Source organism: Hoplias malabaricus, chromosome 2 (genome assembly GCF_029633855.1).
Source record: "Hoplias malabaricus isolate fHopMal1 chromosome 2, fHopMal1.hap1, whole genome shotgun sequence".
Lineage (NCBI taxonomy): Eukaryota > Metazoa > Chordata > Actinopteri > Characiformes > Erythrinidae > Hoplias > Hoplias malabaricus.
This window is the reverse complement of record NC_089801.1, coordinates 33219399-33507756: the sequence shown is the minus strand read 5'-3', so window position 1 is coordinate 33507756 and position 288358 is coordinate 33219399. Positions and strand designations below refer to the sequence as shown.

Sequence of the window (288358 nt, the reverse complement as noted above, 5' to 3'; positions counted from 1 at the left end):
AAGCTCTTGAGTTGATCTGAAGGCCACATGTTTGGAGGCCTGTAGTGATTGACTCTGCAGAAAGATGGCCACGTCTGCGCACTATGCGCCTCAGCATTCGCTGATCCAACTCTGTCATTTTATGTGGCCTACCACTTTGTGGCTGAGTTTCTGTTGTTCTCAAGAGTTTCCACTTTGTTATAATAGTACTGACAGTTGACTGTGGAATATTTAGTAGTGAGGAGATGCATAAGTGGCATCCTATCACAGTAAAATGCTGGAATTCACTGAAATCCTTAGTGAACCTTTCTTTCACAAATATTTCTAGAAGCAGACTCTATGCTTAGATGTTTGGTTTTACACACCTGTGTCTATCGAAGTGATTGGAACACCTGAATGAAATGATTTAGATCAGGGGTGTCAAACTAGATCCACAGAGGGCCGTGTGGGTGTAGGTTTTCTTTCCAACCACGCAGAAACCACACCTCATTCCACCTGTTTTTTAATCATTGGATCTAATCAGTAGATCTTGACTTTCAGCAGTGTGGGGCTTTTGCGTGGTTGGAAAGAAAACCTGCACCCACACCGCCCTCCGTGGATCTAGTTTGACACCCCTGATTTAGATGGATGAGTGAATACTTTTGGCAATATAGTGTACTCCAGAGCATCATGTTTTATGCCAAATGTTTTAGAACAAAACATGGCTCCAACATATCCCAAAGGTCGAACATTGCAGAGAACACAGTTCTGACGCTCCACAGCTCAGTGCTGGTGGGCTTAAATCTATGTGGCTTATGACTGACATTAGGCAAGAAGAACTAAGGCTCATGTGCAGCTGTTCCAGAGATTAGTCAAACCAAATGAAGTTTCCTACGCAATCAGCTGTTATCTTCTAATTAACATCCAGCGTCAGGTTAATAGCTGGATACTACATTTCACTTTTTATTAGCCGTGTTAACATTTTATTTTAATTATTCCTTGAACACGGTGATTAGCAGAACCACAGTGAGGGGAATTTTGATGAAGTTGTGTCATCCGGAGGGGAGGTGGGATTGCAGGGGGGAATGAGCTGGACAGTCATGTGAGAAGTCACTCCATTCTGATAGAGGCATTTCACTGTGGCTGGGTAGTTACATTATTTCCAGTGCGATGATCTGCTTGTAAATTACTGTGCAAAAGTCAGAGACCACCTTCCACTTCCTGTTCTAGTTATAAGTACAGGGTATTATTTTATCCACAATAAGATGAAAAAACAAATCGGAAAACATAAGCTTATCATTCATTCATTCATCTTCTGTAACCGCTTCAATCTGTTCAGGCTTGTGGTGGTTATCAGGAGCTGACCCATAATCACTGGGCACCCAGTCACTCACACATTCACACAATTTCACACACTCACCCATCACTCCCACAATTGTGGCAAGCTTGAATGTACCTTTTTTGTTTGAACCTGTGAATACATAGGGCTACAATTTTCACTGGACTTGTGTGTATAGCTCTACGTTGTTTGAGTGGCCTTGTTTCACAGTGTGTGAGATGGTGGGCTCCAGATTCAAAGAAAAGTGCACAAGCACTGAATAAGTGACTTGAGGATATCCTCGAGGACTTTATCCTCAAGGATATTGAAGCTAATGTAACAGTTAGAATCCTCAGTTAGACCGTAAGGCTATTGCTGTACATTTAAGGGTATGTTTACATGGTCTATACCCACTGTTCTGACAGTGTATCCACATCAATCACTGTGTACCATACGTCCACAGGGGTCCAAGGGTATGAATTCACTCCAGGGCCTGAAACAAACTGTACTCTGTCTATCTTTGAGATCTTTCGGCTACCATTCCATGATGAAGTCCTCCCTGCGGTAATGCTTCTGTCCCAAAGATGTACGACATGTGCTTTATCTCTGCTCCATCTTGTTTGGTTCCTTCGCTTTAGAGCATCCAGAGAATACGTGCTGGTAAATTTGCGACTCAGCTGCTGGACTGGACTTTATTAGAAATATGGAGAAAATGCCATGGAGGCATCCACGCTTCCGGCAGCGATGAGGGTGCATAATGTGGAAAATGCAAATCCCCCCAGAGCAATAACGCAACATTATTGCAAAACTGAACACAGCTGGATTTGAATTCCAGCTTTGGAACATGGTATATCCCATTGTTTATCTCTCTCCTGTATCCAAACAGGATGAGCTCTGGGAGGAAAGTGTGTCAAGGACGCTGCCAAATCAGCCGTGCCACCATTAATCATTCTCTGTTTTGAAACGCTCTCGATTAATTAGGTAAACATAAAATACCAGATACGTCCCAATGCGCTCTGGTGGAAGTGATGATGTATTATCTCCCCCTCCTCAGGTGGTCTTCCTGACACTCTTTATTACACAAATATTATAAAAAGTGACAGAAATTTACACTTATTAGCCACAGAAAGTTAGTATTGTTATTACAATACCACCATATTAAAAAAGCATTTTACATATATCAAGGCCATATACACATTCCTCTGCTGTGTTTGAACTGCAGATTCATTCATTCATTCATTAATCCATCCATTGGCTGTGTGAAATTGCCCTCAGATGTGACTGTGTGTAAGTGATGGAACGTGTGAAACATGTCCACGTGTGAGTGTTTGCGTGACTGGGTGAGTGTGTGAAATCTTTCCAAATATTATTATTAATATATTATTCATTCATTCATTATCTGTAACTGCTTATCCAGTTCAGCGTCACGGTGGGTCCAGAGCCTACCTGGAATCATTGGACGCAAGGCGGGAATACACCCTGGAGGGGGCACCAGTCCTTCACAGAAACCGGAGCACCCGGAGGAAACCCACGTGGACACGGGGAGAACACACCAACTCCTCACAGACAGTCACCTGAAGCGGGAATCGAACCCACAACCTCCAGGCCCCTGGAGCTGTGTGACTGCGACGCTACCTGCTGCACCACCGTGCCACCCATTAATATATTATATTACATGTAATAGTATATTATACATATATATATATATATATATATATATATATATATATATATTGTCTGGAGGGGCATGAATAATTCTGATTTCCTTTCACTTATGTTATTTGTGCGGATTTATTTACCACACAATTATTACTAATATATGTTTTAATAAGTGCCTTTAATAAACTGCCTGTACCTTTGAGAAAGATATACACAGTGTGTGGAAACTGAAGTTTCATGTCAATGCTTGATTCCTGAAGATCTCATTCCATAGTCATTGGGTGTTTTACAACATTTACATAGTCTAGAATGTTTTATTAAAGTAAGGATAATACGGTTTTCCATCACGTGAAACCCCCGCATGATTGATTGATCAGTATAGCAGTGTGTAAATCTCTACTGTTAAATCAGGTATCTAATTCTCAGTAGCTGGATGCCAGCCATATTCCATCGGCCTACATTAGCAGCACATGACTGAATGGTAAATGGAGATTGCTCATGTTGAACTGTTCTGCGTGAGCATAGGTTCTATCCCCATCATCAACCTGGAAGAGTGCAGTTGGCAGGCAGCCAAAAAATCCTGGACTCTGACAGCTGGAGCAAGTCAATGAGCTCTGGCTAATGACCTCTGAATGGAATTCCTCTGCTGAATACAATGGTGGCAGATTTGAATTAAGGCCTTTTCCAAGGAGAGCTGGGGGCTTACCCTACAATTTGTATTCTTTTGAATCAATGAGTAGCTGGCTGAGTAGTAATATTAAATTTTCAGTAGAAATTATATATGCCTTCTGATGCTCTGAAGATGAGGATGAACAAGGGAGTGTGGTGGCACTGCAGCTCCAGGGTCTCAGAGTCTTGGTCTTGGGATAAAACATTACCTTAGGCCACTGTCTGTGAGAAGTTTGGTGTGTGCTCCCTGTGTCTGCATGGGATTCCTCCAGGTGCTCCAGTTTCCACCCTCTGTCAAAAAACACACTTGTTTGTAGGTGGATTGGCTGTGAGCTAACGTCCACAGGTTTAGATGTGTGAGTGACTGAGTAAATGTGTTAAAATGTTCCCAGGTGTGAGCATATGGGTGAATGTGTAAGTGTGTGAAATTGACCCTCTGTATGAATGACTGGGTGAATGTGTGAAATTGTGATTATGTGATTGACCGGGTGAGTGTGTGAAATAACCCACAGGTGTTAGTGTGTGAGTGACTGTGTGAGTGTGTGAAGATGTCCACAGTTGCAAGTGTGTAAGTGACTGTGTGAGTGTGTGAAAGTGTGATTATGAGAGTGTATGAGTGTATGCACAGTGATGGACTGGTGCTTTGTGTGTTTCTGACCTGTGCCCAGTGATTCTATGTAGGCTCCACATTCCTATACTGGAGCATTTCTATCTGAGACCCCATTCAGTGTGTGGTAACATCTCTCCTCTACAGAGAGATGGCTAAGTGACGCTGGAACTGTTGCCCCCCCTGAGATTTTTCTGCACTTTTTGTCCTGTGTTTTTCTCAGCCGTCCATTTGTCAGGATGAAATGTCGGTGGCCAGAGCGAGGAAAGAAGTGTTGGTGTGAAATGTGAGCTTTATAAGAGCAGTCTCGTCTATTCTCCAGAGAAGGATGAGGAATGGGAAAGTAACGACTGAAGCATTAGGCTGTACATTATAAGGACCAGAGGGCAGCAAAGAAAGATTATCTTCTTCTCTTTTTGGACAGTCCCCAGGGCTCCCAACATGCTACCAATTTAATAACTTATGTTTCACCCCTCTTTCCCATAAAGTACACAGCCTGGTTCCTGAGTGGTGTAAAGTGTTGACTCTATAATCTGGAAATCATGAGTCGAGCCCCTGGTGATACATCAGCCTTCCAAGTCCAGGAGACTGTGAGTGGGTAGGATAGCACTCCTGATCCCCCAATCACTCAGACTGATGTGATATATTAGCTGTTGCATGGTGTCTGTTAGCTGACATAAAAAACAGGCATTTAGTGCTCTCCTCCAAGCATAATGAGCTACCTAATAATATTATGTTAGCATCTGTTCAGGAAGAACTAATGATAGCATCTTGTGACGGGAAGACACTTACATAAAGGGTGCAATAGGCTAATTAGCTTTGCTTGCAAAGCCTAGTGTGTTCCTTGCCTAGTCTGTGGAAAGTCTGTGAAGAAACAGAATCTTAACATGAAAATCTTGATCCTGTCTCACTTAAAAACCATGATGCACACTGGCAGGGTTGTTAACCTTCAGAGAATTGGGTTTTACAGAGGCACTGCCATGTTTTGGAGCCACAGGGATATGTCTTTCACCTCCTTTGGAAAGTTGCAATAGATTTCATTTCTTTCTGTATTAGTCTCCTTTTTCAATGGATACAGCCCTCTGTCACTGCAGCAATGGCAAGGAATACTTCAACTTATGAGCCTCTACATCCTCAAAGATGTCAGCCATTTTACACCCTGCCAATGATTTTTCGTTCAACTTCTTTTTATACTCGCTGGGCTGGGGGTTGCTTCCTACTGCATTTAATAATTAAAGATGTTCTATATAGAAGGCCTTACAGACCACTATTTATTGGCAGTGGGGTTTACACATAATACATTTTTATTTTCACATATGGCATTTTACTTACAAAAAAGAAGTTTATACAAGTGGTTTTAGTTTAGTTTTTCTTTTTAGAATAAAAATAAGTGAGTATGTTTTCAGTTTAATTTTTTAAGTATTCTGTGATATACTAAACATTGTACATAATTGTGTTTCCTCCGGGTGCTCCGGTTTCCTCCCACAGTCCAAAAACACACGTTGCAGGTGGATTGGCGACTCGAAAGTGTCCGTAGGTGTGAGTGTGTGAGTGAATGTGTGTGTGTCTGTGTTGCCCTGTGAAGGACTGGCGTCCCCTCCAGGGTGTATTCCCGCCTTGCGCCTGATGATTCCAGGTAGGCTCTGGACCCCCTGCGACCCTAAATTGGATAAGCGGTTACAGATAATGGATGGATGTACATAATTGTACTTTACAGTATGCTTAATTTAAGCTGATAAGTATACATAAATGTCTAAGTATATTTGGAGTATACTTGTGTAACGTGCTTAGTTTTGTGTTCTGTTCTGTATTGTTTCTTGTTTGAGCTCCCCTTGTCATGTGACTGTTCCCCCTTGTCTTGTGTCTGCTTCCTGTTTGTTCCCTGGTCATGTGATACCCTTCCCTTGTGTTTCTAGTGTCACATCTTAATTAGTGCCCAGGTGTTTCTTGTTTGTGTTGTCTTGATGTAGTCCTTGTCAGTGGTTCTTGGTGGTGGATCATTGTATGTATGTTTGCTGTCTGTGTGTGTCATGTTGCTGTGTTATAGCTGGTTCTATGTTTAAAGCCTTGTGTTTAGTCTTCTCATTTAGCTTTCTGTGTTTAATCTTGCTCTGTGTTTAGCCCATTTGTTCTGTATGATCCCTGTTTAATGTTTAGAAGCCTTGTTTAGGGTTTAGCCTTGTTTAGCGTTTAGTGTTAGCCCCTTCTTTCTATTTGGTTCTTGTTTAGCCATCTAGTCCTTGTGTTTAGCTTCCCTCTGTCTAGTTTCCTTTTGGTTTTTGTTAATAAAGTCTCCTGCACTTACCTCCTTCCCTTGCTCTTTGAAGTATGTATATTTACTTAATAAAATGCAAAATAGTATAGTTATTTATTTAAATTTTTTTGTAAGAATTGGCAGGCTATGCCTCTATATGTAGGGGCAGGTTACAGCTCTGGTTGTTTTAAAGTGTTTTATAACCTTTGTCTGATTTATGAAAGTCCACACATATTTCTCGACCAACCTGTGGAATGAGTAAGGGAATTTGCCTCTGTGTCACCTCATATTTATACTCCACTGAATCAGGAATGAATAAATCCAATTAAGAGGTCCCTTACAAATGGGACAAGCAATGTTATTGCTCCTATGGTTGATAAGATTTACAATCACAAATGTTAATCTTTTGTTGATTCTACAGAGGGATAAATATTATTCATAACTTTCCCTTCCTACTCAGCTCATCTCTTTCCTTCTGACTCAGCATGGATATGCTTTGCATCAAATCAACCAAAGCCCCTGTAGCATAGACAACAAGATTTATGAAAGTGTTTTCCTCTCAAATATGCTCTGTTTGAGTAATGAATTCCACTGTGTAACTCGAGAGCAGTAACAGATAGACAGGCCCATTGTGTTTATCTTGTCCCTGAACTGCTCTGCTAGTGTCCTGCGTTTGCTGAAAAACTTTCACGACACTTTTGAAACAAGCTTGCAGTGACGATCGATGACGAGAGGTGTGATAAGAAACCAAGGCACTATCTGGATTCTTATTCCTGTGCTGGAGAATGAGGGCATGTCCCTGAGTGGCTCCATGTGGCGTAGCCATAATATTTTGATAGTGTGACAGAATGATGAATGACTTGCATAATACATTTACTGTTCTCCCCTGTAACTACTCTGCCAGCTGAATCTAGCTCCTTAAAACAGGCCAAAGCCAGTGTGTTTCCAGCACAGATCAATCATCAGGGACAGGTTTGAGTTCAGAAGAAAGCAATCAAACCTTGTGTGGGTCTTGGAATGACTAAAACAACTGCATTGCTGCTCCTGGTCTGGCTGTGGTTCAGAACAGCCCAATGGTGCAGTAAAATCCCAAACGCTGGAAGGTTATAAAGCTTTGTTTAATTAGGTTGAGCTACAAAAGAGAATGCATTTTCAAAGCTGGGAACCATAGAGAAAACTGATGACAATGTCACAGAAAGTACTCTATGAAATTGATGAGGCTGAGGTGTACAGAGCTGCACTAAACAATATCTACGCCTACTAAATGCCTCTGTATAAAAGATTTGAAGATGTCAAAGAAATGGAACCTCTGTCAATTTTCTGAACTTTCAAACAAACAGCCATGAGGTGGAAGATTAATTTCAGAGACCTGGGCTTGAGAAGAAAAAGTATGGCCTTTGTCTGTGCAAACAAAGTGGATTTAAAAAGGCTTACACAAATAGATGCTAAATGTTCTCAACTCCCTGCTTGGGTGCCTCTGTGAGCTTTCTCATTTCTGCATGAAGGTCAAACTTCTGTGCCCACCTTTAGCATAAATTATTGATTCAGTGAGGAAATACTGTGACAACAGGGCTATGCAACAGACAAGACATTGGGATAAGAGCAACACCGTGTCTTTAATGTCAAATGAGCATATTAACCACGTCCAGTTCACTTTATCAAAGTCCTTATGGGAAAAGTCTGTTTGCTTGGCGGCCATTTTGTTAATGCTGCTTGGTCATTATTTTCAATCATACAAGACTAGGATGCTATCGCTTTAAACAGTTAACTGCTTTGGTCAAAATATCACAGGGCAGGGATCAAACCCTGCAGCAGCAGCACCTATCCCCCCCACCCCCCTGGCTAAACAGCTCTGGTGTTAACACCTGTTCCTTTAAATGATAATGAGCCATTCACTGTTCACCCAAAACCATGTGCACAGTGAAGAGTAAGGAGCAGAAGCTCTAATTTTTAGCCATTTTTGCTCAGTTCTCTTTTTTCTCTGTTCTTTTTTTCTCTATTTTTACTCAGTGCTGGTTTTGTCTGTCCACCTCATCCAGTGCTGTGACTCAGAAGAGGAAGCATAAGAAACAACACAGAATCAGAACAACTCTTGATTTCTGACTTTCTACAGCCTACAAGGACTGACTGGGCGCTCTTTTTTCACAGTGTGTGGGTTGGTAGGCTGGAAGGTGAAAGGCATTAACTCATCTGTTAATTACTAAAAGTGAGAACTGTTAACCATTTTACTTCTCAAGGTAACGGAAACTTAGTAGTCTTTACAATACATAGTGCATTGATATCTTCAAGGACTGTAAGCTCAAGGATTAGCAATATACGCAATCAGTGATGCCCTCAACAAGCAGCTGGACACAAGAAGGCGGATGTCTTGCCAAGGTGACTGAGAAACGACATAAACAGTAAAAAGACAATTCTGTCCATTTTTTTCTACTCAGTTGATGAAGTGATTGAATGTGGTTTTTCTCTAATATATAATCCATTCAAATTCAGGGTGCATGCCTGGGCCCGATTGATCGGAGATAGTGTGCAAAAAGCGTTCCTTTGATCCCTGTTCTCCGGCTGGGCCTAGAACACCTGGTCTGCAGCACATTATCAGCTGTCTCTGGAGCGCTCTGTAATGAAAGGCATTATCGCTTGATCACAGTGCACTCAGTTCACAGCTCACCCTGCCTGCTCATGGCCGGTCTCAGAAGGGTGTCTTAGCAACCGACACAGCAACCAGGACACATGACTCTTTTTTTTGTTGTTGTTGTTGTTGTTAAAATAAGGGCCAAAAAATGAAAGCATTCTTAATCAAGGAAGGTGTCATCCATTCATCCACTTCAACAACAATCACACTCTCATTCAATCACTCACACAGTAACACGTGGACAATTTCACACACTCACCTTGTCACTCACACACTCAAAACTGTGGACAATTTCACACACTCACCCAGTCACTCACACACTCACAACTGTGGACAATTTCACACACTCTCCCAGTCACTCACACACTCACAACTGTGGACAATTTCACACATTCACCCTGTCACTCACACACTCACAACTGTGGACAATTTCACACATTCACCCTGTCACTCACACACTCACAACTGTGGACAATTTCACACACTCACCCTGTCACTCACACACTCACAACTGTGGACAATTTCACACAGCCAATCAATCTGTGAACATCTGTTGGAATATGGGAAAAAACAGAGCATTGTATATGAGTTTCTATGCTATTAAACCATAAACATATAAATAATGATATTCAGACTTCCATACTACTCCAGTGTACCTGTGCAGACATTAACACTGGGCCTCTCTTTATCTTCAAGACTTTGTCGTCTGGACAGATTTTACATCAGTGGACACTTTGTAGCTTCGCAGTGGCGCAGTATGGGTCATTTCACATTTCACCTGCTCTGCGGAGACAACAGACTTATTATCCACAGATTGTATTGCAGCTTATTATTCACAATGGTTATACACCCCCAGACAATTACACGCCACTGATCCCTCCATATGCGTGAGTGCAAGATTAGCAATATCTAGGAAAGAAATTCATTTAGATGTGCTTTTATGACTCAGCGATATCTGAAAAAACCATTTCCCAGCATGCATTGGTACAATAGAATTCATTACAGCTGGGTCACACCTTGAGTGGATTTAAAGTCCCTATCAGGAATTAAAGTGAGGAACGACAATGCAGAACTTGCTAAAAAGGTACAGCGCATTTTCCATGCTTTCTGCAGGAGTCGTCTGGAAGTTTAAGACCCAATCTGAAAACTCTTAATTGGAGTTTTATGTTGAGTTAAGGAACTGTAGGTATGTGAGGCCTGTTCCAGTCAGAGGTCAGACATCATACGCAGGTGGTAGACAAGACACATCAATCATAGTCAACAAAGTGAGTAAGCATCCAAGGTCGAGTATCATGTGATCATGAATATGGGAGAAAGTGCTTTAGTGAAGGTAATGCAGGAACTGGACAGAGGTAAACATGTAATTATTTACTCCAGTATATAAATATATTGTGGGGAAATGTAGTTCTAAGATTTGCATCTTTTAAACTGGACTGGTGTGGTAGAGGGAAAATAATAATTGTTTACACATGGCTGCAGTTCAACTTGTCTGTAAATTATCACAGAAACTCATTTGTAACTCTTTTAAAACTTAAAACTTGCTTAGTTTTCTAGCACTTTTAGTAATGCAGTTCGCTGTCAGTTTTTTGCAATAACTGCTATGGTGACTTGTTCAATGGACAAATTAAGAGCTAGACATCTAGACAATCTGGAATCTAACTTGACAGTGTCAACTAACGTTGAAGAGTTTTATTTCTGTGGTCACCTCATGTAGAAATACCACAAGTAACCACTAAATTCATAAAGCTTTCTCTTTATCTACATACATCGTGCCCAACATGGGTGGCACGGTGGCGCAGCAGGTAGTGTCGCAGTCCCACAGCTTTGATCCAGCCTTACACCCAATGATTCCAGTTAGGCTCCGGACCCACCGCGACCCTGAACTGGATAAGCGGTTACAGATAATGAATGAATGATTGAATTGTTCCCAAAATTAATCAGTGCCCTTTTCATTATATACTTCACTACATAGTAAATAAAGAAGGGTAAAGACTAGGGGACAGTTTAGAACACGCCTCACCTTGTATATGACGAAAGTACATTGAGGTAAGCCCCCCTGGAACCCACTGAGAATGTACTGAAGTCCCTGCAGCTCAAAAAAGAAAAAGAGTCTTTACATGTGAGTTTATGAAAGGAGTCTGGGACAATTGTCCAATTGTCCACTATCTTGAAATTGTCCAAAAAGAGGCGGGACTGTACAAAACGGGACTGTGATACTTAGAGACAAACCCTTTCTTTTCATAGATAAATTTGTTTAAGTGTGTTAAGCTTGTTTAAAGGAAACATCTATGATTGTGGGGAAACACAGGTCTAAGCTGAGCGTCTTTTAAGGTGGAACAATACGTTTGAGAGAAAATATCATCTTTTGTTTGTACTTGGCTGAAGCTGAACTTGTCTGTGTTTTTATTCACTGCTTTAATTACCACAGACACTCATTTGTAACTTGAGATACACAGTTAGTTTTGGAACACTTTTAGTAATGCAGTTAATCTTCCAAGTTTGAAGACATTTCCAACTTTTGTGATCTGAAACAGCAAAAATAAGTCAATTTTACCCACCTATGGACCAGTAGTAGAGCAATCCTCATTTCAGTTCGTGCTTTTCAGTGTAACCAACTCCAGATGCCTCTGCCAAAAGCAGACAGTTAGAGGGAAAGCCTAGCATACCTGACCGAACCAGTATTAGAACATTTTGAGCATGCAAACAAACAGGAGAGTTAACAAATGGTGAGGAAAAGTCTTCTGAATTTTATAAAGTGTGTTTTGGTTACAGTCATGAAATACGCCTTTAAGTGTGTTAAGATGTTTACTCATCAATCGTAGACACAATATGAGAGTGCACACAGAAAATGGGAAATATATATTAGATCAATAACACCCATAATTACAGCAGTCTAGCAATTAGAACTTAAATATTCTAACAAGCTTTTTGTTTACGGTTAATTGAATGATAATCAGATCATATACAAAATAGCAAGGATTTTACTTACATCACAATTATGGACATGCTTCTGTGAAAGATATGCTGCATTTTACTAGCTGCAGTTTTGTAATTTCCTGTTTTTATTTTGCCTCAGGCAACATTAAACAGGGGGCATAAGGTGGCTATGAGGATGGGAATTGGTAATAACATTCAAGAATCAATCTTGAGTAGGGTTTTCTGTTGTCACCCGTGAAAACCAGGCCATTTGGAAAGTTCCTTCTCAAACTTTTTTTCATTTTCATCAGCTCAGAATTATTTCACAGTAAACACCATGGGCTCATTCTGGGCTTCTTCTGAATTGAAGAGTGTTAATAGGACTTTGCTTCAGTGATTGCCTCTTATTTTATAGGAAGGCTTTACACCAGATGTCAGCACATTGCAGCTACATCTGCAATGGTGATGTGGCAGCTACATCAACATTAGTGAGGTCAGACCCTGACACCATTTTAATCATTCCAAAGGTATTGGATATAGCTCCATCACTTCAGTTTCACTGCTGCACTGCCCAGTGCTGGGGGTTTTAGACATTTGCGGTAGAGCATGCAGAGTTCTGGCTTGTGTGTTGTGGTTCTGGAGCATGCCATCCTTGGTAATGTTTTTCAATGGTGATTTCCCTAAAGTATCAGAAAAGAGGTTAAACATTTGGACTGACCAGAAGGATGATGAGCTATGGGAAATGAAAACAAGACCTACTCATAGTTCCTGCATCACCTCTAATAGCTTTTACCATGTTTTCCTTTATTACAAGGCTTCCCCAGGCACAGCTCAAACTAATGGACAATATTGTCTTCTAAATGCTGTTAAAATCATCAACCAAGCCTCAATATAATTCACACTGAAAGGTTAAGTATAAGAAAATGAGCACTTACATGCTGCAGATGAGAGAGAAAACGTGGGGCAAATATTAATATTCCATTCACAGGCACTCAGCTGTCATTCACAATAAAAAAAAAAGCCTTTCGGAAATTGAGATGCAATTACTAAAAATTGTCAGTCGAAAATGACCACTCACTATGGAGGATGGACAGCATTTTTAGGAGAGATGAAGGTCTCTGTCTGCTACTTTTTGATCCCTCTGCCACTTTTCCCACCACTTAGGGAGCTAAGTTTCAGTGGCCTGTTTTAGTTGGCTAATGGAAGGTCAGGGTTAAGTACATAATGACCGTCATCTCATGGAATCTCATCATGATGGTGTCTTGCAGAAGGACAAACTTAAAATAGGTGTGCTTGCGTCCTTTTTTATCAAAGTATGTACACAGGGGATGCCACAAAATATGAATACATTATTCCTAATAAACAGAGCAGCTAATGCTAATGAATTCTAAATAGAAGCAGAGAATGTGTGGCATGCTTTTATTGTTGTTGTTGCAGAAATTCCACATCTGTAGTTTTGTTTACCTCATTCATGTGCAGCTATATGGCCAAAGATGGTTACCATGGTTACCAGCCTCCAGGCAAGGTAAAACATAGTATGCTCACGTGTACAGAACCGAACTCTTTTTGGGGCGAGGAGATATCCTACATTATTACCACACTGATTGCCCAAATTAGACAATAATGTTCTATAACTTATGGCTGTTGAGCTGAACTGGTTGAATAAACCTTTGGTCTGTACACCTGTGCCAGGCTGATGTTATGTCTATTTAAAAACAGTTTTGATTATGGTGTTTTGGAACATTCTAAGACCACACTACCACATTTCAGACATCAGGCAAAATAGTTTTGGGGTTTGAGAAAAAACTTTGCTATTTAAGGCACTCAAGCTAGTCCTTCTCTCGTGGCCAAATTAGTGTTAAGGACAATGAAAGTTCTCTCGAGTGGTGAAGTGGTCTAAATGTTGTCCCTACCTTCAGGAAGGTGCACTCTCCAGGTCAGCACTCTCTTAGAATCTCTCTGCTCATAATACTAGCTTGCATAGATGTCTAACAGTGGATGTGACAGATCTGGGAAGTTTGTATACCCCTCCAGCACTTTAAGCTGTTCAATGCAGTTGCATTAGCGACAGTTCGAAAAGAAGCACTGGGTTGACCTCATGTGTCTTGAAGGAAACATTTGATTGCCCCTACCCTTTCATGTGATTGGTGGAGATTCACTGAAATTGTGACCTTAGCAACAAGTAATAGCTGGGGAGAATATTTGGCAAAAAATTAAGGATTAACCAAAATGAAAGGAATAAGGCAGAGTGGCGCTGCAGGTAGTGTCACTGCCACACAGCTCCAAAGTCCTGCGGTTGTAGGTTCAATCTCAGTCTTGGGTCACGAAGTTTGACGAGTGTGGTGTGTACTCCCTGTGTTTGTGTGGGTTTCCTCTGCGTGCTCCTGTTTCCTCCCAAAGTATGTTTTTATTTGTTATTGTCTACAGAGTGAATATGTGATTTGCGTTGATGGACTGGTGCCCTGTACTCAATGTGTTCCTGCCTTGTGCCCGGTGATTCCATGTAGACTCCAGACCCACCATAACCCTGATCAGAAAGTGGTTACAGAATTTGGATGAATGAGTGAATTTAAGTACAATTAGTAATGTAACTGCATTTTTTATGCCAAAGCCATGATGAGTCTGAATTAATGTCTCATGATTAATACATTAACATTCTGTTCATTGGGCAGCAGGGTTAACCACTACACTAACCAACCACCAGCCTTCAAATTTCCTCCATCCTGGAAAATTACGACACACTGTAAACACTGTTTTTGGGCAGGGCAAATCAGGATTACAACTGGGATATAAATCGTCAGGTTGGGGCCCAGCTTAATACAGTTGGTCTACAAACAAGTACATAACTGTAAAAAAATCGATATTTTTAATACTGTAAAGTAGAGGAACAATAATGGGGAATCATGTAGTGGTGGAACTGTCCCAGTTTTACTTCCTCTCCAGAGTTTGCCTGGTTTATTCTCCTCAGAACATGGCATCTTTAATTAATTACTCAGACACTTTTGTGTTTGGGTTCTGCCAAAACAGCAGCGACAGCTCCGCCACCTGCGGAGGAGGTCTGTGATGCGGCTTTGTGGAGTTCTGGGGTGGCGGCAACACAGCCTGTAATTGATTCATTCTTTTGCATTTGTTTGGCTGCGTCTGAAAGATGTCGAGAGCTAATCTGCTTTGCTTTGAAAACAAATGATACAATTTGGCTGAGCAGTTATAGCTGTCACACGGCTATGCCACTGGAGTACAAGATCAGGACCCAGCTCCTCCTGTTACTGGAGCTATTCAACTGCATCATCATGCTGTGCTTTTTCAGCTGTTGTTGCTGAACTCACGGCCTCAGCACGCTTGAATTTGCCAGAGAATTATTACCATTTCACAATATTTATCATGATTTTTATTATGATTTGGAATTGATTGTGAGATCTCAAAGCTGAATGCCATTAAATCCTTACAGAAATGTTCCAGCATCTATGTTAAAGCCTTCCCTGAAGGGTAGATCTGTTACTGCTGCAAAAAAGGGACAAAGTCCTGATGGGATTGCCTTCATTTTAAAAGAAAGAAAGCTTGGATGACCTGATGTCCATAAACTTTTAGCCATAGATTGTAGCTTATATTTTATATGCTGCACATGAATAAGCTTTCATTTCATTTTCATGTCCACACTTGACCTTAAGATCTCCAGCTTTTCTAACACTTCACTTAAGGCACTCACTGCTGAATCAATACTCTCTCTCTCTCTCTCTCTGTGTGTGTGTGTGTGTGTGTGTATTTTTGTATGTGTGTGTGTGTTTGTAAGATCAGATCAAGCTCATTTAAGTGTAAAATCCTCAGTAACGCTTTAAAGCCAGTCAGGGTGAAATACAGGATTGTCTAGGAGCTCACTATCTTTCCTTAGAGATGAGATAATTTAACCCTTTAAGACCATGTCATTTACATTCATTCATTTTCGGTAATTGCTTTATTCTGTTCAGGGTCTTAGTTGGCCCAGAGTGTCAGGTTATCTGTCTAATCATTCATTCATTGTCTGTAACCGCTTATTCTGTTCAGGGTCTTAGTTGGCCCAGAGTGTCAGGTTATCTGTCTAATCATTCATTCATTGTCTGTAACCGCTTATTCAGTTCAGGGTCAGAACCACTGGGCACAAGGTAGGAACACACCCTGGAGGCGGCGCCAGTCCTTCGCAGTGTGACACACACGCACCCACACACTCACACCTACGGACACTTTTGAGTCACTAATACACCTACCAATGTGTATTTTTGAAGCAGGACTTGAACCCACAACCTCCAGGTCTCTGGAGCTGTGTGACTGTGACACTACCTGCTGCACCATCGTGCTGCCCTCTGTCTAATCAAAAAACAATAAAACTTCTTTAAAAGATTCTACAGAGACAGGTTTCAGGTTAAAAGAGAACAGGTTCCATTCTTTATTTGATGCAGGTTAAGGTATAGGCACATGAACCTGGGTAGGTCTTTAGGAAGACATACAAAAAGCATTCGTGAAGCTCTCATTTTTGTATTGTATTCAGGGCTGATATGAATATCACTCCTTCTTTTTCAGACATTTCATAGACCAAGTTGGATCCCATTACAACCAAAAAGCACCTTATTTCCCAATGTACATATAAAGGCTTCTGCTTCCATTTAGCTGTTCAAACATTGTTTATATATATATATATACAATGCTCCACAGACCATGACATGGAGACTAGAGCCTTTATCATTGGTACTCCAGGCTCAGCACTGCAGAAATGTCACTATGTAACGTTTGGCAGCGGGTAGGCAGGATATATATATATATATATATATATATATATATATATATCCTGCCTGAAATAAAGAGGGAAGGGGTGGTGGTGGCCTACCCGCTGCCAAACGTTACATAGTGACATTTCTGCAGTGCTGAGCCTGGAGTACCAATGATAAAGGCTCTAGTCTCCATGTCATGGTCTGTGGAGCATCACAATGATTTTGAATATTTAAATTTAAGGTATAAATACAACCCAGGGCTCTTTTAAACTCAAAACACTTCCTAATGATTTACAATGTGAACACATTTCAAACTCAATGTTGAACTAGACAATCTGATGCTGTGATCTTTGTAGATCCCCATAACATTACAGTCTGGAGGCATTTAGTCCATGAGTGATAACCAAAAAACTACCTATGAATGCCCTTGATTTCCAAAGAAAGTTTGTCTGAGCATGTGTCCACAAAAATTTTGCCATAGTGTATTGATTCTTACTAACTACTCACTTTCCTTTTTACAAAGATCTGTAAATCTTTGTGGAAGATCAAAAAGGTGAAGGACTATTACTAATTCAGGCCCTTAATCCAAATGTGTGATGCTCAACTTTTTTAGAATTCTGTCTTTATTTAAAGGTTGCGAACTATAATCTCTGCTTAATCTAAAGCGAGCTGGGGTTTCCTTTTAAAGGGTTAACGGCTGCAGTTACTGCCAGCCAACAGAAGCAGAGGGCAGATGAGATGTGTCGAGCAGTATGACAGGTCTTTAAGCTTATTGCAGTGGATTCAGCAGAGCTGTCTAGTTTGCGGTGTTGACGTGAATGTGATTAAGTGACTCGGGCCGGGCTGAGACGGCTCTTTCTGCTGCCTCACTGAGACTGTAACTTTATCTTCATTGATTTCTAACTAACTCTGGGGTACAGCTGCCACAACTCTGTGTTTGATACACCCTTCAGCAGGGGCATGTTGGCATGTTTTCCATCATATTGCAGTAAATAAACTGTAAAACAAATAATTTTGACATATCTTACTGAACGGTTCAAAGTATCATCGCTGTCCAATTAAAAACATGCATCTCACTGGATTTTTAGTTTACTACAGAAGGACTGGCGCCTGCTCCAGGGTGTGTTCCTGCCTTGTGCCCAGAGATTCCAGGTAGGCGCAAGACCCACCGCGACCCTGAATTGAATAAGCGGTTACAGACAATGAACACTGCTGTCTTTCAAACTGTGTGAAAATGTCATGATGAATGAACCAATAAAAATGCTCCAAAATGACTTAGAATAAAATCTTTTTACATTCACCTCCACTGAAAATTAAGAAGTTTTTTTTCCCCTACTCCTGTAAAGTTACTTATTTGGGAGATGTATGTTTTTAATAGGACAGTGATGATATGTGTAGAAAACTAAACAAGTGTCAGTCATAATTCTACTTCAAAATTTAAATTCATTCATGCATTTGTTTCACTGAAATTTACTGAAAGTTTCACTGAAAAATAACTGCTTATCCACTTCATGGTCACTGTCACGCCTCCTTGCCGTTCCTCCACTCAAAGATCAGCTTCTCCAGAATTCTAGAAATGACACCTCCCAAAGACACACGCCTGGACCTCATCCTCACATTATCAAATCTTTATAAACCGGACCCTTATAAATCTCTACATTTGCCCCTTTCTCTTGTGTGCCTGAGTGTTACAGTCACAGTGGGTCTGGAGCCTACCCAGAATCACTGGGTGCAAGACAGGAACACATCCTTTTTAATTCATTGATTCATTCATTGTCTGTAACCGCTCATCCAGGTCAGTGCGCAAAGCAGGAATACACCCTGGAGGGGGCGCCATACACTTGCACACAGGGCGACACACACAAACATGTGCCACTGTGCCGCCCATGTTGTTTAAATTAATAAATTAATTACTATAATGAATAATTTAAATTATTTATGAGAAAGGGGTGGGCGGCATTGTGGCACAGCAGGTAGTGTCGCAGTCAGACCGCTCCAGGGATCTGTAGGTTGTGGGTTTGAACCCCGCTCCGGGTGACTGTCTCTGAGGAGTTTTGTGTGTTCTCCCTGTGTCCGCATGGGTTTCCTCTGGGTTCTCCGGTTTCCTCCCACAGTCCAAAAGCACAAGTTGGTAGGTGGATTGGTGACTAAAATTGTCTGTAGGTGTGAGCGTGTGTTGCCCTGTGAAGGATTTGCACTTGCTCCAGAGTGCATTCCTGCCTGGCTCCCAGTGATTCCGGGTAGGCTCCCTGAACTGTATAAGCGCTTACAGATAATGAATGAATGAATGAATTAATTAATTAATTAATTTAAGCAAAATTTAAATGAATAACCTCGGATGAACAAGCCGAAACCGACAGTAGCTGGAAAAAGCCCCTCAAACCTAGAGGAAGAAACCTTGGAAGGAACTAAGACTCACAATGGGGGCCTGTCCTTCTCTGGTCAAACAAATTATGAATAGAGTTTTAATTTAAAACTGCAGGTAGAACCAGCATTAGAATCTGTATAGTAAGTGGAAGTCCTTAGTAAGGGTCTGCTGAATCAGTTCCATCAAATATCCAGGAGATGTTGCATTGGGACGACAGGGGCCACAGATGTGGAGTGAAGGTAGCACATGCTGGGAATAGAGGGCTGATAACTGATCTCAAGACAGCAGTCCTAGTGCAACCTGAAGAAGTTGTTAAGTGGGACAGTACCTCACCACATAATCATAATCACACAATCACATGCTCCATTAAATCCACTCAGGGCGGCACGGTGGTGCAGCAGGTAGTGTTGCAGTCACACAGCTCCAGGGACCTGGAGGGTGTGGGTTCGAGTCCCGCTCCGGGTGACTGTCTGTGAGGAGTTTGGTGTGTTCTCCCTGTAGATTTCCTCCCACAGTCCAAAAACAAGTGTTGTTCAAAAGTGTGCTTAGATGTGAGTGAATATGTGAAGAACTGGGCCTTGTGCCCAGTTATTCTGGGTGAGCTCCGGACCCACCATGACCCTCAATTGGATAAGCAGTACAAACAATGAATGAATAATAATGAACACTCAATGTGTATATTTTCTGTCAGAAAATGCTAAGTCACTTTATCCTACAGAGTAAATACATAGCAAATGTAATGTTAGGAGTCTTGCCCAAGGATACCTATTGGAATATTGGCTTATGAGGCAGCTGTGGATCCATCTTGGGAGGTCCTGAACCAGCAGGATAAAATAATAAGGTCAAGCAAAAGGACAGCACCTTCTCCTCCCTCAACATCCATGGCTGAACTGCCCTCAAGCAAGGCACCTAAATTCTAAAAACAATGTGGCTTCCCCACTGCTCAGTGTGTGTGTGTTTACAGCCAAAGACGTGTTAATTGCAGTGTCCAGTTTGATTGAAATTGTGCGCAATGACAATAAAACCAGACATTTGTTGATTGGATGTAAAAATGTTGCCCCTCCGTATTTTCAGACAGCCCACTCCTCATTTAGTTCTGCTCTTTGACCTAGCTTCAAAGCCAATGTTGCTTACTAGTAATCACACCCAAACCAATACTTAAGCCCCTAGAGAAGCTGTTTCTGAGTTAATTAAGTGAGCCAAACATAATTAAGGACTGTTTCCAGGGGTGTGTCTACTTGGAAGTGTATTATAGTGCTATTGCAGCAAGTTTGATTAATATTCATTGTTGGCATTGCATGGGGCTGTTTGGTCTGCATGCTTTGTTTATATTTGTTGCTAATGAAGATGTTTCTCTGAGGAATAAAAGGCGAGAAAAAGTTCTGTATAGTCTCCACAGATCAATTACATGGATTAATTATGGTCTACAGAAGTGAATGGATGTTTTTGGTACAGATCTAATTAAATGCGTTAAAGTTAACTGCAATTGGGCTTATCATTTGACCGTTTTTTTTTTTAAGAGGACACTGGAGACATGCAGATGTCTGTCCTGTTTAGGATCTGTGTGAGAGAGAGCGAGAGAGAGCGAGAGAGAGCAAGAGAGAGAGAGAGAGAGAGAGAGAGAGAGAGAGCGAGAGCGAGAGAGAGAGAGAGAAGAGATTTAAATCTCTCTAAAATCATGCAACTATGTTAATGAACTTTAATACACAAACTTATTTACTCATTTACCAAAACTAATCAATAGCGTTAATATTCTATATTTCTCAATCATTTCTTTTCATTTAAACATATTAGAATATAAGGAAAAATAAAAATTTACTTCAATCAACTCTCATATATAACTTCTTATTTTCATGCCAATGTAATAAAAAATAATAAATACATCAATTAAATAATTAGACAAATAAAGCCTAATTGTTTTGTGTTTATTTCCATTTGCACTGGTAAATCACTTATGGAGGGAAACAGTGTGACCAGTGGCTGATGGAGATGCTTAAACAGACTTATTTAAAGCTAAATCTGCCCATGGAATGTATTTAGACTGTAGAAGCAAACCCTAATGTGAAATTAGTGTGAAATCCTGAACATTTTATACAATCTATAAATACCTACTGGATGCATATTTAACATTTCATTCATTCATTCTCAGGAACACACCCTGGAGGGGGCGCCAGTCCTCTGCAGGGCGACACACTCACACCTATGGACACTTTTGAATTACTAATCAACCTACCATCTATGTTTTTGACCATTGGAGGAAACCAGAGCACCCAGAGGAAACACACATGTACACAGGGAGAACACACTGGAGCGGGACATGAACCCACAACCTCCAGGTCCTTGGAGCTGTGTGACTGTGACACTACCTGCTGCACCACTGTGCCGCCCCATATTTAACATCCCACAAAGAATTCAGACATATGGAAAATAGGACATATGGTCACCCAATTGGATGAGACATTAGATTAAAGCAGGACTATGATCTGAGACAAAAACTGGGACGCTTGCTCAAATCCTTGACGGTGAATCTTTCGCTGAAGACAAGATTTCAAGTTGGCAACAAGGTCAAGAAACTGAAGAGGGCAGCATTAGAGGTCATGCCCAATAACCCCAGGAAACCCTAGACTGGTCTAAACACCTTGAAATGCTGTTTTTGGGTGGGATTCACACCCCAATTCCACATGAATCCAACCGACATTATAGCACACTTGAAGGAGAGAACTAAATGCCAGTTCTGTTATATCTGCTAACAGATAAGCCCAAATTTTCGAGTATCACACTAAGTGATTGTGGAGATGGAGGAAATCCTGACTGAGAGAGATTGACTGTTGATCATTTTTGCAGCATTTTTGAAACATATGTTGGAAAACTCCCAAAATCCCATTTCAATGCAGGAGCACTCCTCTACTGTGATGTCTTCGTACGCTGACAGAGTTATTGCACACACACTAATGGCACTGTTCTCCAAGCCGGTCTCTGAGGGTCCAGTCATACAATGGCTTTACTATAAACTTTCCTATGTAGTAAAGAAACAGGTCCCCATGGGGGAACCTTCAATTCTATTTCCATGCTAATGTTGCCCCTGGATTCATACTCCAAGCATCCAGCGTGATGCATCCTCCCAGAGACGCAGAGCTGCAGAGCAACTGAGGCGGAAAAGAAGCACGAGCCCAAGGCAATGGCAGCCACCTTACCACACCATTCACAACACAGCGCAGGCAATGGAGCGTTCATAGTGAAATTACCACACCAGAAATTAGAGCACGACTCTTCTGTTAGTCAAGTGTGAAATTGGTCATTGGAAAATTTCTAAATTTCTAGGATGATTTATACAGTGAAACGTATCCTAGAAAGATCTAAATGCATGCAGTGAAACAGATAAGTGAGAAATAAAAGCTATTATATTTGTTTACATGTATCTGCAACAACTAAAGCAACTGCAGGGCGTTGTAACATGTAGTGCCTCAGGTCACTATCTTTAAGGAGTGTGGTGTGTTCTCCCAGTGTCTGTGTGGGTTTCCTCTAGGTGCATTTCCTGCCTTGCACCCAATGACCCAATAATAGGTAGACTATGGCCCCAGCCACAACCCTGAACAGGATGAAGCTTTTACAGAAAATGAATGGCTACAACAGATAAAGGAGGAGATTAGGTATGAGATTAGATTCCCTGTCATAATGAATGCATTAATGCACATGGGAATTTAATGTGTTAATATTTTTACAATATTTAATCATAATGAATTATAATTCACCCTTGAAGACAGTGGCCATCTTAATCATGAAAGACCTGTCATCAAAGCTGCCAGCATCCGTTTAACAGTGCTTAAACAGTATAAAATACAGCTTGTATTATCTCTATAGAAAAGCACTTCTGGTCAGGGCACTCTGAGGTCACAGTGCTTGATGTTCAGTGTGGGCTAAAGGGTATAAAACCATCCATCAAAGGGAGACCACCATGGAGCAGTGGAACTGAAACACCATCTAAAACATTTGAGATTTGTTGGAGTTGTGCACCAAAACTAATCATTCCACATCAACACCAGAGCTCACACATGTATATTTGACTGCTGTCAAATCCTCACAGCAATGTTCCAATAACAATCCTGTGCAAAAGTGCAAAGCCCTCCTTGAAGAGTAGAAGTGGCATTTGCCAGAAAGAGGGAACTATCTTCTGATTAATAACTTTAATTTCAGAAGAGACGCTGAACGAGTGGGTGTCTGCGGTGTAGAAAGAGACGTAAGTTAAAATGTAAATGGCCATACAACAGCGTAGGAAAGCATCGGGATTGTGTGTGGGGTGTGTGGTGGTGTTTACCAGATGGTGATGAGTTACAGAATGGGTTAAAGTGACAAGAGCTTCATACGCATTCCCTAATGTCGTTATCCATTACATATGGAAATCCTTCTGCATGCATAAGCAATGAAGTGGACTTGTTTATGAACCCACATTGGCTCTGCCTATAAGCTACATACTGCCCCCTCAACCAATTTCAATTCTAGAAGGATCCACTGCAGTATAGTGTTCGTTTTCTCTTTCTCTGACAGCTGATGTGCTGTGTTCTTTCATTATACTCCATAAAAATCCAAGGTCAATGTGACCCAGAAGGCCACTGGCTGTGTTTTGGATCGTGAGTGGAGTTGGGGGCAGTGAATACAGCAGAGGAGCAAGTTCTATCTCTGTAGTATCGGTCTCATGTGAATTAGAGCATTGAAAAAGCATGGGATGTCATTGTTTTAAAGTTTTATTTATTGCTGGAGTTGTGTCAGCAGTGTTATTGTAATGTCATTCACACTGTACAATGGCACTATACATTCACACTAAACAATATCATCCATGCTTTTTGTGTTATGTCATTTCTCACTAGTATTTAGCTGTTCACAAATGTGGCATGCACTACATGGCCAAATGTTTTTGGACACCTGCTCTAGTGCCCACATTTCATCTGGATTCAAATGTATTAACAAGGAACTGGCCATTTTGCTACAGGTTCTGCTCTTGTTGGAACATTGCTGTGAGGATATGGCTGCATTCAATCATGAGAGCATAAGTGAGGTAGTTGGATCAGGTGGTTGGATGTTTTATCATAGATCACTAAATTCACTCCAACTCAGACGAATGAGCCACTGCCTCTATTCCAACATTTATCAGTTATTTTTTTGGATTGACAGTAGTCTAAATCCTACTCATTCTGGACACACCTCACCCCAACATGCAAACACCAGGTGTTAAAATTGGTCAGTGCCATGTTTTTCCCCAACATTTCATCACACCACACTGGAAATCCAAAATCTCAGCATTCAATTTCCACTACTTTTGTGGGTCTCATCATTCCATCTGCCCCTTGCCGTCAACAAGCTAATATCTATTTACTTGGACAGGAGAGAGGCGGTGACTTGTCTGTCAGCAGCAGCTCTGTAATATCTCAATCTCATCAGAGGCTGATTTCCCATGAGCCACCTCCACAGAATGAATAAACACAGGCGTCTTTTAAATGTAAATCTACTTCAGAGGCAGAAACCCGGCCGTTACATCGGCATTAGCGAATTGTAGCCTTTCATGACATTCCTCTGTCTGGAGGAAAAGAAAAGGGCAAAATAGCAGCGGACAATGCAAATCTGACTTTTAGAAGGGGCTCCATAAAAAAAGGCTCCAGCATGAGACCGCTTCGAATTAGAGTCTAGAAGACAGTGACAGATGAGAAGTCTAAGCAATCACAACAAAACAAATAGTTTCCATCCCTCAGTCTGTTGCCACTCTTATGTTTTGTGTTCAAAAGAGAAAATACAAACCACTACATTTACATAATGTAACATACTGTTTGTGAATTGCACTCTTGCTTTTGCAATTATCGCCCTCGCACAAGGAGCACTTACTGTTCTATAACAAGGTTAATATAATAGATTAATTGTGCATTTTAATGCATTCTCTTGGACTGCGTTCCATTATCATAGTTTTATTGATGGCTTTTTACAATCAAAACAGCAGACTCTACCTCCATTTTGTCGGCACCACTGAACATACAGGTGCGATTTGCAATTGCAGATTGTGGTCCACCTGTTTCCCTGCTTCTTTCACCCTGTCCTTCAATGGTCACAATCCCCATAGGACCACCACAGAGCAGGTATGATTTGGGTGGGTGATCAACCTCAGCACTGCTGTGACATGCATGTGGTGATCATATGTTAGCATGTGTTGCGCTGGTACGAGTGGATCAAACACAACAGTGCGCTAGAGTTTTTAAACCTCTCTGTGTCACTGCTGGACCCAGAATAGTTCACCAACCAAAATGTGAAGCTACGTGAAGCCTCCAACCCCTAGAACAGTGCAACACACTGAAGAACACCAACATCCCAGATCAGTCACATCAGCCAACACCGCACTACATATATATGGTTCTTTAAAAAGTCTTTTGTAAAGGTTCTGTATGGCACCAGAAAAGTTTCTCCCATTGTTACATGTTACAGAACCTTGTTGATCAAAATGTACAGCCTTACAAAAATCATTATGTTACTTAGTGAATGTTTTGAAGGACACAGAGAACCTGTTGTACACAGATTCTCAAATAACCTAATTTGAAATGGTTCTATAGAGCACCAAGAAGGATGGGTGCTATCTAGAGCCCTTTTTGTTCAGTGTATTTGACTCACTGTGGGCTATGGAGTAAATACAGCAGGAGATATGTGGTGTATCCAAGTGGTGGGATGTGAGTAGTATATGTGAACTGCCTTGTGAAGTCGATGTGTTCAGGCTAGTGTCCAGGGGCAGGAGGGGGTTTTATAAATGCTTAGCCATCGAGGTCATGAGGTCACTAGTTTCATTATATCAGACCCAGCAGCGTCTGACCTGAAACTCTGGAATCTGCTGTGAGGAACATGCCGCCACCAGAACAAACCTCCTGAGGAGAGATTAAAGCAGCGTGAAAGGAATACACACGGTCAATTACAGTGGACAGTCAATTGAAGCAACTGCCCACTTGCTTCTATTATAAGTGAGCTCTGAATTGAAGGACGTTAATAGGGAGATTGTCCCTTTTCACTGCAGTAACTCTTTTGGGAAGTCTTAACACTGAATGTTTGATGGCATTGTGTCAAAAGAGAACATGAGAGATCAGATACTGCACACAGTTCCACAACCAAACTACTGAGGGGCATTAAACTTGGTATTTGACGTGATGTCCTTTGACTCATATGTAGCTGGTCCAGAGCATTGTTTTGGTGCAGTGGAATAGTAAATATGTACATATTATAGTGCAATGACATTAACAACACTGGACATCTAAGGGTTAATATAAAGCACTTTTTCCCCCTAACAACCCAAGCATGGGAAGTGGTTGCTACTCTGAGGATGTGTTTTAACCATCTCTCTCTCTCTCTCTCTCACTCACTCACTCACTCGCCTGGGGGAGCTGCTGGATTGCAATGCTGCTCACATCAGCGGCATCTTCAAAAAGAATATGTTTTAAAATTACATAGAAACTCATTAACAGAGTGATGTGCCGCCAAGTGAGAGATGAGAAACCCCAGCAAACAGATCCACAACCTTAAATATGTGGATATGAGTCATGGATTTGGATTGACGCTACATTTGCCCCTTTTCGCGGATTGATGAAGACGTCTGATGATAGTTCAAAGATTTATTTTAACATTTGGTTGGCAGATGCTGAAAAGAGACTTGATTTGTAAAATACTAAACTCATCATGTTGTTCTTTATGACCTTTGATGATAGTTTAATTGCCCTTAAATGGCCAAGTCCTTCACAAGTGGTAGCATTTCCATTCCTTTTTCTATGACTTCAGATGTCAGTGAGTGATTTCAAAAGGATAATGGTTCACTTAACAGCAGTTGTATAATTATATAATGTCACATTGAGAATTACAATCAATTACACTGCCTGTTCCCTTTGAATGTGACTGGTTTCATGTGAAGTCAAATGAGGAGATAACTGTAGTCAAAGTATGAGGAATTTCATTAGAAATGTATTTATTTATACCTTTATAAATGTTACCTACAGAGTACATGAACCTAAGGTCACTGTAGCCAATGTGAAGTGCTGGCTAGAGGAGTGTATATCCTCGCAGCACTGAGCTGTGTAGCAGTCGAAGTGAGCTGAAGTGGCGTTTGTGATCCAGAAGCCATCATTCAACTCCAGAACCTGACTTTGGTATTATTTATTTGGATTTGTAATGTGGATGCCTTCAAATCCTCAAAGCAATGTTCCAACATCAGTGCCCTAGAAGAGTAAAAGCTTAAAATTTGCACTAAAGGTTGGACAAACTCTCTATTGATTCCTTTTATTTTGGTAGAACCAGACAAGCTGGAGATCTATATGTGTTTGGACGTATAGTGTATTAGCCTTTGTTTTCTTCCCAATTATCTCCATGCTCCATATGTGAGTGTGAGTTGAGGGAGTTGACTGCTGAGGTGGTCAGCGGTCCAGCGATTCATTGTGACTGGCTTCAAAGGACTGAATGAGTGTGTGTTTGTGTGTGTGTGTGTGTATGCGCTCTTATAGGGGGAGGTGCATCCGGATCCCTGCAGAGAGCAACCCTTTCATTCCACTCACCGCTTTCAAGCCCTCTCTCCTGGAAAGTCTTGTAATTTGCAATTTCACTGATATTACTGAAGACTTTATTCTGAAGACTCCTGGGCGGTGCAGTTATTACCAACGTGGAAGTTGTCACGTGGCAGACCTTTTATCCAGGAGAGAAGGTCATTTGTTGCCACAGGAGGTGACTTTATCATTTCTCACATTCCCTACCGCTCTCTAAATCTGTGGCTTTAAAGCTCAGCCCAAGGCCGGGAAACTTGCTTTTTCAGGCTGAAATGAGACCTATCACAGAGATGGAAATGTCATAAAAGACGCCCTGCCATGGCAGAAGTGCAGAGTTAGGATGATAACCTCCTCCTCACACCTGCCAGATCACACCCCAGATGTAGACAATCCCCCATCTTTTGATTCTCCAACTATCGCAACAAGCATCTTCTGCCTTAACCTGCCACAGAGACACTGGGGGACAAAGCCGCATATCTTTAAAAGCTCAGGCTGAGGACGTGTTGTCCACAAGAAACCCACTGACAGGCTCAAGCCATAAAGCTCTATGCCTTTTACATTTCCGTTTGTTGCAAATCAAAATGTGGTTATCGTTCGTAGCTGATGTCTGGATTCGTCGCTTCCGAGGAAACGTTAAGTTTGCGAAACTATAAAAACGTCCTTACTCACAAACACCTGTAAGCTGGCATAACAGAACTGGCAAATTAGCATTGTCCTGCAAGCATGTGGAGCTGTCCAGTGAATGTTTTTTTTTTATTATTATTGAAAGGTTTTTTTATTTATCTATTTAAACACAACCAAAACACTCTTAGAAATCTTGACCTGCTTGCTTTTGCTTCTGATTTTTCCATATAATAGACATTTCCATATAAAAGACAAATTCTTAACTAGCAGAAAGTAGCAGAAATAGCATGTTTATGGCTGTGAAAAGGGATTATAGTGAAATAATACTATGTCCCAATTAATAGGTTGCACCTTTTAGGAGAAAAAAGCTGGTATTCCAATTTACTGAAGCCAAAAACATGAATTTATATTTACATAAAACAACATCAGAATCTTCATCTTTTTCCTTCTTTTTATTTTTTTTTCACGCTCATTTATGCTTTTTGGGTGCTGATGCAAAGTAAATATGAATAACAAAAGAGCAGTGCAGAATTTCTTATTTATATGTACTGAATATTCATTGGAATTGGAAGAAATCCTTTAATCCAATAAGCCAGCCGGGGGTTCCCAAAGCCTGTGCCTCTTCTCTTGACCATGTCTCAAAACTGGAGGTGTATGCATACAATGGTGAGAATTTGCAAAGAGTAGAATTGAGGGCTTGCATTGAGAAATATAGTCGTACTTTATCATTTTTGAGGATGAGCTTTTCAGTGTTGAAAACCATTCCCAAATTCATAAAACTTGATTTTTCCTGTTTTGTTGGGATGTTTGGATGACCGTCAGCTGGTGTTGGATGATTAGTTAGGGTCATAAACGCCACCAGGACTTATCCCAAACTGCAGGGGCTTTAGTATGTTGACCTTGTGTGTGTGGCTGTTTCAGAGACTCCCATAAGGAGATTTGACTTTGCACACTCTCTGTGCACAACTAATTAAAGGGTGTCAGCATTTGCCAAAGTGATTCAACAAAGAAGCATCTGTTGGAAGGCTTTTTATGTTGGAACCCTTTTTGGAACTGTTATTTTTAAGAATACTCAGGCACTTTCTGCACAAACACCAGAGGCTCGTCGACATGTTTACAGCGCAATGTGTTTGTGTACACTCTATGGTGTACACGCTATGGATGCCTAAGCTCCTTTCAGAATAAGCTTGGGAATGGAGGAGGTAATTGAAGACTCAGTTTTAGTGCTTCCATGGTAACGGACGGTCCTCCTTGTCTCTGATTGGCTGCCGTTCCACCGGGGAGCTCCTGCCATATTTAGTGTCCAGAAATGGCCCCAATAGCAGCCTATTATTAGGCCAGGAAGAAATGGATTTACAGAAAGAGCACTGTAGGCAGAACATGACGCACAAACAACAGTGATCAACAAAGATTAATTCAGCCTCCCGCTGAGATGACTGACGGATAATTTGTGTAGATCATGCAGCATGGATGTTGATGTTGATGTCTTGGTTCCCTAGTTGTCCCATTAAATGTGGCATATCTATTTGGTCCTGAGAGAAAATATAGAGTTTAAACACACTACATGACCTTCAGGGAATGCAGGGACATTAAGGCTTTGGTCTGCGACCATTTTTACTCAACCTCCACATGGTTCTACATGGTTTATATGCATGAACAGACTATTCTTGCATTTCAGATAATATGTTTTCGCTGGAGCAATTCTGTCACAAGTGCAGAATGCAGACTTTTATATCAATGCCTTGTGAAAACAAGCTTTGGATTTGGAGGAAGAACAGAGAGTGCTGACTTGAAACTGTCAATAACGAATGTAAATGAAATTATTGCTTAAGTATGTAATTAGTTTTATCAGTACACAGGCACAAGTAACAGAATGAATGAATGAATGAATGAATGAATGGTCATTGACATTCCCATATAAGAAACCTTAGATCTAAGCTTCTGTTCATTATCTGAAAAATTATAAAGGAATAATGAATAATGAATAATGGTTTTCTTGTTGGGTTTTTTTTTTATTTATTCATTCATCACTAATTCATTGTCTGTATCGACTTATCCAGTTCAGGGTTGCAGTGGACCTAGAGCCTATAGCTGGGCAAAAGGCAGAAACACACCCTGGAGGGGTGCCAGTCCTTCACGGGGCTTTATTTTATTTAATTTTTGCCAAAAATGTTTTATTAGTTTCTTTTTTTCTATAACTGGATCATAGAACACTAAGTGCTTAAACTTTATATATTTATATAGCTATACTGCTTGCAAGGTAACACTGCAATGTATTAAAATGACACCGTAAGACAACTCTCAGTAGCTTGTGTTTTTGTACAGAGTTAGAGTTCTATCCATTTAATTATTTATTTTTTTATGTGTAAGAAAACACTTGTACCCAGTGTTTTCATCGATTTCTACTATAAACTCAAGACTTCATCAAGCTCGAGACCAAAACGTCTATAGGAACACCTAAGAGATGTTTTGCATTCATAAGACTTCACTAGACATTAACAGAGAAAACATTTGAGATGAAACCCTTCTTGTTTATAAACGTGTTGTCAGTTTTGTCTCAGCGTGAAGGAGAGAAAACTGTTCAGAGCATGTTCCCATCGCCCATAGCCCTCTCCACAGGACACAATCATGTGGAGATACTCTCTTGGTCAAACACTCATTCCCACAATTGACGAGCACTTTTCCTTAACCCTTCCTGTTCTGGTAGAGCTGTCATTTATTCCTATAAAATAATCTACTCAAGCCTGTTTTACACAAAGTTCACTCCACATCACATTATGTTGAAGCCAATGTAACGACAGGGTAAAATAACAGTCACCAAGTTTTCATTGGTCAGTTTGGATAAATAACTAATTTCTATCAGTGCATTCATTATGAAATTTCATACAATGTGAAGGAAGACCAGTGAATTTCACATACTCTAAAATTATAGATTTTTTTTTATTATTTTGCCTGAAAGTGACTTTTTTTTGTTGATGTTGCCAGCTACATCTGCGTCTTTTCATCTCGGTCAAGACAATGCAGTGCTTGAGCTCTTCACTAGGGGCAGGACTGAAGGGAGGCCCTGGGGAGAAGGAGGAATTGGAAAACATGTTAATGATATCTGCCAGAACCAAAGATCTAAAGTACCCTGCTGTTCTCTGATGCATTGCTGGGGGATGCCTCCAGTTACTTCCACATCACAAATGTATACAATATGAATTGATTAATTGCATGTTGGTTCATTACAGGCTGAAAACTGGTCAAACTACTTCAGAAGAAATCAGTGGTTGTGTGGGCTTTTATCATAAATATATCCCCATGGCTTTAGCAGGTTCAAACAGATGAGCGGGTCGCTGCAAAACTCCAACACTTTATTAGCCTCTGGCTAATTAATTAAGAAGCATGTAGAACATGGCATCCACAACAACAGCACTGTGATAACGGTGATCTTTACTGGAGGAGAGTGGGTGGACTTTCTGAATATCCCAAAGAATTGCAGCGAGTCAGATTAATGAGTGCAGGAGGAAATCGATCTTCAGGTGTTTACTGAGAAAACACTGTCAACAAATCTGAATCAATATGAACAAGAAGACCAGTGTGAATACTACATATGTCTACAGAGTCACTCTCTATCTCTCTCTCTCTCTCTCTCTCTCTCTCTCTCCCTCATTTTCAACTGACATTTAAATAAATTTGCTAACTTTGCTAAGTTGCTAAACTTCAATTTTTTTTTCCCCAGAATGTTTGCATGAGCTTTTCAGCAGGTGGTGTCGCAGTCACACAGTTCCGTGATTCCAGGTATGCTCCGGCCCCACCGTGACCCTGAACTGGATAAGCGGTTTCAGACAATGAATGAATGAACGAATGAGCATGAATGCTTGGTAAAAAGGTGCTGTATGGAGTTCTGTCTGAATTTAAGGCAGATATAAAATGTTCAGAAAAGGGGAAGAGTTCATGGAAAGGAGGAAGACAGTCACAAAGCTCTTTATATCCAGTGTGACAAAGACACTAAATACAGCACTTGCCTCATTTATACACTTGATATTGTTTGAACCAAAAGTACAATTACTGCTTTACGACTAAACAGCCAAACTTTCAAAACATGACCCTCATCATTAGCGTTATATTTCACTACATCACATTCACTCATTCACTGTGCTCTTTAGTTTAAAAAGTGGAAAAACTGAGATAGAGATCAAGAGGCTTCAGAAGCAGAGTGTGACACGACGATAATTGTGTAGCAGAAACAGTTGCTCTTTACTTTGGAAAGAGCAAGTGCTCATCATTGGAAAATGGGTTCAAAGGAAGGTTGTCCATGATATGGAAAAATACTGTCATTTGAAGCTGGAAAAAATAGAACTTTGATTGTTTTTGTGTGGTACCGTGTTGCATCCTGTCTATTGACACCATCTCATTATACCAGAGCCATGCACCAGAAGAAAGCAATACAATCAACCAAAACATTTACTTCTCTGGTATGGGTTAGTGACAACTTATTACTTGTTCTTGTTCACTTTGGAGTACTTGTTCCTTCAATTGTTCTTGTGAAAGTGTATTTATAGGCAGGTTGTTCCCTCTTCATCTACACTAACTGCAACTAGTGTTTGGACCAATGCTGTGAGGATTTGAAGGCAGCTAATCATTAGTGAGATGATTTTGGATGGCAGGTTCTGGATCATAACCAGCACTGTGATTCATCCTAGACAGAGCCCCATATATAAATATCCACCCCAACTCTAGCTGACCTTAGCACTGGGCCTGATGACCTCAGGCTCTTGTGAGGCTGCTGTAGCGCATCCCATTCTACTGGAGCTTTTGCAAGCTTGAATGTGCCTGAAATGAGTGCATCTTAAAGGAGATGAATCACAAATATACGTTTGGACATATGGCATAACAAGGCTGTAACCTTTGGAATTCAGAGTTAGTCAATTAAAAATAGTGCAATAACCTCTGAGTAGCAGGCAACACTCAAGACATCCTGGGATTCTTCCATACTGATTGCATCATTACAGCATTTGGCAAGCACTGGCCAGTCATTCCTGACCCACAGCCAAGCCCAGCCCTGCCCAAACACATTCAGTCAGTGTGTTTGCCCCAAGGCTCATCAGTCCTCTGTTCTCCACTCAGATGCCTGCTGGCACACACACACACAAACACACACACACACACAAACCACAGGGACAATGTTGTAATCATCCTAGAGACCCCATTCACTGATATCCCTCATGAGCCAGATGTTCAGTAAATAAGGCCTTAAGTACTAAATATATGCCCATTGTTTGCATTGCATTACAGTGCCCATTATGTTTGAGAAGCAGCTCAACACTCTTAGAGGAGAGCACTCACTAACAATTTTTCTACATCAACAAAAATAAAGCATCAGAAGTATGTAGTGATTGTCTAGAGAAACTGCAGAGAAGCCTAAAGTCAACATGCCATATGTCAACAGGGGATAAAGGTCCCCCAGCACTGAACCATGGACCAGTAAAATTGTGTTCCTGGGCTCAACATCCATGGGTTCATAGAGTGAAAAAGACCATCTCTTGAAACACGACATGGCCACTGCCACCCTCATCCTCTACTCCTTCATCTTTCCACTCCTGCTGTTCTATTTTAAAATCCTCTAGATGTGTTCATGCAGGCGTGTGTCTGCTGCAAATGAAGTGTGAATCCTCAAGGATGAGGCACCTGACTCTTCTGCTTGTCATCCGACCCCATAATGGTGCAATTAGATCCTCCTTCAGAAAAGAAGGATCAAGGCCTTTGGGCTGGAATGTAAATATCTCTGATTTCCTGCAGGAGCCATAATGTCTTCTAAAGCATTCTAGTAGATGGGGTCCATAATTAACCAGATCTTTGAGTTTCCATAATGAAGGCATTTGTTTCAGAGGCTAAGAAATGTATCGACAGTAAGGAGCTGGTTCTGATGTTTTATTTTAGAAGCACTTCAAAAGTAAAAGCAGTTGTTTTTTATTGAACAAACTTCAAGTCTTTATCTTTATTAACATGGCATAATTTGGCCATTTAAACCATTTTAGACAACACCAACCCAGCTCCTGATAACTAGAACTCCACCCACCACCATCCTCCAATACCAAGATACCATTACGGCATGGAGTGTCTGGATAAAATTGTTCATTCTTGGGCAGGCCCAGGACCAACTGCGGCCCTGAGCAGGATTTGATGAAGAATGAATAAATATAGTCTGGTGTACAAAAATATAGTTTGGTAATAAAAAATTAATTTTCACTACATACCCAAAATTGCAGATACTCTATGGAAGCCGAAGTGGTCACCATGACAACAGCCTTGCACCAGCATCTAAGAACGTGAGTGACAGCACTAAAATCCTGACTCATGTTTAACAACATTTAATTATATTTGTCCCTCAAACATCTCACCACCTAGATGCTCACCAAAATGTTTGACTTGACAAAACGGAAATTGGCTCAGCTCCAGAAAAAACAAACACTCGCGGAGACCTCTGAATCGCCTGTCATTTCATTATATTCCTAGTGGGTTTGTTTCAAAAAGAGAAGATTGATTCCCATGTGGGAGGACAGTGGGAATCACTCAGAAAATCAGATAACAATGCAACTCAATTACAAAGACATTATGAAGAGCCTGGCTTGGGAAAAAGGAATACATATAGAGGTGTCCGTCATTTCCATGGGAATTAAATCTATTCCTCATGTTAAAGATAAGTTAATGGAGCTGTCAGTCATTTTCAGCAACAAAGTGATTACTTATTCATTCATTCATTCGTCTTGTGTAACCACTTCATTTTGTTCAAGATCCTGGTGGGTACAAAGCCTCCAATGGGAGGCTCAATGGGTGCAAGGCAAGAACACAAAGTGGACAGCGTGCCAGTCCATCACAGGGCATCACTCACTCACCCAGTCACTCACATATCTGTTAATATTTTCACACACTCATGCAGTCACTTACACACTCACATTGGTGGACAATTTCACACGCTTACCCAGTCACTCACATATGTGGACAATTTCACACTCACTCTGTCACTCACAAACCCACTATTTAATGGACTCACCCATTCATTCACAAACAGCTGTGGACATTTTCATACATTCACTCACTTAGACACTCACATTTGTAGACAATTTCACACACTCACCCCATCACTCACACACAGCTGTGGATAGTTTCACACAATCACCCAGTCACTCACACACAGCTGTTGACAGTTTCACATAATCACACAGTCACACACTCTCTCACCCAGTCACTCACATAATCACACCTGTGCACAGGTTCACTCACTCATCCAGTCACTCACATCCCAGTGGACATTTTCAAACACTCAGCCAGTCACTCACACCCCAGTGGACATTTTCAAACACTCAGCCAGTCACTTACACACTCACAGGTGTGCACATTCACTTACACTCAGTCACTCACACACACATACACACCTGTGCAGATTCACCCTGTCACTCACACACTCACACCTGTGGACAATTTCACACACTCACCCAGTCATTCACAAATAGCTGTATACATTTTCACACATTCACTCACACACTCACATCCCTGTGGACATTTTCACACATTCAGCCAGTCACTCACACACACCTGTGCACATTCACCCAGTCACTCACACCTGTGGACATTTTCACACATTCAGCCAGTCACTCACACACACCTGTGCACATTCACCCAGTCACTCACACCTGTGGACATTTTCACACATTCAGCCAGTCACTCACACACACCTGTGCACATTCACCCAGTCACTCACACCTGTGGACATTTTCACCCATTCGGCCAGTCACTCACACACACCTGTGCACATTCACCCAGTCACTCACACCTGTGGACATTTTCACACATTCAGCCAGTCACTCACACACACCTGTGCACATTCACCCAGTCACTCACACCTGTGGACATTTTCACACATTCAGCCAGTCACTCACACACACCTGTGCACATTCACCCAGTCACTCACACCTGTGGACATTTTCACCCATTCGGCCAGTCACTCACACACACCTGTGCATATTCACCCAGTCACTCACACCTGTGCACATTTTCACACATTCGGCCAGTCACTCACACCTGTGCACATTCACCCAGTCACTCACACCTGTGGACAATTTTACACAATCACCCTGTTACTCACACCTGTGGACAATTTCACACACTCACCGTGTCACTCACACCGGTGGACAACTTCACACACTTACCCACTTACACATTCACACTTGTGGACAACATCACACACTCATCCAATCACTCATACACTCACACCTATGCACACCCACCCAGTCACTCACACCTGTGGACAGTTTAACACATTCACCCAGTCACTCACACACTCACAAATATGATCAATTTCACACACTCACCCAGCCACCCCTTCACTTCTCTGCACTCCATCCCCACTAATATTCACTCTATTGTTATTAATTACTACTAATAATTAATATTCACTTTGAGTAAAATGTATGCAGATCAGATGCAAACCATGGCACACGATGTTCTTCACTGACCTTCCCCACATCTACACAGTATCATATGTTACATAATAATTTCTTACACAAGACGTTTCTCAGAGTGGACACATGTCTTTCATACGTCTTGTCTTAGACTTGTGATGGATGTCAAAGTAACTTCCTCAGACGTGATCAGATGAGATTAGAGTCTGTTTCTCTGAAGGCATGCTCACTCAAGGACATGGGATCAGCCTTTGTACCAGCTTTTATATAAACCAATCAGTCATAAGACTAAAGCCACCTACTTGTTTCTACACTCACTGTTTGTTTATTAGCTCCACAGACCACAGAGGGCCTGTATACAGTTCTACAATTACACACTGTTGTCTATGTGTTGCTTTGCATACATTGTTAGCCCTCTCTTATCCTGTTCTTCAGTTGTCATGAACACCACAGGACCACCACAGAGCAGGGTGGTGGACTATTCTCAGCACTGCACTGACACAAACGTGGTGGTTGTGTGTTAATATGTGTTGGGCAGATCAGACAGTGGATCAGACACAGCATTGCTGCTGGAGTTTTTAAAAACCCAAAGTGTCACTACTGGACTAAGAATAGTCCGTGAACATCCTGTAGGTGGCATTCTGTATCCACTTATGAAGGACTAGAGGACAACCAACACAAACAGCAACAGATGAGCTGCTCTCTCTGTCTTTACATCTTGAATATGGACCAACGTGTAACAGAGTGGACAGTGAGTGGACGCTGTGTTTAAAATCTCGGGCAGCAACTGCTGTGTCTGATCACATCGCAAGTATGCATTTCCTTTTATTCTTGCTCTGTGGTGGTCTTGACCAACTGAGAACAGACTCAAGGCAGGCTAACAATGTATGCAGTGTTCCCGCTTGTCTGTGGAGCTGAGAAAATGGAAAATGAGTTGGTTTTATTGGCTGATTGGGGTAAACAAAAATACGCAATGTGGTTTGACCCAAATGATAACTAAATAACTAAATAATTTAAATAATTCTTAGTACTGTTTTAATGCTATTGTTATGTTATTAACTGCTGACTGATTTCATAGGGGTAGCCTATGTCACACCACTCCAGAGACCAGGAGGTTGCAGGTTCCACTCCGGGTGACTGTCTGTGAGGAGTTGGTGTGTTCTCCCTGTGTCCGCGTGTGTTTCCTCCGGGTGCTCCGTTTTTCTCCCACAGTCCAAAAACACATGTTGGTAGATGGATTGGTGACTCAAAAGTGTCCGTAGGTGTGAGTGTTTGAGTGAATGCGTGAGTGTGTGTCACCCTGTGAAGGACTGGTGGCCTCTCCAGGGTGTATTCCTGCCTTGCGACCAGTGATTTCAGGTAGGCTCTGGACCCACAGCGACCCTGAACTGGATAAGCGGTTACAGATAATGAGGGATTTCATAGACACTAACCTCAGTGACCAGAGGCTTGGTCTTGACCTACATAAGCACCTGCTTTTTGGGTCTTTAGAGATGAGCTAGACAGGGAAAGGGAGTTTTTACTGAAGAGCTGACCACATGGTCCGAAGTGTGTTGTCAGGGCTGGACAGCAAAAATTGCTTTCATGTTCAAGTGTGGTGGGACACAGTTAGCTGGACTTGGGTTCAGTCTGAAGAGTTAAAACCAGAAAATATCCAACCTGGAGGACAATCGTACATATGTCTCCCTCTCTCTGAACCACCAGAGCAACAGCAGCTGCATGAGCCACATCTGAAGAGTTTATCATGTGAAGGTGAAGGTGTGTCTCACAGCATAGTGAGACCAACTGTCCAACTGTCACTGAGAGAAAACACCGGAACACTATGGGTCACTTTATTAGACACATGTCCCTCGTTGGTCCACCTTAAAGATGTAAAGTCAGGGACTGTAGCTCATTTCTAGCTGCACAGTTTGTGTTGGTTGTCCTCTAGTCCTTCATCAGCGGAAACGGGGCGCTGTTGGCTAGATATTTTTGGTTGGTGAACTATTCTCAGTCCAGCAGTGACACTTTAGGATTTAAAAACTCAAGCAGTACTGCTGTGTCTGATCCCCTCACTAGTATGACACACATTAACACACATTACTACACACACTACTTTTTCTCAGTCACAGCAGAACTGAAATAAAGATCCACCACTGATAACATCTGTTCTGTGTTAAAGAACAGGGTGAAAGGGGGGAAAACAAAGTATGCAGGGCAACAGATTGACTACAGTCTGTAATAGTATTACCACAAGCGCACCTACATGCTCAATTTAAGTAGTTCATTCAGGCACCACAAAGCAATATTTTATATTTCATAAAAAATGTGTTAAATAATGAATAAAAAAATTTCTTTAAAGCAATTATAACTGTCAGTGAGCCCCTGTTGTTATCTTGCCACCCACCAAGATCTTCTTAAATTTCTCAAATCTCACTCATTCTCCTGCTGGCAGAGTGCTGTCCGAACAAATCTCTGTCTCAGAGCTGCTTTGGGCGACACACACTCCTGACTTGGCGAGCGATAAGTTTAGGATGTGCATGTATCACTTTCCCACCCCTGAGCCACTCCGGGTGTGTGCATTGCCTATACCGTGTGTGGTAATGCTGAGCTGCCTGAGTGTATTCTGAGAACATGATCCCCCTCGGGCCCCTGGCATCCAGCTTCAGCTGCTCAAATCTCCCACGCTGACATTTACTGTATTGTTTGACTTTTACACCACAAGATAATGACGCTGTCCAAGTCGGTTATGCAGCGTCTCTGCAACCAGACAACTCTATAAACATCAGCAATAAAGCAGAGCAGTCAATCTAATGATGACAGTGATTGGTCAGTAATAAATGTCCACTGCTCTTTTGTTCTTTTCTGGTTGGTGAGTTGTAAAATGAGTGGATGGGTCAGGTAGCTGGATTTTCCAGTCACTAAACAACTTGCAGATGTAAAGTCAGTAATTAGGTTCAGTTTACATATGTAATTATATTATAGACACTATATTACGTGTTAATTAAATATTAGTTGCACAATTAACTCCTTTCTCACTGGATTTTGCATCAAAGTTAAAGTCCAAATAACACTTCTCTTCTTTTTTACACCAATGTGGTTTCAGTTGAGAAACTAAAGCTGCAAATGCTCAATGCCAAGCATCAGCTAATGGGATAAAAGCCCTCAGCATTAGACTGTGGAGCTATGGAGTTCCATTTACTAGCTTTGGGATCAATTTGTGTGGCTTCTAAGATCCAGAACTAATCATTCAACACCAGAATCTGACTTCAGATTGGCTATACCATCAAATCCTCAGCAAAATGTTCCACCGTAAATCCTGCCTAGAAAAATAGAGGCTGCTTTTGCAAAGAAGAGGGAAAAGTGATCTATTAAACCCATTGATTTCAGATGGTGGAAGAGCCTACACCCTCTTACTAAACACTCCTGGAGCAGGCGCTAACAACAGCAGCCACGTCACACAACACTCAGAGTTAAACGCTACATTTCCTACACGCAATCCATCCATTCAGCGTCAAAGACTTCACTTTAGGTTTCAATATGTGTGAAGAAGCTTTCAGAAGCTGTCCTTGATGCTTCATTCACATGTCCTGGTAGTGAAGTTGTATAAGGTATTTATTTTCGAATTTGAAATCTTTTAAGACTTACTGGTTGGAGGGTGAAAGAAGCCAATATGGATTTTTATCATTTTATTCAGCAGAGGTTTTTGTACAAAGCTGCTTTTATGCAGTTTATGTCTCACACAGGATGTGGCTTACATAGGCCTTGGGGCTAAGGATCATTCCTTCTGTTTTCTGAGCTCTAACTCAGTTTACATTGTTTCTCGATACAGAAGAAGCTTAGCTCTGGTGGTGTTATTGATGGTTAAGGCAATTTCAAGGCTGAGGAAGAGTGCTGGGTTGGTACAGCGCTAAGCTTATACATCTAACATGAAGGGTAAGATCATTAAATAGCAAGGTTGCTGCATTCCACTGATGCTTTCGCCATTTCAAGGCATTTCAAGGTTGAAGTGAGTCATCTAGATGTTGTATCCTGAAGTTAAGCACTGTGCTTGAAACCTCTGCTAATTCTCCACTATCTTAAGGACCACCCACTATTGACACAAAATCTACAGACAAGCACTAAGCAGTAGAATGGAATCTTCTGGAACTACTGCCCCTAAGCCTAAGCACACCATGCCCAGTAATAAGCATGGAGTGATGCAGCACTCTTCAATAATTTTGGTTTAAGAGAAGATGATCAAATCATCAAATTTTACGTGGCTGCCATGTGGTACAGCCCAGTAGCATGATACTGTTAATCACAAAGCTGTTAGTTACATTGCTACTAACTATAGTCCTTATAACCCATATTGATCATACTGTATAGCCTATAGTTGTTATAAAACAATGCTCTATCTACACTGAGCTAACTTTAATCTTGCTGTAGAGCAGTCTGTTTTAATATTCAAGATGGTGTGTTACTGTCACTAGAGACCCAGCTGAAGAGAAGCTGATAATGACTGAATCAATTACCACAGCGCAACATTTGATGTTTTGTTTTCAAAGGACTATCTAGATTAGCTTGACATGAGAGGAGACAAAAATGTTCCCTAAGGTAAACTAATTGACACAATGTGAAGCTGAAGTCTTGAACCCCTGTTGTCCTTTTTTTCAGAGTGAACGTCAAACAATATTCTCTTGAAAGTCATTGTAAACATCTAAAATCTTGCAAGCATAACTTAGTATGGATAATAGCCTGATATCAAAGGCGAAACTTCAACCTTTACAATCTTATGGACAATCATACTTTAACTGTTTGTCTCTTCTAACTGTGTACTTACTCATTAACTACAATGTAACTACCTTCTTTGCAGTGTATAGGGTGGCACGGTGGTGCAGTCGGTAGTGTCGCAGTTACACAACTCCAGGGAACTAGAGGTCATGGCTTCAAGTCCTACTCCAGGTGACTGTCTGTGAGGAGCTTGGTGTGTTCTCCCTGTGTCCACGGGTGTTTTCTCCGGGTGCTCCAGTTTCCTCCCACGGTCCAAAAACACACATTGGTAGGTTTACTGGCGACTCAAAATTGAGTAGGTGTTAGTGTGTGCCCTACAGGGTGTGTTCCTGCCTTGCACTCAATGATTCCCAGTAGGCTCTGGACCCACTGCGACCCTGAACTGGATAAGTGGGTACAGAAAATGAATGAATGAATGTCATTACACAGTGACTATAAAGATACACCACTAACGTAATTATAGGAGTAAAAAGCAAAGCTTACAGCTGAGTGTTTTTGAACTCTAATTATCTAATATTATTCATGGTTATTATTAATGCATAGTATGTCATTGTCTATTTTAAATGTGTAACTACACAGTTATTAGCAACAAACCCATTTTTAATCATTTTATAACTATTGTAAGAATACACCATCTGTAATTAGATTGTTGTTACATGTAAATACACCGTTTTTACAGCTGCTTATTATAAAGTGGTGCTTCTTATATATGCTGTTGATGTCTAGTACATTTCTATCCCATTTCACCTAAAATAAAGATAACATTTCTTAAGTGAGGCGCAATCTGGCCCTTTTGCCCCACAGGACAGGCATTTTAATGCTGGTTCTTTCAGACAGAGAGAGCTGTCCTAATAGACACTATCATGTTCTAGCAGAAACCCATTTGGAGTGAAGTTTCGCCACCCGCTGTGAAGAGCTCTATTCTCCACAGCTTTCTCAGTCCTCTGGCACATGTGTGTGAAGGCAGAATGCTAATTTCCAAAGCCTCCAATCAATGCATGTAGTGGCCGCAGTGGATTAAGTATGAGGAAGCCGAATGTGTGTCAGTAAAGAGAGTTGGGATCAATTCAGGGTCTTAAAAAGAGGCCCACTCCCCACTGATCAGGGCTGAGGTTTAGCACAAAGTTTTGTCTCAGTTATACTTGGTCTATATAATGGTCCAATGGTTCCCACTGCCCCATTGTATTGGCAATAAATTTCTATTGAGTTTGCACCAGTCTTAACTCATCCACATGGCATGATAATTTGCTGCTGATGGATTAGCCGTAGAACTTGACAGACTGTGGGTGGACAGGTGTGTGCCTAGTCCCTGTGGATATGCAACTCAGGCCCAAATGTGCCAATACACATGAGGATACAGTCTGTTCACCGGCATATTGTGCCTAATGAAACCTACGCGAGAATACTTCCCTATCTCGACCATTAGCAGCCAGCCAAGTGGCAAACTGCACCAAATGAGATTAGATGCATTAGAATCTCGCCGAGGAAGCCATGTGCTCTCACACAAACAACACAATGAGATGCATCTGTAATCATCTGGAGTAAACCCATGCGTTTTCTGGACTAAAGCTGCTTGATGCTTTGGACATTAAATCTGCAATAGGCATAGGGAATGACATCGTTTTATTGATTGAATACTTAGAGCCATTGATGGAGTTAGCTGCCAAATTTATTCGCTATTGGACTCCACACTCTTATCTCCAACTTTGCATGGTCGTTTGATCTGAAATGACTCATCCATCACGGCCTCAGGCGAATGTGTGTGAAATATCTAATTGTATTTGAAGTTGTACTTTGACTGTTGTTCTTTGAAGGCTCTGTTTACCTTGACTCTATTTGAAGCCGCTGTTCAGTCGTCACCAAAACACACTCTGCTCTTTTAACAGAGATTCTTAATTGCTCACCAGAACCACACTCTGGTCTTACACATAAAGGTGTGAAGAAAGGCTTCTTTGAAGCAAGACCTTGAAAGAACCACTTTTTATGAGTGATTACTTTAAAGCTCTTTCAGTTGAAAGGTTTTAAGGAAAGCAAAAGAGGTTCTTCTGGCATCTATAGAGGAGTCATTAAGGGGTCTTTGGCACAACAGTGCAATAAAAGAACCACTTTCAGTTTATAAATACTTTCACCCATATAAAAGCTCTTTAAGGAACCAAAAGTGGCAACTTCCAGTAGGGGTTCTTCTGTGGCATCACAGAGACAGAAAGTGAGCCCCTTTTAACTAATACTGAAAGTGTCATATAACTTAATATAACTTACAGAAAATGTGTTTAATCATATCCCATGTTAGGTAAACCACATTATCATTGAAGTATAAAAATGGTTAAAGGGTTAAACATATTAACAAATGTGAGATAAAGTTGACAGGCTTAATGCTGATTAATGGGGAAACAAATTAAGATCAGTATATGGCAAGATCTGAAGTTTAGCAGTGTAGATGGAAGTGGGTTCACTATTTGGCAAGCATAGGTTGCTGATGCAAGTTTGAAAAAGTTTGAAAAACACATATAATAACCATTAATAAACTAATTTTTTTTATTATTTAGAAACCTTTATAAATTTACGAAACCACTAAAGTGGTACGAAAGAACCTTAAGTGGTTCTGATGGCATTAATGAGGATGCCATAAAAGCTTCTTTGGCGCAAAACCATAATAAAACAGTTAAACAACCTGTCAAATAATGTACAATAGCACCTACCTTTGGTGCAGTTCCTCAATGTGAGTGAGTAGGTGTGATAGAGTGGACCTTGTGGTACTTACTTTGAATGAGTAAGTGAGTGAGGTAGAGATGAATGAGTGCATGAGTATGTGAAAAAGTGACTTGGTGTGTTGGTTGGTGATTTAGAGAGTTGGGCAGTGAGTGAGTGAGTGATCATGTATGTGAACGAGGGAGTAAATTTGTCACTGAATGATTGAGAGAGCCAGTGAATGAGTGATTATGTGTGTAAATGCATGAATGAGTGAGTGTGTGAGTTCCAAGCACCAGTTCAATAAGATCCCATCTTAAAAGAAAACAACCTTCCCATTGTGAAGAACGAGCTGTTAAAAGGTTTTCCCTGAGATTAATTTTGAAGTGTCAAAGCCTCATTCAATCAAATGAAACAATCTGAGATTCATTAACGTATGCTCCTCCGTATCGGCGGGTAATAGGATGGAGATGTGGACGGAGAGCCTGAAGCCCCACAGTGCAGCATTCGCCCACTGAGGACATTAGCCACTGTAAATTAGCCGTATATCGAGCTGCTGTATTCATCAGAGAAAGCAGCTTGATTCCGCATTAGAGCGTCCAGGCACGTTCCTGGACAATTTAAGACTAGCTCTGAGCTGCTCTGGCCTCACCTCTCCATCACATCAGAGTCTGATCTCTGCCCTCTTCACCAAACACCTCTTATTAGCCTTGACATTAGCTAACCATATTGATTTCATTCTGTCGTTCCACCACATACCTTTGAAGGAGGTTTTCCTTGGTCCAAAAAGGAACATTTTTCTGAGGTACCTGTGTCCAGGTTGTGTCCACGTGCTTCCCCTTCAATTACAGTTTCTGCAAACGTTTAGCAAATGTTTTAAGCCTATTAAAATGATTCAGTGGAGTGCAACAAGATTAGACTTGGGTCTATAGCTCACTGGGAGGAAGTTAAATTCTGGGTAAATGTTACAGATCCTCTGTGACATAATTAATCCTCTTAAGTTACAGTCATTAACAGTGTTAAAATATAGGGTCGTTTTATAAGAATGAATTGTCAGTGTTCACTCTCAGAAAAAAGGTACTGTATAGTTACGTTATGGTTCACTAAAAGGCACCGTTCACAATCATAATCAAAAAACACCTCACCATTCGCGAGCTGTCCAGTCTGTTTGAACGCTTTAGATCTGTCTAATGTGCTTAAAAAGCCCCAGTGTCTGTAAATAAGTGAAAAAACAAACTGTCTTTGTATGCTATGCTTTCTCTCTCTGTCTCTCTCTCTCTCTCTCTCTCTCTCTGTTTTTTTAGACAACAGAGAGAACTCCATATGTTAAAAGTACAAACCGAGATGAGGATATTACTCTATTCCTGCTCCATAGATGAGTAAAATGGACTTATTTCGGGTCACTTAAGGTGGAACTGTTTCCAAATTCAAGAGGCAGCTAACTGCATTACTGAAAGTGCTACAAAACTAAACACCTCAAATTATAAATGAGTTTCTGTGGCAATTCAAACAATGAATAACAACTTACAAACTAGTTCAGCTTCAGCCACAAACAAACTACAGTCGTTATTTTCCATCAAACACACCTTCCACCTTAAAAGTCTCTTAGGTATTAAATGTAAACCACCAGAATTGTAAACCTTCCCTTTAAAGTACAAACAATGGAGACAGTCTTGTTCCCTAAACATGTATCATTTTAATTCAGAAAGAAAGGTGAATATTTATACATTTATTATAATGAAATAATAAAAGTGGCTACTTAAACAACAGAGGAATTCAGAAAAAGTTTTTTTTGAGAAGCAGTTTTTTGTATCGAGAAAAGAGAATCAAAATTTAATGGAATCAGAAAAAAAGAACCAGGGAAAAGGGAACAAGAGAAAAAAAGCAGAGTAAGAAAGTAAAGAGCTGCTTTGTTTTGGCTCTCCTTCAAATGGGGGGTGGGGGGATCCTTTGTTTGGGTACATTGGCATCTCCTTTGTTTGCCATTTCCCACGCTTTTCCCATCACCAGCTCCACAGACAGGTCTTTCACTGTTAACACTCAGCAGTGTGTGCCGCAGCGGTGGTGCTCCTGTGCTCAGTGGCTGAGGTTAGGGGTTTCCAAGCTGAGACAAGCACTCACAAACATACACTGACTCTGTTTAGATATGGATATCTACGTTCAGCACATTTCCTCCAAATACTTAACCCACTTTATCTTATCACAAACAGGCCCTCACAACTTTCATTTGGCTCCTCCCACAAACCTCGGACATTGTACAGCAGTAAGAGCTTCAGGATGGGTTTACACATGTTGTTGGAACCTTCCAAGGAACTGATAGGACCACAAGAGCTTGAGGAAGGTCAGATGTGGAGGTTGGGTGATTAGTTCTGTTCACAAATCCAATTTGAACACATCCCAAAGGTATTGGATAGAATGTCATCACTCAAGAGATCACAGTTTCGCTGCTCTCCAGTTCAGTACTTAGTGGGGCTTTATACCCTGCTGACCCACACTTGGCTTCAGGCATCGTGGCCTTAGGCTCATGTGCAGTGTGCGGTCTGATCCTATAAAGCTTGTCTATGGAGATTACACTGGCGGTGTGAATATTGACGATGAACCACACAACGCAATGAGATTAATTTCAAGCCTTTATTTCATAGTTTGAGAGCCATTGGAACCACAGCAGTAAAGTAAGTGACCCTGAGCCTTTCCTCTTCACTTCTCCACATCAGTGTCTGCTTTAATTATAATAACATATCTAATCATATATGAGAAAGGTGACCCAGTTTTAAGCATGACAGGTTTATTTTGAGCTGTGGTTAAGATGGGGCTGTGTGTGGAGCTGACCACAGTGGAGCTGGAACTAGAGCAGATTGCAGATGTGATTTCAGCAGTTTGTGTAAAAAATCCATGTTAATTGCAGAGATCAAACAGATGCTGAGAATTTTTGTTTTGTTTTGGTAACTGTTTTTTTTTCATGACTGGTCTGAAGCTACTGTAGCAATGAATTGTGTAATCACATCAGCAGGAAAAGCTGGTTCCAGCAAATGGGTCCTTTTGACCATAACAGTCTCCTGAAATCTGGAGCAAAAAATACAGAGAGTCAGACAGAGTGAATGATAGAGAGAGTGAGTCTGACAGAGCAAGCAGAGAGAGAGAGAGAGACAGAGAGAGAGGGAGAGAAAGAGAGAGAGAGAGTCTAATAGAGCGAGGGACAGAAAGAGAGCGAGAACGAAAGAGACAAACAGGAAGACACTTGACAGACAGAAGAAAAGAGCAAAACTGAGAAAGAAGAGACAAATAGAAACAAGGACAAAGAGATTCTGACAGAGAGAGAGAGTGACAGAGTGAGAGAGAGTCTGACAGAGAGAGAGAGAGAGAGAGAGAGAGAGAGAGAGAGAGAGAGAGAGAGAGACAGAGAGAGAGATAGCAAACTACCTAATTTTTCTTTATGTCCTACTTTAGTCTGCCGTTTTTAATCCCGTCCTATCTGTCCTGAACAGGAAAATGATGAGGACTTCTGAGACTGAGACATGAGCATTGTTTGACCATTGTTCGATTGTTCGCCATGGTTACCCTAGGGAACAGAGAAGAGGGTCCTCCTCATTAGCCTGAAGGAAAAGCCCACATTTGTTTCTCTCTAGCTCTCTCATTGTCTCTCTCTCTCTCTCTCTCTCTCTCTCTCTCTGTCTTTGTCTCTATCACATATCTTTCTATCTTGGTTCTTACTCTTTCACTCCCCAATCAGAAAAGGGGTCAACCACAAAGTCACTGCTTAGAAAAACAGAGTGAAGGAGAGATATCAATGATTATTTATTGTTTGGATTTGAAAGCGTTAGTATATATTTATGGTGTGTGTGTGTGTGTGTGTGTGTGTGTGTGTGTGTGTGTGTGTGTGTGTGTGTGAGAGTAAAAATAGATGACCGGCACATGACCCTAAGGTGAGCACGCTTAGTGCCAAGGTTTGGCAAGAGGAGTATAAATCTATCTGGAAATTAAATTGGAATTTATATATAAAGCAAGAGCGCTGTTCCCACCTTCTGTCTCCAAAGGTTCATATGCAGTTACGTGACCGTTAATTAAAGCTGCCTCTTCCCTGTTAGTCCCAAGCACAGCTAAACTCTTAGAAACTCCGAACACATGCTGGGAAAGTGGTGTTATGCTTTGTAAATCTCACAGTGATATTATGAGAAGAATAACTTGGCCATGGATATTACCATCGTTATAATATAAAAAAGGCTTTGTTGGAATGGTTTAAAGCTGAAACTGGTTACAATGTCTCAACAATAACATAAATATTAGTTAAATGTTAGCAATACAGTTTAATTAAAGTTAATACATATCTGCCAGAAAAAGCTTCTGGAAGAAAATTTCTTGTTCCAGTCTGATAATGCTAATACATCTGTGTAATTACATGAGAGAGAATAGGCTGTAACAACTATGATGGTCCAACCTGTGTAATTACAAAACGCAAAATTGAAGTTGACACACATATGTAATTACATAAGCTTTGCTACTGTAATTCATCTATAACAGGTACTAAATCATCAGTAGTTGCATTGTTGTTGCATATGTTGTTCATGTGTAACTACACAGTTATTAGCGACACCAGTTATTTGGTCCCAATATAAAGAACGGGATGGTATTCATTTCATCACTATCATGATCCCTTCAAGGCTATGTGAGTATGATTGTACTACATTGTTCCAAGTTACATTGATTCCACACACTCCATCTTGACAGTGAAAGTGTACCCTTTCATTTCATGTGATCTGTTCGCCCTGTCAACTGATTCAGAGGTCAACGACAATCTATCAGCTCATTTATGAGGCTGAAATGTCAAGAGTCTCTAGCTTTAACCAACTGTCCATAAATGCCATTTTTGTTCAAAGTACATTTCCTTCCAGCACAATTTTCTGCAGTTTTTTCAATGGCAACCAATTGCTGAGCTAAGTGTCCTGGAAAGGTACAATTTGGCAGTTTACCATCAGTACAGTGGAATGGATTTGCCCCCACATTGCTGCTGTCAATAAATGGTCAGAGCCTTATCTAGAGTGGCATCTGTTAAGTCCCTATAGAGTTCCAGACCGACAAGTAGTGAGTAATTTGGCTTAAGACATGCAATCAGTTAGCAGCTACTGTGGCTAATAGTGCCATAGGTCTGGTCAGCTTTCCATGCTATGACATATGGCCTTAGTGGAATCGGAAAACCATTCCTAAAATTCAGGCTCCATCATAACTTCAGCTAATCTTCATTGTTGCGAAATGCCAAATTCCCATTTTACAAAAAAAGTTTGACCTCTCTATGGAATTATGGGTGCCATCAGCTATATTTATGCAGACAGGAGAGCTTCCCTTCAGCTGTACAAACTAAAAATACCCCCCCAATAATAGTGTTATGAGGGTAAAACTGGTTTACTTGCAGTAATACAGATCCAGCCTTCTGGACTCTGGAAATCTGAAACTCTAAAATGTCAGAAGGACCCCTCTGGCAAAGGGAAACTCCAACCTGTAGGAGCATGGCAACATTACCCTTAAGCAAGGAAATGCCTCGCACCCTGTGGAACATGAACGGATACTTGAGAGACAGATATCAACTTGCCAGAGGCGGTACGTGAACCAAGTTTGCTCAGTTGGTAGAGCATGAGTCCATCTGGTCAGACTGCGTGCTCAGGTTTCGAAGGGTTTGAGGCATTCCCTTGCTTAAGGGCAAGGCCACCATGTTGCTCCAGGCTGAAGTTTGCTCAAGGGGCCTGGGTCTGAGGTAGTGCATGCAGACCACTAATTACCGTGATTCATAGCTTCAGCATAAACCCATCAATAAACCTTCAAGCACAGATGAATCAATGGAGTCCCTTGACACAGTTAACATGCTTGAGTTAAGGCTTTGATCTGCTGCGGCCTTTTGTGACATGGATTCGTCATCTACATCATAGCCTGACATTTAACATAGTTGAACACAGCCGACCCTATTGATCCACCTGATCATTGACAAACACTGGCTTTCGTTCGAATGATCCTGTTCATATGGCCTTCTCTTTGTTCTCATAAGGTTATGTGTGTGTAAAATTAGTTCATGCTTTTTCTCCAAGGGTTGCCATCATATTGAAGTCCTACTTTAAAATCTAGAGGTTGGTTTAAAGGGATTGTATTATTTGTCGCTATCCCCAAGTGCATAGTTAGCTTTGTAGTTATTGGATCGGAAGAAGGGTCCCTTTCATGCATTTCCATGCTTCATGCGTCTGACCCACATATGCTCCACCCACAAATTTGTTCTTTCATTGCAGCTGTTATGAGGTTATGTAAATATTATGTTACCCTAATGAATTTCATTTACGAAGCTTCCAGTTTGAAATAATGTTTGATGAGAGGAGAATACAGAGCATGAACTCTGAGATCCAACAGCCTGGTTCATTCACACATATTTGACTAAATCACCATTCCCAGGATTCATAAAATGTGCATGTAATAAGCTCACCCTTGTATCGCTTGTCCTACATGGGTGTATACAATCGTTTTAGACAGTGTTTGCGTCCTATATATCATTATCCCACAACAGTTTACAGCATTGTTTGTGTAGGTCTTCTTTGGGTGCAAAATGGATGGTTTGCATGAATTTTGTGCAACAGTGCCACCAGTGGACGGGAGCACACTTATTAATGGTAAAATATCTACAAATCATAACAAACCGCAAACATGAATTTGTACATTTAGGGCATTTAGCAGATGCTTTTATCCAGGGTGACTTACAAAAGTGCTTTTTGTTCAGTCAGAGTTTGTATTCCAGCTGCAAATAAGTTAAAGCCTAAAATAACCTGGAGCTCATACACTGCCAGAACATGGCCACTGCTGATATCTAGAATGAAAAATAGAGAATTGACACGGCATACATGTGATACCAAGCAGTAGTTAGTGCTTAGGCCTGTAAACATACATCTAGAAATAAGGTAAAGAACTCCAGCGGCCCTGCTGTGTCTGATCCACTCATACCAGCACAACACACTCCTCCTGTATGGTCATTAGAGATGATAATAAATATATATTTATATATTATATTTATCCCTTCAGATATGAGCCACCACACTGAAGCTGAAAACAAATGAAATGTAATGAAAAAATGTTGTCACATGCCCCCTCCTCATCCAACACCCCGTGTCCATCCAGTGCTCAATGCCCCTTGTGTGTGTGGGTGGGTGTTTGTGTGTTAAGACTGCTCACTACTGTATGTTGACTGCTCCCTAAGTGGAGTCTCAGATTGTGTGTACTCAGCCATTATGTGTTCAAGGCTTTTTCAGGTTCTATACTGGCATGAAGTGCTCTAGATCTAATTCACCCTGTGGAACACACTACAAACAACCCAAATCTAGAGCAAGTGCTAGTTGGAAAACAACTGTAACTACTCTTATCCAAACCCGTTCATCTTGTGACACTGAGAATGGTCTGTTGCTCCAGGGGAATAATACAGTTGTCAACAGCTGGAGGATTTGTGGGAGGATTTTGCCCTCCAGTGGGGAGGATGATGCACTGCTGTGGAGGTGGAGTGTCAGGTGGCCTAGTGTAATGTATGGAGGGAACTGAGTGAGCGATGGCTCTGTGGTATAGGTCATGGCCACGCTCCGGCATGTGGTGAGTGGGTGGAGGAACGTAGCTGTAGAAAAGCAGTCGGGCGAGCTAATGGTGCCAAAATGACAAGACGTCTGTGATCTGCTGTTCAGCTCTCTGTGGCTAATGATGAGTGTGTGTGCATCTCATTCTGTCTCCATTAGGGTTCAGCTGCAGAGGTGAGGTCTAATGACAGAGTGGAGGAAATTAGACTGAATTCTGCAGCACCACATGCTGCAGCTACAGTGCTCCAGTCTCCCTTCACGCTCCGCTGCAGCTAGACTCTCAACGTTAGGTACACAGAGCAGAGCAGAGGAATGAATGGTAATGTCTCTATCTCTCTCTCTCTCTCTCTCTCTCTCTCTCTCTCATTCTCTCTCTCTTTCTCACTCACTCATTCTCTCAGGTCTCAGGAACACCAAGCTGATGAGGAAAAAGTTAGGGCAACCACATAGAGTGCATTATGCATCATGAAAAAAGAAACAGATCTCTATCCTTGAGATAAGACCATCAAGGTCTTATCTACATCAAGGTCACCCATTTTAAACAAAGGAGTTGCAGCTGTGGACTAATAAAACGAGGAGTGGGCTTGGGCCCAGAAGGGTGCTGATTTGATCACCATGACCAAGAGGAAAATTATGAGTGGATGTAATGAAGGAACAGCAGTGTCTCTTCCCACAACATCCACAGCTGAATTGCCCTTGAGCAGGGCATATCCTAATATAATAATCCTAGTTCCATGTGTGCATGCTCACTGCCCCTCAAGCACGTTTATGTTTTACAAAGTCGTATGTTGATATTATAGTTATGTTTGTACCTGTAGTGTAAATTTTGACAATGTTATTGATAGAAGCAAAAGCTAAAAATCTAAAGGAGACAAGTCCATGGGGCACATAGAGTCAGCTATTTTCCACAAGACCTTGGACAGTACACCTCATAAAACAACCCTGCGATGTAGGCAAATGAGGTCTTGGAGGTCTAATTTACTCCGGCCCAGCAGTTCCATTTATTAAGCAATAACTCAGTGTTATGAATCACATGAATCTTCACAAACCCCAGGCTTTGGGAAACACTGAAATTAAAGCTGTCAGAGTCATTAATGAATGACATTATCTTGCCACTCGTCCCATCCTGGCCATCAGATCAAATCCCAAGCAAAACACTAATGGAATATTTATGAGATTAATTGAATTGGACAGACAATCTTTCCTCACTCTGCCAGTGAAGGTTGCCAGACGTGCATTCACACGAGTGAAACAATATTTTGAGATGAGATTACTTTAAGAGTGATGCTAACAACTTTTTTTTTGACACTGTCATTTCTCTGATCTCTTTCTTTGACCTCTTTGAGGCTCTAATGATTCTTGGGCACCCATGACTCTATGGTCAGATCACCAGTGGTCCTTCTTTGGACCACCTTTGGTAGGTATTAATGACTGAATACAAGGAACACTTCACAGGACCTGCCATTTTGCAGATGCTGTGACCAAAATACTATGAACATCACAATTTGGCCCTTGTCAAAGTAGCTCAGAGCCTTCTGCCTCTGGCATCAACTTCACAAACTGACAGTTCCCTTGCTGCTTAACATATTCCACCTGTTGTACAGGTGAGATTACCATTGTTAATTGCTTTACCACTCAGTAGTTTTTATCTTGTGGCTGTTCACTGTACCTAACCAGAAATTGACACTTGTGAACACCTCAACTCCCAACATTTCTTCTGAAGTGTATCAATGGGGAATTTGGCCAATTATGTGGCAATAAAAAAGTATGCCCTTGTGGAAAGCTTCACAATAGGTGTTGGAGATGTTGGAACATTGCGGTGAGGACTTGTCACACCCTGGCCCTGTCCTGTACTGTCCTGTGTCTGTTTTCCCCACCATGTGCTCATGTAGCACATGGCTCTGTTTGTTGTTGTTTTTGTCTCCACCCTAGTCCCACCTTAGCTCCGCCCTCTCATCAGCGTCTCCATATGTGTCTCATTTGTAGTCCTGCCTTCTTGTTATCAGTCCCAGGTGTTCCTTGTCAGTACTTTGTATTTATACCCCTTTGTTTGCTGTGCTTCCTTGTCGGTCCTTGTGTATGTATATGTGTGTTTCTTGTGTCTCTTGGTTTTCAAATGTCTACCATGATTCACAGCTGTCTGTTGGTTTGAACCTGCTCATGTTTGTTTTGTATTAGTTGTTTTGGTCCTGTAAAATAAAGTGTTTCTTTGCGTGTATGTCCACCACTTCTTCTGCCCAGCCGTGACAGAACTCAAGGACTCACATAAACATTAATGAGGTCAGGTACTGGTGTTGGATGATTAGTTCTGGATCATAAATCCAACTCGTTCCACAGCTACTGCTCAAGACTATCCAGTTCTTTTTGTCAATGCCTTTAAATGGATATTATGGAATTATGGAAAATTATGCTAGCATTTGTGTGAGTAATGAGTGCACATTAAAGTAGATTAATTACTCATTAGAAGAGGTGTCCACATACTTTTAGGCATATAGTGTGTAAGGTCAGTGAAGCATCACTGCAATTTTAAGGTAAAAGAAAATACTACCTAGTGCTCTGTTAAGTGCCACACATAAGTTGTGTTTATGTGCCATTAAATCTCCATGGACAGTTGCCGTGAACTGTGCTCAGTCTTCTGCCAGACGATCAATGGGTAACAGAGTGATGTACAGATCTTTAGCTTTGCCGACCATAATGACTTTTTCCCATTATCTTTCTCTTTGCAAGATGTGTCCAAAGAAAAAGGCCAAGCCTGGGTTTGATTACAAGTTTGATGCGCATGTATTTGTTGTTTGGGTTCTACCCAGCATTCATGGTATCCATGGTCAACGCCATAAATCATGGGAATCGATTTTCTTTCTGTCTAGTTTTTTCACTCTCCAACCTTCAAACCCATATGATGTTACTGAGAAAACAAAGCATTACATAAATCCTCCATGAATTTTCAATGAGAATCTTGGCGCGGCTCATATCAAGGCTATTACAGCAACTTTATACTGCTTTTTAAAAAGCTTTTAAAAGGCCTTGAGTTATTTTGCCTGTGTGTTTTGGGTCCTTGTCTTGTTGAAGCTTCCAACTCCTAGCTTCAGGCTCTTGGTTGTTAAGATGTCTTAGATTAGCCCTAGATCATGATGCTGCCACCACCATGCTTTCCACACACTGTGAGAATAAATAATTATAAGCTGATGTTCTGCAAACAAAATTTTTTGCAGAAAGTTTTAGAGGAAGATATTCTGCCACTGTTATTTGTGTTATTTAACATACTTACCTAGCATATATACACTTCATTTGGAATACAAACAAGAGTATGGATTTGTGTGGTAAACAGTATACAGGTTGTGGGTCCATTACAGTGTCTGTGTGTGTGTCTGTGTATGTGTACACGTGTTTGAACACTGATACAGGCTACAGTTTTGCATAATAGAAACTGAGTCACTGTTTGGATGTCAGCTGCAAGGCCTACTGTGTGCTAGATTTTTGTTGCGGTGTGACTTTCTCTGGCCTTTCGCTTTCTGCAAAGAAGGGGAATGAGCATTTAAACAGAAGCACAAGCCGAAGTGAAATCTCTGTGTGTCAGCAGGGTCTTTCCAGACAAAGAACTGAGACGGACAGAGAATGAGAGGAGAAGGAGATAAAGACGAATGGAGTTAGACACTGTGGCTGTAGAAGAGTCTCTGAATGTTTTATTTATGTATGGGGGGCTGCGGGGGGGGGGGGGGGGGGGCTGTTAAACCTTTCTCAAAAATGTCAAAAGTTGAATGCATTAAGCACTTGCTCATTCTTCAGCTGAGGCAAGAAACCCCCCAGAACAAAACACTCATACTGATCCTCTGGGAGCATGATCCAATGGGAATAACCTAGATCAATTGTCCCATGTTGAAGCAGGTTTTTGAAAGTGAAAGCTAAATTTTGACACTTGGACGAGCCAGACTGGACCAGGCAATTATGGAGAGATGATGGTCCTCCAAAAGATAGTTTAATAAGCTTTTTAGCACAGTGCAACTCCACCAGAATTAATATTTTTCATATTTACATTTTATTTAGCATATATATTAACATAAATATTGCCAGGAATTTCCTGAATATGGCAGGCTTGATGCTGAGAGTAACACTGCTGTGCTCCATTCTACAAGGTAAGTTGTTGCTTATGTTTTAATGATAACATTTAGCAGTTCAGCTTCTTTTACTCAGAACAACATGGTGGTATTTATTTTTCATGATGTCTTTCCCATGAGCTGAAAATGTAATATCCGTTCATATTGATTGTCAAGGATTAGGTACACATTTTATTTCTAATATGTATATATGTATCAATGAATAAAAACAGTTTTTTAATTTCTGAATACTCATGTGATAGCAGGGTTATCGAAAAATCTACAGCCTAAATGTACACATATCTACATGTAATTATGTAATACACACTGAAGTTCTGGACTTATTTTTAAATGACGCTAATTATAAAACAGGCAATCAGAAAATCACAGGTTTATATACCAGTCTTAATGGCTTCAAACAGTTTAATTTCATGGAATAAAGAGAGGTTAGAAAATGATCATGTGATATGGTAGAGATGTCATGATGGTAGAGAAGGTGTTGGAACCATGGCTTATGAAGATGAAGGAAAAGCCATTGTTGTCAACAATTGTCATTGTAATAAAAAGTTGAAATAACAGATATTCTGTTTCTAGCAGAAAAGACTAATGCTATTTTTGGCTAAATTAACAGTTTTTCTGCATTTTTTACATGTTTCAGTCTTTATATTTTAAAGCATGGCAGTCAATGCTGAAACTAATTTAAGCACAAATGAGTACCACTAATAAATATCGCATAGCCAGTTAGATAGTATAAAAAATGATGTTTTGCCCCATTTTAAAGATGGATTCTGTTACTATTTCTTAGCTATCCATCATCATCATGTCATGTGCATGGAAGTGCATCTTGCTAACAGGGACTATGCACTTCTTTAGACTCATAGTACCAGCGGAATCTACCAAAGCCAACTTTAGACACTAACCATATCGGTAAATTTAAGATTTCCACATCTTTGCTTCATGACCCACAGTTACTGCAATTCAGCTGCATGCCACTCCAGGCCAGACCCTCTCTATGCCATGTCAGTACAACTTTGAGGAGGAGGGAAGCATCCCCCAGCTCTCACTGCAGTGGAAGAGCCCTAGCAAACAGCTGCTCTGCCATTTCATCAAACACAAAGCATACAGGAACTGCACCACTGGGTACTCAGTGCTTTATGGGACGGGGAACATTACTCTTGTCATCAGTAACGTGAAGGAAGAGGATTTCGGGGGGCATGTGTGCTCCATCAGCAAGCGCCATGATTTCTTGGACTACGTCATCGAGCTTGTGCAAGAGACAGGTGGGTGTATAAAGGAAAGACAGTGAGCATATATCGGTCCACTGGCATAAAAAGGCTGGCACACCACTGACTGTAGACCTCTGCTGGTCCACAGTTGGACCACTCAGATTACTGTCCTGTACAGGACATAACTAATGTTTAATCTCCTCAAGCAGATTTTATATTCACAGAGACTTTTATTCTGGAAAACAAACTAACACAAATATTACCAACAACTATGAGAGATATAATAATGAGTATGAGCCTGATATAAAATGATTATGCTGAAAATGTTGACACTGTGCTGGATTTAAATTATTTACTAATCTTATTTATAAACAATAACAAAAGAACCTAATGAAGGGAAAAAAATTATAAATTGGACTGTGAATGTAAAAGTGCTAAAGTGTGGCATTTTGTCTAAAATTCTGTTTAATCACCAGCGGTCCGACCAGAAAACATTGTGTAAAACAACAGTGGTCCGCCATCTCCTTGCTATCAGGGCATCTGGTTACATTTTTTGACCATTCATTAGGCAAAACACTCAGGTGAAAACAATTCAGTTTATTTTAAGGTCAAGTAATGACATCATAAATAATCCAATCCACCAATAATTGCATAACTGAAAAATATTTTCTGTACCAGTATAATACTAATGGACATATTATTGCCTAAAGGCCTAATAAATAAAGGCCCAAGTTTTTGGTGTCTAAAATGCACTGGAACTGAAGTGGAGCTGATCAATAATCGAAGCTTACAGACAAAAAAAAAACATAAAAACAGCCAAGTTATATGCCTCAAAACTTAGTACATTCTTAAATAGACTCTAAAAGACTTAGGTGGTTTCTGACTCTATACAACATACTATTAACAACGTACCTACAGTCAAATTCAGGTCACAAAATGGCTGCTACTGTTCCTAACTATACAGCACACTATTTTTAGATTATGGTTTATCTTACCGCGAGCAAAAGTAGCATCAGATTCATGATGTTGTGACTCATTTTGCCATATTATAAACTGTTTATCCTGAGAACACACCCATGTTCCCAGGGCAATGCATTCCCATTATGTCATGGTTAGGGTCTTGAATTATCTGAGGTCATACAGTGAACAACAAGCAGCAAATGTTACTTTAAAATTGTGTTTGTTTTATTGTAAAACAATTTCCAGCACTAGACATTTCAAGTTCTTTTAGGCATACACCGATTGATGTTAACAACCTAATAAAATACAACACCTGTTTAACACCTCTATGTTCTGCATATCTTTTTCATAAATTTAATTCTCCCAGAAAATGTCCACTAAGTGATTTCAGTATAGCATTATTATAATAGTAGTGTACCAGCCCTTGGCTAGGCTAACCTAGCGCATAAGCAACCTTTCTTAAGATGTCAGTTGCTTTGATTAAGGTTTACTAAAAGAACCATTTAGCACTACTCTACTTTTTAGCTGTTGGTTGTGTAGCTCGTAGCTTGCTACATTGATTGAGAAAAGCGAAGAAGACACGACTTGATATGACACACTGCTTGTGTATATATATTTAAATTTTGTATTGTTAAAAAAAAAAACTGTGTTTACATCTGTTCAGAATCTCCAACCTCTCCACCAACAGACAAGGATGAGCACTCAGGTAAGGGTCCATATTTAGACACTTACACTTTATTTTATTTTATTCTTAATCGTTGGAATATGAATATGGGCTATATACAAAAAAAGTGATTTGAAAATTACTACAACACGAATCGTATTCGAATCTTTCACTTGAATGCACACATGCACGTAACCAAGGTAACAACACTTGCAGACAAAAATAAATATGGCCTCTTGTTGCTGATCAGTCTAACAGTGCACCAACAAGTAGCAATGGAAGTTTTTCTAATAACGTGTCCACATGCTGTAAGTACAAGTTTTTCTCTTTTCTGCAAGTGATTCTCATATTTTTTTTCTTCTGTTTTCACTGAGGTTTTGCACAAGACCATCTTTTCATTCTTGGATGCAGTCTGTTTGTGTCTGTCTTTGGCTGCTGAGAAGAAGCTATGTCCATCACTGGAGAAATGACTGACATTACTTGCATTATTTGCATTTTCTTGCATTACTGACATTACTTGCATTATTTGCATTTTCTTTTGGATAGTTTCTTGTTTCTTGTGATAAAAGTCTTCAAATATCATTTTATAATGAAGAGTTTTGACTAAATATTGTATTTCAGAAAGTTGGCCACTAGAGGGCAGCATATCCATTTACATTCACAAGACCTCTGCTTGGACGTTCTTTCCGTAAAGGGTCTATATCTTTATTTTTCTAGCGTTTCATTTTTGGCACATAGCTGTGCAGATTTGATAGCATTCAGGCATTATTGGCGCTCTATCATTAGAGAGAACACAGTTCCACTGCTCCACAGCCGAGTGATGGGATCTTTATATCCCTCTACCCAACTCCTGACATTGGACAGGGTGAACTCTGTTCCATGTCACATTTCATTTAAAGAGTATTATAAGGTGTGTGTGTGTGTGTGTGTGTGTAAAGCTGAACATCTATGTTTATGTTTAGTATAGGGGTTATATTTTGTCACAAAGTTTTAGACATGTAGTGTATCTAGAAAAAAAAACAGTCCGAAAATGAGGTCAGAATGAGTAGTCTGTAATTGTTTTTTTTTATGTTGGGCAAGCAGTTAATTCAAAATAAACCATTTTTAGCTTTTTCCATATATGTACTTGTGAATTAAACCATATGTTAACAGCACACCCTCCATGCCTCTGTGCTCCTGTTTGTGCTTAATGTCTCTCTGTGTATGTGCAGATATATAAATTGCTATTGTAACACTGTAATTTTCTTGGGGATAAATACAGCTTTATCTATCTATATGAATATATACCCCTCTATCTTAACAGCATATAAAATATATTAATTCATATTTATTCTTTTTTAATGGAGAGTTGATAGTTTGTGTTGATATGAAAAATATTTCAATCCCAGCTGCAAAGTGGAAAGAGAGTTTTCCAGAGTGGAAAGCAGTTAAACCCCAATGAGGAAACAGTGGAGGAAGAATATTGTAATCTCACTGGTTCAAAAGCTCCACAGCTGTAACCTTTAACAGAATACAGATGTTATCAGGTTAATCTGTCCAAGTAATATAGGTGTTGTAAAACACAACTGATGCATTAGATCAGATTATGGCATTCATGGCATTTCATGGCATTTTATGTTGTGTTATGTTACAAAACAATATGTATGAGAAACCAGATTTAAAAAATATATACAAAAAGATGGGAAATGCAGTTGGCTACTGTCCCTGTAAAATACAATATTTAAAACACACTTTATTGTCTTGGGAAATCCACCAATTTGGTTTGATATAAAATAGAAACTTACAGAGCCAGAAGTATGCACAGTGAAAGGTCAAACATCTCTCTCAAATCCCAGCTGGGTACCAGTGAATTTTATTTCCTGGTTAAATGCTGGACACATATTCTGGTGTCACTGATGGGAACTGGAAGAGTTAAACATTTAGACAGTAAGGGCTTCCCACCTAAAAGCACAAAGTCTGACTAAACCCAGGTAGGTTCAATCCATATGGGCCCCATTCAAATGTGCTGCCTGGGAATAGATTAAATGCTTAATAATATTTTGTTTTATAAAAGAGCTACTATTTTGCAAAGATTTTGAGATTTTGAAGATTTGGTCTAAATATATTCATTTAAATGAATTAACGGGCAGAGAAATACATGCTCTGCGCTGTAAGGCCAAATAAACCCTCAACAATAAAAGCGTTATTATATGATCCCCGTTGTTTTTTCTCCACCAGTATTTACACTCAAATCCCGCCTCCTGCGTTGCAATTGGCTGTTAACACCCTAACACCTGTATTACGATTGGCTAATCTATCGTCCTCACATATAGACAACCGAATAAACCAATCTCAGTGCAGAAAGCGTGTCCGTTGGAATACGGGTGGGAAACTATGTAGAATCATAACCAACGACAACGCGCACCAAACCGCAATACGGGTACAAAAAGAAACGTAATAGTTTCTGCGTTACTTTTCTTACTGATTCACTGACAAAACAGAAGAAAAGGATTTGCCATCCGTGAGCTGAAAAATGAAATATATTTTAACATTCATTATGGTAAAATAATTGCTGCCTCACCTCAGATATTGCCATTGCCACCATCATATCAGCTCATATCACACTCTTTGTAATATTTTTATAGTAATTATTTTATATTTACTGTTTCTTTAGTTATTGTATAACTTTAATCATTACCGAGACTGGCTTCCGTCAATTTCCCCAAAAAGTTTGAAGATGACAGCCGTAATAACCTGAATATCTAAATTATTCACGAGTTCCGTAACGCCATTGGCTGGTCGCTGGTCCTTTGCTGAATCTGATTGGTCGGTTGGATCTCAGCGCTTTAAAGCGTGGAGGTGGAGAGTGAGGAGAAGAGAGAGATCAGAGCGGAGAGAACGAACGAGATTATTCACTTCTCCCTTTACCTGAGGACAAGTTCTGCCACTTCTGTCTTTAACTTCATCTTCATCTCTTCTCCACGTCACTATGGACTGTCGAAAAGTGAGTCTGTCTTTATTGAAGAGCAAAACATTCACTTGATTCTCTGTACGTTACTGTACTTTTGTCTTTGTTACTCCTTTTTCATTAATTTTTTGACTGTGAATGAACCATATTAACTCTTCATATGTTTACTTTATGTTGTCTTCAAAGGCTGAGTCTATGCACGTCATAGGGAGCATAACATTAGCTCACAATTATAAATATTGCATATAAAAACTGAAAAATGCTACACTGTATATACACCTGCCAGTGGTGAGCTGTTACATAATTATCAGTGGAGAACTGGCTTTGTGTGCAGTGTTAATATGTGGTTCCTTGTGAGTGAGTGGGAACTGTAATCAAGAAGATAATAAGAATCTCAACTTCTTCATATTGCTTCATTTCTTTCTTCATATCTATGATTTGGTTAGTTGAGATCTTACTGGGGACGTGTGTGATATGTGTCCAGGGGTGGGGGGTGGGCGTTTTGGTTACTTTGTACTGTCGTTTGCATTATGTGTTAACAATAAGCCTGAATTATTCAGGAAAAATATGTAATTGTCATATTTTTTCTGATCAGTGTTGTAAATATTTACTATAAATTGGTCGAGAAGCCTGGCATATTTATTTTAATCTTAATACCAGGTCACAGGTTCTGTGGGATTAGGTTAAATGTCTTCCTATCATACACAACAAAGCAGATCATTCAAATTGCTGCTGATTTCAACATAAAAACTATGCATCGATCAACTCTGAGCAGTGTGGATGTTTATGCATTCTCAATAATGATCTGGAAAGTATACCAAAACATGGACCAGCCTTTTTCAAGTTTCAGCACTGAATAAATTAATTGGAAATATGCCAAATTTGTAAACAGGCAACCTCTACTGAATGTACACCATCCAGTTTTATCCAGATAGCACTTTACAGTGGTACCTGTATAAAACAAGGAAAACTTCCTAAAGGAAGAAACATAGAGAGGAACCAGGACTCAAAAGGGGGAAGGTATCATTTTCCGAATGATACTAAATAGCAGAATGTATTCCTCTTTTCTTTGTGATCCTTAAGAGACTGGGCTTCCATTTTCTGTCCTGTACTGCACATGACCTCAAAGGGTATCACTGACAAATGAACCTGTGTTTTCATATGTATGTTCTTCCCTTTTGGATGAGGAAAGAAAAACCAAGATCATTTGCATGTGGATGACCACTGAAGTTTTGCTGTCTGAAAATGACGGTGGATTTGAATCTTAGTAGCTGGAGTATTTTGTTCAATCTGTTTTGGTGACCGGGTGAAGTCTGGGTTGGTGAAGTCCAGTTTGCTAAAAGTGTGACCAGCAGATATCGCATGGTTTGTGGAGGCAAACTGGAAAACTGGATTGCTATGGCTGCCTGGCCTGACAGCGCAGCCACTGCTGCTTAATTGCCTTTGTTCATCTGTCACAATGTTTGGTGTTTAGTAGAAAATGAAAAAAAAAAAAAAAAAAACTCCCCCAATCTGTCAACTGACAGAATCCTCATCCAGGTCCACCAACACAGAGCGTGCGGAGCCTTGAAAGAAGCGTCTTTGTTCTCTTTTGTTCCCTGCTCTCCAGTGGCAGGAGCACAAGCAGTCAGCGATGTTACACAAGGCGTCCTCTGCGTGGGTTATGACTTGAGTGTTTGTAGGAGGGCGCAGAACTTTCCAGAAACAGCAATTATCTGTGTGTAATCTAAAGACCTGGCTTGTGACTGATGAGACAGATGGCCATTTGCATGTTCCAAACTGATGGACCGCCGTTTCTAATGACACACAGTCACAAGTGGAGTTCGTGCAAGATGCTTCTTGATTGGTGATTGGTCTCAGGGCCAGTAGCCCTCTCTGAAGAGACTGGTTGCTATGCACACCTCTTCACCCAATTGGCCAATGTGACGAGAGACCTGGACGAAAAGCGCTAACGCTTAACCCAAGATCAACATCCATAAGACCACCTACGTTTTTAATGATGACTGACATAAACCTATACAAAGTAACCTTTAGAAAGGTTTATTCTGACAGACATCAGCCAAGAAGGCTGCCTTTGTCAATGCAACCATGTCAAGCCAACTTCAGTATGGCAATGATGGCAGTCGTGATGCTCCATGACAACTGCTTAACATAGCAATCCAAGGAAAAATATGTATCTACAATGTTTGTAGAGTTTTACTTTACAACACCATTTGAATGCAACTGCTGTCCATCACATTTCATGACAAATGGACCAATAGATTACCAACATTACTTGGAATAAAATCTTTTTATATTGACTTATATTGACTTATATTGATGATGGAATGGCATTCATAAACCTTTCATGACCACTGATATAAGCCTATATTCACTTTTCAATACTATACTGTAGGTAATTTATTCTACAGCTGCGTCACATCTGCTACATTAACATTTCCTGACAATTGCCATAAACCTGCATAAACTTCAATTCATTAATTCATTCGTTCATTCATTGTCTGTAACCGTTTATCCAGTTCAGGGTCGCTGCGGATCCGGGGCCTACTCTGAATCATTGGGCGCAAGGCAGGAACACACCCTGGAGAGGGTGCCAGTCCTTCACAGGGCGACACACACACACACACACACAGACACACACACACACACACATTCACTCACACACTCACACCTATGGACACTTTTGACTCGCCAATCCACCTTCCAACATGTGGGGGTTTTTTTTGGACCATGGGAGGAAACCGGAGCACCTGGAGTAAACCCACACAGACACGGGGAGAACACACCAAACTCAAAGACAGTCATCTGGAGCAGGACTTGAACCCACATTGTCTAGGTCCCTGGAGCTGTGTGACTGTGACACTACCTGCTGTTCAATTGTGTTTGTACAGTGCTTTTCATAACTGATGCTGTCATAAAGCATCTTTACAGAATTCTGGGTCCTAGCCCCAAGTGAGAGTCACTGAAGAGACAGTGGCAGGAAAAACACCCTCAGCACATGAGGAAGAAGCCTCGAGAGGAACCAAGACTAAAAAAATCAGTTGACACCAGGGAAAAACAAAGAGCAGCTTTGGACCAGCATGACAGTTCTAGTTAAATCCCAGTCTCAGCGGTCAATTAGTGACATGAACATGAGACACTGGCAAGTTTAGAAGGCTCCAATAGAGCTAAGCAGGAGTCAACAACTCCTAAGGTATGTTCTGGGGAACACTAGACAAGATTTGGTATTTTTGCTCCTGGGCTCCTCTTACTTTTCACTTTTACAGCACTGACCTGAAATCAAGCATAAGGGAGAGGTTCCTACCCTCGTCCCAAAGGTACATAGTGCAATTTCTGCAGTGCTGATCCCAGAGTAGCAATGGCACAGGCTCTGTTCTCCCTATTACAGCTCAGTGAAGCATCGCAATGATTTTGAGGCTGTAATTTTAAGGTAAAAATATTACCTAGTGTTTCTTTAAGGGCAATGACAAGCATCAGTTGTTATAACACAGATTAAGGTGGAAAGGGCATTTAGGATAACACTTATTCATTAAGCCTACATAAAAGTAAAAAAAAATGTATGTCACATTTAAAAAGGTCATTTATGTAGGTGTCAAGGAAGGCTGCCCTTTATTTAAGTGTCCGCCAATAAACCATTATATCTGCGTTTTCTATATTGACACCAACCTCTTATTGCAACCTGAAAGGGCTTTGAAAAGAGGGAATTTGGCAGGGGCCCATGAGGCCTTGTTTGTTGTATAATAGATCACTGTTTATCCCTCCATAACAGCAGCAGAGCCTCCGAGGAGTTACGTGCTACCCTCTCGCTTGGCTGGTTCCTCATGAAGTTCGTCTGAGAAGCTCAGGCTACGCACACGCATGGTCCCCAAGCAGATACACACCCCCCGAGACTAAGCCAAATTAGATGAGCTGTTGGAAAGTTGAGGCTTGACAGGGACCAGTGGCAAGACCTACCCCTTTGGGAATGTCGAAGAAGGTTCATAGAAAGCCATAAGGGAGGAAGTGTGATTTTAGCATCCTGCATGGCTCATTAGAGCAGCTAATACGACAGGGATTTCATGGAATTTCATGGTCGGTGGAAAAGTATTGCAGTATTGTTGTGTTTGTTAGAGTTGCTGTAACATCGGGTTAAGAATAAAACTCTGAAGCATAGCTGTCTGTACAGATTATGTTACTTAGTTAATTTTGTATATTGGTATCTATAGATGTTATACAGAAAATTAGTCCATTATCCAGATTAAAGATGGATGATATGGCCAAAATATATATCACAGTATATTTTTTTAATTTTGATCAATAAAATATAATGCAGACAATAAAAAAAGACACAGGAAAAACTGCCAAGAACCGAAAGCAATGTGACATCACCATCAAACAAGAACCTCTTAGCTTTGTCAATATTAATATTTTTAAACTAACTTTAAAATTGATTGCCAGTGCTGTGTAAGGACCAGGTCAGTCAGTAAATGATGCTGGAAACAATTTATAAATGTGTATAAAATGTAATATGTGATATCATTGGTATAATCATTGTTATTGTTAACATTTTATATTGTGATATATGTCGATAGTCAATTATTATCCAGCCCTAATCCAGATGCAAGTTTGACTTTTATTCATGTTTTAATCTTTTATAATTGCTTTATGTTGGTCAAGATCCTGGTGGGTCCAGAGCCTACGCTAAATGCAAGGAAGAAACACACACCGAAAAGGGAACAACACACTCACCCAGTAAACATATATACAGGGTGGCGCAGCAGGTTGTGGGTTCCAGTCCCGCTGTCTGTGAGGAGTTTGGTTTGTTCTCCCTGTGTCTGGGTGGGTTTCCCTACCACAGTCCAAAATCACACGTTGGTAGGTGGATTGGCGACTCAAAAAAGTGTCTGTAGGTGTGTGTTGCCATGTGAAGGACTGGCGCCCCCTCCAGGGTGTGTTCCTGCATTGAATGAATAATATGTACAGTAAAATCTTCTTTCAGAAGATTTACAAGACCACTATTAGTTGAGCTACAGATTATTTGAGAACTACAGAGTATTTTAGAACTTTTGACCAAACCTAGTACATTTTCTATATGTCCTTCATTGTGAAATTATAATACAAGGTCAAACACAGCTGGTGTTTCCAAAGAAGAGATGAAACTGAAAATACATTGAAATACTTCAGCAGAAAGAGATTTACTGCACTCTGTCATGTTGTGAATTTCACTGAACATGTAACGAGATTTCACCCCAAATGTCATCTTCATTTCAGCTGTCGCTGCTCGAGTTTTGACACCAGATGGGTTAGCAGGAGATGACATGCTCTTGTGCCAGAAAGCATGCTTCTGAAAATAATGTGGCACACTTTTCTCCATGCTCTTTCCACATCTTTGCTCATGAGCACTAACCACTATGACCATCTTGACCTCTAGGAGGGTTGCACCCAGCCACAGGATGAGGATATCATGGACATCCCTCTGGATGACCCGGCCGCCAACAAGGCTGCTACTAAGATTCAAGCTGGTTTTCGAGGCCACATGACCAGGAAGAAGATGAAGGACGACAAACCCAGGGAAGAGGTGAGCACCACTGGTGAAGGCCAAACGTTTTTTTTATCATTTGCCCACATTCAACACTTGGTTTTGCAACCCAACGCATTGCCACTTCTACTGTAGCAGTGGAACACTAAAGACTTTCTTGGTTACCCCTCTGGGGTCTAAGGGCAAAGTCACATTTAAAAATGCAGTATGTGATTTGTCTCAGAAACAGTTTTTGTTAAATTCCTTTGAAATGCTCTTTATATGCCAGTAGCAATCAATAAATCAAATGCTCTCACCACAAAAAAAAGTAAAATAACGGCATATGTATGCACTATTAAATTATCGCTGTCCGATTAAAAACACGTATCTAGCTAACTTTTCAGTAACAGGCAAAGATTGTATTTCTCTGATGGTTACAGTAACAAATAAACCACAGATAATGTTATTTATACCCATTATAGCTCTTTCATTCCTTCATTCATTCACCACTTATCCAGTTCAGAGTCATAGTGGGTCTGGAGCCTACTTGGAATCACTGAGCGCAAGGCGGGATGACAACCTGGCGGGGGCGCCAGTCATTCACAGGGCGACACACACACACACACATTCACTCACACCTATGGACACTTTTTGATATTTGATTTTTGTATAGATGTTGAGTGTTTTCTCTATACGTGAATTAGACATGAGATAGGTGAATTGTATTTGAAAGTGACTCTTTGCACACCTCTCTCTTTGCGACTTATGAAGCCGTGGCATTCCTGCATTTAGGAACATTGGCTTTGAATCAAGGGCTGAATGTAGGGGGTTGGAACATTTCTGGTTGGATTTTTTCAAAAACTGGCTTATGCTTACTGCAAAGTCACCTGCTCCAGCTTTAAATGCATTTGATCTCCATCTGTTTCATATCAAACTGTTCAGAACAGTCTAACCTCTCGCTTTAACAGAGCCCAGATTGTCCCAGATCACTGTCAAGATCACAAAGCCCTAATGAAGAAAAGATGACGTGCCATTTTAGAAACTCTTCACATCTCCTGTGAAAACATACCTTTATTCACATTTACTGTACACTGGTCAAATCACCACAAAATGTAGATGGACACATGAATCCACCAGATGCACACGGTAAGAGGCAGATCACAGATGTGTATCTCAACCTCTCACCATAGCCTCATGGGTCTGGATGTAAGTCCCCCCTCCTTGAAATGAGGCGGAATGAAAAAGCAGGCACGGGATATGTCTGAAACATATTTCTGCACTGAATGATAATAATAACATTTGTAGACCATGAATATCATGCACATACACATTCCTAGATTTAAAACTTCAAAAACAGAAAATAGGTTTTCACTGCATTAATCTAAGTGCAGCATGGTGGCGCCACAGCTAGTGTCACAGTCACACAGCTCCAGGGACCTGGAGGTTGTGGGTTGGAGTCCCACTCCGGGTGACTGTCTGTGAGGAGTTTGGTGTGTAGGTGGATTGTCTTCTCAAAAGTGTCTGTAGGTCTGAGTAAATGTGTGTGTGTCGCCCTGCGAAGGACTGCCGCCCCCTCCAGGGTGTGTTCCTGCCTTGTGGCCAGTGACCAGCCGCGACCCTGAACTGGATAAGCGGTTACAGACAATGAGTGAATGTATTAAAACATGTCAGCTGTTAAAAACATGTTATTGATTTCCATGACCCTGAAATGGAGTAAGCAGCAAAGATTATATTATTTATTATCTTTATTGTCTGTAGCTCCTTAAATTCAATATATGTATCGGTAATTAAAGCTTTATATTGGTCAGGCTTTTCCAGATAGTACAATGTCTTCTCAGAAATTGCCTTTACATTTACTGTGCCTCAAGAAAGAAGTTCAAACCTGAGTTTGGTAATTACTTGCTTCACTAAACCTGTTTATTCTGTAGTAATTCTGTGCCGCACGCTTTTAAGAGAACACAACACCTCCGTAGCTTTTGTGCTGGCCTTCATAACAGAACTTTCCATGGCTAATTGGCAAATTATCCAGCATCTTGCTGACTTCCTGAAAACAACATCTATCCTAGAACTGCTTTGGTTTGCTGTTTTCAAACACCTGCTGCCTCGTGGGAGTCAGTGGTCCACTGATTATTGACTCTCACACACCTGTATCCCTCAGTCCCTTGACATTTGTTTTTGACCAGAGAATCAACAGGAAGTTTTCTAACTAGGTGATTAAAATGGATGGATTTAAAGTAAGCAAATATGTTGCAAATAAAATATTAGAATACATTTGTTCATTCTATGGTAGAAATTATATTTAAAGAACAACAAACATTCTCTCCAATGTTTCTTCTTCATGATTGGAAACAACTGTAATAGTGATACCTAGTAGCCTGAATGTTTTAGAGACCCTGTGCTAAACCTGTTTTATACCTCTAAGTAAGTTAACCCCTCTATTAACTGTTTTTTTTTAGGAACTACAAAGCAAATAGTTTCTCCTCCAGTGTGAATTGTGCTTCATAATATATAACCACATTTTGAAAGGGCATTTATTATAGGTGGTAAAATAACTGATCTCTCCCTGACAAATGAAGTAATTGCTAAGGGCACAAGTAAGTAATTCACAATTCTAGCTTTCTTCACATTGTCATGTCTTCTGCTCCTATGGTTTGGCAGTATCTCTGAAATTCTGGAGAAAAAAAATTCACAGAATTGAGATCATATTCTCAAAACAGCTGACTCACTCCCACAACATGTTTTTCATCCAGCAAGGTTTGGCTTCCAACAGAAGTCTAGTCCAGTAGGCACTAGAGGATGCCTGGAGTGCTTTATACAACTTTGAAAAGAAAACAGTGAATTGAGGCAGTGAACTCACAGCTGTAGAAAAGTTCACTGTTCACGGTTTCTTATTATAAATAAATAAATAAATAAATAAATATTTTGCTTTAACAGTTGGAAAGTTGTAGACAAGTGTGACATGTGATCAATAAGCCCAGCTAAGTTTGGACACAGTAAGGGTTAAGACTCTGTCATTATCATAGCTATTAATTTAACATTGTGAGCCATTTCTGGACTTGGATTAAGTCTTGGGCTGTATTAAAATTCCCACACTTCTAGTATAACTTCTCAGAGAATTGTATCACTACGGCTTAAAACTATATACGTTTACTAGTTTTTTTTCTAGTAGAAAAAAATCTAAAAACCTTTTAGATTTTTGATAATATTACATTTCAACATCATCCCATTTATGTATTTATTTATTTCACAGAAATATTAGAAATGTGGAAATTGTGATGTCATTGAGATACATATATAAACAAAAAATATAAACTGCTATTAACTGACTTTAATATTAATACTACATGAATGTGTGATATGGAAATAAATCAGTCTCTGAATGTTTTATTGTAAGTCTCCTGAGCTAAACATCATATCAAAACAATATCACGTTACAAACAGAGATGCAAGGTTTGTTTGTCTAGACACAGTATGGTACAGGTGTGTGTTCCTTAGACTCTAGGATGGTTTTGCCCTTTTTTATATGTGAAGCCCCATGTATGTGGCTATTAACTCACTCACTCATGTTTGGGAACTGCACAAAAAGGGGGTGGAATTCAGCGATTTGTTTCACATACACTTTGTTCTGGCTTACAATTTTATCCCAAATATAATATAGTCCAAGTAAACATAATTCAGTTCAAGTTTATATAGAGGTCAATTAAAATTATGGACAACACTAAGAAAACTACTGTTTATTGCATGTGCAGGCTTTTTCTTTTTGTGTGTGTGTGCTCTGTAGTCCATGTCGACACATTTACCCTTCTGCGTTTTTTTTTTTTCCCTAAGAGCACAAGGAAAAGTTGATGCTTGTGTTTGTTTATTAAGGAAGCACAGTGTTTTTTGATTTGATTGCAGTATTCTGATTTACATTTGTTACCACAGATGAACCACAAAGATTTTCTTATAATTTTCCACTGACTGCATAATTCACAGTGAACTCATACTGGAAAAAAACACATCCACAACATTTCTATCAGAAGGGCATCAGGGATTCTATAGGAAGGTCTTTAATAAAAACTCTGTGGAGGATTCTCAGCCTGGGATCAATATCTCCCCCATAGACCTCACTGTGGCTGAAACGGTTTCCTAGCAATGCCGCCATAATTACTTGTTGCTAGGCGATAATACAGATGGTACCCAGTTAATGTCACGGGAGCAGCATCTCACCCATTTTATTCATGCACTGTAAATACATACAATATGCCTTTGCTTTAGCTTAATGCCATTTACACGGTCCAAACTAACATTGTTTTTACAGAAACACAACTCTCAGTTGTTATATTTATATACCAGAGAAAAGTAACATGCTCCAACATATCATTTGATGCCAAACAGTTTATTAAATATAATTTATTTCAAAATATAAGTTCCCACAATGTAGAGGATTGCCCTTCCTCTCCCCATCGCTTTGCATTGTGCTAGGCAGTGCAGACGTCTGTAAGCTAGCATAACAGAATTGGGCAGAATTAGTGTTCTTCTCCAAGTGTTCTTGAGCTGTCTGATGATGTCATGTTAGCAGCAGTCATGTTGGCTTCTCAAATCTATAAGTAAGCAAAGACAGTGCTATACACTTTCAAATATGTATGTGTTAATAATGTTTTATTAAATGTCTTTGTCTCTGTTGCAGAAACAAAGAGAGCAGAAGTAGCTTGAGAGGACGTCCCACCGCCGCAGCCCTGACGGTTTAACTTTCCCTGAGCATGGCGGAGCACTCACATCACTGCAATAACCAGAGGTCTTTTGTCGAAGAGAAAACTTCAGTGTATGATATTTACAAGTGTAAACTTAGTTTAAAAAAAAAAAAAAAAAATCCAGAAACTAGGTTCAGAGTCTGTCTTCAGACTGATGGCCTTTCACTCAACCTCTGCTTCCGATAGAGTCTGGATGTTAGTCTGTGGCACACAATAGCCTCTCAGCATGTTATATAGCTTCTGTGGAGAGTCCGATTCAGTCTTGTTTTGTTTTTTTTTAGACAATCAAAGGATATGGTGTGAAAGGCATGTTCTCTGTCACTAGCCGAACATGCCAAAACTTGAGGGAATCTCTTGATTTGATTTTGTTTGCTCACTTCCTCAGCTGTATTCTTACAATATGGAAGTATACATTTATTACAAGACAGGCCAATGCCTTTTCTATTGTGACTTTGTTTCTGCCTGTTTAATAAAGCAAAATGGGTTGGATTCAGTGCTTTCAGGTGCTGTTTGTTGAGTTCTTTGGACCACTCTGAGAGTGTGTGCCATTTAAGTAATATCAGCTCCACATTCAGAATTGGTCAGTATTTTCAGATTTTTTTTTGTACTGTCCTTGTCTGTACAGAAAGATACCTGTGTTTTCAACAAACCTTAATAGGGTCATATTATGATAAAATCACCTTTTCAATGCATTTGCACAGTTTGGGAATCTGGAGCTCACAAATCCACATACTGCGACCACCCAAATATGAAGTGATAAAATGAGTTGTTCTGATTTTGCTCCAATTCTTACATCAAATGAGAACATGTTAGAGTTCTCTGGCTTCCTCATTTAAATCTCTCCATTCACAGGGCAGGATTCATGTTTTATGTGAAAGCATTAAGAGAAGGCTAAACAAAGTAAAACCCACACTATGAACACAGATATAAGAGTACAGATTAAATACGGTGAAAACAAGAATACAGAAGAAGAAAGAGAACCGAGCGAAACTGGCTAAAGTCCAGAGATTCTACCCCTCATTCCTGGTCTCTCACGCTCAACAAAACTGTGGCTCATTTTCATTTAGTGGGACAGGCACTGAAACCAGCCATTCTGTACAAGGCTGTTTACACAGGGGGGAGAGCCATGCAGTGGTGTCTGACCCTTGTGGTATTTTGACAAAAGCAGGTCACAGAAATTTCAGTAAGACCCGAAGAAACTGTGTTCATTTGTGGAAAAGGTTTGGAATACATTCTGTTTAATAAAGCCAGGTGTTGTTTTTAGATGCGTTTTGAGCAGTATGCCAAAGCAAAACCAAGAAACACAAATACATCTTAAAGGCAGTCAAGGCAAACATAAAAATAAGTTGGTGAAATATCAGAAGAGAAATTTTAGTCCATGACTTCTCTTTTCAAAATACATCAGTGGCAATTGCTAAATCACACACAGTTTCTCATTAGACTGAATTGGATTCTCTAAAGCTTGTCCCACCTTGCGACAGCAGCTAATAAAGAATGCATTTGTGTTAGAGCCTGGAGGACTCAAGTTTCAGCTACTTATAATAATTAAGGTTTCAATATTGCTTCACGAATGCCAATAAAGGGGCAGCCACAATGTTGCAACGCGAACGGAGAGACGAGAGACGAAGGTGCCTCAGTCTTGAAGTGGCGAGGTATTCCCAGCAAATCAATCTTTCACGAGGAAGTGACTCAGGCTCCCAAATAGAACAGATCTGCATTAAAAATGAATTGGGTAGAATGCACTCATAGCATGCAGCCTCAGAACTACAAATGTCTTTTTGCTCATTCTCTTGGAGCCGATCAAATGTTCCCTGAACACGGATTGTCGATTTAACCCATGTGCTACCCAGTTGTCTCTTCCACTTAGTATAAGAATGAAGGAAAAAGGAATGTAAGTGCAAGGTCAAGATTGCACAGATTCCACATGCATTTGCTACCAGCTTATCTTAAAATCATACTCGATAATATATTAATTATTGACTCCCATCTTCAAAACGGGCATCCCCCTCGAACAAATTGGACAAATCTCCCTCCCCCCAACACTATCCACTCTCTTTTCCTTTTTCTTGTTATCTTCCCCGTTGGCATGTTTTTCTTTTTTCCACCAAACCACTAGAGCTCTACGGCTCATGTTTTAATTACAGTACACAAATCACAATGGACAGGAGAAAGTAGAGCATACAGTAATTATCTCTTCCTGCTTTTTTCCCTACACACTTTTAACGCATCTACTCTTTTTTCCCCTCCTCTTACACATATTTAACAGTGGCTGGTATAAAGGATGCATGCTGGGAAAATGAAAACACTGTAAAACATGGAGTCCACACCCATGCGAGGGATATTTACAACATGAACTCTGCGATGTTACAGTATATTTCCATTTTTTCACCTATCTGTATAGACTCGGCCTTGCATATTTGATTTCTGTTCATCTTCTAGCTACAGCTTTTCTCTTAAGACCACATCAGCTGATGTCTTAACGGGCCTAAAAATACTCTTCAAGAGCTGAGCTCAAAAATAGACTTGTAGCCAGAATGTGAGCGCACAAAATCAAAGTGAATCGCACAACAAGGAATGTCCCAACTCAAAACACAAGGCTTATTGTAAGTATTGTTTGGATCTGGATTATAATTGTTATTACAAAAGAGGATGTTAATTACCAGTGTGTACAGCCTGAAATGTTAATTTAAATTCCAGAGTAAGCTACCACAGATAGCTTGATTTGTGTCTGAATGTTAGCATGTTAGCATTACAACACAAATCCACATTAACAATAACAAAAACACACCAAGTAGACGTTGAATAAATGGGTGAATTTTTCAAGAGGAAGTGCTAGTCTACAGTTCTAGTTTAGCTTAAGGAGATGTACCTTCAAGGAAATAATTATCTTACTAGAAACAAAATCTAAAATGGTTTCTGGGATTCTGCAAAGTCTAACCCAGAGGATAGAAATCAAAATGAGATACCGCAGTAGTTTCTCCTAGACAACAATATGATTAGATGGAGGGATATATGAGACTTTATCGTAAGTCTCCTGCTAATTAAATATGTCTCCTGAGACTAAAATCTAAGTAATCTCATATGTGTATCCCCTTGAGTTTTAGTGGAGATCTCAGTAATATCAAAACTGTGCTCAGGTTTGCCAGATGAATAAATCCTACACTCTCTTTTTTCTCTCTCTCATTATTTTTGTCTCATTTTTGTTTCTTGCAAGGAATTTTAGGAGAATCACTAATCTCTATATGAACGATGTCTCTTGAGCCATTACAGAGCAACCTATTGGCACTAAATTTTAACTCAGGGAAATGAACAAGCTAGGGCATGTTATAAGCTACAGAGAAAGAGGGCTAGTGTTTTGTTATTACATTACCGAAAGGTCTAATAAAGGAGGCCTACTATTACTGGGGATTCTGCAAAATCCAGGAATTAATTCTGGATTAAAATCATGGATCTCATCAGTAATCACTATTATATTAAATGATAATAGCTCCAACCAATCCAGGTCAGACAGGGCTTAATGCAGTTTGATTAGAGCTGAAATGCTATTTTGTGTTGCTGCTTCTTATTTTATTTATTTTTATTTTATATATTTTTTTGTGCTCTAAGCCTAAGAAGGCTGAAAAATGAGGGCCTTGAGTTTCTGTGGAGCCTCAGAGCCCACATTACGCCTCGGTGGTCTCCCACTCTTTTCCTCCCACTCAAACTATAAGAAACCTTGATGAAGTCAGAGTTTGTCAGTGACTTAGTTTAAGGCCAGAGCACTATTCTGCAACAAACAACACCATGTTCACAGTTGCCTTAAAGATTGTTACACACCGTTATACAACATTTTGAAATAACAGCTGAAAATTTAAAACCCCAGAAATTTAAAAAATATATGCAAACAAGTTTTTGTTCGTTTAGCACTAATACAGCAAGTTACTGTACATTTGGGTACTCCCAAATGTTGCTTCCTAGGCTGAACGCCATTTAAGAGAGCACAATTAACCTCACCCTCTCTGGGAACAGAACTAGGTGGGTAGTGTTCTCCTCCAAGTGTGTTGAGTTCCACTTATATTGGTGACTGGATTTTCATGTCTCAGAATACAGAGTAGTAGCATCCGCTAGTCAAAAAAACTATATTTAAAAACAGGGAATACCACCAGTATTTCCAAAATGTATACCCAGTAAAATGTATGTAAATAAAGTCATTCAGAATGGTTGGATGTGAGCTAAACTGAGCTTAGTTAAAGCAGGCTGCGAAATGAGGGCCTTGAGCTGCCGTGGAGCCTTAGAGCCCACTTTTACGCCTCCACGAGCTCCCACTCGTACTGACACGTCCCAGGGACACGAATGGGGGCGGGAGAGAGAGAGAGAGAGAGAGAGAGAGAGAGAGAGAGATGTGAGTTATGAAATATGAATCTCACTCACTCTGTCTCCCCTAGCAACCAGAAAGGCTGCTTGCTACCACTTTCTGCTCTCTCTCTCTCTCTCTCTCTCTCTCTCTCTCTCTCTCTCTGTGTGTGTGTGTGTGTATGTGTGTGTGTGTGTGTGCCTGTGCCTCTCTCTCTCCCGAAGGTGGACAGCTTTAATCTCAGCCTTTTCTGTGCTCTACTACTGTAAAACGTGCTTTAATTGAGAGACGTGTGTGAGGGGGGTCGCCATCAGTGGGCCACCCACTCCCACATTTGCTTTTATGCGGTGGTATGATGAAATTATTATTATATTCACCGACAGTTGGAGTATGCCGCACATGTCTAAGCATCTATCAATCTCTCTCTGTCTCTCTCGCTCTCTGTCTCAGCTGTGCAAAAAAAAAAAAAAAACATTTCACATTGTGCCTTTCATATTAGAAAAAGCAGCCTCAATAAATAATTAAATAAATAAATAAGAGTTAAGAGAAATAATAATAGAGACAATAAATACAATGATGAGCTTCATCAACACAAACAATAAAAGTCCGGCTGTGATAGATGTGGTTGTTGTCTAAAGACACAATGGAAGCTAACTTAAATGAATCATGCCTTATTACAAGGAACAATGAAGCGACACAATACAACAAGTGAGGAGTGTATTAGTCTAACATACACTAGGCTATATGTCCAGAAGTTTGTAAGTAGTGACTTCACCTACTTTAACTTGCACCCATTGTGGACAAACATAGTCAAATGCACACACACACAGCTTATATCATCCCCATATAAAAAGCATGACACACACTGAGAGGTTCCGGAGCACTAGCAAAGGTGCATTAAGTCACTGCGCACCCAATGCCAAGTGCCTGCAAGAAACTAAAGGCCACAAGTATTGATCTGTGAGCTAAGGGAGCATTTTGAATACATTTGAGATGAGGTAGAATTTGTGATCCAGAGCTCCCAGCATCGATACCTGACCTCACTGATGTGGCTGCATCAAATGGGGGCACCCCAGCAACATTTCTGAGGAAGTGTTAGATGTGTACATGTCCCCCAACGTTTGCTCATATAGAGTGTTGTGTGTCCAAATCAAAACAATCCATTACAGTATGCCCTGTGGTCTTTGAAAAATTAAATCACCATAAATCCTCTTATACTCCAGCAGGATTAAATCTGTGAATTGGTAAAGTTATCCCTGATTGATCACTGAACAAGAACAATGACCTTCAATATATTTTGCCATTGCATTAAAGCCATCTTCCACACCACAACCTGTGCAAATTTTTACAAAGTGTACATAGTGTTGGTGTCCCATGAAAACATATGCATATAAATTACCTCCTTGTTTCTACACTGACTGTACATTCTCTCCGCTCCACTGACCATACAGGAGCACTTTGTAGTTATACAGTTACAGACTGTAGTCCATTTGTTGTTCTGCATATTTAGTTTAGCCCTTTCACCCTCTTTTTCTATTTGGGCTGCGCAGTGACACTGATGTGGTGGTGGTAGTGTGTTAAGTGTATTTTATGCTAGTACTGTTGCAGTGGTGATTGTACCGTCATCAGCTTTACATGTGTACTCTTGGTAGACACATATACATTCATTGGTTGTTTGCAATCTCTATATTTTTGGTGACAATTTGGTGGAGTTGCCTTTGAACACAGCATCTAACCCCCAACAGCTGCCCAGTCACTGAGGTGGCATGTGTGTTTTCATTGCTCTTAGAGCTCTGTGTGTGTGTGCATGTGTGTATGTGTGTGTGTGTGTCTCTGTCCCTGTGTCCGCGTGGGTTTCCTCCGGGTGCTCCGGTTTCCTCCCACAGTCCAAAAACATACATTGGTAGGTGGATTGGCCAATGTCTGTATGTGTGTTGCCCTGTGAAGGACTGGACACCCCTCCAGGGTTTGTTCCTGCCTTGTGTTCAGTGATTTCTGGGTATGCTCCGGACATGAGCAGTTAAAGACAAAGAATTAATGAATAAAAAAATAATTCTAAAATTTGGAAAATGGGAGGACGTCCCCTTTAGAGCATGCTAATGTGCTATCCCTGTTGGAGCAATGTCATTTTAACAGAAGAAGGACAAACGTTTATCCTAACACTTAGTGGAAGTGACTGTAAAAAGGGAATTAATTTTTTTTTCAAGTCAGGTGAGCGATATGTCAGGTACGGTTCACCTGCAGTCATTTCATCGTGAATCAGTGCTTAACAAGACCACACAACAAGACAACACCAACTGAAGGGCCATTTGACCACACCGAAGTCCAGGAGGGGGCAGTAAAGTACACATGACCCCGTTGGAATCACAAAACTGTAACACCAATAATCAAAATGCCGGCCTTCCACCTTAAACTGCAGCCAACAACACTCTACCACAGAGTTCAGTTAACCAAACGCTGGCCTTTTCCCCTATCGCTGCATCAATAAATAGATGAAGGCCACAGAAATGGCAGTTCCCTGTTATTCTCCTGAGGCCTGGCCTGTGTTCAGCTGACAGCATCAGTGGACAGATGACAGAAGTTAAAGGGACAGTTCCGTCCCAAGAGTTTTGCCTCAAACAGCAATTTCTCAGCTGCTTTTTATCTCTCTCTCTCTCTCTCTCTCTCTCTCTCTCTCTCTCTCTCTCTCTGTCTCTCTCTCTCGCTTTCTGTGTGTGTGTGTGTGTGTGTGTGCGTGTGTGTGTGTGTGTGTGTGAGTGTGTGTGTATGTATATGTGTAAGGACCTGTTAAAATGACATCATTTTGGAGTTGGAAGGCTGCACATCCCACCGAGGTTTTAGATTTTGTTTGTTCCTCCTATATTTCATATTATCAAAACTGTCATAAATCTATTTTTAGGACAATTTTCAAAAGCGCCATTACATTAAAAGAGTAGAGCATTTGATAGAGACAAATTCATTTGCATTTGGAAGTGGAATGCCAAGGGAAAATAAGCCTTCAAATTAATTAGATATAGATGTAATGGGACTTGTAACAACCATTCAAGACCTGGTGTCACACACAATCTGTCCTTATGAAAGACACTACAGGTGCTGGTCATAAAATTAGAATATCATGAAAAAGTTTATTTATTTCAGAATTCCATTCAAAAAGTGAAACATATATTATACTCATTGATTACACACAGACTGATATATTTCAAGTATTAATGTCTTTTAATTTGATGATTATAACTGACAACTAATGAAAACCCCAAATTCAGTATCTCAGAAAATTAGAATATTATGAACATTAAAGACACCTGGTGCCACACTCTAATCAGCTCATTTACTCAAAACACCTGCAAAGGCCTTTAAATGGTCTCTCAGTCTCACAGCTGTCCAAAATACGACCATTGACACCTTACATAAGCAGGCCAAGACTCAAAGGGTCATTGCTAAAGAGGCTGTCTGTTCACAGAGCTCTGTGTCCAAGCTCATTAATAGAGAGGCGAAGAAGGAAAAGATATGGTAGAAAAAAAAGAGTACAAACAATAGGGATAAACGCACCCTGGAGAGGATTGTGAAAACAAACACATTGAAACATGTGGGGGAGTTTCACAAAGACTGGACTGCAGCTGGAGAGAACCACCACGTACAGACGTGTGCAAGCCACTCTTGAACAGGAGACAGCATCAGCATCAGCATCTCACCTGGGCTAAAGACAAAAAAGACTGGACTGCTGCTGATTGGTCCAAAGTTATGTTCTCTGATGAAAATAAATTTTGCATTTCCTTTGGAAATCAAGATTCCATAGTCTGGAGGAAGAGAGGAGAGGCACAGAATCCATGTTGCTTGAGATCCAGTGTAAAGTTTCACAGTCAGTGATGGTTTGGGGTGCCATGTCATCTGCTGGTGTTGGTCCACTGTGTTTTCTGAGGTTCAAAGTCAACGCAGCCATCTATCAGGAAGTTTTAGAGCACTTCATGCTTCCTGCTGCTCACCAACTTTATGGAGATGCGGATTTCATCTTCCAACAGGACCTGGCTCCTGCACACAGTGCCAAAGCTACCAGTACCTGGTTTAAGGTCCATGGTATCCCTGTTCTTAATTGGCCAGCAAACTTGGCTGACATCTGTTTTTGGACCTCAGGAGGAAACCGAAGCACCCAGAAAAAACATACAGGGACACAGGGAGTACACACCAAACTCCTCACAGACAGTCACCCGGAGCGGGACTTGAACCCACAACCTTCAGGTTCCTGGAGCAGTGTGACTATGACACTACCTGCTGCTCCACCATGCCACCCCTTACATTTACAAAGAGGGAACAAAATCTAGTTCCTCTTTCGTTTGACACAGGTGTTTGTGACCAGCCTTCCACTGCGAGAAGGCAACTCAAAGGATTAGGGTCTGAAAAGATGTGAAGCTGTCAAAAAGGCAGCACTAAGAAAAGAAGAAGAATCTTTTCAAATCAAACTAGCTGCTGAGCCACTCATGGGCCACTGCACATATGTATAGAATTGTTTTTTTGTGAAATTGCCCAAAAAAAATTAACTTGAAAAGGGTAGCTTTTACAGCTTAGTGTCCATATATGGACTGGAGAGGGGATGCTATGTTTTGAAGCAGTGTTTTGGATTGTTTTGGAAGTTCAAGCCCTTTCGTCCTCTTTTGCATGGCTGGGCTTTTGTTCCAGATGAGTTCTGCCATTCAGGCCTTTGTCACAATAATAATCAGAGGAGGAAGTGGTCAAATCTGTTTTCAGACCAGTTTTGGACTTGATTTTGGACTGTTTTGGAGTTGGGAAGGATAAGTGCAGGATGGTCCAGGATCAGGATGAAACTCCAGCATCTAATAAGGCCCCAATTTGGTCTGGACTATAACCTCCTCTTACTGGGGCTGTGAATGGTGGCATAGTAGGGGGTTCTTTAAATGGCAGCATGTAGCCATGGGTCAAGCGCTGTTCATTGGGCTCTGTTCTTTAGACGCCCATTGGGCAACACTTCAACAGCAGCCCTGTTGAGTACAATGGTGTACAGGGGGCGTTCTCTGCCTCAATTGGTCTGTTTACATTGGATCTGTGGGCTGGAAAAGAGCTAGAAGACTCAAAGGAGATAAACACTTCTAATGATATCCGTGGAATGCTATTGAACCTCTTTACAGTTTTTAGAAGGATTTATTTGATGCCTTTACGGTCATGCTAGTAAATAGTCCTATCATTTCTTGAAAACCATAGCCTATCTTCACATTATGCTTGGTTTTGTCCCTTAAGATCCACTAATTTTCCAGCATCTCTTTATCTTTTAGAATTAGGCAGACTATCCATTTAAGCATGACAGTATGCAAATATCTCTGTTCTGATTGGCTGCATCTGGAGAGAACATTTTGTGGATGTAATTCATCACTTCAATATTCCAAATTGGTCTTCTGTCTAATTTCAAGGTTTTCTGTTTGTCACAGATGTCCCTCTCTGGTTTAGTACAGATGAAGTGGTCAGTTTATCCGGTCGACTGCCCCCATCCAAGACAATGAAACTTTCAGTAAAATAACTCACACACATTCTACATGGTTGATTGATATTGTGTGTGAGATTTCAAGGCGCACACACACACAAACACACACACACACAAACATACAATAAGTCACACATTCCACCACTGTGTGTGTGTGTGTGTGTGTGTGTGTGTGATGCCCTGGCACAGCCCAGAATGGGGAGGAATGGCAGCACTCTGTCTTGGGGGACGTGCTCAGAGTGGACAAATGATGCTAATTGTTTGGGGCTGAGTGCGAGTGTTAGACCCAAGATGATGGCAGTGAGGAAGGCTCGCTCCAGGACACCAGCCTCTCCTGCTCTACCGCACCTCTGCTGTCTCCTCTTCCTCATCCAGTCAGGTAAGTGCAACCAAGATCACCTTCCTTCTGCAAGGAACAAGGGATTTCAGTCAGTGGTTTTGGAGCAGGACGATGTAAGTAATTGAACAAAATGTTTGAATGGTTGAAAAATTTGGGGATTTTGGAAATTTGGAGTTAGAGTTTGTCTTTCTCTGCCATGTTATTACAGAGAGGCATTGATGGAAAGTGAAGCAACATGTTAAAGCGAAAGTCTGTGTGACTCCCACGACATTAGTGAAATTCAAACTGGGTCAATTCTTCCTTTTTTCTCAGTTCAGCTGTATAAACAATGACCTGAAAGTGAAATAGCTGAGTCACTGCTTGAGCCAAATTGGGCAGAAATAGAGAGATTTGTCTCATCATGGATTTCTAAGGTTTAGTCTTTCTTCATTTAAGATATTCATACAAGAATAAATGTATGCTATTTTCTTAGTTTGTGTTTAATGATTTTACATGTATGTTTTTTTTATTTCTATAGATAAACTGAAACATTAAACATTAAAACCTTAACCATTAAACATTAAAAGGAGACATTAAACAGTCAGAAAAACAATAATGTCATGGATGTCTCTATTAAAGTCAGCAAGAAATTGTTTTACTTTGCTAACTGTCGCATTTGGCTGCTAAAGGCATACACTCACTGCTGTTATCTGGCATGCATTTCGAATGAGAGAGCCTGCTTTTATCACAATTAATCAGTATTGTTCACCAGCTACCCGCTGTGTTCCACTGGTGCTATCTGCTCTACCTGTTGACCACTGCTAATCAGCATTGGTCTTCAACTAGCTGCTGCTTACTACTGTTATCTGCCTAGTCTCTTCACTAAAGCAACTATCACCTATTAAATCTGGAAAATGTCTGGACCAAAAATTGTCCCTTCACCCATGTAGCTCATTCAGACTTTACCTTAACTTTGGATTAGGCGGCCAGCAGGATAACGTCTGGGTAATGTCCTGTACAACTGTCACGGATGTATGCATTCACACATACAGTCCATTCTGATAAAGTCTGGAGAATTTCTGGGCTACTGTGCATTTTATTTTTAATTACATTTTGTATTTTTGCAACATTAGAAAATATGATGATTCATTGTTTGTAACCGCTTATCCAGTTCACGGTGGGCCTGGAGCCTACCCAGAATCACTGGGCGCAATGCAAGAACACAGCCAGGCAGGGTTACCAGTCCTTCGATGGGTGACACACACTCACAGACACTTTTGAGTCGCCAATCCACCTACCGACATTTGAGCAAATTGGAGCACCCGGAGGAAACCCACACGGACACGGGGAGAACACACCAAACTCCTCACAGACAGTCTCCCAGAGCGGGACTTGAACCCACAACCTCCATGTCCCTGGAGCTGTGTGGCTGCGACACTTCCTGCTGCACCACTGTGCCACTCTAGCCAAATTATATTTATAAAATATTTGTCAAATCACTCTCTCAAATATCTCTCTTAGCATCATGCATATCAAGACTTGGACTGTTTTTTTTTTAATTGATTGCTCCTTTGTAACAGACCATTCAAGGGCACTGAGATGAAGAGATGCTACAAGCCTGAGGAGAAAACAGTTCTCTCCGTTCACTTCACATTTCTGCTTAAGAAGGCAGGGACAGTTAGTGGTGCCCAGCCAGACCCCTGCACCCTGCTGGGCCGCACCCGCTTCCGAAGATGTTTGTGTTGGATTGTTGTCCAGTGTTGTCATTTATGGAATCACTGGAGCCCCTGTGTGCTTCTGTTCCTCTGGCCGCCTCAATTGTGCCTCGCTCTGAGGCGGCTTTTCATTGGTGGCCAGAGAGGAAACCAGGCCAAACAATCCAGGCTTTTGTTTCCTCTTCGCAGATCGTCCTCTCTCGCGCCAAGACTGGTTGCCAGGGAGATGGGCAGCCTCCACACTTGCTCACCAAAAACTTCTTTAGGAGGAAAGCAAAGCGACGTCTGTGACCTTCTCTGTTACATTAAACCCCCTTTGAGGCACTTGTGGTGTCTGGAGATTACCAGCATAAATGTCCTCATTAGTTTCTTGTCTTGCAAGAGTTCTTAAGGTTTACTTGCGTGCCAATTTCAGCACAAGGGGCTGATTCCAAGGCTGTCTTGATGATAGGGGATATGGCTGCCAGGTGGTCAGTGGCCAAATTGACTTGTTTTGAAGCTTTCATCTCATTTCATTGCCTTGTGTTCCATAAAAGCTGGGCTGAGAACATGGGTTTGTACTGAAGGCTGTGCTGCTGTCTCATGTTTACATTCAGTCTGATGAGTGTAATTAAGACATTGTGGTTTTTAACAATTATCAATATGCAGTTCCATACAGAAGTCTGATATATGGCCCTAGATGCAACACTATTATAAAAGATATGGCTTATATTTCAAAATACATGAATATATATTTGTATACACATGAAAATTAATTGGACCTATACCCATAATATTATGGGTATAGCAGATTAATACATATGTACATACTACTACATATGTACATACTACTACATACTAATATACTACATACTAGCAGATTAATACACATGTTTAAATGTAAACATAGAAGTAAATATAAATTATAGTACACTTTACCCTTTAAAATGTATACAGTATGGTTCTGAAGTCTTAGGCACATATGAAAATTAAACATATTTAAACTAATGCCTTCTCAGTAAGTGTGGTGCTTGTATAAAGTTGTATATAATCACAATAAAAAAAAAAATTAGAAATATAAGATTTTTTTTGTATAAAGCAGTAGGTGAGATTGAGTTTGAAGAACAATGTTTTGTTCAGATTCTCTTTGATTGCATGAACTTGTTAAATCAACAGCACACGTTATTTAAAATCATTATTTATTTACCAGTAAAACTAGGTATTGGATGATAACCTCAAATAATATGGACTGCCACGAGAAGAGCTTTGGAAAAATTTAAATCAATACATTCACACACAGAATATCACACTGGAATAATGTTATAATGTTATTTGGTTTTATTCTAATGTTGGGCGTGATTTGATGTTTGTTTGTTTGTTTGTTTGTTTTTGCAAATAAATACTTACTGCTCAGATTAATAGTGTTTTAAATCTCATAATCTCTGGTGCCTAAAACTTTCGCACAGTATTGTACTTATGAAATAAAAGAAAAGAGACTCGTTCCAAAAGCCCCTGCTTTTAACGACTCTTATTATATGGCAAGCTTGTTTTCAAAGGCTGTGTTTCCATTTCATTTCATCGTGGAGGTCTTCACATTATTCAGAATGCACATAGTTTGTGTTGAAGGTAACGTTTGTTGCCCCCTCTCGCAGTTCAAACTGACTAGTGTTGTTGTGGTTTAATAAGTGTGGCAGCACCCAAGGTTGCGGCTGAGCCTGTGCAGAGACAAGGAGAGGCTTTGACAGAGTCAGCAGCATGCTTATTAAAACAGACAAGTTAAGTACTGTCTTCACACAGCGTGGGAGCTAGATGAGAGGGGTAAACAAAAAAGCGGTATGGTAGCACTACCTTCAGCAACAGTTCGTTGCCTTTTTACCACTTTTGTGAATGCAGTCCTTGACACTCAGGCTTGTTCCTTTAAAACCTCATCAAGCATTGGAGGATTAGTTTTTTTATCAAGCAAAAATTTGCTAGGGGGATGAGGTGGCTCACAACATCTTAACTGCCTCATAGGGAGATTGTGAGTTGAATTCCTGGTGATACCTCAGCCAGGCCAGGAGCCCAAGAGGGTAAAGCTGGTTCCACCCTCTCTGGGTGGGTAGGATGGCCCTTCCTCTTTGTTAATTAACAGAGCAGAACTCAGTAGTTAGTGTCCTCCTCCAAGCATGTTGAGCTTCAGTGATGTTATTGGTAACAGTGTCTGATTTCACACTGTGTGATTGGTGGAGTTGTAGCTAGTGGTGGAAGCAGTGGGTCACGCTGAAAATTGGATTTGAAAAAATGCAAAATGCAAATGAGGATGCATTTCAGTTAGACACATTATATCTTATTACAGGGGGTGTAAAAGGGGTAAACATCACCACTCTTGGGACTCTGATCCGAGGAACCGTGGGTGGAGAAGCCCTGCTCTCCGTCCGATACTCTAGCACTAGCCTGGACCCACCGGTCATCAAATGGCAGCTGAAGAGGGACAAGCCAGTCACTGTCGTCCAATCCATTGGGACAGAGATCATCGGAAACCTGCGGCCAGAATACAGAGACCGTATTATGGTGTTTGAGAATGGCACGCTTCTGCTCCATAACCTGAAGCTCTCAGATGAGGGAACTTATGAGGTGGAGATCTCCATCACCGATGATACCTTCACTGGAGAAGGCAGCATTGAGCTCACTGTGGATGGTAGGACTTTTTTGTTTATGTTTTTTTCATAAACCTTGACCTTGGACAAATCTGCTCATATGCAAAAAATTTTTGCATATGCAAAAATTAATTAGTGAAGTTATTGCAGTTGTTTAGCTCAAGATGCTGATATAGGAGTCAGTGAATAAAATACACAAGCTTCCAATCAACATACTCCCATAATGGTCCTTGAAGAGCACAAGATTGATCTGCAGTAATCCTAGAAAAGGTCACTGATCATTCAATATGAGTAGTTTACTTCACCTTAAAGTTCAAAGCCTTAAGTGCAGTATACCAGGTCTTGCACGGTTGTTAGGAGCCTGTTTTTTTCTACTGTACATAATCTAATCATTTAAATTCAGTTTATAATGTTTGTATTTCATGTCTTTCCCTTTCACTTTCCACTTTTTTATGCATGCAGGTTATTTGAAACCCAATCTCCTCTGAAACATCAGTATGATTTATAACAAAATTACATGTATAAAGGTTTAAATAGGTTTAATGGTTTACATTTATTTAGGTTGTAAACACTTTCAAAATAATTGACAATCAGTTACAACACAGAAAAGGCAACAGTGACCTGTTTTTCACATCCATCTGTACTGTTAAACCTCAGATACTGCCAAATATTTACCTTAATTTAGTCCAGGGCTATAACCATTCATTTTCATTCATTCATTGTCTGAAACCGCTTATCCAGTTCAGGGTCGCGGTGGGTCCGGATCCTACCCGGAATCATCGGGCACAAGGCTGAAGGACACACCCTGGAGGGACAGACACTAGCTACCGTCCCATGCTATATCATCTATTCCAATAATTCATCCACTGCAAAATGCTGTGCAATCCAAGACTAGGCTTAGTGTAACAATTTAACCACCAAGATTAGTGAATTAAACACCAACAGAATGTTTTTTTCTATATCTTAATAATAATGTCATACCTTATTACATGAAATGACTAAATTCACATTCTAAATTCTTAGCATATTATTTACATTGACATTTTCAGTAAGTCCTTTGACAATTTCCATTAGGCAAACCACAAGGTCACAATTACCCTAGTCTTCCCTTGAGAGTCTGGCTCCTTTCTCCACTTAATGTGGCCAACTGAAAACCACAGCAGGAAAGGAAATTTGACTGACACACAAAAAAACCATTCACTAGTCTGCTGCTTTGGAATGATGTGTAGAATGAGGCAGATGGCCAATACGAATGCAGCTGGCAGTGAGGCCAGATTAACACACATTCTCTGTCAACTCGTCGAAGCGTCTGTGGCTGAGACTACTGTTATCCCTTCTATCTATGTGTTGCCAATGTTTAATAATGATAATTAATAACCACTTACCATTTATTTAACATATTTCAAACCATTTCTAAATCTTTATAATGATCATCTTCTTTTAAGTTTGTACTGAACTATCTATGGAAGCTGAATCACTTAATCACTAAATGGCAGTTGTAATTGTGATGGTCTCTGACATTTGCACAGTACTGTATGCAACCTCCTAAAGAAAAAGACAGCATGATTTCCGTGGGTAGGATACGATTAATTCTTGACCTCCTGACCCGGACTATGGCGCCTGGTTATAGGTGAATATGACTTATCAGAGTCTCTCTTTCATTTTGTTCAGAGCCAATATCCAGACCCTACGTAGATGGGGTCACCTCTGCTGTTCTGGAACTGACTGAAAACTTCACTCTGAACTGCTCACATGAAGCTGGGACCAAGACCACTTACAGCTGGATGAAAGGAGGAAAACCACTGGCAAATGACACTCGTCTCCTGCTTTCCCCTGACCTAAAGGTCCTGACCTTTACTCGAGTGCTGATGGTGGATGACGAGGTCTACACTTGTCTGGTGGAGAACCCTATTAGCAGCATAAAGAGCCTGCCTTTCAAACTCACAGTGTACAGTAAGTGAAGAAGAAAATCAAGTCTTGGGTTAAACTATCCCTTGTTTTGATTCTAGAAATGAAAAGAAGTCCATGACAAAGTACTCATGTAGAAATCCCTGCCACCATTTTGATTGGCATTACAGTTTTCAAAATGAAGGAAAGAAGCTATTTGATCCTCATTTGATTCAAGAGAGTTGATCAACAAAGATACAGATACACAGAATGATTCTGATTTTTCATCTCTAAGGCAGTAAGTGACATTCAGTTAGAGATATAAACACTAGTTTATTGTTTGGTATTTTTGCTCAAGGGGAAGGGGGAAGTATGTGGAGGTGGTTTCCTAACCTACTCCAAAAGTGACATAGTGCAGTTTCTGCAGTGATGAGCCTGGAGTAGCAATGACAGAGGCTCTATTCTCCTTATTACAGACCGCTGAGTCATAACAATAATTCTGGAGTTGTAATTCAAAGGTAAAACACTGCCTAGTGTTGCTTTAACTATAAACATTCCTTTATTGTTGCTCATGTTGACTAAATCATTTTGGTGCATAAGAAGCAGAACATGTGTTTTGGATTGTGTGCTGGTCAACAAGCAAGACGTTATTGGGAGACCAGCTTAAACAGCAGCAGACCAAATCCACACAAATGCAGATATCTTTGTGTGCTTTGGCCTGCTGTTTTAGGTCACCTCTTTTTTCAGTGTGGTTTTGTGGAAGTGTAAAAAACCACACACATATCTTTATTAATTGTGCATGCTTCAAAACCCAGGCAAGGCACTGGTGCTTATGTTTGTGCTTTTATTCAGGAATTGGTCACATGTTTACAGCTGAGTTTCACATGATTTCTACATAAGTGTCTACTGCAGTGTTGAGGTGGCAGAATTTACTGTTCTCTGTACTTTTAAATCCACCTCCCCAAACTAAAAAACCTAACTGCTACCAGCTATTTTAGAACAGGTCTTGTCAAACCAGCAGCGGGTGAAATAATTTTGAGAAAGCAATTGTTTTTGCTTAAAGAGTTGTGAGATCATTTCAAGTGTCTAGGGCTTTGAGTCTTGTGACATGCGCGCCTTAGCATTTTCCAGGGGTGTTTCTTTTTTTCCATTTTCTTGTGGACTAACAACAAATACAGTAATTCACTCATATTTTAAATGTAATTCATCCAGTTCTAGGTCGTGGTTGGTCCAGAGCAGGGGTGTCCAGATGTTCTCTCCGTTTTCTTTTTCATGATTGGTAATTCACAAAGGATGGGCACAAACTATTTTAGCACAGCAATATATTACTGAAAGTGTAAGTAGTAAACTAGATTGTTATAGTGTTTAGAGGCATCAGGAACAGAGCTGTAAAACATTAGATATAATTTTGGATGATGACTGCTTGCATGCAATTGGGGATTTTGCTGAGAGACTCCTACCCTTTTTCCAGGAAGAAGCTCCCTTTACATCATACTGTCCACAGGGGGTATCTTCCTCCTGATCACCCTGGTGACGGTGTGTGCCTGCTGGAAACCAACAAAAAAGTAAGAGGTCATGGCTTTGTTTCCCTTGCTTAGACAATATTCCAAGAAATTTCTTTTTTATATCTAACATTCAATATGTTCTATATCACAGGCACAAAAGGCAAAGAGCCAAAACAAAGGTCCCAAGATCAGGCCCACAGGGTCATCACATAACACATGACGACAAGTCAGAAGGTAATGGCAAAGCAATGCTAAAGTATACACTGAATGAATTAAAGCAAATTTGCATATGCTAATTTAAAAAGGTTTTTATTTTGCATGTTAGCTTAATTTAAAGTGACAATGCTCAATGCCAAACATTGGCTAGATGGGCAGAATCTGTCTGTGGAACAGTAGAACTGTGTTCTCTAGAGTAATGGCGCACCATTCAATACCTTTAAGAAGTGAAGCTGGGGTTCAGTACTGATTCCTCATTAATGCTTGAGTGCTCTCATGGCTAAATACAATCAAATCCTTACAGCAAGGATCTAAAACCTAGTTTGATGCACAAATGCCCAGTGAATACCCCTGATATCAGAACAAATGTTGGTTCTGCAGATGTTAGCAAACGTTTGGCCCTACAGTATGTACTGTATTAGTGTTATGCTCTTATAATAACTGTGACATGCTGATGTATTTTTCAGATGATGTCATGCCAATAATGACCGACCATGAGCGCAGAAATCCAGTATCACTTTACATCCTGAAAGAGAAGGTGCTGTGACATCACCATCAAACTCATTAAGTCAACACCTCTCGGTTTTACACACTTAAGCCCAGAAATAGCTGCTGGAGTGGATAAGTGGCACATTACCTCAACGCTGTTAGAAACTTATGATTCAACTTGTGATTCAACCAGTAACTGCACCTCTACCGGATGTGTTAAAAATCATTTCACACATAGGAGGTTTCACTTTGCACTTTCCATTTTTCTAAAAACCAGTGTAGCTGTTTCGTGACTACACACTGTAAACTCTACTGTTCAAGCCATGACAACATAAGGCAACATGATAATTAATTTCTTAATTTATGTAATTTGTTAATCAGACATAATAAGCCTTCAGTTCATCTCCTGAAGCCTTAACCAATGAGAGAGCTAGAGCTAGGGAAGGAAAATCCTCATCAAGTAATCTAAATTTAACATTGAAGTATGTGTATTACTACAGTGTATAAATGTGTATAAATTAGTGTTGTCAAAATGAACCCATTAACATGCCTCTCTCTCTCTTTCTCCCTCTATCTAAAGCTAGGTAGGGGATGAATCTGTCAAAGTTAACCCATTAACACACCTCTCTCTCTCTCTCTCTCTCTCTCTCTCTCTCTCAAGCTAGGTAGGGGATGAATTTGAAGTGCTGTGTGTGACATTATATATATGATTCATCCCCAACCTAGCTTGAGAGAGAGAGAGAGAGAGAGAGAGAGGTGTGTTAATGGATTAATTTTGACAGATTCATCCCCTACCTTGCTTTATCCCCCCATGTTTGAGCCATTTTTACTTAAAGCTTCTTTGTCTGATACTAAAGCTCTCTCTTAAAGTTTTACTCAGCAAATTAAAAGATTATAATTCAAAAATCAAACCTACAATGAGATAGTATATCCATTATCCATTATCTGTAACCGCTTATCCAATTCAGGGTCGCGGTGGGTCCAGAGCCTACCTGGAATCATTGGGCACAAGGCGGGAATACACCCTGGAGGGGGCGCCAGTCCTTCACAGGGCAACACAGACACACACACACACATACATACCTACGGACACTTTACTCACACACTCACACCTACGGACACAGGTCCCTGGAGCTGTGTGATTGCGACACTACCTGCTGCGCCACCGTGCCGCCCTGAGAAAGTATAATTAAATACAAAAGAGTGGTTCCCTTTAGTCAATTAGTCTGGAATATCACACAACATATTTATCTGCCTCCCAAAAATACAAGTGCTAGCATTTCAACTTTAATGTTGTGATTAAAAATTTTTTATTGATAGACACTACTTATATAAATGTCATTCCCATGTGTGATCTTGCATTGAGTTGTTTATTTTACATTTCATTAAGTGATTAATTGGAGCAAATTCTGTGATGAATTATATCATTTTTTCAATCAATTGACAGCACTAGTTTAACAAATAGTGTGATTAAATTAAGTGAAAATGATAATTAGGCCATCTCCCAGTGGTTCCAGAGGGTCCTCACAAAGTAATAATCAAACACAGCCAATAAGGTTTGGAATGAAAAGTGTTGCTTAATTTGTTGAAGTGGAAAGCAACAGTGAATATTAAACACTCTTTTTAAATGAAAACACAGTGACTATTGATGGTGTATTTTTCTATGCAAGTGAACAACCTGCAGCCCACAAGTGCTGCCCCTCATAAGCAGCAGTGGCTGAAAATAGCCTGGGGACAGAATATGTTTGCTGTGAAAGTGAGTGTGTTCCTGTCTGCTCTTAGGACCCTCCTGGCGAAGAACCAGTGTCAATATGCAAAACATGCAACTCCAACGGCAGCGGGAGCAATGTCAACCCCCCCAGCTACAGCAGCTCAGTGGCACCCCCTACGTCTCACTCCCCCGACCTTTCCTCTCGTTTTCCGGATCCTACCTCCTGTTCTCCAGACCATCCATCTCGCTCTCCAGACACTTCTTTCAAGTCTCCAGACCCTCCAGCCCGCTCTCCGGACCCCCCGTCCCGTTCTTCAGACCCTCCATCTCGCTCCTCACGTCGCTACCCTCGGACCCCCACCAACTCTCCGCCCGTGCTACACTATCACCGCAGACAGGGCCGTAGTCGTAGCCACAGCCCTAGCACCCCCTCCCCACCTCGTAACCGTGGCAATGGCCGGCCTACCGCTCGGCCCCCTGTTCCCTCACCCCCCAGGCTCAGACGGCCTCACACCCCTGAGTCTCAGCACAGCAGCAACAATAGCTCACCTAAGACCTGAACCACTCTCCACACTCCAACTTCTACAGCCACCTACTCCACCAAGACCTGAACCAATGCCAAGTTCAGTCTGTGCCTATGGGACCAGGATAAAAATGTAAACACTTTCCTCATTCTTCATGCTGTTTTTGTTAACATTCCTCAAAGTCAGATGCATGTTCCACCAAGGCTGTAACATTCCTTATAACTTCAACCTGAATGGGTGGTGAAAAATGTGAAAGTTTATTAGGTGTTGTGATGTCACAGAACCAGTTGATACAAAACAAGGGGTTTGCAACTTAGTTGAAAGGCATTAAACTTGTTGTTCATTATTTATTCATTCATTCATGTTTTGAAACATGGGTTGAAGTGTGTTCTGAGCCCACCTGGAATCACCAGAAGCAAGGCAGGAACGCACCCCAGATGAGACACCAGTCCATCACAGTGCAATAGGCTCTTTTATTTTTAAGAAATTAAGAAAAAAATTTTGTTTCCCTACTTATCCTTTGGTTTTATTGAATTGTTCCTTTAATGTTTTCCACATACTGAAATAATAGGATCCACTTGTTAATATACATATTTATGGGACAGGTGTAAATATGTAAATATACAAAATAGTCATGTATTTTCTTTCCTTCAGTAGATGCCAGGTTTTTATTTGCTTTCAATGCTATCCATGTGATGTTAAAATAATTGTACACATAAGTGTACATAAATGAGCTAATGACACATTCAAAAGTACTTTATAAGCTAGATAATGTGATGTAAATATGTAAATACACAATTTTTGCATTTCCGTGTCTTTATGCTTTTGAATATTTTGCCACATATTGAAATAATAGGAATAGGTTAACTATAGCAAAAAGGTCTTTTGTTTACATTTAATGTACCATATTTTTTACTTTTGTTTGTTACCATGTTGTAAGTGGATATTGCATAGAAATCCCATTGGAGTGAATATACCGTACTATCCAAAAGCCAGATTCACTTGCTTATGTGTCGCAAAATTTTTTTTTTTTTTCACAGAAAATTATACAGATGTTGCAACAAGTATAATATCACATTTTTCAGTATTTAATGTGTCCTTTAGTTTCAGGAAATTCACTTTTTCAAAATGTAAAAAATAAATCTACACGAATAAGCCACACATTCACAGTCCAGCCGTAGTGGTTGGTTGCAGTTTCTATTTCTGCTTTTCCAAGCAATCCTTAGCGTATTCAGTGATGCTGAGATCTGGGCTCTAAGTTGGCCAGACATTTGTTTTTTCGTTGTTTATGTTTTTCATCTTATTTCACCTTTGGACATTTTGGTTGTATCTGATTAATTTCAACTGCCAATTAAATAAATGAAAAATTGTGATTTTGGCACTGCTGTATATTTTAATTGCATTCTTCCTATGATTCATTTTGACATGACCAAGAAAAATTATTTAAAACCTAGGGACTGCATGTTTTGTTCTTTCTTCGTTTTTCCCTTTTTGGGTAAAAATCAGATTTGTTGTCTTTAAAGACTTGTCATTGTGTAGATAATGTAGTGATAGGAAGGAAATAAATGATTTGTTGTTGTGAAGATGCAGCCTTTATTCCTGACGGAAAACAGAGCATTATGTAACTTCGCTGGGAAATACAGTTCAGGCTGTTCTCTGTGCGAGAGAATGCGCTGCTGAATCATACAGAAAGGACAGAAGGCTCTTGTTGTGAGTGGACACAGCGCTGAGAGCGGGGCATTGTGCAGAGAGTGGACGTTCCAGTGTTGATTCATGTCCATATACATTATACATTAATGCATAAACCAGAGACTGTAACACAAATAGCTATGGGAACAGAGATATCACAGGATATCACAGAAGCAAAAGCCATAGTTCTCAGCTCTTTGAGCCATACACCAGACATTCTCAAAACCTAAGTCTTCTTATCAGTATGATGAACTGCAGATAATTGTAAAATGACTGAGATGATGTACAGAATTATGTTTCATGAAAACAAATGCAGTATGTTGGGAGACCCCTGATCAAATGAGACAATTATTTATTTTCTACATGAAAATAAGTAAGGCACAACACAGAATGTACATAAGTCCCACTGTAGCTATTAAATGTCTTAAACTCACCCCTGTTCATCAAAGATTAGCCCCACCCAAAAAATAAAAATAATAATAATAAATAAATAAAATAAAATACAATACAATAAAAATATATCTCCTCCTTTCATCACTAGCCTGCAGCTCACCATTTGACTGGATTGGTCTTTGCATGGGCCTTTGACATAAGAAAGACTGGTTGTCTGAATCTGGCCATTTAAGATTGAGAAATCTCAGCCATGTCACTCACTGTCTAATTTATTCATAATATGTGTTCTAGCAACACACAGATGCATGTTAACTATACTTCATGGGGGGTCTTTGAATACAGCATTCTTTCTGATTTGCAGTGCGTTTTCTATTTAATGTTTAGTTTAAATATTTTCTTAATTAAATGCAGGATGCTAACTTAGTTCCCATTAGAGTTTCTAAAATAAACCTAATTTGACTAGACATGTAATCCACAAACATTGTGTTTTCTGGTTAGCCAGGTAATTTAAAGACAGGTTAGATGATTTGTTTTAAAAATATATTTAACATTTCAACAGCAATCATGTCACAGAGCAAGCCCTGTCCAATCATTGGATGGCTTACCTTCCTGTCTACTCCATCTTGTGCCAACATGCACATGACCTGCATGCGTATTAAACTTGCGCATCATGAGCTTCTAGGCTGGAAGAATGGCAGAGAAATGTATGGAACCTTGCAATGCTAAAAAAAATTAAAGAAACGCAAAGGCATCCAACAAAAAGAGGCTCAATGAAACCAGAGGGCAATTTAATTTAATGTTTGAAAATAATGGGTTGCACCTCTCTCCAACCCACTCGCTGTGTACTTGAAGCCATACACATTAATGTGGAGTGGGTTAAGGAGGGAAGTAAAAAAAAAAAAAAAAAAAGCCTGACATTTACTGGTTTCTACAAAATCACCTACTCCAGCTTTAAGACCAATTTGAGGACTTTTCTGATAGGACTTTCCTACTGACAGATTTGACCATGCTTTGTGGATAACTTGCAATTTTCAGATTAATCTTATTTTTTTTATGTAAAATAACTGTTAAATTAAAAATGTAAGTATAATATTAAATAATATTTTACTTTAAGAGCTTTCTGTGTTTCTGGAGAATTAGACATTAGTCTTATTAATAAGATATTAGCCATGTGGTTGTTTTTGTATTCTTTGTTTACATCGAAAATTAAAATGAGGTAGGAACTAAAGCAGCGGCTGCTGGTTTCGCTCAGGACAGAAACGCAGGACTGTGGGTGTAGTCAGAGGGCGTTCCTCATTTGATTAATATCACAAAGAACCAATCAAATGTCGTAAATTTACAGCCTCAGCCAATAGAATATTTGGGTAGGGACTAATCGTTGCGAGGCTGGTGGCGTCACTGACAACAACATTTCAAATCAGTTGAAGCGGTGTTAACGGAAAAAACATAAGTTTATTTTCTTATGTTTTTTTATATTTTAAATTTAAATCGGACGTTTTAGTGATGGTGGAGTTATGTATTTTGTACAGAAATCAAGGGTAAATAAACGGCCGTATAAGTCAATCTAAAAGTCAGTTAACGATAGCTGAATATTACGCTGGCCGGTTTCAACAAAATGAGTGAGAAAAGAAAGACTGAAAGACGTGTAATGAGCGAGAAGAGAGGAGTGAAAGATGGAGGGAAGACCTCAAGCTTCCGAAAGCCAAGGGAAATTCGAGTTTTAGCGGAGAGGAACCCGCCTGTTGTTGCTGTAGGTGCCTGGGTGGAATCTGGAGCTGAGAGACAGGAACATCCAGCGGTAAGGATTCATACAACACCGTTAAATTAACAATAATTTAAGACTAAACTCCCCTAAAAGTTATCAAATTACTGTTGCAATTAACAAAAAGTCTGATAAACTCACTCTTACTGTAGAAATGGAATGACTGATATATGAAGGAGTGTCGCGTCTCTCTTGTTTATTGCGCCCCCTTCTGGCATTGTCTGTTCCGGGTCCTTGGTTCGATCTTTTCCTCAGGTCACTGTCTATGTGGAGGGTTCTCCCTGTGTCGACATGGGTTTCCTGAGGGTGCTGTGTTTTAGTAGCTAGGTCCATTGGCCATCCAAAAATATGACTAGGGGAGTTTGTGATACCCTGTGATGGACTGGCTCCCTGTCCAGGGTGTGTCCCTTGATTGTGTCATTGATTCTAGAAAGGCCCCAAACCCTCTGTGACCCTGGTCCGGATGAAAAAGCTACAATAAATGAATTAATTGAATTAATTTCTTTGTGGTCATTTTAGAGACAATTTTGGACACTGGTTAAAATTATCATCACTTTGAATGCAATCTGAAAAACTGGCCATTTCATATGTTGTGTAGTGTAGTATATGTTGTATAGTATATGTTCTCCGTTGTCAGTCAGGCAGTTCTGAGTTGTTGTTTGTTTTCCGCAGGTGCGTGCAAGGCTCACTGAGGAGGTTCATGAAGAAGTGCGCAGGGAGAAGGAGGAGAGTTTGCAGCGGTTTCAGGACGCAGTGCGAAGGAGAGTGTCCCAACAGGCCCGGCTTCGCAAACAACAGCAGCTGCAGAGGTCATATGAAATGGTAAATTCTTGAACAGGGCTGAAAAATTAGATTAAAGCTTTTTTGACCGGAAATAAATAGATTGTTCTGATGACTCTAAGTGCTGAAAACATGGTGAAAAACTTTGCTGAACTGTTGGTTTAATTTGAGACAGACTTGTAGCAATTTAATGTGATACTCTTCTGTGCTTTTTCTAGGCTGAGAGGGAGGGCAGAGTGCTCCAGCAAAGCAGTGATGCAGCTCAGCGTCTCACACCTCGGAAGAGTCTCTTCCCTTCATGGCCACAAGGGGAGCAGACCATCTGCAGCTTTAACTCCCACTCAGCTTCATCTCAGGAGTTCCCCTGCACTGATAACTCTAATCAATATACTCATCAGGTGAGGACAGGAATAATAATGATAATCATAAACATAGCCATGTTGTTGTTATAATTGGTTGTGCTAGTATTAGCAGCATTATTAAATAATTTACCCAAAAGAAAATGAAATAGAAGAAGGTTTTGTGTCCATTCCAAAAAGAAAGTACTACACTGTTTGCTTTCCATCACAGTTTTCTGGAGCTCTGTTTATTCTTTTGTTTTGGTTTCACAGCTCAGCAGAGTGATGAAGCAGGTGAGATTGCGACTGGCTGCCTGTCAAATTGTGAGAGACGGGGAGGAGCTCTCAGAGCTGCCAGGGGGAATATGGAAAGTGTCGCCAACGAGACAAGTGAGTGTAATGATACGCCTACACTACCACTCCAAAATCTGAAATCAAACACAGTATAATAATACATATTATTACTTTGTGTACAATAATCAACTGTCCAGTGTGGTGTGGAGTATTGCAAACGCTTAAGGTATTTTAAGTGTTTTATTTAATATTTAAAATGTTCTTTGAATAATATATTGAAAATTATACTTTCTGTATATTTTAATTAAGGTTTCTGCTTTGATATTGGTTTAAAGCTTATAGCTTATACAGTAAATACTGTAAAATAGCCTTAATATATTTAATTGATCAGTAATAAATTAAGGAGATATCTAGAGGTGCATATGTGCAATATTGTTCCTCTACAAGGGTAAAGCAGTTAACATTGTTTTATTATTCATACCAGAAGTCTCTATCACATTTGAGAACAGTAAATGATGAGGAAGATGAAGAACACCACGAAAACTCTGGCAGTCTTAATGAGGAAGAGGAGATTCCATTAACAGGGCATCATGACCGACCGTTTCACAGCAGCAAAACGGTGACTTTTCAGAATGAAATTGTAAGTCTAAGTTTGTGACAGTATCTGTAACCCCAGACAAAGCAACTTAACCCCTGCAGAGGGTCTTTAAACACAGCAAAGACAAAGAATATATGAGAAAAATGATATAACATAATATGTATAATTGGACAGTAATATCTGTGTCCAATTGTTTAGGGACAGTGGGAAGAAACACATCCCTCGAGCACCAGAACTGAATACAGGTCCATGCCAAAGCTGTGGCCAATGGAAGATGAAGAGGAGCTAAAGAGACAGGTACAGAAGGTATACACTACATCGTCGTGGAATTGTGGGCTGATATTTTGAACGTTGATACCAAAACATATAAATAAATAGTCATAAAATGTAAATGTAAATGTGGGTGTAGTCAGAGGTTGCTCCTCATTTGATTTATTTCACAAAGAGCCAATCAGTTGTCGTGAACTTACATGCTACATAATAATAAATTATATTCAATATATGTAATATATATTAAAAATATTAAATGGTTTTATTTATTAAAATGTTTTCTTTTAATACAAATTTAATTTCAATCATTGAGAGCCACTTTCCACCGTACTTCACTGTGCCTAAACGACTCGTAAAGAATGTATGTCATATTATGGCTAATTGCATGATGTCGTTAGGTAAACCTGTTAGAATATCATAATATTGACTTTTTAAAATTGTTTTTAAAATGATGATGATATTATTTGCGAACGATATGATATGGCACAGCCCTATACTTGGGTAGGGACTAATAGTTGCAAGGATGTTGGCGTCACTGACAACAACATTTCAAATCAGTTAAAGTGGTGTTAACAGAAATAACTGGGTTTAGTTTATTACGTTTTTATATTTTAAGTTTAAAACCGACGTTTTAGTGAAATTTGGCCTACGTCCTCCTAGAATAGCTCTAATAGGAAATGTAATGCGGTTTCAAATAATTCTTCTGTTATAGAGTAAAATAAATCAAATTAAGCTTACATATAACCATCAGTCTGCATTATTTTCTTGCATATATTTAATATGTCTCATTGTAGAAGTGTCTCAGTTGCTGAAGCATTATCTATACTTGCAGAGGCAGTCTCAGTTCCTCACGTATCGCCGACTCTTCATGGACATTGAGCGGGAACAGGTGAAAGAAAACCAGAGGCACAGGAAACACCTGAGGAGAATTGCAAGGTCCATACATACACATACACTTACCATATATGGGGGACATGTACACTTAGTGCACCTTACACAACACTGTCCAGTTTCTGACAGTTATAATATGAAATGTCTACATTGTGTGTTTACATCATTGCATTAAGCTTACATCATCTCTATTAATATCTTTGATTTCAGGAAGAACATTAGATGAGCAGATGTCTAAAAACATCTGGACTTATGTTATTTCATACCTACATTATCCTCAAAGCTCCAGTACAAAACTTAAGAAGTATTCTTGCTTTACGCCAAACACATTGTTGGGTCTCTAGTTCAAAAAATCAGTTTCAAACCTTTTGCTTTTGTTTATGCTGCAGTGTGTACGTTCAAATCGTCCTGTTCTAAGAACCGCAGTGTCATTTATTTCTCCCATGCCACATATCATGAGCGATCATATCATGTATGTTTGCTATTTTGAAACCCCTTCCTTTTTTTGTATTCCCACTTCTTCCTTTTTTAATGTCATATAGGAGAGCTTTGATGGGGAAATGATTCACGTGTGTTTCCGATAGCACAGCGCATGGAACAGCCAGCTTTTATGTTCCCTAAAGCATTAAACTAAAAATAAAAAGATTCCACTACTTCTGGGAAAACTGTGAGATTGTTTGAACTAAAGTGGTCAAAGTTATGGTGTTGTATCACGTAAGGTCATTGATCAGAGGCAGTGTGACCATTATTGAAGTCCCTTTTTTTTATCAGCCTTTACAATCAAACATTTCTGTGGCATATTTGCAATGTTTATGTCTGTAATTATTGCAAAACAATAATAAAAATGCATCTTTTAAAAGGTCATGGTGTTACTTCCATCTATTCTTTCTCATTTAGAATTAAAGCCGAGAAAGAAAGACACAGAAGAGAGGAGGAGAGCAGAATGGAGCAGAGGAGGCTGCAGGAGGAGAGCAGGAGGGAGTTGGCCGAAAGAGAGCGCCTCATCCTTGAACAGTTACGGTTGGAGGCGGAGGAGCATGAGGAGGACAAGAAGAGGAGGGAGAGATCAAAGAAGGTCAAAGAGACCACGAGGTAAACTTGTGCAAGGAACTTTCAGAAAGAGACTGATCACACACAGATGTGCACTATACATGTTGTTTATTCATGGTGTTCATGTTGTCTACTGTCAATAACAGATCTTTCATTGGTAATCAGTATTGCGCTGATGAATTTGTGAAAAGTAAGAGTACAGTTTGGGGGTTCTGTTTGTAGGTATATTGAGGCCTTGCGGGCTCAGATGAAAGAGAAACTGGAGCAGGAGAAAGTGGACCTTCCTCCACTTTGCTGCTGTGGTGACAGCTTCTGGGATTCCCATCCTGACACCTGCGCCAACAACTGCGTCTTCTACAACAATCCTAAAGGTGGGCAGCTGGTGACCATAAGGGTAGTGAATCTGTCAATTGATTCCAGTTCAGTGAAGAGGAGGCCTGATTTGGTCAAGGATCCATTTGTTTGTTCTCTTTGTTGAAAAAGGTACTCTTAGGTCAATTGTAGAACAGACAGGTTTTCCCAGTCAGTTATCCAGACACCAATCCCCACTCAATCTGGCCACTTTGCCAGTCTGTTATCGGTTTGCCAGTCAGTTTTGTTGGTCAGTTATCAACAAGTTTCAGAAGTTGCTGATCTCTCTTTTTCCCCCCCCTCCTTCTTCCAGGCTACGCTCAGGCTCTGCACTCTGTCCTGCTGAGCCATGACCTGACTGAAGGCAGTGCTGGACACAGAGGACCCACATGGGGAATCACATCCATGCATGCACTGTCCCCTCGGAAATGAGCACACTCACTGACCATCTAGTGTTTTAAAATCGATGGTGTGCCAGGTTCACAGACTCAGGAACACTGCATCACAAATACCTCAACATTCAGCTTGTCCCGTTTGTGTTTTTTTTTTTTTTATTTATCAGTATATTTCAGGGATGAAGGCAGGTGTTTTAAGTTAGGGTGCAGAAATTTGAAGCAGCATATTTGTGATTTATACAGTGACGTAATTTTAAAATTAGACTTTTATACTGTAACCACTCTAACCAAAGTATCACACCTGTATTCAAACAACACACTGACATTCAGTACTCAGACATTCTTAGATGGTGATAGGATGATAGATAAGTGCAAATAATGTATTTTTAAAAATGATGCATTATTGTATTTGCTGATATTTATGAAGATAAATTCTGAACTTCTGAACCCAGCAATAGCCTCTGGACATTCTTTATCTCAAGCTTCATGCTCTCAAAGCCAGCAGTGGATAAGAAAACAATGTGACTTACTCTAATAATAAAAACAATGTTAGCATGTTCAGCAGTACATGTCTACTGTAAGCCTTGAGAAATATATGCATATAATATAAAATAAAAATCGTTTAGGGTTTTTTGTAGCTACAATCTGGGTGTAGTGTAGCACTCTCAGCACCCCTACTTCCCACCTCCCTGGATTCAGAATACACGTTGGTGCTTGGAAAGTGGAAGTTCCTGACACCCTTTGGTGCTTCCTAGGACATTTTCCTATCACTTTTGGTGTTTCTAGTTTTTATTCTATTATATTTGTCGTTTAACTCAGTCAGTCTTTTTAAAGCTGATTTAATAAAATTTTCTCTGAAAAAAAATGAAATGTGTTTTTTTCCCACGTCAACTATTAGAATTAATTACTACTGATTAATTCCATTACACGATGGACTCTATAAACATTTTCACTGTCATTATCTCGCCACTCATAAAGCAGCCAGTCCTGCCATTCTGAGTACTTATCAGAGTGGCCCAGTGACCTTTGGATACCTGCAAGAACATTGTTCAAGCACATTACAACTGCATGCTCAAACATTCAAACATAGACTATTGCTGAGATAGCCACCTGCAGAATGCCTCCAACTTAGAGGTCAATAAATGTTGGGCAAAAGTCCACCTGGAAAGTCTTTGAGTCTCAACACTGTCGAAATTAGGAAGTTGACTTTTAACCTAGACATCTTTCCAGTCAACTGAGATGAAATAAAAATATCAAGGATTACTCATACATTAATGTTTTATTGTGTACAGCGTGATCATGAATGGTTGGCGGCCCACTTTCCATAAGTAATGGAAAAGCGATTGTTTTCATAGTTTATTACCAAGCTTAGATAACAGATTACAAAGTCTTATTATAAAACTCTTGTGTTAGTGGTACAGTACAGACCATCTAGGTTTTATCATTTATAGATCAGAAGAACCTCTGGAAACTGGTTTGTAATGTTCTCACTCACTCATGTTTAAAAATATGCTTTTTGGTGGCTTGCCTCAATGACAGTATTCAGGTTTGTTTATTTAATCATTTATTCATCGATTTACTTCTTTAACTACTCGGTTCAGAACAGGCTTGCTGTGGGTCTAGAGCCTACATGGAACCATTGGCCAGGAATAAACCCTGGACAGAGCACCAGGACATCACACCTAAGAACAATTCCACACAGCCAGTTCATCTACCAACATGTGTTTCTGAACTGTAAAAGGAAGCCCACACAGACAGGGGAGGGGTGCACCAAACTCCTCACAGACAGTGATCCAAGATCAAACCCAGGACCCCAAAATCCTGGAGCTGTGTGCCTGTGAGACTCCCATTTCACCCTGTAGACTTGTTGATTCATATTTGCTTTTAGGAAGCAGGGGACAGTCCAAATTACTAGCTACTACAGACAGCAGAGCAAAATGTTGCTCGGTGTCAGTGGAGGATAATTGAATTTAAATAAAATTGTTTTCAAAATTTCAGTTTTATATTATTTATTGATTTTTATTATGAAATACATGCTGTGACAAACTGCAAAGCAAGAAATATCTTCCTTTGGCTTTTGAAAATAGAAGTTTAAAATATGCTATAAGAAAACCCAATATACTCTTCTACTAAGTATAAGCATTCCACAAAAGCCATTTCTTTCCACCATATGGCAAGAGCTGATAAAGACAAGAAAGAGCCTCCTGAGACTATTTAACTGCTGCATGCTTATTTTAATTTTGATCACAGTGATGTTCCTCCATGTTTTGTTCTTTCAGGTGGAGGGATACATGTAACTAAAGCCTTGTAAGATGTAACCTTACTATTAGACTAGTAGTTAGTTAAAGGTTAATTTAGGCTACAATTTTTAAGAAATTAGCTCAAAAATGTTAAAGGGTAAATTTCTGCAAATATTACAAAATATATGAGGTAATTTCTGTAAAATGTTTAGGTTAGATTTAACATGTTTTTTAAAGACAACTGCTATAAAAAAAAAAAGTATAGTTTGGGGTGGGCGAAATATATTAGACTTATATATTAAACTAACTGCACTCTCTCAGAGAGGTCTTCTTTGTTTTTCGCATGGCTCATATCACCCTGTCTTAGCCCAAAGACATTTACATAAGAAAAGTGTCTCACTGTTTTCCTGTAGACCTCTATTTTAAGTCTCACCAGTCTTTTGTTGTGAAAGAATGCCACAGACCTTTCAGCACAACTACTTTACAATGAAATGCTAATATTAAAGCCCCCTGCCCAGTTTGAAAATCCCACCGTGCAAGTTGATGGGATTGGTTCCTTGGATTTATGGCTTGAGAACCCGTTCCTGTCTGAATTTACCCATTTGAGAGAGTCTAAGGAACACTGCAAATTCAAATAGGAAGGTTAGCCATGCCATTGACTTATTTCAATCAAGACTGACCACTTTCCAGCACATAAATGATCCCTACTGGTGACATAACTTTAAAATAAATGAATGCAAAGGAAATATTTAATAATGCATAGCAACCTAATATTTAAAATATATGTACTATTAAATATAATTTTTAAAACATCTCAGTGTCCGTGTGGGTTTCCTCTGGGTGTTCCGGTTTCCTCCCACAGTCCAAAAACACACGTTGGTAGGTGGATTGGTGACTCAAAAGTGTCCGTAGGTGTGAGTGAATGTGTGTGTGTCTGTGTTGCCCTGTGAAGGACTGGCGCCCCCTCCAGGGTGTATTCCCGCCTTGTGCCCAATGATTCCAGGTAGGCTCTGGACCCACCATGACCCTGAACTGGATAAGTGGTTACAGATAATGAATGAATGAATTTTTAAAACATAAAATGTGTCCATCTCTTATTAGACTGAACCCATAATACGTTATTCCCACAATATATAAAATCGTGCCCACGTATTTTTAAGTCGTTTGCATGCATTAATATAAATTTAAGGGATGCCAAAAACATGGAGTCGTTTCCTAACCACTCTAAATTACTTTACATCTCTTCAACTGGCTTTGCTTGTGCAAACAAGGGTGTCTCTGCAGGCTATAGCCAGCCCCAAGTGGGCGGTACAGCTCAAAGAGGGAGGTACATATCCAAATGGGCGGTACACCCTAAACCCCAATCAGAACCCTTCATTGGTGACTCTTAGACTTCCTACTTGCTGGTATCCGCCCCTTTGCTTAGTACGTCCCTCCCACTCGCCAGTGTCCTGTCTGGAAATATGTAGTGGGAACAGTTTGAGAACCTGTTTTTCCCGTTTTAAGCTCTGGTAGGCGCTATTGGGATGAACATTCCCGATGACGTCACGAATGGATCGTATTTAGTATTGGGGTCAGAAGCTGGAGAGTAACGCCGGACCTTTTTGGGTCCAGAAGCCTCAAAAAAAAGATTAGCAAAGGGTCGGGAAATGGGACTGAAGTGACAGAGGGGGTTTTAATAGTAATATTAGGCTTCGTATTATTACCGGACACGTTTCTTCATTTTCTTTTAGCTTGACTCACAGCCTATAGCCAAAAACATGGAACAAAACACCGCGTTTACCGGCTTTTCCAGCACTTTGGGAATCAGAGTGAGACTACACAGCACGACGGGTTTAATTTAAACGTTTTATAATTTATTTTTTATAATTGTAGGAAACGACTTTCCTCCAAGAGGCTTTTAAAAGTGAAGGATTTGTATATAACATAGCGATCTTGTGGGACGTTGCCGTTAGAAACCGTCGAGTTGCAGTCGAGCGGTTTTAAGGGGGTTGGGGGCTTTTTGTATTCGCGATTTATTATTATTTTTTAATTTTTTTAAACGTTTTTACGGGTATTTTATCTTGACTACACTAAATTATACATAGGGTTTAGCTGTTATCAGCATAGCAACAAAGCACTAGTTAAATCTATATTTTTTACGTTTTAATCGAACATTTAAACCTTGGCTGTTTGTGAAGATGACCTCGTCGTCGTTGGCCCCCGGCATCAGACTCGTAACCTCTTTCTCCAGAGACAGCTGGTAAGTGTTTTAAATACTACAGTCACCCTCATGTTAACTGTAAGTTTTTTTAGTTCCCAGTATTATCTAGTAACTCACTCGTGCAGTACACTGCAGTTTACAATTATATTAATGGCACTAATATATCAAAATATTTAAAAAACTGTGTTTTTGTAAATGAAATTAGGACTATTTCTCTCTACTTCACAGGTTGACAGGATTGGTTACTTGGGTTTATGATGTCAGAAACCTTGCCTGTGCGTTTTCACTGAGATTGGAACGCTGCAGTTTAAAGCTTACTGCTTATTTCAAACAGGCACAGTTTCTAGCGACCAAAACACTGTAGGCATGTGAAAAAAAAGGTTAAAATGCTTCTTTTTCACTGGAAATAGTCTTTAATATTTGAGTTATTCTGAAACATATTAATTACATATCTATTAATCAGTGAAACTAGCCTTTAAAAAAGAACACGAGCAGAAGTTTCTTTTTCCTTTTGAAATATTAAAATCAAATGCTTCACTTGTTAGTTGTCAGTCTGATTTATGAATGCCGTGACGGACAAGACAGGCCCATTTACTTATGCAGTTTAAGGTTTTGCTCATGACTGCTCCCTTTCAGGAAATGTTTACAGGTTAGTACAGAACCTGGTGTGTGTTTGAGTCTGTGGTTACTGTGCTTTCCTGTAACACCATGTAATGAACTCTCATTCTCCTCACTGCACTTTCACATGCACACTGTTTACACAGCTCCTATGCTTTCTTCTCTTGCTCTCCACACAGCCCCTAACTTAGCGGTTCCACATAAACTTTAGTTTCTAATTAAAATTCACTAATGTTTAAAAAGTTCTACATGATTCAATCATTGGGGTCTAAACAATGTCTTTTTGAGCGGTTAGAATTGAGATGGGACATTGTAAGTGAACTTGTATTGCTCTGTATAGCTCTTCAATATGAATAGATTTTAAATGAGGTTTATGTCTTCTATATCAGGCAATGTGCACATAACTATTTTGTGCCAGTAAGGTTAGCTTTAATTCCTTGTTCCAATTACTGTCAAATTTTAGAAAATTAAAATTCGAAAATATCTGTTACATCTTAAAGTTTTTTCTATGTCCTCCAGGTACAGAGGCTTCATTCTCCTCCTTACTTTTTTCTTCTACACGGCCTACCACCTCTCCCGCAAGCCTATCAGCATTGTCAAGGTAACTAAGATAGCGAGTTAGCTTGTTAAAATGGGCGATCACCTTTATGTTTACTGAGTTTAATGGACATGTTTTCATGCCTTCATCTTTTTCTCCTTAGAGCAGAGCTGATTTGTAGTTTTTCAGGGAGTGGTATTTATTCTCACTAATTTGTTAATGTACTTTTCAATGCTGTTTTCAGAGCCAGCTGCACAGAAACTGTTCCTTTGTCATTAGGCCAGCCGATCTGAATGTCACCGACAATGACACCTGGTGCGACTGGGCTCCTTTTGGTGGGTTTTTATTTTATCAAGAAATTGCTGTTGCATCCCTTTCATGGATGCACCCAGTCACTTGTACATTTCTCTTTCTTTCCATCTTCCTCCTCCACTTTCTGCTTCAAAACAGCCCTTTGGAAATTCTTTAATTTCACATTTCTTTACACTATCGTCAGAATGTGGAATAGAGATAGTTTGAGCTTGTGCAATCATGTACGCATATGAGAATGAGTCTTTTATAAAGATAATAATAATAATAGCCTTTATTTTTAGAGCAATTTTCATACTCTTGGTAGCAGAAAGCACATTACAGACACAAACACAAAAACAAAAGTTAAATGAGGAAATGAAAGAGGATTGTCCATACTTTCTGTATTTTAAGAAAGGTGTTTACAGAAGGCTATATCTACGGCTCTAAAACACACAAATATACAGTAATGTTCTAGAGGTCATCACAAAAGCAGGATTAAATTCTTCTTTTTTCTCTGACTAATCTTTTTTCCCCCCTCCTTTGAGACTGTTTAACCATCCTTTAGTGCCACCCTTCCCAACTAAATGTGAGGTAATAAATGTAACAGACAATATCTCTTTTTCTCCCATCACTTCTCTAGATCAAAACAATTACCAGAACTTGTTTGGATGGCTGGACAACTGCTTTCTTGTGGCCTATGCCATTGGCATGTTTTTCAGGTATGTAAACTGACGCCTGGAGACTGGTAAAACATCTGTTTAAGCTCCTTGCACAGTGACATAAAGTATTAAATCTTGTGCTGTCCCTGACAGTGGCATCTTTGGCGAGAGGCTGCCCCTGCGATATTACCTGACCTCAGGGATGCTTTTGAGTGGCTTATTCACATCGCTCTTCGGCCTGGGCTTTTACTGGAACATTCACTCGTTATGGTACTACTGCTTGATGCAGGTGAGCAAAACATTTTTCTCCAACAAAGTCCAAAAATTGATGCACAGCATTAATGACACATAAGCTAATTTACGAGGGTAATGTAATAAGAAGACCCTGCAACCCCCTTGTTACATTTTACAGCCAGCTGCTAATTTGGCGTGTAAGTATTTCCTGAAAATTTGTCCAATGTCACACTCAGACATTAACATACAATAAAGTTAAAAACATTATTGTCCTACTCTTGAGTTATATGTTAAGGAGCTATGGCTTTTTTATGAGTGATTGTGTAGAGACATTCACTATATCATTGGGCAACTCCTCCTCAAAATGTTGCTTTTCAAGGGTGAAGACATGGAAGTGATACTTGAAGTAATGTTAGTTTCTATTTGGGACTGATGTGAAAATGTAGACACTGGCAAAAGCGTGTCTTGTTTGATGAGCCCCCCCCAGCTTAAAACTGTTTACACTAAGATCAGGAAATCAAGAAATATTCACTTAAGCTTCTTCTGTCCATTGTCTTCTATTATATGGGAATATTTTGGGGCGTGTTTGTAAATACAATGTATGTGAGTGTATTGAAATGATTATTTGTGCTAATCGACTGTATTCCACAGTTTTAGTAGATGGAAATAAAGTAGAAAACCACAGAAGTGTTCCTTTGATGTTTAGCTCCCAGGCTGTGATTAGTAACCTCATGGCTTTTTCCTCTGACATAGGTCCAGTCACATGGCTAGCACATGACTTGAGAATAGGAGATTACTATGCACCTAGTAGTTTGCTCAAGGCTGTCTGTGGCTGCTGCAGTGCAAATGATACATTATTTCCTTTTTTCTCTCTCCTTCCATCTTTTTTTCTCACTCTCTTTTCCTCCCTCTCTCTCTCAGGCTCTGAACGGCCTGGTGCAAACGACTGGCTGGCCAGCTGTAGTGACCTGTGTTGGGAACTGGTTCGGAAAGGGGAAGTGAGTGTGCTATTCACATTCTTGGACACAGACTTAACATTGCACTGCTGACTGTGCACATGCAGGCTGCACCTGTTTCTCAAATCCTCTTTTCTTGTACAATAGCTGAAGTTTTGCCAGAAGTTTCACTAAACGAATGAAAAGGCCAAATGAAATGGGCTTAAACATGCTTTAGATTACATTATTAAGAAACATGGATACGTTTAAAGAATGAGAAAAGACTATGATGTAATACGGATATTGATTTTCTGTGTTTTCAAGTTCAGATCTCTTAGCATTGCACTAATAATTGTTATACATTTGTTATAATTGTTATAAATGCTTAAATTTGAGATGACTGCAGTAAGTCAGTAACATTTTAATGTGGGCTACTTTACAACTACATAAACTCATCAAAACAAACCTCCAAACAGACCTGTATGGAGACTTACCAATCTTAAAGGCTTGTCTTACTTGATATCAAATTGATGTGAAGCCTATTTGTATTTGTGATATTTTGTTCAATGTAAAGGAGATTAGAATTCTCATGTGTTCTTGTCATGTCCTAGGCGGGGGTTCATCATGGGGGTGTGGAATTCACACACCTCAGTGGGGAACATTCTGGGCTCACTTATCGCAGGGGCCTTTGTCTCATCAGCTTGGGGTCTGTCCTTCATTGTTCCTGGTATCATCATTGCCTCCATGGGACTCATCTGCTTCTTCTTCTTAGTCGAGAGTAAGTTTGGCTTAGTTTGTTCTTATTCTGCTCGTAGAATTGTGAAAGTGACACGAGGAAGTGCTAAAATCATTCCACAGGGACCACACTGACAATAATGCCTGCAGATGTGTGTGCAGACTTGTTACTTAACATATAAGCACAGGCATCAGCTGATTGAGTATTTAATCAGCCTGATTAATTAGCCAACCACTACTTCGCATGTGTTTTTATTTTAATCCACAATAATCTTCAAGACAAAACCATTTTTATGGGGCTGTTCTTTTACCAAGTCAATTAAGTTGATTTTACTCTGCTGTCAAACCAGAAAGCTAAAATAGCTAACAAGTTATATATATATTTTATTTTTTTGAGTGTTTCCCAGTCCCCCCCGTTAAGGTGATTTCTTTATCTTTTTCTGTGTAGGGCCTGAAGATGTGAACTGCAGCCTGCCACAGCATCATGTAAGAACTGCAACAGAGTGCAAGAAATAATATATATATATATATATATATATATATGCATAAAATGCTTTGGAGTGAATGCAGTACAATCTCTGTGTTTGTGTGAAGGTGGATGCAGAGAGGGAGCCACTGCTCAGAAACTCAACTAATACTGAGGAAATCTTCAATAATCACACATCTGCAGTGGTGGAAGCAACAGAAGAGCATGCACAAGCTATAAGTTTCTGTGGAGCTCTCAGGATACCGGTCAGTGGAAACTGCTTGTATTCTGCATTTTGACTGCTGACAGAACAGCGTAGTTGACAGCAGTAACGTGCCTTTGGTTTGCTGATGTACATGCAAATGTACGAGGCATGTGATTCACTGTATTTTTGCTAGTTTGCAGTTTGCAAGGTTGTTTTGGTGGTTGTAGTTCTAAGGCTATGTAAACCTAACTGACATATTCATACTCCAATAAAGAACCAAACAATGCTTATTTTATTTAAAAGAACATTTCAGTAAAAAAGCTAACATTGCTAACATTGAAAGAAAACTAATAAATGCCACATTATAATTTGGCAATCAAGTTATTCTTTGTACTTTGCATTCATTGTTAAGAACTGATTATTTATTCCATCAAAACCTTAGACCTTCATTTATCTTTTATTATGTTACTGTTGTAGACAAGTTGACTGGTTCTGCTTCATGAAAACTTGTTTTGTCATGTTGCAGGGTGTGGTGGAGTTCTCCCTTTGCCTGATGTTTGCTAAGCTGGTTAGCTACACCTTCCTTTACTGGCTACCTCTGTACATTGCCAATGTTGGTAAGATCCCTTTTTGGATTTCATTTATTTATTTTAAATGTATTTATCTATTATTATTTTCCAAGTATCTTCATACACTCTCCATGCATCTTCACCCACGTGTTATTCCCATAGCAACTACTTTGCAAGCATTACCTTACATTAACAATATTGCGAACTTTCTTTGTTTATTTGTTTGTTTGTAAGATGTACGTTTTATAGCTGTTCATTTCAAAGGATATTTATTTTGTTTATGTGACGTTTTAGATTAATAACCATTTCATATGTCTTCATATCTGTTTTCCAGCACATTTTGATCCTAAAGGAGCAGGAGACATGTCAACACTTTTCGACGTAGGAGGGATTCTGGGTAAGCCATTGTGCTGTTTATTTTATCTGAGCTGTACTGAAAGGTTGTAATGAAGGTGTAATGAGTAATATAGGCTAACATTTCCCTGTCTTGTGAGAAGATGCCTTCTCTTTGTGTCTAATATGAATGCACTGTGTTATTATGTTCAAGGTGGTATCTTAGCTGGTGTTATATCAGACTACACTGGTGGGAGAGCTACTACCTGCTGCATCATGTTAATAGTTGCTGCTCCTATGGTGAGTGTGGCAGTGATGACCAAATCTCTTTAGTCTCTTTAAATCATTGATTTGTTCAGTGGTAATAAACGTTAAATGTGATCAAACCAGGTTAATCCTTACGTTTCTGACATTTACTGTCAATGTTATTCTGCGTTAAGCTGAATAACATTAGGACTGGCCTCAACTTATTAACAGAAGTTATAAATCAGCAGAGTCAACACATCGTATCTTGTAAATATTATCTTTCGGTCTCAGGCAAAATTTTCCACTTTCACTTTCAACACATGACCTGTGTTTTTCCAACCTGGTTCGCTAATAAATAACCACCTTGACCTCGTTTGTGGGTTGTTATGCTCTGGTTGCAGTTATAGTCTGCTTCATTAAATAGATCTTATTTAATGCCTTCCCCACAAGTTCTGATAAAAAAAAAAATAGCAAACTATAGAAATCTAAAGCTAATGTGGGAGAGAGGTTCCCGTCAATTTGAGTGGGGCTGCATGTACCCCTTTTTAGAAAGAGTAAGGCTGGTTATGCTATCATGGAGACCAGATCATAGTCATCACTGGGAATTCAGCCTCATTGGGATGTCCTGCAGTGGCCTTTTTGTTAACTGACCCTTTTCTTAAGAGCTTTCAGCATTCGGCAAGCAGTTATTAGTGTAGTTGTGTAGCTGTACACAAAGTAGCATTAGGGTTCTTGTTTACTCTTCCTGGTGTAGCATTGCGCTAACCTGAGCCGGGATTTGAACATGCTGCAATGGAGGGTAGTGGTATCATCCAGAGTGCTATCAGCCACTATCTCAATAACGCATGGAAAATTAGTTTTTGCATATGGCACTGAGATAATAGGAGGAAATATGTGGCCTATGTGAGATAACATTCTCATGCTAGTGTTAGTCTCTACGCTGAAACATACACACCCGCATCCGGCAGTTTGTTCACAGATTTTAACACCCAGCTTCAGTCTTATGCCCACGCCACAGCAGAGTGTGTCTGAGTTTACCCGCCAACCACTGAAAACAAACGAACAGATTTCTCTCTCCTGCCAAGACTGCTGCTTATTCCTTTCTTCCCTCCCTCTCTTCCTTTTTCAAGCTGTACCTGTATAACATCTTTGGGCAGAGCGGCGTGTCAACCACTGTCGGTGAGTAGAGCCCTGCCACCTGCTCGCATCTACAAACAAACCAACTGCTTCTCACACAAACTGTTGGATCATGATTATGAACAATGCTAAGTGTTAAACTAAGTGTTACATGTTTGTGAAGAAAAATATGGTACAGCAATCCATTAAAGCAATTTTCTGGACAGTTCTTATGTAATTAAAATATTAAGTAGTTATTTACATTTCATAGTCAAGCATGGCAAAAAAATATGACTTTATTTCCTCCCAAAAAATGCTCACCAACAACAACCTCATCCTATCCTCTACTAAATGCATCTGCATTATTTTCTCTCCCTCTCCCAGGCATGCTGTTGCTCTGTGGTGCTTTGGTAAATGGACCATATGCCCTCATCACTACGGCTGTGTCAGCTGACCTGGTAATATTAATAGTTTAACATGTAATAGTACCAATCTCATTACAAAACATAGCCAACACACCAACCACAATCACCAGCAGCAGCTGTCTGTTTATGAACCTTTACTCTAACCTTTCCCTCACTGCTGCTGTCAAAGCAGGTTAATTTAACATTAGCACACAACCGCCTTATAACCCTGAATTTGTTCTTTTAAACAGGGAACTCACGAGTGTCTGAGAGGAAACGCCAGAGCACTCTCCACTGTTACTGCCATTATTGACGGCACTGGATCAATAGGTATAAAAGGAGTTCACTTCCTGTTTGTATTGTTGTTTTTAATTTTATTTAGCTGTTTTAAAATGTATTCAATGTTCTTTTGTTGCATTACATTTACACCTTTACAAAAAAGCCCTCTTCTGGAACCATTTTAATCGGTCAGAAACCTCACAATAAAAATCATTGTGATTGCATCAAGGCTAATATTCACGTTGCAGCCTTTTATGCTATTTGTATTTTTGAAGATCAATATCAGGATAATTATTAACACTTGTTACATGTTTTAGCCCAGTAGACTAGAGCTCCCTTCTGAATTCTGTTTTTCTGTTTCAGCAGCTAATAGTTACATTCTGTTACAACCGAACAGAAAGCATGTGGGCAATGCAACTGAATCTTCCTATGCTTTTAAGTGACTGTTTACAGTAAACGGTGGCTTGTTATGGAGGAGTATGTCCTCGGAGTAACCTCTTGTGGGTTGCGTGTTTCTGTCCACTAGGTGCCGCTATCGGACCTCTATTAGCTGGACTGATCTCTCCCACTGGTTGGAACAATGTTTTCTACATGCTCATGTCTGCTGATGTCCTGGCCTGTCTGGTAAGGGTTATTATTACTCTATAGCGATTATAAACACACAGTATATAACAATGCATCTGCTGTATTAGGAAAGTGGTATGATTTGATTGTTGTTGCCTACGCAGAATGTATTGTGCACAGGATTGGGCACTACTACTGGTCAATTGACATGTATTTGCTGAGAATATATATATATGAGAAAATCTTCTACAGAGAACAAGCTTCTGCATATGTTAATGCACAATTAGTGTTTATTTGCTCTTTTTGGGGTACAAAAACAAGTGTGCACTGTATGTTTGTAGGATGAGTTGCAGAGGACATGCTTAGAGAATGAATTTTGTCTCAAGGTTCTGTCATTTGACATCATTTTGTTCTGGGTTGTTTAGCTGCTGTCCAGACTGGTCTTCAAAGAAGTCCGTGGTTGGTGTGGTTACACAGCACCACAGAGAGGGTGAGAATATACAACACACATTCACTGAGTATTATTTTAAGCTGTTTTTACTGTCAAAATTTATACAGTATAATATTCATCCTTGAAGAGTCTGTTGGAGGCTTTCTTTTCAGAGAAGTGCTTGTGTTGCCGAGCATGCTCTCCAGAGAGTATTGTATATAATTATCCTCAGGCCTGTACTGTATGGATTTATGCTAAAATAGTTTATCTGCAGAGGTTCTGCAGAATACCGCTAGTCCATTAATTTGTATTGAAAGGAGTACTTTAGTAAAAAACTAATTTTTACACAATTGACATTTTGCCCTGTTGCTATGCCCTGGCATCCTCGATTTGTGGTGAGAGATTTAAAAATTCAACGCAAAATGGCTTAATAAAGGGGCAGAGTTAAGAAAAAATATTTGAATAAATAAACTGGTTGCACAAGGTGCTGTACTGATATTTATTTATCCATTGATTGATTGAAAGGGTTCAATTTACAAACTACAAGAGCTACAATATCACCATAAGCCTACATTATCTTAAATAGTTTGTAGCTATAATAAGTATTACAGGGAGCAAAACATTTAGCTGTGTACACGACAACAAACAATGCAAAGTGAAAACCATCAATCTTTCAGCAATCATAGCTTGATCTTTTCTGTTTCTGTTTTCAATGCAGACTTGGACCATAATTTAAAGTAAGTTATAGTAGTTAATCACAATACCTATATTGGTAAGAAAAAGTGCAATTATGTATTTTCCCCGAATCATTCCTCAGTAGTTTACGGGGGACTGGAACTGGCAATATGAATGAGACCCAGTGTAGATTCTGACATTAAAAATGCTTGTTTTTCTATAAAAGCAATTAACTAGATGTTGGTTAATCACCAACCATGGGGGTTATTAGTTTCGACTGTATTCCCATAAGAATGGGAAATGGTGTGTGTGCAGGCGAGAAAACATTTTGACAGAGCACTGTCATGTTCACTGTGACGTCAGAGTAATTATCAGCCCATTTTAGTTTCAGGAACATGGACTGCTTAGAGGCATGGGGTTTATTTATTTATTTATTATTATTATTATTATTTTTTTTTTTTGGAAGTGTTATCTGACACTAAAAGCAAGTTTACTGGATGTGGATTTTCCTCGGTGATGGACTACGTTAGATTCATCCTCTTTAGTCAAGGCCTAAAGCAATAGTTTTACCAAGAGTCAGTGTTTGACATTTTGAATAATGTGCAGTTATTTGTTGTTGTACTTTGTAAATTGCACATTATCATGTCTTCTGTATTTACAACCATCTTTGGCCATGAACACACACACACACACACACACACCAGTGCACTAGGGGCAGTGAACACACACCCAGAGCGGTGGGCAGCCACCCCCGGTGCCCAGGGTGCAGTTGTGGGTTAGGTGCTTGCTTAAGAGCACCTCAGCCATGGATTCCTTTATTCAAATCAAACCCAGTTTTCCTTGAACCAGTTTAACTTTCAGCAACTTTCAGGTTCTGCCCTCTTCTATAAACATTAGGCCACAGGTTTTCTCCTGTTATCATAAATGTAGTCTTCCAGCCAAGGCAGGTGCACTGACAACACTCCTTAAGCAGGTTTATTTAAGATTACTTTACCATGTTCATTTCTGTGTGAGGAACTGGAGTTTTCTGTGTGCTACTGTGTTTTCTGTCACTGTGGAAAATGTCCTCAAAACTCCTTCCCAAAATAGTCTAATAGAATTCAGATTGTTTAATCAAGTTTATGATGAAGTCAGTCAGAGATTAGAACAGATGCCACACATGTATTTGAGTTCTAAAACCTAAACATTGATACAAACCGAATAAAAATGTGTTTGAGAGAATATGAGTTAATAGCCCGAGCACCTAACTGAAAAGGGGTAAGCACCAAACTCAAAGGCAAACAGACCTGGGTCTATTTAATGTTTCTTATCAAACTGTTATTTCAAGTTACGTTTCACCATATTTTATCAGATGTTATACACATAATGGAACAGCTTCCTGCCTAATTAATCACTCCTGCTTGTTAATGATTTGAATCTGTATTTTGATTCCTGTTGAATCAGAAGAATCTAATGAATAATTGGGAAGCATTTTATTCTTACGTAGCGTGAGCCGCATTGGCTTAATCTGCTGTTTTTTGTATTTCAGGTTCAAAGAGATCTGAGGTGCCTCCTGGATAGTGAATATCACACCTGCAGCGGAAAACACTCGCAACAAAACCCACAGGAAAAGAGAGTGGGACCACGTCCATCACACAAAGCTGCTCTTTAATGCCGGCTGGCTCGGCCATTTTATTTGAATATGGTAACCGGACACTTTCATCTCTTGACACACCAGCAAACGAAACAACCCCACGGTGGGATGAAATGGGACGATGAAGGGATGTTGGCCCTCTGACGGCTGATGCAAAGAGAGAGAGAAAAGAAGAGAAAAGAGAGCGAATCAGAGCTCCTCTATTTGAACCCAGGATATTTTTATCGAGCAATGATGATTTCATTTGTGTCGGGTATCTTTTTTTAATCATTAAAATATGCCAGCGGTGACTACGCTCCTTTTATCTCACCCCTGTCTCTAAGGTTACTCAGTCTCCGAGCATGAAACATGCACACAAACGCGCACACGTGCACAAACATGCCCGCTGATGGATTACACTCTTATTTTTCCTCATTAAGTCAGGTGGGGGTTCTTGGGCACAAAAAGTGCATGGTGTTCTCAGATCTTAAAGAGTTCCAACTGTGTCAAGTAGGTCTGCAGTGCCTTCCACAATTACTGGCACCCTTGGTTTAACAAAAATAAATAAATAAATAAAAATACATCAAAAAAAGATGTAGAAGCGAGAGAATGTAGAGACATAATGCTAAGACGTGATGTAATGATGACATTTAATTTATGTATTTATTTGTACATTTGGAACGCTGCAGAATTGAATGCTGTTCCACTCCAGGTGGATGTAGTCCCGGTTTCTGTATTGTATATATGTATATGTAGTAAGGATTTTTTCAGTAAAATGTACATGTAACATCAGATATTAGCATTGGTGCTAAATCTAAATAAATAAGTAAAATACTGTTTTTTTGATCTTTGTTAAAATTGTTCAAAGTAAACAATTAAATACATATTTTCAAAGAATGTAAAGCAAATTTGAAAAACATCTTTATCTCAACTTTACCAAGGGTGCCAGTGCTTGTACAGAACATAGTCTATACTCCAGAAATATATTTACATATAAGCAGAGCTGTCTGAAGATTTTTGTATGTGTGTTTGTGAGCAAGAGAATGATGGAGAGCAGGCTGTGGTATTGTTTTGGCTCTGGAGCTGTTTTTTCAGGAGTGAATATGACATGGTGCTGGAGCTCAGGGGAAAAGAGCGGAGTGAGCTAAACTGGGTTTGATTAAACTTAGTGAGCTCAGCAACATGACTCATTCGCACCATCAGAGTGATAGCGCACACACACACACACACACACAAATAACATTCAGACAGAATATTCAGAACCAAAAAGAAACGTCTGTACACTTTTAAAAATGGCCTCAAGTCTTGAATAAGCACTTTCAGACTTCACTGTGAAAGCCTGAAATAATGTCACGGTTCATTGTGTTTGTTTTGTTTTATTTACTTGACAATGTTCTTTTATACTGCACACTGATTAATAATGTTGGATCATAATTGTAATTTTTAGTTTACAAACTTACTAAGTATTTATTCACACTGATAAACACGATAATCCAATGGAAATTTTCCCAAGATGCATCAATCAATTACAATATCTTTCAAAGAAACACTTGCCAATAAACTTGAAATTGTGCTTTTCAGGGAAGTGGTGTTGATTGATCTTCATCTTTTAATTTTTTATCTGTATATTATCTGTTTATAAACTTTGTTAGCAATATACCCTTTTTTTTAGTATGTTTTTCTATGTCCCTGGTAATATAAAGCATGACTCATTGCATAATATTTTTTCATTGTTATTTTCATTTGTCATTTTTTCTCACTAATTTTTAAATCTAATTCCAGTTCCTTCAATTAGCGTGGACTTCAACAGTCACAGCCATTTCTGTGACAAATGAAGCCAGCTTCTGCCTCTTAATACAATGTAATTGGACAGCTCAGCACGCTTGGAGGAGAACACTGGTGTATGTCATGTTATGAGGAGAAATTTCTTTATAGTTTCCATAGACTCCTATGTCATACATTTTATTTTTGTCACATAATTCTTACATACACATGCTTTACCCTGAATTAAAAAGAAACTAAATAAATGTGTAGGTTATGAGCATTGTAAGTCAGTAGATAAATCATAAATCAATGAATAGTTGGCATTAATCAGTAGCCCACTGATGGTACTATAGTGATGTGATAAACACCTCTGCTGAAGTGTGTGAGCAGGAGGGGGGTGGGGGGACATTTAATAACAAGATTTAGCTCCTCCCAAACCTGCTGCTGTCAGGTTCTCAGTGTGTCTGATTTAAAACCTGAGGAAGAGCACTTTACCCACATACTCGCACTCACACTTCTTCCTGAAGCTCTAACTGAGGTCAGTGCATTAGAAACAATTTGATATTAGGGCTTTTCAATCTGCAGCTTTTTTTCTGAGTGTTTGGTTTCCAGGAACATTCATCTTGTCTAAACATATGTGACATATTTCAGGTCTTCTCATTGCTTTGGTTCATTTGCATGTTTGTCTGAAGTATATTTAGATCATATTCTCTGTTCTCTGTGGTTATCAGAAGGACCCGTGTTGTTTCAGAAGAGGGTAGCGATGGGTTCGAGCTCCTCTTCCTACGCTCCTAAAACGGTCTACCTGGACGTTGATGGAAAGGTCCAGAGGGTGAGTCTGAAAGAATGTGATCCTGCTGGTACTGAGACCATCTGTCATTACTCATCTCTCTGCTGATGATAAGGCTAAACGATCCACTGTCCATATTCGTAACTGAATTTCCATCCATATACAGTTGTAGACAAAAATTGGGCACCTGGAACTTTTAAAATTACAAAGAGAAAATTTTACACAGTGCATAATTATAGGTTATTAGCAGATTTATAATATTAGGGGAACATATATTCAATAGTATGTTTTAAATTTTAAACATTTCAAACCCAGCAAATCAAAAATAGAAACAGCTATAAAATCACAGATGTCAAGGAGGCCATCACTTCATGTGCCATTTCACCAGAGACAAATAAACCTTTGCACAGAACTGTATTGCCAAGCAAATTTACAGTGGGCTTTAAACCTGAGTCAAATATTGATGTCATCATAATAATAATAATCATTGTGCAGCATCTTGTTGTGGTTCACATGTGTTCTTGTGAACAGGTGTTTAGGGCATTTACAAGCAGCTTCACCACCTCCACGTAGCAGCTTCATCACTGCAGCATTCTACAGCCACTGAGTGGACTTCTTTAAGTCAATAGATTTATGAGCTGCTACCTTTTATCTCTAGTCAAAGTTTGACTATTATTATGCATTGATTTTATGCAGGTTGCATAAAATTTCCAGATTGAAAAATGGTTGTATCTTTTTTCAGAACAGAGTGCCTGTTATATATATAAAAAAATCATGACTGAAAAGTGGGCCGCATTGTGGTGCAGCAGGTAGTGTCACAGTCACACAGCTCCAGGGACCTGGAGGTTATGGGTTTGATTCCTGCTCCAGGTCGAGTTTGGTGTGTTCTCTCTCTGTCCGCGTGGGTTTCCTCTGGGTGCCAAAAACACATGTTGGTAGGTGGATTGGCGACTCAAAAAAAAGTGTTCATAGATGTGAGTGTGTGAGTGAATGTGTGAGCGTGTATGTTGCCTTGTGAAGGACTGGTGGCCACTCCAGGGTGTATTCCCACCTTGTGCCCAATGTTTCCAGGTAGGCTCTGGACCCAACGCGACCCTGAACTGGATAAGCGGTTACAGATAATGAATGAATGAATGAATGAATGAATGAATGACTGAAAAGTCACCCAGTACAAATGAATGAGAGTTCAATAGTTCTCCAAAGATAAAACATCCTGGTGTTTCTGGAGATGATCGTAACTGCGGACCTGTTGTATTCAGGTAATTTTCAGTCAGCACTGCAGTCCTTGTGACATCAGAGAGCTCCTCTGCACATCCTCCAACATCTCCAGGTCAGCCATCTAAATCATTAATGGTTATATAACCCTCTCTACTGTATAGCCATTTTCCATGAACCCTTTCTTAATGTCAGTTTTGGCTCTGTACAGAAATACAGCAATACTTTTGGTGGACACAGAAGGAGCTCTGATATCCATTGACCCCACCATGCCTACAAACACTCCCAAGTAATTCTTCATCATTCACATTTCTGCTATTGATTCCATCATGATGAGTGAAATCTGCTTAAGGTAACTGTAATGTAAATGTTTGTTCCTGTTTACAGTAACTTGTATAAGGTCGTGCCACACTGCAGTCAAGGAGGAGGTGAACAAAACTCTTTACTTGACTCAGTACTGTACCATAACTTGCACAAATACGTATTATTGACTTTTGTCATTCAAATAACAATTTAATTATTCTACATCCATTCCAGAGAAGGAGGACATGTTCCAGAATGTCCTCTCTCAAGTGGCAGAGCAGTTCAGTCGGTGGGTCTTCTGATCATTGACCATGTTTTGGTTATATCCTGATTATTTCTGTGGTACTCTATTGTGTATAACTCAGAGATCACCCTTCATTTATTTGTACATGGTATTATTTGTTCTGCTTCAGGGCTTTCAGGATAAATGAGCTGAAGATTGAGGTGACCAACAGACTGGCCATGCTGGAGAAAAGAGTAGAATGTGAGACTTGTATTCTTTACCCCTTAATGTGGAAGAGTCTTCGAAAAATTAATATTTGCTTTGAGAAACTGTGAGCTCTTTGCTCAGTGACGTCCTCCTGATTTCTGCAGTGGAGGGGCTAAAAGTGGTGGAGATTGAGAAGTGTAAGAATGACCTGAAGAAACTAAGGGATGAGATGACCTCTAGAGGAGGAGCAAGGTAACACAACCCAACTCTTCAGTTTGGTAACTAACTTCAAAGTGGCAAATCCGTCAAAAACTATATATTTATGTAATTAATGTAATTCAGTTCTTCAATCCATTTTAAATGTAATGTTTTATTCCAAACAGGGTGAACTGCAACTGCAAATATAACCTCACAGATGACGGAAAGAAGCTCTCTCCCAGACGGGATGTCCCAAATTATCCAAAAGTAATAAGACCTAGCATTTCTTTAATTTTATGCCATTTATTGACCATGAAATTGACAATTTATTCATTCAAACTTAAACTAAAATTTATTATCATTCTCTTCTTCTCTCTGTCCAGTATACGCTATCTCAGGAGACCATAGAAGCCCTAAAAAAGCCCACGTTTGATGTTTGGCACTGGGAACACAATGAGGTTTGTCACATTATATTGTCTGTGGTTAGAGAACTCTTGTTTATATGAACTGTGTTCTATTGTTTATGTTGGTAACAGGTCTGTATTGCTTTCTGATCTCCAGTTATTATATAGTATATGTTTAAAAGTTTGGAGACACTTCTTTTAGTGAGTTATTTCAGCTGTTTCTGATTTTGAAGGCTGTTGTCTATGTAACTGTATCCATTTTATACAATATAAAACATGCCCAAAACCACAAGTAAGATTAGTGTCTAGTATTAACTTTGAACTCAGCATGTTTTAAGGGCTGTGAGTTGATCATATGGTCATTGTGTATGCTTTATTTGCATTTTAGCAGTGTGTATCTCCAAAGTAAAGAAGCAATACTGAGACACCTGGGTAAAGTTGATTTAACTCTGAACTATCTCTTGAAACATTTCTTTTTGTAGATGTTGAGCTGTTTGGAGTACATGTACCATGATCTTGGACTGGTGAAAGAGTTTAACATGAACCCCATCACGATGAAAAGATGGCTGGTGAGAATATCTGTGAAATGTTTACTATCAGATTAACAACTAAGACGGTGATAAAATCGTATTAATCCTGATTCATTACAGTTGGCCATTCAGGAAAATTACCGTGACAACCCTTTCCACAACTTCCGCCACTGTTTCTGTGTGAGTCAGATGATGTACGGAATGATCCACCTCTGCAACCTCCAGGTGGGTGGATGTGTGTGTGTGTGTGTGTTTACCAGGAATATATCATACTGTGGGAATCAAAACTTGTTTATACACTCAAACTGTGGTTACGTTGAAATTACGTTTATAGTAAAATGTGAGGTTGGGTTAAAATGTTAGTTCCAGCCTGAATTCCTGCTGACTGTATCACCTTTGTTCAAATACAGCTTTTACATAGCACCAGACCCCTGTGTACACACAATAAATGAATAACACAGTTAAAAGCACTCTGCTGTAGCCTAAACCGTTTTGTTCTCCTCAGGAGAAGCTGACTATGACAGACTTGTGTATTCTAATGACTGCAGCTGTGTGCCATGATCTGGACCATCCAGGATACAACAACACGTATGTCTTCAACTCCTCACTATAAAAGCTCTCATCCATATCCAGAAGCACTTGTTTCTGCCTCTGAGTTGTAATTTAACTACTTTGTGGTTTGACTGAAACTCTTCTCACGTTTGGAAAATTGGGCCATTTAACTTGAACATTATTTCTCCTCATATATTTCCCTCTTGTTGATTGTGATCAGGTATCAGATTAATGCTCGAACCGAGCTGGCCGTGCGCTATAACGACATCTCCCCCCTGGAGAATCACCATTGTGCTGTAGCCTTCCAAATCCTATCCATGCCCGAGTGTAACATCTTCGGCAACATTGAGCCCGAGTCCTTCAAACAGATCCGACAGGTAACAAACACTCTGCTGTCACTGGATTTGACTGGAGCGAGAAATGTTAGATTCTGAAAGCCTTAACAAACTAAGCTGTGAACTAGAGTAAGACCCAGCTCTTTATTTATCCATTTATCAGTGAGCATTTCGTCCTGATATGGCTCATGTTGAGTCCGGAGCCTGTCAAAGCTTGAGGCTTCAGTGTTCCTTGTAACATCCAATGAATGTGTGACAAGCTTGTGTTTTCTACAGGCGATCATTACTCTTATTCTAGCCACTGACATGGCCAGGCATGGAGAGATACTAGACTCATTCAGACAGAAGGTGGACAACTTTGACTTCACCAATGAGGAGCATGTCAAATGTGTATGTGTTCTCTCCAGATTTTTTCTGTGTCTGTGTTGATGAAAGAATGCCTCATAATGTACCAGCCACCATTGTGCACAGTACTTTTAGTTAATTTTAATGGCATTAAAAGTTTTTACATATTTTTAAAAGCATCTCTTTAATGTTGGCACAGCTGAAGATGGTCATGATCAAGTGTTGCGACATCTCCAACGAGGTCAGGCCCACAGAGGTGGCCGAGCCGTGGGTGGATTGTCTGCTGGAAGAGTATTTCATGCAGGTAATGGGTCATTTTAAAGCTTAACATGGCTTAATGTGCTTAAGCAATTACATTTTTCATATTTAACTGCACATAAACATTGTTCCATGGTTAAGGATCAAAGCTGTAATTCAAAGACATATCAACCATTTTATAATGAATGCATTTTTTCACATTTCTTTTACTGTTCTCCACTGTTGAGTGAAGCTCACTTCCCAGTCGCAAATGAGAAGGATGCCTCCAATTTGGTTATTCCTCGAAATTCCCAGAAATGCTAATATGGTTGAAGAATGAAAGTTAGTGGAGATCAGTTTGCATGCCATTTCCATCATTCATGATCAGCAATGCTAGCATTTTTTAACGGAGCCTGATTTGGATTGCTAATGTTGTCTGATTCAGAGTGACAGAGAGAAGTCCGAAGGTCTTCCCGTGGCTCCGTTCATGGACCGAGAAAAAGTGACCAAGCCAACGGCACAAATCGGCTTCATCAAGTTTGTCCTCATCCCCATGTTTGAAACAGTCATGAAGGTATGAAATAATAGAACATAATGTAGTCAACATTTCACTAAATGTTACAGCATTATGACAACACCGACTTGAGAGAAAGTTTTGAAAGGTTTATTGATGCTAGTATCAATGTTTACAGCTTTTCCCTCAGGTTGAGGAGATTATGGTGCAGCCCCTGAGAGATTCTCGGGATCACTATGAAGAACTGAAGCAGATCGATGATGCTATGTCAGAGGTGTCTTGTTACTACATACATTATAATACACAATAATGCCCAATGCAAGCCCATGTAGGCAGCTATTGATTATCATTAAATAGTTAGGCAGTTAGTGTTCTCCTCCGAGCGTGTTGAGTGGCCTTCACGTCTTGGAAGAAGCTTGGTTGCAACGTGTGTTTTGATGAGACCTAGCAAGCAGGTGGAAATGAATGAAAGTTGGGGAGATCATTTGAAAAATATGAACATGCCATAACAGCACCAACACTGATCTCATATAGCACTGAAATAGAACAAATGACTAACTTCTGGCTTTAATTTCAGGCCCAGAAGAAGAAAACAGAGAGCATGTCCTTAGGAGCAAAGAAGAAATAGACTTCACCTTCCTGTGTTATCAAAAAGTAAGTCTCAAGACCACATTGACGTTTATGGTGAATCTAGAGCACAACGTGGTGCAAACTGACACGTGCTTGTTTGTTGTATATCTAAAGCCATGGACCTGAAATTGATAAGGTTGTGTGGATCTTTATTTCTTCACACTAAAGGTTTTGTAACTTCTGTCGATTCTTACGTTTCTGATTTGCCTAACTCTAGATGACCTTTGCTCGTAGATATTGAACATTCCTCGTGCACTCTCCATATATATATTTTTTAATCAAATTATTAGGTGTCATCCTTTAACTATTATCATCTTATTACTTTACATAACATAATATTACAACACCTATAGGTTCACAGATGGCTCTGGATAGAAAACAAACTGGCATATTGTGTTTAATTATGCATAATTATATATCAGACCACTCTAAAATAAATATATATTTATATATATAGCAAAATCTTTCTCAGTGCTGTTCAATTTAGCTGAAGTCTGCCCCTCAGATTGTGTTGATTTATGTAACATTACTTAAGTTTACTGTTCTGAGCTCATGACATTTCAACCTTTAACCCCATCCTCATGTGACGCTACCCCTTGTGCTGCAGAAATCCCATGGTTGAGGAGCTGAAGCCTGACCTTGTTCTAGCTTCTCCCACATCATTTTACTGAAGTAGAGAGGAGCTTCTCCAGACCACAGCCCCAAAAATACTCACAGTTCTCTCTGAGGGCACTGATTCCCTCGTGAACAGCTCAGTGAGAAATGTACAAGAAGACTCCAGAAGGGAATGAATACTCATACACTAATTCTTTATTCCAGAGCACACACTTAACTTGAAAATTCACTCATTTTAGTCCTTATATTAACAATGCAGATTTCCTTAACACCAAATATAGTAGTTATTTGATAAGTTATTATTGTTTTCATATGGTTTCTGTATAATTCAGTTCACATGAGCTCTGTAGTTCCTGAATGAATCATTTTGTTCTTCCTGGAGTGGATCCTCACCCATGGGGGTGGCCATGTTTAAAATAGGTTAAGTACTGAATGTCTGACATATCCAGGCCACTGGCTTTCAGCATGAGAGCAACATGAAGAAGAGTCAATCGAAAAATGACAACAAATAAAAGTAAAGTCCCTTTGTTGTTCTAGAAGGCAACATGATCTGGGCTGATATTTTACTGAAACGCTGTTCTGAGCAAACTGAGATACCAAAGGCAGTCTCTGATTCCAAGCTATTTGTTGTATGTGCTTCCCATCAGATATCTGTCCCCACTTTAAATAAAACTAATCCCTAAATAGGCACACTGTGGCAAAAACTCAATTTACAAATTTGATCATTTCCACTTCCTTTGCTTTGAAATACTGTTTTGTACCTTTAAATCATACTAGTAAAAATACACATGGAATATATTTAACATGACATAATAGAAATATAAACATATTTAATGTGCACCAGTGGGTGAGGACAATTAATAATGTTAATCAGTCCTGTTTCACATCACTTTCTTATCTCCCACAGCTATCACAGAGAAGAAAACATTATCTAGGCCCTCACTGATATTCAAATGCTGTCACTCAGAAAAAAAATGTCATGGTTTGGAAGAAAGCTTTGCTGTTGAAAGGTCACTTGACTAAGTATTTGCACATCATGTTGTCTGTTTATTTATTTAAATGTTAATTCAATTGTGAGCTGTTGTTAAAATGAGTTTTTATCTTGTAGTTTTGACTGTGAAAGGATAAATAAAAACAAACACATTTTGGAGCTGGAAACTTGAATTATGTGAGCTGGAAAGGATGTGGTCTCAGTTTATTTGAGGGTAAATCAGTGGCATTTTTTATTCACTGTTTGGGTTTTCGTGCTTCAGAGTTTCTTGTAGAGACTGTATTTGGTGCTGTATTGAAGGTAAAGTTAAAGAATAAATCACACAGAGTCCATGTTGTGTGTTTGTTACACACCAGTCAGAAAAGACCCGTGTGTTTTCAGCCTGAAGAAGACTGTAAACAGGATATTCTGAAAGGGTCAGAGATCATGCGTCTAAAGCAAACAGACCCTTTTAGAAAGTTGTCAAGAGCATGTGTTTAAAGACACAATAGTGAGTGCTTTTCTTTTCCTTCAGGTGACTCTGACACCTGCTGTGTTGTCTGAATGAAGCTGCTTCTGACCTGTTCTTCTGGTCCTCAAAAACCCACATCTCCAGTGAATGTCTCAGACTTCGTTATTTAATGTTTTCCAAACTTGATTAAAAGCAGATTTAGCTGTGATATGCTATAGCTACTTTACACTCTTACACATTGTCACTTTATCTTCATGCTGATCACACCCCACAGCCTGGAGTAATGAGCCTGGAGGGCTGAGAGGTGATTTTCCTAAAAGCCATTAAGACAAATAACACCAGACACATAGGAGACGTTAAAATGTCTGGCCTGGATAAAACTTGTGGTTGTTTACAGCTCTTCTGGAGGAGAAATGGTTAGGTTCCTGTGTCTCCAGTTGCTGACAAACATAACTATTATTGTCTCAGAATGTCTGAGGACAGTGTATGTTTCAAATTTTATAAAATTCAGTGGGATAAAACCTTACATAAAAAGCTGTGTTGATGAGAAATGCACTGCTTTATTGTGTGTACTGACCCCAAGGATGTAGACATCATAAACACCATTGTCTTCACACTTCTGAAGCCTGAGCAGTGTTTACATCCTGTCCTTACAGCTGATGACCAGCAGGTGGACCCACTTTACTCTGTTAACACGGCTCTTTATGACTAAACGGTATGTCCGCAATATTTTAGACCTTCCCTTTAATTAGTGAATTCAGCTACTGTAAGGTAATTTGATCTCCATCAAAGCAGCTGCACATGAGCCTAAGGTCACTGTGCTCAAATCCAAACGTGGGCTAGAGCTCCATTTCTTTGGGGTGCACAGCAATGGAGCTATGTTCCCGGGAGGAATGGAATTCTGTCCAGTTCTTCTGGGATGAGTTAAAGTGGCTTTTGTGAACCAAACCTAATCCAGTATCAGTACCTGACCTCTCCAAAGAACTTGTGAGAAATCAAGAAATTGTTTTGTTTGGCACGCTGAGCTTGCCTGTTGCTACCAGCTAAAAACATTTGCTAAAATCACAGTTTCCAGGGGGATGACAACACAGCCACAAGACATTTACCCACCCTGTGTCCAGTAAAACAAACCAAAGAGATGACCACAAACCCAAGGCCGTTTTTCTCCTGTTACAAAACCCCACAAAATATATTAGCCTCAGCCACATTCTTTGCTTTGAATTTGCATAACAACATATGGGATAGGAATCCTACATTTACATTAGAGCTCTTTTAATCCCCTTTTTGCTAAAGGAATTGTAGCTGCCAAATCCTTTGGTGAAATGTATAAAATATGTGAAACACCATATCCACTATCTCCTGTAAGACAAAGCCATATGCTAATGCTAACTCCTAAACTGTTAAATTGTCTATTGTTAATTATTATTTGCCCTTCAAGTTTTAACTTGAAGTAATGTTTAAACATAAGGGTGATTTTACATTATATTAATATTTAGAAAAAAAAAACACTTATTTTAACCCAAACAACCGTAACCAACTCAATGACATTCTCAGGACTCTCTAATACCTTACACTGGAAAATATATGCAGTGTAGCTTTAAAAAAAACGGTAGCAGTCATATTTAAGAATTATATTCATCTGTATTTTTCAAGCTTTCTGTTTTGGGCTATTTAATCTCAACCCGGTGTGGGCAGGGCACACTACTACACACTGTGGGTATGCTCTGTCCACTGTAGCTAGAGAGGCTGGTTGGCCAGCCCAATTTTCCCTCATTCTCTACATAATCTGGGAGTAGCAATTACAGTGATTCCTAATTGGAATTATAAAGAACAGCACTGACGGTAATATAAAAGCTATTCTTAACAAAGTAAGCAAACAGAAATACAGTCTATGTAAACATACGTTCACAAATCGTTGCTATGTGCTGTTCCTGGATAACATCTCCCAAAGCAGGGAGGGTCTGGAGAAAATTCCAGACAATCAGGCTTCTCCATTTTTGAGTATATGTTTTCTGCCGTGTCAGATGAAGGCAGAGGAGTTTTATGGAAATGAGGAAACCTGCCACCGGGGATACACTGCAAAAGAGGTGCTAGATACAGTTAATCTATATTTGCTGTTCATCTTGCTTTTGTTTTACCCTCTAAGTCTCTGTCGTTCCCTCTCAGTGCTACAAGCTTCAGTCTCAAAATTCTCAGGTCCTGCCTTTCATCTCTTTCAAAGGAAAACATTTACATTGACCCTTCTTCATGGTATGAAAGTGACACCTAGTGTCCTGTTGAATCAGAGATTCTGAACTAAGCCTATTTTAAAACATGGCCATGTTCATGTTAAGTAGCCACTGTATGGAGTATATACTGGGGCAGTCTGGGGCTACAAACCAATTAGATTTTCAAATGAGTAGCACTTAAAAGAAACAATGTATAACTGTTAAATAATCACTTTCCTAATTACTGCTTGCCACTTTGTGACAGCACAGAATGTGTATTGCTCCTTTATTTGCTGTTTCCTCTGCTTTTGTCCCTCAGTCTGGATGTCTGTCTCCCCTGCTAAGCCTAAAAGCTTTTCCTCAAGGAGGGGGGAGGTCTTTTCTGAAGAGTCTCCACTGAGTCTGTAGCATTAAATAGACACATGAGCTCACCACAAGGGAACAGGACCCCCTTAGGGCCATGGCTTTAGATCCTCTGGGGTTACAGTCCCTAAGAGCATGGAGGAAATACTTCACAAGCTGCCGACACTTCCATACCCTGCTCATTCCTTCTTTTTGACGGTCCGTCACATATGTGGGAAGCATGACAAATCTATACCTCAGTATAGCCATGCTTGGGAGAGATGGACCCAGGACCTAGGCCCTTACTAGTAATGCTATAGATTTTCATCCAGTCTCAGTACCAACACTCTGGAGTTGACTCCTATGGACAATACTTTTTAAAGAAAATTGTCATTTCATATATTACACACACACACACACACATACACACACACACCAAAAGGTGCTTCATGTCTCTAAGAGAATGATGTGTTCTTCACAATGGGGGGAAGTGTACTTTCACCTAGGAGAAAAACCTCAAGAAGAATGATGTGTTCTTCCAAAAGCTTCTCTGGGGGAAAGAGTAGGGTCAAACCAATGATTTTTTCACCATCATTGAGAAAGCTAGGGACCCCTAAATATATAAAGTAATATTTTTCAACCTAGGTTGAAAAATATTACTTTATTGTATTAAGCATTTCTCTACATTTTGTACTTTAAATATTTCTTTAATGTTCAGTATATAGTACTGGTTGCTAATGACAGAAAAGACACAGTACGGTCTATAAATTAGAAAAGCAGTGTGTTGTAAATCTTTTTGATAGTCGACTCATTTGGACTGTTCGTGACATTTTCTTGGACTTCTTAGACCAGTTTCTCCTGCAGCACAATGGAATACCAGTCCACAGATGCTACATTTAACAACTAAGCTTTTCCCTGCCAACCGTAAGCACTGTAAATTATTTCCTCAAAGACTTGTAGAGGCCCAGGTTTTCCCAGAGTTAAAAACCAACTGGCTATAACTCCAAGGACATGGAGCTCTTCCAAAATTAAGTATTTAAGTATTATTTTTCTCTTTAATGCAAAAGAAAGAGTGAACAGAATGTTTGTTTGTATTGTAAATGTAAGTTAAAATAAAATGAATAAATTTACTCAAAATAAATTAATGAATGGATCATGACCTCTACCTGTAAATTAATAATATATGAATGTTTTTATTAGTTTATTTCTTCATTCATGTGTTTATATGACGTATACACTAAAACAGGAGAATCCATCCCCATCTTCATGAGCAAAACTATTCATTTCAGTCTTTCCTTTCATGTTTTATTTGATTGATTGATTGATGGGTTGATTTAATTAGTTGATTGATTCTGTGATGAAAAGAAGTCTTCTCTGTTGTAGACCATTCTGTGAATGCTGGGAGTGCTCATTTTCTGCTGGAAGTGTTGTTTTGTGTTGTAGCATTTAAAGTCGCTGTTGTGTGCTGATGTGTTGCTGATGGCCAGTAAACATTTAGCCGTTGATTCAACGTTGAAATAACGTAATGACTGCCGTCTAATCAACGTTCTCTTAAGGTTGAAAATGAAAGCTGAAAAGACGTCCAAACACAGACATTGAAAGACGACTATTTGACGTATTTTGGACGTCCATGGACGTTATTAATTGGTCCCGAAATAAATTACTTGTACAAAACGCGTTTTGGACGTCCACTGACGTTATCGATTGGTCACCACTTAACTAACTAATTAAGATGGATTTTGGACGTCCATTGACGTTTAAAATATGTCCTTGACGGACAGACTACTTTTAGACCTATTTTGAACGTCCAGGGACGTTCTTTGTTTACTGGGTGGGCCCCTCTTGAATCTGGGAACCCAAGTCTGATGTGAGTCTAGTCCCTGCGCTGATTAATCAGACCTGGGAACATACACCAGTCAAACATGACCTCCTCCTTCTTTCTCCACTCACTGTCCATTCTCTCAGCTTCGCTGAATATACAGGCACATTTTGTAGTTCTACAACTACGGAGTGTAATCCCTCTGTTGCTCTGCTGTATGCTGTTTGCCCCATTTCAGCCTGTTCTTCCACAGTCAGGATGCCTGACAAACTTCAGCTCCTCTTGTTTATGTGAAGAATTCTTAGAGTCTGATACGTTTATTTACTCAATGATTTAACTTTTCATGAGCGATTATTTCATTAGTTTTAAAACAGAATATGCTCGGTATTATGTCGTGTCAGATGTACTTTACAGAAGTAGCATAATGTACAATGTCACGAGAAATATTCAGCTTAATTTCCAGCTGAAAAAAAATCATTTCATTTTTATTTAAACCACAAGATTGTACTTTAAATAATATTTGAATATAATTATGTGCAATTTCACAATAATTATAAAATAACTTGCACTCCTTATATTTTAGATCTCGAGAAAATAATTTCTTCTTTTTTTTTAATGATATGATGCTAATTGCCCACGAACAGTGACTGTGAATAAGGTCTCTATTCTGAAGAAAGACTAAACAAATACAAAGACCTGATCATGAAATGTGTTTGTGTCGTTCCATTTTGAATATTTCCGTTGAGTTCCCCCTTCTGTAAAATCCCTGTATACATCTTTGAACGCCTTGGCACTACTGAAGTGGGCGGGGCCTGTCGGGAAACGGGCGGGGCCTGTTTGAAAACGGGTGGGAATAAAAACAAACAACTGAGTGTGGGCTGAGATTGGAAGGAAGTGACGGGGGAGTGTAGCGTTGAGGGGAAAGTTGTAACTCTGAGGAGAAAAGTACGGTCAGAAAGTGAAGGAAAGCGACGGTAAATTTATCCCAAACGCCAGAAGTTCGCCTTCAGACTGAAGCGGAGAGTCGGCAGCGGTGTTTGTGCCTCGGTGGAGGAGCGGAGGGGATGAGTGTGAGCTCTGAAACTCTGTGTGGAGAGGTTTTTGGGGTTCAGTTCCTGAGGAGAAATGTCCCATTGTTGTGTTAAATGAGTGTGGAGCGGGTGTCTCGGTATTTGTAATGAACCCGAGGGAGATTTCTCCTCTCTCTCTCCTCCTCTCCGTGGCTCTGCTGCTGTTGCTGTCGAGTTCTGGTTCAGGTTCTGAGCTGAGGGTTCTGGTCAGGTTAGGGGATGGGCAGATATCTGAAGAGATTATAGAAGCGGACAGTGAGAGGGACATCATCTCTGTGGAGTTAAAACAAGCGGATGGAGCTCTCATCACTTTCCTGGCTGATTTCAAACAGGTGAGTGGACAGAAGCGCTGAGAGTTGCTGTGAATGTCTTGCCGAATATGGGGTTTACTAGAGCAGTAAATAACTGCACTCTTTAATTACACGGTTTACAGTTACCTAGATTAATGAGTGGCTGGATATCGGTAACATTGTGGGTTGTAGACCTGTGTTTGGTGTATTAAAACGAAATACAAAACATTTTCTTTTAAATAAATCAATATATAACTTCTTAAAAGAAGAGTGTAATTATATCCAGTTGTTTAGCTGTAGAATTAACTGAAGCCAGGACATGGATCTTACTTTGTAGCATTAATAATAAAATTGAAATTAAATAATAAATTATAAATGTAATAAATATAATAAATAAATAAAAAACATAATAAAGTCAAAGTGAACAAATCCTAATAATATAACAGTTCAATTGCACTTATTGTATAAAATTCCCATATCTTTAAAATCAGTGTCAGTGGACACAAACAGAGTTTGTATTTACTATTTAGCTCAGTTTCCCCAGCACAGAGCATCTTTTCTTCAGCCCCGAAGCCAGACTTGTGGCATGTGCTTCAAATCAGCTCCCATCAGTGTAGAGAAACCTGAACAGAGTGAGACTGTTAAGATGCCAGAGAGCCGTTACAGTCAGACTGACCACTGCAGCCAAGTCATTCCAGAGAGGAAATGGTTGTAAAGGTATAGCTATTATCTGAGGAGAAAGCTCAACATCCATCAGCGTCCAAAGCAGGGAAAGTGGTAAAGATCTCTACTCTTTACTGGACCTTAGAGCTGTGGACATGAATGTAACCCGCAGGACACAACACACCCAGTGTGATGTTCTGTTTTTTGGAAGCACAGATTGTCTATTTTTACAGGTTTTACAAAGTTGTACAAAGCAGAGAAAAACACAAACAGATACCTGCTGAAGTTTACACCAAAGTAAACTAATTGCAAAGTGGGAAAATTGCAAAGGGCGTAAAAACCTGAAATTCATCAGAAAAATTCCAGTTGTAGTGGGGAAAACCCAGAGCAATGAAGAGAATTACAGGTTAATAACTGTCTAAGAAAACTGGAATAAACGTGGTGAGGGCAAAAAACGCACACACTTGAGTCAAACATGCAGAATCCATCAATTTAATTGATTATCATGATTTTCATCATTGTTTATACAGATAAATTGACAATTGACAGTTTGCTTTAGGTGCCAAAATAAATAAATGTATCTAAAATCTGTTGAACCTGTTTAGCAGAGTGCAGCGTTTAAGTACACATATGTACATGTAATAACTATATAAAATGAATAAGAAACTTATAATGAGCTTTTCCAAACTTCAGCGAGTCAAAACATTTTTTTCCATAGATAATATCGGTAACAGCAGGATTTTTATTTATATATTTATTTATTGCCCACACCTTACCAGCATCTGACTAATGAGTTTCACAGTTTCAAGTGAAGCAGAAGCACTCAAGCTGGTCCAGGAACAGATTTCTACAGCAGTAAGTGACAAGAGTAGGAGTAAAATATACACAGATACACGTATATCTTTTTACATTTTGTTTAATAACTTCTCACCCATAGTTCACTAAAACAAGTGAGCTAAGCACTTTGGAAAGTGTACATTCTAAACTCTTAATCCATGTCCATACATTCATAAACATTGAATAAATTCAGTTGCTTTACAGTGCAACCACAGAAAAGCATGAATAGAAATGGGATACCTAATCATCCCACATCAGTCCGTTTACTCACTATTACTCTCACGGCATTTCAACCATATGGCAGTTTACAGTGCGTAGTGAAAAGAAACAGCTTCCCTCCAGAACTAAGGTGCTACATAAAACAACTCACACAAGATCACATGAAGTTGACAAGTGCAAACCTGTGCAACAATGCAAGATAAGTACTATAACATTAAACAATAAATTCTAGGGAGGGACGACCAATCACAGTTCACACTGAGAGTGATGTTAGTGAAATGAATTGTAGTATACTATTATACTAATTAAAACAGAAATGCAATCATTGTAGACTAGTGTAAACATAATACACTAATTAGCAGCAGATGGACAGCGGTGATTATCATGCTCTCATTCTCATGGTGAATGCCACAGTCTGTAACACAAATGTTCCAACATCTAGTTGAAAACTTTATCTGCTGAGGTGGGGTCTTGTTTATCCTTCGTGTACTGAATGGCGCACTGAATCAGGGTTATGCAGGTTCGATCAGATAGAAAGTTCCTTACACAGTTAAGCGTGTATGTCTCATGTTTAAGAACCCTGAAAGAGTCTGGATAAAGAATTCAGCCAGTTATGTCAGTTATATAACACAGGCCGATTTGGGAACATGTGTTTTTTTTCCCCGTATGTGTCTGCCGTACTCTGTGGTCAGGTTGGAAAGTTGGAGGGGGAACCAATACTCCCACTATTTAATTACTGAAAGGACAGCAAATGTTTAGCCTACTTTAACATACACACATTGTGGACACAGACGTGCACACTGTTTGTATTATTTCTTTAGAAATGTTAAGCTCTGGAGCAGCTACACACGACCCTAAGGTCATCATGTTCAAAGCCAAGTGACACCAGAGGAGTGTAAAGCCCACCAGTATTGGACTGTGGGGCAGTGGACTTTGTTCAGAGCAAAATATTCTGGTCAGTGTAGAAAGACTACACTGGTGGGATTTATCACAAACTGAATTGGAAAAAAAATTCTACTGATTATTTTGTAATGCAAAACTGTTTGTGCTTTAAATATCCAGTGATTTTCAAAGGAACTCTCCTCAGTGTGGAGCTCTAGCCCCGTGACCTTTGATCGCACTAATCCAGAGTAGGTCCTGCTTGAAGATCCCTAGTTTTGGCACCCCACCCCCTTCTCTGAATGTTAAAAGGTCCAACTTTAGCTCTTAGGGTTGGAATGTCACCTTCCGTGTGTCTTAATTACACGCACTCTGGCTTCGGATTGGCTCTGGTTACTGTTTCCTAGCCAGTGCTAACGCTGCTCTGCTTGCTGAATTTTAGCACTCTGGCTTGCCATTTCTGATCCTTTACACTTACAGCCACAGCTTCGATGGCACTAAGCTTCATAGTACACAGTGTTCCTCATGGACTTCATACTGGAGCAGTCAGGCAACAGAAGAGGCATTGTGGTAGTGAAATACTATATTATGCAGTTTCAACATTTATCAGTTTTATATGAGCGCTGTCTTTCTCATGCTGGCTGTGTGTGAAGGTCCTTAGGTCATCTGAGGATCTGGGGTCACGGAAGGAGATCAAGCTTGAGTTTCATGTGTCTTGGTCTGCTGAGCGTCACCGTCTGTTGCTTCATTCCCTGTTTCACTTTCAGTGGAGTTGCAGCGTATATATACAGTCCACATTATCTTTCAGAGATTCCCAAATACTTTCTCTTAAAAAAGATTTACAAAAAAAAACAATAATGAAACCAGTTCAACACAGAGCTTATCATTATTAATAGCACTTAAACTAAATATTCATATAAATATTTAATACAGTTTTAACCGAGTCACCCATAAGCGTCAAGCTAACTGTACTGTTTGTTCACACCCCACTCTGAGTTTAATACAGCTTAAGCTAGATCTACTTTAACATGGATATGTAACAGTTTCTCCTGTTGTTGACTTTGTATGGTTCAGATTGAATCGAATTTTCAGTAAAGCCTCACTGAACAATATTTTAAAGGAGTCTATGAATCCGTGTGTCACTTATTAATTGATTAGCCTAGGCCCAGTGAAGCAGAAGCTTTTATATACAATGGCATTTGTCATTTCAAAAACATTGTGGCTGTCCAAATAAAAATGTGTATCTCTTAAAATAGTAACTTTACAGGAGCAAGATAAAACCTTCTTAACTTTCTTCAGAAGTCAATGTAAAAGATGTGTTGTATTCCAATGTATTCCTGCCTTGCGCCCAATGATTCCAGGTAGACTCTGTACCCTCTGCGACCCTGAACGGGACAAGCCGTTATAGATAATGAACGTCCATCTGTGAATGCAATACTTTGTTAATGCTTGACAAGTGATATTCTGTACACAGCTCTTCCCAAACAATATAGAATTATTTTTGGCTTCAAAACCTTAGGTGCCTCTTCTGGTGAAGTCATACAATGATGGATCTGGTTGTGTAGGAAATTAAAAGCTGTCTATGTATTTGATATGGCTAATTTTTCACCACTGTGTTCATGGTCTCAACTTATCTTCTCTGTGACTCATTTGAATTGTTTCTTTGCCAGTTTTTGCTCCATTAGGAAAACCAGTTAGGCCACGATATTTGCATGACCTGTGTAAAAATCACGTAGATAGGACTATTCTGTGATATCTTTTGGTTGTGGTTCAATTATAATGAGAGTATTACTGTAGTCACGTTACACCTTCTTCATGGGACACTGAACGCACTCATGGTTTTATGAAAATTGCCAAAAATGTTTGTAGACATCTCTTATAACTAGTGAAATGATCTACTTTAAGGTGCACTCATTGTGGGCAGAACAAAAACATAATATTTGTGACTGACAGAACCCATTTGACTGACTTTTTTTCTTACTAATGCTGCTGGTTGTGTTGTTCACAGCATGTGAAGATCCTCCGTGCATTGGTTCTAGGTGAACCTGAACGAGGTCAGACACAGTACCAGGCTCTATGTTTCATCACAGCTCTGGAGCATGGAGAGATAATCCCCAGCGAAGCCATGGTCCGACTGAGACAAGTAAGATTTGGCCTTCAAATTCACTCAGTGGCTTTTATCTTATAGAACATTTGTCATTTTTTACTGCAATTCATATTTATTGAAAATATAAACATGAACAGAAATGTTTACCAGTTATTCCTAGATACCAAACCCACACCTGCTCCCTGGGCACTGGAGGTGGCTGCCTGCCTCTCTGGGTGTGTTCACAGCCCCTAGTGCACTTTTGTTCACTGCGGAAGACACATTTCATTGTTCAATGACAAATAATTACATGTTATTAATATTATTATTATAAAATATTCTAACGTGTACAAATTAAAGAAGATGGGGGTGGGGGGAGTAGTGGAGGTTCAAAAAGAAGTGGTGGATGTGCCTCACATGTTTGCCTCCACTGCCTTGTGCTACTGTGTGTCATTTTCCTCTTCTAAGCATTTACCCTGCAACTCCTGAAGAACTGACAAGATTTCTTGGGTTAACTGGAGTCATCATACAAATTCAAATATGAAATATATTTTTGGAAAAAAAAAACCTGAATTAAATAGTCTACATGTGGTGTAAAATGCTGTATTATTGTCCAAACTTTTCAGAAAAACCCTCATATTGTTCGGATGGCGGAGGACAAGCGTGGGGTGGAGCAGATGACTGTTAATGTGGCGGTGAACCTGACTTCAGCCTGGCGCCTCAGCTCCCACATTCACAACATCTGCAGAGATGCTCAAGACTTCGTCTACACGCGAGAACAAGACGTCAAACTCTGGCTGGAGAAGGGTTAGTGTCTGAAGCTCATACTTTTCATTAACACATAATTTTTATTGCATACAGTGGCTGTGACATTATGCAGTTTATTGCATAATGCATATTGGATCTTGACTGGCTTGCGCTAATGTACTGTATCAGCTTGTTACAAGAGTCAAGACATCGGATACCATTTTTCTCTTCCTCTAAATGTTGTAAAACAGCCAAAACATGTTTATTGTCCGGAGTTTGCTTCTATAGTTTTAGACTGGAGATATATAACTGAAAAGTAATTCATTGTAACTTTTTCTCCCCAACCTTACATTTTTGTGCAGGAGTGGATGGCTCCATATTTGAAGCAATGCCCCCAAAGCCAGAGGATCCAGTCATGCAGATCTGCAGCTCCACTGCTGACCCCTGGCAACCCTGCACCTGCAGCTACACCCTGAGACTGGAGTGGTATCCGTGCGTGCTGAAGTACTGTCGAGGTCATGGACCGAGTCCCTACAAGTGTGGCATCAAGAGCTGCAGCAAAGGCTATCGCTTTGACTTCTACACACCACACAAACAGCTCTGTATGTGGGATGAAGACGAATAATGCTCATGCTGGTCAGGTTGGGAACGTTTGTATTGTACTGATGATGATATTTCAACAGTGATGGCAGTTCAGTGCCATTAACAAAGTTGTGAGGAAAAAAAAACATTGCTTTGATAGATGCACATGCGAGTGCCTGATAGTAATATGGAGGCCGGTATGAACTAAATGCAGTATTTTTATTGCAAAATGAGCTTGTCTTAATAGAGAAGGGCTAATTTCACTATTTTCTGATGACTTGAAGAATGTCAGAATATCTGGGATGTATAAAAGATACGCTGTGATAAACAAATACTAAAGGGTACGTTATTTCACTTCTTAATGCTGATCCTCCCTTCTTTTAGCTAGAGAAATGTCTCTCATCCAGATGTGTTTTAACGGTCGAGTTTCTGACCTTGACTCATTTATCTTCATGTGTTAACACCTTCTGCCTAAAAGGACAAAGGATGTTTTGACATGAGTTACTGAGCCAGTTCTTTACCTTGTTTTCCCCTTGTCACTACTGTGTAGCCTCAGGGCAGGAAATCATACGACTGTGAGGGTCACAAGTTAAGTTCACCCCTAGGACAGATGTATTCCCATGGTTTGTTTTTTTTTGTCTTATTCTTTGTGTAGAGCTCTGTGTGTAACTTTAATAGTGTTGAAACTATGGGCATGTATTTTGTTTTAGAATTTATTAGCATCTGTCTAGCTCTCTTACGGGAATAATGTTTATCATAGAAGTTGTTATTCTGCCTGTGTTTTTTGTAAGGTTCCTGGACGGTTAGTACGTCTGTATTCCATATAATCAAGACATTTCCCACTCCAGAAGCTTCTCTACTAGAGGGAATTCCAGGAAATTCATCGACTTAGGAGTCCAGAAATGTACAAAACGTATATATTCCAGAAAATATACAGAATAAGTAAGATACTACTACTCTACTATTCCATGGAAGCTTCCAGCTGTTAGTGATGTCTAGTAACTTATTACATTTAGATTTTTTTTTTTCATGTTGACCATGAGGTGTGAGATTTCTTTTATAGTGTCTTTTTTGAAGTGTTTTTTTTATGCAGTAATTAAAATCTAGCCTGAAATGCAAAGGTTCAGTATAAGCTCTCAACCCTATTCAGACTGGTTTGAAAGTGCAGTTTAAGCCGTGAAATACGTTCAGTCTTTGAACAAAGGGAGCTACAGTGGCAGCTAAGACAGTATCAGTGATGGTTTTTTGTGTTGTCTCTTTATTGTTAATATATTCAAGTAATGTCAAATGTATGATTCACAAGACGGTCCATCACTATGACCCTGACTAATTATCTCATTTACATTTCAATTATTGTCTTTGTGAGTGCTCTCTGGCGTGGTATGTGGTGTACAGTATGGCGTACAGGGGCTGGTCCTGACGGACAGATGAAACTTTCACACAATGCAATATTGTTTCCATGTTTAGGACAGTACTCCTTCCATTCATTCAACAGATTTATTAAAACATCTGCCTCATTTATCAGGTTCTTTACAGAGAGACTTCATTACTCTCCCACACTCTACATATATATTTATGATTTGACATAGTCATGTACTTGTTTACACTGTCGTCTTCTACAGAATGATACGTATGTAATTTGTCGTCTGTAAATATGTTCTGCTCAGGTTTCTCTTAGACACAAATGCAGCCAAAACAATGTGATGCAAATAGAGGTTTAATTTTTTAAACACTAAATTATGCAATATTATTGTTATACATAATACAAATTATGATTCAATACTGCATAATAAATAGATGAAATGTTAAACATGTTGTTGCTTTATTTAAAAAAATAAAAACATTTTTAAATGTTTCTTGTGCCATACATTGTGTAAAAGCTTATGCTTTGTTTATTTCATTTACAACAAATATGAATTTTAACAAAACAATATCTGTGACTATTTCCACTATGGTGTGATTAAACATTAACTTTTTATTTCCGTGTTTTAGTTTCCTGTGTCTGTATTGATTTATTATGATCCTTTTCAACCAACAATCCCCAAACAGTTATTTGCTGCTGTAAATTGACTTACTGAGTTTAATTACTCTCTAGATACATTTAGATCACCATCAAAAATTTTGTAAAAGGACAGGGACCGTGTCTGATGCACAGCACTGATTAGCACCCGCTTGTGGAGCAGTGACTAAACACGAGCGAATCTCTGAGGTACAAGCCAATTCCATGATGTGCCTTGATTCTAAATAACTGAAAGAATTTTACATTTAACGTCAATTAATAATAATAATAATAATAAAAATAATTTGCGCTTCTGCTCCTCAGATCTTCACAAATTATCCCTTTAATGCAGCCTTTAATGTAGATTTTGGGCCTAAAGTTAACTTGTGTAGTGCACTGGAGCTACAAGGCTAATGTCAATGTCACCCAAAAACATAAATCAAGTCTGGAAGTCATGAAAGGAGTAATTCATGCATAAGACTTTATGATCTCAATATTTCCATGTAGTTTTACAGGTATCTTTGGTTATGATTTATATATTTAGTACAGCGTCGATGTGATGTGATGTGTTTGGGTTTGGATGCACTGACCGTGTATATACTCGTTACCACAAAAGTGTACCTCATTTAAACACTGCCCTCTAGTGTTAGCTGGCTGTAACTGAAGCTGAGACCATGGCTTAAGGCAGAGGTGTCAGTTCAGGATGTCCTGTTCAAACAAAACAAAAAATAACGGGGACAAAAGTCACTTGGCAGATACCTCATTTTTTTGAGGCTTAGTCTAGACTGACTGGCTACTTTACACACATCCAGTTAAACATAACTCAAACATGATCCACAAATCAATGTAATACAGGCTTAAGGTCGAATTGTATATTTAATATAATACTGAATTAAAACTGATTGAATACAACTATCTGTCTATAATTCAATAGAAATATGAATGTTTAAATATAAACACATTGCATTGCTATACGCAGTGATCTTATCTCAAATGGTGTGTGTTATAAAACAAAGAATAATTGGAAATTATATAAAGACAGAGAAAGGGTAAAGATTTGTTCAGTAGTCGATAGTTACTCTGTTACAGGGTCTTTTCTGAATATTTTTCATTAGAAACAAAATAAAACTTAAAAAATAATAACCTTCTTCTTTATTTTTTACTGGATATTACTAGAAATTTAAAATCTGACCCAGTGTCGTAAGCGTGTCCCTCCTTAACAGTAAACTTACCTGGCTTCAAATCATTTGTAAGCCGTGGACCATAGCTACACCAAACAGTGGGCCTTTAAAACCATTGACGAGCATACTAGCATATCAATATAAACACCGGCCGCCAGGTAAGTCATACATTTTAAAGCCAGACAAGCCACACATGCTTGGAGCTCTTTTTTTTTACAGAAGTTTGCCATCTCCCCCCTTTGTTGTTTTATGCAAAATGGCTGAGTGTGGATAGGACGCAACATGGGCCTTATGCAAATCACCTGTCTATCAGCTCATGTGGGATCGTGAAAAAGGTGAATACTCCAGCACTAGCTCTACTTTGCCAAATGTTCAGAGATTCTCCTTAGCATCTAGACCTTATTTTATTTGCTCGCTCTCTCTCTCTCTCGATCAACAAGGAGGTCACGAACGTCCAGAAAGGGGAACTTGTTTCAACATCTCTTGATCAAGGTGAGTGCTAAAACTACATGATAGCATCCAGCAAGCTTGGAAGTGGCCACTTCCCCACAGCACAGCTCCGGTCTCTATGGTCAGAATCATATCGCTCGGCTCTGTCACCTGCATATTGACCGATTTAAATGTTTTTGACTAGAAGAGATTAGAGAGAGGAGGAAAGCCCAGGCCTGGGGATCACCTCGGCCCTTATGAATATTACAACAAGCCCTTTACATAAAGGGAGACCATTTGAAAGTCGGAGCTATTAGAATAAACCTCAAGATCATTTTACTGACTGTGGGGCCAGTGCCATGAATTGGCCCCAGTGTCCGCATAAACTTGTGATCCTCTAGGAAAATCAGCTGTATTTATCATTTACAGATATTAAGATGAGCACAGAAGCTGTGGAACAGAGGGATCCTCATGAACACACAGGTAAGACATTGCTGGTCGGTTTGGGTGTTCTTGACGCCGCTTATACACCACAGGTGTTGGATGGAATTTAACGGGAAACATGGAAGATGCAGAGAAAGGGATCAGTTACTTTCTGTAAGAATATGCACATACTTTTTTTTGTTTTGTAAAATGGTTCATCTGCTTTGATCACTGTATAATTAGGCTTTTTTAATTTTATTTTTTTGCTTTTGGTGGTTGTGCAGTCATGTAGTTGGACGTTATACTGCATGTTTAGGGAGGATATATTTTAGTAGTATTGCAGCAGAAATAATAAATATATGTCCATCAAAATAATCAACTTTACCACTTGTTGTTTGAAATAACAAACAGATATTTAATGGCGAGACGTTGTATTAGCGTCACAGACTCTTCTATAGCATCAAATAGAGAAAAGAATTGTGTAAAAATAGCAAAGTAATAAATCAAACAACTATGATGATTAAATTTTACAGGATGAAATATATATATATATCGTAAGCAGCATTTAGAGAAACGTTTGCCATAAACATATAAATAAAAATGAAACATCATTATTAGAGTGAACAGTTATTCAGTGGCTCATTTACCTGTTAACTTCTATTATAACTCTATATATGTCTATAAAACCTGACTTGGGTCAATGGGTCGTTTAGTGGACAGCCTTTGTGTCTGATGGCTTATCTCCAGCTCACGGCTTTATTTGGAACTCATGTTTTGTTGACATATGTTGGTGGACCTTTGCGTTTGGCAGAGACGGATTCACAAGAAAGCTGCAGCATGTCGTTTGTCAGCCGTGAGTCGTTTGTGGTTTTGACCAGGGACAGAGCTGTGCTCTTTGTCTTGGGCCGTCACGGTCTCCTTCTCAGACAAGTCTGTACAGAACCCTTAATGACATACTCAACCGAAACAACTACACGGCACAAAACACACACAAGCTTTCATTCTCTTTGGCTATAAGGTGTGGGACACTGAAGAACATGTCGAACAGATCATAGTGTAGGGCTTATATTGGGTAGTACAGTATTTATATGACTTAATCCTACACAAAGAGTATAAAATAGCATTTTTAAATGGCTTTATGTGAAGTTGCATGTTCTGATTCAGTGTGTTTACGGTTTAACTTGGTTATTATTATTAAACTTTATATTGAGCAGTGTGTTCTTTGCCTAATTTTATTGCCTCTATTTTTAGCCTAACTACATCTATTGGACAAGGAAGTGTTACTTCTCCAAGTCTAACCAAGTTTGTAGACTGTAATTTTTGATAATGAAATAGTTCATTCTAAGTGTATTCTATTAAGTCTATTGAAGGGCTATTAAAGAAGAGCTTTCATTCTAGTCTGACTACATTCTTTAGCCTAAATATGTCTATTTAACAGGAATGTTTATTTTCTAGTATTCTTAATGTTTTGTAGCTTGTCTGTTCGACAGTGAAGTAGAACTTATACTAAATTAAATTTGTTCCATGTCTAACTTGTTATTCTAAGTCTAAATTTGTCCTATTATAACTGCACTGGGCGATGCAGAATTGTTGTATAGAATATGTCAGTTTCACAAAAGGAACATACACATCCTAATTGAATTAGAGTGGTTAGTCTGTTTTAACAGTGGTGCTCTTAACAAATTTAGCCTAATAAACATCCGCGACTCTGCACTTTCCAGTTATTTTCATTTCCATTTCTATTCATTTCTGTAACTTCCACTACTGTTTACTTTATAGCTCTGAACCATGAATCTTAAACTATTTATCCGTGACGCATGGTTTGTACAGTGTGAACTTTTCTCTGAGTAGCGGTACACAGGAGAGACTCTCTCATCGAGTGTAACTGACAGAAGGGCGTGACGGTGTAGCTGCAGAATGTGATGGACCAGGATGTGTTTGCTGTGTAGAGGGGGGAGGAGGGGGATGTTGTGTTTGCGGTGAAGCGTTCATACCCTGAGGCAGAAGCTCAGGATCGTCGCCTCAGTGTAGAGCACAGCACCTCAAATGAGGAACCTGCATTCCCAGAGAGCGCATTTGGAAAATGAACGTTTTGTGTTGCCGCATTTCCTGTAATGTGACAATGTCGGTTTCAGTTACAAATCCTGGAGACAGGTGCACATATCTGTACCATCCACGGCAGCAAACACTTTTGTTTTGGAGCATCATTTATAGAACAACAAACTCAAAAGTTATCCAATGACGAAAAAATAGCAAAAATTGTGTTGCAAATTTATGAAATACACTTATCAAAAATCTAATATTTATTAAATAGCGGTATTTTGATTCATTCTGCTACGAATAAGATAAATATAATTAGAAATATCAATTCAGTGCATATTTCTGTAGTGTAATAATATCAGTGTGTGTTTTTATGTCCTCATATTGCTTGGTGTTATCTTGCAGTGCCAGTTCACATTCATAAAACTACACTCTTACTTTCAAGAACACACATACTAAGAAAGGTTAAAATACAAAACTCTTGGTTCTTATTCACTCCCAAACAATGAGGATGCTTTCAGTTCATCAATGACTAATCAGAATGACCTAAGAGTTCGTTCTATGCTGCATCATGTTTTTTTTTTCCACAGAACACAAGTCCATCCTGCACGTTCTTGTTTTTGAGAACCAGACTCAGTTTTTCCATGGTAACAAATGTTTTTTTAAGTCAGGTGATACAGTATTTTTGCTGGAAAAATGACATATAGTAAATATTTTAGAAGAGACTGACAATAATAATGGGCATAAAGGTGCCGCTTGCAAACTCAAATTAAATTTTAAACATGAAATAAAATTTCAAATTAATTTTTTTGTCACCTTAAAACTAACTGTATCAGCAATTACTCTCGCTGTCTTTAGTGGATGTCAGTTAATCAAAACTAATTATAAAAAAATCCCTTATTAAAGCCGAACAAACTAGTTTCACTCAAAAAGACTAAATCATGAAGAAAAATCAAAGAGGAATTCCAGAAATTCAGTGGATGAGGTTTAAACAAAGTCATTCAAAGTGGTTTAATGTGAAGTAATCTACTGTAGAGAGAATGACAGATTCAAATTTGTGTGTGTGTGTGTTAACAAAAACAACAGCCAGAATCTCCAGGTCTACACAAATATATCGAAATGTGTATTTATTTATTTTGTATTTAAACTCTGAACCTAAAAGCGGTCTGTGGTTCTAGCTGCAGTAAAAATAAAGCAATGAGAGAGAAAACAAAATCCCTAATTGAAGCCTGTATCGCCTTTAAATGCCAAAACCTTATCATCAAATGTCATGAACCCATGATGTCTCAGACATTGCACCAGGTTTCTGTAGCCATTACATTTATGTGATGTACTTTAAATTGATGGGATGCCACTTTTAGAGAAAATAAACTTTTCTTTAAATTGGAACAACATCGTACTCTGAAATAGCTGAACTATTAAATTATGGATACATTTAGGGAAAAGAAAAATGGTGGAATTCCTTTTACTAGATAAGCTCAGGTTTATGAAAACAGAACAACTTGTATGTTTTAGATGATATACATCGTAATTTGAAAATATGGAGAGATTAGGGAAGAAAAGGAAATGGCATTTTTCTGAAAAACAGGAATGTTCAGAAGTGTTCAGAGAAAATAGAAATGTTCATTCCTGTATTTCTCCGTTAACCTGTTGTTATTAATGTAGGATCTCCTTAGGCACTTTTGACAAGTTTCAAAAAAGTTAGTATAGAGGTTTTAATGGCATACCCACGCTGTTATTCTGTGCTTCCCTGAAGGAAGCTGAACTGACTGCATTGAAAGAGCACGAAGCATTGAATTATCTTGTTCCAAATATAAGCATCACCTTCTCAGGAATATTACACATGACATATACACATCTACTGCCAAAAGGAAGTGAAGTGGAACATAAAAAACTGTGCTGATGTAATGCAATTTATTCATGTGAAAATAATGTTCAAATTTGAATAAAGTAAACTCAGCAAGGTACTTTTTTTTTTTTTAAGTGTGGTTTAGTGGTTCAAGAAAGATCAACTTTCTACTGTCACACTTTTTAAAAATGGCATCCAGAGATTTTTGGAATTTTTGTGTTGTCTGTATATTGTTAAAAAAGCGATTTTTAAAAGTTTTACATTGAACAGCATTTGGAAATCATTGGTGGATTTTAAATAGACATTTATATGTAAACTTCATTAGTAACATTTGAAAGCTTTTTATTTATGTTTGTAGTTGAAGCTACACTTATTTTGTTGTTTGTGTAAATATACGTCATTACTGTCTTTTTTCGTCATTACTGACAAAAAGATTGTATCTAATAATTGTAGCTTTTCAGAAGATGGAGAGAAAAAAAATGAACCTCAATGTAAGTTCATGTAAGAAGATTTTATTCCAAGTCCTGTTGGAATGTGTGTATTGGTCCGTCTATCACGAAACATTTACATGGTGTAATGGGCACCTGGTGTTCTCAAATGATTAATAAAATATAAAATATGGCGATACAAGGTTTTGTTCAGACAGCAACAATGTTATATATGTTGTTAGAGAGAAAGAAAAAGACCACAACAGAGAACGAACAAGTAAGAGATGCACCTGGGGGTTTGTAAACATTCAAATATATGGACTGGCCCGAGGTTGCCATGGATACTTGCCCATTTGCATGTGCGATTCATTTCCATACTGGAAGTTTGAGGGGGAGGAGGTGGATTTTCATAACCCTGCACTGATGCGCTAACCACAGCCTCACACAGCTCAATTTGAATTTCAAATCAGGAGATATTACCTGGCAAAGACCTTTGAACCCAACACAGCCAAGGCTTGGAGACAAAGGGAATCTGCAGCAAAAAACAGAAGCCTCAGAATCTCCTGCAGAGATCAAGATTAGCAAGAATTAGATAAAATACCTGCAGATATCTTTAACACACACACATATCAGGAGTATCATATCTGTATGTTTAAAATGGTTTGTAGGAAATTTCATCACAAACTTTTCACAAAAATTAAAACTGCTGTGTTCATAGAATGTAAGAATTTCACTTTTTTTTTTACAATATCTGCATAATTCTACAATTCAAATGTTGAAAGGTAAATAAAATCACTCAGAGTGGTTTGATGTGAAATGGTTAATTGCAGAGAAACTCATTTGCTCATATTTCATTATGTTACTGTTCTCTGTTTTCATTATGTTACTGATAGGTATCAGATGCCAATGCCTACAACATAAATATAGACATTGAAATGTCAGAAATGTCACAGGGAACCCTGTAAACCACTAAACATGTGTCTTCTGAGACTGTATATTGAATATTTGTGGTTAAAGAAAAAGGGGTAAACCAGGAATTATATATTTTCTTAAGACACTAATGTGCCCTGAAGGACCATGTACATATCTCCACTTTGTGCATGCTTTAAAAAAACACATGTATTAAGTAAAAACCTGATTTATTACTGACATTAAAATCAATCATCAGATTCTGGTTCCTATCAATATCACTTTGGACAATCCTGAACCTATTTTCTCTACATCTGATCTTTACACCTGTGTTTCCATATGAACAACTTAATTATGCAGAGATTGTAAAAATTCTGTGGAGTTTCCCTTCAAGTCTACACACCTATTCAGACACATTCAGTGTTGATTTATGGTGATCAGTCCCCTAAAACGGACTGTTACTGAGCCATTAAACTCAGGATGTATTATACAGAGTGTACTTTAAGTTACTTTGTAACTATGATGAACCTAATCAGTAATGTAGATATGAGAGAGGAATTGATGCATGGAACCATATGGAGACACATTAATTTAAGAGATGAGTGATCTTCTATCATTAACAATATCCTCTTCTTTCAACAGATATTGAACAAAATGGAATTGACTTTACAAGACAAGTACGTATGGAATAAAGCTTTTTTTAATACGTTTTCTATGCATCCACAAACGCCATTGAAACACATAGTGGGCTATAACATGAAAACGTTATACACGTTAGCTTCTTTTAATGTGGTCTGTGTCAGCCACAATTACCTTGATTTGTCCTAAATGAATGTGCTGTCATCTGATCTCAGGCAGAAGACTGCAGTGTTCTCTGTGTACAGGAACTAGCCTCAGGCTCCTGGAGTCATTTGCATACTCTGCCGCCTGAGGGAAGGGAAGGAATGTTTTTCAAAAGTTCCCTCCCGTTGAACAAGACAGGCAGTTTTACTGGTCTTATTGTGAATGTGTGCGCATGCGCACACACACAAACATACACACAAACACATATATTCTTGAAAAAATGCCCATTAAGTACATATTAATTTTTGAATTTATGGTAGATCTAAAATATAATTGCATTTCACACGCCCACATTCACACACCCCACATATATGAAAAGATAAGTTTCTTCTGTATCAAAACTGTGAGAAACTGTGGTTTCTGACACCTCATAGCTGATCCCTATTGGGATGATACATATGAAGGTGTATATATATATATATATATATATATAAAAACCACAAAAAAAAGCACAAAGTAACATTTTAAACATGTATAAACAAATTTTCACATTAATAGCAAAACTGGGAATTTTATACTAACATTTATGGGGCAGTTGGCATTATCCAGAGGCTACTCGTATTACAAGTAGGCCAGTGCAGTGTTAGGAGTCTTGCCCAAGGACCCTTATTGGTGCAGCACAGACTGGTTTCCCAGACCTGGAATCAAACCCAGGTCTCTCAGATGGGTGCCAATGGTGTTACCACTGTACCACACTGTATTTTATTTTGGCCAAATCATCTGTTTAATCAGAAGTACTCAACCTGACACTTTCCATAAAGGATTTTTGATATCCAGTGTATTGCAGCCACATGGAATATCTTACAGAAACCATTGCTTTAAACAATGGAGCTAATGCCCATTTTTTCCTGGTTCACAGATAAAAACAGAGGACCTGAACGATTCTCCTCATTCCACCTCATCACATAAGACATGCCACTTAACACAGGGATCACCAGCACCAACAGGACAGCTGTCTGGGGTACACCATTGTCATCACAATCCACTTCATATCAATCATGTAGTGAATCAGATGTAACAGTGTAGTTACAACTGTTCCCCCAATACGCCTTAAGTCGTTGAATGTTATTGATGTTATTCTAGGAGCTGCCATCCCTACACCCATTGCCACAGCTGGTCCTGATGCCAGGCTCTCACCTCACTCCCTCCTCATCATTTCTCCTCTCCCAGGCTCAACCTGCACACCAAGGTCCGTCAAGGGAAAGTAAAGAGAAGCAAGAGTTGATTTGTCTATTGTCTTTAAGGTTTAAAATGTTAAAATGTGGTGAATTTATTAGGGATGGAAATAGGTCTACTGTCTTTTTTGCATAATCCCTGACGGATTCATTGCTTTATTATATGGCTCACCCCCTTTAAGGGGTGAATAAAACCTTTTGGTTTGAATACCATTTAAATTAATTGCTTAAATCAAATCACTTAAAATCTATATTAATTCTGCCTGTCTCTCTCTATCTCAGCACTGCTACAGCCAAATCTTCTGTCCTTGCCATCACAGAGCCAATCAGGTCTACTGCAACATCAGCCAGGTCTGGCCCTCACTCCTCAGGTAAACAGTGTATTTAATCATTCAAACAGTGTGATGAACCATTTCAGTGCTTCTTTCAGTACAGTTCTGAGGTCTTAATAAAATGTCTGTGACCTGCTTGGGTCAAAATGCCACAAGGTTCTGTTCAGAACCACCCGTTTCGTCACTTGTCCATAAACTGAGAATGAGAAGATGTTTACTCCTGTGCCCTGTTCATCTCTGGCTTGGGCCAAAGAAGAATGTCTCATTTTATTTCATGTTTACTGGCTTAGGCGGATAAAAAAACAACAACCCCATATTGTGTGGTCTTGTTTCACAGTGTGTTAAATTGTAGGTGCTTCAAATACCCAACTTGCGGGCAATTGCTGAATGTCCAAAGTGTTCTAACAGTGAGACGTATACATGTACAGCAGTGCTTCCCAAAGGGGGACACACAGCTTTTTTCTGGGAATAATTTGCAGTTTTGTATGAATTACCATATTTAAAATAAATGAAAAGGAAAAATAAGCAATAAATAAGTGTGTGTGTGTGGGTGGTGGGCTGGAAAATCTTTTTATCTACAAAAGGAGAAACTAAAGAAATATTTGGGAATCACTGATGTACAGCAAGGCACTATGGAGCATGCTTTCCTGATATAATAACTTGTGGTATTAAATAAGCACCTTAGTAGTGAGGTGTGGGTTTAGAAAATGTTCGGCAAAATGAAAGTACATTACTTACTTCATTAATGTTATTGATTAATCTCTGTACAGGCAATGGGTCGAACAGGCTTGGCTGGGACTTCCATGGATGGACATCTGGACATGTCTCACTTACAGGTGCCTAAGCATGTGGTTCCCTCACCACAGGAAGAGCCCAGTGACCTGGAGGAGCTGGAGCAGTTTGCTAAGTCCTTCAAACAGAGACGGATCAAACTGGGCTTCACACAGGCAAGAGTGCTTTTTTACACAATTCTGAACACTTCATAGTACCTTAAGTACTATTTATATCGGATATATTGGAAATATATTTTTGCTACAGAGTGGGACTATCATTCAGTTGCTAATAGGGATGTTTGGTTGATCTTTCAGGGTGATGTGGGTCTAGCTATGGGGAAGCTCTATGGCAATGACTTCAGTCAAACCACCATCTCGCGATTTGAGGCACTCAACCTCAGCTTCAAGAACATGTGCAAGCTCAAACCGTTGCTGGAGAAGTGGCTCAGTGATGCAGGTATTCACCAGAACATAATGGCACAATCCAGATCATCCTTGATGTAGTAACCCAACTCAAAATCAGGATTCCTAAATGCTAAGACATTTCTGCCATTTTAAAAGTCTGTATGTTGCCTATCCTCAGAAAACTCTCCCTCTGATTCGCTGGCAAACCCCACAACCTTACCCCAGCTTATGGAGGGCTATGGGAGGAAGAGAAAAAAGAGAACGAGTATCGAGACCAACATCAAAATGACACTGGAGAAGCGCTTCTTAGATGTGAGTAATAGAGGTCTTTGAACAAGAGAGTTCGATGTTAGCATCGAGTTAGCTACTAGACAGCTTTAGGATTTCAGGTTGTAGATGGTACAGTTGCCTATTAACAGGCTGTCCACTCTGCAGAATCCCAAACCAAACTCAGAAGAGATCACTCTGATCTCAGAGCAGTTGTCGATGGAGAAGGAAGTGGTGAGAGTGTGGTTCTGCAACCGACGACAGAAGGAGAAGAGGATCTTCTGCCCCATGTCCACCTCACCTATAAAAACACACAACTTTAACACCAGGCTGGTGAGTCCAAACATTGTGAACGTGTATTAACAAGTCATTTCATGAAAATCTCAATTTATCTTGGTTTTTCTGAAATAATGTATGTAAACATTATTTTATTATTATTTTTTCAAAGTTAATGCACGAGTGTGTTAGTTACATCAAGCCTGCCTAGTCCACAATTAATCTAAGTCACTTCCAATTCCAGCCTCAAAGTTCCAGACCGTTCAGTCCTCTTGCTTCAGGAGGAGGTAAGTCTGATTTGAATACAGGATTTGCAATTAAAATACTGAACATATATATCATCCAATGCATAATAAATATAAATAAGCACTTGACTCTTGAAGTAATAAGTGGTTGTTTCTCACAGTTTCAAGCAGCTCCTCTCCCAACAGCCCGAGTCGCGGTTCTTCGCCCAACACTCTGTCCTCTTCCTCCAGCCCACTGACATCACAGGGGGTCAACCAGTCCTTTGCCCCTACAGGGTACAGCCCATCCACTCCATTTGTTACATTTTTGTGTAATTTAATCACTGTGATAAGAGTGGATAATGCATCACAGAAAAAAATTACAATGTCAGATTTGTTAAGAGTAGTGTTGAGAGGAACCAGGTGTCTGAAGAGATTAAAAAGTTAACCAAAGTTATTACATGAATTGAGTTTCCTGATGCAGTATGTTTGTCTAACAGTGCTTTAAAGGGGGACGGCATTGTGGCACTGCAGATAGTGTTGTTGCCACACAGCTCCAGGGCCCTGGGAGTGCGGGTTCAACCCCTGCCTTGGGCCACTGTCTATGAGGTGTCTGATGTGTTCTTCCTGTGTCTGTTTGGGTTTCCTCCGACTAGTTTCTTCCCACAGTCCAAACATGTGTTGGTAGGTGGATTGGCTGTGCAAAAACATCCATGGGTGTCAGTGAGTATGTAAGAGGCTGGGTGAGTGTGTGATCACCTATGACGGACTGGTGATTCCAGCCTTGCACTCAGTGATTCCAAGTAGGCTGTGGAACATCTGTCACCTTAATCCGTATGAAGAGTTTGCAGAGGATGAAAGAAGAAATGAGCACTTTAAAGAGCATTTGTAAAATGGTTCTACAGAGCCCTTAAATGGCAGTTCATCCATTGCTCAGTTACGCTTGGATGGATACACAAAGCAGTAGTGTTTAGACACGAACGCCCTTCTCTATGCGCCAAAAAAGAAACTAGTCTCATATTTTGAGTTACCTTTTTGTAAACAATACAGTTATACTTGCATTCTCTGTTTTCCAGAACCTGGTATCGCTGGAACACCACAGCATATCACCACTGAGTAGTCCAGGATCAATCTGGCGAGGAAACAAATGACAATGTTTACAGTTTGCTCGGTGGGTGGATGCCTATGCGGAGGAATAACAGTTCTGATTCACTCCAGACCCCCACAGGGTGAAGTACAGAAGTGCACAGTTCCATTATAAGGAGAAAAAGGACCGGTCTCAAAGTTATTTTAAAAATCTGTATATATTTGAGCCAGCTACTCTACACAGGCTTAACAAGAGATAAGCAGGGCAATGGAAACATTTAAAGTTTTTATGGTGGTCATCAAAGCCCCATTTTAAGACACTTGGAGGGATACTGATGTTTGAAGATGTTGTTTACATAATCATTCTCATAGCTGATCCCTATTGATCACAGATCACACATATGAAGGTGTGTGTGTATATATATATATATATATATATATATATATATATATATATATATTTCATAGTAGACTACATGAACACATCCTGCATGAATGCAGCCTGCAACAATAAAATACATTCAAATTTGACAATATTTCAATCCTGTGTAGTTGTGAGTAAAATAATTACACAGCACCTGTTCTGAATTAACTGCCAAATGAGAGTTAATACATTTCTTCATTAAAATATTAGTTTTTCTAAATTAAACATATTTTTCTGTATATTTGTTTTTGGCATGAAAGAGATATATAGTGGAAAATTGTGTTTTTTTGACTTGATTTTCCATATGAAGTGGTCTGAATCATTTGAGGTTCTGTAATTTCCAGTTTGCCTTTGTGACTTTGCCTAATCTCATTGTTTGTTTTATTTGCTTGTGTTTATGAAGTACGGTGTTTTGTAATGATAGCAACCTTTGTTGTACTTTTCAGAACTTGATATAATGTATGCTACACTGTTTAAAACTCATTAAACAGATTAAACTTTTCTATGTTTCCCTGCTGTAAGATTTATATTCCATGAAGTAGTGGGGTCCAAGCTGTCCACTTGCATGCCACCGGTTCACTTTTTCCCAATGAAATAATCACATTCACCTCAAAAAAGCTTAATCTTTAGCTAATAATGAGAAATCAGAGCTGGGAAAACAACACAGCTCTTGGAAAGAGGTCTTTAGAGCTTCAAGAGCCAAATGCTTTAAGTCCTAGTGTTTTTGCTCCAATTCATATCAATTACTTTTTGTTCAGCTAAAATTCAAATCATAAGGCACACAGACATGATCCTAGGCTGTACCAAGTAGACTTTCCTTCTACTCCAACAGACAGAATGAGACTGGTTGAACTTATGGGGTTGTTACAGTGTATTGCATTATGTTTTGGCCAATACCTCCTTTACTGTGAGCCATAAAATCCTAATTCAGGGTACTGCTGATTATCTGCCTCATAATAAAAGAGTAATGGTTTAAGAGTATTGTTACAAGCTTTGGGTTTTTTATCAAATCCTTAAAAAACTGGTATCAAATACCTGCAAGAGCTTACCTTTTTGAGTTAATTTCATATTTCATGTGTATATATATATATATATATATATATATATATATATATACACATTTTCGTTAGTAACAAAGTAAGAGTAAAGTATAAACAGCCTTGTTGTGTAAGTAAGAGCAGATTTGGACTTGAGGTGTGTAGGGAGGGACTGCTGTAATCTCAGATTCACCCTGACAAACCTGTTCACACTCCCAACCCGATTGGCTCTTCCACCTGCTCCATCCTGCTTATCCAGTGCCTCTTCCCAACTCGCTGTTCTTTTCTGAAGAATGTTGTGCCCCTTAAACAGACCTATGCTGAGGGCAGAAATGCTGGCAGTGCTCTTCATACTCAGGGGGTTGGTTCCCTTCATCAATGCAGGTATGGAATTTCTCCAATCAACAATTAAGGGCAAGCTCTTGTTATATATTCACTATAACACTGGAAAGAAGGAAAATTTACATTCAGGATGGGTTACATTGCAATCTAATTAATATATTGCATGGGCACACACTGCATATCACAGTAGCGTCAAATGTATGATTAATAACATGGCACTATTCCTTACATCATGAGAGATATGTTTTACATACATGGTTTGAGCATTAAACTGTGTGCCCTGTAGATTTTCCAGCCAGAGTGTTGACGTCTAATGATGGAGTGATGACAGGTCAGTTCTTAGACTCGCTGCTGCTCAGTCTTCCTCCTTGTGAGCTTGAGGGCCAGAGCGTGGACCTGGAATACCTTAATGTAAACACCAATGAAAACAGTATGTACAGTTATCTGAATTCATTACTTAAACAGAATTGTTTTTGAAAATTGTATGTTTTGATTTTAGTTCTATGCTGCTACTAATGAAATTATCTTTATATTTCTACAGTAAGAGAAAGTCAATGCAGACAAATTTTGAAGTCTCTTTAATAATAACTTTCTAAACCTGTCCCTTAATTAAAAACATTTTGTACATTTGTGCACCTAATAAAATAACAAGTGTTTCAAGAAGTTGCTATCCTCTCTTTTGGTTGAATCCCCTGTATCTGCAAAATGGGAACTTATCAGCAGAAAGGGAAACATTGTGATTAATTGTAATACAATTTATTATACATTTTTCCCCCCAAACACTTTTTGACTACTGCCCTGCTTCTTTTGAAATTGGCACATTATGTAAAGGGAACATGGTGAATGGAAAATGGATTCAACGAAAATGGATATACAAGGTTTTGTTCTGGCAAAACCTACACTATACTGTCAGGCATTGTTGTTTTACTGTAGATTTTCAATGCAAAACACCTAATGGAACTGGGCCCAGTTTCCCAAAAATCTCTTATTGCTCAGAGCATCTTAACAGATGAGAGAGAGAGAGAGAGAGAGAGAGAGTGTGTGTGTGTGTGTGTGTGTGTGTGTTTGTGTTTGGTGAGATGCTCACTCCACCACTTAAGCATCTTCTTTGTTCTAAGAGGCTTTTGGGAAACCCAACCCTGTTTGTAACTGACTCACAGATAGGAGTTGCACCATTCAGGACACCTCACTCACGTTTAGGAAGTGTGCCAAAAATGGGTGTTATTGTGCTGCACATCAATGACACTTTGTGTCCTTCTTACTGTAGAGACTCTGACCAGTATTTTCACGGTCCCTAGCTGCACAAATGTAAACACAATTGGATCAACTGCATTCGGTAGAAATATTGGTTATCAGCTAATGAACCTCAGCAATGGCACTGCGTACAGGTGAGTGGGTGAAGACTTTACAGTCGTTAATAAAACAAGTGTTGAGTGTGGGAGTGTGTGTTTGGCTCTAATTAAGACATTATTCTATTTTCAGACTTCACTATAAGGTTGGAAATGTTAGCAGTGTCACCATATTCGGAACTACAATAACAGGTAAGTCAACAAGTTAAAGCAGTAGATCAGCCACATGGGAGACATATGCATAAGCTAATGAATGTTTATAGCCATTGGTTTAGCACAGCACAAACTGTTTGGCTTAATGATCACACTTGCCTTAAACCCTGTTGAGCTGATAAGTAATCTCAGATGATGTGGTTTCTGATGCTGAATGACATACTGTTGTTATCTATAGGAAAGCAGCCATTTAGCTAAAACTGTAGTAGCATTCTGGATCTTCCAGAGTTTGTTTCTTAATATTGTCAGTTAGGAGAAAATTAAACCCAGGTTCCTCTCTCCACATCTTATCTATTTTCAGCATCTGATTACAACGGAATCAATGATGGACTCCCAGCTCGTAGTGGAGCGATGGTGGTGATCACAGTCATCCTCTCCGTGACCATGCTCCTTCTGCTGATCTGCCTCATTCTCAGCTTAGCGCTGTCAACCAGTGGAAACTGAGACATTTAAAGAAGTTGTGTTCAGTGATATAATATTCCCATTTCAATATTCTAGGATTTCTTCATTACACCAGCAGGAAAGTGTGGTTGTTATAGGTCTGTCAATTTATTTTACTAATAATACATTTAAACAGTATATTACAGATCCCAGCTGGTGACATCCTTTCATTATAATATTAAACCATGCAAGTGGGAACTAATTATTAATGCTTAGAAGTAAGATATTAAATGTGTGAGAACAACTTATGGGAATGAGATTTTGCATTAAATATCTTTTTCCCACACATTATTGTCAACACGATGGCATGTCACCAGCAGGGCTCTGTATTATACATAATATAATAAAGAATCTTAAACTTTATGAACTTTATTTCATAGGTAGCCACCATTTCAAAAATCTCAATAGCAAAATGGTGCATTTCAGCTCTATATTGTGAATAAAAACTAAGAGATTCAGTCCCCTTGACCTGCAGGAATAAATGAGGACAGTGGAAGTGAAATATTAGAGCTGTCTACTCCCTCAACATGCATGGCTCTGTGGGTTTGTGTGTGTGCTCAATGCCACTAATGCGCTAGTGTGTGTGTTTTCACTGCCGTGGGTTAAATGGAGAGATGATATGTCATTGCACATTGTACAATTACAATAAAAGCACATTATCACATTTAACGTGTTTTTTGTTTTACAACACATTTAATTAAGGCAATAAAATAAATATAATGTTTAAATGAATATACTGGGTTTGAGGCAGACTATGTGGAATGTTAATTAAACTGATTTTCGATTGTTTTCTCTGTTCTACCTTAAATTGTGCAACATTTTAGTATAGAACCACAACACAGTATGTACAGGGAAAGTTAGGCCAAATGTAACAGGCACGGCTGCTTAATTTAAGGTGGACAGATATGTTCACATGTGCCTGAAGGTAACACGTTCCAGCTTCTTTTGCTCGTTTGTTATAAAATGGCTGTGATTAATGGCACCTGTAGGAAAGACGTCGGCGATGAGGAGCTACTTTCTCAGGGTGAACAGATAAAACCAACTCTAGAAATGCCCCCTTTATCCTGAAATTTAAATTAGTAAATGTAGCTTGCTGAAAATGTATCTTAGGCTGAACTCTAGAGAGAAATTTCTCGACCTCCATTTAAACACAGGACTCCACGACTGGGACATGAACGAGGAGATTAAACTTACCACCACCACAGACCAGTTCTGTCAAGGTAAATGACCAGAAGGCACGAATTAAAGGGTTAATACCGACCTGACACTTGCTCGTTCACGGTGTTAACGCCTGACAAACTTTTCACAGATGATAAACGGAATGAACAGTATTTGGCTCAGTGGCACTACGCCAGAATCTCCAGAACAACGGCCACTCTGGACACTAACCCAAGAGGCTCCGACTGTGGTGAGCACACTGTCATGAGGGGGAGGGAGGGCAATGTGATATTCTCATAATATTGCGATATTTGCAGGCTATATTAAATTCACGGTACAGAAAGTATCATGTTTTTATATTTTTCTTGGTGTGAATGGACACTGCAGCTGTTATAGCTAGTTACTACTGCCCCAGGGATGTTAGAATAGATTATTTTGGGTACTTTATCAATGTAAAGTATGAAAATAAAGGGCCAAATATTTTTATGTATTTGTTTGGTTTTAGGGTTTTTTGGTACAAGACACATTAAATTAAATGTACAAAAAGGTTCAAAATCTGTTTATTTATTTGCATGTAGCATGTTTAAAAAGCTGCTCTTACCCACAGTGTTTTCAGGAAATCTTATTATGAATTTTATACCTATGTTGTTGGTGTATTATTATATTGCCCACAGCTTTTCAGAACATGAAATACATTCTCATTCAGGCATTCTTTAAAACCCAGTGTATTTGAAAATCAGACATATTTATTTTAAGTTTTTTCCTTTCAGAATCTATTATACAACCTAGTCTATGGCTGATGGTGAACCCCAAACTAGCCTGCCCCATAAAATACCCTAATGCCAGTAAGCCATCCCTCCCAAAACTGACAGTAGACACACCTTTGTCAAGTCCTGCGCCTTCTGCTTCTTTAAAAAACCTGCACCACCTACAGTTCCCTGAGACCTGCCTGGATGAGTCACTACATGACACCTCTCTCTCCAGTGAATATCAGGTGACAGTATCTTCACTATCTCCTCTCAGGCCTTGAAATCTTAGTTTTAATCTATTTACAGTCTTCTCTTAGAAAGGAGTCCTTCCCCTTTGCCATTTCGTATTGACATGTAAACCACTATACTGTACATTTCAATAAAAGATACCCACACAAAGGTCTCATTTTAAAAATTGAATACTTAAATTTCATCCTAAACTTGATCTTAAGCTCTCAGTATTTGTATACATTAAAATATATAAATCTTATTGTTGGAATAGTTGCTTTCATCAGTTTTTCCATCAAAATATTTTATACTTTTTTTTTTTAAATTATCCGTACCTCTGCTGCTCAAGCTAACAGACGATGACACCTCCTCTGTGGATGTGCCAGTCTGCCGTAAGGTAAAGGCAACTCGGAAGACCCAAGCCCCTAAAAAGCCATCCTGTCGAAGGCAGAGTCAGGCACAGAGCAGAAAGCTGCAGAGAATCATTCTGGAAAGCAGGAACCTAAAGTGTGGAGCCTGGCCTCGTCCTCCAGTTAACTACTGCATCCTCATCGCCATGGCCCTGAGCAGCAGCCGAACAGGCAGCCTGAATGTCCAGCAGATCTACAACTTCACAAGGTCAGTGGTGACAAAGATGGGCCCTCAACCACACTTTATCAACTGACCGTATATTCATCATAAAACAGAACTGTTAAACGTAGTACAGTGTCAGTAAAGTTAAAGGATCTTTAATTGTATTTAACTGCAGAACATATTATTATAAATGTGTAATCATAACTATGACTAATACTGTAGTCATAGTTGTGCGCCCTAGTGGACGGGCCTCTATATTGCAAGCCCATTTATTTTCCAACATGCACATTATTCTCGCATTGGCAGACTCTAGGGCAGGGGTCGGCAACCCGCGGCTCTTTGATCCCTCTGAAGCGGCTCAGCTTTTGAAAATAATTGAGTATTTAATTAAAATGTATTATTTTAGTTCGTTCATTTTCAAAATGTAATTCTATGAAGATTATGGCGATCTTGTAACATCTACAATATTTTAATATTTAAAATATTTTTGTCGCTCTTAATACACGTCACAACTTCCAACGTACGACACCCGCCAGTGTGCGGTTTCTTGAACTTTTTGACCGCTGACCGCACGGCGCCAGTAAAATAATGACGACACGCAGAGAGAGGAGAGCATTTTTGTTTGCTGCCAGTGGATAATTTAAGTTCGGCGTTTTTTTTTTTCAGTACTACAACGACTCAAATAAACATTGAGCATTTTACTTAACCGTCAACACAACGTCTTTTTTTCGGAGTTGAAATGTTATTTCATTTTCTCTGCAGTCGTTCACTGGTTTCATAAATGTAACACAGTATAGTTTGTTTATACATAGCACAAAGGCAAAAAAAAAAAAAAACCTGTTATGCGCAGTGTTATTTCATTTAAAAATTCAGAAGGGTTTTGTGGCTCCCAGTGTTTTCTTTACTGTGTGAAATGGGTCCAAATGGCTCTCTGAGTGGTAAAGGTGGCCGACCCCTGCTCTAGGGAGAGTCTGGTACTGGAAAAGAATGTTGACTATGACGCGAAAGGACCAATCTCAAACTATTCTGGCATGACGTGTAGAAGGAGGCAGATAGCCAATCAGAACGCAACTTGCAGAATCCTTACTCTCAACTTGTGGGTAGAGCATCTGTGGATGATGCGTACATAAATCCATCATGGAGATGTAATTCCAAATAACCTTTACCTTACAATCTCCATGATTCATAAAACAATGTTTCCCTGCTTTGAGGTTTCAGATATCTGGTTCCATTTTTTTTGCGCATTTTGAATGATAATACATAGCTAGTTACTGTAAACTCATGGACTTCATCTTTAAGTACAGATTTATGTGTAGGCTGAAAATGACAGTTAGTCTGGAAACTCTCTTAAAAATTAGTCTACAATTATTCTATCATGGATCTTCACCAGAGAGCACTTCCCTTTCTTCCTGACTGCTCCTGATGGCTGGAAAAACACCATACGCCACAATCTGTGCTTCAGCAACAGCTTTAAGAAGACGACACAGCAGGTGACCGGAGAGGGCAAGAGGAAGTCCTGCCTGTGGCACCTGACACTGGACGGCCGGAGGAGACTGAGGAATGAGATCCACACACTCACTGCAGACTCCTTCAGGATGCTGAAGAGGAGCATGAACTACCCAGGTCAGAGAGGAGTGCAAATAAACTATTATAAAGACTATTTTCAAGCCATTTTGGAGCATTTTGATTTGGATTTTTGACACGGTGTTTACAGAAGCTGGTGATCTAAAATTGTGCCAAAAATAGAGACTCAAAGTCTCAATCCAACCATGATGTTAAGTTCAGGAGGTCCCCTAATGAGTGTGTGAGGATTAAATGCGAGTTTACATATACAAGAATATATCCACCACTCACTAATTTGATATCATTAAATAATCACTCACTAATTACTATTTACTGTGAATCAAAGTTAGCATATAGAGGGGAATAGTATTATGGTTTTTTTTGAAGGTGTATATAAATGATACCTCTTTTTTCTCTCTCTCTCTTTTGCAGACATGATCCAGGCTCTGTTCGAGTTGTAATCTGCCTGTGGTGCCTCTCAAACCTTTGAGAAGATCCAGTTTGAGCATGAAAATTGCATTGAAGAGCACGTTGACTGCCTGTAGCTTTAGTTATTTTTCTATCCACGTGTTTATTTTCCAAGTTGTACTGTGTACTTTTGCCACGTGTGTATTTATTTTGAATATAAATATATTATTGCAGCAATGCAGTGTTTGTGTGTCCATAGGTTTGTAGACAGCCCTTAGATTGTGTGAAGAAGTTCAGCTGTGCCTGCACAACTTGTGTTATTGTTCTGGATAGTGGGGTTTAAAACCCCCAGCACTGGGTGTTAGTATTCTAAACTACTATCCTCTGTAGTGATGGAGCTTCATCTGAAACATTATGAAAAGCCGCAGTGGGGTTTGTGAACTAGAAATTGTTTGAAGGCCTACATGACCTCACTAATTTTGTGTAGCTGAATGCCATCTGACCCTCACAACAATGTTCATGCACCAAGCCTTCCCAGAACAGCTGTTTCTGCAGCAAACAGAACGAACTCAATGAGAAGTTGTGGGAGCAAGTGTACAGAAACATTCAGCCCTACGGTGCGTCCCTAATGGTCTCTCCAGGCCAGTAGGGGGCACTACAGATTTAAGGCGAGCTTTGAGGCGGTGTAGTCTCTGTGTAATGTTGTGTTTGGGCGGTGAAAATGGGAGCGTTTTATTGTGATATCTGTCGCCAAACGGATTTCTCGGGAAAAGGACACATCCACGGCAAAAGTCACCAGAGCAAACTTAAAGTAATTCTGGTAAAATTCCTGGAAAAGGTGAGACAACCCTCCAGCTTCTCGTTCGAGGCACCCGTTCCACCTTAAATCGCGCCGCCTTAAGACTGTATTCTGTGTCTTTTTAAGGTGGAACAGTGTAGCCTCCTGTATTCCACGAAGCACACCTCAGTTAGCCAGATATCTTGGTTAAAGTTGAGGACTGTCAAATAGGAATGTATTTCAGCTCTTTTTCGGATGAGCAGGTTTGATTTTAGGGCGTAATTTATCTGGACAAACTAAAAGTCTGCTTTATTGAGCAGCCGCTGGGTCAAAAGTCTTAATGTTGAGAGACTAACATTATTTTCCAGAAAGAATAACATCCCCTAGTGCTTTTAGAGTGAGGTAGAGGTAACTCTACACCTTCCCCGGCATTCAGTACGTCAACTTCATTGTGCTTATGCACGTTGTTGGGATTGGCTTCTTAGGTTTATTACGTCAGATAAATTAGCTGTCAGAATCTGCCCATCTGAAACTCTGGAGCACTGCAGCTTCAAGGCGAAAACGATCAGCCATGACATTGACGGTTTCACTTGTGATACTTTTTGTAGTAAATAAACACAACCACAGACATGGTGCTGAGAGAGGGGGGGTGTAAATTAATAATAATATATGCATACATATTCATTCATGATTTCGAGAATAATGTCAGAATAATTCTGAGAATAAAGTCTATTATGGGTTATTGTTTATTATAATATGTAGGCAGACACACTCTGTCTGTGTGCCATAGATCGAGTTGTGAAAGAGGCAGTCAGTGAGCATAATTATTTATTAAACGTATCCACACAACATGACGAATAACCCTGTCAGTGCTGCCCCTGACTGCAGTGCATATGGCTTTAGTTTATTGTATAAGTCCATACGCTGTAATGTGATGGAGCCTCGTGGGCACACCGGAGTTAAATCGTATTTGTGATTCTTTAATTGTATCTGTGAAACTACATTCCCTCTTCTGAATAAAGGGTTCGTGCACAACAGATTCTGGGTTTAAGTACTAATCCCAGTGTGGTCCAGATGTAGCAGAGTTACATCTGGTATCTGCTACATCTGTAGCAGAGAACACTGTTCTCTGTTGTGTCTCCGGTGTCGACCCGAGGAGGATGGGTTCCCCGTATGAGTCTTGGTTCTTTCCAAGGTTTCTTTCTCGTGTGCTGAGGGAGTTTTTCCTTGCCACTGTTGCCCCTGGCTTGCTCATAGGAGGCTTGGACCCGGATCTCTGTAAAGCTGCTTTGTGATTACTTTTTGTTGGGAAAAGCGCTATATAAATAAAATTTGATTGATTTTTATTCCTGAAATCTGTACAATATTATGACTGCAGCAATATACTGCATTCCTCCGTTAAACTGTGGTTGTGTCTGCCCCATTATACGTGCAGTGAGGTGAGGTTATTATATCCACGACATTATTCTTAGAATTCTGACTTTACTCTCGGAGTCTTTTTCTTCAGTGCCATGGCCCTAAAACTCAGTCGTACGTAAGAGCCCATGGTGATGTGCATGTCACAAAGCTTTTATAAGGTCTGGAAATTTCCCTAGACAGCGTTATCCTTCACTTTATACCATGGTTTCACCAAATGACATTTACTGAATATACTAGATGCAGTCACATGATAGTTTGGAAATATGTGTATGTGAACTCGTTTACAGAATGACTGTGTTCTTGGTGAATAAACAGATGCCAAAGTATTGCTTATTTTAAAATAATAATAAAAAAAATGTAAGGTGTGAATCATATGCTTTAGGAACCTGTCCAATGTGGCATATGACCCTCTGTTCCCATTTCAAGAACAAAATGTTGAACTACAAGGTACAAATGGTGGTTGTGATAGTTAAATTGGGATTTTAAAACACAAATAATAGAGAATAATATGAGAAAAAGTGTTCCATGTTGTTTCTTTGCTGTATTTTGTTCTTAGTGGGGGTTTAAACAAGCAGAAGTATTATAACATGCAGAAGTAGTGTACATTAAAACCAGCAAAACAGGCTCTTAGAGATTTTTTAGTGATGACACCTGTAGCTGAGCTGACTGTCTGAAATCCTCTCAGAGAAGGATGAGGTTCGTCACAGTGATGACGACACCATAATCATGTTCCTCAGCTGTGGATATTCTGTGGTTAAACTCTTTGCTCTGTGTTCAGGTGAAGGATGCGCGTAGGACCATTAAACATCCTCAGGTGGAGAAGTTTGATGCTACAGAACATGAAAAGAAGTTCTGGTGTTACTGCTGCGGGCTGGAGGTTCTGAAACACATCTCTGATGGAAGAGTCACTGTTCTGCATGGAGGACTCCTGGAGCACATGAGCACGTGCGATACGTCTGAAATTATAACTTACTAGAATTCACATATGGCAGATGTGTTGCATAATCTCCTTAACATGCCCACACATCCCATTTGAGCTTTGAGTATCAGACGGTGTCTGCAGCTATCTTCTTTGTCTTCTGGAGCTACAAGGCACATTTTGCTAACAACAATGTTGTGCACCACATATTTTTGTACAGTGGTAATTTATAGCTATAATCTTTTTACTTGTTACTAGTGTAGCCCCATTACGTAATTGCAGTGCTAAAGAAAACACCAATAACTGAACATTTTTAGGGTAAAAATAAAGTATATTTTTATTGTTTGCTGAACTGTTCTTTTAACTGTAGGAACCTCCTGCTGTTTCCTTTCAGCCGAGAACATCGCACCCATACCCACTCTTTCTGGTGGAAGAATAAAGCAGATCCCAAACTGAAAGAGAAGTTCATCATCACAGAGGAAGAGGCTGAAAGGTACAACAAGCTGTTCCTGGCTTTGTCTCATTTTAGAACGTTCTCTTCATTGTTTTCTTAAGCTTGGTTTAAATGTAATTTTTTTTTCTCACAGGTTCAAGACTGAAGTCGCCAATGCTCTGGACCACTATGAGGAGAAGGAGGATGTGCTCATGAAAGAGGCAAGTTTTTGGGTGTGAAACATTTGCAGTGTTTTATGGACAGGTATAGATTCTTATTATTGTTTTCTGTTCTCTGTAGCAAGTGGCTATTATCAGATCCCAGGAGCAACACAGGCTGGAGGTCCTGCAGTCTCTAATAGAGGTTTGTTTTCCTGGAATGAAGAAACAGTATCCATGTCTCAGCAATTTACAAAGCTTCTTTGAACACACAAGTCAGGATGCTGTACCTTTTGTACAATTGTTAATGTAGGACTGATATAGATTTATACAGACAGGATTTACTTAGCTGTCCTCATGAATGAAAAGGAGCCAGTCAGTCAGGACATTGTGGGGTATGGAGAGATATTAGTCTCAAAATACTTTACAAATGCGTAAGTGTTCATCCACAAATTAAACACAAGTCACAAATATGTTTCACTGTTCACAAATGAATACATCCCAATCTGTGTCTCGCTGTCTGCAATTTGTACAAACACAGTCACATTCATAAAAAGCGGTAGGTTGTTCGTCTGCTGGCCACATTTGTGGATCAGGATGCATTTGTATTTGGATCGGGTGAAATGCGAGAGGAAAGTCTCAAAATCCAAAAACCCGCGAGAGGAAATGAACAAATGCACGTCACGGAAAACACATGAGTGACTTGATCCACAAACGCAGATTCAACAATTTACAAATAAATCTTAAATTCGAGACTTCGACTTTACAAATATTTGCAACGTAAATTTAAACAAATGAATTTATTTTCACATAAAACCGTGATATATCAATGGAAACCAAAAACATGTATTTATGAATGTGACTGTATTTGTACAAATTGCAGTCGGTGAGACACAGATTGGGATGGAATCATTTGTGAGCAGTGAAACATATTTGTGGATTAACAAGGCTAACAGGGAACTTCAGGCACCCAATGTTTTATTGACTGATATGCTATTTTTGACATAAGTGGTTCATTCTGAATGTCACAGCAGCAACATTTAACTTGGATCCAGGGTAGTCATCCTCTCTACAAGGTTGTGTATTACAGTTTTAAAGTGGATTATTTGAAAAAGCCGTGGGTCAATATTGTTGATATTTCCTGAATCAAACCCAGCCTGATCCAGAGTTCCTGCAGTCTGCTGAACCGAGCCTGCCGAACCCAGAGCAGACACCAGAGTAAGCAAACCACAGCCTTACACTTCAGCCTGTGCACACATCTAGATATTATTAAAAACAAACTGGATATTTATTGCTTTCAGTTCAAACCTCCCAAATAAAGTCTTGGTAGTTGGTTGCATTTTCTGCTTGATGTTAAACAAAATCTAGTCTCTGAAACAAACAGTCCATTCTCCTGAGAACACCAGCAGCTTCTTTGTTTCATTTGCAGATGTTCTTTTGTATCTATTTCCTTTCTCTTTCTTTGACTGACCCGTGTGATATAAAACACCTTGGTGTGATGTGTCTCAATAGTGTGAGTTCAGATGTAGGAGGAAGTGTTTACTTTAGCTCATATGGACACAGCCAGCAGCCTGGCCCTAGCCACGAAGACCCCTTCCTAGCAGATTTGGGACATGGCCTCACTTTCATTGGCTATCAGGTGACTGGTGTTGATCTACTCTTGTCATCTATTGTTTGAATTGAATTACTTGTTCTACAAACTCACACAGGTCTTTTTATGCAGGACTCTGGCAGTGGGAATGTTCACACAGGTGAGATCATCAGGACATAGTGTGGTTTTTGAAGGTGGTGGATATTGGTGAAGGCTCACTTGATGATTTATGGTGCTTCAGGAGCTGTGCCACCATGGCTGCTGGAAGACCCTGAGGGCGAACCAGTGGGCAGCTCCCAAAAGGTGATCGGACCATCTGTAGAGGAGTTCCTTAAACTAAGTAAGCAGTTACTGTATTTTAGTTTAACATTTACAGATGATACAGTCCTTAAAGACCTTTTTAAAAACAGTTTAAAAAAATATCAAGACAGGCTTTGTGTCCAAAGTTGGAGCCAACAAAAAATGCAATAAAACAACTATTATTTTTGTGCTACAGTCATTACCTTCCTTAAACATCAAAAGGAATCTTGGACATGGTTTGATTTTATTTTACTCATGCTGTTTGAGACTTCATCATCTTCATTAGCTTTGTAGCTCCAGTACAGAACAGAAAAAACAACAACTAGGATTTGTTTTATACAAAAAATATCCATAAACGTGTCTAAGAATCCACATCAGCAGGTTAATTTGTAGCTTTTTTAAAATGTAAAACTCTTAAACTCTCGCAGAGGAGCAGGAGAAGCTGAAAAAACTCCCGCCTAACCGAGTAGGGGCCAACTTTGACCACGGCTCACATACCGACGCCAACTGGCTGCCGTCTTTTGGCAGAGTTTGGAACAGTGGCAGGCGCTGGCAGTCCAGGTGAGTCCAGCTTCAGCACTGAAGCCTCAGGGAGTTTCGTTTCTACCAGTAGATACCAACCACTCTGCTTCTGCTTTCAGGCATCAGTTCAGACAGGAGGAGGCTAACAGTGGACAGAAGAGAAAGGTGGAGAATGGAGGGAAGGCAACAAAGAAGCAAAAACACCTCAGTAATGGAGATGTCTGATCAGCGTTACACTCGTGCTGTGTAAATAAACGGGACACGACATCAATTGCAGCAACGATTCTCTGATAACTTCACCTTGTGTATCATATTAATACGGTCTGTAAATATACTGCTCACACTGAGAATGCTCCCCAGGTCCATTTGTAATAAGATTGTATATATACACACACATGGCATGTTGTTTGTTTTTCTTAAGTTATATTTTCTCTTAAATTACAAAGTCCAAAACGTTAGAGACTGTTAAGAGAAATCAGATTCACCGTTTTTGTTTCCAGTTTATTGAATAAATTTGCAACAAACTAAGTGGTTCTGGGACTGTTCTCTCAATGACAACCCCCAGAAACTGCTCCTCTCTTTCCTCTAAAATAAAGTTATCAAATGAAGACAGTGTGCAATATTTCTTCCATTTTGAATATGTCAGTTCAGTCAAATTTAATAGAATCTATTAGAGCTATTCATATTTCCAACAGAAAAGCCAAAAAAAGACCATATTAATAGTGCTCAACAATAATAATAATAATACCTCATGAAAGTCTAGACAAAATAAAAATACAGATTACATTAATATTTAGGGATACCTTGCAGTCGTTTATTTTTTCTTCCTTTTTTAGTAGTTTCTGTTAAAATAATACAATGACTCGTATGATGTAGAAAGCAGAAGAAAATAAACACAAAAACAAGGAATTAGGTCTCTGTAAGAGATGCAGTGTTGGTCATAATTGTACAATTTTACACTTAAAAATAGACCCCTAAAAGGCCTCATCAAGTCTTTGCATTCCTTTCTGAAGCTTTTCTCTTCATAGAACTTCATTCCCAAATTCCAGAACAACAAAATCCACGTGATAACCCAATAAGACTTCAGATCGGGTCGAGCCGTACGCAGTAGCAGTGTGTAGCGTAACGACCCACAATGATGATGATCAGTCTTGGTTTCTCTTGGTCATTGCTGATATGCCAGAGATTTTCAGTAGCTTCATTCAAGAGAACGTGAAGAGAAGAGAGAGGCAGCCCACAGACGAGGACAGTTTGGAAGCTTAAGAGACAAAGGCTTCAGGCTGGTGGAGATGGAAACATCTCCTCAAGAGCTCCAAATTGAAATATGTAACAGCTTTCCTACTGACATTTGGACTTAATCACTACACCCAGTAACATCAGTGCAGTATCATCCTCTTTCATTTTGGCCCGTCAAATTTAAAGGCAACGTAAAGGAAATCTGTGAACTCGGCCAATGCTGGTTTGCTATAGAAGTAGAGATCTGAAATCATAAGCCTTGTTGGAATCAATCTAACAATATTAACAGTACATGAGAATGCTAATTGGTGGCTACTAGATTCAATTGGTTTTTGGCCATGGTTCATATCGGAGTTGCTACTTTAATGAATGAACACTAACGGCGTTGATCAGAGGGAAACTGCTGTGCACTAGTCATTTTAATCCATTTTTCGGGCACATTTAGGCCTAATGCATATATACTATATAGGTGCTGCTTGTTTCAAACACACATTAACATTCATATCCACACACAATAAGGAATGAACTAGGAGGGTGTGGTTTTAGTCCTTATGAAGGACATTTGCACGCATCAGATTTAGTCCATTTCTTTTACTGAGGTCTAAGGCTTAGCTAACGGCCTAAAGAAAAACAACCTCATTAAACTACATCTGGTATATTTCTCAGCTATAATTTCAAACCCAATCTCATCCAGTCAGACCCTCAAGCAATGAGACAGTTTGGCCCATCGATTAATTTCTTCCCACTAACAACACCTCAGTAAAATCTCAGTAGAAAAAGGGAAAGTGCCAGCTGTCATTTATCTGGTGATTTCCTGCTATTATCCTGTCTTCCATTTCAATCGGTCTAAGCACAGTGCCAGCTCAGGAGGAGGATTTGCGATATGAGACTTGTGAGAAATTTTAGGAATTTTTTTGGAAGGGCTGAGGGTACATGCAGACAGGAAGTGGAATGTTCAATATGAATATTCACAACTCCAGTAACGGAGCAGACGGAGATGTGTCAGAACGTCTTCATGCCATAGTCTTTCCTCCCTTCACAGAGGGAGCTGCAGCGATGTGTTCAGGAGTGTGAGAGTGGGTGTGGTTTCAGGGGAGGGATTGTTGTCCGATACGCTTTAAGAGTCATGCGCGTTGAGCTCGGAGTAGAAGACTACAGCACTTTCCTAATGACCCTGCATCTCTGTACATCCATTATGGAGCCCACATGTCCAGAAACACTAGCTTTTATCTGCCAGAGAGAGAGAGAGAGGGGGAAAAACATTCAGATGATTTAAGTGGGATTTAACCAGTAATAAATCAATGATTAGTAATGAAGATGATATGTTAACGTAGAGGTAGACGAAGCAGACTGGTACCTCTGTTCTCTTCTGAATCTGTAGCTGCTTCCTCTTGGTGCTTTTGGCATAGCTGGTTATATTTAGATTCTACATCCTGCAGAGAGGATATTCAAATGGTGGGATAAGAGTCAAGCACAGAAAGTTCATCTCCACATACCAAACCTTGAATAAGCAATTAATATTTAGGATATTCAGTTAAACGTTGACATATGTGTTACCTTCAGGTACTGCAGGTTTGCCTGGAGCAGGCGTAAGTGGGTCATGACCTGTCTGCTGAGGTTAGGTCCCTCGCTCTGTGAGGAAGAGGAAGAGAGGAGCTTCTTCAGGTCGATGCCGGAGTCTCCTGCTGCCATCGGCTCAATGCTGCTTCCCTGAACGTCGTCATCAGTACTGCTCTCTCCTGAGCCACCATAACCCTCTAGCACCATGTAACTGCCTGCTGAAAGAGAGAGTTGAAGAAACAAAAATTAATACAAAATAGGGCATGGATAAAACTACATATTACATACCAAACATGACAAAAGACAACAACATGCTGAAATGTCTCACCATAGTCCTCTGAAGTCTCAAAAAAGCCTGTATCTCCAGAGGGCAGTTCCTGTGTGTTCTCGGCTCTGGTCACCAGTGTCTCTGTCCTCACAGCTCCATTCTCCACTGCTCCCCCTCGGGTCGCGCCATCCTCTTGACCTTGCAGGGATGTTCTTGGCTCATGTGTTCGAACCTCCCCCTTCTCTCTATCCCTGTCCACCTCCTCCTGACAGGCCATGTGATTGATCAGGAGCTGCTTCAGAGCAGCCACTGAGAAAGAGAGAGAGAGATTAACATACTTGCAGAGATTATATACTTAATTTTGCAACAGCAATTTGTCATTAATGGTGACAATTAAAACTCACGGTTTCTGAGTGCTTCATCAGCCATCAGTGGAGGCAGGTCAAACGCCTCAGAGTCCTTCTCCTCTATGGCTATGGCCTGCCGTGAGCGCTGCTTCAGGAAGGGAAGTTTATTGGCCAGGTCAGCAGCCAAGAATGCATCCTCTTCCTCCTCTTCATCTTGAACCTGCAGTGCACTCTCCACTTCTCCTTCATCCTCAGACTTGCTCTCAAATGGGTTTGTTCCTGCCGAAGAAGGGGCTGCCATTATTTCTGGGGTGGCATCTTTTTCTAAAAGAGACAGAACAAAAATTTACAAATGTTTGAGGAAACAGTTTAAAACATTAACAGTTGCTCACCAACTTGGGAAGTATGCCAATTTAATTTTTTACATTCCCAAACTGTGATGGTTAAAGCAAATTTGTGTTTCCTTCAGAACACACGTAGCACTACTGTATCTTTGAGCTGCAGCTAATACAACATTACTACACAGCTGAGCAACCTTGGTGGAGAAGACTAGCTGCCAGTTTTGGAACATCAGCTCTCAAACACTGAGTGATGAGAGAGGAAGTATTAATCAAATACCTGGAGACTGGTTGCTTCCAGTGGAAATACGGTCTGGATCTTTGTTCATTTTTGGCACGCTCGAGTTCATCATCTCAACAGCGTCACGTTCACCGCTGCAGAACCGTGTAACACAGACACAAGTTAACTCAAGAAATGCTACTACATCATTACAGATGACAAGTGTTATATCATTAAACACATACCATACATTTTCCTGCCAATGTTATAAATTTCTGATTTTCAGATGGTTAAACTTACTCAGTCTGAGGTAAGGGAATGATATTCAGCTGCTTGCTCTTCATACTATCTGCTCTCTGGGTGATTAGACATTGCCACCTGAAAAACAATCACAAACAATTACAATAATAAAACGGCAAATTTTGTTATAACAGTGAAGAAAAACTGTTTTGTTAGTGCAGAACGAAAGCTAGAGGTCGTGTTACCCTGCCTACCGTCTGTTCTTATTTCTCAACAGGCAGATAACTGCAAAGTGTTTTGCCCCAAACCACAAACTGTAAAATCCATCGACTTCAAATGTTTTCTTGATGCAATCATTGGATTTCAAAGAGATAAAAATTGAACCTCTCAGAATGAGAGTCCTGATCCAAGATCAGTTTTTGCCGTCCAGTTCTCAAAGCCCAACCTCACATGCACAGTGAAAAGTTGCAAAAGATCTCTCTCCACATTCCTCTTTACCAGTGTAATGTTTATACTAAATATGAAAATGGATAAAAATTTTGTACTTACGTTCTCTGCTCAGACACGGTCTGTGCCATTAGCTCGTAGATTTGCGCTCCATTATCCGACATGGACAGCACAAAGAATGACTTGTTGTCTGTGAAACAGCATATTAAACACAAAGTTAGCTTAGCCATGGGGCCTCAGTATTCCCACAGAAATCCTTCTGGGAATTCTGGCTGATAAGCAGTACAGCATTGGAGAAAGAAAGAGTCACATAGGTCTTTTAGAGCTGCAAGAACAATACACCACAAATATGTTGTTCATTTAAACACAGAAGGGAGTTCTCTCACACTTCAGGCCTGACTCACCGGTGGCTACGGAGCGTACCATCACAGTGCTGAGCTTGATGATGGGGCTGAAGGTGTGTTTAGTCTCGGCCGTACCAGCCAAATTCTTACTGTGGCATTTCAAGATCAGCTTCTCATCCTGCCTCTGCATTAGCACCAAGATATCCTCTAGCAGGAGTGTGTACAGCTCTGTACAACACACAAACACCCAGGCATTAAGTAACAGACCATGTGATTTATACACATGGTTTACTTATATAAAGTTGTATTTTTACTGTAATGATAGAGTTATATACACATTACATACAGTTGGGATATATAATCAAAACACATTGTTTATGTCTCTTGTACATAAATATTAAATGTTTCTCCTATGTACACATGCGTGCCATTCCTAGTGTACTGAAGGGTCACAGTGGGGACCTGAGAACTCACCAATGGTCTTGTCTTTGTTCACTTTCCAAGATAGGGGTCCCTCATGCACCATTTTTCTTTTGGTCAAGTCAAGGTTCTACAGAGAAACAAGACAAGCCCCATTAAAATAATATCTTTAAATGTAATTTAAAAGGACTTCAGAGGCTGTGAAACTGTTGGGACGGTTTGGAGAAGGGAAATACCTTGAATTCAGCAATCATTGGGTGTTCACTTTGCTTTAGTGAGGAGAGATCTAGTCTTCTCTGGTAGTCTTCTAACCTCTAAAGACAAAGAAATCAAAAAGAGAGAGTTTTAGTTCCATTCTGATGCTTTTTTATGAAAAAAAAAGAGCTGCTTAAAGGCTTCTCACCTGTTTGTTCTCAGCCTCTTTCACTTCTTGATTGACATGATTAAGAATCTTTCTGCAGCATTCACCAGCTCTTTTAATTTTACTCTTCTCCTCTACGTCCTCTGTGATAAACCACACACAAACACAAAGACATTCACACTTGAGTTTTCGACTTAAAGCTATTATGGAGGAAGATAACAGAAGAGGGGAGGTGAGGAGTTCGGTACCAGTATTTTTGGCAATGTTTTCAAGCAGGAGGGGATATTTGGTGAGTCTCTGCATCTCCACAGGAATCATATCTTTCAGCTGGAGTCTACGGCACTGTCGATTACTCTCTGCCTCCTGTGGCACAAACAGATTCAGAGATTATACCCAGTCAAAAAAAAATCATCTCCATTGAATTCTTTATATACAATACATAAACACACAAATATAACGGATGGAAGTTTCAGTGGATCCATCTCTTATTGGTGATATGTCTTTAATTCTGAGAAGTATTTTTGATTTAGATATTATTACGGATGCCCATATAATACAGTGCCAAAACTACACAGTTTAATCATGTGTATTGCTAAGGTGAAGAAAAAAAAAAAACAGATTCAGATTTTAAACAGATAAATCAGATTTTTCACAAAGCTTTTCCTTTGACAATGAAAGGGTTAATAATTCTCTTTACAGTTAAATCTCATTACGTTTCTCTGAAGTCTGTATCTGACCTGCACAAATGAAGCAAAGCGTTGGTCTTTTTTCTGCCTGCTCTTTATGAGCTCCAGGGCAAAGGGCTGGTTAGTACAGAACATCCCCACTGCTCGCTTGATCTTCTCTTCTTCTGCTCCACTGAACTGCAAACCAGTTAACACACACAATCCATTCAACCACAGCGTGCTTTCATTATCTACGTTAATGCTGGTCGGCGTGAAAGAAAAGCAAAATGATGGGGTAGTAAAATTATTTTTCTCACCCAGGACAACAGATCGTCTCCTATCTGGTCTACGACTGCTGTCTCGTTCTTCTTCCTAATAGCTGCCATTTGCTCCATAATAGACACTGAAGAAGAAAGGGAGTCCGTTGTTAATAATGATCAATGTCTCATTGAACTCACAACTGGCTACATTAACATTAGGCTGAAATACATTTTTTTAAACAGTTAACTGGTTGCTTACTATGCAGCTGAACGATTTCCTCTAGGTTGGTGAAAATATTTTTAATATCTGCCGGGGGCAGGATAGTCTCTCTGGTCATCCTCTGGTAGAACACATTATCCAGCACCTTTAGAGTCCGCAAGTGCGCCCGCTCAGTGTAGAATAATTCTAAAAAGCCATCAGTGAGAATGGACATCAGAAATATAGGCTACAAACACAGTACCGTGCAAAAGCTATTTATTTGAGCAGTAGGAGTTTCAAAAAGCCCCTAATATTACAATAAAAACAAATAATATGATTACAGATATTCTGTGTGTGAATCTCTCTCTTTCCAAATCTCTCCTTGTGGCAGTCCAGCATTATTTATCATCCAATACCTTGTTTTACTGGTTAATAAACATTTTATGATAAACCAAGTGTGCTTCTGATTTAACAAATCCATACGATCAAGGAGGAGCAAGCCTTGTCCTTCACACTCGCTGATGTGTGTATTACCTTTCAGAAAAATTATCTATTTACTTTTACTGTATTTAAGTTTTTGAATTCATGGTAAATATACATTTTATACTTACTGAGAAGTTAAATTAGTTTAAATAATAATCTTAGGTGTCTAAGACTTCTGCATTGTACTGTATGTCTGTGCTCATACTGTAGTGTACAAAGCTATCTGCAAAAATGGAACATTTGCCCTCTAATATGTGTGTTCCTCACCGTTAATGACCTCCTGTCTCTTGATCTCGTGCGGAGGTAGCAGGGCAAGGATTTCTCTGCTGACAAGTGTCTGCCAGTGAGGAGGGTCCTGCTCTGGCTCCACCTCAGCACCCTGATCATCTTCACTCTGCACCTCCCCTGAGCTCAGAGGCTCCGGCCTACAACAAAGACGTAGTTATAATATTAGGCAGGTGTTCACAGACAGAAAAAATGGGGAACAAATAATTCTGTCCTCTCGAGTCTGTATGAGGTTGCTGATGCTCACCTCCTGAGCAAACGGGGCGTGCCTCCTTCCTGAATCCTAAAAAAAGACAGAATATTACAGGCCTATTAACTTTTACAACTCCTATTGATCCCCCTCACCCAACAGCCCTTATCCTCAACACACAGCATATGGCAGCACCCTGTCCACTCCAGCTCTCTCAAAGTGTCCTACTGTTTGAGTGAGAGCTCTGAGAGAAAGATGGGGCAGAGAACAAAGGCTTGATTTAGGCTGAAGTGAGTGTCTCTTCAGCATGGAGGCTGAGAGAACAGAAATAGTAGCAAGGCCTGCCATTATGGCTGTGGAAGGGTTCCCTGACGGAGCGACCTGAAACGAGCATCTGTTTCAGGCGCCAGTTGTTATGTTTCGCAAATTTTAGGTCAACTTGTAATGTAAAACTGGTGTTGGGCATCTGTCTCTAAATGGTCTGGGTTCAGACAAGGTCTTGTTCTCATCAAAGCAACAGCAGGAAATGTCTGTCATTCAGCTTCAACAAGAAATCGAGTCACTTTTATACTACTGTCCAATACTGTATGCATACTCCACAGTTTAGTGTTTACCTACAAACACATGTTCAACTTAGAAACTGAATTTATGAAACTAATATAGTTGAATATGTTGGACCAATATCTGCAGCTGATGATTGACTGTGAACCTTGTTTTTTGGTTTACTGTATAAAAAAACTATTCCAATTGCAATTAATCTGGTGCCTGCATTGTATTAATCCCTCACAAATGTATTTGTTAACTTCCAAAACCAACCTCAACACTAATATCTCTGATGATGGTTTCTACTTTACTGAAAGAAAAAAAAATAATAATTATAATAATCAAAACATGGATGGCTTTCCTACCTGTCTATTTCAGGCTCATCCTCCTGGTCCACAGGGCAGGGGCTGAAGTCAAAGAGCGTTCCTGAGGATGACGAGTCCTGACCTTCACCCGGGACAGCTCCCTCTCCTACTCTGGGTACTGCTGAGGAGGGAGTTCCACCTGAGAGAGAGACAGACCCAAAAAAAAAAAAAAACCCAGACAGAGATACAGAGGTAGAAATATCAGAATCATAATTATGTACAGACAAATGTTGAGGCACAAGAGTAATCTCTCTTGAAATTCAAGGAGACAGTAAATGTCCCAAAGTAGAAAAGCAGAATGCAAACTGAAGGCCAATTATTCTGCTGGATGGTCTGATCATACACAGCCCTGATTAAAACCCATATTTGTCTGACCTCTCTGGGTAAAATGCTGTTCTACAATCAGTTCTGCTTTCTTATATCCTAATAAAGAAGTTACTCAGACACAAAGTGAATCTGATCCCAGAACAGGACACGGATGAATATGTAGTCCTTTATAAATATACAGAGGAGAGCCTCTACACAGCACTGAGTAGAGAAAAATACAAACACAAACAAACAGGGCTTAGAATGCAGAGCCTGGAAAACAACAGAAAGAAAGAAAGAAAATCTAATCAGAGGGAGACAGTGAGGAAAAAAGAAAGATGTATAAGAAAATGTGGAGAGGGAAATAGAGAAGGCATGAAAATGAAAGTGACAGAAATCAAGTGACAGAAATAGGAAGACAGGAAAAATGGTAGCGAGAGAGAGTGTGAGAGAGTGTCTGACCTGTCTCAGCGTCTCTGAGGCTGGAGTCTGAGCCTTGAGTCGCTGGGGCGCTGTAGGGGGGAGAGTTGATAAAGGGACCATCAAACCCTTCATTGCCCTGACTCCGCACACGACCGGATGAGGAATCAACCTGCTCAGACAAACTCAGAGCCGGCTGAGACTGCTGCTTCAACGGCCGAGGTTTTGTCTGCTCCACAGGTTTAGTAACTGAGGGAGAGAGAGAGAGAGCGAAAACTTAACGTTTAATAATAATAACAACAACATTTTACTCTTCATCTTGGCCGTCTTCACAAGCATAGCACACTTACTGACTGTTAATATTACAATTTTTGTAATGCAATTTGTGGGGGGAAAAAGGGTCACACATGATTAACTAATTATTTCCTTATCAATAAATAAAAGTTCCTATCTGAATACTTGTAATTACTATTTTCCTTAGGTACATTAGAACTTACTTTTTTAAGGTGAAATATAACCAAATATTAGCAAACCACTGTTTAATGTTAACCAAAGAACAATATTTTCCTTATTGAACAAGTGAACTGCAAAATATGAACAAAACAGAAAGCAATGCATCACCAAACCAGTCACTTTCTTGTGACCAGAAACCATGTGTGATACAGAAGGAACAGCATCTTTTCCTTGGTACAAAAAAAGGATGTGACACAGTGGTCAGATCTAACATCGGTGTCTATGGGCGCAAACAGGAAGCCTCCCCTGAAACCTCCAGACCGGCACTTCCCTCAGCTCAGCTATTACATTTTCCCAACACAACCCTGACCTCAAGCCTGTGAACATTGCCACAGATTTATCAGAACTACAACAGAACTGACCTCAGTGCAGCCGGTATCCCTAAAACCACGAATCTACAAACCCTTTCAGCTCTCTGCATCCAATTCTGTCATCCATTCAGCCTGAAACAATAGACTCCTGCTCTTTAGGGATGTCTGAAGCTCTAATATCTTTCGGAACTGAGGGTAAATATAGAGCCTGACTGTAAAAGGCCATGTCCTATATTTTTCCTGAATTTTACCCACCTACGACATTACTACCGGTTTCCAAAAGTGTCCTGATTAATTTTACCACATGGCTCTATCCCCATGACTGAATCGATTGTTTTGTTACTGCGCCTTTAAGATTTATAATATGTCAATAATCTGTTTTGATTTCCAGCTCCATTTGTGCCTCATTCAAAAAGCTGTCAGCTCTGAAAAACGAGCGGGCAGGGCTAAATGTTTGCGTGTTTTGTCACATTACAGAAATAATACGTTTTTGAAAGAAGATTTATTATGCACCTGGTGTTCCACATACAGAACAGTACATTAGGAACAATGTTAACTTAATACAATTATATGAAGAAGAAAAAAAACGTGTTGTTTCATTTTTTTTTTGTTTTGTTTTTTTTTCCCATCTGACAAAGGAAAAAAAAAATTTACATAGCAATCTGTCTAAATTTATTCAAATCTCAGCATTACATACCTGTCGTAGAATCAAGTCTGGAGGGTCTTCGAGGTGGGCCGAGGATGCCGTGAAAACGAGTCTTCTTCACTTTCTCCTCTGCTCCACCATCTTTATCTGATTTTATGGTCTTCTGCTTAGAATGATAAAACATTATTATTGAAAAGCCATCTGCAGCACAAGTTTGTGCAAACAGTATAATAAATGAATGCAAGTGGCTTTCATAATAAAACTGAAAGCTCTGGGTGACCACCTTAATCTTGAGGAATATGAGTTTAGGTTTCGACTCAGAACCCCGAGATTCCTTCACCTTCACCCCAAGATGCTTCATATAGGACAGGATGACAAACTGCATGGTGTTACTGAAAGACAAATAGATTCCATCACGAGACATGCACAAAAACTTTAATAAGTGTTAGAAGAGAACACATTGGAGCAGAATAGTGAGAACAATACACCTAGTCTAAGCTTAAAAAGTACAAAAAAAAAATAGTTTAAACATCCATCATCAAGTAAGGGCAGCAGACAGTGGACAATGAAATAAAAATAACTGCTTCCTAAGCACAGATTTGAGAGTGAATTTGTAACTTATGGCATATAAACTAGGAGGTTAAAAAAAAAAAAAACGTAGCACTGATGTAAAGTATTAAAGTGATTTTGCTTTTGTTTACAATGTAGATCCATTACAATGATACGTGATAACAATGCACTATAGTTTTGGACAGGAATAAATTTCAGTTTTTTTCATTCATTCATTATCTGTAACCCTTATCCAGTTCAGGGTCGCGGTGGGTCCAGAGCCTACCTGGAAACATTGGGCACAAGGCGGGAATGCACCCTGGAGGGGGCGCCAATACTTCACAGGGCAACACAGACACACACACACACACACACACACATTCACTCACACCTACGGACACTTTTGAGTCGCCAATCCACCTACCTGTGGGAGGAAACTGGAGCACCCGGAGGAAACCCACGCGGACACGGGGAGAACACACCAACTTCTCACAGAAAGTCACCCCGAGTGGGACTCGAACCCACAACCACCAGGTCCATTGAGCTTTGTGACTGCGACACTACCTGCTGCACCACTGCGCCGCCCAATTACAGGTTTTTGTAAAACCTAATTACTGCCACTGTGTATACAGTGCCATTTGTGTCAAAAGATTCTACATGCCTGTATTCTACATGAGATTTGGCAATAGACTTTTTCCAAGGAATTTTATATAAAACATTTCCTTTATTATCCTTATGAACTATTAGGAGCTAAGGATACAGTTAAGGATAAACGGAAAAAAATTTTACTACGTTAATATGCTGAATCACTTTTTGCCCAGCAGGAGGAGCAAGAAAGGCCTTTCCTCATCCTCAATTTTGCTGTTTTACAACCACAGTGACAGCAGCTGCCACAGAAGTCAAAACTGCTCTCACAACCTCATGAGCCAATGAAGTCCTGCAACAGTCCAAGCAAAATACACAATATTACCCACAACCTTCTGCTGTGAGCAACACAAGGTCTCTTTCCTCTCTGCCATCTGCCTCACAAACAACACACACACAGCCCTCCAGCATGCTCACCATATGGGACACACAGATCATATGCTGCACTCAAGAAGAAATCAACAGACAGGTTTACATACACAACTGTCTGAAATTAACTGCATTTTTATAGAACTTTTTCTATTCATTTTCTGCACTGCTGATTACAAGCTGATAGAAATAAACTGTCCCAATTTAGACGTAGCCCTTCAGTGGAGGTATAAGGTAGAAGAATAACTCAACATTCTCAATCTGACAACTGCATTCTTTTGTTGTCTTCTCACAATGAAATCATGGACAGAAAACACCTGTGGATGTTTTTAGATCTAAAGCAACCTGGATTTTCTCCCTTTTCTCAAAATTTAAAAAGTATTGAATCGAAAAGTGATTTAGGTGATTTTCCAGACCTTGCACAGCTGTTGGGAGTCGTCTGGAAGTTAAATATGCTCCAGATATGGCAGATGTAAGCTGACTAATGCTGGAGCCTTATTTTAATTCTTCAACATGTAACACTGTGGTGGAGCAAGGACTTAACATGGGGCTGATGTAATGTGAAAAGTAAGTGGACATGAGAATTCCCCTTACCACTTCTCCTCCTCTGTGGCTGGTGAAGTCAGCCTGGGAAAAAAAGAAAATAACACACACACACACACACACACACACACACACACACACACACACACACACCACATATAAATATTTCTGTTTTACTTCCTGCTTTCATACTGTAATAAGCTCTTTTCAGCAGTATACCCAGCAACGAATAAACATAGCATAAACATAGGAACGATTTGATTTGTATTATTCCCTAGAGTGATCAATCTATCGCTATATAATTTAAATGAAATTCCACACTTGCTTATACAATACTTGTGAAATTAAACTATTATAAGATTTACTTTCAATTCACATTCTGTACCAGGTCCAGCTCTGTACACTGGGTATTTCCAGTTTTACATAATCTGTAAATTATATTTGTAAATCACATGCATCAATAAAAATGAAAATGATAATATAAAATAATCAGTTTTATCAACAGGATAAAAAAAATTATATATAAAAGCTCTTAATTGTGCTACCTGCTTAAATCATAAAATATGTTGTATTTGATTTGGAACCCAAACAATAACTGTAGCGGGAAAGCATAATTTAAATTTAAATTACGGTTTTGCTTCCAATACATAATCTAGTTTTGCACCAGCTCTCATTCCTCAACTCAGGGCAAATTACATGAACCAGAGCAGTTTCAGTAGAACAACGAAATACATTTCAGAAGTCGTCAGTCTGCTTCTACAGCCAAGATCAGGCTTAGCGTCCAACAAGTCAACCACCAATGAGAAGCTGCAGTCATTTATGTGATAGAGATTATATCAAGGCTCTGCTGACAGGACAAGTGTCAAAAGACTAGAGGACGGTCTTAATCCATGCATAATCTTTCCTGTTCAACATGTTTTTCCTCTATACACACGGCACGCAAAAGGGCTGTGACTTAAGATGTACCCAGTGTGTGTACATCACATACTTTAAGCAGTGTTTGTCAAAGCAAAAACCAAGTCTCAGTAAATACAGTTAATATAAATCTATGATTTTTTTTATCTGTAGCATTTAATCATCACTAAAACTAAAGCAGTTTTGCCCTGATCCAAAAACCTAATTAGTTTCAGCAGCCCTTCAGTGCAAAATGAATGAACAAGTAAAGAAGTGAATGTTTTTCAGGTGTGTACTTACAGGACATCCTCAATCTTTAAGATGATTTGCTCTGCACAGGATCGTTCTCTCTCCAGAGCCACACGGTCACGCACTCTCTCAGTGTCCAATCGAGTTAGGTCAGCTTCAGCCAAGGTTAGGCCCATACTGCGTTTTTGCCTGGAAGAAACCACACAGACAAAATTAAGGAGGAACACACTTGGGGGGAGAGAGAAAGAGAAAGAGAGAGAGAGAGAGAGAGAGAGACACTGCTGTTCAAATATGTAGTAAAAACCTTTTTGGATGCATGTTACCTGAAGTCCTCCAGGTGTTTCTGGATGTCAGAGAAAACTGAGTCCTGTAACTGCTGCACATACTGTCTTTGAATGTCTTCTGGGATCATATCAGGCTTCCTCCGATCTACACAAACACAGATTAAACCCAAAGCACATTCTGAGCATGTGTTGACTTTGTTAACACACCGTTATCAGACACTATATTCAGAAACTTTTTCAGAACAATTCACGCAAATCTAGTGATATTTTCTCCATGCAGGTTTACATTATCTACAACATTTTATCAGGAAAGGCACAATATGGCCATGAAGCAAAATAAAACAATGCGATCTTACCCAGATCAGCCAAGATATAGTCGGGCACCGCTACTTTCAGGTGCTGTGTGAAAACAAAACAGGATGATTTTAGACAAAGACAAGTTGCCTGTGTGTGTGTGTGTGTGTGTGTGTGTATAAAAGGTGTGGTGCCCTACTTTTAAATTAATTGTAACAGTGCAGTTATTAGAATTAGTTTAAAAGTTCTTACAGGTATAAAACAGCCATTTAATAATTTGTTGTTTATATAAGACTTTTACCTTGGTGTAACAGCAAGCAAACAATCTAATGTATCATACCCTGTTGCAAAGACTTAATAAATAAATAAATGTACATTGACCTATATGCTAACAGCTATCCAATGACTGTTGCTAGTGAACTGGGAACTCTGCTGCTGTGTCGACCCGATGGTCCATTTATAGCTTTTGGCATGGTCAAACTGCTTCTATTTACAATGACAGTCAATCTTGGGACCCATTTAAACTCTGTGGCTCAGTGCTGCTCACTCGACTCTATGTACTTTGTTTTTTTTTTGTATTATTTTTTACTCTTTGTATTGCTATGTTTTTGATGTTCTTTGTATTGTGTATAGGGGCGGCACGGTGGCGCAGCAGGTAGTGTCGCAGTCACACAGCTCCAGGGGCCTGGAGGTTGTGGGTTCGATTCCCGCTCCGGGTGACTGTCTGTGAGGAGTTGGTGTGTTCTCCCCGTGTCCGCGTGGGTTTCCTCCGGGTGCTCCGGTTTCCTCCCACAGTCCAAAAACACACGTTGCAGGTGGATTGGCGACTCGAAAGCGTCCGTAGGTATGAGTGTGTGAGTGAATGTGTGTGTGTCTGTGTTGCCCTGTGAAGGACTGGCGTCCCCTCCAGGGTGTATTCCTGCCTTGCGCCCAATGATTCCAGGTAGGCTCTGGACCCCCCGCGACCCTAAATTGGATAAGCGGTTACAGATAATGGATGGATGGATGTATTGTGTATTATTTTTGTAAGGGCTCTGAGTTCCTGAAAAGTGCTATAGAAATTAATTATTATTATTATTATTAAGCTTGCTTAGTTTTTAATGTGTTATGTTACTCCAAATCAACAAATGTATTTAATGATTTTTTTCTATTAAAACCATTAAAGCATTTATTAAAAATGTTAGAAGATTTTAAATGGTTTGTGTGTCTCACCGCAGTCCTGTCCATGAAGATGGTGTGCAGCTCTTGGAAGAGCCGCCGTGTCTCTTTGGAATTGCTCTGCTTGTAGAGCTCAGTGAAGAGGTAGCAAAGCTGCAGTGAAAAAGACAAATAGCAATCAATTTATATGTATCCGCTCAAGACCAGTTTAAACTACGTAATACTTAGCACAACATAATGTAAGACTTGATTATCTACATTTATCTAGAATACACATGAATGCTATTTAGTAAAGATGTGCACCAGTCATCACCAACTGCCCATTCCATCAGTGCAAATCTCTACCCAATGAAAAGGAAAAGGAGATGTTTAATAGTGTAAGTGAGATTTGTTTTGAGGGTTGATGACTCATACCAGAGGTACAGGGTCAAACTGAGAGACCACATGATGAAGGAAAGCAGCTAGGTGAGCGGGCCGAGACTTCAGCAGCTCTATGGTCTGAAAACAGCTACACTGTCCGTTCATCTACAAAACAAAAAACAAGTAAATAAATAAACAAATATCATGCATGAAAACAGAATTTTGAGCCAGTTCCATGTTTTTAAATTATAGTCCAATTAGATAATAAGAATAACATGAACATAATGAAAACACACATTACCTGCTCCTGCTCAGTGTCAAAGTCATCGTCCTCTGCACCAATGATCTGAGGTGGCAGACGAGAAAAAGGGCTGCCTACGCTGCTCTGGGAGTTGGAGTCCTGTTAAAGCAAAAGAAGAAAACTACATATCAAGGTGTCAACATATGCAAGAAAATTATTATCTGCTACTGTGATCAAATACATGCTGTCCAGTTTTTAAACAAAATCACATCAAAGATACCGTAAATATTCACATATTACAGAGTAGATTTAAAGATATAGCAGTAATTTCCGTACAGTATTTATTACCATATAGCACTCACCAGGTCAGGTGTGTCATCAGCGTCAGGAGAAGGACAGGAGTTTAGGCTGTCTCGAGGAGTCTTTGGGCTGTGGCATGGAGTGCCTCTTTGGTATGGGCTTTCTGGGACAGGATTCAGGGTGACCTGGAGGTGCACAGACACAATAATATGACAGATGAAGTGTGATATTAAGCTGAGGTATATAATGATGTAACTTAGCAGCGCTGTAAGGGATTGATACTAACCGGTGTTGTATTGTTGCTCCAGGGTGTTTCTGTATTGGAGTCAGTTTGCCAGAGGAAAGGAGAATCCACATCTCCTAACCCTCCACCATCCTCCACTTCTGCTTCACCAGGTCTTGGAGAGAGGGAACCATCCTTGAATATAACACAAATACACACGTTTCATTATTGTAGTGGTGCAATGTGAAGTCTGAGTTACAAATTTAACTCCAGTTAAATAATCAGTACCACTTTAATATAAGGTATAATATAAACCTTATAAAGGTTTAGAAATTATTTAGTTAAAGTTTAGTTATATATTAAGCTGTTAAGGTCTGTGTAACAGAGATAAAACGGTAAACAGTGACCTCTTTTTCATCTAATATTAAAAGTGTTAGAGCAAATAATGAAAATACTGAGGTAAAAAATAAGCCAAGACTTTAACATATGAAATGACAAATTTCACATTCTAAAGTGCACCATATTACCATCAGTGTCTAAAAGGACACTATCACTGGTTAACTGATTAAACTTAGTGGTTAAACGTACTAATACATATGTGCTGTAGCTGACAGGGTTAATATCGACTGAAGGAGAAGACAAAATAAAGCAACTTTATTAATTTAATAACCAGACGGTAAACCATTTATGAACCTTTGTAAGTGTAGTCTTATTCTAAATTGGCATGGAATAATCTTTGATGACAATGAACATCCAGAATCATTAACTAAGCCCTAAAGATCTTGAGGTAGTGATAGGTGTTCTGACAACAGATTGCCATTATTGTAAAACCATAATTGTCATTAAACTCTTCTCTGAAGACAGTTTCAGGACCTGCGTAAGTGCGGATATTATTAAAATATCTGTACATCATATAGAGCTTTTAAACAACAACTAGTGTAAAATTAGTGTTTAATTAGTAGCTGATTACATGCCCGTATGCAAATTTTTAGCTTTTAGATCCATTTTAAACATGAATTTTTCACTGTACAATGTCCAATTACATTTTTTTCCTCTGTATTTTACATATCCATGGCAGTGAACCCACAAACATCCACACTAGCGCACCTGGGGCCATGAGCACACACACACCTGAAAAGGTGGGTGCCCCAGGAAACAGTTCAGGTTGAACAGCCTTCAGCTGGGGATTGAAGGAGGAGATAACACTGTTCCTTCACTCCAACCACTCTGAATTTTCCTGCCAGTCAAAGGGTTCAACCACTGACATTCTGATCCCAAGCCCACTTCTCGAACCATTAGGCCATGGCTGTCCCAACACTTTTACTCCTTACTTTTTTTTGTTTATCAGTTATTTATTTTTTTTCAAAAGCCTTTTTAAACACTACTATGGTCCATTTTGTCTGTTCTACTATAAAATGTAAACAGGCATCGTAATATTAATGTGAGCAACAAACAGCGAAACAGAGTGTTTAAGAAATACCTGGATCACTTCAAACACAGTGAGCTGAAGCCTGTGTGTACAAACCTGTCCAGCCCCAGTGGCTTTGCTGAGTTGGTCTTGGAGTAATGGAATGTGCTTCTTTGCTTCCTGGATTTCCTTCAGTAGTTTAGGTGTGGGGTTTCTGCTGTGCTCCTCCAACATAACCTACAATTTATACACAGACACAAGCAGATGAAGTCAAAAGATCAGGCTGTGTCCGATCGTACGTTTTACTCTGTGTCTGTGGCCGTGTGAGCTTCTATGACTTCTCTCACTAAAGGGAATGTGCAGGGGATGTGAGAAAATGCAATGAACATACCACACATAGACCTTGTATATGAGTGTGTGTGAGTGTGTGGGTGTGTGTGCGCGTGTGTGGTATGTGTTTTAAAGAGAAACAAGCACAAGTAAACCACAAAGCGAGTCAGTGTGGGCAAATGGTCTCAACTGTTCTGCAATTTACTTTTTCCCACTAGCATGATGTGTCTAGGCTTGTAGTAGTTATTAGTTAAATTACAGTCTAGCCTTTGAGGTGCAGTTAAGAGTTTTAAAACGCATCTGGAGGTGACAACTCAACTGTGTTAATCTCAGCATATGACAAGAGACAATAATTCATTACAACAGTTTGTGGGAGTATCCAGTGTAAAAGCACTGTGAGCACTTTGGTCTGGTACTATTTTTATTTATTTATTTATTTATTTTCCTTGCCTGATATTGTTTGTTTTGGTTGGACATTCCCTGCCAGGCTTTTTTAATTATTTCCACTGTTGAATGAGAACATATTGTTTGCTGATGGCTGGAAGTGTTGTTGTGAGGGCAAAGTTTTAGGAGAAAGTAAAAGTCACAGAAAATTTAATGCAGTAAAATAAAACTGCTTGTTATACTGTTTTTATTACAGATTCACACCTTTTGGTTTGGAGCTAGAACTTGGAGCTTGAACACAGAGTTTACGAGGTTAGTAGCTCTCCTGCTGCCCATATGGCACTGACCTGTAAGTCTTGCTGCTGCTTGGTCAGCATCTTCTGCAAGATGTCCACCTTCTGATTGTGAATTGGACTGCCATCATCCTAACAGACCACAGAAGAATGCACATGAATAAAAACAAGTAAATAACTTTAATTATCCTCACAGCTATAGACGGACTGATGTGCCATAGGAAACAATATGTGTAAGAGGAAATGAGACAAGTGTCAGTATAAAGAAATGACGCACCAGATAAACAGGTGTGGGAACATGACCATGAATCAGAGGCAGAGAATGGAATATAATTATTTGTAAAATAGGCTGAAATTAATTGTTTATTTGTATTTTTCTTATATTTATACAAATAATAGTTTTGGCTTCAAGATGCAAAAATTCTTGCCAATAAAACTTTTGAGAGAGAAAGCGAGAGAGATCTATATTGTAATACTCACCCATACAGGCAGTGGTGATGTGATACGGTCGGAGGGGCTAGTTGTGGATGATGAGGAGGATCGTTCTGCTGCAGTGGGGGGTCCAGGTGAGTGAGGAGAGCTCAGAGATGACAGGGGACCACACTCGCCCTCAGAGAGGGGGATCTGTGGCATACCAGGAGGACGCCCCAACACTGTAAGAGCTACATACGAGCCCGCTGTATAAGTACACACACACACACACACAGAGAGAGACAAACAGCAGCTGCATTCAGAAAATGTCATACAACTGTCTGATACATCTCCACAGGAACCTTTACTCAGAACATACAAACAATACACAATTTAGAACGTTTAGCTTACTATCTTGTAAGGTCTCTGCTATGTATGGGTATGTTTGTCTGCTACCTTTGTGTAACTTTCTTTTTGATAAAAATAAATAAATAAATAAAAATTCTTATAAGCTTGGAATGGGAGAGCATGATTATAAATATCTGTAAACATGGGACATCACAGTACAGTGTACTTACATTTTATTAACTTCACAACTTCTACATGATTTGAATGCGTCACTAATGTCCCGTTGACCTGGAAAAGACAAAAATTTTGACAGTAATTAATTATATGACAAGAACTTAAATTGAAAAAAACTGCCAAAACCTTCCAAAGCTCATCTGAACCCAGTACACAACACAGAATCAGCAAATGAAAGACTGGTGTAGTCAGTTCATAACTAACTTAACCACTCATAAACATGGCTGTGTTTCAACAATTTGCCAGAAGGGTGCAGAGTAAGCCTCAGACAATAATTAGATGCAGCAGACATCAGGCGAACCTCTCTACACTCTGGTTTGTCTCCTGCACGCTTATAGGAAGAGACCATAACCTGGGGCTGGGGTTGTGTACATAAAATTAGTTTACGTAAGACTCTTATTATTTCAGCCAGGGACAAATAAATGTACCTGGATTAAAGTTATACAACAGCCTTCAAGCTTCATACAACAACATGCTTACCTTAATAATTCTATCACCCGTCTGAACACCAGCTCGCATAGCAGCTCCATCTAATTAACATCAGAGAAAGAGAACAAGAGAGAGATATGAAAGTGAGAAATCCGAGCATGTGATATGATGATTGTCTGGGTTTGTTCTGATAGCGCTGATCTGTGTGTGTGTTTTAAAAGGTGGCAAACACATTAATAAAATCACAGCCAGGTCTCCATTTTTACCTTCTTTGACGAGCTGTACAAATACAGGGTTATCTCCACTCACTGTTAGCCCAAAGCCATTCTCATCTTTCTGGATGATAACACACCGCTGAACAAGCCCTGGGAGATGGAGCAAGAGAGAAATAGACAGAGAGATAGAATTAATGAAGACTTCAGGTGAGGTAAAGAATTATGAAGTGTAGCCACATGCCACCACATTTCAGTATAATAACAGTGACAGTGGCGAAATGGAGTAAGGATTGTTTCCTGTAGAGCGAAACATCCACTTTTCCCATTAGAGAGGGTGTTTCTGAGCTTGGCCCTGTGAGACAGATGTCCTTCAAAACACACACGCACACAGAGACAGAAGCATGGGAAATACAGCACAAGCTGAACATTATCTGGGTAAAACACAGGGTGCTATACTGATTATCAAATTACTGCTCTTATATTCGTAAGTATATTATAATGACCATTACCTCAAAGACACTTATTTCTGAGAATTTGGATTAGTTCAATAATACACTGATAACATTATCAAGCTAATAATTTTTTGCTTCTTGAAACTGAGATCAATGTTTGGATAAAATACCTGTCCTTGTTCCTAACACTCTAAATCAGTGACTAAAAAGAGTGCAAAAATATTATTATGAATATAAATTAATACATGTAAATAGAAACATGAATAAAATTGGAGATCCCGTTCTTTTCCCCCCTCTATTTTGGGGCAGGAAAATCAGAAGGTACTGCAGAACAGGATAATAAACCCAGTGACCACCTCTGTTGGAGAGTCGACATTCGCGTGTCTTGAGAATACTGCAATATTTATAACATCTGTCTCTGGGTAATCTCCTCTCCATCTCATCACTCGGTCACTGAGAGTCAGCACAAGCTTTTATTGCACAACTGCTCACTTTAACCTGCTGCAGAAATAAATTCAGAGAGCAATATAATGCCTCAGCGGACACTAGTGTCTGTATCAGACTGCAGTGCATTTCATTGCACATGTAACTCAGAGCATTCATGTTCAGTGGCTACATACAATAGAGCTTCCCCCAGTGTGACCACATGTCCTTATGGCTCCATAACAGACTGAGCATAAGGATGTGTCCGTGTGTGTGTGTGTGTGTGTTCATAGACATGTTACTTGACCTGAATAACACTATTATCTTCTACTGTCTGCACAGCACAAAGCCTTGAGAATGCAGTCATACTCTCCAGACGAGCATTTTAACTCCCACCCACAAACCCATCAGCACTGTCCACCCAACCCCCAACAACAGCTCACTCACAGAACATGACAACACAACCACAGGGCCAAGCTAAAAAACAGCTCAGCATCAAATCAAACCTCAAACTGACTAAACACCTTCTGACAAAAGCAGTCATTCAGTAAAGACATGCTGCATGTGTGAAACTGCCTCTTTAGTATTAGACAAGAATACACTGAACGATCACTGGATTAGGGGACACCTACTTTTATTGTCCATGTTATGCTTCACTTACTATACAGAAGCGCACTGTAATTCTACAGTTACACACTGTAGCTGCTCTCTACATACTTTATCAACACTTCAATCTGGACCCCAGCAGAGCAGGTATGATTTGGGTGGTGTGGTTTGTGTTGCTCGTCCTCTAGTCCTTCATCAGCTCCAGGGACCGGGAGGTTGTGGGTTTGAGTCCCGTTCCAGGTGACTGTCGGTGAGGAGTTTGATGCGTTCTCCCTGTGTCCACACCACAGTAATGCCAGTTTATCTGCAGCGCTGAGAATGACCCACCACCCAAATCATGCCTGCTCTGTGGGGGTCCTGACCATTGAAGAGCAGGGTAAAATTGTGCTACACAGTATGCTGAGCAACAGGTGATTTACAGTCTGTAATTTTAGAGCTACAAAGTGCTCCTGTTGTCAGTGGAGCTGATAAAATGAACAATGAGTGTAGACAGTATGCTGACACCAGCTCATCAGACATTACTTCTGAAATGAAGAGTATTAATGGGGAATTTGACACTCCTTTGCTACAGTAACAGCCTTTACTCTTCTAAGAAGGCTTTAAACTAGATGCTAAAATATTGCTGTTGAGATTTGAGGGAGGTGCGGTGTTTGATGTTGGATGATCTGGTCTATATCATGAACGCTCCATTTCATCAGCAAAACTTCTGGAGAAGACTTTATCCCTACAGAAAAACTCTGTTGTATGGTTCCACAGTCCAGTGCAGAGGGGCTTTACACCACTCTAGCCGACATGGGGCTTTAAACATGTAGACTTAAGGTTGTATGCCTGCTCCAGGGGCAGAATTTCTTGAATACCACCATCAGCTTCATTTGTCATTAAGGAAATCAGCATTTTAAAGCAAGGTTCTTTTTAACTCCACAATAGAATTAACAGAGAAGTTAGCTACTCGGTATCCAACAAAATTAACACAGGGCACCTGCTCTGAGGCAGCTGAAGAGAGGTTAGTAAGGTGTAACCAGATGATGCACCACTCCACACATGCACAACAATCCAAAAACACCAGGAGTCATATGTACACAACAAACCAATACCTAAAATGAGACTTAGCTGTTAAATACATCAATGACAGTAAGAATAGTTCTCCCAAAAATGCTGACATTTCTAAACAGAATTAAAATTCATGCAATTTTCCCCTTCATCCGTATTTTTGATTTTGAAATACCTTGTTCACTTCTTTAATTTTGCACTGGAGCTATGAGTTGAATGTGCTCAACAGGTTTCAGAGGGTTATATATTAGGTTCTTGCAAACAGCAGGCTTGACTCTCATTCTCCATACTCCAAACTATGTCCAGTTTTTAAGTAATCTCCGACAGACTTATCTCACCAAAGTGACATTTTGTTGCATCCTGTTATCTATAAAAATGCACAAAACTACTTAGCATAAACTGCAGAGTTAAAATAGGGGCTTCCTGAAGCCTGAGTGAATCCATTATTGTCGATTTTATAGATAACAGTGTTGAAAACACTGATTTCATAAGCTTGAACGTCCTTGTTAGCTACATTAGTCTTAATTAGGTTTAATGTGATTTGACCAATTTGAAGCCATAGGGGTCAGGTAACAAATGAAAAGAAATCAGTATTTTTATTTTTTGTTATGTTTCTGTAGCATTGCTGGGTGAAATATTCTCTTGTAAAATATATATGGCCCTGAAACTGATCCTTAAGAATCCTGTGACATATGGACCCTGGACTCAAGACAGTCACCAGGAGGACGAGTTCAGGTGTGACCAGGCAAAGACAGAAAAATGGGCACCACTGATGGAGGCAGGGAGGGCAAGTGAGGGAAGGGTGAATGGAGAGAATCAGGTCAGAGAGAGAGAGAGAAAGAAAAAGAGAAAGAAACAGATGGGAGAACACCAACACGGCAAAAAAACACCCAAACACACCCAATGGCAGCAGCCTTCAGTAAACTCTTACCACACGACTCGGGCCTTCGCTCTGTCAGTGCACTCTGCACAGGCAGCTCTGACAGTGGGAAACATGCAGGACACAGGTACAAAAACAAACATGGAGAAATTAAAGGTGTAAACAGAATGAATGGAAGAAAAAAAATGGCAAATGCATGGCAAAGCATAGCTAGGGTAATTTATGGCAAGAAAAAAATGGAGAAGCAAAATGTTCAGAGCATTTGGGGAAGGAGATGTAAAAAATAAACAAACAATAAATAAAACTATCCAGCTGAGATATCTCTCTGGCCAAAATGTTTGTGCCCTCTGATATTCAGTACCTTCAATACTGTCGTATGATTTTATCTCACAAGAAAAAGTATATGCAAGAATTCATCTCTGACGTTTCCTGCTGCCTAAGATGATTCAGCTCACTACACTACACTACATTCAATCACTGGATTCACATCAGGCTTCCTCCGGTTACAACGCCCTAGCTGCAGGAGGGATTATAATCCAGCGACAAAGCCTACGCAATACACAGATGGGTTTCTGGGTAATCCTATATATTCCCAGGCTTCAGGGAAATAAATAAATAAGTAAGTAAATAAAAACAACATCATGCTTATGAAACTGTCTAAGCTGCTGGAAACTGCCTGGTACAAGAGGATCTATGATTTAGTCTTAAATCATAATTTAGTTACTCATGAGATGAAATACTGAACCATACTGTCCTGTGTATTGAGATATATACGCCTCTGAAAAGTAAGTGCTCTTAATTTAAAACAAATTTAGAGTGCTCCCCTTGTTAGTTGCAATTCCTTCAGTGCGAGAACTTCTACAACTCTCAAGGTTTTAAAGGTGGAAACATTTTTACATCCCTACTTCCCTGAAACTGACACCAACAATGTACTGTTTCATTTCAAAAGGCATTGCTCTGTGCACACTCACCAGCGGCATTAGCCATGCCCCGCTAACTAAATGTATTAATGGTAACTAATTAAAACACTATTTGCTTGTGAGGTTGACAGCTCGACTTTTTAAGAGTTTTTAACAGAAAAGAGGAACATGAGGTGCCAAGTCAGCATCCGTCAAAGTCACCCCATGTCTGCCTCTATCTGCATCTAAAAACGTTCATGACTGAATTACACAAGGAGTCATATCAGTACCTGTGGGGTCAAACTCATGTGAGGGGGGCACAGACACTTTGTCACTCTTGGGTTTCTTGTCTGGAGGGTGGTCCTGCCTGAGAATACTTCCTGTCCTGTACACACACAAAAACATGAGTTTAGTTTGGTTACAGCATTCCAGAAATTAGTTCCAGGAAATATGGAGAAGAGATATCAAATTCATGAACATTTCGTCTCCCCCCCCCCCACCACAATGGAGGCTATGTAACCTGTGCATGCACTAAGGGAGGCCTGTGTTAACAACAGGTGCACATTATGGTGCTTTTGTCTGTATGGCATCTACACCACTCACTTTTAGGTACCTGGTTTGTTTTCCACTACCACAGCTGATTAGTGGTGCGATTAATGGGCTGGTCAGGTGTGTTGTAAGCAGATAACATTTTTAAGTCTTTTCCCCAGGGCCAGGGTTTGGAAACAGGTCTGGATGCCGAACATACTTTCACTGATGTATTACATTTAAGACAAGAGGAAGTGTACATCTGCTTTAATGCTGGTTCCCTTTAGTGCTTTCTCTACTCAGAAACACTGGATTCATCTTATGAAGGGCTTATGTATAAACCGATGAAGTCAGAGAGGCCAAGGAAAACACTACAGACCTCCAGGAGCTGCACATGCCATTTTAATCCCAAAGCAGACGGCAGCAATGAGTGAGCCACTGTGCCGTGTCTACAGTATCTCCAGCATCAGTGTTGTGTCTAGCAGCTCACACCCTAACAGACTGACTCAACAATATCACATTTTCAGCTACACTATGGGCATTAGATGTTCAGCCTGAGAAATTCCCTTCTGTTCTAACCCTTAAACCTCACAGTTGTTACTGGAGATAAGGAATGTGCATTTTATATAAACAAACACCCTTGAACATGAAATGAATGCTAGTAACTCAAGACATCTAAGAGATAATGGCAGGCTGAGGGAAAAGGGTAATAACGGCAGAAGTTGTTACTCTGGACTCACCTGATTGTTTTTTTGTGAAACCTGCAAGAGAAAGAAAGAAGACATGTTTTAATGGAGTGGGGGAGACACACACAAAAAAAACCTAATACTAATACATACAGTATGTGGTAAATGCACTGGTAGTAACATAAAACCTGAATTACATCGCCACTAGTCACAGAGCAGGTCAAAGCTGAACAGATGCTGCTGCAGCAGGACAGAATCAAACCAGTTTGTCTTCTCCTTCACCTGTCCCAGTCTGCTCATGACACTACAAACAGGAGCCCTGGCTCTACTGTTGCTAAATTACATAACATAATCCGCCTTTGACTGTTTATTACTGCTGCCCTTCCCTCACCTGTTCTTCATACACATCAGCTGGATACAATCTGTTTGAGAAGTTCATGTATTGTCCTAGGATCAGATACATTTTACACATGTCTCAATCTTCATAGATGGATTTTTTTATAAGAGCACACCTTTACTAAAGAACCATGATTATGTAAATAACACTAGTAATTTATCTACATTCATTGTTACATTCAAACACTTACATGTGTATATCCATATCCATGCACACATGTAGATGGTCTTAGATACAAGCTGGATTTCTTCCCTTTATTTGAGTTAAAGGTTTACTTACTTAAACATTTCTTAAACTAAAACTAGCAGCATGTTAAAAGTATCCTGGGAAATATATACACAATACTCAGGGCCTTATTGTAAACCCATTTAACATTTCTGCTTGAAAAAGCTTCGGTTGGCACCACATTATAAGGGGAGAGTCTTCAACTCACTGTTGCCACAGCACAGTATTATGAGGGCACAGACGGAAAACATGTTTGCGGACAAATCACCACGCCTCAAGATGGTCAAGGATGTCAAAAAACACTGCACGAGTCAAAGTTGCCATTTAAAGCATCTGTTTATATCAAATTAAAGACTTTTGAAGACAACTGCACAACAGACCAGGGTTAGGTTTCAGCCTGCATTCATTTTGTTTGTACATATTCTGACATCTATCAAGGCAGGGTTGCAATCATTATCGAATTACTAGTAATGCATGATATATCTTCAACCGATATTTAACTCTCAATATGTGGACTTTTTTAGTTATTGTTATCTGTCTGATATTGAACTTTTAGCCGATGTTACAACCGATAACTTGGCGCCTTTTGTGCTAGGGCATATGCACTGAGGGTATCTGCTGTGTGGACATTTTTCACAGTTTCTGCAGAGAACAGGCTGCAAAGAATTTTGGTTTTATTGCCGGTTTGAGGGTAAACACGAACGGAAGTAGAAATGTCACAAGAACCGATACTTCGGTACCAAGTCGATACCAAAATTCTGAAACCGATACAGATCTCCCAGACCATGTGAGGTCACCATAAGCATACATTGCAAATAAGCAGAGGAAGCTAAAACAACTTCAACACGAGCAATGGCATTGGCAGAAGAAACAGGTCCATTGCGATTGGTTGCGTCATGAAGCATGAAGAGCCCAGGAGCGACTCACAGACAAAGCACACCAGCGCTTACCTTAGGTTGTCCCCTTGAAAACAAACTCAAATTTGGTCTTGTTAGTAGTCCTCATGCTTGTGTAATGAGTACTGGCAAAATGTTTGCAAAAAGTACAAAAAAATTCAAAGAACAATTAAAATACGCTCCCCATGTAATTTAGGCTCTCAGCGTCCTATGTCAATCAGGTCTGTATCCCACCAGGGTCCAAGTCATGGCAATGCAAAAACGAGGAGGGACAAACAGACCCATACTTCAGCAGAGCACATTCGGTTTCAGCTCCTAACGGACCCATGCAGCGAGTGAGACGACCCAAACTGTTTTATGAGCCACAAGCTCATCAAAAAAATAATCAAGAAAATAAATACGTTTTTCAAAGCTTAGATTTCTTTCACTAGCTGCCTTTCTCCCACTGAGACCATTTAAATACAGGAGGGGTCTGAGGGAGGCTGCAAAACAAATGAAAAAAAACTTTTTTTTTTATATATACTTTTGAAATAAAAACATTTATGTTGACATGCATTCATTTCATTGGTTTATTTTATGTCAGGTATCAAAATGTCTGGTATTGTGACATCCCGAATGTTAAGTGTCAGCGATTCTCAGATAGCGGAGTAAATAATGCACGCATTACAGTACAGAAATGTACAAATACTGAAGAAAACAATAAAGATAATTTATGTAATTTTAATCCAAAGTACTGTACCTACTACACCAATGTGCTAATTACTGGTTATCGTATCAGACCCAAAAACTCATATTATTTCATTTGCAGGGTAGTTTTCTTTTGTTTATATCATCAAAATAACCCATGAACCACCAGTGAACTTATTAATGCAATCAGGAGACCAGCCCACTCTTAAGTGAAATGCATTATCTGGTATTTTTGATGATATGTTGTGTTAAATGTCATCATTAAATATCACGATACCATATAAATGATACATCAGCCAACCAAAAGAGCCAGCTATCTAATCACCAGTGTAGGAATGCTAATGCCCAGCTCCAGAACTGGAGTAGCTTCTCTCTCTCTGCTCCTCTCCCTACAAAAATACAGAAATAGCTCAGACTTGTCGTCTTCCCTCCCTCGCTCCCTCTGCTCCTTCCGTGGGTGGTTTTTGTTTTTGTTGCTGTTCCTTCCCCTCCACAATGAAGGGAACAATAGCTCTCACGTCAGAGCCAGCCCACTCCACAGCGGCTCTGTGGGCTCGATTCCCGGAAACAGAGAGGGCTCCTGGCAGAGAGGACAGCTTCCTGAATGTGTGAATGGGGTTTGGGGAAGGGGGAGGGGTGAGGGAATGGGGGGGAAGATGGACTGAAGTGAAGGCAGGGGGCAGGATTTGGCCAAAATAAAATTCTCAGGCTCCCTTGCTTTCTCTCTTGTGCAATCTCTCTCTCTGTCACCCCTTCTCACCAACTCTGAGGTTTTTTTTTTTTTGGAAACTTTCAGAAAACAACAGACAGAAGCAAATCATTCTCCATCTGAGCCAACTATTCCCAAGAGTCAAGTCCTAATGATTGAAAAACAAACAAAAAAAAAAAGTTAAGGGGGATAGCCAACTCAACACGTTGCCCCAATATATATATATATAAACTTAAATATCATTATTCACACCCTTACATGATTTAAGTGAATACTACAAACACAGTGAGGAAACAGAAAAGAGGGAAGTGCCTGAGCAGAGATCCACTCCAAAGCTTTTGTGTTTGACAGAGAGGGAGGAAAAAATGGGTAATCACCTTGAGGGCTTGGTGGAAACAGGAAGGGCTTAATATTCTAATGCAGAGAGGATTACAGAGCAAAGGAGACAGTAGAGGAGCAGAGAGGAGAGAACCGAAGAGATGAACATTTATAAATGTACAAGTCTTATAAAATAATCTCTGTGTCTATTCATAATTTTGAAAATCTAATAAATTCACAATAACAAATCATGCATATTTCAATATATACATCAGAAAGCTAAGCTGCAATATTTAACAGAATTTAAATTATGCACTGTTGATGGTCTATGACGGACTGGGAGCCTGTCTGGTGTATATATATATATATATATATATTTTTTTTTTTAAATATATATTTTTTGAAATAACCCTGAAAGTACGATGCCCAGCTGATGGGACTTTTTAGTTTAATTCAACGTTTTTGGCAGAACACAGGGTCATGGTCATTTCTAAGGCGGTATGCAGAATACGGAAATATTCATACAGCAATATGCATCATTGATCAGGTCAAACTGCAGATTCTCACAGTCTTGTGAGCTTCATATGGGCACGGGTCCAAGAGACGAGCAGCTACCAAAACCATGCAGCAGAAATAGGCTGCTTCTGAGACATATTAAAGCTGACTGATGGAGTGTGTATTTATTCAATATGAGAGTTATCCAGTTTCATCAATAAGCAGAATCTGTATACTGTGTACTATAATAATAATAAAATAATGACCTTACAGTGCAAAATAATATCATACATAAACAATGATAAAGCTGCTGTAACAGTTTTACCTGTTTCACTACTCAGAGGTCCAAGGTACAGCCAATATGAATCTAAGCATGAAATCTGTCCATTTTATATTTACTTTATTTGTGCTTTTAGAAAAAGTATGCTGCAAAGAGTGTTGTATTGCTTTTCAGTTTTCTTTACTGCAACTGCCATTAATGTTCACCAGGAAATGCTTTAACATGCTAAGAGTTAAATCCTGAAACTGGCTCAAAATGAGCTTTTGGAGTCTTTTAAAAACCTCAGACAATAACCTACTACAAGAATCTGGATATATGTAGAAACTATGTATCAGGACAACACAATGTGCTGGTCTACTACCACACACACACTAACAATACTAGACTGCTTTATGTATCTCAGCAGGTCAATGGGCAGCCCCAAAACAAGAAAGGGGGAGGGGAAATAAAAAACCCTTCAAAGAAAAACCTGGCAATCATCCAAAATGACCTAAAGATTAGTAGTAAAACAATAAAGCAAAACACAAGAAGATATAGGTTAAGCAGACAAACATAAAAAACACACATTGCAATCTTATTTCCTCTTCAATTATTGTAAATTGCCGCCAGTGGATTAGCGAATCAACCCTTGGCTTTTAGAGTTGTTTGAAATGATTTGTACGCCTTTGCCTTCTAAGCTCTTAAGCTTGTTAGTATTAGACTGGACTGCACCCAAATTCAAATTATCAATGCATTAAAGCACTGCAGCTCAAACAGAAGCCCAGACACAGATCGAAATATTCAAAACACACAGAATGTGGTGGCCCCATCTAATGAAAATTGGCAATATGCTTTTTTTAAAACTGCAAGCAACACTAGAATTTAACCATGTTTCAAAATATGGATATTTTTTCTTAAATATGATGCATGTGTGATTCTGTTTCACTTCTGTTCAGCCCAACCTGTGGGCCAACGCTGAAAACTCAAATTCATAAATATGCTTTACGAGATTCAAGCCAATAAAGCCTGAAATGGTAGGAGGAGGAGCCCCATTAATAGTCTCAAAAGGGGGATATTTTGCATTATACAGTAGCCACATCTTCCTCTACCCTTATATCCTCTTCTGTCCCTCTTTGCCTCTCCCAAGTGCTTCCAGGATGAGCTTTCATGCCCAGGCCCTGAAGGGAGGAGACCCATCTCTCCTTCTGCCCCAATAAACTTGACGAGGGCGAGCGAAAGAACCAGCGTGGCCTGACACTGCTCGGGGACGCACATTTCTTCACGCTACGCTGTCTGCTCACGTTTTATTATTATGGCGAGAGGCGGGTGGGGGCAGGGAGAGTAGAGGGGGATAAAGGGGGAAGGGTCAACACACACTGGGAAAATAACTAGGAAGAGGACAGTTCACCCAGTGTCATGGCTGCCACTCCAAGGCAGAATTATAGCCCAGGCTTATAAGATTCCCAAATGGGAATAACACCTAGCTTCCATTATACCACAGGTAAAAGCAAATAAAACCTTACAAAATGGACAAACTACTAACAGCCATGCCATTAGCAGCAGGCCACATGCCAAATGGTGAAAAGGTACATGAAAGCCTTTCAGTCTGGAGGATCTGAACTGTTTCAAGTATACACATTATTAGTACCAATAAATTATTCTACAGAGCAGCCAAAATAAACATACTTTTTTGAGCAAACGTCGGCTAATTTCAGTACGGCCCGCCAAATTTCAAGCACCTTAAAACACATGATACCTGGCAATTCCAGTAATCATGCTCTTCTTAAGCTAAATTAAGTGAGCTGTGGAGATTTTTAAACTGTGAAAATTTTTTTTTTTACCTAGGATCATATACTGTGTATTGTTTGTTAGTCATGGTTGCGATGGTGGAAACACCAACACTGTTAAAACTTTAATGTTCAAGAGAGCCCTCAATCCCATGTTTTACTGCACCCTGAACAATCTCAGCTTCGTGAGTTCAATCAATAAAATTAATTATTTCAGTCAAATAGGTTTTTATTCCTTACATGGTGCATGGTTCCTTACATGAATTAATTCAATCAATCAACTCCTGTAACCAGTTCATCTTGTTCAGGATCATGGTGGGTCTGGAGTCTACCCAGAGTCACTGGGCAGGAACACAGGCCCTCACATATGGCGTTATTGTTGTGCCAGAATTCTGTGTGCGTGCACACAGATATTTTGCGTGAGCAAGAAGGTTTCTGCGTGAGGATATTTTGAGCTAGCAAGATTTCTTGAACACACACTATCTACAGTTCTTTCTCTCTTGCCCTGCGTGCTCCCTCCGCACCTACAGCCATTACAAAATGCCTCAGTTTCAGCCAATCGGAAACGACAAATGACAAAGGTCATTTCTGATTGGATGGCTTGGTCGCCAAGTGGGAGGGACATACAGGCCGGAGACCAGTAAGAAGGCAGATACCAGCAAGTGGAAGGTTATGGTTAGGGGGAAATCTGACAATGCCCTCTGAACAGCAACAGACCAGTAACTACAGCCAGTCATTTTAATTTATATTCATTGAATTGATAACATTGTAGAAATTTTATCTGTTATTTTCAGTCTTGTATTTACCTAGTTTTACTGAGTCAGAAACGTAGCTGACGTGCTAAAAATAATGTACATAGTGGAAAATAGTCCTAGCAACGACTGTCAATGGTTCTGCAACTACTGTAGAAACTAATTTATTAGTAATGGAAAGTACTGTAAATGCTAACTAGATAGGTAGTTATCAACATACATGGCTAGCAGACTGTTTAAAGTACTTAAAGTCAGATTAAGTAGTAAATAAAAACTGTTACATTCTGACCCGAGATGCCTACCTCCTCTGAAAGAAAATAAATGTCCAGTATAAACAGCCGAGGCCTCAGCAGCAAAACACAGGAATCAATTTATTGTCTTAACAGCATAAGCTGCACTAACTTAAACCATTGAAGGCTACTAATTCAATTTTACTAAAACATGCTCTGCTTAGGTTTCAGTGTTCACTCTGAGAGAGAACCAAAGATAAAGAGACAGAGAGACAGCATCCGTTTCAGCTGCCACGGCTAATCCACCCAGGGCATGCAAAGCAACGCAATCTTTCTGAGCCGTGAGAATCTTGTGCACTGTGGGAAAATTCACAGAATAACCATGTTGGTGGTATTCAAGCCTCTATAAATGAGGGGACATTACCAGATAACAGATCCCTTGCCTTAGGGATGAAGCTAATCAATAACAAACAAAGTAATGATGGTATTTATATATTTTTGCAGAAACCTTCTCCCAACTACTGACTTTAAGCCTAGAACAGTCTATAAAAATGGTCTGCTACTGTTTCTTAAAGCCAAGAAACATTCTTCAAATAATGTAAAGATCAATGGTCAGTAAGGTGTAATGAATTTCACAAGTCTGGAGGTGCTGAATGGGCAAATGTAAGTTTGAAGTGCATTCATTAGGATATTTTGTTGTCAACTTGTTATTATGAAGGCATGGCCAAACAGGGTCATGCTCAATCACAGAAACTAAAACATCAGGCCACAATCAACACGGTAAAACCAGAAAACAGAAACAGTCAATATGGATTAAAAGCCAAACAAAATACGCAAGACAAATAACTGAGTAATAAAAATCAGGTATTATACGTATTTATACACAGAAATGATGCAATAAAAGAAGCACAAGTGCAGCAGATAATAGGGGCAGAGACAAGGGTGGGGCCCAAACAGAAAAGTTCCAGACAGAGACGAAAAATTCTGTCGCTGCAGACTAGACACTTTCCAGGTACTTTAATCCCTTCAACTCTTAGAAAACCACAACGCTCGTAATTAAGGAATTATACATCATCTGTGGTGCTGATCGATATGTATTGGCCAAAATTAATATGTATGTAGTGATTCAAATGCAGAACTGAAATATTGGCCCATATGGGCTGCCAGGGCTGGTTTTCCAGACCCAGATAAACATAAATCCTGCACTAAACTGAATTTCCAAGAGTGATTTACTACTGACTCTTAAGTGTAATCCAAGGAAAGTGTCCGTTCCATTTTTGTATTATTTAAACACTGAAGCAAACAGTTAAACATAATTCCAGAAGTGGCACCTCAAACAGGCCAATAGCTTTAAAATGGCAGTAATATAAGTTGTCTGAATTATTTCTGGGACAATATATAGATGACAAAAAGTGGCTATTGTGAAAGACCTAGGAAACATACAAAAAAAACGTATGGTGGAATGAATTGTAACGTTCAGTGGTTCTGTAATGACTTGATATTTTTACTGTTGATGTAACATAAAAAACAGAAATATCATGAAGTCACTGAATTTTGCAACTCTTTCCAACACAGATAACAACACTGATAGCCTGTGAATTTCTACAGTGTGACTAAAAGCACATGTTCACTGAGCAGCTTCTGGGGACAGAATCAGTGCAGAAGAGCGTTGTGGCCTAACAGCTTTTTCAGATTGCTGAGGATGAGCTGTTGGGTCAGAGGTCAAGGGTCTGGGATTGGAAGAAAACAAGTCCAAGCCTGTGGCCAGAGTAAAAAGCATGTTGTCTGACGAGCTGATCAAGCAGCTAGTGTGAAACACTAACCGATGCTTAAAGGAGGGGGGGGGAGAAAAAAACCACTAATATGAACTAATAAAAACATGTATAAAACATATAGCAAAGAATAACTTGATCTGGGAATGAAACAGCAGGATTGGTCTAAAAAAACCCAACAGAAATTACAAAAAGATGTTTGTCTGTTTGATTTAACTACAGAAATAAAACAGAGATATGAGAAATGCAAAGCTGAAAACAAACACCAGCACTGCATTGAAGACAGCACTCAGAATCTTCCATGTCTCCCATTCACATCCAACATGAGTTGACGTGTGCTCTACATTTGGATCATTAGGCTTGTTAGAGCCTTTGTTGTGCGGAACATTAGCGCTCTGGCTAATCTGAATAAACTAATACAAACAGTAGCCTGTGGCCAAAAAAGCCACAGCGCTTTAATCTTTAAATATCAAAGGAAAACAAATGAGCACACAGCTCTAACGCTGCTGCTGCTGGTGGTGGTGGTGGTGGTGGTAAGGCACGCTGTATAATGACTTAAGTATAGCACATGTAAAGAATCAAGCAGCTTTAAACGTCTGATTATGGAAATAAGGATAAGAGACGTGTTAAAAAAGGGCACAGTGCTGTTTTCCAATACTAGTGCTGGTAATTTGACTTTCATAATGCACAGTGCTCGGAAATCATGTAAACATTGCCCTGGACGACTGGGCCATATTTACATATCTACGAGGCCAAAAAACGTCAGCGGTTTCTTAAATCCCCGGGCAGGAATTACTGGAACAAACCTATGGTTGTCTGAGTTCAGATGCACATTAAATATACAGTACATATTACTCTTTACTGTGAAAGCGCTATAAAAGCAAAACTTACACAAACTGGATTTTGCAATTTTACCACTTAGCAACAAAGAAATTGTAGCTAAGAAAAAACAGAAGCCTGAATTATCACACCTGCCTCAAACCCCACACAGTTATGTGCTTGTTATATGGGTTCTGGTTTTCTGTAAAATATTAATGCTGTTAAACCTTGAATAGTTGTGGTTTCTTTTTGTAATCAAATCATGCTTGGAGTTCTCCTGCCTGCATAAAACAGCCTCTGTTTTACTTAAATTTACACCTTTCAAAAGTCTGCACTTGGCACCATGAGGAAAACAAACCAAACAGAATTGAAAGCGACACTAGGTAGTATTTCCCCAATTACAGCTTCAAAATCATTGTGATACCCCACTGAGTTGTAATAGGGAGAACAGAACCTCTCTCACTTATGCTCCAGTCTCAGCACTGCAGAAACTGTACTATGGAACTTTTGGAGGAGGGTAAGCAGCCATCTTCCATTCCCTACCACTCCAGCTTGATCTCAGGATAGTGCTGTAAACGTGCAATACACACTGCAACTGTAGGGGGCGCTCAGAAGACAAAATACAAAATGTTAGCTAGTGTTCCTTTAAAAGCGAGTGTGTGATGCTCTATGTTGGGGTGGTGCCCAGTCAAGGGTGCGTTTAAGCCTTGTGCACAATAAATTACAGAAAATACTTAAATACACTGTTCTCAAAACAAATATGACATTACTCAATGTGAATGAAAACAATTTTTAAAATTATATTTCCCTCCTACATAAAGAAACAGACCATGATTAGCGTGCCATGTGCTTCTATAAAGCACACAAGTTTACAGACAAATGATTCTTAATCATAGAAATCCGTTGTTCAGGAAAATTCAATTTTATTGAATTTTAAAAGGAACATGGCTAATAAGTCATTCAGTGACCACAGCCCCATAGAGCAGCGGTCAGTTGAGGACCAGCAGCTGGAGATTTAGAGGATGTGTGAGAGTCAGTATCTGAGCCCACAGCTTGAAGAGCTCTTTCTGCAGTGACAGCAGCAGAGAGCACTTAAAGTCGGCTAATTGTAGATTTATGGCAAACACGGCAAAAGCATAATCCTCACCAAGAACCACCGCCAACATCAGAAACATCATATGACTGTTGTGGAGAGGAGTGAAAATGAGCATGACATGTTTCCCTGCCTTTAAGTGCCCAACAGAAGTGCCACAGTCCTAACAAAGGGAACGAATGAATAAACAGTTTAGCTTAACACCTCAACACCATATCAAAAATAATTTATCCTTTCCTATAAACTGTGTGAAAACTTACTGAAGAACCACAGAAATTGTACAAAAACCCTAGAGTATCAAGTGCATCCTTTCACTAGGGTTGGGCAGTATAACCATAATACTGTATACTGCAGTGTTTGAAAACGTGGACGGTATCTCAGAATGAGGGCTGTATGTATCATGGCTGTAGTGTGTCAAATTTATTTTCTGTGTCTAAGTTCAAGGACATACAGTTAATTTGGGTGCATTTAAGAGAGGCTTGTGATGTCACACTCTGAAAACGGGTATGGGGAAAAAAACACAAGCCCAGTAGTCCACCACAGTTGTGAGTTTAATCGATGAGTTTGGGTTAAAAGAAAGAGAAATGAAGCTGAAAACAGACAGAGGACCCTTTACTCCACTTTATGCTCACAGGTATGAGGCTTAATCCTCTAAATGTGTGTTTGAAGCTCAGTCTGCTGGAAAATCATCTGCTGTGGTGTGCTAAACCACAAGTGCCTGTTAGCTGGCCAGATAGGCTTATAAACAAAGTAGAGTCTTATTTCATAACGTTTCAGTCCCTCCACCACAAGTCAGTAAAATTTGCTTTTTCAGAAGCAGGTTTTTAAAGTCGCCCATTGCACATTAAATAAATTTAGAATTAAATAATTCACTGCCTCTGGTGTGTGTGGATAAATGTATTGCTCACTACTGTGTTTGTGTGTTCACTACCATGGATGGGATAAATGCAGAAAATCGATTTACCTCAGGTGTGTAACAAAGGTAATTGTTCTTCTAAACTGTCAAAGAAAGAGTGAAGAATTCAACTGCAGTGAGACCAGTACCCCTCCGCCGCAAACAACAGAAACACCCTACTCCGTTCTTAGCAAGAGCGAAACGCCCACCCCAGGTGTGATTAAACCCCTTCTACAAGTTACAATGGTATGATTAAACCCACGCCGTCAGTAGTAACATTCACTACCTAATGATTGTAAAATAAAATGTGATACAGCCCAAACCTTACTAAAACCTGTACAGTAAATTCACCATTTACACTGAAATTAAATACATTAGGCATGAGTTTTCATATTATTACATATTACTAAAATGTCTATAATCAAATCAAATGTCAAACAATTAATAAAAGAAAGGAAAAAAAGATGATGTTTTCTGTATGTTCAGACATTCACTTTAGCATAAAAAAGCACAGGGAGTGACCAAGGCCTGGTACTATTCTTAGCATCTTGATTAGAAAAAGGAAAAAAGGGGCGCAACAACAATACTCATGTCTGAGATGCCAAAAATACCAGACAATTCCTGAGGGATGATCCAAGTGCAGGCTTTTTCGCAGCCAGGCTCAAGAGCCCTGCCACTCGAGGCCCAAGAAGATAAATCTATCTCAGCATGCATACCTCTTCAGGTCTGGAGATAGGGTGCTAATGTGACCTGGAAGAAATGAATTAGTGGAAAGAATGTAACTGATAAAATGATCATTAGGACTACACGACACATCACTTGTTATTGAAATGCCCCCCCACAATCTTAAATGTTAAGAAACAAGTTGTTCTGTGTGGTTTCTAGGGTCTGGGACTTTATGGGATCTCAAATATGAATATTGTTTTTATAAATTCCGCCTCAAAAACAGGGATAACAGAAGTTCTTCTGTCCAATACCAACCGTGAATATCACCTACAAAGACTCAGATTTAATCTAGTTTCTGCTCAGACTCGAAAGTTGTGCAGGTACAAATGGGCACATGGACACCACTTACAAAAACAATACATTACATTTATGATAAAACAAAAAAATGGTGTCCATATCTGACCCTAGTGTCCATCTGAACCTGAACAACTTTCGAGTCTGAGCAGAAACCAGACACTGAAAAGGAAAGTGACCTGCCTTCACTCAGCAAAGCCCTCAGCTATCAGCCAGTTTCCTGCAGGTTTCTCTGCTGCCTATCTGCTCTAGTTTATCAATTCCATTAGTGCCCACATGCCCTCCCTCTGTGCTGGAGCTCTGGTGGAGGTCAGCTTGCGCACTTTGTTAGGGGAACAAAAACAAAAGCCCCGGCTCAGCAGTTGCCTTTGTTGCCAATCACTTAGAGAGTGTGCTGCTATTTCAATGGTCCCCTGCAGCTGCGGCCTATTCAGGTGTGGGAACGGATCACTCGTGTTGTTACAACCAGGTTTTACTGAAGGGTAGGGGTGGCCATTTTGGGTATTTGATGGAAAACATTTACTCTGTCCAGTCCAGTAAACTGTCCAGCCACTATAAACTATTATTAGAATTCTTGTTTGTAATATTTTACAGTGGCAAAGTAATAAAGCTAATGTTAATTAATGTTCATTTCTGGCCTAAAAAAATATGCAATAAGATAACTGACACCTGTGGGAGTCATTTTGCAAAAGACTACAACTTCGGTTTAGGCGAAGTAACATTTTGTTGAAGCAAATTTCACACCAATTGTTGTTTCTATTACAGTGGACATACTTTAAAACTTTTCCAAAAGTTAACACAGTTCTGGGTCTTACTGAAAGTCATCAACACCCAAATCCATACAGGTGCAATCAATAAAACACTTCCTAACCTCAACTCAATTTGCCTTGCGTGTCTACTGCACTCAACTGCCGCAACACCAACATGTGTCTTTCTTAGCATCAATGAAGTTATCTGTGGCACAAAATATTTATGCTTTTCTTAATCAAATGAATGCGTTATAAAAGTTCGATGACTTGCTGAAACTCCACCAGATTTCCTGCTTGAATCTTTGTGAATAATTTACTGCCATGCTGTGGTTACTTAATACTTAACGTAAACAACTCTTTAATTTCCAGAAAAAAGGGGAATATTAAAGTGTGGTACAGTCAATGAGAGGCTCTCAGTCACTGAGTTAACATGCCCTCATTTCTAGGGAAAGGAGAGAAGCACTGTGCATCAAAAGCTTCTCTTTATTTGCAAATCATTATAATTGGTGGTTGTTTTAACTCTTTACTGAATTCACATCAAGCGTGCACATCATGTGCTTCCACATCAGTCTTAGGAATCAGAAGCTGTTGTTTTTTCCTTCCTGCCTCAGGCCTGTTTTCTGAGCCAGCACAACCGGCATGCCCGCGGTTATTCACATAATTACAGCTAATTATAGAGCAGCGCAGCTTACAGTTATGCCTCAGATGATCACTAAACACAATGAACTAAAGAGGATGATGTTTGTATTCTCAGCAATTGTACTGCATGCATGTTAGGAATTGACATATAATTGAAACTGTATACAAAGTACTGAAACCATGTAACTGAGCTGCAAATTTTGTTTTTTATTTATTTATTTATTTTTTATATATATATTTCATGTGTGATCAGACATGCACTTAGTCCATCTTAACATGTTCTGTTAATATTTAGGGCTGCTTAGGACAAACATCATGCTTTTCTCAAATTAATTTAACTAAAAATATATAACATAATATTTATATTTTGTAAATGTGTAAATCTGGTCACGTTGTGTCCAATCACAATAATGGACAGAGAACAAGGGCAGAGAACAACCTCTTCAACAACTCAACTCAATGCCAACTGGTAGGTATGCTATTATTTTTTTAATAGCTACATTAGCCCCACAGCTCCAGTGCAGAATTAAAAGCACACCTCAGACACTCAACATGCCTTGGCTCATTTAATACATTATGAAGAAATAAATGGTGTAAAATCAAATTTTCACTGTATTTTCACTTTATAAACACACATTTGTTATTTTGACAAAGGGAAATATCAACTGTCCAGCTAACTGCACGATCATGGCTGTAGTCACATATGCAATGTGCCATGCCCAGTCACTGTGGCAGATGAGTAACGGTCTGCTGCAGCAGGATGTTGTGCAAAAGGCGGAGCAGGGCGGAGCCGCCTTTATCTCACTCTTGGGGCAGATGTAGCCAGCTGTGCTACTTGGTGATATTCATCAGGGGCGTGCCTCCTGTTGAGACTCGCTCCAATGAGCTGGAGAGAGATGGAGGGAAAGGGAAGGAAGGAGTAACAGTGAGAGAGAAAAAAAAAAAAAAAGGACAGAGGGAAGACAAGAGGCATGTGGAACGCAGGAACAAAGCTCTGCAGGTCCAGGTGCACTTCTTCCGTCCATACGCGTGCCCCCTATGGGAAAACTATAGAGTCTGCCAGTTTACAAAAGCTACTCAGCTGGCTAAACTGGCCTAATAACTCACTCAAACCAATGTCTGAGAAATCATCCACCCCTGGGGACGAGCTTGCTTACTACTGTTTGTTGTATCTGCAATGTTTTCACCTAGTATAATACTGAAGCCTATTAATCCCCTGGCAAAACTGAAATCTGGAGAAACAAAGCTTATTTACAAATGAGTTTACACAGTAAGTGGCCAAGCACCTCATACTAGTTGGCAGCGTTCAGCGAACACTATGAAATAGTAGCAAGGATGTTGTATATTAAACAAGACATATTTTGAAACAAAATATGATTTGTTCAGGGCATGAGGACATTAATTTGTGGATTGGGAGCCCACCAACACAGTCAGTCTGCCTAGGTCTGAAAACCTAGGGAAAAATAAGTCACTGATTGTGTGCTGTGTTTTAAGTAGAGTGCTGATAAATCAGAATTGCCTCTCCAATCACAGTGATGGACCTGCATGTGTGTGAGAGAGCAAAGATGAAGCTAAACAAGTATCAAGTGTGTAGAAATAAAAGCACTGCGTAAAAATTGAGAAAACAAGAAAAAAGGAGAACAGAGTAAAAACAGCTAAAAGAAATGAGCTTCTGCTCATCGCTCCTCACTGCTGAAGTCTCATTTGCTGTAAACAGAGGTTCATTTTCAACTTTTGCTTTTCTCAAATAAAATTGTCTGCCTCGTCTCTCACGCTGCGTGTGTCATGGTTCTATTGATGTCCCGCCTTCTTGGTGGGGTGTTGCCATAACTCTGCCCCTGATTGGTCTACAGACATGATTGTTGTTGGAATTTATTTCAATACATTTTTTTGCAAGTATTCTTTACACAAACATGAGAGTTACTAATGAATGGACTGACGCAAGCAAGGCAAGAGCTGGTATGTCTTGTTTGTGTGTGAATAGCTTCTGGGCTCTTTGGGCTTCGTGGCACAACAGTTTTGTTTTTTTTTGTGAGGAAGAGTGTTAATGTTTGGAGTAATATACTCTTCCGCTTTTAATTCAGTAGTGGTACATTTTAGAGTACTGGTTTATGTTATCATAGTCCTGAGAGTCTGCCCATTTGTCTGATGTGTAACGCATCAGATATAAGCAATGATTGGCATTAACCTCTTACAATTCCATTTTTCCAAAGTATTACACTGTACAACAAAATCAAGCTCCCATTAAACTGTATAGCAGTAAAAACCTTTGGAGACTTAGCTTAAATGAACCTATAACTGCAGCGGATTGAACGTGCATTGTAGCATGATTTAACGACCTTACTGTGATGGTGTATTGTGGTTATATTCTTATCCTTCGTCATATCGCAAACCCTTAACTGTAACAATATTAGGCTTTGATTAACAATCAAAACATAAACATGGCCATGAATCTAAGCAGCTGCTTTGAATCCTACTCATCACGAAACAGCTCTATAAAAAGACAGAAACAAAATACTAACTGCTAAGCACTTTTGAAACAGGCTATAAACTGATATCGCATGCTAAATGGCTGTGATACCCAACAGAAAATATAAAGCTTTAAAAAAAGAAAAGTCTATTTTATCATCACGATTCGTTGTGCACATTTAAAACAACCCAAATAAACGTACCTCTGTTCTCCAGAACGTGAAACACAGATTTGGATACTTTAATAACAACAGCCAACACTGTATCAAAATTTTTGAAACCCAGCCTTTAAACCCTCCCAACATTAAACACCTCAGATCCCAACAATAACAGGTTCTACTTCTAGAAAAATGCTGTTTTTACAGGTAACAATTAAAATTACAAATTTTGAATCATCTTTTAATATAAACTCAGAACCTTTATATTTGTATTGTTTAAATTTCAGGGCACAGCATTAAACCTCATTGCATCTGTACTCCACCGACATATTTTTTACAAGTAACTAACTTCCTTTGATTTACCAGAGATGTATTAAAATTGGATTTTACAGTCTTGTACGTTTCCGCAGCATGTACGCAACCAGGCCCTGTTTGCTGATTCCACTGAAAACACAGTCCAGGGGTTACTGCACAGCTTATAAAGGTCTAGAAGTGGTTTTTACACTTAGCTTTGTCTATTGTTACATGTGTTACTACCTTGCCAACAAATTCCATCAAATCAGATGCTTAGTCATGGAGAACCCCCCCTGCACAGGGCTGCATCTGCAGATACACTTAAATCAGTGAATCACAGAATTAGGTCTGAGCAATACAGTCCAATTCAGAAGTCATTATGTCTCTTTTCCATGTTTAGACTGGCTCTGATCTCAAAGACAAAGCTGACCCTTGCCAATCCCAAAACCCTCCAGTACTGTGGCTGGTGTTTCTGATGCAAACGGCAGCAACTCAGAGGCTTTTTTTTTCTTTTAAATGAATTTTCCACATTCTCCATATTCCTGCAGCTTTACAGACTATAAGATGTAGGAGAGAGTGAGTCACTGCAGCTTGATGCAGACAGAGACTCTGATTCATTTTCTGTTAAATAAGAAGAAAGGCAATCAGTCTCTGAATACATTCCTAGGCCTCAGAGACAATGAAATATCATGCCATCCAAACACATAAGGCATGGTAAAAACTCTACCACTGACACTCATCCACATGGAAAACAATCACAGATAAAATGTATTTAACAAGCTCTTGAGGAGCACCATGGAATGACAACGTGTTATCAGCTCTCTCTGTGTGTGTGTGTGTGTGTGTGTCACAGTTTACGTAGTTACTATTCACGGGTCATGTGTGTCATGTACAAATTCTCTGTAATTAATTTAATTATGCTCCAGCCCATAACTCTAGGACAAGCAGTACAGATTGTGAAAGGTCACACCGTTAGACCATACTTTTTCTGTTGTATAATAAAATCATGCTAGCCATACACTAGAAGAAACTGGAAAGACTTCAAAAACATTGCTTATAGATAATGTGTTTACATATTGTCATAGACTTTGAATAAGGACATATTTTCTTTCTTTTACACAAGTGAACACAGTCCTAATGTTTTAAATAAACATCTGTGACGTACTTTGGTCAAAATACCTTACAGATGAAACCCCACGGCCGCGTTCTCCCCCTGTCTAAACAGCACTGTATAGAACGGCTAGTTGCAGAATGAGCCACAGCTCAGTTCAGGACAAGAGCCCAGAGAAGCAACTCTGGATTTTAGTTTTCACTCTGTTCTCTTCCTTCTCCATTCTCATTTCTGCCGTATTTAATCAGTGCATTTGTATGTTCGTTGTGTTTGTTTTGCTCTGTGTAAACCTATTATTGAGCTCTCACTTAAAGGCTGGTTTCCAGGTTCATATCTACACTCTGGGAAAGTGTTTAAAGTACCAGCTTTAAACACTAGCACAAATTCATCAGGTTGAATTTGATTTTTTTTATCCAGTCTTCTTTAAAATTCAATCAACCTGGCAACAGGGCTGTCGCAATAACTGCAATACATTAATACCACGCTATTAACCAGCCAACCGCAAGCAATGGCAAGAACGGTCACTACCACAGTGTATGCATGTTTTCCCTTTCATTGCATGGTCTATCTTGTTTTACACTTGTGTGTGTGTGTGTGTGTGTGTGATAAATGTTTTTCAAAACTGTTGGCATCTGAATGGCTTAGTGTCAGTCTTCGTTTTACAAAATGGATGCAATGGCAGCAAACCTAGTCACAAAACCAAATGCAACTTCAACAGGTTGGGAGCATTTAAGCTTTCAACCAAATGAAAAGTGAGAGCCAGGCAATTCAGAAGAGGCAAAATCTGTACCAGAAAGGTCGCTGTGATACAGGGAAATCCTGTGATCTAGCTATCGAAGGCCAACTGCCTCCTTCAACACAGAGTCATGGAGAAGCCTCATATGAAATGAACAGTTCAGGCCTGTTCCATGTGACAATTAAGAGTGTAGCACTAGAATCAGGATACATTAATTGGGGCAATAATATCACATATCGCAGTTTTAAACCCTGTTAAAACACCTCACAGGAAACCACAACAGCCCTTACCTGGCAACATTACTACAAAATAAATGTGTAGGTGGAGCCTGGATAAGTCAGTTATAGAGAGCCTGAATTAAATCTGCATTGATATATTTACATGATTAGATGTCAAAATATTTCATAATCATTTGTTATTCATATCTTCTAAAACAGTTAACTACATTCAAAATAATTTTTATTGGTTCTTTGATCTCTATAAATAATCTAACCAAAACAATTCCATGAAACAGTGTATCGTTAGGTCCTTAAATATCCCAATGTTATATGTTGCCATGTTGCTCATGGTTGCTCACAAGTAGAGGTTTATAAAGGAAAGTGTGTGTCAAACAGCCATGAGACAACAGCCCACGCACTAACTACAATTTCCCTCTTTGTGCTGATCCAAGGCCAGTTCAGCCAACTTAAATCCTGACCACAGCCTTGTGCGATAAACCACAAAGCTGATCTCAGACCTGCACCAAAAAGCAGCGCCTTCCTCTGGCCCTCAAATGACGCAATAAGAGCAGGGTGTAGTGCCAGAGCTGGCGGTCAGGCCTGTACTAAGGTCAGCTCGGAGGAAGTGCTTTTCTTCTCTCGCCAGCCGCTGCCAAGGCAAGGATGGGAAAGCTGCTTCCACATTACTGGCAGTTTCCATGGTGACGCAGCTGGAAGAGTCCAAGGCCTTCGTCACGTGCATTCAGCACGAGGTCCTGCTCCAGCTCCAGAAAGCTTCCAAAAGCCATTTCCTCCTCCTTCCTAGTGAGGCGTCTCAAGCTGCTTCTCTCACACTCAGTGTGGGAAAGCGTGAGCAGCAGAGCACCGCTTCATCTCTGAGTCAAGATATTAACCTAAAGTGGTACCCCCAGGGAAAGATGAGAGGTACTTATTAAGCTGAATTAACAGCAGTCAGACTCGGTTCATTCACTGTCTGTAACTCCATAAATGAGTAAACCCTTTCAACTCTTGTAAATGCAGTAATGTTGCAACTACTTAAGTCTAGACGCCACGGTCCATAAACGACACGCTTCCCCTTCAGTATGTAATGGATTGCAATAGACAGTCTGCAGAATTATTATTAATGACACACCTCATTCATAAACCATCCTCAGAAAATTAAAACAACTGCAACACACTTCATCTAAATTTTACAAATTAACTGGCCTCACAAAATGATTTAAAACTCGCATGCTATACATAAAAATCACTGTACTGAAATGGAATTATTTTTCCTTTAGTCTCTGCTACTTGTTGTTGTGCATGTACATCACAGAGCAATAAAGACAAGCATTCCAGCATCAAAAGGTGGTAAACAAGACTCAGTTCTGACCTACACGCTCCTTCTCCACACATTTTCACACTCCACAAGTTTCAGAGCAGAACAGAATTTGAATCAAGAACTGCATTTAATTTCCATTAATTTTTACAAAGTAGAAATAAATATTTTATTAAACAAAATATAATTTTATTGTTTTCTAGTTGATACCTTTTCACTAAAAAAAACTATTAAAAAACTAAAAATTCTGATAAATAATAAAAATCTGAAATAATACAAACCCATATCTATTCAAATTCTACAAAACCCAACAGCTGGGGTGCAACTTCACACAAACATAGAATATAATTTTCTATGCAATATGTACACACTACAGAATACATAAATAATCATTTATTAAGTTTACTAACAATATCAGACTGACATACCTGCATGTCATGACTAAAACATACCAGACTAAACCTAACTAATGCACAGATATAATAAACAGGATATCTCCAAGCTCATTAATCCACAAGCGAAGTTTCAGGAAATGTATGTAAAATGTATTAAATATTACACAGCCACTGGCTTCAAAATTCCTCATAAGGGCGTGGCCAGGAAGCACTCTGCACATACAGCCAACTTCTAACAGGTCATGTCACTGTCACACAGCTTCAGGGTTCTGAGCTTATCTGTTTGAGACCCGCCTCGGGTCACTGTCTGCGAGGAGTGTGGTGTGTTCACCCTGTGTCTGTGTGGGTGTCCACTGGTTGCTCCAGTTTTGTCCCACAGTTCAAAAATACCTACAGGCAGGTGAAATGGCTGTATAAAAACATCCGTATGTGAGTGAGTGATGTCCTGTGATGGACAGGTGCTCCATCCAGTGTGTGTTTCTGCCTTATGCCAAGAGATTCTTGTTAGGCTCCAGGAACACAGGCAATCGTGCCCAGAGGAAGCAGTTACAGATAATGAATGAATAAATTACCCGAGCATATTCTTACACCATGAAGAACCATTTTAATTAGATGCACACATTTAAAAAAAAAAAAGAGGTTTCTTCAAAAGGTTCTTTAGTAAATGCAAATTTTCTGTTTCGAAAAATCTGCACAGGGAAATGGTTCGACTTCAGACATGTCTATAGAGTTGTATGTGGGACTTTTTTGAAAATTGCGCCAATTAGCACCAAACATGGTTCTTCTACTGTATCAAGATGAGCGCAGTAACAGTAGAAGAACCCTTTATGCTGCTTCATAGAACCATTTTCAAAAAGATGCCATAGAACTATGTAAAACACACTGCGCTGCAAACCTGAATATCCCCACATTTGCCATAGGGAAGTGTTTCTATGTAGAAGTCATGGTTGTTACATTACATTAAATAAAGACTTATAAAAGGATATAGTTTGCCTGTTTTGTATATAGTATGTGTTTTACTTTTTTACTTTTTTAAATAACACATATAACGAGATAAAGTTTCAGTTCACAGAGACCAGGACACTCCAAAATGACAAAACCTGTTGTTTTTTTCTGAGTGTACATGTGAAATTTGAGTTTCTTGGGTATTTATGATCTCATTTCTTTTATCACCCGACCTGCTGAGGTGTGGTCCACTACCAGGACAGGCTTTCTAACTTTCAAACAAGCCAAGGCATGTCCGAAGCACACAGTGCTTCCACTTTATTAAGCAGGCTCAATGTTGTCCACAGGCAAAGATAACTCCGTGCTTGTGTTCACAGATTTAACCAGATTTGATGACTTTTTGTGCAATGCCAGCACCGTTGCAGTCTCGCCTTTCACAGAGCAATGAAAACAAATATGGTGATGTCAGAGATCCAAATGATCCTGGGTTTGTGGCTTTATCTTTCATTGTTTTTCCATGGAAGTACACTCTCACTCACACACTCTTTCTCTCTCTCTCCCACACTCACACACAATCCCAGCCAATAGAAGCAGAAAATAAAGCGCTGACTAAGGTGGCCATCAGCTGACCAAACAGAGCAGTCACTAGCGCGTCTAGTTAGGCTGGTCAAACCTCCGCAGGTGGTCCGCACTCTGGGCCTTCCCCACTAGCGTGTCAACATCAAATCTTTAAGATTACTGTGCAGGCTCCTGGTTATTTGGACAGGATCAGCACTTTAATTATAGCACACTTTCTGTATTCTTTGGTATCTGATCCAGTCGCACAGTACAGAGGCTGTTAGATGGAGTAAAGTCTACAAAAGACCCAGCAAAGACCACAACGGACCTGCCAGGCAAGATTATTTTGGGCTTCACTGTCACAATAACAAGGACCTGTTATTGCGGTGGGAGGCTCCATGACGATCTCTCCCCTGAACTCTGAGTCATGTAAAGATCTGACATCTCCAGCAGTTGAGTAACACATTAATAAGCTACTGCTGGGTTCTAGGGTCCTACAAGTAACAATGTGAATACTTCAAAAATTATATTTTATTATTTATTATATTCTGAAATATTTGCATAAAGTAAATCACTAACAACTGAAGGCTGATAGGACTAAAGAGCCACATATACGTCTCTGTGTTTACCAAATCTTTTTTATTTAGTATTAACCTAAATTCTATTCATATCCAATTTATTAATAAAATATAAATCAATTAATATAAAGTTATATACAACACTGGATGGTGTTTTTATAATTGGTCAAAATGTGACTTTATACTAAAGGTAAATGGAGATAAATACTGATAACACAGCTAACTGAATAAACAAGTATTTATTACTACTATATTATATACTACATTTTTATTTTGCTTTCTAAAGTCCTGCACACAACTTGCTTGAGAAATGATACTGCTGTGTTATTTTTAATATGAGCATTTACACTTCCATCCCACCACCCTTCATATCTTTTTTGAACGTATGAATGCCACGATGTAACAACATTTTAAATAAATTGAGAAAAGAACATGTTTTAGTGTTTTCATTAAGAACCAACGACAGATTCATGATACAGGTCTGAAGGATGAAAAAGCTCTCAACTCTTCCCATCATGCCTTGCTGGTGGCTTGCAGCCCCGCCAGGAAGGGCCAGTGGCCAGGCCTGACTGACAGACATTGTTTATCAGTGATGTCACCACTTCCCGAGAGGGCCTCGAGGGTAAAAGAAAAAAAAATGTTACATAGATCAGCAAAACACTGCGACAACCAGCGAGCTTCAGGGCCTTGCCTTAAGCATTCTTTCAACTCTATGGGACTTCCTCTCAGTGCCCAGATTTAACTCTCACTGTGGAAACTACACAAAGAGAAACTGACCATGAGCACATGTATTAGTGGATAAATATGTCCCAGAGCAACATCTGGCAATAAACTCAATTGCTGATAAGTCCACGGCAAGAGCCAGAGATCAATCTTTCTCTAAAGCCATGTGACAGGGCCACTGTGAAAAAGGCTGCACATAAATAAAATGAATGTGAACTTAACTGGCTTTGCTTTTCTGTAGGAATGTTTCATTGTTCATCACTACATTTGTGGTGTTTAAAGTATTCTTTAATCAGGATGATACAAAGTAGAGCTGCCAAGAGTAAGTCCAACACATTAATCTTCTGCTTCTTCACAAATGCTAAAAAAATGGCCATCTTTTGTCCTTATCTGCTGTAAAGTCTCAGCAATTTGTTGGGCAGGACAAATACAGTCCAATAACCTCAAGCAAAAGATAGTTAAGAGACTGTTGACTAGCTAACATCTGTTGGAAAGCAGAAGAGATAAATGGACATTCGGTTTCTGTTCAGCTGACATGAGCACTCTGCTTGCCGTAGATTAGTTGGCTGCACTATTTTTACAGACCAAAGAGCTCTTGTGGAGCCTCAGAAATCCCACTAGCAACAAAAGAACCAGAGGAACAAGACACATCAGCTTCACCACTGTCAGACTGTTTTTGATACACATAAAAGCAGAGAAATATGCATCTGTGCTTGTATAAAAACTGTACACAGTGCTTTGAATTAATTATTTTAAAATTAAATAAATAAAAATTGAGGGTCCGCTCTCCCCCAAACTGAAATTCATCAACAGCATAACCACAAAAACACTGCATAATGTCAAGTAAAGTCTGAAAAGGTCAAATTGTATATACATTATTTATGCAACAAAAGACTAATCCTTATTTAATGACATCCTTTTGAACAGCTGCTATACCATTTCTAATCTCACAGATATGGTCTATGAAGGGTGTCCAGGTGTCTCCAGAATATACTGATTATTATATAATGCATGTAAGCACTCACATAATTAAATGAAAAGAAATCTAGGTTAGTCTTATGTTTTCAGTCTGAAAACAGACGATCAAGCATCGGATTACAGGCTAAAATCCCCAGTAATAAGAATCTTGGGTAAACCCAGCCTTCCCAATGGGCAAAGACACACAAGTGAGGTCTGCTCGGCCAGTGTCTGACAGTCAGCACACATTTTCCTGACAGAGAGGAGGCCGCTAGTTTGCATCCAGCAAGAGGAGGCGCCTTCGCTCTCAGGCTGGCTGTCAGGGAGAATCACCTCATAAAAACAAGTGCAGCTGAGTTTGTGGCTCGAAGAGGGAGGTGTTTGCAGAAGCATTAACTGATAGGTTGATACTGCTGCAGGTGGCGTTCAGAAAGAGACGAGAAGGGAGGAGGGACGTTTTAATGTGAACCCCGAGGCAACATATCTATATAAACCGTGAAGTAGAGATGTCACAATATATACGACTTATAGGGAGTGGAATATCACAATGCATGATACAGATATAATACTGTAACTTAAAAAAAAGAAAATCTCTTGCACTAACATATTTGAAAGTCTGAAAGTAATACATTCAATAAACAGCTTTGTTTATTTACATCATAAGAAACAGAAAACTCTTCAGCACGTCCTATAATGAAAAAAAAACTTTTTATTGCATGTACACATTAATTTGGAGATCTTCAACCTGTGTACTGAGAAATAAAACAGCCCTCTCAGTTTTTGTGGGCTGCCTAATACAGAAAAAAATTAAATAAAAGGAGCGTTTCTAATTTTGAGCAGCGTCTTATGTAGACAGCAGGCAGTTCTGAATTGTGCTGCCTTCTTGTCCAAGTCTCTCCAACCTCAGCAATAACCTCACCGTTGTTTGTTTACGAGTATAAAGATGAGGTTAAATAGAGCAAAACAAACTAAACAAGTGCAGAGAAAGAAGTACCTATTTAATATGGTAAAAATTAGAGTGGAGAACAAAGACAACGGAGTGAAAATGGCTAAAAACCAGAGATTCTGCTCCTTGCTCCCGTGCTGAACTGAGCTGTTGTTCATTATCATTTAAAGGAAAAGTCACTATTAAGATCCAAAGTTCTGAACAGGGCAGTTTAGACAGGGGGACAGCACTGCTGTGGTGTTTGATCCTTATGGTATTTTGAACTGTGAACTGTGTTCCCTTGTGGAAAAGGGGAAGAATGTCACTTTTGAGAAACTGCAGTAGTGGACAGGTACTGATCAACACTAACAGGCACAAGGCCCAACAACACAACATGCAACTGTGTACAAATATTAACCTGATTGACTGCCATGAGCATGAACAATATGCAAAACAACAAATCTGGTCAAGCCCTTTGGTCAAACTGACATTCGACCATGAGCTGAGGGGCAGACACAGCTGCGGACACCTTGGCAGTGTTATTACTGATAGGTAAAAAAAAAAATGTTGCTGCACAAACAAACCCACACACATCTGCCGTGCAACTCTTATCTACTCTCAGATTATGTCAGTAAGAAAAAAAAAAGGTAAGGTGATACTATTTGGCTTCCCTAGCATGCCCCTGTGCTTTGATTTTGTTTGTTTTTTGTGACAGTGTGTGTGTGTGGCAAACTACAACAGTAAGAACCAAACACTGGAAGAAAATACCTGACTCATGGAAGTCCAGCAAGACTCTAGGGAATAGCTTTGAGTGTTGCTCAAACACAGAGCGGTTAGTGGAGCACTACACTGATCACATCAGTCTGTACATTTCGTATCACGTGCTGTGCAATGCAAACAATAGGCATGTCAATGGATAAGCCCCGTCCGAACTGTGACTCAGTTCTTACATCACCCCTCTGCTGTCTGAGTTGTTTGCATCAGCATGTACAATGAGCAACATACACAGGTGTGTTGTGTCTGTCTTTGGTTTGTGATGACTGTCACAAGATTTAAAAGGTAGACACAGGGTATGCCCCAATTCCTATCAAGCTGCCTTATTAGTGAGTGCTCCAACTAACATCCAGCCTTAACCCAAGCATGCGATTTTGGAAATCATGTTTTCTATAAGTAATACTAAATACTTTCAGCCTTGTCCTGTCTTGGTACCTCACCGGCTAAGAAAGCACCCAATGCCATCTTAAAAATATGACATTATGTTATTTAAGATATCTAAAGGTGCTTATCCACTGAATGGTACCTATGCTACTCAACTTGACTCGGCTCTACATTAGGCAAATCTGGTCCCTGGAACCGTGTTCTCTTTTAATACCTTCTCACTTACAGTTCCAAGCAAGCTTGGGTTAAACCTGCAGAGAGACTTGTCATTCACAACAAAATACAGACTTCAAGACAAACAAACCAATTGTAAAATCTCCAAGCTACAGCAGTGATCACATTTGTTTTTATCCGACTCACAAACGGCAGCTTGTACATTTACTCTGTATTTTTTTTTTTTTTTGAAGAGTTTCAAGAGCTCCTTGGATCTGTGGCTGATGAAAGAATCCAGTGAGTCTTAGACGCTGGAACAAAAAAATAACAAAATAAAAATCTCTACTGATCAGTCTGAGCTGATGACCGAGCTGTGTTCAGGCCCAGACAACAACAACAACAACAACAACAAAAACAACATGCAAATATGAGTAAATAACTTCACTGCCACCAATGTTTTGGTTTTCAAACCCACTCTTACCATTAGCTATGGTGTTTTGTGACATCACAAGTCTCATTTTTGAGGGGGAGCTGCAGTAGAGGAAAAATCAGGTGCCAGGGATCAAAAGGCGAGTAGAGTCAAGTACGTACCATGCAGCGAAAAAGCACCATATGAATTGGGAAACCTGACATGTCTGGAGTGCTCATATGATGATATAAAATGCTGTAGACCCAAGCTAAAAGAGCTGCTTGTGTGGCTCGTCAGGTCTTGCTTTATTCCCAAACCTGTTTCTTAAAACAATCTAACAAAACTATGATAGTTACAAACATATTCTATTATCTATGATATAAACAGAACAACGTTCTGTCAGACTGCAGTACATGACAGTAAAGACGGGGCTGCATTTTACCGTGTCAATGTATTGTCCTAACATGTTAGCTTTTGGCCAACGGACCAGCTTGGATTTAACATTAACTAGTGACTATAGACTCAGAAAGAGATCCAACATTGCAGAAACAGTACTGTATTGTACTTTCACAATACTCAACGCTCTGATAATCTAAAAACAGAAACATAACATCAATATAATGTAATGCTGCAGTTTCTGGTATAAAGAGAGTGAGCTGGGCCCTAAGTGAAGCTCTACTGGACTGGACTAGGTTGTTGTACATTTGTGTATAATTATAATTAAAGCAGATTTTCAGCTTGTGTTATTTATGCAAAACCCTTTTTTCAAACTAAGCCTGAAAACAAAGTAAAACTACTGTTGTACTCCTTGTCTAACATGCATAAAAAAATCTTTCAGCCGGCCCAGTGGAGATGTAATTGTGGCTCATCATGCAACAAACCCAGAATTTGGTTCACTAAAGACACTGTGTGACACCTGTTCGTCTCCTTCGCTAATCCACCTCGACAGGTGACTCACTGAAAACCAGAGTGGCTCTGGGGGAATGGCTCAGCTGTTTCACACACCCTCCATCAGACGTGACTGTGACAGTGGGATAATCACACAGCAGCTCCACCTCACTCTCTACATGCTCATTTACAGCACACATCCCTCACAGATTTCAGAGGCAGCAGTCGTCCAGAAGTCGGAGACGGGGTGGCATCCTGTACCTGACATTGCTCAAGTGCCCCCTTCTCTCACCTTACACAAGTCTTTAGATGGAGACAGGCCTGCTGTAGAAGAGTCACGCCAGAGAAAGCATTTCAGGAGACAGAGCACTGAATTAACAAATGTTGGCTGTGTCTCTTAAGGGGAAAATTCACTGATTTTCACAAATCTTTGCAGAAATAAAGGTTTAAAATGCAAGCAAAATCATTTGATGAAATATATTTGATAAACGCTACCTCACAGAAAGGAATCCATTTAAATGGTTACAAACCCAGACTTTGGGTTACAATAGTTAAATAAATATCTATAATTCGGCCTAAATCATATCTGAACCATTCCTGGTGGTGAAATACATGTAGAACAGCTTAAAACCATCACAAAATGTAGTTTTTGACAGGACTAGAGGCATGTTTATTGGTTGTTTTGATAGTAAACAAAATGGCTATATCTGTGTTGTAGACTTTATGACCCAGGGTTCCAATCACCGCCACTGTAAAGAAATTCGAGGGGCTAACTTTGTGTCCTCAAGGCTGCATTTAACAACAAACCACTCTGGGTAACTTTGACATCTCAATAACTGAGGGATTTATGGGGCTACATCTTATTAAACATGTGGAATTCCCCTTTTAAGGACATTCCTCCCTGTATGTGTTAACATTCTGCAGGGCCATACTGTTTCTGATCCCTCAGTGAGGTGTCAAGGCCAGACACGGGCTCTTCCAAAGTTATGAGCAGTGATGATGAACACATTTGCAGACAACCAAATGAAGGAGGCGATGAGGCATTTACCTGTCAGCTACCGTGGACTGTGAGCCGCTCATTGGGCTTCTGTTTCTTGGTTTTCTTCAGCTTTTATCCAACTAGCATTTTACCGAGGTAAAATACTCTTGTGAGTGTCCAAAAGCAATGACGTCTGTTGGGAAGCCAGGGCGTCGGGAAAATGTATGGAAAAGTGGCTTGGTGGAGGGAGAGAATGAGTCTGCGTCAGTCAAAATTCCACTTAGTGCTGTGGGTCATTAGATTTTTCCCACAGACGTGGAAAGAAAGGGCGAAGGCATTCAGTAGTCCCCACACTGAAGAGCAAGCCACTCATACAAGCACACTCGGGGCTGTTAGTTGCCTTAACGCGACAGGCTTGCAGTGCATATAGCACATAATTTTTTTTAAGCTTCAAGGCGAATGCCCCCACATTAGACCACCGACTTCCCCTGAGAGAGGCACAACCCACCTACTTCTGAAGGTTACTTTGTACGTACGTTAGCCTCTGCCTAGAACTTCATTCCCCTCACGGCATTCCCAAACCGACACCTAACGCCGATAGCTACAAGCTACACGTTTGCTTACTAGCGTCAACGTGAACGTTCGCTTCTTCTATGAGAAAACAGCACACCATATTCTCCTGAATGGACTCTCGACACGATAAACAGTGAGTGTGGATACGCTCAGGCCTTTCGCCCGGTCGCCTGAACGGCATGGGACTTTTTACCCCCTCAGAAAGAATGTGTCTAGTTCGCCACTCTCCTTTGTATAAACTGCAAAGCCAGTCAGCGCTTCAAAACATTCACAAGTCGAACGTTGCGTTGTAATTCCAAAAAAAGACAAAAAAAATCCTCCACGAAAATCCCGAACTTCAAAATTCCACTGCCAAAAACGAGTATGGACAGGAAAACCAGAAAGAGAAGAAAAAAGAACTTTAGAGCCCTTTGATGTCAACGAGCTCGAGCTTCAGAACGTTAAGTTCGCAGCGTTCCAGATTCAAGGATCCTGTTCCAAACGGCGGCGTTCCAAACTAACGGTTAAATAACGACATTTTTCAAAAACCTGAAAAGCCGTCCAGCGCGGTGGAGCGAGCACGATCCTGTCTCTCTTCTCGGAGCTGTAAACTTGGTCTTTACTCATCTGGTCAGCTCCTGCCCCTCGTCTCCATGTTTTTCGAAATTCAGTAGTTTTTTCTCCCTTCCTCCCCTTCCTCTTCTTTTTTCGCCCAAAATATCGTTTGCCGAGAGACGGAATCGGTACAAATGGCGAAGCGGACGCACTCCGCGGACGGTGACACAGATGTCAGATCTGGACAGGGATTAAATACAAAGCGAGGAGGAAATGTGTTAAAATCCACATAATTCCTGACTTTCGGCAAAATTTGCATCCACCGGATTCCTGCGCTCTGGAAGCTCTGGAAGCAGTTCACTCCCTTTAGGGTGTATCCTTCCGCAGCAAGCGCTATCGCCGCCCAGCGTACTGCGGTCTCCAATGACCGTTCACTCACCGTTTAAAAGTACAAAATTAAAATGGTCACCGTTTACACCCTCACGTTTTAAACTCTCCAAAAATAATAATAAAAAACCGCTGTTAAAAAGATGTTTTAAATGTTAGGTCTAATTTGTTTTCATATGTCGTCTGTTGTTAACCTAAACTAACGAGAAGTAACACCATCGTCTATACACATTGTGTATTACAAAGTTTACATTGCGCTATTTGACTAAATAAGAACTATACTAACGACCCTTCTGTTTATTAGCGTAAATAAAACAAAAGAGTAGTTAACCTACCATTTCCCGGCACTTAATATTTAAATTGACCACAATTTACTGATTAAATCAGTCGACACAGCGACAAAAATCACATTTTACATAAACTGATAAGACATGGCGTTCAAAAACACGGTTCACACCGTTTAGAAAGACAACTAGAACTTGTACTACAGTTTTATTCGAGTTTTATAAAGAAACATATTCACAGAACATTCCCGCCACCTGCTGGGGTCCCTTAGAAAATGACAGTACAGTCAACATCCACTTCACTGGAGTAAATCTAAATAAGATCAGAAATAAATCATAAGCTACTTCTGCCTTAAAGGCTCACTGTAAATGTTTACAACTACGGACTGTAGTTCATCTGTTGACAGGGCTGCTTCTTAACATTTGGGGTCCTGATTTGTAAAGTTACTTTAGGGGGAGACACCCACTTCACCCCAAAAAATCCAGTTATATTATTATATAGGCAAGAAGATTTCAGGCATAATTTAGAGATGTAATGAACCTCATGCAACTCACTCACATTTAACAAAACCCTCCACAATAAGGTCCTAATGTAGCAGACAAATAATATTAAATAAAATTAGCAAAATACATACCGGGGGACCCCCTGTGACTCAGAGGACTTTTTATACCACATACAGCTGGAAACAGCCATAGTGCTCTTGTACAATTTGTATGATCCTTCTCTACTTTATTTATAATTGGTCAGTCTATGACCACACAACAGCTGTTGACCTGATTTTATTTGAGTGTCAGCACAACAATGAAACTGACTGCACTGCTATTTGAGAGTGGTGCATCTTCCCCAAAATATCCAATAAAGATAACTGATGAAGGGTCAGAAAATGGCTACAACAAACTGAGCATCAACAGATGGGCTACAGTGTTTAACACCACAAAAACAAAGTGAGGCTACCACAAGGGGTTTCTCAAGTAGCCACTGAGTCTATGTGACAGTGAAACTCACTATTCCCTGTGGCAGGATATTCATGGCTTTGCCATAAGCAGCTCTTACAAAAGCATTCACAAAGCATCATCCAAGAAGCACTGAAAAAATATAAATTTCTTAACAGTGTAGCACTGTGTGCTCTACAACATTTGGTTCAAAATATTGCCAAAGTACTCTGGTACAGGTTCACAGGCAAATTCCTGGCCATTCTTATGCTCTTCTGAGATGTGTGCATATGTTTAAAATGAAGCAGCAACAAACTTAATAGCCACTGATGAAGAAAGGCTTTATGAAATAACACAACTGGCATTATCAGTCTTAGAACGTAAGGCCTAATCTCTGCGTCCAAATGTCTAATATCTTTGGCTTAAACACGTGAACATCAGATCTCAGCCAAAAAAAAAAAACATATCCAAAAGATTCTACTATATGGCAGTTGTGCATATGTTGATAATTTTTCAGACATTTACACAGAATGGGCATGCACACTGACTTCTCTGGATAATGATCTGATGCTGGTCTGTGTTAAAAGGACCACCCTGAATTTAACAAATGAATAACCGCAAATCTTGTCATGAGATGTTTTCCACATCTATTAAGGTTACATCACTTACATCACTTATGAGCCAAGTCCACAGGGCACATACGGCCACTACTGCTACAATCTCTTCTTGTTTTGTATTTACCTCAGACTCTCAGCTGTGTGCTGCTAAGCCCTGTCCCAAATGGTGCACTCACACTCAGACTACACAACTGCTTAGTTTTCTTTTTACGGCTGTCAACAAATCACACAAACCTGACCCAAACACCTGAGGTCTATGTGCTGATTTATGCTTCTGGATTGACTCAATGCAGAGTCTACGCTATAGCTTGTGTAAGAGCCCTACAAACCATTGTAAGTTTTAATATTTGTGTGTTGGTGTCACTCTGCAATTACACTGTCACAAAACACTAGGGCTGAATCTCAAATATCTTCCTCTACCGTATGTAGTACACAAGGTTGTGTTGTAGTAGCACTGATTTGATACATCTATAAAGTGCACTATGTAGGGAATAGGAAACTGTAACAGAGCACAGTTTACATGCAGTGCCAGGAAAAAAACAAATACAACACTGACACAGTTTTCTCCCATGTGTTCCCACTCCTCATAGAAACATTGTTTTTTTTCCCCCAGAAGGTGTATTTTTGCTTTATTACAACTTTTAAATAGTTCTGTGATGTTCAAACCGATTTCTGATGAAATCTCTTGCCATGAATTTGCTGCTGTCTGCAGTGTGGAGAAGAGTTTATGTTTCTAAATTTCCTCTGTTCAACTTGATCCATGTTCATCTGACTTTGGACAACTCCCAGTTGTTGTAGTTTACGTCAACACAGCACCTAGTTACATTCCTGTGGAGGTGCACGTCAGGCTATGGTGTAACATACAGGGTGGGTTTGATGCAGAAGCATTAACTGGCCTTATGTGTGCATGCTGCTGAGGTCAGAGTAGCCTTTTTTAGGAGGACCACTGGGCTTTGGGCTCCATTTGGGACAGGTCTATAAATTTAGCTTTACTTGTGAACGGCTAGACTTCATCTACCTGTCTTTATCTCTGTAGCAAAAGATGGAAATTGCCACCTACACTGTAAAAAATGGCTGTAAATTTGCAGTGAGTCTGCTACACTATTATACTGTAAATCACAGTATTTACAGTAAATTAATGTATTATTCAATTACAGTAATATGCTGTAAATTTGAAATACAGTAGTGTTCCTGTAAAAATACAGTAAATGGCTGGGAACTCTGCTGCCAGTATTTTACTGTAAAATGTACAAGAAATTCTTTACAGTGTAGTGTACTGAGGTAGCAATTGTTCAAAGTTAAAGGTCTGCTGCTTACAACTGACCAAGAAAATATCAAATCATTTTACCCAAAATATCTCAATCTTGTTATGAAATGCATCTTCCTTAGGGAATTATCACTGTTTAAAAACACCCAGGTCTAACCACTAACTTGATGAGGGTGAGCTAAGACAGGATTTCTGGTTGAAATATTGTTTTAAGTATACATATGATATATTTAATGTCACTAATTAAAAGCCTTTTAGTAAACAAAACCTTTAAACAGTTCCCTCCTTTGATTCACTACTTTCCAGTGTGTCCGTTAGTGCAGTAAAGCTTCCACTGCTCCTGCCACCGCTTGTACTTGGCTCTAGTCTTTCGACAAGCGAAGCGTGCAATATCCACCATGAAGACACAAGAGAGGCCGTAAATGGCCACACCACCCCATTTCATCACCATTTTGGGCTTGGGGGAGGCCAGCTCGCAGTAGAGCATGCGGCCTCCGATGCCCATGCGCACGACCGTGAAGAGGGTGATGAAGAGCAGATCCACAGCGTCTCCAGTCAGGCTGTCGTAACGGCCCATCTGCTTGAGGAACCAGCGAGCTTGGAGGAGGGGGTTGGTGATCTCACTGCCGAACAGCACGGCACATGTCTCGATGCCTGACTCCCCCATGCCCAGCGCAGACACAATGCCCAGGATGCTCAGGGTGTGGTGCGCCAGCATCACAGAACCCTCCGTGCGGAAGTACACGCACCAGACCATGTCGAAGAGGAAATAGCCCAGGCTCATCAACAGAGCTAGCATCTGAACCGGGGTGTTTTCAGACCCTGAAGAAATAAGAGTTTTATGGATCACTAAACTCTTAAAAATAAAGGTGCTCCAAAAGGTTCTTTTAGTGATGTCATAACAGATCCACTTTTGGCTCCATAAACAACCATCCATCCATCCAACCATTATCTGTAACCGCTTATCCAATTTAGAGTCGCGGGGGGTCCAGAGCCTACCTGGAATCATTGGGCGCAAGGCGGGAATACACCCTGGAGGGGACGCCAGTCCTTCACAGGGCAACAAAGACACACACACATTCACTCACACCTACGGACACTTTCGAGTCGCCAATCCACCTACCAACGTGTGTTTTTGGACTGTGGGAGGAAACCAGAGCACCCGGAGGAAACCCACGCAGACACGGGGAGAACACACCAACTCCTCACAGACAGTCACCCGGAGTGGGAATCGAACCCACAACCTCCAGGCCCCTGGAGCTGTGTGACTGCGATACTACCTGCTGCGCCACCGTGCCGCCCTCCATAAAGAACCATTTTTGCTAATATATTTAAATAGGTAAAGAATCTAATGATGGATTTTTTTATCCTTTAAGTGGTTCTACAAACTCTTCAAACACCTCTTAAACCAAAATGGCTCCTTATGGAACCAAAGGTGGTTCTCCTATGGCATTGCCCAAAGTCTTAATAAATGAGTTTAGCAGATATTCTACAGTCTCTGAGTAGGTGTCAAAACATTTCATCACACACAAAGTGGCTCTACCTTTTTTTTTTTTTAATAATAGGTTAAACACTGCCCCATTAACATGTCTCTTTATGTGTAAATCGTTTTATTTTTTCCCACCAGACTATTCCTCAGGCCCTCAGATTTCTAATGCTATCAGAAAAAATTATTCTGCAAGAACTTAGACAGAAAAACAGCAGCCCCACACCATATGTCACATAAATAAATGACATATGTATGATATGGAAAATCATTAATGGGATGCAGGCTGAGAGAAACAGGCATTAAGGGTGGGATTTCATTAAACCCACAAAGCTGCCCACTACAGTTAAACTCCTAAACCTTACTACCACACAGCTTTGGGGAAAAGAAGGAAAGCTGGGTAAATAAGAGGATTGCTGCTGACTTTTTCTTTTTTTTTCTTTCTGGACTTTTATTTTATTTTAAAATCAATTGAAGCCAACCCTCACCCGGATGTGTAAATGGCCACGGGCCATCAACGAAGCCGATGTAAGCGGTCACACAGACGATGAGGACCCCATGAAGCAGAGTCACAAGTCTACAGTTCCACTCACAGCTTCGCTTCCCGTTCACGTAACACAGCAGTATGTAGATAGTGAACCAGCCAACCAGACTGCAGCTCGTCTCCACCAGGAATAGCGTCATGGCTGAGCTAAGAGGCCAAAAGGGAGGGAAAACATCAGTAGCAAAACACTTTTCGAATCTTGAATACCTGCTAGAATACAAGGCATACAATCCAGCTACTGCTGCAGTTCATCTTTATCTCTTATATCAGCTTGATTAGCATTGAGTTAAGTTTACCTCCCTTACCAAATTTAACCAGCTAGTGTGGTTAAAAACATTGTTTAACCCGAATGTGTTCCTGTTAACAACACTAGGATACCCAATAAGATACAGAAGAAAACTAATAGCCTCAAATCTAATAAGTCTTAATAACACTCACCTTAGCTTTCACTCATAGCACTGCTAGACTCCCACCTCCTGCTGCAGCAGGTCCCGAGTATCCCTCAGCAGTCTCTTCTAACTGGATGCCTCCAGAGCCCAGTGGCCCTTGCTGGCCCCATGCAGGTGGCCTGCCATATCGGACGAGAGTCCATCTTCATATTTTCCATGACAGCTCCAAACTACAAGCGCAGTTTCCTCGCACACTTCTCTGTGCCCTCCCCGAGTTCACAAGCTAGGCTGAGCCTCTTAAGAGATTAGCGTCTCAGTACTCCCTGTGCACCCTGGCCCTGCTCCAAACAAGATGGAGCCATTCAGTCAAAGGCCCAATGGCCTCACAGGTCAGAGGAGGAGGCTAGAGTGTAGTGTTACGTCCCACAGCTTAAGACCACACCATCTTCGCGGTCAAGAAGAGGAAGGCAGAAGGACTTGTTACAGAACCAAGATTTATTTAATCAAGTCGAGGACAACATTCGGTAAGAAGTGTAAAACATTTACCCTTTCAATGCTCCCTAACTTCCAGTAAGTAGGATTCTGATGTCTGAATTGTTTTCAAATTGAACACTGCCGTTTCAACTGGTGGCAACTGTTGCATTGCATCTGTTCCATAAGCTGAACAATGAGATGCTGGGGTAAGCACTGCTGTAAAAACATTGGGACATTTGTTTTTTTGTCATATATCTACAGCCATGATGTGTATTACCAGGTGCTGTTGTGTTCATCATAACTTTTCATTTAGTGCATATTTTTCAGGTTTTTTCTCTTCAGGTTTATGAACAAACTGCAACCCAAGCACAATATGGCCAGTACAACGCCACCCCCTTCCACCAGCTAGCCCCAACTTTATCCCTGAAGTGTGTGAATGTGATCCATGGATTGGGGAAGGATGTATCTGAGCTGCAGCATTAGCCCATATCCATCTTATCCATAATCTGAGACACCGCAAGGTTATTACCCCCTAAGGGCCTGGGTTACTGGGTAGAAAACACAAGGACTGGTAAAGTGGGCTTCGGTAGGCAGAGGGCAGATTATTTAAACATGCCCTGTGCAGTATTCCTAAATCATGAGTGGTGTACAGAAGCATGTGTAAAGTAAATGATTTTTAATTACACTATGGGTAATATTGGCAGAAATTATGATGAGAGTAAATGGAATAAATGCTTGTGTTATGTTTAGTATCTGTACTGATACACCACTGGATAGACTGTAATTAATGAACTTGAACTTAATACACATCATGAAATTATAAGATCAAACTCGCCATGATTCTATCTGAAAGAGAAGGGCCACCAGTGTGTGTGGATACGGGCATCTAACATCTCCTGTGAAGTGAATGGTATTATTAAAGAGCATCCCCTTTTAGCTGCAGTAACAAAAGTTACTCCTCTGGGAAGGCATTAGACTACTGCGGGATTTTATTGCATTCAGCCACATAAACATTAGTGAGTTCAGTGCTTTAGTTTGAGGGTCAGATCATCACTGGTTCCCAAAGCAGGAGGCGCAACCCAAATTAACTATATATATAAAACATGACGCTTGTAATAATTCCACCACAAGTGTGTTACTTTATTTTGTTTTGCTCAATCCAGAGTCTCAGTACTGTATGCATTACAATGTTTAAAATAAATTCCACTGGAGTTTGGAAGCAAACAACGTGTACGAGTGTGTCGAAGACGGGTGGAGACATAATATTCTCAAAATATCCTAAATATTCTGGGTTATTTCTTAATTATGTAGCGAGGACTAAAAAAGGGCAACTAAAATCTGTCACAGTTTTGAAGCAGGCTCTTGAAATATTATCAGATAACTTTTAAACTGGTTCGTAGGGTTCTCGGTAACATTTGGAAACTACATTGGCACAGGACACCAGCGAGTTAGTTACCTGTTGAACTCGGTCTCCAGTTCCTCTCTCTCTCTCCGAACGTCGCTAATGGCCGTTACTAACTGGTATAAACGGTAAATTGGTCTGTCTTTTAACGCTCAGTGACAGAGTTCTGTTGATTCTAAAACCCGCCGTTGTCAAGGACGCCATTCTACAAAGAAACAAAGAACAGACACGCCACCTGCTGCTTTGCCACAGAACTGAATCGGAGATAAGGGCCCATACATTCATTCTCTGTCACAGTTTTATCCAGTTCACTCTGTTGGTGAGTCCAAAAGCCTAGCAGGGATCACCGGGCCGCACAGCAGGAACATACCCTTGACAGGGCACCAGTTCATCACAGGGCAACCCAGCTACCTACCACCATGTGTTTTGGAATTGTGCACTAGGAGGACACCCATGCAGATGCAAAGAGAACACACCAAACTCCTCACGGACAGTGACCCTGTTTGAACGTCATGTGTGCCCCTCGTTATTTAATGTTTTTTAAACAGAAGACACACCTCAACAATGATATCAGTTGTAAATAAACACACTTTGAAGGTTCTCCAGTTTAAAAATGTAAAGGACAGTGAGGTAATGCTAACTCATGTCTATGTGTGTTTAAAGTTACTCACTCTTGAAGAAAAAGCTCTTCATTGCTTTGGAAATCAGTCTCTGCTGCTAAACTGCATGTGCAGTACAAATCGGGTAGTGACAGACCCGCCGCCAGGATTGAACCCACAACCCCAGGACCCCACAGCTGACCACAACATAACTTCTTGTGCCAGTATGCTGCCGCCTAAAAGGTTTATCAGTATACAAATCTATCAGCCACTTTGTTTTTAAATTCCACTGTCCGTTTGATCAGCTCTACAGTCTATAGACTGCAGTACTTTTGCACATACTTTAGCACTTTTTGTATTTTTCTTTAATGTTTAGGAATCTCTACAAGACCACTAAAGGAAGGCCTATTATTTTGGTGCTGAATTTTAAAACAACAAAGTGGGCAACAAAAGTAAAGCTTTTAGACATTTGTGTTAGACTTTATATTATAAGGACAAACTGATAATGAAGATAAAGCTTATTTCTCTAGAGTGTGTCCAAAAATGAAATCAGGAAGAAATATATATTCTTTTAAAATTAATTTCTGGAAATGTATACGTTTTCAATTTACAAAATATGCGACTAATGTTGTTATTTCCATGTCGCAGACATTACAATTAAAAACCCTAATTCTATAGTCGTATTACGACTGACTTTTCCTTTCACCGACAGAGGGCGCTGTCTCTCTTCATTAGCCATAGTTTTGACTGTGAACTGTAGGCTTCTCTTCTGGCCTGTAATTAAAGAGTATATGACGAAAAACAATGCTATACAGGCCCTCAGTACGAAGAGTTTAGTGTGAAATCCATCAAAGGCCTCAAATATTCTCTTGCGTTTCATTTCATTTATTTGTGTGAGTTTATAACAAAGACCCTTCATAATTAATTTTACTTGAGGTTACCATTTCCCAACTACATCCTCCTCTGTGATTAAATGGTTACTCTACCTTTAAGATACATGTAAATTAGCTCTGTTCTTATTGGCTCCCTTGTGTTGTTAATAAAACAACCTCAAACTGATCAAAATATAAATGTGTTGTTTTGTGTGACATCACAAAAACAGTGAATTCTTTTTAGATACTAATCCAAACCTACGTATTTTAAAACAAATTACATTCCGTTTCAAAATTAATGTTTGCAGGATATGGGCCCTTCAGGAGTGTATTATTAATGGAATAGGACTACAAACATTTATGAGGTTAAAGTATATTCCCTGACCCAAACGTCCTAGTTTACTTGACAGAAGTTCTCATTTCTAAGGTGTGTTAACATAATTGTTATATTAACAGAACACAATATATATTTGTTTAATTTTGTCAATGAAAGTCCAAAAGCAAATAAGAAAAAAGTAATAAAGAAATAAGAAAGAAATGTAAAGCTAAGCAAACATGCCCTTTACAGTCACCAGTCTACTAATAAACCCCATAGGAAGAGCAGATTAAGCTCAAAAACAACACTGCCATTTTGAAATAGAACACGCTAATAAAAACTGAACACAGACACCAAAAACACACAGTGGCACTAGCACTCAGTCTTCTTAGTTTTTCGTGACATTAGGTGTTAAAAAAAGATTAGATTTTTTTCAAGTGTAACGTAACTTTATTTGGCTTATTTTCTTTTGTCCAAAAAAAACAAAACAAAACAGAACAGTATATAAAAATGCAAGCATTAAATCACATGAACTTAATTTACACACATGAGCAAAACTTGTATAACTACAAAAACCCTTATGGAACTGCACAGGTGAACGTGTTTATATACATCCATCAGGTCTGTCTTGCTTTACTGTAAAAGAGTAAAGTGAGGAGAGAGAGAGGTTTCTAATCATATTACAGTAGTTTTAACATCACTTTCACTTCTGTGCAGCATTACAGTCAACAGATGGAAATCAGGAGATTCAAAACAGCTGGTCCCTTTCTATCTTTACTCAAACAGAATGTAGCAAAAAAAAAAGTAGTAGCAAAATTTGGGCTTGTACTCGGTCAAGGGCCAATCCAAGCTCAACAGGATCCAGAACTAAGAGAACATTGTTCCACGTGTTGAGGATTTTCCAAAGAAAAGAAAAGCATGCCCATTTGTTCCGTTTATTTCCGTTATTGTCCTTCAGTCCACTTTTATCGATTGTTCTTACCGACAATGAAAAATTAAAACTGCAAATTAACTTTATAGTGTAACTGAGTATATCCAGGTAAAAAATAGGTTTCAAAAGTGCTGGATTTTTCCGATGGATTTGTATCCGATGGATTTAATCTAGGAACTAGCCTTACGTTGGCTCTGATGGGACAGTCTTGACTTTGGTGAACTGAGGAGCTTAAATGACCCTGGGTTATCAGGCTAAATTAAACTATCACTATTGTGCACCATGTTTCAGACAGATTCTTGAAATCTGCCTGTACACTCTGTACAAAACTGTTTGTAAGGTAAGCGCTAATTTAATTGTTTAAATTAGAAGCAATGGCAGCAGATGCTGGGATCATGTCCACGCTGGCATTTGAACATGCTCATATTTTCCAAAGAATTTACACAAAACAAATATTCTTCTTACACAGCAGTTAAAGAGGAGGACCCTCTGGCCAAATATTAAGAGGTCACCAAGTCCAGGCGTAATGCTACTTTTGGTATACAAACAGCCAGAGAAATATGCTAATGTAGCTAACAATCAATAAAAGTCTGTAGACAGTAGCTGACCTATTTATGCTCCACCCACAAATGCCTTCTTTCATACCAACAGTAAACAGCTGGACCAAGCTTTACCAAACATTAGTAAAAATCCCTACTGGCGAGTCAGTTAGCATGATGGCATTTCAAAAATGCTCACTGCTTCCTGCTCGTTTCACTGTTAGTGACATTAGCATTGTTGACTCTGCCTTGTTTGCTTTGAAGAAACAAAACATCACCTTTTTCCCTTTCACCGACACAGATAAACACGCACTCACACAAACTAACAAAACAGTAAATTTCTTTACGTTTACGTTTACATAAAATTAACTTGCTGCCGAGAAAAAATTTGAGGAACGATTCCCCTCAGCAGTCAGAACATGAACAGCTACACCTTCCTCCGCTATCAGTATTTACAGACAGTACAAACAAGAGCTGAGCAGTAGTTTCTACAAACAGGACACACACACAAATAAAAATCCTCCTCAGATGAGTGACTACATCACCTTTTTTCCTCTTTACACAAGTAAGCTGTGGTTCATGGTGAACTCTGTGTTTTTTCTGGCCCTTTATTGGCTATGCTTACAACAACTGAAAACGGTTTATATTTTGGTAACTGGTTTAGACTGAATTCTCACTGGCTGGGAAAATTATAGTGGGACAAGTCTGAGGTTTCAATTGTAAGTCTTCAGAACCTCATCTCTTCTTGGGAATGAGAAGTAAGTGAGCTTAATAATGCCATTAAGTGATACTGTAAAGTACAAAAAAAAAAATACTGTCTGAATGAGCTTATTTTGACTATTCGTGAGTTGTCAAGTTAGTGGCTTATATTTGGAGCTGGTTCATTGTTAAAAAAAATTCTTTACAGTTTACACATTGAGAGAAATGCTATTAACAATTCAAAAAGGGCAGAGTAAAAACATTTTCAATAACTAAATATTACGTATAATATATACACTTTTCAAAACTGATTTTAGACCATATGTTGAAACACTGACATTGTTTTGGTCCGCTTGATCAATAACAGAAACAGAGCATTGGGGAAATTAAAATAGATATATGTTTATAAAACTGGCTGGTTTGAATAAGCTCACTTTAGTCAAATTCGCCCAATCAGGAATACTGCCGCTCATAAAAGGAAAAGTACAAAGACAGTCCTTATTCCAAAAAGATGGCTGCTCCACCAGACGTTATCCACACATCCATACAACTCTCGAATGCTGGGTAAGTGAGGAGGCACCGACCAGGTGTCAGATGCGTCTTCAGTCCTTAGCTTCTTTCCATGTTATTTGCAGTGTACTTTACTCCAGGAACAATAGGAAAGAAAAAGAAAGAGTTAGAGACTTACAACTTAATACAAGTAAGTACTTAAACTTCCTAATTGTTAGTTTCTTAAGAGTAGGCGTTTGTAAATCATGTGTTTTATGTTGAATGCTGTCTTTATCACTGCTTGAAGTGGAGCTGCACAGATTAAAAAACAAATTCCGCATCACTTGATTTACTCAGATGTAAACATCCATACTGAGGGGTTTGATGTGAGATGATTCTTTAAAGAGAAACATGGATTTGTTTAAAGTGCTGAGAGGAATCAGGGGTTTATAATAATACAAATATATTTGTTGAATTCATTGTCCTAAATGTGCAGGCAAACTACCAGTTTAGCTAGAACTGTGCTTCTTTGCTTCAAGCCACGATGAATGACCACCATTTTTTAAAATTTAGTTTTGCTGAAATTTTGAAAATTGTGAGGAATGCCCCTTTAAGTCTCATATTTATATACAATTAATTGTGAGATGGATATATACAGGTGCTTCTTAATAAATTAGAATATCACCAAAAAGTCCATTTATTTCAGTAAGTGAAACATGTCTGTTCACAAAGATTCATTACATACAAAGTGATCTATTTCAAGTGTTTATTTCTTATAACATTGATGTTTATAACTTACAGCCAATGAAAACCCAAAAGTGATTATCATAGAAAATAAGATTAATCAACACAAAACACCTGCAAAGGTTTACTAAGCCTTTAAAATGGTCCCTTAGTCTGGTTCAGTAGGCTACACAATCATGAGGAAGACTGCTGACTCGACAGATGTGCAGAAGGCAGACACCCTCTTGCTTTTCCAAGCACATTAATGGAAAGTTGAGTCGAAGGAGAAAGTGTGGTAGAAAAAGCGCACAAGCAACAGGGAGAACCGCAACTTTGAAAGGATTGTCAAAAACAGGCCATTCAAAAACTTGGGGGAGATTCACAAAGAGTGGACTGCTGCTGGAGTGCTTCAAGAGCCAGCACACACAGACGTACCAGGACATGGGCCACAACTGTCGCATTCCTTATGCAAAGCCACTCATGACCCAGAGACAACCCCAGAAGTGTCTTACCTGGGCCAAGGTGAAAAAGGACTGTGTTGCTCAGTGGTCCAAAGTCTTGTTTACAGATGAATGTAAATTTTGCTTTCCATTTGGAAATCTAGGTCCCAGAGTCTGGAGGAGTTTCCACAATCAGTGACGGTTTGGGGAGCCATGTCATCTGCTGGTGTTGGTCCACTGTGTTATATCAAGTCCAAAGTCAGCACAGCCAACTACCAGAAAATTTTAGAGCACATGCTTACTTTGCTGACAAGCTTTATGGAGATGCAGGTTTCATTTTCCAGCAGGTCTTGGCACCTATCCACACTGCTAAAAGTACCAACGCCTGGTTTAATAACCACAGTATCACTGTGTTTGATTGGCCAGTAAACTCACCTGACCTAAACCCCATAGGGAATCTATGGGGTATTGTCAAGAGGAAGATGAGAGACACCAGACCCAGCAGACGAGTTGATTGACTCCATGCCACACCACACAGATGCAGTAATTCATGCAAAAGGAGCCCCGACCAGGTACTGAGTGCATATACTTTTAATCAGGCCAACATTTCTGTATTAAAAATCATTTTTTATATTGGTCTTATATAATATTCCAGTTTTCTGAGATAATGGCTTTTGGGTTTTCATTGGCTGTAAGCCACAATCATCAACATTAAAAGAAATAAATGCTTGAAATAGATCACTCTCTTTGTAATTCATCTATATAATATATGAGTTTCACTTTTTGAACGGAATTACTGAAATACATTAAGCTTTTGATGATATTTTAATTTATTGAGATGCACCTGTGTGTGTATATACATACATACATACACCATCCACTGCATTTCACTGCACAGCGGCATAAAGTGGCATATAGAGTGTGTTAAGTGCTGAACTTCTTTCCTTAGGTTTTATAGTTACCTGGTCACTAGGAGGTTTCTTACTGCCGTTGACGCCCTGTAGTAGTCCAGACTCCTCCGTTTTATTTGCCTTCATCTCCACAACAATTTCATCTTTGTTGTTTTTTTCCTTGGAGCTAAAGGGATTAATGCTGTAGAGATTAACATACTACGCTCTAATATGCAGCAGCATGTGGAACAGGACATTTCTGCACAAAAGTACTATAATGATGAGATTCATTTTCCACCAGTGTTCTCTCACATCTTTCAACCACTGGGAATCACGGTGGTGTCAAATAAATCCTGACTGCTAGCCTAGCCACTGATGTGTAGGGTAATAAATACAACAAATCAATACTTAGTGTGACTTACTGCAGTTACACAACTTTACACAACAAGTTTAGTATTTAGCTTGTGTATATCTGAATAGTACTAAAAAAACTTTTTACAATAAATTTACATTTACAATGAAAACATCTACATATAAATCCCATCCTTCTACTCAGAAAAACCTGTTGGTGCTGTCAGAAAAGTGTACAGTTGCATCAGGGTTCACAACACTTACATCTCCTGTTTTCCCGATCGTCCACAGGGTAACTTGCCCTTCTTGTACAGGAAGTAGAGGACACTCCCACCAAGGGCAAGGAGAAGAATGCTGACCACAATGACCACAATGATCACTCCACTGTTATCAGCTGGAGGAACAGTGAAAGACAGACTGCGCATTAACACTACAGTGATCATTACTACAATGTAGTGTAGGCTGCCAGTAGTCCATTAGCATGTCAACAAAAAATAATAACTCAGTGGAGGTCATGTCAAATGTTACAAGGTAATGACTATTTTCTTAAAGGGAAAGTTCACCACATCTAATCAAAATTGTGTTCCCAAAATCTGAACCCAAGGGCTTCTGACGGATGTAGAATGAACTGTATCTCGTGCCCACCCATGAATTTCAACCAGTCTCACTGAACCTAATGAATGTGGGTGGACTGTGAGTGACGTTTCTCAAGATAGAACTCAAAGTAGCTCATGGACAACTAGCTTGTTTTAAGCTCATGGATGTAATGTAAGTTACCATGGCATAACCCCCCCCCCCCCCCCCCCTGCAAATAATACTATAATAATGTCAGAATTAAGTTACTGTTCACTATGTGATAGGAAATCAATACGCTTATTCTATGTGGTTGATAATTAACATGTCTGTTATAATTTACAGTTCCTCTGTCCAAATAATATTCAACAGCTACCAAAAGCCTATTTTTGCTTTAGATGGATTTTGAAAAGTTGGACTTGCTCTCCCAGGACTGAAAATGGTTTATTCCAGGGCACTGAAGCAATGTGTGTCTTTATTCATTCATTATCTGTAATCCTTATCCAGTTCAGGGTCACGGTAGGTCCAGAGCCTACCTGGAATCAAGGCAGGAATACAGTCTTTGGGGGGGCAGGGGCTGTGTGTTTTTATCTCAGATGAATATATGTTATGTATGAAGCTTAAAAACAATGACAAATGATTTATGTATATGACATTTCAGGGATTTTGAAGTTTGCTTATTCCTCCATTAGCTAATTGTCCTGAGACATCTACTTTCATTATGAGATCTCATCTGGCTCTCCTTTCAGCATTCTGCATTATTAGTGTTAAAACAGGAGGGAACTGACCAAGTTTTACAGCACAATCTGGCCTCAAGATACTTCCACTACACTAACAGCCTGAAAGTGAGAATACAAGGCTCCAGGCAAGAATAATTTAACTCTCACTGAGTCCCCAGTCAGGTCAAACTACGTTCATATTTGTAAAATGTATTAATCAGACCTGGAAAACTCAGAATAATTTTGAAGATATTGCTGAAGAAATGCAGAATGGTATGTTGTCTAATGGAACAGCTAATGCATGAGAGCAATGAAAGGCAAATGGAAATAGAGCTTTACTCCTCCTGTGAGACAAATTTAAAAAAGGAATTGCCATTTTGAGGCGCTGTTTAAAATGCTATATATATAGAAGACAAACAATCGCCTGGGAATGAGTTTTACAAGCTGAATACTCTGTCAATGAAACAGCATGCTGCCACCGCAAACGTACACCACAATAATTTTAACGCCCTGCAACTCCGCTCCACCACTTCAAAACAGTTTCTTGCTAATTTTCAGAGAAAGCTAATTATACATTCATCTTGGGGGGAGGGAAAAAAACATTTGGTGTTGGATGTGTTTTCCTAAGCAAAGTCTGCCTTGATTTTTAGTTTGCTTTTTCTCCCTGTATAATTTTTTTTCTTCACACAGAATTTTAAATATGCCCAGGGGCTGCTGAGGGGAGCCAATCTAACTTCTGCACTGGCTCCACCAAAAAAAAAAAAACCCTCATGCATTATTCATAAATGTCAGCTGATCATTCATTATGTGGTGCAGATGTGGATGGATATTAGAAGGGCAGAGTGGAAGTTGGGGTCCGGAGTGAGAAGACAGTTTGTATGTGAGTCATTTACCTGCAATATTCCTTTCTGCTGTGGGCACAATCGGAACTACAAAGAAACGACATAAAGAGAATATATTTTACACTCAGTAAACTCCATTGAATATCATCATCATCATCGTCGTCGTCATCAGCATCTTTTTTTCCCGCTTCATCCATTTCAGGGTTGAGACCCACTGAATATCTAATATATCTAATATCTGTTGGTGTAACTTGTGTTTGACTCATTTAATCAAAGTGATCAATGTTATAACATGCAATAAATATGTAGATCTTTAAAAACAGAACTATTTCATCATTTTTCCTCATACATTTAAAGAAGCTGTGAGTAATTCTAAATTAATATTCTGTAACAAATGGTTCTGTAGAAATTAAGATATTTCATTACATTCAAATGTGGACTGTACTGTACTCTACCTGTGAATAGTAGCTTTTCATGCAGTGTGTTTGGTTGGAAATGTGGGTCATGTGTGAGACTCACTGCTTTTGATGGTGAAGCTCTTGTTCTCCACTCCCATGTTGTTGGAGGCATTGCATGTGGCCACAGTGTCTTTAGTCACTTTCAGAGTCATTGTGCTTTGAACAGAATCTTCTGTCTCTTTCCTCAAAACCTCTCGCCAGTCCTAAAAACACACACCACCCAAAGGTCAGCAGCTTGGCCACACACATGTCTTTACCTTTTATAGAGGACTTAAGATGAATGTGTTAAAAAGATGGTGTTTGTTACTCACAGGACTGCCGGTGATGTTCCACATAACAGTGGGTCTGGGATAACCTCTCATGTCACATGTTAAATTCACCCACTTCCCAACCTTCTCCTCCATGTCCACTTCTTTCATCACATCTCTCGACTGAGGAGCACCTGCAGGCAAATTCCAGCACATATCAGCTAAAGCACATTATCTACCAACCAAAGCCCAGTTTCCCAAAAGCATCTTAGTGTCAACGTCCTCTTAACTGAGAGAGACTGTTCAGTGTGTTGCTCACTGTTTAAGAAACACCATTATGCAATGAGGCTTTATGGAAACCCAGCTCAATTCAAACCTATACACTTTAAACGTTAGACAAAGCATAATACATTTTATCATTTGAAATTTATATTGTTTTTGGAATAAAAAAACTGATGTTTGCAAACCTGAGAGCAAACCTGTCAGCTTGTCACTACAGGATATACATATAATACAAATTAAATAAAATAATTGTAATAGTACATTTTGTAATTAAACTGTAATTAATAACTCAATGACTATCAACTACTAGGTTTGTAATGATACACTCGCAATACTGACTTCATGATTCTTTGTTCTGATAATATTCTGAAAACTATTTGGGTAATGAGAAATGTGTTTGTGAACTTAAGAAAAAATGAGTTAAACCCCATTCATATTTTACACAGTGATAGGAATCACAACAGCATCCATTGTCTGTGGTCGGCATGAACATAGAAACACTGTGACTTAGATTCACATTAAAGTAAAGTCTCTGAATGTTTATGCCAAAAACTGAGCTTTACAGGGAAACAGTTTAACTGCAACACTTTCTGACACAAATACTTGCTTCCAAACATTCGTTTCATGAAATATCCGGTAGCTGTTGTGCAATTCTTACCATTAACGATGATGTGGACCGACCCGCTGGTATGCAGGCCTGGTAAAGAAGGAACGGTCACCTCACAGTGGTAGTGTCCAGCTGTGTCGAACGTAGCATCTTGCAGAGACAGAACGTTTCCTTTTTGAATTTCCTCACCATTCTTTACACACACACACACACACACACACACAATCAGAAAAAAGTGAACATTAGTGGTGTATTTTTCTGATAAATATAGTGTCAAAATACATTGTTTTTAATGTTATAAAATTATAAAATCAAGTTTAGCAGATATACATAGTTTAAATGCTCATAATAAGTTCTCTACACCTATGCACTAGTAAATGATCTGAATTCTGATCCTAATGAGTTTGTGCACTTGCTCTCAAAGTAAGAAAAGTGCATAGTTATCAGAGTGAAATCAAACAGAAAGCACACGCATTCCTTGGGGCTTCCAAATTTTGGAATGGTGGAGTGTATTATTCCAATATATCCCAAAAAACAGTTTTTTTTTTGCTAGATTTCAAAAGGTCAGTTAGGATGTGACAAAATAAGATGTTGTGAACGTACCTTACTCCACACAATGTTTGTCTGCAGAGATGACATGGCGTTACAGGACGCTATCAGACTCTCCCCCTTTTGCATTTCCTCAGAGTCTTTAGGCACCACTACAGCTGGGTCCAGGACTACATACACAAAAACACAGTGTCACTTATTCTGTGCTTCCAAGCCTAGTTTTCACTACCTGCCTTTCTAAATTAATTTACCAAACAGTTTCAAAGCTACAGAAATGTGTCCACTAAGCAAAATTAATAATTATTAAATTATTTAATTAATTACAAAATGAATACTGTTTCCAACGCCGAGCATCAAAGAATGATTAAAATCATGAAATGGGTCTGTACCAAAACTGCCTACATCAGATAAACAGTGCATAAAGCTTTGATCTTTGAATTATAGGGAATCAAACTTCACTCTTGCTTCAGATTAAAAAATAAATAAAAAACTAACTAAAACAGCGTTTCTCTTCTCTTCACTCTTCTCTTGTGCATTTTCTGCTTTTATCAACCCGCTAACTTAAAAACCAGAGAGGCCAATTTGTTTTTCCATTACAAGAGCCCAGAACAGTTCGTCCTACAATGTTAACATTGCTAATAGGGAATTAAATCAAGCAGCAGGCAATTCCTGATGAGATTATACCCCCAGCTGCAAGCAAAACTAGGATACAGGCGCCTGCTTCACCTACAATTTATTTCTCCAGACTTTCTGTTCTATAACAAAGGACAAAAGCCAAACCCCATTAGCAGAATCAGGTGTTCGGAGTGAGGTCTGACTAGAATGAAAATCTGGACTGGGACCAGTCTCCAAACATTGAGTGTTGAGAGTATGTGGAGCTCTCGATACTCACAGTGCACAGTGAACGAAAGCTCTCCCACCACCTTCTTGTTGTCTGCTTGGGTCAGATCCAGAGAATGGCAAAGATATTTGCCGCTATCTCCACGGGTCACACCCTTCAGAACCAACAGGCCATTTACAGCTGTCAGATCCACGTCTGGATGCTACAGGAAACACGGACAAGAAGCAGAAACTGCTAAGTGCGGAGAACTGGACTACAGTTGAGAGTACGCTGTATTGCTTACATTTACTGCACTTTGACAGACACTCAATCCTGTTACACATGTAAGTGTTAGACTGCTTCCCCAAGGACTCTTACAGGTATAGTGTAGTTTGTTTACCTGAGCAGGGAAAGATCCCCCGTCACCAAAATGTAGTGGTGTTATCCACTACATTAACGGTACATTACATTCTCCTCTCCAGAAATAGAAGTGAATATTTGTAAGCTTTCATTTTAGAACTTTGTAAAATAAGAGAACATTATTTAAGTACTGGAGATGAAATGGAGCAACACAAATTTAAAAATCTACTATTAATATACAATATGGCACAATTATGTTCCTTAATTAAAATGACTAAATATGTTCCCTTGAGGGTACCACCACAGAGACCGTACAATTACAGGACCATCACAAGTAAAATGCCTTCACTGTCCAAAATATATGAGGATCTTCAAAATGTAACTTTAAAGGTACGCTAGGTCATATTTTTACCTTGAATTTATAGCTTTATAATCAAAGTGATGGTTCACTGATATGTAATTGGGAAATCAGAGGCTCTGTTGTTGCTGTTTTGAGCTCAGCACTGCAGAAATGGCACTGTGTAAATTGTGGAGAAGGGTAAGGAACCAATCCCCCTCACATCCCCTTGATTTCAGGACTGTGCTGTACTGAAACTGTAGGGGGAACCCTGGAACAGAAACACCCAACCTTTAGTGGTGTTCCTTAAAACAGGATGACAGAAAATCAGCCAAGCCTCCTACAACACATGTGTACATCTACACGATTCTGCATTCAGTCCAGTGTACCAAGGATACCCTAGAGCCAAGTAAAACCACAATCAATCGTGACATAGCACTAAGTAAAATATGTAGTTGTTGAATTACATTTTGTCCATTCCATTTTGAGGTGAAGCAAGCAAGAGGGTGGGGGGAGAGAGTGAGAGAGAGAGAGAGAGAGAGAGAGAGAGAGAGAGAGAGAGAGAGAGAGAGAGAGAGAGAGAGAGAGCGCTAAAAGTGTTGACAGAAACAATAAAAACAAAAGCAACAGGGTTCTACACACTGCTTGCTTGAGCCCTAAATAAATATCACAGTTTTTATTTGAGTTGTGAGTTTGCCGAGTAGGTCCCCAATACGTCCCCATTATGATGTCCACTGCAATGCAATGATAAACTCTAATATTAAATGAGTTAAAAACACATGAATTCATATTTTAAAATGTCCATAAACCACACTCTACTAGACTGTGTTTTTTATTCTTAACATCTTCTATATGGCTATGGAGACGGATACCTTTGCAGGGCTAGTATATTTGTGCTTAAGCTAAAACCTAAGCTTTTTTTACACATTAAAATTATGTTTGTCTGTGTTTAAAAAAAATATTATTCTGAAAATTTGAAAAAAAATGTTAATAATTTGATTTAATTTATTTAATGTGGAATTTTAAGGTGGACGCAAATTTAGACACACACTAATGTCACATATATAAATATATGATACATTTTTTCACTTTATGTATTTATTTTTAAGTGTATAAAATTAATCTTCTGACAATTTTAAACCACTTCAAAGCAAATTTAAAAGGCTTTAATTGTTGTAAGCCATGAATGGGGCTAGGGTTAGAGTTAACATTAAACATTAACATTAAAACAAAAATAACAAAACACCCCACTGACTCACCGAATACTCTTTGGGAATCCTTTCCAAAGCCAAGTAAATCAAAATAATACTGAAAGACAGGGGCTTCTGCTGTTTGAATGCCCTCAAAGACCTCACTCTCCAAGACCTCTCCAGGGACTCTTTTTGGAGACTTTCCTGTACATTGCCCCTAGTGGCTATAGTGTAGAACTTACAAAAACTTTTATATTCATATGTATGTATGTATGTATATGTATATGTATGTAGCTGTTTATTCATTCATTCATTATCTGTAACCATTTATCCAGCTGAGGGTCGCGGTGGGTCCGGAGTTCACCCAGAATCATTGGGGGCAAGGGAGGAACACATCTTAGAGGGGGCACCAGTTCCTAACAGTGCAGCACACACACACACACACACACACCTATGGACACTTTTGAGTTGCCAATCCACCTACCAACGTGTTTTGGACCGTGGGAGAAAACCAGAGAATGTGCGCACAGAGAGAACACACCAAACTCCTCACAGACTTGAACCCACAACCTGCAGGTCCCTGGAGCTGTGTGACTACAACACTACCTGCGGCACCACTGTAGGAGTGTGTGTTGCAGAAAACTTAAAAAGTTGAATATTTATTCAAGAAAACCAAACTGTTCACAACTGTTGTTTATCTATGCTACAGTAAGAACTGTAAATATAATAGTGTTTTGTATATCACAACACCCAAGGTTTTTATACCTACTGAATAGAAATCAACATCAATAAATTCCTACTAGCCTCCTGAGTGACTTTTTGTCCATCTCAACTACTGAAAACAATTGAGATCTACTGAAAAATCATCAGACTTTGTCCATGCAACATCCCTCCCGTCAGCCTTTTCTCACTGCTAGAAAACGAGGGAAAGAAGAATGCAAAAAAAAAAAAAAAAAGGAGGGGTCATTCTCACTTGTTCTCGGCTGAACTTGACAGCGGGTGGGGGGTTGCCGTTGCCCTGGCAACGGATCTCCACTGTGTCCCCCTCTTTGACCAGACCTTCTGGCGATACCCTCCACATCTCGACTTTGGTTGTAGGGTCTGTAGGACACACACACACACACACACACACAAAGCAGAAGCCATAAATGACAGCCCATTCAGACATGCGTTTCCAGGGCAGTGTGTCTTCAACACTGCAGCCACTCGGTCAGTGGCGACAAAGCCCAGCTTTCCACAGCCACGTCATTGCCGAAACTGCTCTGCTTTTATGCTGAATGTGTGACTTTTTTTAAAATGAAATGCTGGGAAAAATGATGGTGTTTGAATTTTTTCCAAGTGAAAGCATCTCAACTATTCAGTGTCAGGTTAGGATCCCAACCACAGTCCGAATATTTAAGATGTTTACTTAAATATTTTACTTTATTTATCTATGTCAAGTGATTGTCTGATTTAAGAAAACTAAGCCTGGTTTCAAATTTCTGTGAATCTGAAAATCAAACAAAACAGGCGTTTGAATTACAAGATAAAGGACGATTATGACTTTGTGCTGCTGTTGTTAGTGAATGGATAGACTTCAGCTATCACCACTTACTGTATGAAATTTGCTGCATTTTTTCTGAAGATGTAAATTCTGACTATCATTATCACTGTATCACCCATGACAACAGTGTGGTGCAAAAAACTCAAACCATAAGTCAGGGAAAGTCCACTGATCTGAGCTGGGAATTTGGTTTTTTGGGCCTTGACCAAACCCTTTGTGTTTTCTATATGTTTGACCTTCATTACATTCATAAAAAAATCACTGGGGCAGAGAGTGTATAAAAAGAGTGGAAAGATGTTGAGACTCACAGTGAATGCTGATGTTGACTTTTTTGGACTCAATTGTTCTGACAGCTCCAGGGACAAAGTAGCTGACCTCGCAGAAGAAGTGAGCGTCCTTGTCCTGTTTGGTTACTTTATACTGAAGTTCACTCTGCACTGTGACTAGCCCGGTGGAGTCCTTGGTCAGCAGGGTAAGCACGTGCACCTCTGAGATAAAGCACAGAACATTCAGTTTAATGACAAAATTAATGAGTCTTTAACTGGGAAACACTGACCTCATCTGAAATGATGCTGCTTTCAATAAATGTAAAAGTACCTAAATGGCCAAAGTGTACGAAGCTATAGAAAGTACAACAATACACTTATTACTCCTGGTCTGAGACAGAACCGCAACATATCTGGGGTTTGTAATTTCTCAGTAATTAAAATAATTCCAGAACTGAGGCAACTTCCCATTTTCCTTTAAGTTCGTCAATGGGTTTCCTTGTTCATTTACTAAGTACAGGGACACAGAAGCACTGCCTTTATGGTCCCTCATTTCTCATTACGTAATATGGAAAAAACAACGAGACAATAGCCCTATTCTCTGAATGTGCTCTCCCCTACTTACGTCCGTTCTCGTGGTGCAGGGGCTTGTGGTTGCGATACCAGGTGATGTTTGGTTGAGGGAAGCCCTTCCTCGTTTCACAAGTTGCAATCTAAGTAAAAATCAGATCCAAATCCGATCAAAATCCAGACAAATTGGTACCAAACTGAACTGGACACATGAACATCTCCCACTCAGAACCTACAGCACTAGCAGAGTGTTTGAGACTGAGACTGACCTTTGATGGTAAGGCATTGGTGACTGAGACTCCAGAGTGAACAGGCTCAATCACAGGGTGCTCTGGAGGCTCTAAATAGCAAATGAAACAAATGCAAATTAAGTTCCTCTCTACATAAGCCTTCAAATACAACTCACATATTCCTATATCAGCATTCATTTATTCATTTTCTGTAACCACATCATCCAGTTCAGGGTTTGGGAAGCACTGGGTACAAGACCCTGGAAAGGGCGTCAGTCCATCACACACTCACACAATCATACAATCATGCCTATGGATTTGTAACCTTGACTGCTAGGAAATATTAAAACGGAATCAAGTATTCAACAAACCAATGGATGCTTGCTGGAACACGCCTTTATAAACGGCTGTATGGGTTTGTCACATGGCATGAACACTTATGGGGGTGCCACAATAGGAAGTGACTCTGTCGCACTGCACCAGGGTCCTGAGATTGTGAGTTCAAACCACACCTGGGGTCACTGTCTGTGAGGAGTCACACAGTGCATAGGTTTCCTGTGAGTGGTCTGTCCATAGGTGCGAGTGTGTGAGTGAGTGGGTGAGTGTGTGATGCCCTGTAATGGACTGGCACCCTGTCCAGAGTGTGTTCCTGCCACGCACCCAGTGATTCCCACCATTACACTCAAGGAGATAAATCAAATACAGGTCATAAATGAATGAATAAATGTTTATGTAGGTGTGGTGTATCCTTATGATATCCTTATCCTTATTATCCCCATTAATCAATGCATTTTTCACCTTTAAATATTATTATTATAAAAAAAATAATAATAAAAGAAGCTGACTTACGAAAAACCTTCAAGTCGAACCTGCCCTCTTTATTGCCTGCACTCAAGCCATTGACTTGGCAGAAGAACTCTCTCTCATCAGAAAGCTCCACATTCACGATAGTCAGGTTTTCTCCGCCAGCGTCTCCGGACACACTGATGCGCTCAGTGTAGTTGGTGCCCTCGTCCAGCTTTTGCATGTTGAGGTCACTGTAGGAAATCCTCACTCTTTTTCCCCGGTGATCATTCTGAGGTTCATGGGAAATGTAGTTTTATATACAATGTGCTCATAGTGAAATCAAGCCTGTTGTGTTAGAACAGTTATAATTTATATTTGTAACTAAAAGATACCTACCACAAACCACTGCACCATTATTGTGCTGGTGTTTTTAGTGAATGTGTACTGGCAGCGTATTTGTGCTGATTCACCCTTATACACCTCCGTATCCCCCACCATGTCCACACTCACATCGGCCACAACTGCAAACAAAGGGAACATTAGTTAATGTCAAAAAATTTAAAACACTCAGACAGTGACCAAAAAGCTTGTGTTTAGATATGTTTAGATAAAAATATTTTAGATAAAGATAAATCTTCCCGTTGCAAAACAGCATATTTATATTCAACTATTTAAACTCCAATGTCTTTCTTGATCTTTATTTTATTTCTCACTTGTGACATTTGTGTGGGTTTACAAACCAAAGACAGACATAATATAAATACACTGTATACTTTACACTTAGAATACCTGTAGTCCAATTAAATATTCATAATATGCAGAGCGGAAAAACTGGCAAAACCAACAGTCCATTCTGGTGTTGTTATCAATGAAATTAGCTAACTCATCAAATATAAACAGTAAAAGAACACACAGCAAAATATTTTCTAATTTAATTGAGTTTATACCTTTTTATATTTGGATGGTACTATGTTATATTTTATATAAGTTTCTTGCTTATACACAACACTAGTACTGCTGTAAAAACCCATCCCTTCAGGGCACTGCAGAAAATGTATAGGTTAAAACCTCATCAAACTCCATTTCAAAGTTTATTTGATATCTAAATGACCACAAAGAGAAGGTGGATATTAACACCTTGTTTGCTGTGATATCATATGAAGAATGACATCAAAACTGTTTAAGTTTCCAAACCATGAAGTGCACAGTATAAAGTCTTATAATGTTTACTTAATGATATTTTTTATTTTTTAATTTATTTATTTTGACATAGGGCCACGTAAAATAAAGAATGTCAGTTTTTCACAACGCAAAAAACCAACACAGAGCACTTTATCTGTGTCAGGCAAGACATTCCCAGCATTTCAGCCAAACAGAAGCACAATGTAATCACATATGGCCATCTAATGTGTGAGGGCAGAGTTTTCCTGCCTAAATGATCCAGGGTCAGTCACAGCCACATAACTGGTGACATAAATTCAAAGATATACTGACCAGGCAGCAGTGAACATCCTAACAGCAGCCCAGGGTTGGCCAAGCAATCTGAAGAATGTGCCAAAGCCACGATCCCACATTAGCGCTGGCTAAGGCAGGCTAGTAAGAACAATGAGTCACTCAACTCAAAAAAGGTTAGACCGTTTACAACTGTTAACAGTTATCCCAGTTTTTATACTTTTAAAGATTCTTATTTGTCCCTAAAGGTTTCTCAAGGAACTAAAAATGTTAATAGTCTGTTTCTATTATACAGTGTTGTTTTGAAGAGGACAAGGTTGCAATTACATGCGTGCTGAATCTGTTCTTCTCTCAGACATTATTACTCAGTACCTCAGACAATGAGGTAATTCACTAGTTTCTTATTTGAAAAACTCCAGCAAAGATTTTTCTTTTAATTCTGTTGATGTCTCTCCCGTGTGTTTATTTACTGTTCCCTTAAAACCAAATTACCACACATAGTCACAGGATTGTGCCCCAGCCAGTCTGTCACATGGAAGGAGGACATAAACACAGAGGCTGACCAGGCAACTCAAGCAGCTTGTATCAAAGAAAAACGCTGTGTCTGTCATTTGGGCATGTTTTCACTGAGAAAAAACAGTTTCAGCGCCCAAAGTTAATCCTACCAGTCTGTTTAACACTAGAAGCAAACACGGAAAATGAGCAGTGCATGGCTCAAAAAGGAGACTGACATGCTCTTTGCAACCTTAGAAATACAGCCTAGATTTAATACTGGAGCATGTTTACAGTACAAGACCTATCAGGGAACTATGAGGGCTTGATTTGTGGTCATTACCCAGCACAAAATCAAATCACAGATAAACACAATGATAAATACGAATAGTACATAAAAATTGTTTAGATGTAGAGTTGGGTCTAGAATGGCACATGATTTAAATGGTGTGATTATTAAAGGCGTTGTTTTAATCATTTACAACTGAGCTACACTTAAAAGACCATCTGTGCCTTCACGAAGTAACACCTTGGATACTTTAGGATGCCATCTTTTCTAAAATGCCCATCTCAGACAAAGACGATGTCTGAGAGAGAGAACAATACTGGCGTGCACACACTACAAGGGGGGATTTCTGAAAGATGGAGAAAAGGCCACTACACCAACAGAGCTTGCATTCGTGAATTGGCTGGAATCATAACAACCCCCCAACCACTGAACTGCAGTGACTTTTCGAATGCCACATGTCTCTGTCTCAGCTCTCGCCTTATTTCAAGACCCTCTTTCACTGCCAATATAGAAAGTCTGCTTTCTCAGCCCTGCCCACACACCCCCATCCCTCTTTCTCTACAGTCAGTCTAAAAGTGCCCCGCCCACCTCACACCAACACCACCACCACCACCACCACTCTCTCCTTTCTCTCAGCATGAAGAGAATAGGCTCATGCTGAAAGGCCCCCTTTTTTTTAATTGGAAACATCTGGGATATGGGGGGAACTGGGCTTGAGGGGTGCTGTTAGAGCCACAGCTATTATGGGATTTCCACGTCCTTGGCGAGTGACAGACGAAGAGACGGAGAGGTGAGGAGAGGAGGAGAAGAGGAGAGAAGAGAAGTGGATAAGATAGTCGTTGGCCAGAGTTCAAAGGTGAAGCTGCTACATACTGACCTCATCACTCTACTTCCCCTCTGTCTGTAGTCTGAAGGTCAGTAGCAATGTTCCCTGATAGGTCCTGCTGGGGAGGGGATCAGCAGGGGTCCGAGTCCACAAAATCAGAAAAGGCTGGCTTCACCATTACTCTGTGTGTGTGTGTGTGTGTGTGTGTGTGTGTGTGTGTGTGTGTGTGTGTGTGTGGTTAGGACAAAGGTTTTCTGACTTGACTGACAAAGAAAAGCAGGGTTATTAAGTCAGAACGAGCAAAATGGTCCTGACTGGTCAAAGCTTTGATGCCTCCCTAATTATAACTTTACTAATATAATTATAAATATATCATCACTGTCCACTGAAAAACATGTACCTCCATTTTTGTGTGTTTTTGATTTATTACATCATTTAAACACAGCAGCTGTCTTTCACATTGTGTGGAAATTTCATAATGAATGGACCAGTACATATGCTCCAAAATTACTTGGAATTTAATCTTTTTACAATTAATTTCAATATAAATTCAATCTTAAATGCAACTAAATAACTTTCAATAATTAGTTTCAAACTACTCTTGCTCTCAAGGACACGATTCCAGATTTCAGTAGCATATATTTTGGAGGCATGTTGTCACCCTTGTATATATAGCCTTTGTATCTAAGATTTTAGTTATTCACATCTTCCATCACTACTGTCAAAACAGTTCAAGACTTAAGTACAAGACTAATTGTGCGTTCATTTTCAGGCTTATTTAGTTTTTAAATATTCCACAGATCTGAGCCCAGCTCTAATAAACACTGAAGCTTTTTATATACAGTTGATTAAAATAAAGTATTAAAAGCATGTGTCACTGAAGACATGGCTACAAGAGTGTGCACACACCAACCATACACACACACACACACACACACACACACACCAGCCTTATTAAACTCAGTCACATCCCGCTGGTCCCATTCACCACTCAGTCACCATTGTCACGGCCACTGCCATTCCCTCTCCCTCAGCCCCTCCTGCCGTCTCCTTACACCCTACATTGAGTAACCGCCCAACTCATTGCAGACTGAGACCCCCAGCCCTGTTCTCCTCATCCTACTGAGCTGTGTCCAACCACCCATAACCTTGAGAAGCATACCCATTGTCTAGACACCTGGGGAAGCTCAGACCCATTCCGACCACCTCCCTGAGTCCAATTCCAGAGATGAGATACTCATGACATAAAATTCCCATCGTGCCTCCCATCTTGGCTCTGCCCTTATACACTCTCACTCTAACTCTATTATGTCATTTCATAAACTCCACGTTGAGTTACCTGAGAACTGGCAAACACCACCTGGCAGCATCATTGTCATTTCATCATTATCCAAAATAAAACATGTATCTTCAAAATAGGACATTATAGGAGAAGGACAACACCTTCTTTCTATAGAAGTCAACTTAAATATCTTTTATTCTAAGCAATTTTGGAGTATTTCTATTGGTCCATTCATCATGATATTAGCTGCATCTCAACTCAGGGGCTGCATCCATAGATGGACGCATTTGTAGGCCAATTACGTCACAGCCGCGCGAGTAGGCCTTCCCAATTTGGACACTCCTTCATATTCGGCTAACAAAGGTGTCCTTCTTTTCCAGAGAAACGAAGGATGCAACAGGACTATCCTTCACCAGCTGAGACATCCCATGGTTCATTGTGTGCCGGGGGGATTTCAGAATATTGCAACATCACCAGAGGAGCGAACAGGGTTTAAACGTACTGTACTTAGCATCAAATCCAATCATTAATTTATTATCTGTAACTGCTTATCCAGTTCAGGGTCGTGGTGGGTCTGGAGCCTACCCGGAATCACTGGGAGTAAATGAAACCCACAATGACAGGGGGAGAACACACCAAACTCCTCACACAGAGCAAGACTCGGACCCACAACCTCCAGGTCCCTGGAGCTGTGTGACTGCGACACTACCGGCTGCACCACCGTGCTGCACTTAACATCAACTAATTAATGCTAAATATTAAGAAGGAAAATGTACTCTAATATTTCCTTTGTTTAAGAAGTTTATAAAACTGCAGGGAAATGTAGTGTTTATCTATAAACCTTTTTAACTGTCGTTTATCTCCCGTGGTGTTAAACGACACTGGTTGTAAATAAACAACAAATGAAGCTGAAGCAGAACACATAGCGATTAGTTCAGTAAATTATTGTTGATTGTTCAGTGCTGCTGAGCTCTGTTCATATCAGAAAGCTGTTGTGGTTACTAATATAGCCTTTCCATTTTCCACAATCACTGACTTAAATGATCGCTGTTTATTTTCAAGATTACCGTTATGCGCATTGTGTTACAACTACTGTGAGGAGAGCACGCTGGAGAAAAGAGAAATACAAGTAGCAGAGAGAGAATATTAATAAAGAGTTTGTATAGCTTGAAGTCCAGTGGGAAACAAGACATTTTACAACTGGAAGGAAACCAGAAAAAAACTGACAAAGCAGAATACACAGACGCAGTGTGCCAGGCTGCCACACGACAAAGTGAATCTTTATACTCTGCCAATCTGGCGTCATAGAGAACTGGTAAAGTGTCCACTGCCCCATTCACCGTTTCTCCATCAGAAGCTGTTGCAGCAAAAGCTGAAATAATTTGTAGATTTCTGGCGCCCAGTAGACCGTCAGAGCGAACGCAGAGTCCTAACTGAAATAAATTGAAGGAGTGCGTTTCTGATGCTCTGTCAGCCTCTAAACGTTTTTCACCTCAGGCCTCTCCTTAGTGTCCCAGGTGAGAAAGGCAGCCACCTGAAGTTCACCATGTTCCCAAGTTTGTTTGTTTGTTTGTTGACTTTTTAATCTTTTTGAAAGAAATATTTTGAGACCATCCCCGCCGCAAAGTTGACAGAATGGATTTTTTTCCCCCTTTTTTTCTCTCTCAGTCTCAGCAGTGGTTGGCTAATCGGATTAGCGGAGGTACAGAATATCTTGTCAGGAGGGGATTTGAAGCTGAGACAGACATGACTTCTCTTATCTTAGGGAGAGAGAGAGAGAGAAAGAGAGAGAGAGAGAGGGGGCAAAGAGAGAACAAGACCATACCTGGAGCCTATGTACGTCACAGCACTAAGTTATTAACAGCGGGGGAGGGCCGCACACTGGGGCTGTCTTAAAAAATAACAGTGAGTATTTGGATGTGTTGACAGAGGATGAAATAAAGAGCATGGACTCCTGAAACTGCACTGCCTGTTTGTGTGTGTGTGTGTGTGCATTTGTTGGAGCAGGACATGTGGGTGGGGGATAGGGGTCGTGCTGGATGCTGATAACAGAATTACAGTCCATCCCATGTCGCGTCTGTCCAAAGCCTATAAAAGCACCATGACATTGTGCGAAGCAATTCAAATGTGGTACCAAAGCTTACAATGTGCAAACAATAGGACGTACCTCCTCCATTGTACAGTGTACAGTGTCTCATCTGGTCCCTAATAGACAGACAAAAGCGGGGTGTGTGTAATGATAGTAGCCACAACATTAGTCTGGCATGCGTCTGCTAACAAAGCAGATGAGCTTCGGTTTCGGCAGAGCTCAATTAGATCTCCAGCTGTTTCTAGACCTCGCAGTGCTACTTCCCAAACTCTCACTGGGTAAACACACACTCCCACATACACACAAAACCCTCCAGCAAATGCAGACTTACTCTCTGAGGTGTGCTGGAAAGCAGCATCTAAGAGAAGTGGATTTCAAGAGGAAACTCGAAGGCTCGTGTTGCAAAACAATTTAAAATCTGTTGAAAGAGGTTAAGGGAATCACTGTAAACACACACAAAAAGCTTGTCTACTGAACAAATCTGTGGGTGTTTCATCTGACCTCCGACCAGTAAACTAATACAGACCATGACATTTAATGGGGGCACTATCTAAGGAAAATAACCCACCTTTAGTTGACAAGAAACATTTTCATCACCCTCAGTTCACAGCTAAAACATAAATAATGGAAACATATCAACAGGGATAAATGACACACTAAAAATACCAGTGCTGAGTATTGTTCATTCATTCATCTTCAGTAACCACTTCATCCTGATTAAAGTCACGCTAGGTGCAGAGCCTCCCTGAAATCATTGGCTGCATCACAGTCGTATACACACACATATGTGGACAATTTCACACTCAGTCACTCACACCTGCAGACAATTTCACACACTCACCCAGTCACTCACACACTTTGTGGGAGTTGTGGGAGGAAATGGGAGCACCTGGAGGAAACCCATGCAGACACAGGGAGCACACTAGAGTAGTGTTTGTTTATTTGAACTCAAGCTGTACACATCTGTATTTGGAAGTTAAATGGTCAGTAATTAGAAACTGTCAAACTATACCTACCCTTAAGTTAGGCTCATATATTAATATTCTGATTCTTATTTGGGCGGCACGGTGGCGCAGCAGGTAGTGTCGCAGTCACACAGCTCCAGGGACCTGGAGGATGTGGGTTCAAGTCCTGCTCCGGGTGACTGCCTGTGAGGAGTTTTTGTGTTCTCTCTGTGTCCGCGTGGGTTTCCTCTGGGTGCTCCGACTTCCTCCCAGGGTCCAAAAACACACCTAGTAGGTAGGTGGATTGGCGACTCAAAAGTGTCCTTAAGTGTAAGTGTGTGAGTGTGTGTTACAATGTGAAGAACTGGCGCCTCCTCCAGGGTGAGATCCCATCGCGAACCCAGGCTCTGGACTCTGGAAGTGGTTTCGGACAATGAATGAATGACTGTCTTATATTTGGATTCATTACTTCGTAAAGATTATGCTATTGTCTAAGCTAGCTACAAATCTAATGTTAAGATTGGGGCTGCACCAGTGTAATTCGTGTACATATTTACAGAGGCTGTTTGCTAACACTGCCTTCAGACTTTACAAATTACTATCTTCAGTAAAAATTACACACACTCTGCTGAGGCTGGTTTACGTGTAACCTACGCTGGGAAAACAGCCATCAGGCTCTCAACATGGTGCCCTTTCTCTATCTTTGAGGCACACCAGGTCTAATGTGCCATATCAGACCACCCACTGAGATCCCATCAATCACGAGGTATCACCAGATCCACAAACCAGACTATGTGTTGAACGAAGTGGGGACTATTTCTGAGTCCCTATAGATAACCTGCACGCTAAAGCGTCCATTGATCAGGGGCCACCTTTGTCAATAGCCACTGTTTGATCTGGTCTTCAGAAGAAAAAAAAATGTCCCTAATCTGTACATTCAAGTTTAAGGGTTGATGGTCCAGGCAGAACACCTGGAAACTGCCTGAAGGAAAGCTGAGAAAGCTTGTGGGCGTGAAGTGTGTAACAGTTTCTGGCAGGGAGGGAATTACCTGGCACGCCTCACACACCTGAGATCAAAGAGGGCAGGGGGCCAGAATGTAATACTCAGACACACTCCCAGAGATGTCTCCTGTTCTTCGTCCCTTATTCACAATTTCACCATAACCCACAAAACTCCATAATGGATCGCACACTTAAGTTTCACCATGCTTACATGGACAACACTGTCACTCAGATCCAGTAAAACGAAGGTCAAGAAGAAGAAGAAGAAGAGGAGGAGGCCTCTCTGATCCCAAGGTTCTGCCTGATCTGCCTCGTCTTTGTGAACTGGGAACTGGCACAAATCCCCGTGTGGACAAGCCTTCCTGAGTCTGACACACATTCAATACACAGTGTGTTTGCTCCCACACTAAGAAGGTCAACATCAAACATGCAAATCCCTCCAAGTGTCCACTAGGCCCTTCAATGGGAGACCACTTCACAGCCTCGGTCCAGTCCTTCAGCCACACACAAGACTTTAAAGCATGTGTCCACACCCACAGACACCAGGCAAGAAACACATTTGGCACAACTATAAGCTAATCCCCAAGAAACCTAGCGCAGGCCATGCATGTAAGATCACATTACAATGCGTGTGTAGCAATCCAGGGCACATCGACACATGTTGGGTGTAAATGCAAGAGGGTTTGAGAGCCCATAGTCAACAATCCACTGTGCATTTCCTGCTATTTCACAACATGCCACGTTCCAGAAGAGTTTTGGTCTCCTTCAGAGGTTCTTTCTCGTGATCTTAGGGACTTCTTCGTGTTGGATCTTGGTTCCTTTTAGTCCTTCCTACCCCTGGGTTATAGGGAGCTTTCATTCCTGAGTTTTGGTTATTGATCTTAGGGATCTTAGGGAGTTTCATCCTTTTAAGTCTGGGTTCCTCTGAGGATTTCTTCTTTATGAACTTAGGAAGCCTCTCCTTTTGATTCTTTGTTCCTTTCTGTGTTTCGTCCTCATGGATTGAATTTGTTTTTCAGGCAGAGCTGTTTTGGGAGAATGTCTGTTCAAGCGTAATGTGAATCATTTTAAATTAACTTTATCTAATTAAAATAGACTTTTTTATGACAATGTCACTTCTTCAGTACATTAGCACATCAGTTTGGATCCTTTCAACCCACAAACTGGGAAACAAGATCACCCTGTAGGCTGTGGCATTTATACCCTTTGGTAAATACGATATTTGATGTTGGTTCTGGATTTTGGAAGCAGAGTAGAGCTGAAGTTAGCAGTTTGTGGCCAGCATGAAAGCACTATTAGACATGGAAGCAGGCTGCAAGCTGTTGAATGATACATTACAAGCAGGACATAAGCTGGGATGATCAGATCCCCCAGACATTTCTGCACTCTATCAGCAACATGCACCACAGTCAATACCACTTTGTAAACTCATCTCAATACATGCCCATTTTAATGTTTACCCTAATTTGCTGTTTGTTGTGGCAGGCCTCCCACAAATACTGCCAAGCATGGCTCTTTTTTTTTTCCTAGGTGTAATTACCCCCCCTCGGATTAGTTGTGAGCTATCGTCTCTGCATGAATATTTCACCAGACTGGCCCGTTAGCCACTACTCAAATGTTTTATTTACAGAAACCGCACAGATTTAGGGCTGCATCAAAACCCCTTCTGCTCCACAGAGACCCCACGCTTGTATGGGTGTAACTGCAACCCACATCCTTGGCAAATGCCTTTAATGCATAATTGAGTGCTTGAACATGGCTGTGGGGGCATCAATCCACGCTGAAAGTTTATGGGAATGTGTTGGGCTGAGGAGTTCATCGGAATGTATTGTGCTCTAAGGTGAAAGAAGGCTGAATTGGACTAACATGAATCCATCTGGCTCCACCGGGACATGGTTCATCCGAGCTGCAGCACCACAGGTCGATTCATCTGAGAGCCAGATCCAAAGCCCAAGAGGCTAATCAAAGCCAAATTAGCATTACAAAGCGATGCAATCAGAAAAGCCCATGGGTAAATGAAATAATAACGCGTCTATAACAGGCTTCTGATTAGCCGAGGGGGGTGACTTTATTTGCCTAATGGGGCAAGAGGGTGAAAAACTACAAGTGAGAACATAATTTGTATCATTTGAGCCCTCTCAAGGAATGTGAAGAGCATGGGCTGCATTTTATATTAAGTAGAAGAGGAGGTGGAATTAATGGCCTAAAAACATATTGAGTCAACTGACAATATTAGGTCTACAAATGTGTTTTAAAGCATTGCATTGTGTATCATATAACTGTAATACAAACTTCAAAAGTTCTCCCGCTCTCTAGTCATTTTATGGTGATAACAAACGTGCATCAAACAAATTTTTAGTAATTTTGTTTTTATAATATGACATTTACCATTTTAATAGTATGCAAAAGTTACCATAAAATGACAAAAAGCAGAAGAATGGCTTCGGTACGATGAAAAAAAGGTGATCATTTTGTGACGGTTCTTGCCTCAGAGTAAGACAACAGCAGCACTTCTTCTGAGAACAAGGGTGAACTGCGTTTTATCTCAGTGTTAAAATCACACTGAAAGAGATAAGCTCAGTTGACATTAACAAGAAAAGGTCAGGTCTAAAACCGGGCCTAAGACGAAACTCAAATCAGCCCCTTCTCTACTTTTCTGTTATTAAAATGCTAGAAATAGATCCTGCTCCTGTATCTCATCACGTCCCATGACGGTTGGCTCTAACAAAAGAACCTCTTGTGTGAAGGGAGTGTGGTTAGTGAATGATGAATTAGTTGAAAGGAGAGAAAGAGGGTGTGAGGAAGGCTCCTCCAGCAGCAGGGTTGGCTCCAAAAATAACGGGGTCCTCCCTGATTTGTGTAACATTATCATGCCCATGAGGAGAAATAAAGGGCTCTGCTTACTCTCTCTTGTTTAATTCAGAGATTTCACTGCAGTTCTTTCGGTGCTTTTGGCACTGAAATATGTTGAAAGTGACTGGCAGATGACAAAAAGAAAAACACAGCCCTAGTGCCCAAGCTTGCCATGGATTAGCCAATCACCATTCTGCTTTTCCATCAGTGCTCTGGCATGTCGCCACTGCTCGAGGTCCCCTGATGCAGATTTGAATGTAGTGGACCAACCCTCCTCTTCAGAACTCTGGTCTGACAGGCAGTAACAAGCTCCCTACAAAGGCCCAATCCACGTCTTTCATCCAAACCATCAGAGGGTAAGGCGTGTGTGGGGGGAAGGAGTGAAGTCTAAGATGTACCCATGTCTTACCCAGACTGGGGGAGGGTGGGTGTTCCAGCAGCATGTAGAAGCACCCCTGCAGGGCGTGTCTAACGTCCTCAAAGAGAATAGCCGAGTGATCACAGGTGTGCTCCATCATTAATGAGGCCAGCACTACTTACGTTCCCCACTCCAGCCCACTTTTCCTGTAAAGCAGACGGGTCATCGGTAGACCCTTGGCTAATGAGAGGTCTCTTATCTCAAATCCTACATTTCCAACAGCCTGGGTTGGGATCTGGGGAAGTCTGGGCAGAGTGAGTGACTGCAGAGTGACTTCTGTGTCCTGTGTCGCAGCATGAGTGGTTTTGATCATGTCGGAGCGGGGCAGGAAAAATTGTAGCCTCAGGGAAGACTTAGCAGCTACGAATGAGGATGAAGTGGAAGGGATGTCAGGCTAAGAGAAGATGTAAGGGATGCCACACTGGTTCAGATATAACCCAGCATTAATTCTAGTTTAAGGACTGTGAAGCCAACTATTGTCTCTACATCCTTTCGCTATCCTTCGGCTTAGAAAACAATTTACACACCACAGAGCTGTTAGCATATAGCCTCTTCATATTAACTCCACGTGCCTTAAGAGACAAGCTCTAGGATTCCTTTACAAATGCAGGGTTTGCTTGACGCCCACACTGCGGTAAACTTTCGCCTCCTCAAGCTCCACACTAAGGCCTGGAGGCCTGAGGCGCCGGATGTATTCACAACAAACCGGCTGTGTTTGTCATTACAACATGGTCTTAGCTGCAGGGAAGACAAACACAGTCTCGGTCTATAAAAAGCACTGCCGTTACCCTGTTAGGGCAAAACCAGACACGGTGACACTGAGCAGAGTGTTTCCAAAATGGCAAGAAAAAAGAAGAAACAAAGGCTGATGCTGTTTATTCGCCCTCCTAATCTTCAGTCTAGGGTCATCCATGTGATGGAGGTAATCCTCGGAAGCCAATAACATCAACAGTACTTGACTTGTTTTACAGGCACTTGTGAGGGAGAGGGACCTTGAGGGAAACTACTGTTTTGGCTGCCTGGGAGAAAGCATAACCACTGTGGGATGAAGACAGCGTTTAACGATCAGGAACTTGAGGTCACGTCAGTGTGATGGGGCACACAGCTGCAAACAATGGGAGAGTCTCTCTGGTTCCCACGTAAAGGGCAGGCGCAGCTGGTGGAGGGGAGATTACCCCCATTCACACCTGTCCCATGAGCTTGTCCTATGGTTTGTAAGGGTCGGTTGGGGCTGGAGGGGGCAGGACCACACATTGTGATTGACAAATGCAAATCTTGTCTGGTTTTTCAATCTCGCTCAGACCAAAGCTGAAGTTTCCGCTCACCCACGCTCCACACGCCCTGCTCGAGGTGTTTGTGTCACAGAATCCGGAAACGCCTGATGAGCCTGCTGGGAGAACTACAGCAGAGGCTCCAGGCTACAGGGACTACAAGTTGTTGCCGTTTGGCCATTTTCCAGCACAATGCTCTCCTGCCTGGCTTGCAGACTGTTTGGGTACAGCAACAGAAACTGAGGGAGAAATCATTGGTTTTTATGAAGATATCATTCATAGAGTTTAAAAGGGTAAAAAATCTGAAAAAAAAAAATTAACACATTCATTTGAGGAACCCAGCAACCCACAAACTGTGATAATAAACAAAAAACAATCAATTCTTGTGGGATGCCCACGTCAGTAAAACAAGACATTCTGGATGTGTGTGGCTAAGCTGAGCTGTGGCTCATTCTTATTTAAAAGAACAGGCACCAAAACCATCTATACTGAACAGGGTTGTTTAAACAGTGGGAGAAAGCACCTGTGGTGTTTGATCCTTGTGGTATTTTGACCAAAGCAGGTTTCATTATTCAATTTTTGATTGTTATCAAAATAAAAACATTTATAAAATTCAGAGGTTGTTTGGTTACCATTTGCTAGCTCTCTTGAAACTGATCTAAAGTGTTTACAAAGCCCCAGTGTTAGTAAGTGAGTAAAAAACAAACAGTCTCAGTCAGGTATACCTAGGCTTTCTCTCTCTCTCTGCTCATGGCAGAGGCATCTGGAGATTTTACGACAACTGAGAGAACTCCAAACATTGAAAGCACAAACTAAAATGAGGACCGCTCTACTACAGCTCCATAGGTGGGTAATACTGATTTATATTTTCTGTTTTGGCTCACTTAAGGTGGAAATGTCTCCAAACCCAGGAGAAAGCTAACTGTATTACTGAACGTGTTACACAACTAAACAGTTCGAGTTCTAAATTTAGAATATAAAGAGTTTCTGTGGTAATTCAAACAATGAATAAAAACTTACAGGCAATTTCAAGTTCAGTCACGTACAAACAACATTCATTATGTTCCCTCAGACAAACCATTCCACCTTAAAAGATGCAGAGATTAGAACTGTGTTTCCTCACAAGACCCAGAGCTGTCTTCACTTGTAGAAAAGGCCAAGAGTAGATAAACTTTAAGCATCAACACAATAAAATTGTTGCTGACATGTATCTCTGAAATGGTAATGTTAAAGAACCCCAAAAAACCTCTTAAAGAAACAAAAACACATTGAAAATTTTCAAAGCAGAAAAAGGCAAATGGGTAAAAATTTAGATACACGGTTTTATTTGGCCATCAACAATGTACAGTAATCAAACAAATTACACAGAGTATAAAACTGTGCATAGGATAGGTTATTTATTTTCTGACCTACTGACTTTTCTATTTTAATACAAAACGTTCTTGTGGCTACGTGCAGAGTGAGTGCACAATTATATGGTAGACCATTTAATTTCCCCCTCTCACCTTTCACTTTGATGTTCAAAGTGTTTAATTACAGGTTTAATTTCCATGTAATCACTCAGCCCACAAAACAAGAAGATTGTTGAGGTGAAACAATCCTAGTGAGAGAAATAAAAAAGAGAATGGGGGACAGATTTTATTCTACTTTACTCTACAAACACAGACTGGGGCAGTCATTCTAGGGTCCTTCAGCTTCACTATTCCAGACGCCCTGCTCTTACTTTTTTAGAATGAAAGTCAAAACTGGGATCGTTTTTCGCCCAAACAATCGCCTCACGCAATCCACTCTACATACTTTGACATACAAGTGATCTTTTAACAGCGCCTAATATTGAGGGAGACGAGGAGGAGGTCCTTGATCTTTAAGTATCTCTTTGAAACGCAGAGTTCAAAGATAAAGACCAATCGCCTTGATCTATGGGCCAAGGCGACCCTAAAGGAAAACACTTCATTAGTCTGCGGCACAGACTGACAGAAATCTCTTTGTTCGAGTCTGAAAGCTAAACAATAGAATTTTAAGATATCTGATTTAGCTATCAGTAGTGTGTGACTGAAATGTGACCCTATGGTTTTGATTATAACTCTCTGTTCTCATTGCTATAACTCAATCAGAAAGATTGTGGGTGCTCCAGGACATTAGACCTAATTTTTAGAAACACAAATAGATTTTCTAACAAGTACACATCCATTTTAATGATGTTAGGAACTACAACAATAAAAGGCTCTGGCACTGTTCGTTTTCTGTTTGGGAAGTTTCAGATGAGATGCAGGTGGCTGCGTGATGTCGGAATTAGCAACATTCCTTCAATATTTCTTACATATAAAACACACATGCCTGCAGGCCTGAGCTGTGAAACAAATGGCCGTGCAGACAGATCAGTGTCATTCACAGCTTTTCCAATGAGAGGCACAATCTGGCGGGTATTTTGTCAAAAAAAAAAAAAAAAAAAAGAAAGAAACCTCCCTCTGAAGTCTCGCCAGTTCATTTAGGCTCCATCAATCCCAGCGTGCCTTGCTCTCGCCACCCTGCCACACTGGAGCAGGTCCAGGACACTGTTTGGGAATCCACAGCAAACTTGAAGACAGACTTCTGTTTTTTTCTCCCCTTGGGCAATGCTCCACTCACCAAGACTTCTGGAATCTGGATGACACTGGACACCCCTACTTGTGGTCCAGGGTTGGTTTGATGTATTGTCGATGCAATTAATGCCAGCAGCTCGCTGGCGAGAGTCAGCGAAGTTAACTTGATAAAGAATGCCATTAAAATAGGTTTCATCTTCCACTGAGATGTTTTGCCTCTGGACATTAGAAGAAGTGATAGTGTTATTACTTAAGGAAATGATCAGCTGAGAAGTATGTACACCACGCTTCAGGGAAGACGTAAACAAGGCAATTAAAACAAAGAAATGAGGAAAACGTTTGCTCCAGGAGCCTATGACATGAAATAAGAACTGGGTGATAACAGGGCTGTCGCGGTGAAAGAATATACCGTGTGGTGTTTTAACGGGGCTCAACATTGCGATATGCGATAAGATTACTGCTCCAATTTATTTAATTTATACTGATTCTAGTTCTACACTCCTCACTGTCACCTGAAACCGGCCTGAGCTGTTCCTTCTGAGGTGCTGTCCCTTTTCTCCTCTTACCCCCAATTTTCCTGCCAGTCGAGGGGATCCCACCAGTGACCTCTGGATCTGAATCCACTTTACAAACCTTTAGGTCCCTGACATACCTGCTGAACCTGCTTCCACCAACATTGGCAGCTGTTAAATCTCAAAATACATATAATGAAACAATAAATATAATGGAATGGCTTACTCACTTAAAATATTCCTTCCATTCTGTTGGTTCTGTGTGTGGTTGGTTTGTAAAAACTCAGGCCTGTTTTCCTAAGCTCTGTAATTAAGCACTTGAGATATCTCATGCAACGTTATCTCTGCTGGTCAATACTACAGTTCCTGCCATCAGCTGCAAGAGCAGGTGCCAGTCGGTTGGGGGTGTGGCAGACATGCTGCGTTGTAGCTCCTCCCACCCTGCAGGAGGCGCTGCTGAGTGATTTTTCAGTTGAACCTGTGGACTGTTTCTGTTATAATTGGGCATGAACAATGTTAGAAACAGCAGGTAGACCCAAGGGATTAATCTGCAGTGGACAGTGTGCGCCAGACTTTTAGCTCCACGAATGTTCCAGTGTCCATCTAACGGTGCTTTCTGGCTTAAAACTAAACTCTAAATATTTGAAGTGACTTTCACAACACCACTGTAATATATCAAGGAATTGTTTAGTTTTTCATTAAATGAAGTAGCGTCAGAACATATCACCTTTAGAATATAAAAACTAAACAGGAAAGAAACTGACCTCAGGGTCAGGATTACTGCTGTCTGGCTGTGACACGTCTGGAAACATTCATAATTTACAGCTAATAATCTCAGACATCCTGGAGGGTGATCGATAATGTCAATATGGTGGCGTAATCACACAATAGGCCAGAGCATTCACAGCTTGTGTGTTTTTTCTGGATGATTTATTCATGGAATTAAGTTACTTTGCAACAAAGACATCAATTCCTGCACAGTCGTCCTAAAGTAGGACCTTCTGTGGATATGGGTCAGCCAGAGACCATATTAAAGCAAAGTATTGAAGAGTAGATCCTGGAAAGATTATGCAGGATGCCACTTAATAAATTCAAGAGAATCCCTGGATACAGTTAAGTCATTTTCATCAAACAATGACACTGCTGGCAGTATTCAGTCTAGAAAGAGTGCGTTTGACAATAACTCCCTTCTGTCCCCATCTTTAAATGTATCTTTGATAAATGACAGAGCAGGACTTCATGCATAGCTTTCAGCTAAATCTAGAGAAACGCAGCTGGTAGGATTTTATCACAGTAAGCTATCTTTAAGTCCATACCATCTGTGTTGACATTTTTATGATGAATGGTTGATTTATTCACTTGGAGGAATGTACAAAGTATTTCTGAGAATGATCAAAGAGGACATGAATTAAGAAACAAGACAAGACCTCATTTCTTGTCTTAAGCTCCTAGTTGACTAAAAGGAAGCAGGCCCAGGAAGAAAGATAGTTTCCGAAAATTAACCATATTTTGCCAAGATCACTTATTTTAGCCATTGCAGAAATCCTAGCAGAGATGTTTAAGATGGAACAACGGCCTTTGATTAGTGCTTGAAAATCTGGAAGTCATAACCTTTGGAAAAGACAGCTCCAAGTACAGGAGGAAGGAAGTTCAGGCTAATTTAATCAAACGTCATTTTCCTCCTCTCCACTGATAAACTTGTTCCGGAGGTTCCTCTGTCGTCCCACACATTGTCATGAATATGTGTGCACAGAAATGAAGTTTGCAGTCATGCTTAGTGAGAGGAAACTGGCTACAGACCACAGAGGTTACAGCCTGGTAATCAGAGTAGAAGATAAATGGATTTTGAAGAGTGAATGAGACTATCAGACGTTGAACAAAACACCTTACTAACGAAAGCTGGTGTTAAAGGAACAGTAGGTTGTATTTTTACCCTAAAATTTCAGTTTCAAAATTGTTGTGATGTTTCACTGCCCTGTTATAGGGAAAACAGAGCCTCTGTCTTTTTCAGTATTCTAACTGCAATATAATAATCTCACTAACCCTAACCTCCAAGTATCTACACTTCCATTCATTATATAAAACCATCTAACTCTCATAAATGGGACACACAAAAAAAGCTAAAACTGCATCAGCATTGTGATACTGGGATTTTTTGTTCTCTGAGTCTCAGACCTATCATGAAAACATGCTTATCTTTGACAATAAAAACTCCAACCTCTTATGGCAACTTTCATGAGGCAAGCCATAAATCTTGGCTGGTGGGGACAGCTGGGGCCCAAGAGAGAGTCTGTGTAAGCCAACACTTACAGGGCATGAGGTTAAAGACTAAAGACATTGGGCATAAATAAAAGAACCACCACGAAGGCTCCAAGCACCATAAAAAGAAGTGCCTGTGTGACTGTATAATTTGTGAGCCACAGGATACACTCCAAATGGTTCTTTCATTCACCCTGAAGCAAGATTTACCTAACTTTGTAGTCCATTAAAAACTCTTTCAGCTCAATGTAGTCTAGGACTTTCACACACTGAACAGGGGAAGCCCCTTTTAAAATTAGATAACTAGTTTATACTAGGATTCAAACAGTCTTCTACATAATACCTCAAAAAGTTTTGAAGAAAGTGTGTTTTTTTGTAAACAAGAGATGATGCAAAATTCATATTGTTGAGGTTTCTTAACACTGGAACAGTAGTATCCTTGGATTTCTTGCAATCTGAAAGTTTAGGGTGAAATAGCTTCGCGTTACCATCAATGATTAATGAGCCCGACAGTTAAGTCATCCATTTTTTTCTTTCTAGTCCTCCAAATGTCCATACAAGGCTCTGCATTAAGGCCAGCTGTCTTGGCATAGATATAACACCTGGCTAGGTGCGATACCTACTTGTCAGTCATCGTTTTTATTAAAACAGACTGGCTTTTTTTATTTTTAAGTCTTGTCAACAGTCTTTCGACATTTCTCATCTAAGCCTTGTTTAACATCAACACATTTGTCTGGAACAGCCTTGCTTTTGTAAGAAGCCTGCTGGAGAATCCCAGCAGCAGTCTGAGGTTAAGTATCCCTATCAAGGGCACAGCTACAGCAGTCAGCTTCCTACAGGGGAATCAAACGAGCAACCCACCAACAACATGAGAGGTCAATGGATGGCTGAAATGGTCTTTCAGCCTTCACCCACATTAAAACAAATAAATCCATAGTCTATGCAAGTTTCTAAGGTACAAACATGCAAATGGTCTGGTAGACTACCCACTGTGATGAGAAGAAATGAAGGTAAGAAATTTCAGCCAAAATCATTAATTCCTATAATAACTCCCAGGTGGGCAATTCCGCCAGGTGCCTCACATTTCCACTGTTACCATCGCCTGTCTCTCCTTTATAAATGAAAGCTTACCTCATATTAACAGACCAAAACTGTATTTACACATCCCACATTCTGAAGGAAGGTTCACAAGCCCTGAGTGCAATTTTCCAAACATCAACAAAAGAATAGTGTAACTTGGGCACATTCCTCGACTTAAAATCGCTTCCCTCAGAAAGATTATCCCCGACCACAGTGGAAAATATTCTGTTCATAATGTACTTCGTTACTTGGCTAAAAGAAAATTATCATTGTGGACATTGTGTTCCAAAAACGAAATTCCTGGGAGCAAAGCAGCTGAAAACAGTGTTGAGAATTAGACCAGAGCAATGAGCTGACAGTGAGGGTTGATTCAGTGTGTTAAAATTTTAACCGTGAATACACTGAATACACTGAATAAATGTTTGTGTGGAGTTTAAGTCAGAGGTTCTTCAGGCCCAACACAATGCACAGTGTTTCTTCGACATGGAACTGATTAACTCGTCTGTTTCACGACTGCCTCTTTGGTGTGCTCCTGTCTTGTTTTAATTCAGATAGTTTTGACAGGTGTGAATACTCAACCCCTACTCACATCCACAAAATTAAAACGGTGTGTGGTCAGCTGAAAAATTTCAGCCAACGTTCAAGACAATCCTGCTGCTGCTGGGAGAAATGTCAACATGATAGTCTTCACAAAACGGCGAAATTCAAAGTTAGATCATGCAAATTTAATAAATAATCTGTATAATGTTTCTGTTGACAATTATTTCATTCTTGCTCCATGAGTTAATGTTTTTAATAGGAGAGAGGCAACAGTGAACAAACTGTCACAATATGGTCAGCACTGAAGTAGACGATGTGTTTTTCTTGTCCAGAACTTGGCCTGGACCTCTATTTTTGGAAAATATTTAAGCATCAATTAGAGGCAAAATATTGGTCAGAAAATTCACAACTACATATGTCCTCCATGTAGGGGTGTGCGATATAACAATATCAGATTGTGAAGGACTAGAATTTGTCCACGATACACCATTACAGGGAAATCGTTGGATCGTGCTAAGGCACAAACAGTCCATTGCACTCCATTTACATACTGTGTACATATTACACGTCAGCCGAATGGGCAGACTCCTGAAACACCGGTAAGGTAAGTGAGTCCTCTAAAAAAAAAAAGTGGCGCCACAAAGCCTGAAGAGTCCACAAGCGATTCACTCACACACAAAGCATACCAGCGCTTACGAAGGTTGTCCCCTTCAAAACAACTGAAAAATTTCCCTGTGGATCACAGCTATGGCCGTGTAGCTTGGGCTCTCAGCTTTAACGACACGTCAGTCAAGTCTGTAGACCAATCAGGGACGGTGCTCAACCAAGGAGGTGGGTAAGCAACCATGCTTCTGTGCCTAACAGACATGAACATCGAGAGACAACGCAGAGAGTTTTATATGGCAACAGCAATCAAAATAAACAACAATCGAAACAATAAATACATTTTCGAAGCTTAGATTCTGTTCACTATCTGCCCTTTCCCTACTGAGACCATTTAAACACAGGAGGGGAGTGAGGGAGGTGGCTCCCTCCTTCCAATGAGCTTGGCCTTATTAAAGGGGAAGAATACTGGGTCAGAAACAAGACTAAACATCAGAATAAATCTAGGTGAGTCAGAACTTTCCTGTTTGTTGAGGGAAAGAAGCCATTTGGAGAGGTGCATGAGATTAGTTTATCAAGGAAGGTAAAATGTTGCCATTAGGCCTAGATAATACAATTTTTTTTCTGCAGTAAAATGAATAATTTTCCTTATGGAGAGGTTGGGGTCTTTGAAGATTCCAAATTAAATTTAGAAAAGTGCTAAACATGTTTTGTTGTTTTGATCATATTTCACCACTGAAGATTCACTTCAATATCTGAAAAAATTATAAAGGGTTTTTTTTTGTTGTTTTTTGGGTTTTTTTGCCATATCACCCACCCCTATCTCAAAGCTCTCAGGACCAAAACGCCCGCTCCCCGACAAACACAGCAATATAAAATCATTCCTAAAAATTTGAGAGCATTTAACATCTGTTTTATTATATTTACTGCCAGGAAACTCAAGTCCTAACAAACACAAAGGACTGACACACCCAAAGAAAGTTGCCCGTTATTCCAAACCATCTTTCTACACATAATTTGTCCCTCAGACAGAGGTTGAGGACAAACACAAAGAACTGAGCGAGCGTGACAGCAGCGTGATGGGAGGAGTCTGTACGCTGAGTGGGGGCAGACACATGAATATGCATGTGCATATGTAAGCTCATATCTACGTACTGGATCTGCCATTACAGACTCATTGTCGTTGATTATGAGCTCTGCAGGGAGCCGTGAGCGAGTGGAGAAAAGGATGGTCGTGGCAGGATGTTGGCAGTGTGCCCTGGACACTGAGTCCTGCTGGTGGGTCTCCTTTGACACTGATCTCAGGCCTGTCCTGCACTTTGTTTTATAATGAATTGTAATCAAATACACACTTATCAGAATACTAGCCTGTTTGTTAGTAATAATTGTATTAATGATATTAAGAATGTTCACCAGTGGGACCTACAAATATGAATACATTTTATATGTACATCTTATACACCTGAACAAGACAACGAAATACCATCCGTACATTTAAAATTTTGAGAGTCCAGGTAAATCATCAACATTCATAATGTTTAATTTCATGAATAATTTTAGTCAATGTAACTCTAAAAGTTGTCCTGTGATTCCAGTCACATTCTCTCAGGTAACACTCTTTCATGGGTGTAATTTGGGTGGTGGAACCTTATCTGAAATCAGTGTAAAAAGATATCCAGAGCCAAGCGAGAAGTATGTGGACTTTCCCTGTAGGTCAAAAAACGATGCCACCCTCTTGCAAGGATGAGCAGCAACATGCAAAGTAGCCACACTCTTTGAACTTGCAGGGGCTTGCTCCTGCCTTCAGACCACTCTCTTGAAAGGCCAACCTCAAACATGATGAGCCTCAAAGAGAGAAGGGCAGGCTGTTTATGGGGTTGGGGATGACATTTAGTAATTTGACATTTTGGAGAAAGGGAACGCTGTGTTTACCTGAGTGGTTGGCTCTGCAGTGTAACAATTTCTTGTCCAATATTTAGTGGCCTGTGTAAACTCTGAGGACTCTCGGCCAAAAGAATTTCACTCGCACACGCAGCGGACTGCTGGTAGGAACATATGGTAATTTATAACGAGCCAAGGAATCTTCGAGGGATGTATGTGGTTTCAAACCAAAACAAAAGAGCCTGGCAATATTTACTGTAGAATGCAGCCACGAGAAGGGAAATGCTAACTTCAAAAATAACTTAGTGAGAACGACTAAAAAAAGCACAACAAAAGGAGCAAGGCACAGGATTCCAATGTATTACAATTGAAGGGACAATAGAAGCTCATGGGGTGTCCTATTTTGGAGCATTTTTGCCCGAAGTGAGCTGAGAGGAGGACATAAATTCATTTGTTGGCAGCTTCTTTGTTGTAAGAGGACACTCTGAGCCGAGACAGGGCACGTCAAATATGACATACACTCCGCATTGAATTTCAAAACCACTGAAATTCATCCCATGCTTTTCAAAGGCGTAATGAGACATGTGCACACTCATATATGTGTACCCACTACAGAGCCCTGTGGTCAGTAAAATGCACTAATTTGCCTTGTTATAAAGTCACACTCTATCTGCAGCAAATACTACATGTGTAGCTGATTATATTCTCCTCTTGGCCCAATTGTAGCTGAGTGTGTTGTAGTGCGTGAAGTTTTTTGTTTGCAGTGGGCCTTTGAGGTTAACGTAGCTAATGGAAATCTAAATTGCACTAATTATAGTGTATTTTATAGGAAGCTATTGATACTATATATATAGATATATATGCATTGAATAATGCAGTCAGCACACTGGAGAAACTCCATCTTTTAGCAGTAAATATGTTAGCTTAGCTCAATATTAGTTAACGTTAATGTTAATTCATGATTAGAGTGTTAGATTGTGTGTTAGCTTTTATATACTACCAGGAAAACTAACATACAGCACAACAGAAATCGGACTTTCTTGGTAGTACAGAACAGAATAGTATTTCTACATGTGTTAAGTGGGACAGCTACAATTGTGGGGAAATGCTATTCTGTTTGGTTTGTTTACATTCAGCGGCTCAGCATCATTTAATGTGGAACGGGTTGTTTGAGGGGAAGAAACGACTGTTGTTTGTACATGTCTGATGTTTAACTTGTCTGAATGTTTTTATTCACTGTTTGAATTTCCTCAGAAACTCATTTGTTGTTTAGCTTTTGTAGCAATTTCAGTAACACACTTAGCCATCACTCGAATCTGAAAACATTCCACCTTAAGTAACCCAAAAGAGCAAAAATATGTCAATATTGCCAACCTATGGAGAAGGAACAGAGCGATATCCTCTCCTCAGTTTGTGTTTCTCAACGTTTGCCTTTCCTTTGCTGTGAGCAGAGAGGGTGAAAAACTAGCACAACAGACAAAGACAGTTTGTTTTTTACTCACTTTCAGCCACTGGGGCTTTGTAAACACAATATAACATTTACAAGTACGCAACCAAACAGGAGAGCTAGCAAACAGTTACATTTATTAAATAATGCCACCACTGTATTGCATTAAATCAGAAAAAAAGGAAGAACCCAGATGTATGAATTTATTTTGCTTCAGCAAATTCAGCCTGTTTTAAAACGTTCTGCTTGCAGTGTTTTTGGCTCAAAAACCTGTGCTTCCATGTGTAAACATCTTCAGACTGCGATCCTCTGATGGAATGTCTGTAAAATCAATAACAGTATTTTTCTGCAAACTAAACTACACAAAGAGCCTGAAACCTCCAGCCCTCTCAGAGTGGCAGAATAGGCTCCCAGCCAAGTGCTGAGTAGGAATGGGGGATATCTGGGTATGAGAGCATGAGAGAGGAAGAGAAAAAGGAGTGGGAGGAGGCTTCTGAAGTTGTGGAGGATGGGGTAGACTGGAAGACTGGAGCACTGAATATGTACTGTATGACTGTAACCTGAGGGACCCCTTCCTACACACACACACACACACACACACAGACACAAACACACTTCCATCCAACCACAAAATCACAAACACCCACATCAGACTGTGTGGAATAGGATGGGCACCAGGTGTGCAGCTGTCTTCTGAGAAAACAAAGGAAAAAAGTGAAAAATAAGATAAAAGACAATGGAACCAAGCGGTGGGCGATGTTCACTTTATGTTCAAAATACACATTATATACCAACATATTGTGACTTTTTCTAAAACCGGTCCTTGTTGAAACACAAATTACAAGTTTATCATGAGTGGGTGGGGCTAAAGTGACAGATTGAATGGTTGTATATGTTTTAATGATGATTTTGCAATTAATTCAAAACAGGTTTTTGCAGATGAGTTTGCATTTATGGGTTGTGGGGACTGGGGTGCCTCATATATATATATATATATCTGTGTGTGTGTGTGTGTGTGTGTGTGCAGAATAAAGGCGGATAACTTTGACTCTGTAACTGATTACTATGTAAAGTATGCAGATACTTTATACTGAATATTGATTTTGTTTAGATGCTTTCTTTCATCCACCAAATCTGTCATTTTAAAGGAACCATGATGTTGCTGAATGTTCTGTAGGACTGAAGACACTTTACTCCACAGTAATGTGATTTCATATAATAGCAATAAGGGCGAGGGGTGGTGGGGGGTAGCATGCTAGTGGTTTAGGGGAAGATTCTGGCTAAGATGATATCTGAGGACTTTTTCAAATCCCCCTCACAATGCTGGGATTGCTGCCAGATCCCAGATCAGCCTCCTGCCAGATTCAGCCTCAACGGCATGCCCCAGATGGGGCCCACGAAAACTGATTGGCCGTTTACAACCGGTTTAATACTGCATATTGGAAAAACGAGTTAAGCTGGTTAGAACCGTGGAGAATAATAATGAGATAAGGCTAAAGCATCACTGGGGACACGACCTGCAAATTAAAGTCTTTTATCAATACATTCAGCTTTTCCTCTTCATTCAAATGCTATTAGCAAAAAATGGCATACTGCTTGCTTCAACAAACACCACTAAAAGAGAGATATAAAATCCTCTATTGTGCTTCTAGGAAGGGAACAGAATCATTTAAGCACCAGAATATGGCTTCCATTTTTCAGATTTCACTAGCTTAGAGAGACAGTCCATCAGTGGCCCAATAATAAACACAGAATTCTCTTTACATAACATTACAGCACAATAAATTCAATTTCATTTCCCTTTCACGCTTTTTAGAAATTCAATGAAGGAGTGGCTCTTGGAGAACAAGGCAGCATTTTCTCGGTTCTGTTTCAATTATATGAAGAAAAAGAGAAAGCTGGCACGCATCCATTGCAAATTCTTCACCCCCCCTCGCTGCGCTTGGATGACTGCTGTTCGTTCTCATGCCCAATTACTACGGTCAGCCTCCAAGTTTGACCACTGTATCTTACACCCAACTCAGCTCATCTTAAACAAACTCTCTTTTTTGTGCACAGAGGTTTAGCCAATAACAATTTTCTTTTTCCTGCTAGTAAGTTTCCTAAAACTGCCTGAATCCAAAGAGTAATTTTCCATTGGTATTCACAAAGACGGAATCCTTCTCTTTCTCCATATACAACAGGAACTCCAACACAGATCACAAGCTTTAATTGAATTATAAAAAAGCCAAATCTCCCAAGCCTACAGCCAAAAGCAAAATGTAGTCAACTAAGCTTGCCTGGGTCTTGTCCCAACAAGGTTAGATGCTTGTTTTCCTTTGCGCTTTAGAAAACAACCCGTGTTTACTCTGAGTGAATTTGGTCACTAAGGTTTCTGAAATCCTGCGGAAGGTTTTTTTGAAGCTCTACTGAAAAGCCTGATAAGACTTTGTGAAGGCAGATAAAAATCTAAGTCTTCTTTCAGGTAGACACACCAAACATTTATCGTCAGGCCCTTTGAAGGTGATATAGGGGTGCTTGCCTCAGGAATCCTGTGCCTATTGTCTGGGCTGGACACTGGAGCTGGTGACTTAAAGGAGCCTGTGGTGGGGCTGCTGTCTCGCCACTGTCTCACTTCATCAGGGCTCAGAGGGCTGGGCACAGCAAGCCTCAGACCTTGCTCTGCCTCGTCTAGGAAGAGATCAAAAGCTCTGCAGGATGAAGAGTGGCATGGCTGGCCAGAAGCTTAAACACAACTTCCGAATGCTTCTGGTGTGAGTGGTCAGGGGAAATGGCCTTTTAATACATTACCAATGAAATGTATTGAGGCCTACCTGTGAATCCTTACCTTTCCATTGCACTTAACTCAAACTCAAATGAATGTCTGGGTTGACACTGTGTGAATAAGCCAATCATTCACACATTATAACACAGAAACTGAAAGATCACTCCCTAGAGAGAATTCACACTGCTCAGGTGGAAGTGAACAAGAGACTGTGTGTCTGGCAGAGAAGAGCAGAGTTAGACCTGGTCTGAGACCAGATTCCTTTGGATAAAGCTGCCATTCAGTGACGTAGACAAGGCAGCACAGCTGTGCTGTCTGCACCCCACTTGTCTGCACAGCTGCTAGTCCGGATCCTGGAGAAAAAGGGAAAACTCAAACCTAAACAACCCTAAGAATACACTCTCAAACTAGATCCAGGCAAGAGGACATTCTTCAAAGTCAGTATGATATACAGGTCATATGTCTTCTTCTGTAGTTCCAGTTCATTGTAATCCAGATGATTTATCAAGAGTCAAAAATGATTTGTTAGAGTGTCTAGTGTTTGAGACTACAGTATACTCCTGATATAACCCCATTCAGGACTTTGTATACCATGGTGCCCTTTTGGGGCCCAAAAGCAATATAGGAGAAGAGGTTATAAGTATGGAGACCATTCACTGCTTGAAACAGGAATTCTTTTAATTCCTTACATAGCATCTGTTTACGTATAAAGTCCCACCCTTCAATAAGAGGGCCAATCAACTTGCTGATATGCTGCAAGCGGAAGAGGATCAACGATTTAACCCTAGTCAGGAAAGCTCCCCTCGATATGGAGATCTGCGCAAGTGCAGTAATAAGAACAAGCTGAAAATCATGTTTTTGCGCACTATTGATGCAAACTCTACAAACTACTCATCAGGTTTTTATCAGATTTTACCAGCGAATTAGAATGTTTTTGAAACATTGAGTTTCCAGTATTTCGGTCACTCTATAATCAAAAATATAGGTGCCTGATTTTGTAAGACTTTAAATAACAGCCTGGAGGCGTTGCCTATATAGTTTTTGCATACAGTCTAGGTTTGGGCAGTATAATGATAATACTGTATACCGCGGTATTTAAAAATGTTAACTGCATCTCAAAATGAGGGCGGTATTTATGATGTGTGTGTGCTGTGTCAAATTTTTGTTCTGTGTCTTTAAGAATATGGCCAAACATTTTTGTGCATTTAAGTGAGTCACAGGGAGGGGGCGCTGTGGGAGCTTACTGACTGATTTGACAGTCTGAAAACAGGTGAAGAAAAACAAGCCAAGGGTTTCCTGTCATCCACACACCTCCCCACACCCCCACAATTCATAGCATGCAATTTGTTCAGTTTCTTATCAAAGCTTCCAGTGTGTTTGCGCGTGGCTTTCTGCTATGTCCAGTGATCCGTGATTAATCAAGGTGAGCTGTGTGTTGTCTCTGAGTTTCCCCGCGCCTGTGTGTACACGAGGTCAGAGCATGTGCAGCCCATGCTTGTAAACAAGGTTTTGAATCAATGTGCACTGGATTTGTGAACCGATTCACTCAATGAATCAACTCTATACTCAACCCATCGTGTAAGTTCCTCAAAGCGTCGAAACACCATACAGAGCACATAATTTTTACAACACTGAACGATGACTTAGGGCGGCACGGTGGCGCAGCAGGTAGTGTCGCAGTTACACAGATCCAGGGGCCTGGAGGTTGTGGGTTCGATTCCCACTCCGGGTGACTGTCTGTGAAGAGTTGGTGTGTTCTCCCCGTGTCCATGTGGGTTTCCTCCGCGTGCTCCGGTTTCCTCCCACAGTCCAAAAACACACGTTGGTAGGTGGATTGGCGACTCAAAAAGTGTCCGTAAGTGTAAGCATGAGTGTGTGAGTGAATGTGTGTGTGTCTGTGTTGCCCTGTGAATGACTGGCGCACCCTCCAGGGTGTATTCCCGCCTTGCGCCCAATGATTCCAGGCAGGCTCTGGACCCACCGCGCCCCTGAACTGGATAAGCAGTTACAGATAATGGATGAATGAATGAATGAACGAACGATGACTTGGTTCATATCTTGAGCTTTGATTCCCGATGGGAGTGCGCGTGGTGGGCGGTTACAAGGTTGTTGCCGTGTTGTCCCCCAACAAATTACAACTGAATTACAATTACAAACAGTGGGCGCCCATTCCTAACACAGTCAAACACTTCATTTGCATTGACTCAAGCACAGCTATTTACCAGCTAGACCAGACTATTGAAAAACTGACACTTTACATGCTCATTGACATGGTCTTTTGCAACTGTTTAATACCATCAAAATAGCAGAACTACATCAGCTCTGAAAAACTATGAGTCTGAATAAACTCCCCCTATTTCCATTCCACACCCATGTAAAGAAATTACAGTTGCTACATTTATCTACGGTGAGTTATTTCACACCAAACAACGCTGAATGACTTTGTTTATATCAACAACTGAATCATGCAGTGATTTGCAATGAAAAAAATAAATAAACAACTTCAAGTTGCATTGCCCCCTGCTGGACATTTGGATTATTTTAAACCTGATTCTGATAAAGTCCAATGGAAGTGGATTACTTCAGTTTAAGATTAGCCTTCCCGTTAGGCATAGACAGATTGTCGGTAAGCTCCAAACAGCCCAGACATCATGTCTTTACCAGAGGACACCATCAGCGCATTCACGTTGCCTTGTCTTATTTACAGTGTCACCATGACTATGCTAGATAAGAATCCAGTCAGCTTACACATCATAATATGTTCCATTGCTGTACACTGTTATTTACAAGACAGAGGATCAGTGACTCATTTGATCCTTCTCATGTAAAGACATCAAGCTTTACTTAATCCACAACGCTGCTGGAGGCAGTGGCAGTATTACAGAACAACAACAAAGATTATCCTCATATATGACGGCACTGTTTTGACCTCTCTGGTAACAAACTTCTTGTATGAAATGCGTGTCAGCGATAACAAAGAGGCACTATGTCTGGTATGGAATGTTAATTCACCATTTATTATCACTTGTTAGCCATGAGGTCTGTTGCAAATATATAACCTTATGATCACAATTATTTCTGATAATTCTGGCTTTGACTTGGGTTGATATTAAGAGTTAATGCAAACAGAAGTAAATACTTAATAAAGTAAGAGAAGAAAATTACTCTAACAAGTCATGGACCTTACAAAAACCACGCTGAAAATAATGCTAAAACACCTTTAGAGAGCAGCAGGGAGCAATCTTCCTTTACTCCCTGCTGAACAAGAGCGATGTAACTCCAAATATTACACAGTGCAGTTTCTGCAGTGCTGAGTCTGGAGCAGCAATGATAGAGGCTCTATTCTCACTATTACAGATCAGTGAAGCATCACCATGAGTTAGTGTTCCTTTAATCATCAGAAATTTCATAATCATCATACAGGCTGCATTAAACTCAAGTGTTTGGGTTACAGGTTTAGCTATGCATCAGAGAACTCACAAAGCTGCTCCCACCATAACGCCAAAGGCCAATTCAACACAACATATAATAACCCAGACATTTGAATCACTGTTCTAAAATGTCAAACCACTGCCCATTGTCAAGAGTGTGAGAAAGCGGGCCAAGAGAGCTGGGGCTATAGCACAGAAGGTGGCCTGATGAGGAACAGCCGTCCGATTGTATCCCCTTCAGCCCGGGTCAGGAGCTGCTTGGGGAGGCAGGAAGTCCAACGTAAAGCATCTTTGTGGTCCGGTCATGGCATCATATCCCAGGACTAGGGAGGCAGATACCAGAAAATGCTCCACAGTGACGGGAGACATCTTCCTCCCAAGCAATCATTACCAGAACCTTTTAGTGAAGTCCTATTAATGGCCTCATTTCATCCATGAGTGCCTAAGCACTGGAGGAAGAGACCATTTTGCTCTCATTTTCTCCCTCTGCCATGGTTTGAATAAAGCGCTTGCCATTTGTTAATTCCAAAATAGCACAAATCTGGCAAATCTGGGCTTCCATTGTTGGCCCTTCGATGTTTAGCAATTAAAAAAGCATTAATTAATGCTGAAGTGTGTTGAGTTTATACTGTAAAGGTGTATGTCCTGGATCAGGTGACTAATTCATGCACTACCTACATTCGCATCTTCTGTGGGTCATCAGCCTTCATGAAATCAGCATCACAATTTGTGCCATAACTTAATTATGAATGCCTGCTGTTCATACACTGTCTAATATCCACATTGTAAGGGACAATAATTTGTATGGATGACAGGATCACCCTCAACCTGTGGATGAAAAATAGCCCTCTCAGGCAAAGTGAGCAAGGTGACCCCTCTTCATCATAGGACTGCTATCTAGGGGTCGGTGTGTTTTGACGGTCCAGTCAATAATCCCAAAACAGACGGCCATGGTCCGTCTGGGGGGGTGAGAAAAGGAGGGAGCTGAGGGGGCCCATTTAATACAAGGTGAACAGAAGGAAAAACAAGGGCTTGTTAAAAGCCTACGGAGGGCTTGGCGTAAGGGAACGAGCACAGCGGGTGAAACGGGAAGGAGGGGAAGAAGGGTGGTATGGGGAAGAAGAGAGGGAGGAGTGATGGGAATGAGAGAGGAGGAAAACAAAGTAGGTGAAGGAAGATGCTGGGGGGGATGGATGGAGTGGACAGGGGGGAAAGGAGGAGGGTTGTGTGGATTAGAAACTGGGAGTGAAGTCTATCCCCTCAGGAGAATTCCGTTTTCTCATCTAGAACCAGCATGAAGTTCAATCCAAACTTCAAAAGATTAAGGGCATGTTGGAAAAAGATGTATGGCTAAATGTTTTATGCCCTAAAAGAATAGTAGTAACAATACATTGCAACATAATATAGTGCAGTCGCAATTCTATGACAGCAAAGGGCATCTTAGGAGAAGGAAAACAGTTCAAGGATAAGCGTGGCTGCCTTAAAGGGTCATATTCTTCCCCTTTATTTTCTTCCTGAGGTCCACTTTGTCCTCTAGGATAAAAGAGGATGTTTCTCTTACACAGTAAATTCACCAGTGTTAAATCAACACTATTAGTGTAATATTAACACTGTTAGTGTAATAATTTAACACTCTCAGTGATAAGTAAACACTAATAGTGTTGATTTAACACTGGTGCATTTACTGTGTACTCAATTTTGAAGACTAATATATTCATATCATCTCTGTTCTAATTGGCTGCCCTCATTCAATGAGCAGTTCTGGACTGAAACACACCTTTATCTCCAGGATGAATGGGCAGAGCTTAATGTGGCTGGCTATATGTACATATGACTTTATTTGTGACATCACAAACCCAACAAATGCAAAAATGTTGCTGCAGGTGAATTTCTACATATGATGCGTATGAACTAGGGACTGAAAAGGTTTAGAGGGAAAAACACTCCACCTTTCAATTGTATCACTGTCTCTAACATAACAGAGATTTTATCAAGGCCAACATACACACAAAATACACCTGTCTGGAGACACCTGGCATGTTACTGTGGGCGATGCAAACCTGTTCAGTAGCACACAACCTAACTATATAGTGTCCATGAGGTAGAAAACATAGTAAAAATACCATGGAGATGTACAGCACTAAACTGAATGCAGTGAAGATGATAAGTGAGTGAGATGGTAACTTACTCCATCACTTAAAATACACTGGTTCTACCACACAATAATCTCCTCAAGTTGACACTGGCTTTGAATCCCCCAGCTTCATACGCCAGCTTTCAAGATAGTCCAATTTGTCATCTTTAATATTCACAGCATTCAAAATTTCAGATTTATATTCAAATTTTCAGGTTTTTGCTTCCCCAGTTTGTATTCTTGATATTTAAATGTTGAAAATGTTCACATCTGTCTGTTTCATAATGGAATTTACAAATTTATATTTTATATACTTTATATTTGAATTGAATTTTCAAATATGAACACTTCTCATCAGTCCGCTTCGGACTGGAATTTTGAGAATTTTTTTTTTCTTCAACTTTATTCGAATTCTGAGAATATTCCATTTTTCATAATATTAGAACTTTTGGTGTTTCCCATTTTGTTTCACATTCGAATTGTCACAGTATTCGAATCAGTGAGCCGTTATTCTAATTTTACATTATTATTCGAATTGTTCTGACCTTCACGTAAACTGTAAGTGCGCCGTTAGAAATGGCTCTGGGAGCAGGAAAAGCTGTGAATAAAGAGGGAACGTCGGTCTGAAACGCTCCTAATTAGGAAAATAGACTTCGGTTAACAGAAACCCCTCATGGTGTGCGGCACTCTGACAGACACCGTGAGTTATTAAACCACCTTTTATTACTTTTCAGTCAAAATACGTCAGAAAATGTAGTTTTAGCCTTCATGGTTAAGCCCAACACACGTGAGGCAAAGAAGCATCCGCGCGAGTCAGCCTCGCTCACTGAACACCAAACCAAACAAAACAAGTGGAAGCAGACGGACTGACTGAGGCTGACTTTGGTTTTTAAATTAAACCCTCACCGGGGACATTTTTGTTGAGTCCTGAGGTAAATATATAAGCAAAACGATGCCAGAAGATGCCTTTGAAGCAAGAGGAGTGAAGGAGTCAGCAGGTATCACTCACTCCCTCACGGCAGAAAAGTTTCTCACAGAACAAAAAGACCACAGCTCGAAAAAAAGACCAAGGTCGCCTACCTTCCCAAGCGAGGAGACAAAGAGAAAGAGCGAGGAGTGAAACCGAACATTTCTGAGCCATTGTTTTTGTTTTCCGTCACGTATCCAGGTCCTGAAAACGAAGCGCTCTCTTTCCACTTCAGGAGACAACTGGGCAGAGTTGGCTGAAGTGAGAGAGAGAGAGAGAGAGAGAGAGAGAAAGGGGTGGGGGTGTGGAGGAGAGAGAGAGAGAGAGAGAAAGGGGTGGGGGTGTGGAGGAGAGAGAGAGAGAGAGTTGCACTGGGTGCTTTTCGTGGCCCACACCAAAATTCCACACACTGATATATATTTAAAATAAAAGTAAAATACACTTTAGACATAGATACTATGTAAATATGATGCAGGACTTGTATTTTAGAAATGTATTACTTAAGAACTGATATGTTACACACATAATTGTAGTTGATACAGAAAATAAATATACTGAACAGCACATTTTCAGATATTATTTACAAACTTGGAAAAATGGACTTTTGTACTACTATTAAACTTAAGGAGCTTGAAAGTACCTAGGTAATTTACTTCTTTTTCAAAACAGTTAAGACTTTTAAACTGTAGTTCATTCATTAATTCCTTGTCTGTATTCACTTATCCAGTTGAGGGTTGCGGTGGGTCTGAAGCCTACCCGAAAAAGAAGATACTGAGAGCTTGTACTTTTCTCAGAGGTGTTGTGTTGTTGGTTCTGTAAATAAATGCCTGAGTTCACAGGTTGTTAACAACCTCTGCTGGTTTTCACCACCCCACTGTCCCCACTGCTAACAGCTGTGTGTGTGTGTGTGTGTGTTGAGGGGCTAGTCCGTCACTCCAGCTGTCCACTCAGGCCTCACACCATACATCACCCTGTTCCTCCAGCCCAACACTGAGACGTATTGTATTACCGCCAAAAAGGAGGGAAACTCTGGACCTCAGGTCTATTCACTTTAAAGCAACAGTTCTTCCAAATAAAATCTTTTTAATACAGTTACACCATTTTCTCTAGACATGCCTGGTGTCTGAAATTTATCTCAAGTTTCTCACTGTAGCTATGGCGCTAATGTAGCTAGCAGGTAATGGAAGCATGCACTGTGCCTATTAGCGTTGTACTGCATGGCGCTGTTGCCTCACTCATGTGTTTCCGATCCTGGACAAAAATGGACAAAAGCACATAGCATAGCTAAACGCAGCAGTGTAAACTTAATGTTTTGACAGATTTTTCCGTAGCCTCTTTCTCCAAACTCTGTCTTCCACCAGCAGAATGATAATTTTTAGTTGATAGTCAAAATATATATTTATGCCACAATATAGTATATTGTAAATCAGATTAACTTAATGCTGACCTTCGAGCACAAAAATTGACTTGACTTCTGGTTTAAGAAATGATATACAGTATATCCCCATCTAAATATATTTATTCAATGTTTCTTCATAATAAGGGACCTTCAAATGAAAAATCATTATTTGTGATGTATTGGTTCATTCATTTATTCATTCATGCATTCATTCATACACTCACTAGTTTGTTCATTCATTCTTTCATTTATTCATCTGGGTGTTTCAGGGCCATGGGGTGTATCACTTCATTCGTTCATCTTCTACACTCTAAAAAAATGATTGAAGGGTTCTTTGCATCATGAAGGTGTTCAGATTAATGAAGAATGTGCTATAAATGGTTATATACATATCATCTTTTAGAAAAGGGCTCTGTATGGTACAAAAACCAGTTCTTAAATTGCTTGATGAATCCTTTTTGGTGCCATATAGAATTTATAGAACCACAGTAATCATGCAAAAGGTTCTCCAAGCATTCAGGTTTCTATATAGGAACATTTTCTTTAATAAAGAACCCTTGTAGAACCATAATTTTTAAATGTGTATGACTACTTCATTTCGAACAGTGTAACGGTATAATTTCACTTGGTGATTAATGTTCTGTAAATACTTCATCCTGTACGGTGTTATGGGCTTCATTTATTCATTAATTAATTCTTTCATTCATTAACCTCTAACTACTTGATGCTATAGGGTTAAAAGTGTGTTTAAGTAAATGTTTGAAGAAGTTTGTGTGTGTGTGTGTGTGTGTGTGTGTGTGTGTGTGTGTGTGTGTGTGTGTGTGTGTGTGTGTTTACCAGATGAACCCACCACACTTAGCAGCAGCAGCAGCAAGTGCACTCGAGGTTGCTCTCCTCATCCATCTCACTGTCAACACTTCAGAAGTGTTTGCCCACCTGTTGTTAAAGCGGACCCTTGCTGACAAACCGCTGAGGAAATTACAGGCAAGAACCTGACCACTGCTTCTGAAACCAGGTCAGAATTAGAGAGGGGCTTCACAAGTGCAGCTTTAAGACCCCTGAGCACTGAGAGGCAGCTGAGGGGAATCATATCCCACTGGACAGGAAATAAAAGAAGCCAGGCTTTGAAGTCCACACAGACCCCGAGCCGTCTCCGTCTGCCCTCTGCCCTCGCTCTGATTGGAAGAGTAATAAAAGTCCGTCCTGACATTTCTTTTTCCATCTCAATTCAATCTTTCTTATCCCCTTCTGGTTATTTGCTCTGTGTCTTATTCCCTGTCTTTGCTCACTTTTTCTTTTCCCATCACACAACCATTCTTTTATTTAACCCTTGCATGTCCCTCATGGGATATTTAAAGCGAAGTCCACTACATTATTTTATCATCTGTATTATTCCTCATTCACAGTGTACTGAATCCTGCAGCGTGATCCTTACAGGTGCCCTGACATTTGAGTTTGTATGATTTGACTTGAATGAAATTAGTTTTGTAGGTTCAGTCTTGGCTTATACATTCTCACAGTTCCACACAGCGAATTCACCTAGCATTGTGTGTGTGTTTGGACTGTGGGAGGGAACCAGAGCACCTGGAGGAAACCCCCACAGACACTGGGAGAACACACCAGACTCCTCAAAAACACTGACTGAAGGAGAGGAACCTGGAGGAGTGTGGTTTCTTTTGTCTTTATATTTACACTTGTATATTATATCAAACCTTATGGACTTGTCCTTTCAGACCCATAGTGTTGAGGTGAAAGGTGAACAGAAACAGCTGGCAAAAGTGGAACTCGATTTTAACCCTTCTCTGGAAGAGGAATTCTGTTTATCTGATGGCGATGTTGTTGGTGGTCCAGGTTGTTCACGGTTCCTGACTCCAATGTTCTCTATATCTTTCAATCAGCCAGACCCAGTTTTGGAATCTCCTGATTTTTTGCTTTCTTTTTTCCATTTTGACGTGCAAGTGAATGTCTCTTCATCTCCACATTCTCCAAAATGTGTCCCTGACAAACGAACAGCTTCTAAGTAATGGCCTGATTTTGGCATATTATAGTATGTCATATATAATCCAGGCTAATTACATAACCTGGTAATACATTATGTAACTAGAATTCAATAAGACTGCAATTAAAGCTAATAAGAACATGAGACTAAAGGCTAATAGCTGAGCTGTAAAGTTTGAGGTTAAGGGGTTAATCGCTATCTGTGTGGCACTGCCTGTATCTTATTTGTCCATCTGTAAGGCATCTCATAGGAGTGTGAGAGAAAGACAAACAGTGGAGAAAGGGTTGATAGGGGTTGAAGACAATGACGATTTACGAGGTACCATTAACAAACACATCAGTGGGTCTAGGGGAAGGCAGGTGGTCTACAGACTAACCACACATAAGAGTAACTATAGGTTTTGAAAGTTGAAAATGGTCATTCAGTATGTTGTCTTGGGCGGCACGGTGGCGCAGCAGGTAGTGTCGCAGTCACACAGCTCCAGGGGCCTGGAGGTTGTGGGTTCGATTCCAGCTCCGGGTGACTGTCTGTGAGGAGTTGGTGTGTTCTCCCCGTGTCCGCGTGGGTTTCCTCCGGGTGCTCCGGTTTCCTCCCACAGTCCAAAAAAAAAAAAAACACACGTTGCAGGTGGATTGGCAACTCGAAAGTGTCCGTAGGTGTGAGTGTGTGAGTGAATGTGTGTGTTGCCCTGTGAAGGACTGGCGTCCCCTCCAGGGTGTATTCCCGCCTTGCGCCCGATGATTCCAGGTAGGCTATGGACCCCCCGCGACCCTAAATTGGATAAGCGGTTACAGATAATGGATGGATGGATGGAGTATGTTGTCTTTGTTCAGATTGTTCTCTTAGAGTAATTTTTGGATTGATTGAATTAATTGGATTGCCAGTGTGTGCTTTTTGTGAGCCTCGTGAACCTCATGTGTGTCCCAAACAACACAATTCCTGCTGGCTGATGCTCTGAATATTACGGTCATATTATGGCATGAATTTCGAGAGGGATCAGAGATAGCCAGGTTCATGCTGTCTGGTCTTATTGTCTAATCCTTTGAAATGATCATTTCTGCATTGACCTAGAGGAAGGGTTTAATCAACTCGGAATCTTTGAATCTCTGGAGGAAAGATCTTTGCATTCAATGACAAATTGACTGAAACTGTATGAGAGCCCTCTCCAGGGTGTGTTCCAGCCTTGCGCCCAGTGATTCCAGGTAGGCTCTGGACCCACCACGACCCTGAACTGGTAAGCGGTTACAAGCATGTTAATCTCATCTTGCTGGTGACATATCCTCTTTTCTCTTTTGCCACCTGTGATACCTGTAATCTCCCAATTAGAATACACATCTGGGGACAACTTGCTTGAGGCCTTTATTCAGTTTGTGATTTGTCTTTAAAAACATTTGTACAGTCAGTACGGTCAGTAAAGTAAATGATCTGAGGACATAGACTCCTTTTCTGTAAGGTGCAAGACTGTAAAACCCCTGTCCTATCATTTTACTCAGACCAAACAAAGTGATTGGATGACTCACATGCCCTTACCAAGCCATGTTTAACCTGGTGTTGTCTACAGATGTTCATTTCCCCCTGTGAGAGACATGGAATTTAAGTTTTTAGTGGCCATTTCCTATCATTATCTAAAAGAAGCACCATGCTGTCTTTGTTTGTTGATGCACTGCAATAAAGCAGTGTTAATGTTAATGTTCAGACATTAAAACACAATTAATTTGCAATTACAAGGCACTGAATTGTGTTCAGTCTTATGCCCAAGGATTCAGAGTATGCTCCAGACTCTGATGCAGATGAAGTCACTATAGAAAGTGAATGAATGGGTTGGTTCATGAATTATTTAATTACTATTTAATTCTTATTTAATTATTTAATAACAATGTTTAGTTTATAGCACTGTAAATGCTGTCTTATGGCATTAAAAAACCCAGTTTTAATGGGTTAAATATCCCCCCTTTTGTTTCCTTCTGTGTCTCTCTCTCTCTCTACTCACTTCCAACAAACAATACAAGAAAGAAAGGCAGTGGAACAGGGCTGAGAAAGGCATGTTCAAAAGAAGCGAGGATCGAAGTAAGCCATATCTGCCAGCTTTATCTGGCGTTCAGATCTGAACCTAGCCACACTCAGCTGGAAAAGCTTCAGTGGTTGAGTAAGACCCCCCACAGAACGAGCTCACAGTAATGTTACCACAAATGTGTGTGTTGGCGTGTGTG

The 288358-nt window shown here is 39.9% G+C and overlaps 13 protein-coding genes and 2 long non-coding RNA genes across 25 annotated transcripts; 11 read left to right on the top strand and 4 right to left on the bottom strand.

Annotated features, from left to right (window-relative positions):
* The first annotated feature begins 56883 nt into the window (after positions 1 to 56883).
* LOC136674620 (uncharacterized) lies at positions 56884 to 59618 on the top strand. The gene is made up of 3 exons (XR_010796074.1): positions 56884 to 57143; positions 58714 to 58755; positions 59088 to 59618. It is a non-coding gene; the product is annotated as an uncharacterized lncRNA (long non-coding RNA).
* A 1921-nt stretch (positions 59619 to 61539) lies between these two features.
* On the top strand, positions 61540 to 72369 carry nrgna (neurogranin (protein kinase C substrate, RC3) a). Its single transcript, XM_066662068.1, has 3 exons — positions 61540 to 61696; positions 67071 to 67217; positions 71827 to 72369. The coding sequence occupies exons 1-3, from the start codon at positions 61682 to 61684 to the stop codon at positions 71845 to 71847; spliced, it is 183 nt and encodes a 60-aa protein (XP_066518165.1). The 5' UTR covers positions 61540 to 61681; the 3' UTR covers positions 71848 to 72369.
* A 9615-nt stretch (positions 72370 to 81984) lies between these two features.
* Positions 81985 to 94188, top strand: hepacamb (hepatic and glial cell adhesion molecule b). The gene is made up of 7 exons (XM_066661507.1): positions 81985 to 82093; positions 86063 to 86404; positions 88035 to 88316; positions 89722 to 89815; positions 89907 to 89989; positions 90439 to 90509; positions 92243 to 94188. Exons 1-7 carry the CDS (start codon positions 82006 to 82008, stop codon positions 92729 to 92731), a joined length of 1449 nt encoding a protein of 482 aa, XP_066517604.1. The 5' UTR covers positions 81985 to 82005; the 3' UTR covers positions 92732 to 94188.
* Positions 94189 to 96149: 1961 nt separating this feature from the next.
* Positions 96150 to 102353, top strand: ccdc15 (coiled-coil domain containing 15). Of its 3 annotated transcripts, none has more exons than XM_066661328.1 (10): positions 96150 to 96575; positions 97212 to 97361; positions 97538 to 97717; positions 97931 to 98047; positions 98439 to 98591; positions 98748 to 98855; positions 99652 to 99755; positions 100608 to 100802; positions 100983 to 101131; positions 101425 to 102353. In XM_066661328.1, the coding sequence occupies exons 1-10, from the start codon at positions 96393 to 96395 to the stop codon at positions 101541 to 101543; spliced, it is 1458 nt and encodes a 485-aa protein (XP_066517425.1). In that variant the 5' UTR covers positions 96150 to 96392; the 3' UTR covers positions 101544 to 102353. The 3 variants fall into 3 exon arrangements, with proteins under 3 accessions (XP_066517425.1, XP_066517426.1, XP_066517424.1); XM_066661329.1 differs by having other exon boundaries at positions 96151 to 96575; positions 98436 to 98591; positions 98748 to 98846; XM_066661327.1 differs by having other exon boundaries at positions 96151 to 96575; positions 98436 to 98591.
* A 2977-nt stretch (positions 102354 to 105330) lies between these two features.
* Positions 105331 to 118541, top strand: slc37a2 (solute carrier family 37 member 2). 2 transcript variants are annotated; one of them, XM_066659004.1, is made up of 19 exons: positions 105331 to 105988; positions 107087 to 107168; positions 107350 to 107440; positions 108037 to 108115; positions 108209 to 108344; positions 109211 to 109287; positions 109836 to 110002; positions 110408 to 110445; positions 110554 to 110691; positions 111157 to 111247; positions 111534 to 111596; positions 111747 to 111832; positions 112909 to 112957; positions 113279 to 113352; positions 113550 to 113628; positions 114104 to 114201; positions 114567 to 114631; positions 115290 to 115308; positions 116775 to 118541. In XM_066659004.1, the coding sequence occupies exons 1-18, from the start codon at positions 105927 to 105929 to the stop codon at positions 115300 to 115302; spliced, it is 1488 nt and encodes a 495-aa protein (XP_066515101.1). In that variant the 5' UTR covers positions 105331 to 105926; the 3' UTR covers positions 115303 to 115308; positions 116775 to 118541. The 2 variants fall into 2 exon arrangements, with proteins under 2 accessions (XP_066515101.1, XP_066515100.1); XM_066659003.1 differs by lacking the exon at positions 115290 to 115308.
* An 844-nt stretch (positions 118542 to 119385) lies between these two features.
* On the top strand, positions 119386 to 126853 carry pde9ab (phosphodiesterase 9ab). Its single transcript, XM_066659610.1, has 19 exons — positions 119386 to 119454; positions 120672 to 120742; positions 120839 to 120916; positions 121015 to 121055; positions 121165 to 121219; positions 121344 to 121414; positions 121525 to 121612; positions 121744 to 121825; positions 121942 to 122016; positions 122445 to 122531; positions 122613 to 122717; positions 122998 to 123080; positions 123265 to 123421; positions 123656 to 123769; positions 123924 to 124028; positions 124407 to 124535; positions 124654 to 124749; positions 125053 to 125129; positions 125713 to 126853. Exons 1-18 carry the CDS (start codon positions 119386 to 119388, stop codon positions 125101 to 125103), a joined length of 1557 nt encoding a protein of 518 aa, XP_066515707.1. The 3' UTR covers positions 125104 to 125129; positions 125713 to 126853.
* A 5581-nt stretch (positions 126854 to 132434) lies between these two features.
* On the top strand, positions 132435 to 140776 carry oafb (OAF homolog b (Drosophila)). Its single transcript, XM_066660005.1, has 4 exons — positions 132435 to 132932; positions 137497 to 137631; positions 138201 to 138381; positions 138684 to 140776. The coding sequence occupies exons 1-4, from the start codon at positions 132708 to 132710 to the stop codon at positions 138944 to 138946; spliced, it is 804 nt and encodes a 267-aa protein (XP_066516102.1). The 5' UTR covers positions 132435 to 132707; the 3' UTR covers positions 138947 to 140776.
* A 1666-nt stretch (positions 140777 to 142442) lies between these two features.
* pou2f3 (POU class 2 homeobox 3) lies at positions 142443 to 154435 on the top strand. 2 transcript variants are annotated; one of them, XM_066660003.1, is made up of 14 exons: positions 142443 to 142575; positions 142942 to 142995; positions 145566 to 145622; positions 148804 to 148838; positions 149864 to 149965; positions 150088 to 150193; positions 150462 to 150550; positions 151282 to 151458; positions 151600 to 151741; positions 151868 to 152001; positions 152125 to 152289; positions 152477 to 152519; positions 152639 to 152753; positions 153533 to 154435. In XM_066660003.1, the coding sequence occupies exons 2-14, from the start codon at positions 142950 to 142952 to the stop codon at positions 153570 to 153572; spliced, it is 1251 nt and encodes a 416-aa protein (XP_066516100.1). In that variant the 5' UTR covers positions 142443 to 142575; positions 142942 to 142949; the 3' UTR covers positions 153573 to 154435. The 2 variants fall into 2 exon arrangements, with proteins under 2 accessions (XP_066516100.1, XP_066516101.1); XM_066660004.1 differs by lacking the exon at positions 145566 to 145622.
* On the bottom strand, positions 147636 to 151362 carry LOC136686315 (uncharacterized). The gene is made up of 3 exons (XR_010800310.1): positions 151250 to 151362; positions 148975 to 149088; positions 147636 to 147815 (listed from the first exon to the last, which is right to left on the bottom strand). It is a non-coding gene; the product is annotated as an uncharacterized lncRNA (long non-coding RNA).
* Positions 154436 to 155264: 829 nt separating the features above from the next.
* upk2 (uroplakin 2) lies at positions 155265 to 158005 on the top strand. Its single transcript, XM_066660006.1, has 5 exons — positions 155265 to 155387; positions 155632 to 155775; positions 156613 to 156733; positions 156828 to 156886; positions 157209 to 158005. The coding sequence occupies exons 1-5, from the start codon at positions 155297 to 155299 to the stop codon at positions 157349 to 157351; spliced, it is 558 nt and encodes a 185-aa protein (XP_066516103.1). The 5' UTR covers positions 155265 to 155296; the 3' UTR covers positions 157352 to 158005.
* Positions 158006 to 158329: 324 nt separating this feature from the next.
* foxr1 (forkhead box R1) lies at positions 158330 to 162227 on the top strand. The gene is made up of 6 exons (XM_066658662.1): positions 158330 to 158568; positions 158658 to 158756; positions 159277 to 159500; positions 159833 to 160101; positions 161447 to 161679; positions 162052 to 162227. The coding sequence occupies exons 1-6, from the start codon at positions 158448 to 158450 to the stop codon at positions 162078 to 162080; spliced, it is 975 nt and encodes a 324-aa protein (XP_066514759.1). The 5' UTR covers positions 158330 to 158447; the 3' UTR covers positions 162081 to 162227.
* Positions 162228 to 162292: 65 nt separating this feature from the next.
* On the top strand, positions 162293 to 168722 carry cenatac (centrosomal AT-AC splicing factor). 2 transcript variants are annotated; one of them, XM_066658661.1, is made up of 11 exons: positions 162293 to 162865; positions 165003 to 165169; positions 165538 to 165636; positions 165731 to 165797; positions 165877 to 165939; positions 166891 to 166952; positions 167247 to 167373; positions 167458 to 167485; positions 167567 to 167665; positions 168054 to 168186; positions 168267 to 168722. In XM_066658661.1, exons 1-11 carry the CDS (start codon positions 162749 to 162751, stop codon positions 168370 to 168372), a joined length of 1068 nt encoding a protein of 355 aa, XP_066514758.1. In that variant the 5' UTR covers positions 162293 to 162748; the 3' UTR covers positions 168373 to 168722. The 2 variants fall into 2 exon arrangements, with proteins under 2 accessions (XP_066514758.1, XP_066514757.1); XM_066658660.1 differs by having other exon boundaries at positions 162732 to 162865; positions 165514 to 165636.
* Positions 168723 to 168744: 22 nt separating this feature from the next.
* On the bottom strand, positions 168745 to 224952 carry arhgef12b (Rho guanine nucleotide exchange factor (GEF) 12b). 3 transcript variants are annotated; one of them, XM_066658656.1, is made up of 41 exons: positions 223583 to 224952; positions 194854 to 194874; positions 193876 to 193970; positions 192738 to 192785; positions 189327 to 189425; positions 189112 to 189161; positions 188628 to 188685; positions 188119 to 188315; positions 187693 to 187770; positions 186749 to 186868; positions 185287 to 185418; positions 185063 to 185185; positions 184761 to 184859; positions 184514 to 184624; positions 184154 to 184252; positions 183004 to 183046; positions 182687 to 182792; positions 182415 to 182552; positions 181272 to 181304; positions 179398 to 179506; positions 179166 to 179277; positions 177687 to 177893; positions 176919 to 177057; positions 176068 to 176103; positions 175803 to 175960; positions 175113 to 175259; positions 174911 to 174996; positions 174666 to 174791; positions 174177 to 174291; positions 173971 to 174071; positions 173804 to 173881; positions 173622 to 173697; positions 173208 to 173375; positions 172906 to 172993; positions 172417 to 172494; positions 172177 to 172271; positions 171616 to 171882; positions 171272 to 171520; positions 170941 to 171161; positions 170741 to 170816; positions 168745 to 170613 (listed from the first exon to the last, which is right to left on the bottom strand). In XM_066658656.1, exons 1-41 carry the CDS (start codon positions 223612 to 223614, stop codon positions 170603 to 170605), a joined length of 4425 nt encoding a protein of 1474 aa, XP_066514753.1. In that variant the 5' UTR covers positions 223615 to 224952; the 3' UTR covers positions 168745 to 170602. The 3 variants fall into 3 exon arrangements, with proteins under 3 accessions (XP_066514753.1, XP_066514756.1, XP_066514755.1); XM_066658659.1 differs by having other exon boundaries at positions 170941 to 171158; XM_066658658.1 differs by lacking the exon at positions 192738 to 192785.
* A 1636-nt stretch (positions 224953 to 226588) lies between these two features.
* On the bottom strand, positions 226589 to 233193 carry tlcd5b (TLC domain containing 5b). Its single transcript, XM_066662003.1, has 3 exons — positions 233075 to 233193; positions 230083 to 230285; positions 226589 to 228930 (listed from the first exon to the last, which is right to left on the bottom strand). The coding sequence occupies exons 2-3, from the start codon at positions 230276 to 230278 to the stop codon at positions 228404 to 228406; spliced, it is 723 nt and encodes a 240-aa protein (XP_066518100.1). The 5' UTR covers positions 230279 to 230285; positions 233075 to 233193; the 3' UTR covers positions 226589 to 228403.
* Positions 233194 to 234633: 1440 nt separating this feature from the next.
* mcama (melanoma cell adhesion molecule a) lies at positions 234634 to 283006 on the bottom strand. 4 transcript variants are annotated; one of them, XM_066659614.1, is made up of 16 exons: positions 282864 to 283006; positions 250029 to 250153; positions 249696 to 249921; positions 248886 to 248956; positions 248672 to 248759; positions 248089 to 248268; positions 247211 to 247338; positions 244423 to 244573; positions 243585 to 243700; positions 243033 to 243174; positions 242156 to 242286; positions 241906 to 242047; positions 241438 to 241473; positions 239517 to 239646; positions 238974 to 239103; positions 234634 to 237003 (listed from the first exon to the last, which is right to left on the bottom strand). In XM_066659614.1, the coding sequence occupies exons 1-16, from the start codon at positions 282922 to 282924 to the stop codon at positions 237001 to 237003; spliced, it is 1860 nt and encodes a 619-aa protein (XP_066515711.1). In that variant the 5' UTR covers positions 282925 to 283006; the 3' UTR covers positions 234634 to 237000. The 4 variants fall into 4 exon arrangements, with proteins under 4 accessions (XP_066515711.1, XP_066515709.1, XP_066515712.1 ...); XM_066659612.1 differs by having other exon boundaries at positions 234634 to 236998; XM_066659615.1 differs by having other exon boundaries at positions 238974 to 239088.
* Between the last annotated feature and the right edge of the window lie 5352 nt (positions 283007 to 288358).

Excerpts from the sequence above, each read along its gene's own strand:
- upk2 (XM_066660006.1), top strand. The coding sequence starts at position 155,297 with ATGTTGTGCCCCTTAAACAGACCTATGCTGAGGGCAGAAATGCTGGCA. Across the intron at positions 155,776-156,612 it reads TGTAAACACCAATGAAAACA|AGACTCTGACCAGTATTTTC; the intron begins GTATGTACAGTT and ends TTCTTACTGTAG. Across the intron at positions 156,734-156,827 it reads AGCAATGGCACTGCGTACAG|ACTTCACTATAAGGTTGGAA; the intron begins GTGAGTGGGTGA and ends TTCTATTTTCAG.
- mcama (XM_066659612.1), bottom strand. The coding sequence starts at position 282,924 with ATGGCTCAGAAATGTTCGGTTTCACTCCTCGCTCTTTCTCTTTGTCTC. Across the intron at positions 248,760-248,885 it reads CCAATGCCTTACCATCAAAG|ATTGCAACTTGTGAAACGAG; the intron begins GTCAGTCTCAGT and ends ATTTTTACTTAG. Across the intron at positions 239,104-239,516 it reads CGATCGGGAAAACAGGAGAT|CATTAATCCCTTTAGCTCCA; the intron begins GTAAGTGTTGTG and ends TAATCTCTACAG.
- tlcd5b (XM_066662003.1), bottom strand. The coding sequence starts at position 230,278 with ATGACGCTATTCCTGGTGGAGACGAGCTGCAGTCTGGTTGGCTGGTTC. Across the intron at positions 228,931-230,082 it reads GTGGCCATTTACACATCCGG|GGTCTGAAAACACCCCGGTT; the intron begins GTGAGGGTTGGC and ends TTATTTCTTCAG.
- hepacamb (XM_066661507.1), top strand. The coding sequence starts at position 82,006 with ATGATGGCAGTGAGGAAGGCTCGCTCCAGGACACCAGCCTCTCCTGCT. Across the intron at positions 88,317-89,721 it reads TTTCAAACTCACAGTGTACA|GAAGAAGCTCCCTTTACATC; the intron begins GTAAGTGAAGAA and ends CCCTTTTTCCAG. Across the intron at positions 89,990-90,438 it reads ACATGACGACAAGTCAGAAG|ATGATGTCATGCCAATAATG; the intron begins GTAATGGCAAAG and ends TGTATTTTTCAG.
- cenatac (XM_066658660.1), top strand. The coding sequence starts at position 162,749 with ATGGGAGCGTTTTATTGTGATATCTGTCGCCAAACGGATTTCTCGGGA. Across the intron at positions 165,637-165,730 it reads ACAGAGGAAGAGGCTGAAAG|GTTCAAGACTGAAGTCGCCA; the intron begins GTACAACAAGCT and ends TTTTTCTCACAG. Across the intron at positions 165,940-166,890 it reads TCCTGCAGTCTCTAATAGAG|CCTGATCCAGAGTTCCTGCA; the intron begins GTTTGTTTTCCT and ends AATCAAACCCAG.
- slc37a2 (XM_066659003.1), top strand. The coding sequence starts at position 105,927 with ATGACCTCGTCGTCGTTGGCCCCCGGCATCAGACTCGTAACCTCTTTC. Across the intron at positions 110,446-110,553 it reads GCAGCCTGCCACAGCATCAT|GTGGATGCAGAGAGGGAGCC; the intron begins GTAAGAACTGCA and ends GTTTGTGTGAAG. Across the intron at positions 111,597-111,746 it reads CGACGTAGGAGGGATTCTGG|GTGGTATCTTAGCTGGTGTT; the intron begins GTAAGCCATTGT and ends ATTATGTTCAAG.
- oafb (XM_066660005.1), top strand. The coding sequence starts at position 132,708 with ATGAACCCGAGGGAGATTTCTCCTCTCTCTCTCCTCCTCTCCGTGGCT. Across the intron at positions 132,933-137,496 it reads TCCTGGCTGATTTCAAACAG|CATGTGAAGATCCTCCGTGC; the intron begins GTGAGTGGACAG and ends TGTTGTTCACAG. Across the intron at positions 138,382-138,683 it reads CAAACTCTGGCTGGAGAAGG|GAGTGGATGGCTCCATATTT; the intron begins GTTAGTGTCTGA and ends ATTTTTGTGCAG.
- pou2f3 (XM_066660003.1), top strand. The coding sequence starts at position 142,950 with ATGAGCACAGAAGCTGTGGAACAGAGGGATCCTCATGAACACACAG. Across the intron at positions 148,839-149,863 it reads GAATTGACTTTACAAGACAA|ATAAAAACAGAGGACCTGAA; the intron begins GTACGTATGGAA and ends CCTGGTTCACAG. Across the intron at positions 151,459-151,599 it reads TCAAACTGGGCTTCACACAG|GGTGATGTGGGTCTAGCTAT; the intron begins GCAAGAGTGCTT and ends TTGATCTTTCAG.
- pde9ab (XM_066659610.1), top strand. The coding sequence starts at position 119,386 with ATGGGTTCGAGCTCCTCTTCCTACGCTCCTAAAACGGTCTACCTGGAC. Across the intron at positions 121,415-121,524 it reads GCTGGAGAAAAGAGTAGAAT|TGGAGGGGCTAAAAGTGGTG; the intron begins GTGAGACTTGTA and ends TGATTTCTGCAG. Across the intron at positions 121,826-121,941 it reads ATGTCCCAAATTATCCAAAA|TATACGCTATCTCAGGAGAC; the intron begins GTAATAAGACCT and ends CTCTCTGTCCAG.
- ccdc15 (XM_066661327.1), top strand. The coding sequence starts at position 96,393 with ATGAGTGAGAAAAGAAAGACTGAAAGACGTGTAATGAGCGAGAAGAGA. Across the intron at positions 97,718-97,930 it reads CTAATCAATATACTCATCAG|CTCAGCAGAGTGATGAAGCA; the intron begins GTGAGGACAGGA and ends TTGGTTTCACAG. Across the intron at positions 98,048-98,435 it reads AAGTGTCGCCAACGAGACAA|AAGTCTCTATCACATTTGAG; the intron begins GTGAGTGTAATG and ends TATTCATACCAG.
- arhgef12b (XM_066658656.1), bottom strand. The coding sequence starts at position 223,614 with ATGAGCGGCTCACAGTCCACGGTAGCTGACAG. Across the intron at positions 184,860-185,062 it reads CTGATGACACACCTGACCTG|GACTCCAACTCCCAGAGCAG; the intron begins GTGAGTGCTATA and ends TTGCTTTAACAG. Across the intron at positions 173,698-173,803 it reads CAATGATTGCTGAATTCAAG|AACCTTGACTTGACCAAAAG; the intron begins GTATTTCCCTTC and ends GTTTCTCTGTAG.
- foxr1 (XM_066658662.1), top strand. The coding sequence starts at position 158,448 with ATGTATCTTAGGCTGAACTCTAGAGAGAAATTTCTCGACCTCCATTTA. Across the intron at positions 158,569-158,657 it reads CACAGACCAGTTCTGTCAAG|ATGATAAACGGAATGAACAG; the intron begins GTAAATGACCAG and ends AACTTTTCACAG. Across the intron at positions 160,102-161,446 it reads CAGATCTACAACTTCACAAG|AGAGCACTTCCCTTTCTTCC; the intron begins GTCAGTGGTGAC and ends GATCTTCACCAG.
- nrgna (XM_066662068.1), top strand. Across the intron at positions 67,218-71,826 it reads ACGACAAACCCAGGGAAGAG|AAACAAAGAGAGCAGAAGTA; the intron begins GTGAGCACCACT and ends TCTCTGTTGCAG.